The sequence below is a fragment of the Carcharodon carcharias genome, chromosome 3, assembly GCF_017639515.1.
Source record: "Carcharodon carcharias isolate sCarCar2 chromosome 3, sCarCar2.pri, whole genome shotgun sequence".
Taxonomy (NCBI): domain Eukaryota; kingdom Metazoa; phylum Chordata; class Chondrichthyes; order Lamniformes; family Lamnidae; genus Carcharodon; species Carcharodon carcharias.
The window spans coordinates 222726286-223014643 of record NC_054469.1 but is presented as its reverse complement, the minus strand read 5'-3'; the positions used below and the strand labels follow the sequence as shown (position 1 = coordinate 223014643).

Sequence of the window (288358 nt, the reverse complement as noted above, 5' to 3'; positions counted from 1 at the left end):
GTGTGTGCAGTTTGTGTGATGCTTTGCACTGCAGTCGGTGCAGTTTGTGTGACGCATTGCTCTGCAGTCGGTGCAGTTTGTGTGACACTTTGCTCTGTAGTCGGTGCAGTTTGTGTGACACTTTGCTCTGCAGTCGGTGCTGTTTGTGTGACACTTTGCCTAGCAGTCCATGCAGTTTGTGTGACACTTTTCTCTGCAGTTGGTGCAGTTTGTGTGACGCTTTGCTCAGCAGTCGGTGAAGTTTGTGTGACACTTTGCTCTGCAATCGGTGCTGTTTGTGTGACACTTTGCCCGGCAGTCCATGCAGTTTGTGTGACACTTTTCTCTGCAGTCGGTGCAGTTTGTGTGATACTTTGCTCTGCAGTCGGTGCAGTTTGTGTGACACTTTGCTCTGCAGTCGGTGCAGTTTGTGTGACACTTTGCCCTGCAGTCGGTGCAGTTTGTGTGATGATTTCGGCTGCAGTCGGTGCAGTTTGTCTGACACTTTGCTCTGAAGTCGGTGCAGTTTCTGTGACGCTATCCCCTGCTGTCAGTGCAGTTTGTGTGATGCTTTGAACTGCAGTCTGTGCAGTTTGTGTGATGCTTTACCCTGCAGTCGGTGCAGTTTGTGTGACACTTTGACCTGCAGTCGGTACACATTGTGTGACGCTTTGCAGTCGGTGCAGTTTGTGTGATGCTTTGCTCTGCAGTCGGTGCAGTTTGTGTGACGCTTTTCTCTGCAGTCGGTGGAGTTTGTGTGACACTTTTCTCTGCAGTCGGTGCAGTTTGTGTGACACTTTGCCCGGCAGTCCATGACGTTTGTGTGACACTTTTCTCTGCAGTCGGTGCAGTTTGTGTGACACTTTGCTCTGCAGACGGTGCAGTTTGTGTGACACTTTGCCCGGAAGTCCATGCAGTTTGTGTGACACTTTTCTCTGCAGTCGGTGCAGTTTGTGTGACACTTTGCCCTGCAGTCGGTGCAGTTTGTGTGACACTTTGCTCTGCAGACGGTGCAGTTTGTGTGACACTTTGCCCGGCAGTCCATGCAGTTTGTGTGACACTTTTCTCTGCAGTCGGTGCAGTTTGTGTGACACTTTGCCCTGCAGTCGGTGCAGTTTGTGTGACGCTTTGCCCTGCAAACGGTGCAGTTTGTGTGACGCTTTCCCCTGCAGTCGGTGCGGTTTGTGTGACACTTTACTCTGTAGTCGGTGCAGTTTGTTTGATGCATTGACCTGCAGTCTGTGCAGTTGGTGTGACACTTTCCCCTGCAGTCGGTGCATTTTGTGTGATACTTTGAGCTGCAGTCGGTGCAGTTTGTGTGATGCTTTACCCTGCTGTTGGTGCAGTTTGTGTGACACTTTGACCTGCAGCGTGTGCATTTTGTGTGACACTTTGCTCTGCAGTCGGTGCTGTTTGTGTGACACTTTGCCCGGCAGTCCATGCAGTTTGTGTGACACTTTTCTCTGCAGTCGGTGCAGTTTGTGTGACACTTTGCTCAGCAGTCGGTGAAGTTTGTGTGACACTTTGCTCTGCAATCGGTGCTGTTTGTGTGACACTTTGCCCGGCAGTCCATGCAGTTTGTGTGACACTTTTCTCTGCAGTCGGTGCAGTTTGTGTGACGCTTTGCTCAGCAGTCGGTGCAGTTTGTGTGACGCTTTGCCCTCCAGTCGGTTCAGTTTGTGTTACGCTTTCTCCTGCAGTCGGTGCAGTTTGCGTGACACTTTGCTCTGCAGTCAGTGCAGTTTGTGTGACGCTTTGCCCTGCAGTCGCTGCAGTTTGTGTGATACTTTGCTCTGCAGTCGGTGCAGTTTGTGTGACACTTTGCTCTGCAGTCGGTGCAGTTTGTGTGACACTTTCCCCTGCAGTCGGTGCAGTTTGTGTGATGCTTTGCCCTGCAGTCGGTGCAGTTTGTGTGATGATTTCGGTTGCAGTCGGTGCAGTTTGTCTGACACTTTGCTCTGAAGTCAGTGCAGTTTGTGTGACGCTATCCCCTGCAGTCAGTGCAGTTTGTGTGATGCTTTGAACTGCAGTCTGTGCAGTTTGTGTGATGCTTTGCTATGCAGTCGGTGCAGTTTGTGTCACACTTTGATCTGCAGTCAGCGCAGTTTGTGTGATGCTTTACCCTGCAGTCGGTGCAGTTTGTGTCACACTTTGACCTGCAGTCGGTACACATTGTGTGACGCTTTGCAGTCGGTGCAGTTTGTGTGACACTTTGCTCTGCAGTCGGTGCAGTTTGTGTGACGCTTTGCTCTGCAGTCGGAGCAGTTTGTGTGACGCTTTTCTCTGCAGTCGGTGGAGTTTGTGTGACACTTTGCTCTGCAGTCGGTGCAGTTTGTGTGACACTTTGCCCGGCAGTCCATGCAGTTTGGGTGACACTTTTCTCTGCAGTCGGTGCAGTTTGTGTGACACTTTGCCCTGCAGTCGGTGCAGTTTGTGTGACGCTTTGCCCTGCAGTCGGTGCAGTTTATGTGACGCTTTCCCCTGCAGTCGGTGCGGTTTGTGTGACACTTTACTCTGTAGTCGGTGCAGTTTGTGTGATGCTTTGAGCTGCAGTCGGTGCAGTTTGTGTGATGCTTTACCCTGCTGTTGGTGCAGTTTGTGTGACACTTTGACCTGCCGTGTGTGCATTTTGTGTGACGCTTTGCTCTGCAGTCTGTGCAGTTTGTGTGACGCTTTGCTCTGCAGTCGATGCATTTTGTTTGATACTTTCCCCTGCAGTCGGTGAAGTTTGAGTGACGCTTTGCCCTGCAGTCCATGCAGTTTGTGGGACACATTTCTCTGCAGTCGGTGCAGGTTGTGTGACACTTTGCTCTGCAGTCGGCGCAGTTTGTGTGACGCTTTGCTCTGCAGTCCATGCAGTTTGTGTGACACTTTTCTCTGCAGTCGGTGCAGTTTGTGTGACGCTTTGTTCTGCAGTTGGTGCAGTTTGTGTGACACTTTGCTCTGCAGTGGGTTCAGTTTGTGTGACGCTTTGCCCTGCAGTCGGTGCAGTTTGTGTAACCCTTTGCTCTGCAGTCGCTGCAGTTTGTGTGACCTTTTGCTCTGAAGTTGGTGCATTTTGTGTGGCGCTTTACCCTGCAGTCGGTGCAGTTTGTGTGATGCTTTGCTCTGCAGTCAGTGCATATTGTGTGATGCTTTGCCCTACAGTCGATGCCATTTGTGTGACACTTTGACCTGTAGTTGGTTTAGTTTGTGTGACACTTTGCTCTGCAGTCGGTGCAGTTTGTGTGACACTTTTCTCTGCAGTCGGTGCAGTTTGTGTGACACTTTGCTCTGCAGTCGGTGCAGTTTGTGTGACACTTTGCTCTGCAGTCGGTGCAGTTTTTGTGACACTTTGCTCTGCAGTCAGTGCAGTTTGTGTGACACTTTCCGCTGCAGTCGGTGCAGTTTGTGTGATGCTTTGCTCTGCAGTCGTTGCAGTTCGTGTGACGCTTTGCTCTGCAGTCTGTGCAGTTGGTGTGACACTTTCCCCTGCAGTCGGTGCAGTTTGTGTGATACTTTGAGCTGCAGTCGGTGCAGTTTGTGTGATGCTTTGACCTGCAGTGTGTGCAGTTTGTGTGATGCTTTGCACTGCAGTCGGTGCAGTTTGTGTGACGCTTTGCTCTGCAGTCGGTGCAGTTTGTGTGACACTTTGCTCTGCAGTCGGTGCAGTTTGTGTGACGCTTTGCTCTGCAGTCGGTGCAGTCTGTGTGACACTTGCTCTGCAGTCAGTGCAGTTTGTGTGACACTTAGCTCTGCAGTCGGTGTAGTTTGTGTGACACTTTGCTCTGCAGTCGGTGCTGTTTGTGTGACACTTTGCCTAGCAGTCCATGCAGTTTGTGTGACACTTTTCTCTGCAGTCGGTGCAGTTTGTGTGACGCTTTGCTCAGCAGTCGGTGAAGTTTGTGTGACACTTTGCTCTGCAATCGGTGCTGTTTGTGTGACACTTTGCCCGGCAGTCCATGCAGTTTGTGTGACACTTTTCTCTGCAGTCGGTGCAGTTTGTGTGACACTTTGCTCTGCAGACGGTGCAGTTTGTGTGACACTTTGCCCGGCCGTCCATGCAGTTTGTTTGACACTTTTCTCTGCAGTCGGTGCAGTTTGTGTGACACTTTCCGCTGCAGTCGGTGCAGTTTGTGTGATGCTTTGCTCTGCAGTCGTTGCAGTTCGTGTGACGCTTTGCTCTGCAGTCTGTGCAGTTGGTGTGACACTTTCCCCTGCAGTCGGTGCAGTTTGTGTGATACTTTGAGCTGCAGTCGGTGCAGTTTGTGTGATGCTTTGACCTGCAGTGTGTGCAGTTTGTGTGATGCTTTGCACTGCAGTCGGTGCAGTTTGTGTGACGCTTTGCTCTGCAGTCGGTGCAGTTTGTGTGACACTTTGCTCTGCAGTCGGTGCAGTTTGTGTGACGCTTTGCTCTGCAGTCGGTGCAGTCTGTGTGACACTTGCTCTGCAGTCAGTGCAGTTTGTGTGACACTTAGCTCTGCAGTCGGTGTAGTTTGTGTGACACTTTGCTCTGCAGTCGGTGCTGTTTGTGTGACACTTTGCCTAGCAGTCCATGCAGTTTGTGTGACACTTTTCTCTGCAGTCGGTGCAGTTTGTGTGACGCTTTGCTCAGCAGTCGGTGAAGTTTGTGTGACACTTTGCTCTGCAATCGGTGCTGTTTGTGTGACACTTTGCCCGGCAGTCCATGCAGTTTGTGTGACACTTTTCTCTGCAGTCGGTGCAGTTTGTGTGACACTTTGCTCTGCAGACGGTGCAGTTTGTGTGACACTTTGCCCGGCCGTCCATGCAGTTTGTTTGACACTTTTCTCTGCAGTCGGTGCAGTTTGTGTGACACTTTGCTCTGCAGTCGGTGCAGTTTGTGTGACACTTTGCCCGGCAGTCCATGCAGTTTGTGTGACACTTTTCTCTGCAGTCGGTGCAGTTTGTGTGACACTTTGCCCTGCAGTCGGTGCAGTTTGTGTGACGCTTTGCCCTGCAGTCGGTGCAGTTTATGTGACGCTTTCCCCTGCAGTTGGTTCGGTTTGTGTGACACATTACTCTTTAGTCGGTGCAGTTTGTGTGATGCTTTGACCTGCAGTCTGTGCAGTTGGTGTAACACTTTCCCCTGCAGTCGGTGCATTTTGTGTGATACTTTTAGCTGCAGTCGGTGCAGTTTGTGTGATGCTTTACCCTGCTGTTGGTGCAGTTTGTGTGACACTTTGACCTGCAGCGTGTGCATTTTGTGTGACACTTTGCTATGCAGTCGGTGCTGTTTGTGTGACACTTTGCCCGGCAGTCCATGCAGTTTGTGTGACACTTTTCTCTGCAGTCGGTGCAGTTTGTATGACGCTTTGCTCAGCAGTCGGTGAAGTTTGTGTGACACTTTGCTCTGCAATCGGTGCTGTTTGTGTGACACTTTGCCCGGCAGTCCATGCAGTTTGTGTGACACTTTTCTCTGCAGTCGGTGCAGTTTGTGTGACGCTTTGCTCAGCAGTCGGTGCAGTTTGTGTGACGCTTTGCCCTCCAGTCGGTTCAGTTTGTGTGATGCTTTGCCCTGCAGTCGGTGCAGTTTGTGTGATGATTTCGGTTGCAGTCGGTGCAGTTTGTCTGACACTTTGCTCTGAAGTCGGTGCAGTTTGTGTGACGCTATCCCCTGCAGTCAGTGCAGTTTGTGTGATGCTTTGAACTGCAGTCTGTGCAGTTTGTGTGATGCTTTGCTATGCAGTCGGTGCAGTTTGTGTCACACTTTGATCTGCAGTCAGCGCAGTTTGTGTGATGCTTTACACTGCAGTCGGTGCAGTTTGTGTGACACTTTGACCTGCAGTCGGTACACATTGTGTGACGCTTTGCAGTCGGTGCAGTTTGTGTGACACTTTGCTCTGCAGTCGGTGCAGTTTGTGTGACGCTTTGCTCTGCAGTCGGTGCAGTTTGTGTGACGCTTTTCTCTGCAGTCGGTGGAGTTTGTGTGACACTTTGCTCTGCAGTCGGTGCAGTTTGTGTGACACTTTGCCCGGCAGTCCATGCAGTTTGTGTGACACTTTTCTCTGCAGTCGGTGCAGTTTGTGTGACACTTTGCCCTGCAGTCGGTGCAGTTTGTGTGACGCTTTGCCCTGCAGTCGGAGCAGTTTATGTGACGCTTTCCCCTGCAGTCGGTGCGGTTTGTGAGACACTTTACTCTGTAGTCGGTGCAGTTTGTGTGATGCTTTCCCCTGCAGTCGGTGCATTTTGTGTGATACTTTGAGCTGCAGTCAGTGCAGTTTGTGTGACGCTTTGCTCTGCAGTCCATGCAGTTTGTGGGACACATTTCTCTGCAGTCGGTGCAGGTTGTGTGACACTTTGCTCTGCAGTCAGTGCAGTTTGTGTGACGCTTTGCTCTGCAGTCCATGCAGTTTGTGTGACACTTTTCTCTGCAGTCGGTGCAGTTTGTGTGACGCTTTGTTCTGCAGTTGGTGCAGTTTGTGTGACACTTTGCTCTGCAGTGGGTTCAGTTTGTGTGACGCTTTGCCCTGCAGTCGGTGCAGTTTGTGTAACCCTTTGCTCTGCAGTCGCTGCAGTTTGTGTGACTTTTTGCTCTGAAGTTGGTGCATTTTGTGTGGCGCTTTACCCTGCAGTCGGTGCAGTTTGTGTGATGCTTTGCTCTGCAGTCAGTGCATATTGTGTGATGCTTTGCCCTACAGTCGATGCCATTTGTGTGACACTTTGACCTGTAGTTGGTTTAGTTTGTGTGTCACTTTGCTCTGCAGTCTGTGCAGTTTGTGTGACACTTTTCTCTGCAGTCGGTGCAGTTTGTGTGACACTTTGCTCTGCAGTTGGTGCAGTTTGTGTGACACTTTGCTCTGCAGTCGGTGCAGTTTGTGTGACACTTTGCTCTGCAGTCAGTGCAGTTTGTGTGACACTTTCCGCTGCAGTCGGTGCAGTTTGTGTGATGCTTTGCTCTGCAGTCGTTGCAGTTCGTGTGACGCTTTGCTCTGCAGTCTGTGCAGTTGGTGTGACACTTTCCCCTGCAGTCGGTGCAGTTTGTGTGATACTTTGAGCTGCAGTCGGTGCAGTTTGTGTGATGCTTTGACCTGCAGTGTGTGCAGTTTGTGTGATGCTTTGCACTGCAGTCGGTGCAGTTTTTGTGACGCTTTGCTCTGCAGTCGGTGCAGTTTGTGTGACACTTTGCTCTGCAGTCGGTGCAGTTTGTGTGACGCTTTGCTCTGCAGTCGGTGCAGTCTGTGTGACACTTGCTCTGCAGTCAGTGCAGTTTGTGTGACACTTTGCTCTGCAGTCGGTGCAGTTTGTGTGACACTTTGCTCTGCAGTCGGTGCTGTTTGTGTGACACTTTGCCTAGCAGTCCATGCAGTTTGTGTGACACTTTTCTCTGCAGTCGGTGCAGTTTGTGTGACGCTTTGCTCAGCAGTCGGTGAAGTTTGTGTGACACCTTGCTCTGCAATCGGTGCTGTTTGTGTGACACTTTGCCCGGCAGTCCATGCAGTTTGTGTGACCCTTTTCTCTGCAGTCGGTGCAGTTTGTGTGACACTTTGCTCTGCAGACGGTGCAGTTTGTGTGACACTTTGCCCGGCCGTCCATGCAGTTTGTTTGACACTTTTCTCTGCAGTCGGTGCAGTTTGTGTGACACTTTGCTCTGCAGTCGGTGCAGTTTGTGTGACACTTTGCCCGGCAGTCCATGCAGTTTGTGTGACACTTTTCTCTGCAGTCGGTGCAGTTTGTGTGACACTTTGCTCTGCAGTCGGTGCATTTTGTTTAATACTTTCACGTGCATTCGGTGAAGTTTGTGTGACGCTTTGCCCTGCAGTCCATGCAGTTTGTGTGACACTTTTCTCTGCAGTCGGTGCAGGTTGTGTGACACTTTGCTCTGCAGTCGGTGCAGTTTGTGTGACGCTTTGCTCTGCAGTCCATGCAGTTTGTGTGACACTTTTCTCTGCAGTCGGTGCAGTTTGTGTGACGCTTTGTTCTGCAGTCGGTGCAGTTTGTGTGACACTTTGCTCTGCAGTGGGTTCAGTTTGTGTGACGCTTTGCCCTGCAGTCGGTGCAGTTTGTGTAACCCTTTGCTCTGCAGTCGGTGCAGTTTGTGTGACCCTTTGCTCTGAAGTTGGTGCATTTTGTGTGGCGCTTTACCCTGCAGTCGGTGCAGTTTGTGTGATGCTTTGCTCTGCAGTCAGTGCATATTGTGTGATGCTTTGCCCTACAGTCGGTACAGTTTGTGTGACACTTTGCTCTGCAGTCGATGCAGTTTGTGTGACGCTTTGCCCTGCAGTCAGTGCAGTTTGTGTGACGCTTTGCCCTGCAGTCGGTGCAGTTTATGTGACGCTTTCCCCTGCAGTCGGTGCGGTTTGTGTGACACTTTACTCTGTAGTCGGTGCACTTTGTGTGATGCTTTGACCTGCAGTCTGTGCAGTTGGTGTGACACTTTCCCCTGCAGTCGGTGCATTTTGTGTGATACTTTGAGCTGCAGTCGGTGCAGTTTGTGTGATGCTTTACCCTGCTGTTGGTGCAGTTTGTGTGACACTTTGACCTGCCGTGTGTGCATTTTGTGTGACGCTTTGCTCTGCAGTCTGTGCAGTTTGTGTGACGCTTTGCTCTGCAGTCGGTGCATTTTGTTTGATACTTTCCCCTGCAGTCGGTGAAGTTTGTGTGATGCTTTGCCCTGCAGTCCATGCAGTTTGTGGGACACATTTCTCTGCAGTCGGTGCAGGTTGTGTGACACTTTGCTCTGCAGTCGGTGCAGTTTGTGTGACGCTTTGCTCTGCAGTCCATGCAGTTTGTGTCACACTTTTCTCTGCAGTCGGTGCAGTTTGTGTGACGCTTTGTACTGCAGTTGGTGCAGTTTGTGTGACACTTTGCTCTGCAGTGGGTTCAGTTTGTGTGACGCTTTGCCCTGCAGTCGGTGCAGTTTGTGTAACCCTTTGCTCTGCAGTCGCTGCAGTTTGTGTGACCTTTTGCTCTGAAGTTGGTGCATTTTGTGTGGCGCTTTACCCTGCAGTCGGTGCAGTTTGTGTGATGCTTTGCTCTGCAGTCAGTGCATATTGTGTGATGCTTTGCCCTACAGTCGATGCCATTTGTGTGACACTTTGACCTGTAGTTGGTTTAGTTTGTGTGTCACTTTGCTCTGCAGTCTGTGCAGTTTGTGTGACACTTTTCTCTGCAGTCGGTGCAGTTTGTGTGACACTTTGCTCTGCAGTTGGTGCAGTTTGTGTGACACTTTGCTCTGCAGTCGGTGCAGTTTGTGTGACACTTTGCTCTGCAGTCAGTGCAGTTTGTGTGACACTTTCCGCTGCAGTCGGTGCAGTTTGTGTGATGCTTTGCTCCGCAGTCGTTGCAGTTCGTGTGACGCTTTGCTCTGCAGTCTGTGCAGTTGGTGTGACACTTTCCCCTGCAGTCGGTGCAGTTTGTGTGATACTTTGAGCTGCAGTCGGTGCAGTTTGTGTGATGCTTTGACCTGCAGTGTGTGCAGTTTGTGTGATGCTTTGCACTGCAGTCGGTGCAGTTTGTGTGACGCTTTGCTCTGCAGTCGGTGCAGTTTGTGTGACACTTTCCGCTGCAGTCGGTGCAGTTTGTGTGATGCTTTGCTCTGCAGTCGTTGCAGTTCGTGTGACGCTTTGCTCTGCAGTCTGTGCAGTTGGTGTGACACTTTCCCCTGCAGTCGGTGCAGTTTGTGTGATACTTTGAGCTGCAGTCGGTGCAGTTTGTGTGATGCTTTGACCTGCAGTGTGTGCAGTTTGTGTGATGCTTTGCACTGCAGTCGGTGCAGTTTGTGTGACGCTTTGCTCTGCAGTCGGTGCAGTTTGTGTGACACTTTGCTCTGCAGTCGGTGCAGTTTGTGTGACGCTTTGCTCTGCAGTCGGTGCAGTCTGTGTGACACTTGCTCTGCAGTCAGTGCAGTTTGTGTGACACTTTGCTCTGCAGTCGGTGCAGTTTGTGTGACACTTTGCTCTGCAGTCGGTGCTGTTTGTGTGACACTTTGCCTAGCAGTCCATGCAGTTTGTGTGACACTTTTCTCTGCAGTCGGTGCAGTTTGTGTGACGCTTTGCTCAGCAGTCGGTGAAGTTTGTGTGACACCTTGCTCTGCAATCGGTGCTGTTTGTGTGACACTTTGCCCGGCAGTCCATGCAGTTTGTGTGACCCTTTTCTCTGCAGTCGGTGCAGTTTGTGTGACACTTTGCTCTGCAGACGGTGCAGTTTGTGTGACACTTTGCCCGGCCGTCCATGCAGTTTGTTTGACACTTTTCTCTGCAGTCGGTTCAGTTTGTGTGACACTTTGCTCTGCAGTCGGTGCAGTTTGTGTGACACTTTGCCCGGCAGTCCATGCAGTTTGTGTGACACTTTTCTCTGCAGTCGGTGCAGTTTGTGTGACACTTTGCCCTGCAGTCGGTGCAGTTTGTGTGACGCTTTGCCCTGCAGTCGGTGCAGTTTATGTGACGCTTTCCCCTGCAGTTGGTTCGGTTTGTGTGACACTTTACTTTTTAGTCGGTGCAGTTTGTGTGATGCTTTGACCTGCAGTCTGTGCAGTTGGTGTGACACTTTCCCCTGCAGTCGGTGCATTTTGTGTGATACTTTTAGCTGCAGTCGGTGCAGTTTGTGTGATGCTTTACCCTGCTGTTGGTGCAGTTTGTGTGACACTTTGACCTGCCGTGTGTGGATTTTGTGTGACGCTTTGCTCTGCAGTCTGTGCAGTTTGTGTGACGCTTTGCTCTGCAGTCGTTGCATTTTGTTTAATACTTTCACGTGCATTCGGTGAAGTTTGTGTGACGCTTTGCCCTGCAGTCCATGCAGTTTGTGTGACACTTTTCTCTGCAGTCGGTGCAGGTTGTGTGACACTTTGCTCTGCAGTCGGTGCAGTTTGTGTGACGCTTTGCTCTGCAGTCCATGCAGTTTGTGTGACACTTTTCTCTGCAGTCGGTGCAGTTTGTGTGACGCTTTGTTCTGCAGTCGGTGCAGTTTGTGTGACACTTTGCTCTGCAGTGGGTTCAGTTTGTGTGACGCTTTGCCCTGCAGTCGGTGCAGTTTGTGTAACCCTTTGCTCTGCAGTCGGTGCAGTTTGTGTGACCCTTTGCTCTGAAGTTGGTGCATTTTGTGTGGCGCTTTACCCTGCAGTCGGTGCAGTTTGTGTGATGCTTTGCTCTGCAGTCAGTGCATATTGTGTGATGCTTTGCCCTACAGTCGGTACAGTTTGTGTGACACTTTGCTCTGCAGTCGATGCAGTTTGTGTGACGCTTTGCCCTGCAGTCAGTGCAGTTTGTGTGACGCTTTGCCCTGCAGTCGGTGCAGTTTATGTGACGCTTTCCCCTGCAGTCGGTGCGGTTTGTGTGACACTTTACTCTGTAGTCGGTGCAGTTTGTGTGATGCTTTGACCTGCAGTCTGTGCAGTTGGTGTGACACTTTCCCCTGCAGTCGGTGCATTTTGTGTGATACTTTGAGCTGCAGTCGGTGCAGTTTGTGTGATGCTTTACCCTGCTGTTGGTGCAGTTTGTGTGACACTTTGACCTGCCGTGTGTGCATTTTGTGTGACGCTTTGCTCTGCAGTCTGTGCAGTTTGTGTGACGCTTTGCTCTGCAGTCGGTGCATTTTGTTTGATACTTTCCCCTGCAGTCGGTGAAGTTTGTGTGATGCTTTGCCCTGCTGTCCATGCAGTTTGTGGGACACATTTCTCTGCAGTCGGTGCAGGTTGTGTGACACTTTGCTCTGCAGTCGGTGCAGTTTGTGTGACGCTTTGCTCTGCAGTCCATGCAGTTTGTGTCACACTTTTCTCTGCAGTCGGTGCAGTTTGTGTGACGCTTTGTACTGCAGTTGGTGCAGTTTGTGTGACACTTTGCTCTGCAGTGGGTTCAGTTTGTGTGACGCTTTGCCCTGCAGTCGGTGCAGTTTGTGTAACCCTTTGCTCTGCAGTCGCTGCAGTTTGTGTGACCTTTTGCTCTGAAGTTGGTGCATTTTGTGTGGCGCTTTACCCTGCAGTCGGTGCAGTTTGTGTGATGCTTTGCTCTGCAGTCAGTGCATATTGTGTGATGCTTTGCCCTACAGTCGATGCCATTTGTGTGACACTTTGACCTGTAGTTGGTTTAGTTTGTGTGTCACTTTGCTCTGCAGTCTGTGCAGTTTGTGTGACACTTTTCTCTGCAGTCGGTGCAGTTTGTGTGACACTTTGCTCTGCAGTTGGTGCAGTTTGTGTGACACTTTGCTCTGCAGTCGGTGCAGTTTGTGTGACACTTTGCTCTGCAGTCAGTGCAGTTTGTGTGACACTTTCCGCTGCAGTCGGTGCAGTTTGTGTGATGCTTTGCTCTGCAGTCGTTGCAGTTCGTGTGACGCTTTGCTCTGCAGTCTGTGCAGTTGGTGTGACACTTTCCCCTGCAGTCGGTGCAGTTTGTGTGATACTTTGAGCTGCAGTCGGTGCAGTTTGTGTGATGCTTTGACCTGCAGTGTGTGCAGTTTGTGTGATGCTTTGCACTGCAGTCGGTGCAGTTTGTGTGACGCTTTGCTCTGCAGTCGGTGCAGTTTGTGTGACACTTTGCTCTGCAGTCGGTGCAGTTTGTGTGACGCTTTGCTCTGCAGTCGGTGCAGTCTGTGTGACACTTGCTCTGCAGTCAGTGCAGTTTGTGTGACACTTTGCTCTGCAGTCGGTGCAGTTTGTGTGACACTTTGCTCTGCAGTCGGTGCTGTTTGTGTGACACTTTGCCTAGCAGTCCATGCAGTTTGTGTGACACTTTTCTCTGCAGTCGGTGCAGTTTGTGTGACGCTTTGCTCAGCAGTCGGTGAAGTTTGTGTGACACTTTGCTCTGCAATCGGTGCTGTTTGTGTGACACTTTGCCCGGCAGTCCATGCAGTTTGTGTGACCCTTTTCTCTGCAGTCGGTGCAGTTTGTGTGACGCTTTGTTCTGCAGTTGGTGCAGTTTGTGTGACACTTTGCTCTGCAGTGGGTTCAGTTTGTGTGACGCTTTGCCCTGCAGTCGGTGCAGTTTGTGTAACCCTTTGCTCTGCAGTCGCTGCAGTTTGTGTGACCTTTTGCTCTGAAGTTGGTGCATTTTGTGTGGCGCTTTACCCTGCAGTCGGTGCAGTTTGTGTGATGCTTTGCTCTGCAGTCAGTGCATATTGTGTGATGCTTTGCCCTACAGTCGATGCCATTTGTGTGACACTTTGACCTGTAGTTGGTTTAGTTTGTGTGACACTTTGCTCTGCAGTCGGTGCAGTTTGTGTGACACTTTTCTCTGCAGTCGGTGCAGTTTGTGTGACACTTTGCTCTGCAGTTGGTGCAGTTTGTGTGACACTTTGCTCTGCAGTCGGTGCAGTTTGTGTGACACTTTGCTCTCCAGTCAGTGCAGTTTGTGTGACACTTTCCGCTGCAGTCGGTGCAGTTTGTGTGATGCTTTGCTCTGCAATCGTTGCAGTTCGTGTGACGCTTTGCTCTGCAGTCTGTGCAGTTGGTGTGACACTTTCCCCTGCAGTCGGTGCAGTTTGTGTGATACTTTGAGCTGCAGTCGGTGCAGTTTGTGTGATGCTTTGACCTGCAGTGTGTGCAGTTTGTGTGATGCTTTGCACTGCAGTCGGTGCAGTTTGTGTGACGCTTTGCTCTGCAGTCGGTGCAGTTTGTGTGACACTTTGCTCTGCAGTCGGTGCAGTTTGTGTGACGCTTTGCTCTGCAGTCGGTGCAGTCTGTGTGACACTTGCTCTGCAGTCAGTGCAGTTTGTGTGACACTTAGCTCTGCAGTCGGTGCAGTTTGTGTGACACTTTGCTCTGCAGTCGGTGCTGTTTGTGTGACACTTTGCCTAGCAGTCCATGCAGTTTGTGTGACACTTTTCTCTGCAGTCGGTGCAGTTTTTGTGACGCTTTGCTCAGCAGTCGGTGAAGTTTGTGTGACACTTTGCTCTGCAATCGGTGCTGTTTGTGTGACATTTTGCCCGGCAGTCCATGCAGTTTGTGTGACCCTTTTCTCTGCAGTCGCTGCAGTTTGTGTGACACTTTGCTCTGCAGACGGTGCAGTTTGTGTGACACTTTGCCCGGCCGTCCATGCAGTTTGTTTGACACTTTTCTCTGCAGTCGGTGCAGTTTGTGTGACACTTTGCTCTGCAGTCGGTGCAGTTTGTGTGACACTTTGCCCGGCAGTCCATGCAGTTTGTGTGACACTTTTCTCTGCAGTCGGTGCAGTTTGTGTGACACTTTGCCCTGCAGTCGGTGCAGTTTGTGTGACGCTTTGCCCTGCAGTCGGTGCAGTTTATGTGACGCTTTCCCCTGCAGTTGGTTCGGTTTGTGTGACACATTACTCTTTAGTCGGTGCAGTTTGTGTGATGCTTTGACCTGCAGTCTGTGCAGTTGGTGTAACACTTTCCCCTGCAGTCGGTGCATTTTGTGTGATACTTTTAGCTGCAGTCGGTGCAGTTTGTGTGATGCTTTGCCCTGCTGTTGGTGCAGTTTGTGTGACACTTTGACCTGCAGCGTGTGCATTTTGTGTGACACTTTGCTATGCAGTCGGTGCTGTTTGTGTGACACTTTGCCCGGCAGTCCATGCAGTTTGTGTGACACTTTTCTCTGCAGTCGGTGCAGTTTGTATGACGCTTTGCTCAGCAGTCGGTGAAGTTTGTGTGACACTTTGCTCTGCAATCGGTGCTGTTTGTGTGACACTTTGCCCGGCAGTCCATGCAGTTTGTGTGACACTTTTCTCTGCAGTCGGTGCAGTTTGTGTGACGCTTTGCTCAGCAGTCGGTGCAGTTTGTGTGACGCTTTGCCCTCCAGTCGGTTCAGTTTGTGTGATGCTTTGCCCTGCAGTCGGTGCAGTTTGTGTGATGATTTCGGTTGCAGTCGGTGCAGTTTGTCTGACACTTTGCTCTGAAGTCGGTGCAGTTTGTGTGACGCTATCCCCTGCAGTCAGTGCAGTTTGTGTGATGCTTTGAACTGCAGTCTGTGCAGTTTGTGTGATGCTTTGCTATGCAGTCGGTGCAGTTTGTGTCACACTTTGATCTGCAGTCAGCGCAGTTTGTGTATGCTTTACACTGCAGTCGGTGCAGTTTGTGTGACACTTTGACCTGCAGTCGGTACACATTGTGTGACGCTTTGCAGTCGGTGCAGTTTGTGTGACACTTTGCTCTGCAGTCGGTGCAGTTTGTGTGACGCTTTGCTCTGCAGTCGGTGCAGTTTGTGTGACGCTTTTCTCTGCAGTCGGTGGAGTTTGTGTGACACTTTGCTCTGCAGTCGGTGCAGTTTGTGTGACACTTTGCCCGGCAGTCCATGCAGTTTGTGTGACACTTTTCTCTGCAGTCGGTGCAGTTTGTGTGACGCTTTGTTCTGCAGTTGGTGCAGTTTGTGTGACACTTTGCTCTGCAGTGGGTTCAGTTTGTGTGACGCTTTGCCCTGCAATCGGTGCAGTTTGTGTGATGCTTTGCTCTGCAGTCAGTGCATATTGTGTGATGCTTTGCCCTACAGTCGATGCCATTTGTGTGACACTTTGACCTGTAGTTGGTTTAGTTTGTGTGACACTTTGCTCTGCAGTCGGTGCAGTTTGTGTGACACTTTTCTCTGCAGTCGGTGCAGTTTGTGTGACACTTTGCTCTGCAGTTGGTGCAGTTTGTGTGACACTTTGCTCTGCAGTCGGTGCAGTTTGTGTGACACTTTGCTCTGCAGTCAGTGCAGTTTGTGTGACACTTTCCGCTGCAGTCGGTGCAGTTTGTGTGACACTTTGCTCTGCAGTCTGTGCAGTTGGTGTGACACTTTCCCCTGCAGTCGGTGCAGTTTGTGTGATACTTTGAGCTGCAGTCGGTGCAGTTTGTGTGATGCTTTGACCTGCAGTGTGTGCAGTTTGTGTGATGCTTTGCACTGCAGTCGGTGCAGTTTGTGTGACGCTTTGCTCTGCAGTCGGTGCAGTTTGTGTGACACTTTGCTCTGCAGTCGGTGCAGTTTGTGTGACGCTTTGCTCTGCAGTCGGTGCAGTCTGTGTGACACTTGCTCTGCAGTCAGTGCAGTTTGTGTGACACTTAGCTCTGCAGTCGGTGCAGTTTGTGTGACACTTTGCTCTGCAGTCGGTGCTGTTTGTGTGACACTTTGCCTAGCAGTCCATGCAGTTTGTGTGACACTTTTCTCTGCAGTCGGTGCAGTTTGTGTGACGCTTTGCTCAGCAGTCGGTGAAGTTTGTGTGACACTTTGCTCTGCAATCGGTGCTGTTTGTGTGACACTTTGCCCGGCAGTCCATGCAGTTTGTGTGACCCTTTTCTCTGCAGTCGGTGCAGTTTGTGTGACACTTTGCTCTGCAGACGGTGCAGTTTGTGTGACACTTTGCCCGGCCGTCCATGCAGTTTGTTTGACACTTTTCTCTGCAGTCGGTGCAGTTTGTGTGACACTTTGCTCTGCAGTCGGTGCAGTTTGTGTGACACTTTGCCCGGCAGTCCATGCAGTTTGTGTGACACTTTTCTCTGCAGTCGGTGCAGTTTGTGTGACACTTTGCCCTGCAGTCGGTGCAGTTTGTGTGACGCTTTGCCCTGCAGTCGGTGCAGTTTATGTGACGCTTTCCCCTGCAGTTGGTTTGGTTTGTGTGACACATTACTCTTTAGTCGGTGCAGTTTGTGTGATGCTTTGACCTGCAGTCTGTGCAGTTGGTGTAACACTTTCCCCTGCAGTCGGTGCATTTTGTGTGATGCTTTTAGCTGCAGTCGGTGCAGTTTGTGTGATGCTTTACCCTGCTGTTGGTGCAGTTTGTGTGACACTTTGACCTGCAGCGTGTGCATTTTGTGTGACACTTTGCTATGCAGTCGGTGCTGTTTGTGTGACACTTTGCCCGGCAGTCCATGCAGTTTGTGTGACACTTTTCTCTGCAGTCGGTGCAGTTTGTATGACGCTTTGCTCAGCAGTCGGTGAAGTTTGTGTGACACTTTGCTCTGCAATCGGTGCTGTTTGTGTGACACTTTGCCCGGCAGTCCATGCAGTTTGTGTGACACTTTTCTCTGCAGTCGGTGCAGTTTGTGTGACGCTTTGCTCAGCAGTCGGTGCAGTTTGTGTGACGCTTTGCCCTCCAGTCGGTTCAGTTTGTGTGATGCTTTGCCCTGCAGTCGGTGCAGTTTGTGTGATGATTTCGGTTGCAGTCGGTGCAGTTTGTCTGACACTTTGCTCTGAAGTCGGTGCAGTTTGTGTGACGCTATCCCCTGCAGTCAGTGCAGTTTGTGTGATGCTTTGAACTGCAGTCTGTGCAGTTTGTGTGACACTTTCCGCTGTAGTCGGTGCAGTTTGTGTGACACTTTGCTCTGCAGTCTGTGCAGTTGGTGTGACACTTTCCCCTGCAGTCGGTGCAGTTTGTGTGATACTTTGAGCTGCAGTCGGTGCAGTTTGTGTGATGCTTTGACCTGCAGTGTGTGCAGTTTGTGTGATGCTTTGCACTGCAGTCGGTGCAGTTTGTGTGACGCTTTGCTCTGCAGTCGGTGCAGTTTGTGTGACACTTTGCTCTGCAGTCGGTGCAGTTTGTGTGACGCTTTGCTCTGCAGTCGGTGCAGTCTGTGTGACACTTGCTCTGCAGTCAGTGCAGTTTGTGTGACACTTAGCTCTGCAGTCGGTGCAGTTTGTGTGACACTTTGCTCTGCAGTCGGTGCTGTTTGTGTGACACTTTGCCTAGCAGTCCATGCAGTTTGTGTGACACTTTTCTCTGCAGTCGGTGCAGTTTGTGTGACGCTTTGCTCAGCAGTCGGTGAAGTTTGTGTGACACTTTGCTCTGCAATCGGTGCTGTTTGTGTGACACTTTGCCCGGCAGTCCATGCAGTTTGTGTGACCCTTTTCTCTGCAGTCGGTGCAGTTTGTGTGACACTTTGCTCTGCAGACGGTGCAGTTTGTGTGACACTTTGCCCGGCCGTCCATGCAGTTTGTTTGACACTTTTCTCTGCAGTCGGTGCAGTTTGTGTGACACTTTGCTCTGCAGTCGGTGCAGTTTGTGTGACACTTTGCCCGGCAGTCCATGCAGTTTGTGTGACACTTTTCTCTGCAGTCGGTGCAGTTTGTGTGACACTTTGCCCTGCAGTCGGTGCAGTTTGTGTGACGCTTTGCCCTGCAGTCGGTGCAGTTTATGTGACGCTTTCCCCTGCAGTTGGTTCGGTTTGTGTGACACATTACTCTTTAGTCGGTGCAGTTTGTGTGATGCTTTGACCTGCAGTCTGTGCAGTTGGTGTAACACTTTCCCCTGCAGTCGGTGCATTTTGTGTGATACTTTTAGCTGCAGTCGGTGCAGTTTGTGTGATGCTTTACCCTGCTGTTGGTGCAGTTTGTGTGACACTTTGACCTGCAGCGTGTACATTTTGTGTGACACTTTGCTATGCAGTCGGTGCTGTTTGTGTGACACTTTGCCCGGCAGTCCATGCAGTTTGTGTGACACTTTTCTCTGCAGTCGGTGCAGTTTGTATGACGCTTTGCTCAGCAGTCGGTGAAGTTTGTGTGACACTTTGCTCTGCAATCGGTGCTGTTTGTGTGACACTTTGCCCGGCAGTCCATGCAGTTTGTGTGACACTTTTCTCTGCAGTCGGTGCAGTTTGTGTGACGCTTTGCTCAGCAGTCGGTGCAGTTTGTGTGACGCTTTGCCCTCCAGTCGGTTCAGTTTGTGTGATGCTTTGCCCTGCAGTCGGTGCAGTTTGTGTGATGATTTCGGTTGCAGTCGGTGCAGTTTGTCTGACACTTTGCTCTGAAGTCGGTGCAGTTTGTGTGACGCTATCCCCTGCAGTCAGTGCAGTTTGTGTGATGCTTTGAACTGCAGTCTGTGCAGTTTGTGTGATGCTTTGCTATGCAGTCGGTGCAGTTTGTGTCACACTTTGATCTGCAGTCAGCGCAGTTTGTGTGATGCTTTACACTGCAGTCGGTGCAGTTTGTGTGACACTTTGACCTGCAGTCGGTACACATTGTGTGACGCTTTGCAGTCGGTGCAGTTTGTGTGACACTTTGCTCTGCAGTCGGTGCAGTTTGTGTGACGCTTTGCTCTGCAGTCGGTGCAGTTTGTGTGACGCTTTTCTCTGCAGTCGGTGGAGTTTGTGTGACACTTTGCTCTGCAGTCGGTGCAGTTTGTGTGACACTTTGCCCGGCAGTCCATGCAGTTTGTGTGACACTTTTCTCTGCAGTCGGTGCAGTTTGTGTGACACTTTGCCCTGCAGTCGGTGCAGTTTGTGTGACGCTTTGCCCTGCAGTCGGAGCAGTTTATGTGACGCTTTCCCCTGCAGTCGGTGCGGTTTGTGTGACACTTTACTCTGTAGTCGGTGCAGTTTGTGATGCTTTCCCCTGCAGTCGGTGCATTTTGTGTGATACTTTGAGCTGCAGTCAGTGCAGTTTGTGTGATGCTTTACCCTGCTGTTGGTGCAGTTTGTGTGACACTTTGACCTGCCGTGTGTGCATTTTGTGTGACACTTTGCTCTGCAGTCTGTGCAGTTTGTGTGACGCTTTGCTCTGCAGTCGGTGCATTTTGTTTGATACTTTCCCCTGCAGTCGGTGAAGTTTGTGTGACGCTTTGCCCTGCAGTCCATGCAGTTTGTGGGACACATTTCTCTGCAGTCGGTGCAGGTTGTGTGACACTTTGCTCTGCAGTCAGTGCAGTTTGTGTGACGCTTTGCTCTGCAGTCCATGCAGTTTGTGTGACACTTTTCTCTGCAGTCGGTGCAGTTTGTGTGGCGCTTTGTTCTGCAGTCGGTGCAGTTTGTGTGATGCTTTGCTCTGCAGTCAGTGCATATTGTGTGATGCTTTGCCCTACAGTCGGTACAGTTTGTGTGACACTTTGCTCTGCAGTCGATGCAGTTTGTGTGACGCTTTGCCCTGCAGTCAGTGCAGTTTGTGTGACGCTTTGCCCTGCAGTCGGTGCAGTTTATGTGACGCTTTCCCCTGCAGTCGGTGCGGTTTGTGTGACACTTTACTCTGTAGTCGGTGCAGTTTGTGTGATGCTTTGACCTGCAGTCTGTGCAGTTGGTGTGACACTTTCCCCTGCAGTCGGTGCATTTTGTGTGATACTTTGAGCTGCAGTCGGTGCAGTTTGTGTGATGCTTTACCCTGCTGTTGGTGCAGTTTGTGTGACACTTTGACCTGCCGTGTGTGCATTTTGTGTGACGCTTTGCTCTGCAGTCTGTGCAGTTTGTGTGACGCTTTGCTCTGCAGTCGGTGCATTTTGTTTGATACTTTCCCCTGCAGTCGGTGAAGTTTGTGTGATGCTTTGCCCTGCAGTCCATGCAGTTTGTGGGACACATTTCTCTGCAGTCGGTGCAGGTTGTGTGACACTTTGCTCTGCAGTCGGTGCAGTTTGTGTGACGCTTTGCTCTGCAGTCCATGCAGTTTGTGTCACACTTTTCTCTGCAGTCGGTGCAGTTTGTGTGACGCTTTGTACTGCAGTTGGTGCAGTTTGTGTGACACTTTGCTCTGCAGTGGGTTCAGTTTGTGTGACGCTTTGCCCTGCAGTCGGTGCAGTTTGTGTAACCCTTTGCTCTGCAGTCGCTGCAGTTTGTGTGACCTTTTGCTCTGAAGTTGGTTCATTTTGTGTGGCGCTTTACCCTGCAGTCGGTGCAGTTTGTGTGATGCTTTGCTCTGCTGTCAGTGCATATTGTGTGATGCTTTGCCCTACAGTCGATGCCATTTGTGTGACACTTTGACCTGTAGTTGGTTTAGTTTGTGTGTCACTTTGCTCTGCAGTCTGTGCAGTTTGTGTGACACTTTTCTCTGCAGTCGGTGCAGTTTGTGTGACACTTTGCTCTGCAGTTGGTGCAGTTTGTGTGACACTTTGCTCTGCAGTCGGTGCAGTTTGTGTGACACTTTGCTCTGCAGTCAGTGCAGTTTGTGTGACACTTTCCGCTGCAGTCGGTGCAGTTTGTGTGATGCTTTGCTCTGCAGTCGTTGCAGTTCGTGTGACGCTTTGCTCTGCAGTCTGTGCAGTTGGTGTGACACTTTCCCCTGCAGTCGGTGCAGTTTGTGTGATACTTTGAGCTGCAGTCGGTGCAGTTTGTGTGATGCTTTGACCTGCAGTGTGTGCAGTTTGTGTGATGCTTTGCACTGCAGTCGGTGCAGTTTGTGTGACGCTTTGCTCTGCAGTCGGTGCAGTTTGTGTGACACTTTGCTCTGCAGTCGGTGCAGTTTGTGTGACGCTTTGCTCTGCAGTCGGTGCAGTCTGTGTGACACTTGCTCTGCAGTCAGTGCAGTTTGTGTGACACTTTGCTCTGCAGTCGGTGCAGTTTGTGTGACACTTTGCTCTGCAGTCGGTGCTGTTTGTGTGACACTTTGCCTAGCAGTCCATGCAGTTTGTGTGACACTTTTCTCTGCAGTCGGTGCAGTTTGTGTGACGCTTTGCTCAGCAGTCGGTGAAGTTTGTGTGACACTTTGCTCTGCAATCGGTGCTGTTTGTGTGACACTTTGCCCGGCAGTCCATGCAGTTTGTGTGACCCTTTTCTCTGCAGTCGGTGCAGTTTGTGTGACACTTTGCTCTGCAGACGGTGCAGTTTGTGTGACACTTTGCTCTGCAGTCGGTGCAGTTTGTGTGACACTTTGCCCGGCAGTCCATGCAGTTTGTGTGACACTTTTCTCTGCAGTCGGTGCAGTTTGTGTGACACTTTGCCCTGCAGTCGGTGCAGTTTGTGTGACGCTTTGCCCTGCAGTCGGTGCAGTTTATGTTACGCTTTCCCCTGCAGTTGGTTCGGTTTGTGTGACACTTTACTCTTTAGTCGGTGCAGTTTGTGTGATTCTTTGACCTGCAGTCTGTGCAGTTGGTGTGACACTTTCCCCTGCAGTCGGTGCATTTTGTGTGATACTTTTAGCTGCAGTCGGTGCAGTTTGTGTGATGCTTTACCCTGCTGTTGGTGCAGTTTGTGTGACACTTTGACCTGCCGTGTGTGGATTTTGTGTGACGCTTTGCTCTGCAGTCTGTGCAGTTTGTGTGACGCTTGGCTCTGCAGTCGGTGCATTTTGTTTGATACTTTCCCCTGCAGTCGGTGAAGTTTGTGTGACGCTTTGCCCTGCAGTCCATGCAGTTTGTGTGACACTTTTCTCTGCAGTCGGTGCAGGTTGTGTGACACTTTGCTCTGCAGTCGGTGCAGTTTGTGTGACGCTTTGCTCTGCAGTCCATGCAGTTTGTGTGACACTTTTCTCTGCAGTCGGTGCAGTTTGTGTGACGCTTTGTTCTGCAGTCGATGCAGTTTGTGTGACACTTTGCTCTGCAGTGGGTTCAGTTTGTGTGACGCTTTGCCCTGCAGTCGGTGCAGTTTGTGTAACCCTTTGCTCTGCAGTCGGTGCAGTTTGTGTGACCCTTTGCTCTGAAGTTGGTGCATTTTGTGTGGCGCTTTACCCTGCAGTCGGTGCAGTTTGTGTGATTCTTTGCTCTGCAGTCAGTGCATATTGTGTGATGCTTTGCCCTACAGTCGGTACAGTTTGTGTGACACTTTGTTCTGCAGTCGGTGCAGTTTGTGTGACACTTTGCCCGGCAGTCCATGCAGTTTGTGTGACACTTTTCTCTGCAGTCGGTGCAGTTTGTGTGATACTTTGCTCTGCAGTCGGTGCAGTCTGTGTGACACTTGCTCTGCAGTCTGTGCAGTTTGTGTGACGCTTTGTTCTGCAGTCGGTGCATTTTGTTTAATACTTTCACGTGCATTCGGTGAAGTTTGTGTGACGCTTTGCCCTGCAGTCCATGCAGTTTGTGTGACACTTTTCTCTGCAGTCGGTGCAGGTTGTGTGACACTTTGCTCTGCAGTCGGTGCAGTTTGTGTGACGCTTTGCTCTGCAGTCCATGCAGTTTGTGTGACACTTTTCTCTGCAGTCGGTGCAGTTTGTGTGACGCTTTGTTCTGCAGTCGGTGCAGTTTGTGTGACACTTTGCTCTGCAGTGGGTTCAGTTTGTGTGACGCTTTGCCCTGCAGTCGGTGCAGTTTGTGTAACCCTTTGCTCTGCAGTCGGTGCAGTTTGTGTGACCCTTTGCTCTGAAGTTGGTGCATTTTGTGTGGCGCTTTACCCTGCAGTCGGTGCAGTTTGTGTGATGCTTTGCTCTGCAGTCAGTGCATATTGTGTGATGCTTTGCCCTACAGTCGGTACAGTTTGTGTGACACTTTGCTCTGCAGTCGATGCAGTTTGTGTGACGCTTTGCCCTGCAGTCAGTGCAGTTTGTGTGACGCTTTGCCCTGCAGTCGGTGCAGTTTATGTGACGCTTTCCCCTGCAGTCGGTGCGGTTTGTGTGACACTTTACTCTGTAGTCGGTGCAGTTTGTGTGATGCTTTGACCTGCAGTCTGTGCAGTTGGTGTGACACTTTCCCCTGCAGTCGGTGCATTTTGTGTGATACTTTGAGCTGCAGTCGGTGCAGTTTGTGTGATGCTTTACCCTGCTGTTGGTGCAGTTTGTGTGACACTTTGACCTGCCGTGTGTGCATTTTGTGTGACGCTTTGCTCTGCAGTCTGTGCAGTTTGTGTGACGCTTTGCTCTGCAGTCGGTGCATTTTGTTTGATACTTTCCCCTGCAGTCGGTGAAGTTTGTGTGATGCTTTGCCCTGCAGTCCATGCAGTTTGTGGGACACATTTCTCTGCAGTCGGTGCAGGTTGTGTGACGCTTTGCTCTGCAATCCATGCAGTTTGTGTCACACTTTTCTCTGCAGTCGGTGCAGTTTGTGTGACGCTTTGCTCAGCAGTCGGTGAAGTTTGTGTGACACTTTGCTCTGCAATCGGTGCTGTTTGTGTGACACTTTGCCCGGCAGTCCATGCAGTTTGTGTGACCCTTTTCTCTGCAGTCGGTGCAGTTTGTGTGACACTTTGCTCTGCAGACGGTGCAGTTTGTGTGACACTTTGCCCGGCCGTCCATGCAGTTTGTTTGACACTTTTCTCTGCAGTCGGTGCAGTTTGTGTGACACTTTGCTCTGCAGTCGGTGCAGTTTGTGTGACACTTTGCCCGGCAGTCCATGCAGTTTGTGTGACACTTTTCTCTGCAGTCGGTGCAGTTTGTGTGACACTTTGCCCTGCAGTCGGTGCAGTTTGTGTGACGCTTTGCCCTGCAGTCGGTGCAGTTTATGTGACGCTTACCCCTGCAGTTGGTTCGGTTTGTGTGACACTTTACTCTTTAGTCGGTGCAGTTTGTGTGATGCTTTGACCTGCAGTCTGTGCAGTTGGTGTGACACTTTCCCCTGCAGTCGGTGCATTTTGTGTGATACTTTTAGCTGCAGTCGGTGCAGTTTGTGTGATGCTTTACCCTGCTGTTGGTGCAGTTTGTGTGACACTTTGACCTGCCGTGTGTGGATTTTGTGTGACGCTTTGCTCTGCAGTCTGTGCAGTTTGTGTGACGCTTGGCTCTGCAGTCGGTGCATTTTGTTTGATACTTTCCCCTGCAGTCGGTGAAGTTTGTGTGACGCTTTGCCCTGCAGTCCATGCAGTTTGTGTGACACTTTTCTCTGCAGTCGGTGCAGGTTGTGTGACACTTTGCTCTGCAGTCGGTGCAGTTTGTGTGACGCTTTGCTCTGCAGTCCATGCAGTTTGTGTGACACTTTTCTCTGCAGTCGGTGCAGTTTGTGTGACGCTTTGTTCTGCAGTCGGTGCAGTTTGTGTGACACTTTGCTCTGCAGTGGGTTCAGTTTGTGTGACGCTTTGCCCTGCAGTCGGTGCAGTTTGAGTAACCCTTTGCTCTGCAGTCGGTGCAGTTTGTGTGACCCTTTGCTCTGAAGTTGGTGCATTTTGTGTGGCGCTTTACCCTGCAGTCAGTGCAGTTTGTGTGATGCTTTGCTCTGCAGTCAGTGCATATTGTGTGATGCTTTGCCCTACAGTCGGTACAGTTTGTGTGACACTTTGCTATGCAGTCGATGCAGTTTGTGTGACGCTTTGCCCTGCAGTCAGTGCAGTTTGTGTGACGCTTTGCCCTGCAGTCGGTGCAGTTTATGTGACGCTTTCCCCTGCAGTCGGTGCGGTTTGTGTGACACTTTACTCTGTAGTCGGTGCAGTTTGTGTGATGCTTTGACCTGCAGTCTGTGCAGTTGGTGTGACACTTTCCCCTGCAGTCGGTGCATTTTGTGTGATACTTTGAGCTGCAGTCGGTGCAGTTTGTGTGATGCTTTACCCTGCTGTTGGTGCAGTTTGTGTGACACTTTGACCTGCCGTGTGTGCATTTTGTGTGACGCTTTGCTCTGCAGTCTGTGCAGTTTGTGTGACGCTTTGCTCTGCAGTCGGTGCATTTTGTTTGATACTTTCCCCTGCAGTCGGTGAAGTTTGTGTGATGCTTTGCCCTGCAGTCCATGCAGTTTGTGGGACACATTTCTCTGCAGTCGGTGCAGGTTGTGTGACACTTTGCTCTGCAGTCGGTGCAGTTTGTGTGACGCTTTGCTCTGCAGTCCATGCAGTTTGTGTGACACTTTTCTCTGCAGTCGGTGCAGTTTGTGTGACGCTTTGTTCTGCAGTTGGTGCAGTTTGTGTGACACTTTGCCCGGCCGTCCATGCAGTTTGTTTGACACTTTTCTCTGCAGTCGGTGCAGATTGTGTGACACTTTGCTCTCCAGTCGGTTCAGTTTGTGTTACGCTTTCTCCTGCAGTCGGTGCAGTTTGCGTGACACCTTGCTCTGCAGTCAGTGCAGTTTGTGTGACGCTTTGCCCTGCAGTCGCTGCAGTTTGTGTGATACTTTGCTTTGCAGTCGGTGCAGTTTGTGTGACACTTTGCTCTGCAGTCGGTGCAGTTTGTGTGACACTTTCCCCTGCAGTCGGTGCAGTTTGTGTGATGCTTTGCCCTGCAGTCGGTGCAGTTTGTGTGATGATTTCGGTTGCAGTCGGTGCAGTTTGTCTGACACTTTGCTCTGAAGTCAGTGCAGTTTGTGTGACGCTATCCCCTGCAGTTAGTGCAGTTGGTGTGATGCTTTGAACTGCAGTCTGTGCAGTTTGTGTGATGCTTTGCTATGCAGTCGGTGCAGTTTGTGTCACACTTTGATCTGCAGTCAGCGCAGTTTGTGTGATGCTTTACCCTGCAGTCGGTGCAGTTTGTGTGACACTTTGACCTGCAGTCGGTACACATTGTGTGACGCTTTGCAGTCGGTGCAGTTTGTGTGACACTTTGCTCTGCAGTCGGTGCAGTTTGTGTGACGCTTTGCTCTGCAGTCGGTGCAGTTTGTGTGACGCTTTTCTCTGCAGTCGGTGGAGTTTGTGTGACACTTTGCTCTGCAGTCGGTGCAGTTTGTGTGACACTTTGCCCGGCAGTCCATGCAGTTTGTGTGACACTTTTCTCTGCAGTCGGTGCAGTTTGTGTGACACTTTGCTCTGCAGTCGGTGCAGTTTGTGTGACACTTTGCCCGGCAGTCCATGCAGTTTGTGTGACACTTTTCTCTGCAGTCGGTGCAGTTTGTGTGACACTTTGCCCTGCAGTCGGTGCAGTTTGTGTGACGCTTTGCCCTGCAGTCGGTGCAGTTTATGTGACGCTTTCCCCTGCAGTCGGTGCGGTTTGTGTTACACTTTACTCTGTAGTCGGTGCAGTTTGTGTGATGCTTTGACCTGCAGTCTGTGCAGTTGGTGTGACACTTTCCCCTGCAGTCGGTGCATTTTGTGTGATACTTTGAGCTGCAGTCGGTGCAGTTTGTGTGATGCTTTACCCTGCTGTTGGTGCAGTTTGTGTGACACTTTGACCTGCAGCGTGTGCATTTTGTGTGACGCTTTGCTCTGCAGTCTGTGCAGTTTGTGTGACGCTTTACTCTGCAGTCGGTGCATTTTGTTTGATACTTTCCCCTGCAGTCGGTGCAGTTTGTGTGACGCTTTGCCCTGCAGTCCATGCAGTTTGTGTGACACTTTTCTCTGCAGTCGGTGCAGGTTGTGTGACACTTTGCTCTGCAGTCGGTGCAGTTTGTGTGACACTTTGTTCTGTAGTCGGTGCAGTTTGTGTGACGCTTTGCTCTGCAGTCGGTGCAGATTGTGTGACACTTTGCTCTCCAGTCGGTTCAGTTTGTGTTACGCTTTCTCCTGCAGTCGGTGCAGTTTGCGTGACACCTTGCTCTGCAGTCAGTGCAGTTTGTGTGACGCTTTGCCCTGCAGTCGCTGCAGTTTGTGTGATACTTTGGTCTGCAGTCGGTGCAGTTTGTGTGACACTTTGCTCTGCAGTCGGTGCAGTTTGTGTGACACTTTCCCCTGCAGTCGGTGCAGTTTGTGTGATGCTTTGCCCTGCAGTCGGTGCAGTTTGTGTGATGATTTCGGTTGCAGTCGGTGCAATTTGTCTGACACTTTGCTCTGAAGTCGGTGCAGTTTGTGTGACGCTATCCCCTGCAGTCAGTGCAGTTGGTGTGATGCTTTGAACTGCAGTCTGTGCAGTTTGTGTGATGCTTTGCTATGCAGTCGGTGCAGTTTGTGTCACACTTTGATCTGCAGTCAGCGCAGTTTGTGTGATGCTTTACCCTGCAGTCGGTGCAGTTTGTGTGACACTTTGACCTGCAGTCGGTACACATTGTGTGACGCTTTGCAGTCGGTGCAGTTTGTGTGACACTTTGCTCTGCAGTCGGTGCAGTTTGTGTGACGCTTTGCTCTGCAGTCGGTGCAGTTTGTGTGAGGCTTTTCTCTGCAGTCGGTGGAGTTTGTGTGACACTTTGCTCTGCAGTCGGTGCAGTTTGTGTGACACTTTGCCCGGAAGTCCATGCAGTTTGTGTGACACTTTTCTCTGCAGTCGGTGCAGTTTGTGTGACACTTTGCCCTGCAGTCGGTGCAGTTTGTGTGACGCTTTGCCCTGCAGTCGGTGCAGTTTATGTGACGCTTTCCCCTGCAGTCGGTGCGGTTTGTGTGACACTTTACTCTGTAGTCGGTGCAGTTTGTGTGATGCTTTCCCCTGCAGTTGGTGCATTTTGTGTGATACTTTGAGCTGCAGTCGGTGCAGTTTGTGTGATGCTTTACCCTGCTGTTGGTGCAGTTTGTGTGACACTTTGACCTGCCGTGTGTGCATTTTGTGTGACGCTTTGCTCTGCAGTCTGTGCAGTTTGTGTGACGCTTTGCTCTGCAGTCGGTGCATTTTGTTTGATACTTTCCCCTGCAGTCGGTGAAGTTTGTGTGACGCTTTGCCCTGCAGTCCATGCAGTTTGTGGGACACATTTCTCTGCAGTCGGTGCAGGTTGTGTGACACTTTGCTCTGCAGTCGGTGCAGTTTGTGTGACACTTTGCTCTGCAGTCCATGCAGTTTGTGTGACACTTTTCTCTGCAGTCGGTGCAGTTTGTGTGACACTTTGTTCTGCAGTTGGTGCAGTTTGTGTGACACTTTGCTCTGCAGTGGGTTCAGTTTGTGTGACGCTTTGCCCTGCAGTCGGTGCAGTTTGTGTAACCCTTTGCTCTGCAGTCGGTGCAGTTTGTGTGACCTTTTGCTCTGAAGTTGGTGCATTTTGTGTGGCGCTTTACCCTGCAGTCGGTGCAGTTTGTGTGATGCTTTGCTCTGCAGTCAGTGCATATTGTGTGATGCTTTGCCCTACAGTCGATGCCATTTGTGTGACACTTTGACCTGTAGTTGGTTTCGTTTGTGTGACACTTTGCTCTGCAGTCGGTGCAGTTTGTGTGACACTTTTCTCTGCAGTCGGTGCAGTTTGTGTGACACTTTGCTCTGCAGTTGGGGCAGTTTGTGTGACACTTTGCTCTGCAGTCGGTGCAGTTTGTGTGACACTTTGCTCTGCAGTCAGTGCAGTTTGTGTGACACTTTCCGCTGCAGTCGGTGCAGTTTGTGTGATGCTTTGCTCTGCAGTCGTTGCAGTTCGTGTGACGCTTTGCTCTGCAGTCTGTGCAGTTGGTGTGACACTTTCCCCTGCAGTCGGTGCAGTTTGTGTGATACTTTGAGCTGCAGTCGGTGCAGTTTGTGTGATGCTTTGACCTGCAGTGTGTGCAGTTTGTGTGATGCTTTGCACTGCAGTCGGTGCAGTTTGTGTGACGCTTTGCTCTGCAGTCGGTGCAGTTTGTGTGACACTTTGCTCTGCAGTCGGTGCAGTTTGTGTGACGCTTTGCTCTGCAGTCGGTGCAGTCTGTGTGACACTTGCTCTGCAGTCAGTGCAGTTTGTGTGACACTTTGCTCTGCAGTCGGTGCAGTTTGTGTGACACTTTGCTCTGCAGTCGGTGCTGTTTGTGTGACACTTTGCCTAGCAGTCCATGCAGTTTGTGTGACACTTTTCTCTGCAGTCGGTGCAGTTTGTGTGACGCTTTGCTCAGCAGTCGGTGAGGTTTGTGTGACACTTTGCTCTGCAATCGGTGCTGTTTGTGTGACACTTTGCCCGGCAGTCCATGCAGTTTGTGTGACCCTTTTCTCTGCAGTCGGTGCAGTTTGTGTGACACTTTGCTCTGCAGACGGTGCAGTTTGTGTGACACTTTGCCCGGCCGTCCATGCAGTTTGTTTGACACTTTTCTCTGCAGTCGGTGCAGTTTGTGTGACACTTTGCTCTGCAGTCGGTGCAGTTTGTGTGACACTTTGCCCGGCAGTCCATGCAGTTTGTGTGGCACTTTTCTCTGCAGTCGGTGCAGTTTGTGTGACACTTTGCCCTGCAGTCGGTGCAGTTTGTGTGACGCTTTGCCCTGCAGTTGGTGCAGTTTATGTGACGCTTTCCCCTGCAGTTGGTTCGGTTTGTGTGACACTTTACTCTTTAGTCGGTGCAGTTTGTGTGATGCTTTGACCTGCAGTCTGTGCAGTTGGTGTGACACTTTCCCCTGCAGTCGGTGCATTTTGTGTGATACTTTTAGCTGCAGTCGGTGCAGTTTGTGTGATGCTTTACCCTGCTGTTGGTGCAGTTTGTGTGACACTTTGACCTGCCGTGTGTGGATTTTGTGTGACGCTTTGCTCTGCAGTCTGTGCAGTTTGTGTGACGCTTTGCTCTGCAGTCGGTGCATTTTGTTTGATACTTTCCCCTGCATTCTGTGAAGTTTGTGTGACGCTTTGCCCTGCAGTCCATGCAGTTTGTGTGACACTTTTCTCTGCAGTCGGTGCAGGTTGTGTGACACTTTGCTCTGCAGTCGGTGCAGTTTATGTGACGCTTTGCTCTGCAGTCCATGCAGTTTGTGTGACACTTTTCTCTGCAGTCGGCGCAGTTTGTGTGACGCTTTGTTCTGCAGTTGGTGCAGTTTGTGTGACACTTTGCTCTGCAGTGGGTTCAGTTTGTGTGACGCTTTGCCCTGCAGTCGGTGCAGTTTGTGTAACCCTTTGCGCTGCAGTCGCTGCAGTTTGTGTGACCCTTTGCTCTGAAGTTGGTGCATTTTGTGTGGCGCTTTACCCTGCAGTCGGTGCAGTTTGTGTTATGCTTTGCTCTGCAGTCAGTGCATATTGTGTGATGCTTTGCCCTACAGTCGGTACAGTTTGTGTGACACTTTGCTCTGCAGTCGATGCAGTTTGTGTGACGCTTTGCCCTGCAGTCAGTGCAGTTTGTGTGACGCTTTGCCCTGCAGTCGGTGCAGTTTATGTGACGCTTTCCCCTGCAGTCGGTGCGGTTTGTGTGACACTTTACTCTGTAGTCGGTGCAGTTTGTGTGATGCTTTGACCTGCAGTCTGTGCAGTTGGTGTGACACTTTCCCCTGCAGTCGGTGCATTTTGTGTGATACTTTGAGCTGCAGTCGGTGCAGCTTGTGTGATGCTTTACCCTGCTGTTGGTGCAGTTTGTGTGACACTTTGACCTGCCGTGTTTGCATTTTGTGTGACGCTTTGCTCTGCAGTCTGTGAAGTTTGTGTGACGCTTTGCTCTGCAGTCGGTGCATTTTGTTTGATACTTTCCCCTGCAGTCGGTGAAGTTTGTGTGATGCTTTGCCCTGCAGTCCATGCAGTTTGTGGGACACATTTCTCTGCAGTCGGTGCAGGTTGTGTGACACTTTGCTCTGCAGTCGGTGCAGTTTGTGTGACGCTTTGCTCTGCAGTCCATGCAGTTTGTGTCACACTTTTCTCTGCAGTCGGTGCAGTTTGTGTGACGCTTTGTTCTGCAGTTGGTGCAGTTTGTGTGACACTTTGCTCTGCAGTGGGTTCAGTTTGTGTGACGCTTTGCCCTGCAGTCGGTGCAGTTTGTGTAACCCTTTGCTCTGCAGTCGCTGCAGTTTGTGTGACCTTTTGCTCTGAAGTTGGTGCATTTTGTGTGGCGCTTTACCCTGCAGTCGGTGCAGTTTGTGTGATGCTTTGCTCTGCAGTCAGTGCATATTGTGTGATGCTTTGCCCTACAGTCGATGCCATTTGTGTGACACTTTGACCTGTAGTTGGTTTAGTTTGTGTGACACTTTGCTCTGCAGTCGGTGCAGTTTGTGTGACACTTTTCTCTGCAGTCGGTGCAGTTTGTGTGACACTTTGTCTGCAGTTGGTGCAGTTTGTGTGACACTTTGCTCTGCAGTCGGTGCAGTTTGTGTGACACTTTGCTCTGCAGTCAGTGCAGTTTGTGTGACACTTTCCGCTGCAGTCGGTGCAGTTTGTGTGATGCTTTGCTCTGCAGTCGTTGCAGTTCGTGTGACGCTTTGCTCTGCAGTCTGTGCAGTTGGTGTGACACTTTCCCCTGCAGTCGGTGCAGTTTGTGTGATACTTTGAGCTGCAGTCGGTGCAGTTTGTGTGATGCTTTGACCTGCAGTGTGTGCAGTTTGTGTGATGCTTTGCACTGCCCTCGGTGCAGTTTGTGTGACGCTTTGCTCTGCAGTCGGTGCAGTTTGTGTGACACTTTGCTCTGCAGTCGGTGCAGTTTGTGTGACGCTTTGCTCTGCAGTCGGTGCAGTCTGTGTGACACTTGCTCTGCAGTCAGTGCAGTTTGTGTGACACTTAGCTCTGCAGTCGGTGCAGTTTGTGTGACACTTTGCTCTGCAGTCGGTGCTGTTTGTGTGACACTTTGCCTAGCAGTCCATGCAGTTTGTGTGACACTTTTCTCTGCAGTCGGTGCAGTTTGTGTGACGCTTTGCTCAGCAGTCGGTGAAGTTTGTGTGACACTTTGCTCTGCAATCGGTGCTGTTTGTGTGACACTTTGCCTGGCAGTCCATGCAGTTTGTGTGACCCTTTTCTCTGCAGTCGGTGCGGTTTGTGTGACACTTTGCTCTGCAGACGGTGCAGTTTGTGTGACACTTTGCCCGGCCGTCCATGCAGTTTGTTTGACACTTTTCTGTGCAGTCGGTGCAGTTTGTGTGACACTTTGCTCTGCAGTCGGTGCAGTTTGTGTGACACTTTGCCCGGCAGTCCATGCAGTTTGTGTGACACTTTTCTCTGCAGTCGGTGCAGTTTGTGTGACACTTTGCCCTGCAGTCGGTGCAGTTTGTGTGACGCTTTGCCCTGCAGTCGGTGCAGTTTATGTGACGCTTTCCCCTGCAGTTGCTTCGGTTTGTGTGACACTTTACTCTTTAGTCGGTGCAGTTTGTGTGATGCTTTGACCTGCAGTCTGTGCAGTTGGTGTGACACTTTCCCCTGCAGTCGGTGCATTTTGTGTGATACTTTTAGCTGCAGTCGGTGCAGTTTGTGTGATGCTTTACCCTGCTGTTGGTGCAGTTTGTGTGACACTTTGACCTGCCGCGTGTGGATTTTGTGTGACGCTTTGCTCTGCAGTCTGTGCAGTTTGTGTGACGCTTTGCTCTGCAGTCGGTGCATTTTGTTTGATACTTTCCCCTGCATTCGCTGAAGTTTGTGTGACGCTTTGCCCTGCAGTCCATGCAGTTTGTGTGACACTTTTCTCTGCAGTCGGTGCAGGTTGTGTGACACTTTGCTCTGCAGTCGGTGCAGTTTGTGTGACACTTTGCCCGGCAGTCCATGCAGTTTGTGTGACACTTTTCTCTGCAGTCGGTGCAGTTTGTGTGACACTTTGCCCTGCAGTCGGTGCAGTTTGTGTGACGCTTTGCCCTGCAGTCGGTGCAGTTTATGTGACGCTTTCCCCTGCAGTTGGTTCGGTTTGTGTGACACTTTACTCTTTAGTCGGTGCAGTTTGTGTGATGCTTTGACCTGCAGTCTGTGCAGTTGGTGTGACACTTTCCCCTGCAGTCGGTGCATTTTGTGTGATACTTTTAGCTGCAGTCGGTGCAGTTTGTGTGATGCTTTACCCTGCTGTTGGTGCAGTTTGTGTGACACTTTGACCTGCCGTGTGTGGATTTTGTGTGACGCTTTGCTCTGCAGTCTGTGCAGTTTGTGTGACGCTTTGCTCTGTAGTCGGTGCATTTTGTTTGATACTTTCCCCTGCATTCGGTGAAGTTTGTGTGACGCTTTGCCCTGCAGTCCATGCAGTTTGTGTGACACTTTTCTCTGCAGTCGGTGCAGGTTGTGTGACACTTTGCTCTGCAGTCGGTGCAGTTTGTGTGACGCTTTGCTCTGCAGTCCATGCAGTTTGTGTGACACTTTTCTCTGCAGTCGGTGCAGTTTGTGTGACGCTTTGTTCTGCAGTCGATGCAGTTTGTGTGACACTTTGCTCTGCAGTGGGTTCAGTTTGTGTGACGCTTTGCCCTGCAGTCGGTGCAGTTTGTGTAACCCTTTGCTCTGCAGTCGGTGCAGTTTGTGTGACCCTTTGCTCTGAAGTTGGTGCATTTTGTGTGGCGCTTTTCCCTGCAGTCGGTGCAGTTTGTGTGATGCTTTGCTCTGCAGTCAGTGCATATTGTGTGATGCTTTGCCCTACAGTCGGTACAGTTTGTGTGACACTTTGCTCTGCAGTTGGTGCAGTTTGTGTGACACTTTGCCCGGCAGTCCATGCAGTTTGTGTGACACTTTTCTCTGCAGTCGGTGCAGTTTGTGTGACACTTTGCTCTGCAGACGGTGCAGTTTGTGTGACACTTTGCCCGGCAGTCCATGCAGTTTGTGTGACACTTTTCTCTGCAGTCGGTGCAGTTTGTGTGACACTTTGCCCTGCAGTCGGTGCAGTTTGTGTGACGCTTTGCCCTGCAGTCGGTGCAGTTTATGTGACGCTTTCCCCTGCAGTCGGTGCGGTTTGTGTGACACTTTACTCTGTAGTCGGTGCAGTTTGTGTGATGCTTTGACCTGCAGTCTGTGCAGTTGGTGTGACACTTTCCCCTGCAGTCGGTGCATTTTGTGTGATACTTTGAGCTGCAGTCGGTGCAGTTTGTGTGATGCTTTACCCTGCTGTTGGTGCAGTTTGTGTGACACTTTGACCTGCAGCGTGTGCATTTTGTGTGACGCTTTGCTCTGCAGTCTGTGAAGTTTGTGTGATGCTTTACTCTGCAGTCGGTGCATTTTGTTTGATACTTTCCCCTGCAGTCGGTGCAGTTTGTGTGACGCTTTGCCCTGCAGTCCATGCAGTTTGTGTGACACTTTTCTCTGCAGTCGGTGCAGGTTGTGTGACACTTTGCTCTGCAGTCGGTGCAGTTTGTGTGACACTTTGTTCTGTAGTCGGTGCAGTTTGTGTGACGCTTTGCTCTGCAGTCGGTGCAGATTGTGTGACACTTTGCTCTGCAGTCGGTGCAGTTTGTGTGACGCTTTCCCCTGCAGTCGGTGCAGTTTGTGTGATGCTTTGCTCTGCAGTTGGTGCAGTTTGTGTGACACATTCCCCTGCAGTAGGTGAAGTTTGTGTGATGCTTTCTCCTGCAGTCGGTGCAGTTTGTGTGACACTTTGCTTTGAAGTCGGTGCAGTTTGTGTGACGCTTTCCCCTGCAGTCGGTGCAGTTTGTATGATGCTTTGCGCTGCAGTCGGTGTAGTTTGTGTGATGCTTTGCCCTGCAGTGGGTGCAGTTTGTGTGACACTTTGCTTTGAAGTCGGTGCAGTTTGTGTGACACTTTCCCCTGCAGTCGGTGCAGTTTGTGCGGTGCGTTGCTCTACAGTCGGTGCAGTTTGTATGATGCTTTGCCCTGCAGTCGGTGCAGTTTGTGTGACGCTTTGCCCTGCAGTCGGTGCAGTTTGTGTGACACTTTGCTCTGCAGTCCGTGCAGTTTGTGTAACTCTTTGCTCTGCAGTCGGTGCAGTTTGTGTGACGCTTTGCTCTGCAGTCAGTGCAGTTTGTGTGACACTTTGCTCTGCAGTCGGTGCAGTTTGTGTGACGCTTTCCCATGCAGTCGGTGCAGTTTGTGTGATGCTTTGCTCTGCAGTTGGTGCAGTTTCTGTGACACATTCCCCTGCAGTAGGTGCAGTTTGTGTGATGCTTTGCGCTGCAGTCGGTGCAGTTTGTGTGATGCTTTCCCCTGCAGTCGGTGCAGTTTGTGTGACACTTTGCTTTGAAGTCGGTGCAGTTTATATGACGCTTTCCCCTGCAGTCAGTGCAGTTGGTGTGACACTTTCCCCTGCAGTTGGTGCATTTTGTGTGATACTTTGAGCTGCAGTCGGTGCAGTTTGTGTGATGCTTTACCCTGCTGTTGGTGTAGTTTGTGTGACACTTTGCTCTGCAGTCGGTGCAGTTTGTGTGACGCTTTGCCCTGCAGTCCATGCAGTTTGTGTGACACTTTTCTCTGCAGTCGGTGCAGGTTGTGTGACACTTTGCTCTGCAGTCGTTGCAGTTTGTGTGACACTTTGTTCTGTAGTCGGTGCAGTTTGTGAGACGCTTTGCTCTGCAGTCGGTGCAGTTTGTGTGACACTATCCCCTGCAGTCGGTGCAGTTTGTGCGGTGCTTTGCTCTACAGTCGGTGCAGTTTGTGTGACACTTTGCTTTGAAGTCGGTGCAGTTTGTGTGATGCTTTCCCCTGCAGTCAGTGCATTTTGTGTGATGCTTTGACCTGCAGACTGTGGAGTTTGTGTGACACTTTCCCCTGCAGTCGGTGCAGTTTGTGTGACACTTTGACCTGCATTTGGTTCAGTTTGTGTGACACTTTGACCTGCAGTCAGTGCAGTTTGTGTGACGCTTTGCTCTGCAGTCGGTGCAGTTTGTGTGACGCTTTGCTCTGCAGTCTGTGAAGTTTGTGTGACGCTTTGCTCTGCAGTCGGTGCAGTTTGTGTGACACTTTGCTCTGAAGTCGGTGCAGTTTGTGTGACGCTTTGCTCTGCAGTCCATTAAGTTTGTGTGACACTTTTCTCTGAAGTCGGTGCAGTTTGTGTGATGCTTTGTTCTGCAGTCGGTGCAGTTTGTGTGACACTTCGCTCTGCAGTTGGTTCAGTTTGTGTGACGCTTTGCCCTGTAGTCGGTGCAGTTTGTTTGACACTTTGCTCTGCAGTCGGTGCAGTTTGTGTAACTCTTTGCTCTGCAGTCGGTGCAGTTTGTGTGACCCTTTGCTCTGAAGTCGGTGCATTTTGTGTGGCACTTTGCCCTACAGTCGGTACAGTTTGTGTGATGCTTTCCCCTGCAGTCGGTGCAGTTTGTGTGACACTTTGACCTGCAGTTGGTTCAGTTTGTGTGACACTTTGCTCTGCGGTCAGTGCAGTTTTTGTGACACTTTTCCCTGCAGTCGGTGCAGTTTGTGTGACACTTTGCTCTGCAGTTGGTGCAGTTTGTGTGACACTTTGCTCTGCAGTCGGTGCAGTTTGTGTGACACTTTCCTCTGCAGTCGGTGCAGTTTGTGTGACACTTTGCCCTGCAGTCCATGCAGTTTGTGTGACACTTTTCTCTGCAGTCGGTGCAGTTTGTGTGACGCTTTGCTCTGCAGTCGATGCAGTTTGTGTGACGCTTTCCCCTGCAGTCAGTGCAGTTTGTGTGATGCTTTGCCTTGCAGTCGGTGCAGTTTGTGTGATGCTTTCCCCTGCAGTCGGTGCAGTTTGTGTGACACTTTGCTTTTAAGTCGGTGCAGTTTGTGTGACGCTTTCCCCTGCAGTCAGTGCATTTTGTGTGATGCTTTGACCTGCAGTCTGTGCAGTTTGTGTGACACATTCCCCTGCAGTCGGTGCAGTTTGTGTGACACTTTGACCTGCAGTTGGTTCAGTTTGTGTGACACTTTGAACTGCAGTCAGTGCAGTTTGTGTGACGCTTTGCTCTGCAGTCGGTGCAGTTTGTGTGACACTTTGCTCTGCAGTCTGTGAAGTTTGTGTGACGCTTTGCTCTGCAGTCGGTGCAGTTTGTGTGACACTTTGCTCTGCAGTCGGCGCAGTTTGTGTGACGCTTTGCTCTGCAGTCCATGCAGTTTGTGTGACACTTTTCTCTGCAGTCGGTGCAGTTTGTGTGACGCTTTGTTCTGCAGTCGGTGCAGTTTGTGTGACACTTTGCTCTGCAGTCGGTTCAGTTTGTGTGACGCTTTGCCCTGCAGTCGGTGCAGTTTGTGTAACTCTTTGCTCTGCAGTCGGTGCAGTTTGTGTGACCCTTTGCTCTGAAGTTGGTGCATTTTGTGTGGCGCTTTACCCTGCAGTCGGTGCAGTTTGTGTGATGCTTTGCTCTGCAGTCAGTGCATATTGTGTGATGCTTTGCACTACAGTCGGTACAGTTTGTGTGATGCTTTCCCCTGCAGTCGATGCCATTTGTGTGACACTTTGCCCTGCAGTCGGTGCAGTTTGTGTGACGCTTTGCCCTGCAGTCGGTGCAGTTTATGTGACGCTTTCCCCTGCAGTTGGTTCGGTTTGTGTGACACTTTACTCTTTAGTCGGTGCAGTTTGTGTGATGCTTTGACCTGCAGTCTGTGCAGTTGGTGTGACACTTTCCCCTGCAGTCGGTGCATTTTGTGTGATACTTTTAGCTGCAGTCGGTGCAGTTTGTGTGATGCTTTACCCTGCTGTTGGTGCAGTTTGTGTGACACTTTGACCTGCCGTGTGTGGATTTTGTGTGACGCTTTGCTCTGCAGTCTGTGCAGTTTGTGTGACGCTTTGCTCTGTAGTCGGTGCATTTTGTTTGATACTTTCCCCTGCATTCGGTGAAGTTTGTGTGACGCTTTGCCCTGCAGTCCATGCAGTTTGTGTGACACTTTTCTCTGCAGTCGGTGCAGGTTGTGTGACACTTTGCTCTGCAGTCGGTGCAGTTTGTGTGACGCTTTGCTCTGCAGTCCATGCAGTTTTTGTGACACTTTTCTCTGCAGTCGGTGCAGTTTGTGTGACGCTTTGTTCTGCAGTCGATGCAGTTTGTGTGACACTTTGCTCTGCAGTGGGTTCAGTTTGTGTGACGCTTTGCCCTGCAGTCGGTGCAGTTTGTGTAACCCTTTGCTCTGCAGTCGGTGCAGTTTGTGTGACCCTTTGCTCTGAAGTTGGTGCATTTTGTGTGGCGCTTTTCCCTGCAGTCGGTGCAGTTTGTGTGATGCTTTGCTCTGCAGTCAGTGCATATTGTGTGATGCTTTGCCCTACAGTCGGTACAGTTTGTGTGACACTTTGCTCTGCAGTTGGTGCAGTTTGTGTGACACTTTGCCCGGCAGTCCATGCAGTTTGTGTGACACTTTTCTCTGCAGTCGGTGCAGTTTGTGTGACACTTTGCTCTGCAGACGGTGCAGTTTGTGTGACACTTTGCCCGGCAGTCCATGCAGTTTGTGTGACACTTTTCTCTGCAGTCGGTGCAGTTTGTGTGACACTTTGCCCTGCAGTCGGTGCAGTTTGTGTGACGCTTTGCCCTGCAGTCGGTGCAGTTTATGTGACGCTTTCCCCTGCAGTCGGTGCGGTTTGTGTGACACTTTACTCTGTAGTCGGTGCAGTTTGTGTGATGCTTTGACCTGCAGTCTGTGCAGTTGGTGTGACACTTTCCCCTGCAGTCGGTGCATTTTGTGTGATACTTTGAGCTGCAGTCGGTGCAGTTTGTGTGATGCTTTACCCTGCTGTTGGTGCAGTTTGTGTGACACTTTGACCTGCAGCGTGTGCATTTTGTGTGACGCTTTGCTCTGCAGTCTGTGAAGTTTGTGTGATGCTTTACTCTGCAGTCGGTGCATTTTGTTTGATACTTTCCCCTGCAGTCGGTGCAGTTTGTGTGACGCTTTGCCCTGCAGTCCATGCAGTTTGTGTGACACTTTTCTCTGCAGTCGGTGCAGGTTGTGTGACACTTTGCTCTGCAGTCGGTGCAGTTTGTGTGACACTTTGTTCTGTAGTCGGTGCAGTTTGTGTGACGCTTTGCTCTGCAGTCGGTGCAGATTGTGTGACACTTTGCTCTGCAGTCGGTGCAGTTTGTGTGACGCTTTCCCCTGCAGTCGGTGCAGTTTGTGTGATGCTTTGCTCTGCAGTTGGTGCAGTTTGTGTGACACATTCCCCTGCAGTAGGTGAAGTTTGTGTGATGCTTTCTCCTGCAGTCGGTGCAGTTTGTGTGACACTTTGCTTTGAAGTCGGTGCAGTTTGTGTGACGCTTTCCCCTGCAGTCGGTGCAGTTTGTATGATGCTTTGCGCTGCAGTCGGTGCAGTTTGTGTGATGCTTTGCCCTGCAGTGGGTGCAGTTTGTGTGACACTTTGCTTTGAAGTCGGTGCAGTTTGTGTGACACTTTCCCCTGCAGTCGGTGCAGTTTGTGCGGTGCGTTGCTCTACAGTCGGTGCAGTTTGTATGATGCTTTGCCCTGCAGTCGGTGCAGTTTGTGTGACGCTTTGCCCTGCAGTCGGTGCAGTTTGTGTGACACTTTGCTCTGCAGTCCGTGCAGTTTGTGTAACTCTTTGCTCTGCAGTCGGTGCAGTTTGTGTGACGCTTTGCTCTGCAGTCAGTGCAGTTTGTGTGACACTTTGCTCTGCAGTCGGTGCAGTTTGTGTGACGCTTTCCCATGCAGTCGGTGCAGTTTGTGTGATGCTTTGCTCTGCAGTTGGTGCAGTTTCTGTGACACATTCCCCTGCAGTAGGTGCAGTTTGTGTGATGCTTTGCGCTGCAGTCGGTGCAGTTTGTGTGATGCTTTCCCCTGCAGTCGGTGCAGTTTGTGTGACACTTTGCTTTGAAGTCGGTGCAGTTTATATGACGCTTTCCCCTGCAGTCAGTGCAGTTGGTGTGACACTTTCCCCTGCAGTTGGTGCATTTTGTGTGATACTTTGAGCTGCAGTCGGTGCAGTTTGTGTGATGCTTTACCCTGCTGTTGGTGTAGTTTGTGTGACACTTTGCTCTGCAGTCGGTGCAGTTTGTGTGACGCTTTGCCCTGCAGTCCATGCAGTTTGTGTGACACTTTTCTCTGCAGTCGGTGCAGGTTGTGTGACACTTTGCTCTGCAGTCGTTGCAGTTTGTGTGACACTTTGTTCTGTAGTCGGTGCAGTTTGTGAGACGCTTTGCTCTGCAGTCGGTGCAGTTTGTGTGACACTATCCCCTGCAGTCGGTGCAGTTTGTGCGGTGCTTTGCTCTACAGTCGGTGCAGTTTGTGTGACACTTTGCTTTGAAGTCGGTGCAGTTTGTGTGATGCTTTCCCCTGCAGTCAGTGCATTTTGTGTGATGCTTTGACCTGCAGACTGTGGAGTTTGTGTGACACTTTCCCCTGCAGTCGGTGCAGTTTGTGTGACACTTTGACCTGCATTTGGTTCAGTTTGTGTGACACTTTGACCTGCAGTCAGTGCAGTTTGTGTGACGCTTTGCTCTGCAGTCGGTGCAGTTTGTGTGACGCTTTGCTCTGCAGTCTGTGAAGTTTGTGTGACGCTTTGCTCTGCAGTCGGTGCAGTTTGTGTGACACTTTGCTCTGAAGTCGGTGCAGTTTGTGTGACGCTTTGCTCTGCAGTCCATTAAGTTTGTGTGACACTTTTCTCTGAAGTCGGTGCAGTTTGTGTGATGCTTTGTTCTGCAGTCGGTGCAGTTTGTGTGACACTTCGCTCTGCAGTTGGTTCAGTTTGTGTGACGCTTTGCCCTGTAGTCGGTGCAGTTTGTTTGACACTTTGCTCTGCAGTCGGTGCAGTTTGTGTAACTCTTTGCTCTGCAGTCGGTGCAGTTTGTGTGACCCTTTGCTCTGAAGTCGGTGCATTTTGTGTGGCACTTTGCCCTACAGTCGGTACAGTTTGTGTGATGCTTTCCCCTGCAGTCGGTGCAGTTTGTGTGACACTTTGACCTGCAGTTGGTTCAGTTTGTGTGACACTTTGCTCTGCGGTCAGTGCAGTTTTTGTGACACTTTTCCCTGCAGTCGGTGCAGTTTGTGTGACACTTTGCTCTGCAGTTGGTGCAGTTTGTGTGACACTTTGCTCTGCAGTCGGTGCAGTTTGTGTGACACTTTCCTCTGCAGTCGGTGCAGTTTGTGTGACACTTTGCCCTGCAGTCCATGCAGTTTGTGTGACACTTTTCTCTGCAGTCGGTGCAGTTTGTGTGACGCTTTGCTCTGCAGTCGATGCAGTTTGTGTGACGCTTTCCCCTGCAGTCAGTGCAGTTTGTGTGATGCTTTGCCTTGCAGTCGGTGCAGTTTGTGTGATGCTTTCCCCTGCAGTCGGTGCAGTTTGTGTGACACTTTGCTTTTAAGTCGGTGCAGTTTGTGTGACGCTTTCCCCTGCAGTCAGTGCATTTTGTGTGATGCTTTGACCTGCAGTCTGTGCAGTTTGTGTGACACATTCCCCTGCAGTCGGTGCAGTTTGTGTGACACTTTGACCTGCAGTTGGTTCAGTTTGTGTGACACTTTGAACTGCAGTCAGTGCAGTTTGTGTGACGCTTTGCTCTGCAGTCGGTGCAGTTTGTGTGACACTTTGCTCTGCAGTCTGTGAAGTTTGTGTGACGCTTTGCTCTGCAGTCGGTGCAGTTTGTGTGACACTTTGCTCTGCAGTCGGCGCAGTTTGTGTGACGCTTTGCTCTGCAGTCCATGCAGTTTGTGTGACACTTTTCTCTGCAGTCGGTGCAGTTTGTGTGACGCTTTGTTCTGCAGTCGGTGCAGTTTGTGTGACACTTTGCTCTGCAGTCGGTTCAGTTTGTGTGACGCTTTGCCCTGCAGTCGGTGCAGTTTGTGTAACTCTTTGCTCTGCAGTCGGTGCAGTTTGTGTGACCCTTTGCTCTGAAGTTGGTGCATTTTGTGTGGCGCTTTACCCTGCAGTCGGTGCAGTTTGTGTGATGCTTTGCTCTGCAGTCAGTGCATATTGTGTGATGCTTTGCACTACAGTCGGTACAGTTTGTGTGATGCTTTCCCCTGCAGTCGATGCCATTTGTGTGACACTTTGACCTGCAGTTGGTTCAGTTTCTGTGACACTTTGCTCTGCAGTCGGTGCAGTTTGTGTGACACTTTTCTCTGCAGATGGTGCAGTTTGTGTGACACTTTGCTCTGCAGTTGGCGCAGTTTGTGTGACACTTTGCTCTGCAGTCGGTGCAGTTTGTGTGACACTTTGCTCTGCAGTCAGTGCAGTTTGTGTGACACTTTCTGCTGCAGTCGGTGCAGTTTGTGTGACGCTTTGCTCTGCAGTCGTTGCAGTTCGTGTGACGCTTTGCTCTGCAGTCTGTGCAGTTGGTGTGACACTTTCCCCTGCAGTCGGTGCAGTTTGTGTGACACTTTGAGCTGCAGTCGGTGCAGTTTGTGTGATGCTTTGACCTGCAGTGTGTGCAGTTTGTATGATGCTTTGCTCTGCAGTCGGTGCATTTTGTGTGACGCTTTGCTCTGCAGTCGGTGCAGTTTGTGTGACACTTTGCTCTGCAGTCGGTGCCGTTTGTGTGATGCTTTGCTCTGCAGTCGGTGCAGTCTGTGTGACCCTTGCTCTGCAGTCGGTGCAGTTTGTGTGACGCTTTGCTCTGCCGTTGGTGCAGTTTGTGTGACACTTTTCTCTGCAGTCGGTGCAGTTTGTGTGACACTTTTCTCTGCAGTCGGTGCAGTTTGTGTGACACTTTGCTCTGCAGTCGGTGTTGTTTGTGTGACACTTTGACCTGCAGTTGGTTCAGTTTGTGTGACACTTTGCTCTGCGGTCAGTGCAGTTTTTGTGACACTTTTCCCTGCAGTCGGTGCAGTTTGTGCGACACTTTGCTCTGCAGTTGGTGCAGTTTGTGTGACACTTTGCTCTGCAGTCGGTGCAGTTTGTGTGACACTTTGCTCTGCAGTCGGTGCAGTTTGTGTGACACTTTGCCCTGCAGTCCATGCAGTTTGTGTGACACTTTTCTCTGCAGTCGGTGCAGTTTGTGTGACACTTTGCTCTGCAGTCGGTGCAGTTTGTGTGACACTTTGCTCTGCAGTCGGTGCAGTTTGTGTGACGCTTTGCTCTGCAGTCGATGCAGTTTGTGTGACGCTTTGCCCTGCAGTCAGTGCAGTTTGTGTGATGCTTTGCCTTGCAGTCGGTGCAGTTTGTGTGACACTTTGCTCTGCAGTCGGTGCAGTTTGTGTGACACTTTGCTCTGCAGTCGGTGCAGTTTGTGTGACGCTTTGTTCTGCAGTCGGTGCAGTTTGTGTGACACTTTGCTCTGCAGTTGGTGCAGTCTGTGTGACCCTTGCTCTGCAGTCAGTGCAGTTTGTGTGACACTTTGCTCTGCAGTCGGTGCTGTTTGTGTGACGCTTTGCTCTGCAGGCGGTGCAGTTTGTGTGACACTTTGCTCTGCAGTCAGTGCAGTTTGTGTGACACTTTGCCCTGCAGTCGGTGCAGCTTGTGTGACGCTTTGTTCTGCAGTCGGTGCAGTTTGTGTGACACTTTGCTCTGCAGTCGGTGCAGTCTGTGTGACCCTTGCTCTGCAGTCAGTGCAGTTTTTTTGACACTTTCCCCTGCAGTTGGTGCAGTTTGTGTGACACTTTTCTCTGCAGTCGGTGCAGTTTGTGTGACACTTTTCTCTGCAGTCAGTGCAGTTTGTGTGATGCTTTATCCTGCATTCGGTGCAGTTTGTGTGACACTTTGACCTGCAGTCGGTGCATATTGTGTGGCGCTTTGCAGTCGGTGCAGTTTGTGTGACACTTTGCCCTGCAGTCGGTGCAGTTTGTGTGACGCTTTGCTCTGCAGTCGGTGCAATTTGTGTGACTCTTTGCTCTGCAGTCGGTGCAATTTGTGTGATGCTTTTCTCTGCAGTTGGTGTAGTTTGTGTGACGCTTTGCTCTGCAGTCAGTGCAGCTTGTGTGACACTTTGCTCTACAGTCGGTGCAGTTTGTGTGACTCTTTGCTCTGCAGTTGGTGCAGTTTGTGTGACACTTTGCTCTGCAGTCGGTGCAGCTTGTGTTACGCTTTGCTGTGCAGTTGGTACAGTTTGTGATGCTTTGCCTGCATTGTGACTACATTTCCAAATAAATGCATAGAAATCACTTCCGGTTGAGGCAAGCAGAAAATGGGCCGCAGGAAGGCAGAAGACCCATGTTTGGGTTGTCTACCTCCACAGACTGTGTTTTCCTCGGGACTTGGCAGAGAAGAAACCTTGAAAACGTGAAAAGGCTCTGATTTGTGGTCACTTGCTTGCTGTTGTACAATGATAGGAAAGGAGCAGGTGCTGCACCTGAGGAGCTGGAAAGGGAAGTCTGTTTGTGTTGTAAGGGAGAATTACTCAGAGTGTCCCAGGCTTCACTTTTGAAAACCTAGTCACCCTACTTATACCGCGACTTCCATAGTTTGTGGACATCCCAAAGTATTCACAACCAATGAAGTACTTTCTGAAATGTTGTCATGAAGGAAACATAGCAGCTTAATTTGCACAAAGCAAGGTCCCACAAACAGCAAAGTAATAATGATTTGGTGTGGGTTTTTTTCATTGCTGTAAATTGAGGAATTGATCTGGGCCAATTTTCTTCAAATACTGCCATGGAATTTTTTACACCCAGCTGAGGGGCAGACAGGGGGTGGGGGCAGGATTTTGAGATTTGAGACACTGAAGACGGGGTCAAATGGGTGGTTGGGGGATTGGGGGATCATGACCCCGCACTGGGTGGGAAAGACACCAGGCTGTGATTGTCCAATCAATGATAATGGCCAGGGTCTTGAAGTGGACTAAGCCCCAATAAGAGGCCGTCCGGTTCTGAAGAAGCAGCAGCCTACATTTCAGATAATCATGGAATAGAGAAACAGAGGGCACCTCCATCTTGAGGCAACTTATAAAATTCTTAAATTTAAAAAATGGCCTCAGCAGCCAGGCCTCCATTGTGGAGGGAACCCCACCACCCGCTGTGGCTTCAACTGTGGCTAGGCAGGATATGAGGGTCTCAAATCCTCCCTGGAGTACTGACCACCCAGTATGCTGCTGGGAAACCACCTCCAGGCTGCTGGCCAAGTTCCTGAGGCCTTAATGTGCCATTAACTCACCTTAGTTGCTACCCTTTGCTTGTGGGCAGGTGGTCCTTCTAACCTCCTTTCTGCCTCTGGGAGAATGGCCTCGGAGTGGGAGAGTGCTGGCACACCAGCCGGCGTTGTTAATTTTTGTGCCTGCCCACTTCCGCATTCCCATATGAGGTGAAAATTCTGCCCAGGGTCTCCCTTCAACCTTTCATCTGAGAGACCACCTCCAACAGTGCAGCACTCTGTCAGTACTGCACTGTGACCCAACATTATTTAAACAGTTGATGACTAATGCAGTAGGCCCAGATTTTACACAGATAAGGATGGTGAGTCTATCAGCGCTATGCACCATCATGCCATAGATCTGACAGCAACTTCTTGCATCCACACATGTGCAGTTAAACATGGAAATCCAGAAGTTGCTGTTGGTGATTAGTTGATCTTCCACAAGTTGCACTGTAACAGTCCTTGACAATTGACTCAGCACTGAAATCAATGCGACGGCTTGAGCTGAAGGAGCTTACCCATGAGTTCCCCACTAAAGACACAAGAACATGTTAGTGGTGGTGCATTCAGGAGCAAGTAAATGTTTAATAGTGTGATACATGATAATTGCTGCCAAACAACCTCTCTGGCACTGTAATCATAATTTTACAAAGTCTGAAGTGCATTCTTTCACAACATAATTAGTGTTGGAGATTAAAAGAAAATTATATCTAATTTTCTTAATCCCATTTGTCTTTCACGCTCTTTATTTCACTTTCTCTACATGATTTGAATCTAATTTACACTTCCTGGTTTATACTTCCTGGTTTATACTTTGCATGGCTCAGTGAAGATTCTTCAATCTGATTATTTGAAGAACCCCACTGTATCTTGCCCTGCTCACACACACCACTGATCAACTATAGAGGGTGCCACCCTGGAGCAGACATTAGACTCGAGCAAGTTTGAGAAAACTTTGTGGGCAGCTGGTATCGAGGTCAATGGTGAGCTCAATTCCTTTCGTACAGGTGACAAAATTCAGGCCAACAATTGATTTTCATATTTTTTTGTTGAAACTAAGTTTAACCTAATACAGCACCCACCCACCCACCTAAAACACAGCTAAACCTTCTAAACTCCATGGCCTGGAATTGCTGCTTGTTTCCCCAATTGCTTCCTGAGCAGAAGCTCCATGCCCAGCGAGTTTAACCTGACTTCAGTATTGTGGAATCCATCAAATGTGTTGAACACAGGCTGCTGAGATGTACAGGCATGGAAAAAAAATTCAATAAAGTAAATAATATTGATAAACACAAGTAGTCAGCATCTGACATTTCATCTGGTTAATCTGTGGATAATCTTTGAGCATTTTCATATAATTGACTGTGCTGTTATAAACTGCCGGCAACTTTCATGGGATGCAGGTGAAGCAATGGGTTCAAATGGGAGAGGACAGCCTATTTCTAAATTACCTGTTATATCTCTTCTAATTCTATTAAAGTATCTATACTTATTTTCTGCCAGGAACATGATTATGTCAAATAAAATAATCTCTTTCAAAAGCCAGACAATGGAGCTAGTTCAGTTTATGTTTTATTTTACAGAACCACAGAACCTTAATGGCACAGAAGGAGGCCATTCAGCCCATCATGTCGGCACTGGCTCTCCAAATGAACATTATGACCTAGTGCCATTGCCCTGTCTTTTCACCGTATCCCTGCACATTGTTTTTATTCAAATAATCATCTAATGTCCTCTTGAATGCTTCGATTGAAACTGCCTCCACCACACTCCCAGGTCTTAAGCTCTCAGACATAGGTTTCATTCAATCGGTTTAATTTTAAGAATGTGCAGGTTAGATGTCACCTACCTCTGGGCACAACTGTGTGCTGGCCTCACTGTACAAGCTGCCTTTTCCTTGCAAGCAAGGTAGGGTGCATTGGCTCCCAGTCCAACATCATCTTAATTTTAAAATTCTCCTTTATTTTCAAGTCCCTCCATGTCCTTGCCCTATTCTATATCTTCAAAACAATATAAATGCTGCAGGGTTAATGTGGTACAAGCACTGGAAGTGAATCAGAAATTGTTCATAACAAAAACAAAAATAAAAATACCTGAAAAATCTCAGCAGGTCTGACAGCATCAGCGGAGAGGAACAAATCGTTCTAGTTCGATTATCTAGAAAGTTTTCAGAGTCCAGTGGTCATTTCCTTGAATTAATCAGGTCTGCCTGAATAGATATTTGGCTCCATTATCTTGAGCTCACAATGACCAATTTTCAAAAGAAGTTGCACTGTCATAAATCAAAGTTTCCATATCAGTCATTTCCATTTCATTTTGCAGCAACGGTGGCGGGGGTGGGGGGGTGGGGGGGGATCAGGGTTTGTGAATTTCATGTCAGTTTTGAGTTGGCCAAATGAGATAATGCAAGGCATTTCCAGCTGGGCCTAGAATCATTAAAACAAAAGTGAACTGATAACTCTAATAGCCATTAGTGGGTGTTTTTCAGCCTCAGAATTGGTGTTAAATGACATGCTACATGGATTGCAATTGCACAAATTCGATTTCAATGCTGGCTTGACAGTACTGAACTTGAGTATTGCAGAAAAAAGAGTCATGCTGTTGAAACTTTTCATCTTGGACTCATCAGGGCAGACACCAAATTTCAAAGGGGTCAGCAATTTATATTGCATGAGAAAAGGATGCTGATTGGTTGGCAAGTCGACTCTGATTGGTTGAGGTGCTGCGATGGAGGACGCACCAAGGACCTATTGTCCCTCATGCTTTTGTTTAGTTTAAAAAAGGTGCAATGCCTGAACACGTTCCTTTTGCTTGCAGGGGACTGATCCCTGCGTATTAATATATGTAGCTTCTCGCAAGCATAAGTGAGCCATATTACGAGCCCAAAAAGCTTCCACAGTGTGTCTCTTTTTCCAGCAACACTTAATTGCAACGCATACGATGAAACAGATAAAAAATTTCACATGACACATCCCCGTGCTACTAAATTGTGGTGCTACAAATTCTTACACATTCAGAATCTCTTTTCTCTTGCAATCAATCCTCTTTGAACAATCCAAGTGCCTAACACTTTTTGTTTCCTGATGCACATACCACTAAGCAAAATGACACAATACACCTTTCAGCTTGCCTCACCTCCACCATCCTCTCTCATTCCAGATACCATTATTATTAAAGGGAAGGTCTTGTAAAGCACCTTACCCTTCCTCTGGAATCAGAATCCTGCGACAGTGATGTGGCAACAGTAAGTCAGAGCTCAGTTTCAGAGGCTGGCAATTTGTAAGGGAAGGTACATCCCAATATAAGTGCCAGGAGGCAACCATCTTGGAACTCCACTGCTGATCTTGTCAAAGGTGGCAGCACCCATGACAATTGGGTTAATTTCAGAAATGCTCTGAGAGGCTGCGATTGCATTCTGCATCTGCCAGAACAATAACAACTTCCATCTATCCAGCACTTGTTACAAAGAAAAACTGCATCACAGACATAGCCAGACCAAAACGGGCACTGAGCCAAAGAAGCGTCAGGAAGACTGACCGAAAGATTGGTCAAAGAAGTGGGTTTCAAAGATAAACTTATAGGTGGAGAGGAGGTAGGGGGTTTAGAGAGGGGCTTCCAGATTAGCTGCCTCGGCACAGCTGCTAATGTTGGGGTGAGGGCAGGAAGAATGCAAAACTCAAAAGAATGAGTGGCTTAGAGTGGGTGGGGTTGTTAGGCTTGAGGAGGTTGAAGGGACAGGGTTTATAGCTAACCTGACTTGGTGTGGGATGGGATATGAGCAGCAGAGTTAGGAATGAGCTAAAGTTGACAAAGGTGGAGATCGAGGCACCAGTTGGGGAGAGCACTGGAGTTTTTAAGTCTGGATAAGGATTTCAGAGACAGGTAAGGTTGGGTGACATTGCAAAAGTAAAAGCAGGTGGATCTTGTGACGTAGTGGATATGTAAAAATAGCAGCCCCTGGCAATCTCAGATGGATATTTGTGTCTTTCAGACGTGTATCTCTCTGAAGGTAAACGTTAACATGCAATGTGGTCAAGCTTGGTTTTAACTGCCAGCTGCTTTATTCCACAGGAAAAGAAATGTAAAGAGAAATAAGGAAGATCAGATTCACTTGATTCAATCAATACAATTTAGCTTTGTCTAATGATGGGAAAAATAATGAAAAAGCAACATTATCCCACTTAGTTTGAACAGGATAACCTCCTCTAGATTCTGCCCTATAGCCCTGTAGCCAAACCCCTCCTCCTTGCACTATCCTGCCTTTTGCAGCTTTTAGCTGTCTCTCTGCCTGTGTCATCCGGTTTTCACAAACTCAATTCCCCTGTCAGAGTCCGGTCAAGACTGACTTCCCACCTTCAAGAGCGGTACCCACCAGCCAAACTTGTCAATGACCCCCCACTCTCTCTTGAGATGAAAGCAATGGAATTATTACAGTGACAATGAGCGTGAAAATGTGTGGGAAAGTCAGATCGTCTAATCATTCATTGTCTCTGTGGGCATGTCTTCAGACGTCCTGTTCTGAAACCTAATACACGCTGCTCTCCCGTTCATTAAAAACCTTGAGATATATATAGTTATGGGGAGCCTACTAGATCTGCTACTCAAGGGTTAATCACAGCCTATGATGCTAAAGCTGGTGTTCACCTCCACTCATATACCCATAAACCCAATGATAATGTCAGCACACTCCAACAATGTGTGCTTAAAGAAATATAAACTGGCGATCTGAACTCCTGAATACTGGATACACAAGATATGGATACACTGGATATGTGAGCCTGCACTTCCGTTGTGAAACCCACCCAGCTTTGCTAGGTTACATTTCTGAGTGTGTTTTGGAGTCGATTGGCTGATCTGTCCCCACCTTTACAACTTCAACAATCTATTAGAAGTAGGACCTTACTTACAGCAAGTCCAGTACACCTACTGCCTTTGTGCTGGCCGATCTACATCAGCCCCAGTCGAGCAACACCTCAACTTTGAAAGTCTAATCCATGTTTTCAAATTCCTCCATAGCTTCACCCTCGCCGTCTCTGTCACCAACTCCAGCCTCTATCTCTCCAAGATCTCTGCGTTCCTCTAATTCTGGCCTATTGAGTGTCCCGGATTTTAATTACTCCCTCATTGGTGGCCGTGTCTTCAGTTGCTTGAGCCCTAAGCTCTGAAATACCTTCGCTAAACCTCTCCACCTTTCTTTCATCCATTAAGATGTCCCTTAAAACCTACCTCTTTGATCAAGCTGTCAATCATCTCACTTAATAAATCCTCATGTGGCTTGGTGTCAAATTTTGTTCGATAACTCTCCTGTGAAATGCTTTGGAATGGTCTTCTATGTTAAAGGTGCTATATAAATGTAAGTTGTTATTGAATTGGAAGCTACTTATTGGACTGTAGATGTATTCATAAGATCGTGTGAAATAGGAACAGGAGTAGGCCATTCGGTTCATTGGGCCTGCACTGCCATTTAAAAAGATTAAGACTAATTTGATTGTGGCCTTATCTCTACTTTCCGCCTGGCCCTAAAGCCTTTGACTCCCTTGTTGATCAAAAACCTTGAACATATTTAATGACCCAGCCTCCACTGCTCACTGGGAGAGAGAATTCCAAAGACTAATGATTCTCTGAGAGAAGAAATTCCTCCTCATCTCAGTCTTAAATGGGAGATCCCTTATTTTTAAACTGTGCCCTCTACTTCAATGTCTTAAACTCAGAACGTAATAATCAGTAAAACAATTTGTTCCAGTTGAACAAATGCCAGCCGTTTTAAATCTGATAAATATGTAATCTAATATAGAAGCTAAGTTGTCAAATTCCACAGCTAGTCTTCAGTGCGTTTCATGAAGGTATGTGCTGTCAGTTCTGGTAAGTGTACCAGAATGAGTGTGTGCTGCAACCACAACAGACTCATGGAGATCAATCAAATATCCGACATTGTTTATAACAGGTACAATTGTAATCATACATGTTTTATTTAAAGCACAACTCAGTCAGCGTAAAGGAAGATAAAAACAAAAAACTGCGGATGCTGGAAATCCAAAACAAAAACAGAATTACCTGGAAAAACTCAGCAGGTCTGGCAGCATCGGTGGAGAAGAAAAGAGTTGACGTTTCGAGTCCTCATGACCCTTCAACAGTTCTGTGCTGAGTTTTTCCAGATAATTCTGTTTTTGTAAAGGAAGATGTGCCTTCTCCTCTGAAGACATGACAAGCGGAAATTTACGGTCCCGCCAAAGTCAATGGACTTTAGAACGGCTTGCCACATTTTATGCCCCCCCTCCCCACCATGATGGGTCTGTAAAATTCCACACAACATTAATTACTCCATGCATATTTCCCTTCTGCCATCCAGTGCAAGTGAACTGTCACATCAATAAACGAAAGGCACCAATGAAGGCGTCTTCCGTTTATTTTTTTGGTGAATATTGGCTCAGATCTGAAACACACAGCCTGAAAGGTCAATGGAAGCAGATTCAACAGGAGTTTTCGAAAGGGAATTGGGTAAATAATTGAAAAGGAAAAATGTGCAGGTCTACGGGGAGTGGGACCAATTGGATAGCTCCTTCAAAGAGTCAGCAGAGGCAAGATGGGCCGAATGGCCTCCTTCTGAGCTGTGTCTTTCTGTGATTCAGTGGGCTGGGATGCAGGGGCTGTAGGAAAATAGCGGGGATCCAGGTCGGGTCAGCTTCCTGATGCATTCCCACTGCTGGGTGTTTGCCGGTAGCAGGCAGGGGCTTGCATTGGCTGCCTGCTGATTGGAGGTGGTCAGACAATTACCATATTTAGGACTGGTTCAGGTGGCTTGTTAGCATTTTGTCAGTGGCAGAGTGCTCCTCCGTCCTATGGAGAGGCCTCCCTGTGGCAGCCTGAGCGGGACCATCAGAGCTGGGAGCTCCATCCTCCAAAGAGGGGGTTGTGGGCAGGGACTCTGCAGCCTCTGCAGCCCACCTCAGTGAACCATCCAGAGGGGGGAAGCTTCCTCTCCGACCTGACAGGCCAGCCTGCTCGGATCCCCCGAATCTTGATTTTCCGCTTTTGCCTTTGGGGGCACCTTGAGGATGTCCTACTTGCCTCACCAGCGCTCACCTCTCCCAGTGGGACTGACGAGGATGGTGACGGTGGAGGGGGTCGATTAGGAAGCCTGCTCCTGGAATAACACCGACCCCGTCTTGCTGCCGAAATTGCAGGCTCAGGGTCCCCATTTGGTCCCAACATCGGGGTCCTGAAACCTGTGGGAAAATTCAGTCCACTGATTCTATCGTGCTGGGGAGTGGGGCAGATGACAGCCTGCCCGTTAATGAGACACCTTCCTGCCCCTTTTCAGCTCAAAACATTTTTGCCTGTAACTTGCTGGGACTGCAAGCTGATAACGGTGCAGTGAGGACAATGGGGTGCCCGGGACTTTTCTCAACAGTGATGCCAATGGTCTATCTCTTTAACCGATGAGACTGAAGGAATGAGAAAGAAACAGAGGGAAGACGGAGAAGAAAATGGGGTGAATTAGAGTCAAATCAGGTCCAGAAAGTGAAAGTGAGATTAAAAAAAAGACTTGCTTAAGAGTGAGAGAGAAACAAGACAGAAAGGAAAGATAAGAAAACAAATAGAACGTTTAAAATGTAAAATCTTTAAAAATCTCCACAAAGAATTTTCTTAAAACGGGAGTGGGATTCAACAGTTTAGTTTCCTTTCTGGGTGGAAGAGGCTGCTCTTCATTGCACGTAGAATTGTTAAAAGTATGCCTACACTGTTAGGAACGTGTCCTAATTCATTTAACAGCCGCTGGGGAGGGCAGACCGAGTGAAGATTTCAGATCTTATCCAAAACGTGGCATCTCCAAGAATGCAGCACCCCCTCAGTGCCACACGGAAGCATTAGTCTGGATTACGTGTTGAGGCTACTTTAGAGGGACTAGAAAATGCAACCATCTGACTTCAAGGGCGGAACTTTACAGTTTCGTTGTGGTGGGATGGGACCGTAAAATGCTCCGCTCCGTTCAAATGTCCATTGATTTTGGCGAGACCCTGAAATCCTGCCGGTGTAAAATTCTGCCCCAAGTCTAGAGTGTCAGCCACTGAACCAACTTGGTCAAACACAAAAATTGGCATAAAAGCAAAATACTGCAGATGCCGGAAATCTGAAACACAAACAGAAAATGCTGGGGAAACTCAGCAGGTCCGGCAGCATCTGTGGAGCGAGAAACAGGAGTTAACGTTTCAAGTCTGAAGTAGAGTCATGCGGATTCGCAACGTTAACAAAAATTGGCATTTCACTTGCTTGGGATTCTGGCTGATCTTAAAGCAGTGCAAACCATAATAAAACTGCTCTCTACTGAGAAGCTGGAAACGTTCCATCTGGAGGAAGATTCAATCTCACCAGGGGCACAAAACAGCTGGTAACAGAGCGGCCATTGAAGGAAAGTTGGAGAGGTGTATAAAGAAGGTCGATCTGCCACTGCCCATTTTGTAGTCAGGCTGCAGTTACATCCTGTTCCCAAGGTGCTTGAGAACTTGGTTGGAATAACCCTGCCAGCACGAATGCTCCAATGTGGCAAGACCTCCATCCACTTCTCTTTCCCACTGAAACTCTAGTTTCCTGGGCTGGAGTTTGTCCGGTACATATTGATTTCTAATTGGAGCAGTGGAGGAAAGAAATCTAGAATCATTAAAGAAACAATTAGATTCTACAGTGGGGGCAACATTAGGATCTCTCTGGATCTGGATGCATTAAGGTGGGCCAAATGATTTTCCCTTTCTGTAATTACCTCACGGTCATGTGTCCTTCATCTGATTGTGCTGTGTGTAAAAGTTACCTTTGCCTGCATAATATTCATTGGTCTCAAACTTTGGCTCCATACTGCCTGTGGTTTTGGCACTCTTGGAGCTGTTTGGGGAAAATATTGGCAGCGCTGACCACCATGTTGCAAGGGACAATAGTGTGGGGCAGCCTGTACGTGCACAGAAATACGGAGGGTGGGCAGATCCTGATTCCTGTGTCCATTATCGGGGGCCTTATCGAGTTTTTAGTTCATTCTATGTGACACGCCATGAGACATTTCTGAAAGGTGGGATAAGATGGATCACAAATGAAAGTTTTCACTGCATTAGGCTGTTCTGTAAATGGTAACACTTTCATGAGTAGCAAGAGCAGCAGGATAGATTGGTTCCAATTTTTTTTTCACTGTGGGAAACTTCAACACTATTTCAAATCAGCTTTAATAGATGTCAGGACTCAGCATCTACCCTGTCAAGTCCCCTTGGAATAGTAAGTTGCCTTGCTCAAATTTGCAGATCTTTAATTTTGGTTTAATTGCTGAGCATTACGGTGAAAATATGTAATGCTTTTAATTAATTCATGTACTAAGTGCATATTAATTGTAAGAATTCCCAGATGTGATTTCAGCCAGAACACAAATTCGTAGCAAATATTAACAACAAAATAATACTTATACACATGAACAATCCCTCTGCAATATTTTATGGTGGTCAGATAATAGTAGTACACTTTGCGTCCAAGGGTAACATTTATTGCAGCCGCCTAGGTTTTGCATGTTAGGTCTTGCTGTATCTACAGGGAACAAGATGGGGGTGTACGATGGGCTGAATCAGACAGAACCAGCAAGTGGGCTGTGTGGGACCTGAGGCACATGCAGGGAGGGTTCAAAGACTAGGTTATTATGCTAGAGGTGTGCTCTGAATATAGCAGGCGCCCCATTTGGTTCTTTAGGCATCTACCATTCTATTTTCTGCTTTGAAATGTGAAGTTCCTGTGCCCATCAGCATAAACTGACCAGCACAATGATTTTTGAGATGGGCAATAAGCTTATTGCACAGCTTCCAGCTGAAACACGGAAATTTGGATTATTTGAAACTGGAGCTCTCTTTATATGTCACATTAGGCTTCACAAGGCAGTCTCGCCATTGCAGTCCCACTCTTCTGGTGAATTAAACATTACAGTAATTCGGTGTTTGTGCATTCATCGGACTGAGATAAATTTCAGCAATCTTTTATATTTGTTTAACCCTTAGATGCAATTCAGAATGCATGACGGTTTTTTGTGTTTTTTTTCAAAAGCCATCGCACAGGGTGCAATCCACAGAGTCAATATTCTGTCCTGTAACACACAGCAATCCACAGGGCTAAAGCTATACTCCAGTTATTCAAGTTTGTTTATCATACGTTCAACCAGTTCTACTCAACAGCTCCAAATGTAATATGTGCATGTGTCCTCTGTGATCAGAATGTGCCTTGAGTTTAATTTGCAGAATTCAGTTCTCTCTGGCTAATAATAAGGAGCACGTAAAGTATGTGGTTAGTGCTCAATTTTAGACATTAAATTCCCTTTGCACATTTTCAATAGAGTAAACACATAGCCAGTGATAAGCAATGACAGCACATGATATGTTTAGCTTTTTTAAAACCAGCATTTTCAATCAATCAAATCGTCCATGAACATTGACATTAAGGATGATCCCAGCTCCAGTACCAGAGGGTATCTATTGGCTGATGAATGTTTATATTGACATGAGCTTTCACGATTCTCCCAACAGGTAGATGCACAACCATATCTGGGGGTTCATCTTAAAAACAACCTTCAATGGGGATTCCACACTCAGTAGACAAGATCCAAAGCAAACAGAGCTTTGGATTTCTGAGGAGGAATCTTTTCCAACACAAATGCCACAGTCATAGCTTACCAAATATTTCATTCATCCAACCTTGGAGAATGCAAGTTGTGTGTGGAATTTTTATGGTGAGAGAGATAAGTAAGATCAAAGTGATCCAAAGACGTGCTGCACAATTCTGCACGAATCAGTATGGGAAATACACCAGAGCCACATCATTGGTCAAAGATTTGGAATAGGAATCGCTACAGCAAAGGAGGGAGAAGAATAACTGACTGTGTTCTATAAAATATGGAATGGACCGGTGGGAATTGACAGAAACAAATACCTGGCGCCCTCTGGAAATGACAAAACACGACGTAGCCGTTCACACAAACTACAAAGACCATGTGTTTCCAGGACAGTCTATCAACAATCTCCCTTCCCAAGGACAATTCCACGATGGAATAAGCTGCCTAAGGAAGCAGTCACATTCTCGTCACTGGGAATCTCCAAGGCCCATCTTTAGATTATTTCCATTTATATGTTTTTCATTATCATCACTACCATATCAGTGGGTTGTATCTAGTTCAGCTAGCGATTAACCACATTCATCAAAGTTGGCAGAATACGGATGTTAGTCTGTGATGCTGACACAAGCAGAGCAGATGCAAAACAGAGACCAATGTGGCAATTTATGGTCGCTAAGAACCATCGAATGTTACCAAGCAGAAGGAGTCCACTCAGGCCATCATGTCTCTACTGGTTTATCCTGATCCAAAAGAACATTGATGACATAAAATCTGTGGGCCTGAAAATCTGCAGGGATCCAGCATGAGTGCTAGGATTCCCTTGCTTTCTAGCAAGGTCCAGAGGAGATATGGGAGACAAAACCCGATTGTTACATTTTGCCTGGGCACTCCCACCACTTGTGAAGTTTATTGGGGAGCCTCCAGAGAGGGAATGCTCCAGAATGTGTGTGCTTCAGGGAGGTGGGTATGTTATCTTTATAAACGAACTGATAAAAAATTGTCCACATTTTTTCTACCTTTGATATTTCAGGCCATTGTCTGGTCCTGGGGCCCTAAGGGGGCACCAGCCAGATTGATGTAGGTTATGTTACTGGACTAATAATCCAGCAACCTGGATTAATGATCCACAGATGGGAGTTCAAATCCCACTGTGGCAAATTAACAGATAAATCTGGCATAAAATGCTAGTATCAGTAATGATGACAATGTAGGTACCAGACTGTCGTAGAAACCCACCTAGTTCACTAATGATCTTTCATGGAGGTACCGGTCTGGCCTATACGTGACTCAAGAACCACAGCAAATTTGTTGACAATTAACTGCCCTGTGAAATGGAGAGCAACATTGCTGTATCAAAACTGACAAAGACCTGCAGCAGTTCAAGAAGGTGGCTCACCACTGCCTTCTCAGTGGCATTTAGGGGTGGTCAATAAATGCTGGCCTTGCCAATGATGCCCACATCCCATGAATAAAAATAACAATGCTGCAACATTGGACAACCCAATCAGCCAGGATTCCTACTCCTAACTGCCAAATACAGTATTGGAAATGTTTCTAATAGACATTATCTTAGATCTCACAGATCCAAGCAAACTAGGCTAAAAAAATTACAAACGGAATGAATATATAAAACAACATCAGTGGCCTTTATTTATTTTGTAAGCACTATTTGCAAATTTAAAGTGACCCTAGGAGGATTTCAATAATTCTTCGCCATGATATTCCTCACACTAGAAAAAAAGCAGCCAACTGCTATGAGTATCTGGAAGCCATAGTGTATTTAAGAAAAAATAAACTTGTATTAATGTAGTGAGTTCCACTTCTTCTCTACATGCTGAAGCCCTTCACACCTAATAACGTGCTTTTGAAGTGTGGTTACTGCTGTAATGTAGGAAAACACAGCAGCCAATTTGATCCAATGAGACAACCTTTTTTTGTGTGTTTGTTGAGGGATAAGCGTTGATAGGGATGACTGGAGAACTTTTATCTTCAAAAAGTGTCACGAATGAGAGAACAATTAAAGTCGGAGATGTACAAGAAACCAAAACTGTGTTTTGAAGACCTAGTGGATGTCACAGAGATACAAAGACAGGGTGAAGCCATGGAGGGATTTGAAAACATAGGATGAGAATTCTAAAACAGAGGCATCGCTGTAACTGGAGCTAATGCAAGTAAGCGAACACAGACTGTGCTCAATGCCAATAGTGAGAACTTGTGTTTACATAATGTCTACAATATAGAAATTGTACCAGAGTATTTCACCGATTAGGCATGAGGTAAATAAATGCCAAAGTCAGAAAGGGAGAGATCGGAAGGGAGAGAACAGATAGATTGTTTGACGAGATGGGTTTTAAGGAGGCGGAGAGGTGTAAGCTACTAGAATGGAAATCCTCAGTAGAGGGGTGTATTCTAAAGAAGCGCCGCTTAAGAGAGGTATCTAGGGGCAGCTATATGCAAGTAGCATTAGAACAAGATACTAAAATATTGAAGAAACAAAACGTAAAATTATAATTTATATTTCTGGAAATTAAGCTGGACAATATGACCATATTAATATTTAATGGAAACATTAGATTAGCCTAATATTGTATTAACATTTAAAAAAGTACTGAGGCATTTGACAAATGTGCTGAAGAATATAAGGCACAGTTTAATATTCAGAATATAGGCATTGTAGTTGATGATCTCTGGAAACATTTCAGGGAAGAAAAAGGATTTTGTTCTTCATTGGCATAAAATATTTCATTCATGCATTTTCAAAACTTTGAAGTTTATGAGTAAACCTGTCAGAATTGAACACTGAGGCCGGAATCTTCCAGACCCCACATCCCTGCCTGATCCCCGCTCTGCTGCAGGTTCCCCCACAGTGGGGCCAGCAAGCCAGTGAAACCTCCGTTCACATCAGCCAGACCGGAAGATCCCAACAGCGTGAGGGGCTGGAAAATTCAGGCCTGAGAGTTTATTTTGACGTGCGGAGAAATATTTACACACTGTAAATTGTTTCCTGGGATCATTGACCTGCTGCCAGATTAAGAGAGAAAATAAATGTGGAGTGAATGCAAAGCTGAAACTATTTAAATGATTTTTCTCAGAGGAAGAGGTAGAGAAAGAATGCATTGTGGATCAAACCTGCAGGAAACACTGGAATAAGAAATCTATTCTTTGCTTGCATTTGCCATCATTTTCTCGTGCCAGTTTGGAAGATTTAGCATCTATTACTGTGATGACTCAAATATGGACCAATCATTTTGCAAATGTAACTGTGAGGAGTACAGCTTTTAGGTAAACGCCAGTGGGTGTGACTTGACATTTTATTTCTTTTTTAGTAATGTCAGTGGGAATGACAAAGGAAGAAAGATTTACATTTCCATAGAGCCTTTCATAACCTCAGGATGTCCCAAGACCCTTTACAGCCAATGATGTACTTTTGAAGTGTACTCGCTATCGCAATATAGGAAATATGGCAATAAATTTGTGTACGGCAAACTCCAACAGAAAAAAATGATCAGGTGATCTGCTTTGGAGCTGGTGATAGAGGGATAAATATTGGCCTGGTCACTGGGATAACCCACCTGTTCCTCTTTGCATAGTGCTGTGGAATCATTTACACCCACAAAAGAGCAGAGAGGGCCTCGGTTTAACGTGTCACCTGAGAAACGGCCCCCCTGATGTACAGCACTCCCTCGCCACTCAACTGATGACACAGAAATCTTAAGAGTCACAACAGGCTTGAGGCCTAGCCTGGTAGGTAATAAAAATGGAATAGGTAGAGGCAGAGTATGGCCAATGCATACAAAGCCCCGTGTATATCAAAATTCAGCGACGCCAGCTCAAGAATCATCTACAGGTCACTCTCTCAATGCTGCATTTCAATTTGTGCACTTAGGTCTCTGGGGTAAGGCTTGACCTTCAAACTCAGAAGCCAGTGAGATACCCACTGAGTGATGGCTGACACCGATTCTAAAGTTTAGTCAGAAGCTTGCATTGCTACATGGCAGCATGTGGCAATACTTTCACTGCCTTTACAGTCGGTTTGGAAAATGGATAATATGTACAACGTGAAGAATTGTATCCATTCAGTGCTTTATTTCAGCTGTATGTCAGAAGGCTGTAGTGCATGTCCCACCCCAGGACTTGAGCACAAAAATCCAGGCTGACGCTCCAGTGCAGTCGAGGGAATGCTGCACTGCTGGAGGTGCCATCTTTCGGTTGAGACATTAAACTGAAATAAAACAGAAAATGCTGGAAATAATCAGTAGGTCTATGGCAGCATCTGTGGAGAGAAAAACAGAGTTAACGTTTTGGGTCTGTGATCTCTCATCAGAACTGAAGCCAGCCTGCCCTGTCTGTTGGATCGCGCGGCACTATTCAAGGAAGAGCTAGGGAGTTCTCCCCACGTCCCTGGTCAATGTTTATCCCTCAATCGAAAGCATAATCTGATCTGTGTCACATTGCTGTTTGTGGAAACTAGAATTTCTTGAGAAGGAGAGAGCAGTGTCGCTATACTGGTCACTCTAATTACATAATCTAGCTTGATTTTAGATGGCTAATATTTGATCTTCACGTTCAAAACATTATGCCAAACAACTAATGATGGTTTAGCTTCAATCACACCAGGCAATAAGAATCCCAAAGTTCATGAATTCTAAATCAGTCAGTTTTCTGGTTAAAAATAAAAGCCCTAAAAATGTTTGGACTTGTGATCACATCAGTTACGCCAAGGTTGCACCTACCATGGACCTTGCTAAAGTTTACAGTGTTGGGTAGAGGGAAGGGCACCTTTGAGCAGGGATTCAAGGGACATACCTGCAGCACTCACTCTCCCACTGAGGACCTATAGGAAATTCTGCTGGCCCCCAGGAAGATGGACCTGTCCTCCTCACCCTCCCTTCCCCCCCCACTCTCCTCCCTCTTCACATTCCCCAACCCTCCTTTGCCCTCCCCCTCATTCTACCTTGCCTCCTTACTCTCCCCCTCCCCAGGGTTTCAATGGGTCTTTTGATGAAATCACAAGGTTGGATGGGTGGTGGTGGAGGAATCAGAGAATCCCCATGGAAATTGCATGAAAGAAAAGGCTTTTGGAGAGACTGAGTCCTTCAAGTAAAAATTTTAATGAAGCGATAGAAAACAGTACTTATAAATGGATGAATTTGACAATGCTTTTGTGAAGTATGATGTTTTTTTATTTTATTTACTTTGTATATTAAAAGTTTCAGTTACTGAAATCTCAGTTTTCTCAGCTATTGGGCATAAAAAGAATTTTCAGGTTTTGAGCAATTTTGGGAGGAATGTTGTCTAATGGCCAGATTGGGGAATTCAAAAAAACAGACAGCTTTAATAATGCACAACTTTCATTACTCATCATTAACTTAAAAAATATATAGTTGTGTCGAGCATTAAGTAGCATTGACTCTTGATTGTGCTCATCAAGTCAAAGAATACATGTTCTGAGTGCAGATTAGGATCTGGGGCAATGTTGAATCCAGAACACTGTGAAGTCCCCTGTTGAAGGATGAGGTACTCACCGGGATTTTCTGAACCGCGTCATGGTGCAACCCACCGCGGGAGGTTCGGTGGCCCAGCCAGAAGTCTATTGACTGGACGATTCCAGAGGCGGCCAGGGTTGGAAAGCCTCACCCACTGTTTCTCAGGCTTCAGGTGAGCTTCACTGGAGCATTACAAAAGGCCGAGGACAGAGAGGTTAATGTGGGAACGAAGTGGAGACTTACAATGACAGGAGAGAGGCTGCTCAGGATCGCACTTGTGATCTCAACGCAGGTGTTCGGCAAAGCAGCTATCCAGTCTCCACTTGGTCTCCCCGATGTAGTGGAGACTACATCGTGAGTAGTGAATATGCGATTGAAAGAATTCACAAGTGAGTCACTGTTTCACCTGGAAGGGTGTTTGGGGCTTTGGACGGTGGGAAGGGAGAAGGTAAAAGGGCAGATGTGTGCCCTAGTCCTGTGCCATCAGCTAACGTGAACAGTTTTTGTCTACCTTATCTAAACCTGTCATAATATTGCATACCTCTATCAGACCTCCCCCCAATCTCCATTGATCCAAGGAGAACAATCCCAGCTTCTCTGACCCAACTTTGTCACTGAAACCCCTCATCCCTGGAACCATTCTGGTAAATCTCCTCCGAACCCTCACATCCAGTGTGGTGACCAGAGTTGATCGCAATAGTCTAGTTGTGGCCTTCTTTGGCTCAACATACATTTTTTGATTATACTGTTCCGGGTGAGGCTTTTCCACATTTAATGGGCTATATGAATGTTACTTGTTGTTTTAAAAGTTATGAATGACAATAAAAGGTACTCAAAATGCAGAATGAATCCAACTTACAAGGACACATGTGTTAAACAAAGTCCATGTGTCACGAACAAGTGTCCAACATGCTTGAGGTTATACTGATAGCTTTATTAGAAAAAATGTTGACAATAGATATTATACACACAATGAAATGAAGGGTGCAGGAGACCTCGCGTTATCTCTCAAGTTCTGGTCTCCCAGATTGCGTGTTACAAAAGTGGGTTATTATACCCTCAGCCAAAGGCTTCTTCCATGAGATATCACAATATGTCTACCTTTGGAGGGGTTGGAGGGGCAGCACCATCTCCAACTTGCAGTAGAATAAACACTGACCATTATCATGAGGACATTGCCATAGAAATGATATTTAACAAATTGACCGAGCTGGACCATTCAGATATGGACCAAGGCTCCTTCAACAGCACCTTCCAAACCCATGGCCTTTACCACCTGGACAAGGGCAGAAGGTGCATGGGAACACCACCACCTGCGAGTTCCCCTCCAAGCCACTTATCATCTTGCCTTGGAAATATATCGCTGTTCCTTCACTGTCGCTGGGTCAAAATCCAGGAACTCCCTCCCTAACAGCGGGAGTGCACCCACACCTCATGGACTGCAGTGGTTCTAAAAGGAGAGAACTTTTTTAAGGGTTGTGAGTCTGTGGAACTCAGAGAGTGGTGGAAACACAGTCATCGAATTGTTTTAAGGCTAAATTAGATAGATTCATGATTGACAAGGGAGTCAAAGGGTATAGAGGGTAGGAAGGAAAGTGGAGTTGAGGTCACAATTAGATCATCCATGACCCTATTGAATGCAGGGCAGGCTCAAGGGGCTGAATAGCCCACTACAGCTCCTAATTCGTATGTTCATATCTTTGTAAGCGACTAACCATCTCAATTGCGAATTAAGGATAAATGCTGACCTTGCAATGATGTTTACATCCTGTGAATGCATTAATAAAAACCTGCCTGTATTTGCATATTGCAGTGGGCCAAAAGGCCAGCCCCAACATGAGTACTTCATGAACTAAACTGCTAAAGGAGGTGATATTTACAATGCCTGCTACTTTATTCAGCATCTGAAAAGGTTGAATGTCCTCAATAAAGAGGAAATAAGTGCCCTTTCAGAAAGTGGCATCATTAATATACCGTAAAAAAGAAACTTTAAAGGAAACTTAGTTAATCAGATTAGTGACATTACCAGGATTCTTGATGATGCACTCCAGTACACCCCAGCCCCCAACCCCATGCTCAACTGTCATGAAGACCTGAAGCAGACACTGCGTGCTCCGTTTCCAGGGACACCTGGGTGGGGACAGAGCTGTGGAAGAGAGACAGGCAGTCAGGCTGCAAGTGTCTCTTTCTATTCGTCAAGTAACAATATCCCAATTAATGCCCACCACTTGCATACAATTAACTACAATTAATATAGAATTAAAAAAATGAACTGAAATAATGATAAGCTTATAAAAACAAAAAAACTGCGGATGCTGGAAATCCAAAACAAAAACAGAATTACCTGGAAAAACTCAGCAGGTCTGGCAGCATCGGCGGAGAAGAAAAGAGTTGACGTTTCGAGTCCTCATGACCCTTCGACAGAACTTGAGTTCGAGTCCAGGAAAGAGCTGAAATATAAGCTGGTTTAAGGTGTGTGTGTGGGGGGCGGAGAGATAGAGAGACAGAGAGGTGGAGGGGGTTGGTGTGGTTGTAGGGACAAACAAGCAGTGATAGAAGCAGATCATCAAAAGATGTCAACGACAATAGTACAATAGAACACATAGGTGTTAAAGTTAAAGTTGGTGATATTATCTAAACGAATGTGCTAATTAAGAATGGATGGTAGGGCACTCAAGGTATAGCTCTAGTGGGTTTTTTTTAATAATGGAAATAGGTGGGAAAAGGAAAATCTTTATAATTTATTGGAAAAAAAAAGGGGGAAACAGAAAGGGGGTGGGGATGGGGGAGGGAGCTCACGACCTAAAGTTGTTGAATTCAATATTCAGTCCGGAAGGCTGTAAAGTCCCTAGTCGGAAGATGAGGTGTTGTTCCTCCAGTTTGCGTTGGGCTTCACTGGAACAATGCAGCAAGCCAAGGACAGACATGTGGGCAAGAGAGCAGGGTGGAGTGTTAAAATGGCAAGCGACAGGGAGGTTTGGGCCATTCTTGCGGACAGACCGCAGGTGTTCTGCAAAGCGGTCGCCCAGCTTACGTTTGGTCTCTCCAATGTAGAGGAGACCACATTGGGAATGATAAGCTTCCCTGTATGATTGTATGGAGGCAGTTAGTGAACTCTGCCATAGTCATTGTGACTTCTTTCAGGGTCCTTAAGAGAATTTCAACTGACCCCATCAAATGATGGTACTCGAGTAGTAACCTTCTTTGTGAAACAGAGCATCCTTCTTTTGACTGACTCCTTGAAGCTGCAGCTGTATTCCAGCTGCATCTGGAAACTTGGTAGCTGCCTTATCAGTCTGCAAACTTCAAACAAAGTTTCCTTACAAAGATTGGCCAAAAGAAATTCAGCTTACCCTTTAAACCGCTGCCACAACATTTTTAAAATAGAATGTGGGAAATACTTGCATCTACACAGTGTCTTTCATGAGCCAGAATGACCCAAAGGTCTTTACAGCCAGTGAGGTACTTTTGACATGGAGTCACTGCTGTAACGTAGGGAAATAAGTGCTGGGTATTCCACCCGAGACTCAGCAAGCTTGGCGTGAATCCACAACTACACATGGGCGCCTGCTTGAAATAGGGAATTAGGTTGCTTGACATGACCTGATGCAAAACTAAGATAGCAGAGCTCCTTATCACCTGTGACCACCTGGGAAACTCACCATTTGTGACATTTCATTGTGCTATATTCTAAAACAACCTGGACTGAATTACTAAAATAGCTATTTTCAAGGCCATAAACATGTCTGTTTTAACCTTGGCCAGAATTAGATGTGATGAACCCTAATTGATCACTGGAATGTTGAGAGTGAATGAGTTTAAGCCTGTGGGGTTCAACACAATGTGATTTTATCTCCCATAGAATTCATTTGTTTAATGCTTTTTGAAGAAAAGCATATATGTATATACTGTATAGCATTTGGTGTCCTTTTTATGATAATAATCTCCATGTAGTCGTGAATTAAATACAATCCAAGCAAAGGCATAAAGACCACTCCTGATTCACTGCTGACAGAAGCCCTCGTTTTAGAACTGCAAAGTCCTCATTACCTGCCCCAGTGATGATTCATAGATGACTAAAATATTTAATCAGTTGGATTTCAAAAGCTGTGGAGCAGTCCACAGGGTGTAAAAGCTGAAAGGTTATACTTACTTATGTTCTTTAGGGCTTGAAGCATTTCAAGTAATAAAGGGCAAACCGTGATGTGCATTACAGATACAATTGGAAGCAACCAATGACATGGAAACTTGTCTCCAAAAGCAGAATGCCTTGCGGAGCAGAAATGAAAGGTTGGGCTGAATTTTAAGCCCCGAGAGGGTTTCAGTCAGGCAGGGGAGGGCAAGTGCGAAAGACAGCTGTAAGAAATTTCAGGCTGGGGTATTTCAACTATAAACTAGGCCTCATTCCAGGCAGGAAGCCAGTAACAACTACGTCCACCTCAGATATAGTTCTTGCATTCTCTACCATTACAGGTGTAATGCCATCAGTTACTTGGAATGTATTTGGTTCAGTAATAGAAAGTGATGGGAAGGAGGAGTCTCCTGAGTTCATTTACATAAAGGTGGTAAAGGGGATGCAATGGAAGGAAAATGCAATGTTTTTTGAGATGTGTTCAAGATTTCACAGATTCTCAAAGTCTCAGAATTGTTACAGCACAGAATGGGGCCATTGTGTCTGCACTGGCTCTCCCCATAACCCTGCATTATCTTGCTTTTCAAATGCCGGCTTGGATGCCTCGATTGAACCTGCCTCCCCATACTGTGGGTATCTGGAATTCACTGCCTGAAAGGGTGGGAGAAGTGGGAACTCTTATGACATTTAAGAAATATTTAGATGGACACTTGAAATGCCATAACTTACAAGGCTACAGGCCAAGTGCTGGAAATGAGATTAGAGGAGACAGGGGCATGATGGCCAGTGTGGACACGATGGGCCGAAGGGCCTCTTTCCCGGCTGTAAAACTTTATGACTCTCAGCTAGCGCATTTCAGATCTTAACCACTCGCTGCGTGAAGGTTTCTCCTCATGTCTCCATTGCTTCTCGCCAATCACCTTAAATCTGTGCCCTCATGTTCTCGACCCTTCCACCAATGGGAACAGTTTCTCCCTATTCTCTCTGTCCAGACCTCTAATGATTTTGCATACCTCTATCAAATCTCCTCTCCGCTTTGTCTTCTCCAAGGAAAATAGTCCCAACTTCTCCAATCTATCTATGTAACTGAAGTTCCTCATCCTTGGAGCCATTCTAGTGAATCTTTTCTGTACACTGTCTAGTCCTTGCATCCTTTCTAAAGTGTGGCATCCAGAGTCAGACTCAATAATCCAGTTGTGGACGAACCAGTGTGTTACACAGGTTTAAAATAATCTCCTTGCTCTTGTACTCTATACCCCTATTAATAAAGCCAAAGATGGCGTATGCTGCTTGCCTTCTTTTCGGCTCACTGCCCCAAAATTGGTCCCAAACAGATGGTAAGTAATGCCTCAAATCCAAAGCAATGTGAGCTTGTCAAGGTTCACATCCACCAGTCCCTGAGTTTCATTGTTAATGTCCCAATATAGAGCCTCATCTGCCAGGAAACCCTATAAGAAATATCAAGTGTGTGCTGCACATGTGTTTCATTTATCAAATGAATGGATTTAACATGTTGAACGGCAAGGGAAAATGCTGAGTAGAGGCCAGGTGTGTACGTGTGTGCCTGCAATAGAGGTATGATGTAAGTACTGTCTTGTGTCTTATGCTGAAAAAAAGAGCCTGCACACTCTCCCAAATCTCCAGATAAGAGAAGACTGGAATGTGACTTGTTCGAGATCTTTAAATTTATGAAGGGATTCGATAGGCTAGATGTAGTGGTGTTTCTGTTTGTTTTGGAGTTCAAAACTATAGGGATCTTAAAAATAAGAAATGCATTGATAAATCCAATAGGGAATTCAGGCAAAGCTTCCTTAACCCAGAGGTGGTTAGAATGTGGATGTCACTACCACAGGGAGTGGTTGAAGGGAATAGTATGATGCATTTAAGGGGACATATGAACATATATATGAACAAAGAACAGGAGTAGGCCATTCAGCCCCTCGAGCCTGCTCCACCATTTAATAAGATCATGGCTGATCTGATAGTAACTTGAAATCTGCATCCCACCTACCGCTGATAACCTATCACCCCTTTGTTTACCAAGAATCTATCCACCTCTGCCTTCAAAATATTCAAAGACTTTGTTTCCACCCTTTCAGGAAGAGAGTCCCAAAAAGTGAAAAAATTTCACTTTATCTAAGTTTCAAATGGGTGACCCCTTATTTTTAAACAGTGACCCCTAGTTCTAGATTCTTCCACAAGAAGAAACATCCTCTCCACGCCCATCCTGTCAAATCCCTCAGGATCTTATATGTTTTAATCAAGTCGCCTCTTACTCTTCTAAAATCCAGCAGATACAAGCCTAGTCTGTCCAACCTTTCCTCATTAGACAACCCACCCATTCTAGGTATTAGTCTGGTAAACCTTCTCTGAACTGCTTCCAACACATTTACATCCTTCCTTAAATAAGGTGACCAATGCTGTACACAGTAAAGAAGAAATGTGGTCTCACTAGTTCCCTGCACAACTGAAGCATAACTTCCCTACTTATGCTGGGACCAGTGTCCTGGTGAATCGAATAACTAGAGCTGTAGAGAGGGCTTTAAATTTAATAGAAGCGGGGAGGGTTCTGGAGAGGGGATATGTAGGCTTACAAAGCAAAAGGATATGGCAGCCTTGCAGGACAGCTATTTAGGTAATGATATCCAGAGTGTGACAGGAAGGGACAGAGTGTACAAACATTTAAAAAAAGCAGCAAATAGGGTCAAAGGGGGAAAAATGGTAAAAAAGCAAAATTAATGGCTCTTTACTTAAATGCACATAGTATTTGGAATAAAATAAATGAATTAACGGCACAAGTAGATATTAATGGGTATGATCTTATAGCTGGAGACATGGTTAATAATATATATTATGGAGACATGGTTACAAGGAGATCAAAGCTGGGGACTAAATATTCAGGGGTATGTGATTTTTCGAAAGGACGGGCAGGAAGGAAAGGGTGGTGGGGTAGCTTTGTTAGTATGAGATGGAATAAGTACGATAGCAAGGAATGATCTTGGATTGGAAGATGTAAAATCCATATGGATAGAGGTAAGAAATAACAAGGGGAAGAAGACACTGGTGGGAGTAGTCTATAGCACCCCCCACCACCACCCCACGCCCTAACAGTGGCTGTACTGTAGGACAGAGAATAAATCAGAAGATAACAAGGGCATGTAAAAAGGTAGTACATTAATCATAGGTGACCTTAATCTTCATGTAGATTAGGAAAATCAAATTGGCAGAGCTAGCAAGAATTCATAAAGTGTATCTGGGACAGTTTGTTGTCGATCCGACCAAGGATCAGGTTATTTTGGATCTGGTAATGTGTCATGAGGCAGGTTTAATAAATGATCCCCAAGAGTAAAAGATCCCCTAGGAAACAGTGACCATGACATGGTAGAATTTAGCATTCAATTTGAGAGTGAGAAACTTGGGTCAGAAACAACTGTGCTAAACTTAAATAAGGGAAATTACAAAGGAATGAGGGCAAAGTGGGCTGGAGTGGACTGGGAAAGGAGTATAGTAGAAAAGATAGTTGATGAACAGTAGCAGACGTTTAAGAAAATAGTTCATGAGTCACATTAAAGATATACCCTAGTGAGGAAGAAGGATTTTAGGAAGGGGATAAACCATCCATGGTTAACCAAAGATGTTAAGGAGAGTATCAAATTGAAAGAAAAAGCATATGGGAACACCAGCCCCTCGATGTTCCCCTCCAAGTCACTCACCATCCTGACTTGGAAATATATGAGCATTCCTTCACTGTCGCTGAGTCAAAATCCTGGAACTCCATCCCTAACAGCACTGTGGGTGTACCTACACTACATGGACTGCACAGTTCAAGAAAGCAGCTTATCATCACCCACTCAAAGGACAATTAGAAATACAAAATAAACGCTGGCCTAGCCAGCAACACGCACATTCCATCAATGAATGAAAAAAAAAATTTCAAATTTGGAAATGATCCCAAAAGGCTTCAAAAGAGATGGAATTCAAAGACACTGCCAAAGAAGGAGGAGATTTTTAGGAGAGTTGACCAAAAGGTTGGTCAGAGATTAGAGTTAAAAACAAAACAGGAAGATGGAAGGGCTTAAGGATGAAATTCCAGGGGCAGAATCATCTCAGATTTAAACTGAGTGCATTAGCGGGCGGATAAAATGACATTTTAGCTGCCGGCCGCAATGGGGGGTTTACATGTCGTATCGCCCCAAACCCGCCACATTATTTATGCATTCCCATGGTGGGTGGGTCTCACTCTCTCACCACGCCATCACCTCACCGCTTCATCACGCCGGGCACCATATTTAAAGTCCAGCCGCGTGCACAGCTCTCAGTGCTTCCAGCCCACGACTGCTGCAGGGAAGATATTCACGAAAGGCAAAAAAGACTGCAGCCCCCAGGTCCAGCCATGCATCCCTTGAGCACCTTTTGGATGTCATGCAGGCCCCCCAGGATGTCCTCTATCTCCGCTCTGGCCCCAGGATGGGCAGCGGCATGGGCATGACCAATCAGGTGGTGGGCAGCGGTGATCAGTGCAATCGCCCTTCAGAAGCGGACGGACACGCAGTGCCGCAAGAGGATGAATGATCTCCTCCGTTCCACCAGGGTCTGTCAATCTTCTCATCACTCTCACCTCACTCACTCAGAAAACCCATCACACACCCACAGGGCCCTCACTCACTGCCAGTTAAAGGGACATCATCACTCACTCTCTCATACTCACCGTCATTGTCCTCATCCTGTCCATGGGACAACTCACCACCCACACATGCCACACATATTTATCATCTGGCCTGGCAGACATCCTGCTTACACTTTCTCCATCTCTATCCATACAGGACAAGCTGGCGCACAACAACAGGGAGAGGTTGCAGACCGGTGGAGGAATGCCTGAAATCAAGGTCCTCATGGACTTTGAAAACAGAGCCATCCAGCTGGCCGGCGATAACCAGGATCGGTCCTGTGCTGACGGTGAGGTCAGCGCTGCTCTACCAAGTGAGGGTCCAGCAGTAACATACATCAGTTAACCATGCTGTGAGTGATGTGTCCTGTTTCACAGGCCACTGCCGTGCACTAATTATCTCTCCTTGCTTTCACAGGCACAGCTGGGAAACAGCCGACAGTGTCGATGACACAGGGCCTCCAATCAAGCCCCGAAGGAACCTCTGAAGAGGAATCTGAAGTCACCCTCCATGAAGTCCCATCACAGCGCTCACTCACACCCTCCACCAGTGCAGAGGCACACACCTCAGCGGGACCTAGCTTTAGAGTAGTGCAGGATTAGAATCTGGTGAGCACATCGCACAGTCTGAGCCACAGCAGGTGGAGGCAGGGTCTTCCCAGGTGTCCGTCACTTGGAGGACTGCTGGAGGCCAGGAATTTGCTGAGTCCGAGTCAGATGAGGAGCCTCTGGACCCGGTCATGTCCCAGGTGCTGGAGCTGCAAAGGCAAGCTCGGGAACATCTGGAAGGGATGTCCAGCTGATCTACTCAAATTGTAAGGCACAATGGAGGAATCCATCCACCTTCACTCTGAGGTAATAGTGCTGGCATGCCAACGCACTGAGGTCAACACTTGTAGGATGGCAGCTGTCCTGGAGACCTTGGTCCAGGACATTAGTCCTGCACTGATGCGCGGGCTCAACTCCATCACTGATGCCATATTTGGCCTCCAACACTGTGTACGCGAGAGGTGCCGGGCAGCTTGATCTCACTCCAGCTACCCCTGCTCCTCAAGGAGTCAGCCAGGAGCCCTTGGGCACCCATAGGGAGGAGGATCAGCAGGTGCACACCCCTGGGCATTCTCACAGCGGGCATTCATGCTGCTATAAGCTAGACTGGAGTCAAACATTCACAGATACAATGTGAGGATCTACGGGGTCACCTTACTGAATGTCATCATCATCCTTCACAAATCTAGCAGCTATGAGGGCCTCCCAAACGTGCCTGCCTTGTCTAGCCAGTGCAAGGGCCTCATCCCTGTCATCGTCGCCTTCGAGGACCACCCCACCCTCATTCCCGTTGGTGTCCTCCTCAGCTCCTCTCCCTGTTGCAGCGCTGGGTTACAAAGGAAGCAACAGACAATGACGATGCGTGACACCCTCTGTGGACTGTATTGCAGGGCTCCACCAGACCGGCCCAGGTACCGGAAACTCATCTTCAGCGTTACGATGGTCTGCTCCACCAAGTTACGAGCTGCAGCATGAGCCTCGTTATAGCGTCGCTCTGCTGCAGTCTGAGGCTGCCACATGGGTGTCATCAGCCACAGCCTCTGCAGGTAGCCCTTATCCCCCAGGAGCCTTCCCTGCAGCCTCTGTGGATCCTGGAAGACCCCAGGGATCTGTGACCGACTGACTGAGGATGTAGGAGACGTGCACACTCCCTGGAAACTGTGCACAGACCTGCAGGATGTGTTTCTGGTGGTCGCACACCAGCTGCACACTCAGTGGAACCCCTTGCGGTTGATACAGTTCACCGAGTGTTGCGATGGAGATCTGAGCACCAGGTGAGTGCAGTCGATCGCACTCTGCACCTGTGGGAAACCCAAGGTCTGGGCGAATCCAATCGCTCTTGCATCCTGGATGTCCTGGTCCCGGGTGAAATGCACAAAGTTGTGTGCCCTCGCAAAGATGGCATCAGTGACTTCATGGATGCATTTGTGGTTGGAGGCTTGAGAGATGCCACAGAGGTAACCTGTGGAGCCCTGAAAGGAGCCACTGGTATAGAAATTGAGCACCACTGTCACTTTCACTCCCAATAACAGTGGATGCCCCCCATGTCCCTGTGGTGCCAAATCCTGCAGTAGCTGGCGGAGGTGACTGACCAGTTCCATAGTCATGTGCAGTCTTTGGTGACACTGGTTCTTGGTCAGGAAAGAAAGGCGGCGTCTATAGACCCTGGGCTTTGCTGGGCGCTGACCAGTGATGGCTCACCGTGGCTTTTCAGCAACTCAGGCGCAGGCATTCTCCTAACCCACCCTGCAAGGCTGTGCTGTCAGCTTGAACCATGGGGGGGTGCTGGTCCAAACTAGGATGGTGATGTTGCAAGGGGCTGTGAGCACCTCCAGCAGTGACTGCTCCATGGCCAGCTTTAGCGAGGAGATTGTACAACATGTGCAGTCAGCCAACTGTTCTGCCGTCCACTAAAACACTCATAACTTTGCGGTCTGTGCTGGAGGAGGGTGCGGTGGGGTGAAAAGTTTTGGAGCACTTGGTGGCACTTTGATGCCTCTGCGTTGCTTGAGTGGTTGGATAAGATAGAAGCCTGGCTCCAATCATATCAATGTGGCTGCATCTGAACTGTCTCAGTTGCAGAGGAACAGTCACTTTATATAAAATTTCCCTAATGCGTGGCCACTTCCCTCGCCCACCCTACCCCCCACCCTGGATGCTTATGCGCTATATTCACCTGCAGGACAACCCTTGACCACCTCCCCCCCCCCCCAAACACGTTGCCTCAATGGCAGGGCTACCCTTGACAACCCCCAACGCTCCTCAAGCTTGAAGTCCAACAGGCGACCCTGGGCAGTGCTGCACAACATTCCTGAGCACTCACCTCCAAGCTCCCCTCTAAGGGCAGCCCGCCAAGTACATGCCTTCTATGTGTTGCTGTGAAACACGTTGGCGTGCTATCACACTGACGCTTTCCCACCGACGTGGACAGACGATCCAGTGGTGACGGGGGGGACGATTCTGGTGGGCTGCCTTGATGTTGATATTACAATGAGGTTCCCAACGGCGGGCTGAGTGGACGATCGCCAACCGGTTTCACACCGTCGTGAAACTGATCACGCCATACTGTCCGCTCACGCCACTGAACACGACTGGCGCTGGCACGGAAAGTCCCGGCCCAGAACTTGGGGGTCTAAAGGTGGCTGAAAGGGCAGCTGCCGATAGCGTGGTGAAAACTCAGAGGGTGGTTGCAGAGGCCAGGGACAGAGGAGATTACAGTGAGGGGCGAGGACTGTGAAGGGATTTAAACATGAGTGCGAGAACTTTAAATCGGAGGTTTTGCAGATCGGGACCCAAACTTGTTCAATGAGGACAAGGGTAATGTTTGAGCAAAATACAATATGGACAGCAGAGTTTTGTGACTTGCATACGAAACCCACTTGCAATAAAATTGTAGCTGGAAATGTACTGGCTTTTTCTCTTAATCAACAACTCACAACCACCTCAATGCGGAATTGCCAGTCAATGGGGCCCGTTTGACAAATTCTATTCTAAAATTTCTATTGATTTTGCTCGTGGGATGAAAACCAATAACATAAGGAAACACAATCCCAGTCAGTATCTATAAATGACACCACATACCACCTGAAATTAAAAACTAGCCTTTGCTTTCAGACACTGACTGACTTCAAATTTTATTTCAGATATCCAGCATTCATGGCTTTCCCATATAAAATATTTTTTGGCCAAGTTTCCTCAAACCCTGTAGTATTCTGAAGATTTCTGTGGAACATTCATGGTATGAAACGAAGTATTTTAATACTGCTTTTTTTGAGAAAATGAAAATAACTTGCTCCCAAGTTCCACCTTGTGGTTATTGCAGAAATTACACCCAGAGCCACAACAGCTGCACAAAATACTCAGACCAAATAATGGTGTGTGTGAGCGATCCTCACTGTTACTCTTCTTCTTCTACTTAGACAGTCTGTTGGGAGCGAGGGTGACTTACTTCCGCTCTGGCGCGATGGGTTCTGAGATGGCTGATAAGTCCAATGTGCGATCTGCAGACTCTGTTACATGGGGTGGGGGGGGGGGGGGGGGGGGGGGGGGGTGGCGGGGCTGGTGGGCAAGTAGTGCTTGAAGGATCGGGTTTATTGAGTTGTTGGGAGGTTGGTGCACTCTATCCAATGCTTCAACGGTGGGGAGATGGTGGCATAGTGGTAATGTTACTGGACTGGTAATCCAGAGACCCAGGGTAATGCTCTTGGGGCATGGGTTCAAATCCAACCAACTGGTGGGTATTGAATTCAATGAATAAATGTGGAATATAAAAAGTCTCAGAAATGGTGACCATGAAATTATTATTGTCATAAAAACCCATCTGGTTCACTAATGCCCCCCGGGGAAGGAAATCTGCCATCCTCACCCAGTCTGGCCTACATGTGACTCCAGACCCACAGCAATGTGACTGACTCTTAACTGCCCTAGATAGCCATTCAGTTCAAGGGCAATTAGGAATGGGCAACAAATGTTGGCCTCGTCAGCGATGCCCACATCCCATGAAAGGATTTAAAAAAAAAACACTTCGACTCTGCATGTTCTAGACAAAGTCTCTCAAAGTGTTAACTTGGTGCCGTCCTGAATGAACCTTTCCAATTTGGTCAGTCATAGGCCAGGAACCCCCATGAGTCAACAGTTTGACATAATTAGGGATCTCTGGGGTCATTGCTAAAGCATTTTCACTGTCCCCCTGGGTGTCTCCTGCCATGACTGAGTTCCAAGTGGCGCAATTGCTTAGGGAGTCTGGTGTGAGGCAGAATGACATGTCCTGCCGCAGTGGAGCTGGTGTTGAGTGATAAACGCCTTGGTGCTGGACAAGTCAACTTGGGCGAGGACGCTGCTGTTGTACCACCTTTCTTGCCACCAGATTTGGAGGATCTTGTGAAGGCATCACAATTTTTAATGTGCAAATGGACCAGCAAATTTAGTGGTGAAGAGATTCCCCATGATTTGAAAAGTGCCATAAGCTGCTGGATGGTTTTCACTGGCTGCTTCACTGCTAGCTTCATGATAATGACATCTCACCCTCAACCTGAGTTTCATATCATTGGTACATTTACACATCTTTTGCCATTAAACCCTCCACAGAATGAGTCAATCCCCTATTGGTAAACGGCCATCAAGGTGATATGTAACCCTGGAGTCTCCACCATATTCCTATGCCATGGGATCCTTCTCCCCTTTCCCAGGTTTCCTATGCTTCCCTCCACCTTTGCTATTTTCCTGTTGCCATTCACACCTCATCTGGCCGCATCTTTTTGTTTCTTTACTTGTCCTGGCGCCATCTTCTTTTACCTTGCACTATCATCCCATTTGTCATTTAATCTCTCCTGCCTTCCATCCTATCACTGATTTTTGTCTTTCATCCTTTTCCTCTCTCCCTGCTGCACTCACTTAAAACTTGTCACATCTCCAACACCTTCCAGTTCCGATGAAAGGTGACGACCTGAAACACGAACTCTGGTGCTGCTTGACCTGCTGAGTACCGCCAGCACTTTCTGATTCACTTAAGAGTATATTGTACTCGTCTCTCAGTGGGACGTTGATAGGCTCTTTATTCCGGAAACACAGTAACATTCCTACATTCATGTCCTGTTGGGTAATAAATTATTGTTGCTTGAAGCTTTTGGTCTGTGGCCCACTTGGTGGCATCTTGTCGATGGTTTAGAAGGTTGTCAGTTCAAGACCAACTCCAGGGACTTGAGCACGATGATCAGTGCAGGACTGAGAGAGTGCTGCAGTGACAGAGGTGCTGGTTTTTGGATGAGACATTAATATAAGGCCCGGTCTGCTCTCTCAGCTGGGCATAAATGATCCCATGACTATATTTCAAAGGGCAGGAGAATTATCCCCGGTGTTCTGGCCAATATTGATCCCTCAAGTAACATCACTAAAAAACAGATTATATGGTCATTATCACATTGCTGTTTGTGGGAGCTTGCTGTGTGCAAATTGGCTGCCTTGCTTCTTATAACAGTAACTACACTTCACACTTCAAAAGTACTTCATTGGCTGCATAACACTCTGAGATGTACTGAGGTTGTAAAAGGTGCTATACAAATATAAGTGCTTTTTTCAAGTTGCATGTTGACTCATTTAGAACTTCACCTTGTTTAATTAAAGCACTAATGGCTTTTTTTAAAAAAGTTTCAGTCTATGTAGTTGAAATTTATTTGTATTTACGTCTGTTTGAAAAAAATACATAATTCCCCCAGTTGACATCCGGTGATGTTTCCAACAGAGAGAGAGTCAGGAAAAGGAGATCAGGATAAGGAGACTTTCCCTCAGGACGTTAGGGATTCTCTTAGTATAGGTGTTGGAGTGGAGTGGGGATCAACAACTTCTGGAGCTTAGATAGATGATTCAAGTGCACAGCTCCAGGGGTAAGAGCAGGTGGAAGGAACTATGAAACCAATCTCTGAAGAGAGGGGTAAAAAACCCATTAAAACTGAAACAACGGAAGAACAGAAGGACTAGCTGTTCCAAATTTACTGTTAGCCAGGTTAGGATTGCTGACGGGATTGTGGAACTGAGATTAATGAGTACCAGTGTGAGAATGGCTGTGAGAAATCTGCAGGTTCTGTGCTGATCAAGCTCCATCTAGAGGCAGTATACAGATCCAAAACTGACATTGGGAGAGCATGACACATAGCAACCTTAATATATTATAGATATATACCCAAAGATTGGTTTCTCCATTTTTCCGCCATATTAAGATACAACTGCTAATGTTTGTATGAAATTTGCTTCTGTGGAAAATGGCCTGAATGGATAAACAATTCTTTCTCTGGGGTGCATTTCAGGCTATAACAGGAGATTGGCCTGACTCCTGCAGAAATTTAGGCCTCTTAAGAATTTTCCACAAGTGTTTGATTGGCACACTATCCATCATCAAGATAATAATCTCGGGATTGCTACCTGAGCCATGGGCAAGCTGGCTTCGGGTAAATAAATTCAAGGAGTTAAATGCATGGCTCAGAGATTGGTGTGGGACGAATGGGTTTCAGTTCATGGGGCCCTGGCACCACTACTGGGGTAGAAGGGAGCTATTCTGGTGGGACGGGCTTCACTTGAACTGTGCTGGGTCTAGTGTTCTGGTGAACTGAATCACCAGAGCTGTAGAGAGGGCTTTAAACAAAATAGAGGGGCCAGGGGGAGGGGGGGTGGTTCTGGAAAGGGGATTCGTTGGGATACAAAGCAAAAGGATATGGCAGCATTGCAGGGCAGCTATTGAGGTAATGATATCCAGAGAGTGACAGGAAGGGACAGAGTGTACAAACATAAAAAAACTGCAGGAAATAGGGTCAAAGGGGGAAAAAAATGGTAAAAAGGCAAAATTAATGGCTCTTTACTTAAATGCACATAATATTCAGAACAAAATAAATGAATTAACAGCACAAATAGAAGTTAATGGGTATGATGTTATAGCCATTATGGAGACGTTGTTACAAGGAGATCTAGGCTGGGAACTAAATATTCAGTGGCATGTGACTTTTCAAATGAACAGGCAGGAAAGGGTGGTGGGGTAGCTTTGTTAGTGTGAGGTGGAATAAGTATGATAGCAAGAAATGATCTTGGATTGGATTGATAGAATCAATACAGTGGAGGTAAGAAATAACAAGGGGAAGAAGACACTGGTGGGAGTAGTCTATAGCCCCCCTAACAGTAGCTATACTGTAGGACAGAGAATAAATCAGGAGATAACGAGAGCATGCAAAAAAAGCAGTACATTAATCAAGGGTGACTTTAATCTAGATTGGTAAAATCAAATTGGCAGAGGTAGATGTGAGCAAGAATTCATAGAGTGTATTCGGGACAGTTTCTTAGAACAATATGTTGTGAATCCAACCAACGATCGGGCTACTTTGGACCTGGTAATGTGTAATGAGGCAAGTTTAATAAACGATCTTAGAGTAAAGGATCCGCTAGGAAAGTGACCATAACATGGTAGAATTTAGCATTCAGTTTGAGAGTGAGAAACTTGGGTCAGAAACAACTGTGCTAAACTTAAATAAGGTAATTACAATGGAACAAGGGCAGAGTTGGCTGGAGTGGACTGGGAAAGGAGTATAGCAGAAAAGACAGTTAATGAGCAATGGTAGACATTTAAGAAAATAGTTCATGGCTCTCAATAAAGATATATCCCAGTTAGGAAGAGGGATTTAAGGAAGGGGATAAATCAAAAAATAGTTAATCAAGGAAGTTAAGGATAGTATCACATTGAAAGAAAAAAAACATACAACGTGGCAAAGATTATTGGTAAGACAGAGGGTTGGGAAAGTTTTAAAAACCTAACAAAAGATGACCAAAAAAAAAAAGAGGGAGAAAATAAACTTTAAGGGTAAACTAGCAAGTAATATAAAAACGGACAGTAAGAGCTTTTTTAAATATATAAAAAGGAAGAGAGAGCCCAAAGTGAACATCAGTCCATTAGAGAATGAGACTGGAGAAATAACTTCCTGGAAACCAGGAAATCGCAGAGGAGTTGAATAAATACTTTGCATCAGTCTTCATGTAGAAGATACTAGTAGCATTCCAAAAATACTAAATAATCAAGGGGAAAAAGTGGGGGAGGAAATAAATGCATTAACTATCACTTGAGAAAAAGTACTAGAGAAACTAATGGGGTTAAAGATAAGTCCCCTGGACCTGATGGGTTGCGTCTTAGGATACTAAAGGAAGTAGCTACAGAGATAGTGAATGCACTGGTAGTAATCTTCCAAGAATCCTTAGATTTTGGAAAAGTCCCAGAGGATCGGATATGGCTAATGTAACATCCTTATTCAAAACGAGAGACAAAAAGCAGGTAACTTATAGGCCAGTTAGCTTAACATCTGTCATTGGGAAAATGTTGGAGTCTATTATAAAGGATGTAATAGCAGAGCATTTAGAAATATATAATCTAATCAAGCAGAGTCGGCATGGCTTCATGAAGGGGAAATCATGCCTAACCAATTTATTGGAATTCTTTGAGGAGGTAACAAGCAGGATAAAGGGGAACTAGTAGATGTAATATATTTGGCTATCCAAAAGTCGCTCAATAAGGTAACGCACATAAGGCTACTTAATAAGATAAAAGCCCATGGTGTTGGGGGTAGCATATGAGCATGGATAGAGAATTGGCTAACAGAAGACAGAGAGTTGGGGTAAGGGGGGCATTTTCGGGATGGCAGCCTGTAACTAGTGGAGTGCCACGGGGATCAGGGCCTCAATTATTTAGAATATGTATTAATGACTTAGATGAGGGAAGTGAATGTACTATCACAGTTTGTGGATGATACAAAAATAGGCTGGAAGGCAAGTGGTGAGGACGACACAAGGAGTCTACAGAAGGATATAGACAGGTTAAGTGAGTGGGCAAAAACTTGGCAGATGGAATATAATATGGGAAAATGTGAGGTTATGCACTTTGGCAGGAAGAATAGAAGAGATGAATATTATTTAAATGGAGAAATACGGCAGAAGGCTGCAGCACAGGGGGATTTGGGAGTCCTTGTGCATGAATCCCAAAAAGCTAACATACAAGTTCAATAAGTAACAAGGAAGGCAAATGGAATGTTGGCCTTTATTTCAAAGGGAATAGAGTATAAAAAGGGGAAGTCTTGCTCAAACTATACAAGGCACTAGATAGACCACACTTGGAATACTGTGAATAATTTTGTCCCCCTTATCTAAGGAAAGATAAACTGGTATTGGAGTCACTCCAGCGAAGGTTCACTAGCTTGATCACGGGTATGGAGGGATTTTCTTATGAGGAGAGGTTGAGTAGGTTGGGCCTGTACTCATTGGAGTTTAGAAGAATGAGAGGTGAACTTGTTGAAACACAAGGTTCTTAGGGGACTTGACAGGGTGGATGCTGAGAGATCGTTTCCCCTTATGGGAGGGTCTAGAATCAGAGGGCATAATCTCAGAGTAAGGGGTCACCCATTTAAAACAGAGATGAGGGGAAATTTCTCCTCTCAGACGGTCGTGAATCTGTGGAATTCTTTACCGCAGAGGACTGTAGAGGCTGGGTCATTAAGTATATTCAAGACTGAGATAGACAGATTTTTAATCAGTAAGGGAATCAAGGGTTATGGGGAAAAGGCAGGAAAGTGGAGCTGAGGGTTATAAGATCAGCCATCATCTTATTGAATGGCGGAACAGACTCAATGGGCCAAATGGCCTACTTCTGCTCCTATGTCTTATGGTTTTAACTTAAACATCCTCCCTCTCCACCAATGACACACAGTGGCAGCAGTGTGAACCATCTACAAGATGCACTGCAGCACCTTCCAAACCCACAACTCCTACCAACTTAGAAGGGCAAGGGCAGCAATTACATGGGAACACAATCACCTGCAAGTTGCCCTTGCACCATCTTGTCTTGGAAATATATTGCAGTTCCTCTGGGAGTACCTTCAGCACACGGACTTCAGAGATTCAAGAAGGCATCCCACCATCTCACGGGCAACTTGGATAGTCAAGAAGTATTCATTTAGCCAACACCTTGAGAGTCAGCATATAAAGAGACTTTCTCAGGTAGTGGGTCTGGAATACAGACTGGCCTATCATGTTAACAAGTCCCAAAGCAACACAATTAATTAGCAATAATGTACTTGCTAACAAGATATAGCTTAGTCAAACACTGGTGATGAACAATAAACAATTAGACAGGAGCTCGACACAGAAAGAGCTTTTATTTTTAAGTCTGTCATAAAACAAAGCATAGCTCCCTCTAGTGAAAAGTTAACCTTTACAGAAACATTCAGAAAATACGGTTCACTTGAAAAGTTTTCATTCGAGGAACATTTGCCTTCTCCCAAGATTAACTTGAAGGGAGATAGTTTGTGTATCTCTGCAAAGGTTTCCCTCAATTTTTGAATGCAGTTTAACCTCCATATATTTCAGGAAATGGAGAAACAATAAACCCCTGCAGAAACTTGAGGAATTTTATAAGAAATAGGAGTAGGTCATTTGACCTCTCTAGCCTGCTACACCATTCAATAAGATCATGGCTTATCTGATTGTGTTTTGAATTGCACATTCCCATCTACCCCCGATAACCTTTGGTTTCCTTGCCTAACAAGAATCTATCTTAAAAATATTCAACGACCCCACCCCTCCTTCTGAGGCAGACAGTTGCGAAGTCACACAACCTTCAGAGAAAAAAAAAACTCTCCTCATCTCAGTCCTAAAAGGGCGACCCCTAAATTTAAAAACAGTGCTCCTCCTAGTTCTGGGCTCATCCACAAGTGGAAACATCCTTTCCACGTATACTATACTCCTGTGAGATTCACATAATCATTCCTACTGCTTAAGCCCTGCCTGCAAAATAGGATATGATCATTCATTAAAAAGAAAGTGCTGCCCAAAGTAATAATCTTCAAAACAAGAGAAATCACAAAGGAGTTGAGAAAGGGCTAAGATTTATAAACTCTATGCTCCAAAAAAAAGACAATATTAGCAGCAAACTCTTTGTAGAAACACACTCTAGGTTTCTTAGTCAAACAAAACAAACCTTATTTACACAAGAGCTTCCCCCGCTGCTGGTATCAATCTAGCCCCTCATTCAGCCACTTTTTTCCTAATTACCCCCTCCCTACAATTTATTCCCCTGCACTGGTCATGCATTGGTTGAACAAATCACATGACCTCTACTCATTTGAACTGGTCTTAAAGTGACAGTCATCACATGCTCAATCCTTTTGCCCCCCCCCCCCCCCCACCTTCATTCCTCCATGTATCTCTGAGTTACAGTTCATCGCATGAATAACATAAGCTAGCTGGAAATTTCAAATAAGGTCAGATGCACCAAGAATCATAAGGCTCTACAGGAAAATTGTGAAAGCCGAGTGGCTAGTATCTCCATTCCCAACTTGACTGAATGTGTTGACCGGCACTGGGGTGTAGCAGAGATAACGAGGAGACCTCATTGAGAGTTAAAAGTCGTTTGGGAGTTTGTATATTGTTACAGGCATAAGTCGAAACTTGCCAGGACTGAAGGCATTTGCCCAGTAGGAACATCAGTCACTAGTTGGCAGGCAAACATGCTCAATGCATCTTTATATTAAAAGTATCACAGGAAAATACCTTCCTGAAGTGCTGATCCAACTAGTAAGAATAGGCCCTGTGCTCATCACAGATCAGATACAATTATATTGTTAACCAACTTCACTAAATGTAGATAGGGCGCAGAGGAGATTTGGCAGGATGTTAGCAGGGATGAGGGGCTTCAGTTATGAGGAGAGCTTGAAAAAGTTTGGACTGTTCTCATTGGAAGAGACAAGGTTAAGAGGGGTCCTTGGAGGTTTTCAAGATGATGGGAGGTCCTGATGGGAGAGAAATTTTTCCCTTGGGGGAGGAGGGGGGGTTTGGGAGGGAGGGGTGTGGGAAGGAGGGGTGGCTCAAAAACCAGACATCACGGGATTCAATATCACACGGAAACGATCAAAAGGGGGAGATGAGAAGATTTTTTTTTTCCCCGCACTCAAGAAAGTTGTCACGATCTGGAAAGCTCAACCTAAAAAGGTGGTGGGAGCTGATTCCATAATTTTAAATGGGGGTTGGATGGGGCTTTGGAGGATGAGGAACTGACAGGGTCACAGATACAAAGCAAGGGCTTGGGACTAAGCAGGAGTATTCTTTCAGGGGGCCGGCGTAGGCATGTCAGACTGAATGGCCTCTTCCCGTGCTATAAATTGCTATGCCAGTCAAAAAAAAAATCATTTACTGAACACACTTGTTATGAAAGCGTAATAATTTTCATAACATTTTTCTGGTTTGTTGTAAAATAGGTTTGTGGGTGAGTGTGGATGGCTCCGTCTGTGTGCTTCAATTATACCTGGGGTCAGGTAGACTGCAAGTTTAAAATTATCAAAAGAAGCTAGGTGTGGAAATGTGTTTGAAATGCTGAGTAAATGTGGATGCTGGCTTAGCATGTAAGGTGTGAAAGAAATCTGCATTTTTAGATAAGTGAAGGGATTGTTTGGATTTCAAAGGGATGTTAGCCTGTTTACAGCTAGCCAGAGAAGCAAGGCTGAGCAGTGTGTTTATTTTTCCCCAAAGGTTACTGACAATATTGGTAACATGAAAGTTTTTATATTATGGGAAAGGTACAGTTCCAAAGGCATATGGAACAATGGAATTTATATATTACTGAGAGAAACATATATAAAAGGAGAAGGGAAGGCTATGTTGGGGGCCATGTAAGATCTAACAGGAGTGTGCGAAACAGACTTGAAGAAGCCTCCAGCCATTTGTGCATAAATCTGTTGTGTCCAGTAACTAAAGCTGGAAAAGCCATTTGGAATTCCACTGTCAAGTGGGTAATGTGTTAACCAGCTGGTTTTGTTCTTAAAACTAAAATCTATTTTGAATTCTTGTCTTAAAGGGGCTCTGTAATAAGGAGTCAGGTTAATTAGGAATTTGAGTTGTTATAGTATTAAGTAATTGTAGTCTTATGTATGTGCTTGTTATGGCACAGCAGCTGATAAAGGGATTTGTTTAAACCCCAAAGGGAAACTTGAACAACTGTCATAGCCTATATTTTCAATTGGCATGCTTGAGATGCAGCTCTGAATTCAGGAATAAGACCACCGAGCCTCTAAAAGTTTTTTTTTTTATATATAAAACTAAATTAAACATTTATTAATTGAACAAATTAAACACATATACATGTCTGCAAATTACCACCATAACAACTTTTAAACAAATCCCCAAATTAATCACTTCCAGGTAGATCTTCACCAAGGCAAGAGTAACCCATAGACTTTAAACAGACACCAGACAAAGCACATTTAACCGTATGAATTCAAAATGAGGTTCCTTTGCAGACACAGTTGTAGGCTTACAGGCTGGTTAGATCTTAAATGCCTCTGACTTACACACACAATCCCCTTTCTGTTTATACCTAGCTTTTCCTTTGAATGTAAATTTTCCATGGTATCACTAGGCTTTTCTTTACATCTTCTACTAACATTTTCATCCTGCTAATTTTATTAGTAATATAAACACAATGCTTGGTGTCTCCCAGCTAGGTGCAAGATTTCACTCATTCTTTTATTTAAAAATGCAAATTTCCCCCTTGACACCCATGTTTCTAAACTTCTCTGTGCTTATCTAATTACCATTTCAAACCGACTTCTTTCTATACATCAAAGCCCGCAGGATTTAATCCAGTTAAGACACACACTTAGACACAGACCCTATTATAATTCCATTCTAAAAATCATTTCCAATAACATTATAGACATTAATATCTCTTCATTACAGTGCTTGAAATCTTTTATTTTGTTAATAAATATTTAAATTTTTAAAATCTCTATAGGTCTTAGTGGACTCACTACTTCTGAATTCGGTGCACACATCTTCTCACAATACAAATTGCAAAACCATTGTGATAGCACGACCTAGTTTCTCTTGTGGACTTGGTCTGCCTGACACACATCATCTGCCATGTCATAACAACACTTCTTTGCTAACTAAAACTGCTAACTTGAACAGCAAGACCGTTGAAATTAAAATTGAGAAAAATAACCTTGTTGTTAAAAGTATAATTTATTTATTAAATAAAATTCTCTTTAGAAAGTGGAGTTGAAGCCCAAGATCAGTCATGATCATACTGAATGGTGGAGAAGGCTCAACAGGCCGTGTGGTCTACTGCTGCTCCTATTTCTTGCGTTCTCTTCCAAAAATGAAACAATAATCTGTGCATACTTTCTGGCTCAAGTAAGGCGGCACGAGGTGAAGTTTGACACGTTCAGTATTCTAAGTGGACATCTAAAGAGCCATAGCAGGAACACAGCACTCTTAACATCCTCTCCTGAATAGAGTCCACCTGCTCCGAAGGACAGTAATCGTCCAAACTGGACCTGAAACATGACGCAGTCAGTGTTAGATACCCACTTAGCAAGCAATTCTGCACAGCATCTGTAAATAAATTGACAAAATTAAAACAAATTAAACAAGATCTGCTTCAAGTAAATTGTAATTTGCAGTCGAGCGGTCATAAAGAATTCGTGAAAACAACAATAATAGTAAAGTACTGGTTTACTGCTCATGTCAAATATAACAAAAGACATTAGAGTTCATGCAAGTTTGCACAACTAACGGACAACATGTTGAGGCTTTGATGCCTCCTGATTGAGGCATCACAGAGCAGTATTATGTTGCCTATTGGTGGACACTACGACTTGCTTCATACTATGTGTGTGGAGACCTAAACTAGCAGTCTACATAGAGGAAGGGAAGGGATAGAACTGATATTTTTATAGTATCCTTCAGCACCTCAGGAACCCCAAAGTCAGTTTGATATGTGTGCACTCTTTCAATGTAGGAAATATGGCAGTCAAATTGATCACAGCAAGCTCCCACAGACATCATTGCGTCAATAATCAGATAGTCTGTTTCAGTGACGCTATCTGAGGGATAAACACTGGCCGAGGACACATGGGATATCTCACCTGCTCTTCTTCGAATGTTGGCCCTGGGATCTTATTCTTCCATCTGAAGCAGCAAATGGAGTCTTGGTTTAATGTCTCATCCAAAAGACAGCTCCTCTGAACGTGCTGCACTCCCTCAGTACTACACTCAAATGTCTACCTGGATTATGTGCTCAAGGACTGGGGCTCGAACCCATGACATTCTGACTCAGAGGCGAGAGTGCTACCAGGAGAACAAACAAAACTTCAAGCGTTTCGGCTGTATGAGGGAATAAATCATGCTCTACCCACAAAAGCGATAACTTGGAGCCAGTCCTGATTATGTCGATGGCTCCCAGCAGGTGTGAGCAGATGAGCTAACAAAGTTCAAACACATTTCACGCAGAAACCTTAGTCAGAGCAATGTTTACTCTAATGCTCAAGGCTAGGTATCAATTCATCTCCCAGAGATGGAAAAAAACCGAGAATGTTAAACCCATGCCACCCCCACAGTTGACAGGAGGAAGAGAAAAGAACTGGTGAACATGTCTGGGTGAAAGGGACCTGTTTCGTGGTTTACCCAACAAAGTAAACACACTTGGAGTAATGCGGGCAGTTCTGGGCACCTCCGCTTAGGAACAATCGTCACCATATTTTTCATAGTATTATTGTGGGGTATTGTAAAGTAGACTCATGTTTGTATGTGAGGGGTTCTGTCTGTGCGGCTGATTTAATTGAATTAGAGTCAGATAGACTGCAAGGTTAAAATGATCAAGAGTCAGGTGTAAAAAGGGTATTTGAAATGCTGATGAGTGAACTGGGGCAAAAGCCTCAGCAGACAGGGTGTGAATGAAATTGGCATTTTAAGATAAATGGTGGGGTGTTTAGTTTTCAAAGAAACATGATAAACTTTTACAACTGACAGGATAAATAGGGCAAGGTTGTTATGTTTATTTTTTGCAAAAGGAAAAGGCCATATTGACAATATGGAAGATTTTTATATTATTTGAAAAGTAAATTCCAAAGACATATGGGAAAATTGGGATTTACAGATAAAAGAGAGAAGAGAAATATATTTAAAGAAGGATGGAAGGCTGTGAGGGTGTGACCATGTAATCAAAAAGATAACTGTGTTATGTTGAAAGCCTTTGGAATTCCACTAGGAATTGTTGAGTGAGTGCCTGTGGTAACCCTGCTGGATGCCTCTCTACATTTAAAATCTATTTTGGACTGTTGCCTTAAAGGGGTTGTGTAGTTGGAAGTCAGGTTAATTAGTACTTTTTGAATTGGTTATAATATTAAGTAACGGCATAATAGTAATCTTGTGTATGTGTTTTAATTCTTTTCTTCTGTTGATAAAGTGTTGAAATTAAATTTTTTAAATCCCTAACATCTAAAGATGCTAGTGGACTCTACTTCTGAATTCAGCACACAAACCTTCTAGTAATAAATACAAATTACAAAATCATTGTGATAGCGTGGCCGAGTTTCACTTGGATTTGGTCAGCCTGGCAAATACCACCTGTCATATCATAACAAGATATATCAACCTGGGAGGGAGTGCAGTGCAGATTTACCAGAGTGATACCTGGACTCCAAGGGTTAAAATATAAGAAGGGATTGCATAAAGTAGGGCTGTATTTGCTGGAATTTAGCAGGTTAAGGGAGTGATTCGGTCAAAATTTTCCAGATATTGAGGGGAACAGATAGTTCCTCTCTATCGACCCTATTTCCACTGGTTGGGGAGTCTAGGACTAGGGGATATGGTCAAAAAATTAGTGCCAGACCTTTCAGGAATGAAATGAGGAAGCATTTCACACAAAGGATGGTAAGAGTTTGGAACTCTTTTCCACAAATGGTAACTGATGCTACATCAATTGTTCTTTAAAACTGATATTGATAGACTTTTGTTATTCAATGGTATTAAGAGGTAAGGGGCAAGGTTTATGTGGTATCAGGTCACACATCTGCCATGATCTCATTGAGTAACAGAATGAGTTTGAAGGGCTGAATGGCACAGATAGGAGAATGGTCAAATTTGTAGCACAGAACACATTAACATCAAGGTAAGCACAGGATCACAAGCACTGTACCGACATAACCTATTTCAGAAATAGAAGCAGAAAATGCAGGTCTGGCAGCATCTGTGGAGGCAGAAACAGAGCTAACGTTTCAGGTCAGTGACCTTTTGTCAAAGTTCTGGTGAAAAAGGTCACTGATCTGAAACGTTAACTCTTGCTTCTCCCTCCACTGATGCTGCCAGACCTGCTGAGCATTGCCAGCATTTTCTGTCTTTATTGCAAGCATCCACAGTATTTTGCCTTTGCAACCTATTTCATACCTTGCTACCGTAACGAGAGTTGGCCTGGGCAAATTTTTAAGCAGCCGTTTTACAGATGACATGAGGTTGTCTATCTCTTCCTCAGTGCTAACGTGGTGTGGCAGTTCAGAATAATCACATGTTAATCCAGCCTGGTGAACCTGCAAGTGAAAACCCAGCCGGCAGGTTATTAACCCCAGATGCAGTGCTAATGACTCAGTTTCTCCTAATACATTTACAGGTATAAGATTTAGTTTAAAATTGAAACTCTTACAAACTGGCACCCTCAATTCTGCACCCCACCCACCGGCCAGATGGTTCAGTAAATTGCTGAATACAGACACAATCGACACTGCATGTAAGACATAGAGACAGTCACCTCACCTCGTTGGCGGAGGTGGGGTTAGTGTGTGAACACAGCTGTGAACAGGGTCAGGCTCGGCTGTGATGCTATCCATGGTCAACCAGCCCTCTGGCCTTCGCTGCTTAGCTTCACGCATGAAGAATTATCATTTGGGGAAGATATTAGAAGGGGCCACTTGAAATCACGATCCAGTCTGTTAATTCCAGTAGCCGTACGCTGAGGAAGAGAGAGTCTGAGCTAGCCCGTACCTTAAAACAGGTCCATTTCCAAGGCAGTAAAGTCACAGACTCTCTCCCAGTTCCTCACAGACACTCTGAGTGAACCAGTTTATTTACTCTTACAATGAGTCCCTAATCCATTCCCGACTGGGGACAGCTGTGCTAATTACGCAGAAACTAGCTGGAGGACAAAAAAGGCAGCCACGCAGGGCAGTAGGTTTGCTGCATCCCAGTCTACAATATTTATGGTTTTGATAGAGTGAATAGAAGAAACTTTCCACTGGCAGAAGGGTCGGTAACAAGGGGGGGGGGGGGGGGGGGCGCAGGTTTCAGTTAATTGACAGAAGAACTTGAGGAGACATGAGGAAACTCAGCAAGCTGGGATCAGGGACGCACTGCCTAAAAGCCGATTCAATCCTAACGTTCAAACGAGAATTGGATTAAATACTTGGGGAAGGGGAAGAAAAAAATAACAGGGCCATGGAGAATGAGGAGTGGGACTAACTGGGTAGCTTTACCATAAGCCAGCCCAGGCACAAAGGGCTGAATAGCCTCCTTCTGTTCTGCATCATTCTATGATTTAAAAATCTCCTGACTCTAGCACACTGAAGAATGATATGAAACAGTTCCTCGCATTTTGCAGCCTCAGAATGACTTCAGATTTACTGGCCTGTCTTGTCCCCTTTACCATCAAGAGTTCAGTTAATTTAAATTAATCAGGTTCTTTTTTCAATGGTTCATTGAACAAGGACGATCTTAATCTGCGTAGGAATCTTGCGAGTCTAATTCAGCAGCCTTGAGCATAATTTAGGGGCAAGAGAGTGGGGTAGTGGTAATGTCATTGGGCTAATCATCTAGAGTCATAGAGGTCTACAGCACAGAAAAAGACCCTTCGGCCCATCGAGTCTGCGCCGGTCAAACAAGCACCTAACTATTCTAATCCCATTTTCCAGCACTAGGCTCATAGCCTTGTATGACATGGCATCTACAGGCCCGGGTTAATGCTCTGGGGACAGGGGTTCAAATCCCACCACAGTAGCTGGTGGAAATTAAACTCAAATCAATTAAAAAGAAAAATGGAAGTGAAATCTAGTCTCAGTAATGGTGACCATCGATTGTTGTAACAACCCACCTGGTTCACTACTGCCCTTTAGGGTACGAAATCTGCCATCCTTACCCAGTCTGGCCTACATGTGACTCCAGACACACAGCCAAGTGGCTAACCCTTAACTGTTCTCAAGGGCAATTAGGGAAGGGCAACAAATTCCGGCCTTGCCAGCGACATCTACATCCTGTAAAAGAATAGGGAAAAAAAAACAAAACAGATAAATGCTGCTGTACCTACCATTTCATAGTCAGGTGTCCTCAATCTGTCCTTCAGGCTTCGCACAAGCTGAGCAAGACTTTCCAGGCTACAAATAAATGCAAAATTCCAAAGAGACGATGACCATAACAAAGAATGTTTTGGAATTCAATTAAAGTGTGAAGTCTTGAGGAGATCTGGCATAGGCTAGATGGGCTGAATGGCCTCCTGCTGTGTCATAATGATTCTAAATGACGATATGAGTTACGCATGGATATACAAAAGACACCAGCAAATGAAAAAGAAATTGCTGCCATAATATTTAGTTAGGTGGTGGAATCGGAACCGCTGACTGGATTCACTTCTTAAAAATTTTCACTGGTTAAAAGCAGGATTCCTCCATCAGCAAGCTTTTAAACTGAAATCTTAGTAAGATCCAACGTGTAATGTCACAATGTGTAATATATAGAAAAGCAAAACAAAAACAGAATTACCTGGAAAATCTCAGCAGGTCTGGCAGCATCGGCGGAGAAGAAAAGAGTTGACGTTTCAAGTCCTCATGACCCTTCAACAGAACTGAGTGAATATTAGGAGAGGGATGAAATATAAGCTGGTTTAAAGTGGGGGGTGGCGGTGGAGAGAAGTTGGGGGGGGGTGGTGTGTGGTTGTAGGGACAAGCAAGCAGTGATAGGAGCAGATAATCAAAAGATGTCACAGACAAAAGAACAAAGAGGTGTTGAAGGTGGTGATATTATCTAAACGAATGTGCTAATTAAGAATGGATGGCAGAACACTCAAGGTACAGCTCTAGTGGGGGTGGGGTGGAAAGGCTAACAGGGCATAAGAGATATAGATTTAAAAATAATAGGAATAGGTGGGAAAAGAAAAATCTATATAAATTATTGGAAAAAACAAAAGGAAGGGGGAAGAAATGGAAAGGGGGTGGGGATGGAGGAGGGAGTTCAAGACCTAAAGTTGTTGAATTCAATTTTCAGTGGGGAAGGCTGTTAAGTGCCTAGTCAGAAGATGAGGTGCTGTTCCTCCAGTTTGCGATGGGCTTCACCGGAACAATGCAGCAAGCCAAGGACAGACATGTGGGCAAGAGAGCAGGGTGGAGTGTTAAAATGGCAAGCGACAGGGAGGTTTGGGTCATTCTTGCGGACAGACCGCAGGTGTTCTGCAAAGCGGTCACCCAGTTTACGTTTGGTCTCTCCGATGTAGAGGAGACCGCATTGGGAGCAACGAATACAGTAGAATAAGTTAGGGGAAATGCAAGTGAAATCCTGCTTCACTTGAAAGGAGTGTTTGGGTCCTTGGACGGTGAGGAGAGAGGAAGTAGGGGCAGGTGTTGCATCTTTTGCATGGGCATGGGGAGGTGCCATGGGTGGGGGTTGAGGAGTGATGGAGGAGTGGACCAGGGTGTCCCGGAGATGGGCTGGACACAGCTGAGGGCCCTGTCAACGACTGTGGGTGGAAAACCTCGGTTAAGGAAGAAGGAAGACATGTCAGAGGAACTGTTTTTGAAGGTAGCATCATCAGAACAGATGCGATGGAGGCGAAGAAACTGAGAGAATGGGATGGAATCCTTACAGGAAGCGGGGTGTGAGGAGCTGTAGTCGAGGTAGCTGTGGGAGTCGGTAGGCTTGTAATGGATATTGGTGGACAGTCTATCACCAGAAATTGAGACAGAGAGGTCAAGGAAGAGAAGGGAAGTGTCAGAGATGGACAATGTGAAAATGACGGAGGGGTGGAGATTGGAAGCAAAATTAATAAATTTTTCCAGGTCCCAATGTGAGCATGAAGCAGCTTCGAAGTAATCATCAATGTACCGGAGAAAGAGTTGTGGAAGGGAGCCGGAGTAGGACTGGAACAAGGAATGTTCCACATTCCCCATAAAGAGACAGGCATAGCTGGGGCCCATGCCGGTACCCATAGCCACACCTTTTATTTGGAGGAAGTGAGAGGAATTAAAGGAGAAATCATTCAGTGTGAGAACAAGTTCAGCCAGACGGAGGAAAGTAGTGGTGGATGGGGATTGTTCGGGCCTCTGTTCAAGGAAGAAGCTAAGGGCCCTCAGACCATCCTGGTGGGGGATGGAGGTGTAGAGGGATTGGACGTCCATGGTGAAGAGGAAGCGGTTGGGGCCAGGGAACTGGAAATTGTTGATGTGACGTAAGGTGGCAGAGGAATCACGGATGTAGGTGGGAAGGGACTGGACAAGGGGAGAGAGAAGGGAGTCAAGATAACGAGAAATGAGTTCCGTGGGGCAGTAACAGGCTGACACGATCCGTCTACCGGGGCAGTTCTGTTCGTGGATTTTGGGTAGGAGGTAGAAGCAGGCCGTCCGAGGTTGGGCGACTATCAGGTTGGAAGCTGTGGGAGGAAGATCTCCAGAGGAGATGAGGTCAGTGACAGTCCTGGAAACAATGGCTTGATGTTCAGTGGTGGGGTCATGGTCCAGGGAGAGGTAGGAGGAAGTGTCTGCGAGTTGACGCTCAGCCTCTGCGAGGTAGAGGTCAGTGCAAAACACTGCCCATATTCAAAATAAAAACAGAAAATGCTGGAAATACTCAGCAGGTCTGGCATCATCTGTGGAGGGAGAAACAGAGTTAATGTTTCAGGTCAACGACCTTACATCAGAAGCTGATTAAATGCTACAGACCTGAAACGTTAACTCTGTTTCTACCCCCACAGATGCTGCGAGACCTGTTGAGTGTAATATATATCCTGCCACATTCCTGGTCGGCCTCCCATCTGCAAACTTCCATAAATTTGAGCTCATCCAAAACCTTGCGGCCCGTTATCCTAACTCGTACCAGCCCTGTTCACACATCAATTCCTATGTGGTGATGTTGCCACTTGTGGGGGAGCCCAAAGCTTGGGGCCATAAATCTAAAGTAGGTACTAATAAATCCAGTGGGAAATGTCTTTAATCAGAGTGTGGCTAGAAGGTGGAACTCACTGCCACAGGGAGTGATTAAGCCAAATAGCTTAGATGTTTTTGAATGGAAACTAGACGAGTAGATGAGAGAAAGGGGAATAGAAAGATCTGCTGAAAGGGCCAAGATGAGGTTGATGGAATGGGTGGAGACTATTGTGGAACGTATATACCTGCATGGACCAGTTGGACTGCAAGGCCTGTTTCAGTGCTGTATTTTGTCTGCAATTCTATGTAAAAACCTAACATTAACTCTTTACTTGGATGGGCTGCTGTCTTGCTCGGAACACCGTGGCTGAAGACCACTTGTGTCTGGGGGTGTCGATGGTTAGGGGGCAGCCAGACGGCGGGGACGAGTCCAAGCGGCTCAACGACAAGCCGCAGGGAGCTGGTCAGGGGGCAGTGAGCGAGAGAGACGGTGTGGGTGTGGGAAGAGGGATGTACAGAAGAGAATGAAGCAAGAAAAAAAAGCAATAGAATCAAATGCAACTGAACAATTTTCCTGTCAGAGAAACATTGCTGCTTTATGACACAGCTTGGCAGTTACATCATTTACCCAGGGATTGCCGCCCATTTCTGTACATTGTCTTCACTGTCATCTTCACACAAATCTGCAAATGCAGCTTCCATATCTTCTAGTTGTCTTGTACGAGCTTCCACACAATCAATCAAAGCCTCCTAAGAATAATAAATATGCAGATTAGTTTTTAAGGCTGTTAACCTTGATTTGTCCCTGTCCCCAGTCTTAAAAAAAAGTTACACCGATTCTTATTCAACAGCTAGTTAGTCCAGTTCTTTGCTCTACAAAGAAGCCCAGGTACATTGTTAAATCACATTTAAGATGGAGATGGGAAGAAATTTTCTCGCTGAGGGTCGTGAATCTTTGGAACTCTCTCTCTCTGAGAACAGTGGAAGGCGGGGGGGGGGTCAATGAATATTTTTAAGGCAGGGGTAGATAGGTTCTTGACTAACAAAGAGGTCAAAGGTTATTGGGGGCAGGCAAAATGTGAGGTTGAGGCCACAATCAGATCAGCCATGATTTTATTGAATGGTGGAGCAGGCTCACAGGGCCGAATGGCCTACTCCTGCTCCTAATCCATGTGCATCCATCAGGCTAGAGATGAAAAGTCAAGTATATTTTTCATGCTGAGAAGTTTCAAGAGGAACGATTAGAAATACTGTGAAGATTATAAGCATTATTCCTTCCTCACTGCAACTATTACTGACAAAGGGTCAACAGGTGAATAATTGGCCTCCTAGAGTGGAAATCAGGATACTTATGATAACATATGGCTTACATGCCACTGCTGATGTTGGAAATAAGTTGAATGTGAGGTCATGACAAATGAAGGTAAGATATGTCTGATTTATTAGGAAGTGTCCAATCTTGGAACATACCTTACTGAAACAGAAAAGATTCTTAGGGGGCTTGACGGGGTTGTTTTCCCCTTGTGGAAGGGTCTAGGATCAGGAAGGGGGAATTTCTTCTCTCAGAGGGTAGTCAGTCTGTGGGATTCTTTAGCACAGGGGGCTGTAGAGGCTGGGTTGCTAAGTATGTTCAAGGCTGAGATAGACAGATTTTTAATCAGTAAGGGAATCAAGGGTTATAGGGAAAAGGCAGGAAAGTGGAATTGAGGATTATCAGATCAGCCATGATCTCAGTGAATGGCGGAGCAGACTCGATGGGTCACTGCTCCTACGTCTTATGGTACACTGCGTGGGAAGCCAGGTGAATTAACTTACTTCCTGTGACACTGCTTACTATGTACAGCCCTAGAGTATCTGTTCAAATCTGATATGCGACCTGACAATTCACCATTTTTCACTTTCTTCTGGTTTTCTGACAAGTAAAATGAGCAAAGGCTCATTGCAGAATCCAGGCTTTTATTTAATCTAGTCAGTGGAGAAGTGACACTGCTGACCTTGAGAAAAGCTGCTGACAAAGATCCAGCAATACCCATAGTGCAAATTTTCCCTTTCTCAACACCAAGCCAAGGGGACATCAATGCATTCAACAACAGTGATGTCAGCAAGCAGGGTAATCAGCCAATCACATCGAAGTATTCTCACCGACAGAAAACCAGAAAGTAAAACGCACTGATTTCTTTCCACTTCTAACTAAAATTTTACAGAGTGAAATAGATGAATGGGGCATCAACATGGGGTTAAGATAGAAAAAGAAATATCACAAACTTAAAAAAAAAGTGAAATACATGAATCTTTTTATCAGAATGGATAAAACTCAGACTTTTCACAAATATAAAATTAGCTTTTCAGGACGAGTGTGGGGGTTTAGCAGTAACCATCAAGTTAGTGTGCTGTTTAAAAAATACGGTTACACCTCATTCAATAAGGTGTAATTTAAGGGCTTTTTCAGTGAGGCTAACAGTAAATAGGCCAAGTTTTTGTGAGATCAGTGATTTTTGATTGATTGCAGTCTGGGGGACCTCAACACTGCACCTCCAGGGGAAGTGTAGAATCACAGGCAGCAACTTCTGGATTTCCGTGGTGTGTGAACTCCAGAAGTTGCTGTGGTTTCAGGGGAGCAATGATGGTGAATGGTGATAGCTTTCACCACCACCACCGCCATCACAAAATCCAGGGCGTTAACACCCTCGTACAGCAGGGTTACACGCTGATGAGCTAGGAGTACAACAGACAACAAACCGTGCCTGATTTGTGTATCGCAAACGTGCTTTTCAACCTGCATTGACATGATGCCGTTCATAGGCACCACACTGACACACCCACCGCTGTCCTTCATTAACCTCACAACTATGGTTGACTTGCAAGTTAAAACGAAACACATTGATGAAGCAAATTTATTTAAAAGAAAGAACAACACAGGAACAAAAAGAAAGCTGACAGTTGTTGTACACATTCTCAACCCCAGGGGGGTCGTGTCATTGCTCAGTCATTGAGGAAAGTCAAGGCTGAGAACGATAGACTTTTGGGGATTGTCATAAAAGTATAATAATTCTCGTAATATCATTGTGAATTATTGTAAAAGTACATTAACAGTGGGGTTTGGATAGTTTCTCTGTGTGTGTGAGTGATTTAATTGAATTGGAGACAGCTGGTCTGGAGGCTTTGAGTTATCAAAAATATGCTACGTAAACATGGCTGAAGTTTGAGAAGGTGAAGGGGAATTTGCATTTTTAGATAAATCAAGGTAGTTTGAATTTCAAAGAGATGGTAGGATATTACACCTGGCCAGAGAAGCTAGGCCAAGCAGTGTGTTTTTCCCAAAGGTTACTGACAACATTAACCTCATGAAAAGATTTATATTATGAGAAAAATAAATTTCCAAAGGCATATGGGAACAGTGGAATTTGCATTATAGGGGAGAAACATGTATAAAGGAGAAGAGAGGAAGGCATTGCAAGATCTACCAAAAGTGTGAAAAACCTCCAGTAGTTGTGCATTAAGCTGCTTTCTACAGGAACCAAAGCTGGGAAAAGCCTCTTTGAATTCTACTGTCCAGGGTATTGTGGTGATTTGCCTGGATCTGCTTTTTTTACTGATGCCTTAACGAGGGTGTAAGTGGGAGCCAGATTAATTAGGGGTTTTAGGAGTTATTATGATAGTAATTTGTAGACCTATGAACGTGCTCAAAATCTTTTCTTTTGTTAATATGTGTTTAATTTAGTTTTGTAAAAAATCTCTGGAGTCTTGGTGGGCTGATTACTCATGAATTCAGGGTATGCACCTCGAAATAAAATACAAATTGCAAAATTGTTGTGACTGTGTGATCAAGTTTCCCTCGTGGATTTGATCCACCTGACACACATCATCTGCTGCATCCTAACAGGGATTAAGGGAACCGAGGGATAGATAGAGCAGGACAAAGGGGCTGATGATCTTCCTGAATGGCCACAGCTCAAGATCCTATTTTCTATGTAATTATGAATCTGCGGCAATGATACATATTAAAAGGGAACTGATGTGCAAGATTTTAAACTTAAATTTAGCCTATTCAAAAGAAAGTTATTTCTTTAATACATCCCAAGCTACAGGTAGTAACAAAACTCAATAAACAATCTATACAATAATAAAAAGATGGCCCTAAGGTCAAATGGCATGTCAGATTTAAATTCCATAGAATGTTTACAGTACAGAAGGAAGCCATTCAGCCCATCATGTCAGTGCTGGCTCTTTGCAAGAGCAGCAACTCACCTGGTCCCACTCTGCCCCTTTCCCGTAGAGTCCTGCAATTTCTTTCTCTTCAGATAATGAAAGACTCGGCTATATTGCTAAAAAAAATGCAAGCTTTTTGTCTTGCACTGATCAGGACAGATTCGCAAGAATACCAATAGTAAATGGAACAACAATCTTAACTGCATGAGAAGAGAGTGCTGATTGGCTGACAAGTGGACTCACAGACACGACTCTGTGCTTTGCAGGCAGAGGAGCACGTCTACGCATTGCGCCTTTTTAAACCAAACAACAGCTTGAGGGACAGCCACTCCCTGGTTCATTCCCCACTGCAACGCCTTAATGATCAGAGTCGACCTGCCTGGTTTGAATTTAAACAAAAACCTGGCAGTTAACTAGTCCCTGGTTCATTCTCTTTGGCAATGCCTTTACAAATCACAGACCACATGGCAACCAATCAGCACTCTCTTCTCATGCAGTATTAATAGTTGTTCCCCTTGCTTACCATTGGTATTCTTACAATCTGTCCTGATGACTGCAATACGAAAAGCTTCAACAGCATGTCTCTTTTTCCAGCAATACTTAAGTTCTGCACTACCAGATGACTAGGCTACAGCTGTACGTTTTCACACTCGATCACAAAATAACTACAGTTATAATCAATTAGTTTGGAATAAGGTACAGAAAGTGATTCAAGTGTAGATTCAAGCTCACTATCATTGTTTAGGAATACCAGTATACAGAATCAAAGTACGTGACTGTTAATGTGCTGGGGAGGAGTTTCAAAGTTCAAAGGTGATTTTCTACTAAACACCTAAATTTGGAGAAAGAGTAAGTCTCAAGCAACTGGTAACCAATAGCAATCTAAACAGTTTTAAGAACTTGCGTGACCCCTTTCCATCTCTTAAACATGAACATAAACTGCTATTGCGTTAGCAGCCTCCATGTTTGTTCTACGCATACCTCATCTTCCTCTTTCCAATTGGGTTTGGTAAAACTGTACAGCTGCTTGAGAATTTCATATTCCTCCTGTGGGACAAGACAAAAGTGATTATGGAAATATGCACCGGCAAGGGTTCTCAATCAACGTCTTTACTGAAGTATTCAGGGTGAAATACATCTTTCCATGCATTATGTTCATATCCATAAAGAAAGACTTTCTATAGCACCTTTCCCGACTGGACATCTCAAGGTGCTTTACAGCCAATGAAATACTTCTGAAGTGTGATCACTGTTGCAATGCAGGAAACACAGCAGCTGATTTGTGCATAGCAAGCTCCCACAAACAAGCAATGTGATAACAAGGAGATGCCCTGTTTTAGTGATGTTGGTCAAGGAATAAATACTGGCCAGAACACCGGGGAGAACTCCCCTGCTTTTTTTTTGAAAATAATGCCATGTGATCTCTCAAAGTGCAGATTGGGTTTCAGCTTAGACACTTCTCTGACCAGCTCCAGAATACAAAGACTATAAAGCTATAATAGGAGAAATCAGGAAGGCTAGAGCCCTGCTTCAGCAGAAAAATAAAATCCTCTCAGGCCAGGACATCTGCTTTTAATAAATACAGCAAGTGCTGGAGATACTCAGCAGGTCTGGCTGCATCTGCGGAAAGAGAAACTGAGTTAACGTTTCGAGTGGAGTTTCGAGCAGAGTGTTTCTTCAGAACATCTGCCAGGACATCAGCCTGTTTGTTTCCATTAGCGTTCAGGTCAATAATCTATTCTAATCATTTCTCTCCCCTCTCCCTCCATGGGACCCTGGCAGCACACTCAGCGCACATACACAAGATGTGAAAAGTGCATTTGAACAACAGACAAACTAACTCAACTCAATCAGCAAACGTACAGGTGGAAGTTTTGAAAACTTTTTCCTTAAAAGTCATAATTCAGAAAACGTACCTTGGTGTACATTTCTTTGAACGGGTTTTTAACTGAAAAGAAATCCAAGTCAATGTCCAGGACGTAGGCATCTCTTTTGTCAAAGACATGAAGGAGATCCTTAACAATTTCCTCCTGCTGTTGCTGTTCGTTTCCAGGGCTTGTTGCGGTGGGACTGGTTTTCTGCACATGTCTCTCTCTACTGGAGGATGTGTTGTCATCACTAGGTTTGCATTCGGACCCCTGATTGTTGGTTTTGGATGACGTGGTGCACGCAGCCTCAGACGAACCCTCTCCATTGGTGAAATGTTCCAATTTTGGTTTCTTGGTGGCCGATGCTCCGTCTTCCTTTTCACCGTCATCGAGGCTCCCCTCCCCTGGGTCTATTGTGATGACCTGTAATCCTAGCTCCTTCTTGTTCTCCAGCAGCTTCTCCGACACGTACAGGCCATCGCTCAGGAAGTAGCTCTCTGTACTCGTAACCCTGATGAGATAATTCAATAACCGTAAGAAACACCTCTTTAAAAAAAAACAATATTTGTGCATTGAAATAAAAATACAAGCTTCATTCTGACAGAAGTGTTCGTGTTTTGGAGATGACACCATACTAGGAACCAGCAGCTGAAAACTGATTTATTTTACCTCTTCCCCTGGGATTGCCTCCTTATACCTCTCCACCTCTCTTTCCTCCTTTAAGATGCTCCTTAAGACCTACCTCTTTGACCAAGCTTTTGGCTCCTTGTCTTATTACCTCATGTGGCTTGATGCCCAATTGTGTTGATGCCATTCCTTGCAAAGCCTTGGAGCATCTTACTGCATTCAAGGCACTATATAAATGCAAGTTATTGTTGCTGTTTCAGTCTACCACCTATAATCTCTGGCAAAAGCAGAAAGCTGAGTGGTGCAGAAGTTTCCTTTTGGGGTTGGGGTTGCTACCTGCCGCTACTCTGTGACTTGGCGCTAGCGCACTCCCAAAATTGGGAATTCACTAATGTGGGGAACTGAGGGTGCGAGTCCCTGAAATACTTCTCGTTTTGTGCTGTTGGCAACACTTAGTTATTGTGGAAAACACTGCGTACATCTGGGCCTGGGCAGCAGATCATTCAGGTAGACAATCTCACTGCAGCACAGCAGATATTTCTGGAGCTTTCTAATCCTAGGCTGAGATACATTTTTCTCCCAATCAGTTTGGAGTATAATGGGCCTATGTTCTCTGGAGTTTAGAAGAATGAAACATGAAGCATTGAGAATACTCATCAGGGTAGATGCTAGGAGGATGTTTCCACTGACTGGTGACTGTAGAAAGGGGTTGGCCATTTACGGCTAAGAAATCTCTTCACTCAGAAGGGTGGAAAACTTTGGCATTCTCTGCCCCAGACAGCTGTAGACACTCAGTCCTTGAGAATATTCAAGGCTGAAAAATCGGGTGGACTTTTGGACACGGGGAATCAAGAGATATGGGGGGAAAACCGGGTGAGAAAGTGCGGTTTCTGTAAAAGGTCAGGAATGGACTTATTGAATGGCGGAGCAGGCTCGAGGGGCTGAATGGCCTACTCCTGCTCATGTTCCCAAAGGAAAATGAAAAATCAATCTGAGAAATCAGTTTTAGTGGAGTCGTGCGCTAGCTCTTCTACCTGGACTAATAAAACAAAGGGGGTGGGGGGACTCAATTGAAGTAAACACAATAATGGTCTCATTGGTACAGTAAACTTGACAATTGAGGTCAACCTGCCAGCACAATGCACACAAGGTTCTGACTATTGTCAGGGGGCTAAGACCTTACACTCTATATTTTGATAAAATTATATATATATCCTCATGGCTAATTTCTAACCTTTTAAAAACTGGTCAAAGACCTTTTTAAAATGGCTGAAGAAATGTCTGTGATCCTCGAATAATAGGGGCTAATATGGCAGTTTCGCAGAAAGTGACACCTCGTTATCTCTGAAGAGACCCTAATAACCTCCTGAGGGCTGCAGAGACCAAACTCAAAGGGAACTATACAAAGGCAATTTACATTTCATAAGCCAGGCCTGGCCAACCAAAGCTATTCGTCCGCTAGGACAAAGGACCCCGCAACTTCCCTTTCAAGACTTAATGTTGGGACGTTAACAATCTCAGGGACCCAGGCAACCCTTTGTCAAAGCCACAGTGTAGAGGTGGGTGTCATTTGACATGACCCTCTATATATTGGAACCAGTTATATTGTCTTGTGGAACTGCAAAGCTCAGTCTGCCATTTTTACCATCTACAAACAGCAGCACAGAAAAGGGACTCTGTCCAGGTTTGAACACCTGGCCGCTTCTACACTGTTTCCACTGGAACTCCTGTACCATCACCTACAAGACTGATCCATCTCCCTGTGTCAACCTCATCATGGAAGTCAACTCTACTGGGAAAGCAAAGCATAAAGGTTTCCAGCTTGCTGACCACTGTGAAGGAATACGTCATTACTTTGACTCTAGACTCACATGAAACAATATTACTTTTCTCTGTGGTCTTTGTCCTGTAAACTTTTCCTTTCTCTATCCCTCTTTTATTGTATGAGTGCACAAGGGGCTACATGGAGACCCTGCCCGCATTTTGAGTGTGCGGAAATAAACTAACCCTCAGAGTACATCCTATCGCTAATTTGCTGTATTTTAATAGAAATTGGATCACACCAAAACCGAAGGGTTGGGAAATGCGCCACCGCTTATAAAGGGGGGAAGCAATCAAAACACCTTTTTGATTACAGATGGGTGGCAAGAGGAGAAATCAGGGTCGTTTACATTAAACCCTCCTCCCGTCCAAACCACTCTTCTCCGAGCTAACTGACATCAGTCACTCAACCCCTCGTTATTTTAGCAGTTTAGAACCCAAATGGCTGCAATACCTGATTGTTTTGGTTGAAGAATCTCTGCCAATAAAGAAGCGGTGTTTCCCCTCGGTGATCTGCTGGGCCCAGAACGGGTGAAGCCAAAAAACATGTGAAAAGTGGCCGGCATAAACGACAGGCATGATCCAGTTCTCAATACTCAGGTCTCTAGATGGAGGGAAAGATGGAGAGAAAGGAAAGGCCCATTAGTTTCCCAGATGATATGTTCACAAAATTGAAAAGAACCAGAAATACGAGCAGAGTTTGTGTTTAAATAGAATATGATCATGACCTCAGGATGTCCCAAAGTACTTTATTATCACTGATTTACAGTCCAATCCCACAAGCGACAAACCTCCTGGATTGTCCAGGAATTTCCTGGATTCGGGGATTAATATTCCCAAGCATGACTGTCAGCAGATCTGCATGCACTCCAGGAACTCGGCAAGCCTCCATCGACAGCACCTTCCAAACCCACGACCACTACCATCTAGAAGGACAAGGGCAGCAGAGAGATGGGAACACCACCACCTAGAAGTTCCCCTCCAAGTTACTCACCATCCTGACTTGGAAATATATCGGCCGTTCCTTCACTGTCACTGGGTCAAAATCCTGGAACTCCCACCCTAACAGCACTGTGGGTGTACCTACACCACATGGACTGCAGCGGCCCAAGAAGGCAGCTCACCACCACCTTCTCAAGGGCAATTAGGAATGGGTAATAAATGCTGGCCCAGCCAGTGACACCCACATCCCATGAATGAATAAATGAAGAACAAAGCTCACTTTGTGATCCCCCTTAACCACTGATGTTGTGGAGATGATACAGTTTGTTCTTTCTTGGCTCAGTGCTGCTGTCTGTAAAGCAGCTCCAATGCAGAGATGTGGTGCTCGTGTGACTATTCAGATCGCACAAGTGAGTGGTGTCAGTTGTGTGACACACTGTGCGTATCCAGCATCCCCATCATGGCCTTACTGCTGTCAGTTTTAGAAAGAGCTTCAGCGGCATGGACCTCCCTTTGACTGAAAACCAGGGAGTGACATTGCATCGTCCACCATGCTGGCCCAATCATGTCAACTCTGAATGGCCCAAAATTCCTAAACCAATCGCCTGGACACCGATCAAGTCACCTGCAATTGCTGAAGCTGACTCATTGAATTTGATAGCCTTTATCTCACTGAATTTAAAAGTGAGGAAGGGTGTTTCCACTACACAGAGCCTTGGTCAGACCTCATCTGCAGCACTGGGTGCAGTCCCGGACACCAAACCTCAGGAAAGAGATAATATTCTTATGGAGAAGAGTCATATCGGACTCGAAATGTTCTCTCTCCACAGGCTGGCTGTGTTTTTCCAGCACTTTCTGTTTTTACTTCTGATCTCCAGAATCCGCAACATTCCGCTTTTACTCAGGGAAGAGATACTAGCCTTGGAGGGGAAGCAGAGCACATTCAGCAGATATGACTTTTTCCTGTTCCAACATTCGCTTGCTACTCATTAGCTGCCTTCCTACCAAATCAATCTTTTCTCTTCCAACTCTGCAAAAGCCAACACCTCTGACACAGTGCCCCATGCTCGATCCAATGAAAAAGGTCTCTCTCGCTCTCTCCTGTTGTCTGACTGTATCAATTACCAACGCGGTCCTGTCAACTCACTCGCTTCCTCTGATTTCCTGGAGACATTTCAAGCTGTTCCTCACTCTCACAACCATCGCCCCCCCCTCCCTTCCTCCTCCTCCTCCCCCCCCCCCCCCACCCCCCCCCCCCCCCCCCCCCCCCCTTCAACACCTCCCCGCGATGAAAGCAAATTCTGGTCTCCAATCAAACTACTTCCCTCCCAGAACCCATCCGTTTCAAGCTTACAGCCTATGTTTTGTGGCTGGCCACAGCCTTAACCTGCTTGGAGAGGGGCCCTCTGCTACTCCAAGCTTCTCGTGTGACAATTCCAGCAATCAAAACCACAGCCAAAATTGCCCAGGTACAGGAAACCCCTTTACGAGACTCGGGCTGTGTGTCACTCAATTGGACTTTCTACTATGTGTAAAATGCGATCATTAATTTTTTTCCTCACTGATAATTAACTACATCTATCAAACACAAAGCAATTATTGAAAACAAGGTGATTTTATGTTATTTCACCAACGACAGAGACATAAATTATATAAACAGTTCAATGCAAAAATAGTCAATTTGCGTTACCCGAAAAGTAGCTCTTTATCAAACACACTGTCAGCCGACATGTCGATCGGGATTAAGAGGTCTGGATGCGAATCCAGGTGAACCAGGGCAATATTTTCCATTGGCAAATGCTTCGAGCCAATCGCTCGATAGATGTATGGCACCACCTACAAAACATTGACATAAAGAATGGCTTGAGGGAAACTTAAAGAGGGTAGAAGGTGGGGAGATGACATTTTAAAAATACTGCAGATACAATTAGATTCCAGCCAGAATAAGGGTCACATCCAAACAAGTCATTTGTTAGTGGGAGCAGTTTCGCCCCCAGACCCATGATTTTGAATACCTCTATCAAGTCTCTTCTCAACCTGCTCTTCTCCAATCTATCCACGTCACTGAAGTTCCTCCTTCCCGAAAACATTCTCCTGAATCTTTTTTGCACCCTCTCGAACATCTTCACTGCCTTCCTAAAGTGCGGTGCTGTCATGAAGCTATTAATGTAGATAATATCATTGGAAAATTATTTTCCTTTTAAAATAAATGTTTAGTCTGTGGATGTGTCTTAATTGGATTAAAACCAACTCATCTGGGTGCTTTGGTGTGTACTAATTTTGATATGCAAGAGAGATAGCGTGCATTTACGTTTTTTTGAATAGAGAAATCAAGAAGTGGGGTGAAAACTGACACCTTTCTCGCAGCTGTCAAGCAATATGTTTATATTACTAATAAAATTGTTACCATGAAAGGGGTTTTATTGCTAGAAAAGGTGGAGTTCAAAGGGCCTGGCGATACAATGAGAATTTACATTCAATCGGCGGTGGTAGGTATAACTTCAGTAGTTTTTGGGTGTGCAGGGTAGCAGCAACGTAAGTTCAAAAGCAGCTGCAAGCTGCCAACTGTCACCACAGGAGCCAAAGTGAAAATAATCTCATTTTGAATTTGTAAGGTGAAAATGCTTTGCCTGGTGTTTGGTTAAGTCTATGGGTTCCTGCTGCCTTAATGGAGATTAGTTTGGGAATTTGCTAAAAGTTATGATAGTAGTAATTTGAAGCTATGGGCATATATATTTTAAGCTGTGTAAATTAATAAAATGTTTAATTTAGTTTAATGTAAAAGCTCGAGAACTGGTGGTCTGATTCCTGAATTTAGAGTCACATCTCAAACATAACACTTGAAATGATAGGTTATGACAGTTGTTTAAAAATGTTTCCCTCTGGGATTTTTAAATAACTCCACTGTACTAACTGCATCGGTCATAACAGGTGCCCAGCACTGGACGCAATACTCCAGCTGAGGCAGAACTAGTGTTTAAGCAACTTCAACATAACCTCCTTGACCTTGTACTCTAAAGGGCATTGCCCAGGATGCTATAGGCTATAATTAACCGCTCTCTAACCTGCTCTGCCACCTGCAATGACTTATGCGCATATACAACCAGGTCCTTCTGCTCTTGCCAGGATGACCAATTCCCTGGGCGGGGGGGGGACATAAGGGACACCAGGGGTGGGGCTGAACCTGTAAGAGTGGGGGGAGGGGCGTTCCTCATACCATGCACAATACTATCACCACAAAGCCTGCACCAATAGTCTGATACAGCCACCTCAAAGCCCCCACCCCCACAGCACCCACAGGACAGCCCCGCTCACAGACAACCAATACATCTGCAGAATGAAAGATTTTAGCAAGTTAAAAAATGTGAGACCTATTAAGCCCCTGAAGGCGAGACAAAATATTGTATCCTGGACAGCTTGTCAGCTTGGCTCCCGCACCCCTCGAGAATCAAACCGTTTGTTTTATATTTGCCTTTCCTCTTTCTTCCTACCAACATCAATCACCTCACATGTTGCTGTATTAAATTCTTTCACAAAACCGCGCCCCCGGATAATGTGCGTCTTGTTAGTTACTGAGACAATTGCGCAGGGAAACGTAGGGAAAGAGCCAGGAGCAGAAAACTGCCCCAACATTGGATCAATGTGCAGCACATCAAAAAAAAAATCCAGGTGTTGCATTTCTGGAAGTCAGTGAACAGAATTTGGGTTGCCAACTGTGGTTAATGTCGTGGAGATTTCATCGCAAGACTTGCTCCCATGCTCCAGCCATTCCTTGGCTAACACATCCACTCTTGTGACGCACTGCCTTCCAAAAATAATCAGAAAGCAAAAATACTCAACCAATTGGACGAGGCTTGGTAGTCAGCCAAACAGCCTCTACCTCTAACAAAAATAAAAATACCTGGAAAAACTCAGCAGGTCTGCAGAGAGGAACACATTTGCGTTTCGAGTCTGCATGACTCTTCAACAGAACTAAGTAAAAATAGAAAAGAGGTGAAATATAAGCTGGTTTAAGGGGGGTTGGGGTTAGGACAAGTAGAGCTGGATAGAGGGCCAGTGATAGGTGGAGATAACCAAAAGATGCCACAGGCAAAAGGACAAAGAGGTGTTGAAGGTGGTGATATTATCTGAGGATCTCTCTCCCCCTCCACCCCCCACCCCTTCACCCCCGACCAATTTTTATATCCAGTGAAGAGAAACGTTCAAAGAAAATCAGAGAAAGAAAACCCCATCTTTTTTTCTCCAGGATTGCACAAAGCACTGTCCTAGGAGACTGATCTTCAATTCCTGGAGGATTGGCAACCCCAGGGTTCCCGGGCCAACGTTCCAATCCCCGGGTCAACATTCCAATCCCTGGGCCAGGAAAACGCTACAATTGCAATCCCCGGGCCAACGTTCCAATCCCTGGGCCAGGAAAACGCTACAATTGCAATCCCCGGGCCAACATTCCAATCCCCGGGCCAACGTTCCAATCCCCGGGTCAACATTCCAATCCCTGGGCCAGGAAAACGCTACAATTGCAATCCCCGGGCCAACGTTCCAATCCCCGGGCCAACGTTCCAATCCCCGGGCCAGGGAAAAACGCTACAATTGCAATCCCCGGGCCAACGTTCCAACCGGCGTTCCATCTGCAGGCCGCGCTTACATCGTGATGATCCTCCACTACCCAGACCGGGAGCTCCGTGTAACTGCGCAGGCTGGAGGCAGCCCCGCTCATCACTCCAGCCGCTTGCAATAAAGCTGCGTGTGAAACACCAGACCCACCCGCCTTACACAGGGGTACAGTGCGGAGAGGGGGAAGTAAATGCTGCGCCGGACCCTTTTTTTTTGTTTATATAAATAATTAAATAGTTTCCTTCGCATCTGATTGGACGGGAGCGAGTCCCGTCCCATCAATGTCCCGGGGTGGGCGATGCAGATGCAAAGCACGCCGACCGTTCCTAGATTGCGCTTAAATATCGCTTTCAGAAGTGAATTTCCTGCAGGACTTGCTCTTTAAGCAGCAATTGCTGTTGCCCTTTATATTTTTTCAGAGTTTGCACTGATCGGGGAACAGCAAATTTCTCAGTGCGAGACACGGATCAATATCAGCGGAGATCACCTTCAACTTCAGACTCCTGCTTGTGATGCAAATATGAAGAAATAATACAAAGTCCCCCCCCCCCTGTTGTTTGGCTGGGCATTTGGGTTTGCTTCCAAACCGAAATGATGCATTTCTTCCCCCCCTCCCCCCCCATATATTACATTTGCTGTTACTTTCTCCTCCATGCAAGCTCCGCCTTGCAGCTTTGGAAGACCAATAAGGACAGTCCGTGGGGCTGGGACATCCGAGAGCTTCAGCTATGCTGCTGCGTCTACTTCCTGTGACGGAAGCAAGTCGCTCCTAAATTGTAAGTACTTTGAGCAAATTGCTGAAATGCAACAAGTTATTTTGAATGAACAATGCACTTGCGGCGTTCGGCGTAGTTATTATTTGCTACTCCCCATTTCGGTAGTGCCATGCAGCCAAATACAATGGTGTGTGACGAATAAAGGGAGGGAATTGCTGCATTGGCGGCGGGGGGGGGGGGGGGGGGGGGGGGTAAGGACAGAGTGCTTCAATCACAGGTGGATAAAGGGGACAGTAAGATAATGGGAAAATATTAATAACTGGGCAATAAAATAATGAGAAGAAGGAATATGTTATCAATATTTATCCCTCAATCATCAGTAAAACAATATCTGGCAATTGTCTCATTGCTGTTTGTGGGAACTTGCTGTTTGCAAATTGGCTGCTGCATTTCCTGCTTTACAACAGTGACTGGATTTCAAAAAAAGCCTGTAGGCTTTAAAGTGCTTTGGTACGTCATATATGAGGTGCTATATGAATGCAATATTTTATCTTACTCTTTTGCACCCTCCCCAGCTCTTAAGCATTAATTGTTTATCCTCTGGCGTATTAATGTGCAACCAAATGCCTCAAGACGTTGAGTGGTGAACGCATTCAAATGTGTTGAACCTGGATTGGTGGCAATTGTTTATACTTGGGGACAGTTTTAAATGGGAAAATTGTATTTAATATTGAAAACCTAGTTTAGATTGCACATTCCAGGCTGAAATCGATTCTGATCACAGGAGTGCTGCATTCTAATTTAAAGCCGAGATTGCAAGAAATAACTTCTTTGCAACGTTGGTTGTATTTTGGTTATTTTGAGTAATCAAGGATGAATGGTTTTTTTTCCCCATGTGGTCTAGCAGTTAGGATGGTGCTCAGAAATACAATTTTTAAGTAAAGGATGATTCATGAGAAGACGTGAGATAAAGTACATGCTCTTCAACTCCTTCTAAGGTTTTTTTGTGTTGGTATTCCTCGGTCTGACAATTGCTGCACAAAAGGGCAAAGAACGAGGTTCGATCCCTGGCCTGTGCTGAGTCTGTTAGCCTCGGCCGGAGTAATGTGTGATTGTTGGCCTCAGTGCGCAGGCTAAACATGAGGGGGAAAAAAAACACTCACGATTCCCCCTCCCCCAACCAAAGGCCATTTGCCTAGTTGCGATCTTATTGAATGGAGGAGCAGGATCGAGGGGCTGAGTGGCCCTTACTCCTGCTCCTAATTCATACGATGGTGTGATCGGGCCTCGCTCTGTGGAGATCCAGCGGGCTATCACTATCTAGCCCCACACCTGTGTGCTGAGCAGCACAGAATACTTAACCAGAGGAAAGAGTTAAGAATATAAATTCTATTGACACTCCAAATTAGCTAGACAAAAAGAAAATCAAAATGACAGGTTGGATGTGAATTTGAATTCTTATCAGGAAGATTATTGACACACAGGCTGAGTAACCCTTCAGCGAGGAAATTTTTTTCCGCACAGTGTTCTCTCAGAGTTTCATGTATGACAACTTTGCCATGGGTCGATAATAGTTGCTTAGAAAAAAATAGCATCTGCCAAGCGGCACCTCTGACAGTGCAGCACTCCCTCAGTACTGCACTGGAGTGTCAGCTAAACCCAGGCTCCGTCGGCCCTCTCAGGTGGATGTGAAAATCCTATGGCAGCATTTCAAAGAAGGGCAGGTGACCTCTTTCTTTCCCCCCCACTCCCCAACTGTCTTGGCCAATACTTATACCTCAAACACACAAAAAAAATGACCACCTATTCGTTACCACATTGCTGTTTGTGGGAGCTTGCTGTGTGCAAATTGGGTTTCCTTCATTCAAGGTATATAAAGCACTTTGGGGCACCCACTGGTTGAGAAAGACGCTGTACAACTGCATGTCCTTTCGTTTCTCCATGGAAACCTTTGCAAGTTGCTCTCCTTTAGTCAGTCAGTGCTTTTTTTATTTTGTTTTTAGCCAACAATTCACGTGAAATGGTTTTGGAAATACCTGTACAGCAGGACTTAGTTGTGCTTGGATCTGATGTTTTTGCATCGCAGAACGTATTGAAATCATTCTAACCATCTTCTTTCTTAAAGGGCGCCATGTCATTTCACCTGGGGCGAGGGGGAGCCGCGCACGCCGGCCACAGCACTATCCCGAAGGTGGGGGGCACTCGGGGCAGGGGCGCCCCAGGGAACCGGATGCCTCCACAGAACTTTCAGGCCGCGGGTTTTCGACCGGTTCACCCCCAGCAGCCCCCGCCCTTATTCCCCCACGAGCAGCAGGTCGCTCCCCCCATGCTGCCCCCTCCCCGCTTCCCCGCCCCGCAGGGCACGGGCTATGTTCCTCCCAGCTTTATGCCCTACCAGCCTCACATCCCCCAGCCGGCGGAGATGGACATCACGCAGAGTGCCCCGCAGCAGTGCCCCGTCCACCCCCGGGCTCCGTTTCCCGCTCCTCCGGTGCGCCAGGGCTTTCCCGGTTTGCCTTGCTTTACACCGGCGCCCCCCCTGCCCAGCGCTGTGACCACCCTTCCGGGGACCCCCGACCGACCGGCTGGCTTCCACCACATGTTGGCGCCGGCCCCGCCCCCGCCCCAGCCCCCTCCCCCGCTGATGCCCCCCCAGACCGTCGGCTACCAGCCCCCGTACGCGATGGGTTACTCGCAGCCGTACCCGCTTCAGCACCTCAACAGCGGCTTCCAGCCCAGCTCCGGATCCGGCGGCTACCCACCGGATTCCGGCTCCCGCCGGCCCGAGCGCTTCGGGGACAAGCCGCCCTACCCGCCGGAGAAGCCCCCCGGCCGCCGGCGCTCGGCCGAGCGGGACCGCCGCCGCAGGGAGCGCAGCTGCCGGAGCCACGGCCAGCGCCGCCGGCCGGAGTCCCGGGGGGAGAGGGGGAGGAGTCCGGAGCGGAGGAGATCGGAGAGCAGCCGGCGCCGGGGGAGCAGCCGCGACCGGGGGAGGTCACCGGCTCGACACCGAAACCGCGACCACAGCAGGTGAGGACCTTCAAAAAGGTCGGCAGCAATATCGGAAACTCACGGCACCTCGGTCAGCTCCTGAGTCAGTGAGGTTAACGTTGCAGCCTTGATATTATAGCAGAGCCTTTTGAGTTTTGGTATTTTGTAGCAGCACCGCTATAAATCTGGGGAAATAGTTTAAGAAGGAGAAAATTGCTAAACAGAGAATCGTAGAATAGTACAGCAAAGAAGGAGGCCATTCAGCCCATCAAGTTGATACATATCTTTCAAAGAACAATCCTCACTCTTTTACCCCCCCCCCCCTGCATATCCCTGTAATATTTGATCCTCCAAGAAATTATCCAATTCCTTTTTGAAAGCAAGTATACCTGTATTCACCACACAACTTATTCCGAATCCTAGCCCTTTGTTGCATTAAGAAGAAGCTTTTCCTCATGTCTCCTCCTGCTTCTTTACCAGTCACTGGAATCTCTGCCTTCTGTCCACCGACCGAAAGCCGCTGGAAACCAGTTTCTCTTTGTTTTCTCGGTCTAAACGCTTAATGATGTTAAACAGCTTTATCAGATAATAAAAAACAAAAAAAACTGCGGATGCTGGAAATCCAAAACAAAAACAGAATTACCTGGAAAAACTCAGCAGGTCTGGCAGCATCGGCGGAGAAGAAAAGAGTTGACGTTTCGAGTCCTCATGACCCTTCAAAAAGCTTTATCAGATCTCCATTTAGTCTAGAGTGTTCTGGGAAGGACAACATCAATCTCTCCATGCAACTAATCCCTCATCCCCTGGAACCATTCTGGTAAACCTCTTCTTCAGAGCCTTCATATCCTTGCTAAAGTGTGGTGCTCAGATTTGAATAAACAATGTGACCAAACCAGTGTTTGAGAAAAGATTATTGAAGGCTGGTTTATTATTTAAAAAAAAAACACAGGCCCTTGCATTGTTTTTTGGTATCAAGGAAATGTACTTTGAGGAAGTGGGATAATTGACACCCTATGCGAGTTTTCAAAGTAATGAGAGGCTTAATAACCTTTTTCTGAGATGCATTATTGTTTTAAAATATTTTCAAAATCGATTCACCCTTTCAGGTAGTTTTTTTTTTGCTTAGGGATGTCCTGGCCTGTGGTGATGGACGGTGGTAGACGGTGATGGACGGTGGTGGACGGTGGTGGACGATGGTAGATGGTGACGGACAGTGGTAGATGGTGATGGACGGTGGTAGACAGTGATGGACGGTGGTAGACGGTGATAGATGGTGGTAGACAGTGATGGACGGTGCTAGACGGTGATGGACAGTGGTAGACGGTGATGGACGGTGATAGATGGTGGTAGACAGTGATAGACGGTGATGGACGGTGGTAGACGGTGACGCACGGTGACGCACGGTGACGCACGGTGACGGACGGTGGTAGACGGTGGTAGACGGTGACAGACGGTGACGGACGGCGGTAGACGGTGACGGACGGCGACAGAAGGCAGGGTTGCTAAAAGCCAGTTAGGTGGCTTGACAGCGGTAACTTCAAGTTACGTTTTGGTGAGTCACACAGTAGATGTTACGGCAATGTGAAGACTTTATTTACAGAGTTGCGCATTCTGTATAAGATGTTCCCTTTTCATGGTCATAGAGTTATACAGCACAGAAACAGGCCCTTTGGTCCATCGTGTCCGTGCTGGCCATCAAGCCCCTATCTATTGTAATCCCATTTTCCAGCACTTGGCCTGTAACCCTGTATGCTATGACGCTTCAAGTGCTCATCTAAATACTTCTTAAATGTTGTGAGGGTTCCTGCCTCTACCACCCCTCAGGCAGTGTGTTCCAGATTCCAACCACTTTTTGGGTGAAAAACCTTTTCCTCAAACCCCCTCCAAATCTGCTGCCCCTTACGTTAAATCTATGCCCCCTGGTTATTGACACGTCCGCTAAGGAGAAAAGTTTCTTCCTATCTACCCCATCTACGCCCCTCATAATTTTGTACACCTCTATCAGGTCCCCCCTCAGCCTTCTCTGCTCTAAGGAAAACAACCCTAGCCTATCCAGTCTCTCTTCATAGCTGAAACGTTCCAGCCCAGGCAACATCCTGGTGAATCTCCTCTGCGCCTTCTCCAGTGCAATCACATCCTTCCTATAGTGTGGTGACCAGAACTGCACACGGTACTCCAGCTGTGGCCTAACTAGCATTTTATAAAGCGTTTTATACACACTTTTCTTAAAGATGCTTTCTTGAAATGTATTACCTTGGTCTTTTAATGGGCTGTTGAAGGCTGTCGCATCAGGTTGTGACCAGCAGGCTTCAGTGTGTGTTGTTGCTTACTGCTGGGTCGTTGGCTTGTCCATGTGAAGGCGGAAACAGCCACAACCATGGAGCAGTTGGTATTGTAATCTGATTAGGATGTAAATTGTTCAGCAGGCGCTTTAAGCAAACACGTGGGCCCAGGTTTTCACCCCTGGGTCAGGGGCATGGAGATGGGAGGATTCTCAGCTCCGCAAAGCCGGCCTTTAAAAATAGCCACGCCCCAGGTCGGATTTTCATTCCGGGAGACGAGCTGGATTGGAAGTCGGGTTGCTCCCGGAACGAGTGCAGAAGCTGCTGGGTGGAAGACCCGCCTCTGTGCTCCGGCACTAGATTGAATTAAATCAAAAAGAAAGATTATAACAAAAACGGCCCTCAGGCCCTCACCCGCTTTAACCCCCTCCTCCACCTCCACCCCCCCCCCCCACACTCCTCATGCACTTCCATGCCATCTCATGCCCCTAACCCACATCCCCATGGCTCCTCAAATCCCCATGCCAACCAACACCCCTCTACCCACCCATCATAGCTGCTCATACCCTCTATGCCTCCCACATCCCCACGGCACCTTGTAGCACCAATGCAAACTTAGTACTAACTCATACCAACCTATGCCCCGCCCATCAACCACCCTTTGCACTTACTCCTTCCATGCCAACTCACCTAGTATCCTTGGACAGTTCCTTGACAGCTTGGCAGTTTCTTGACAGCTTAACAGTTCCAATGAGTTCATGCACTTTTTACGTTCAATCATGCTTACTTTTAACAATCTTAAAGGGTGCCTTACCTATCGCTAAGGTGTCCCAGGACCATGTCCAAAAGGATACCTTACCTCCCCAAAGGGAAACGTACCCTGGCTATCCAAATGAATCCACCAAGATCAGACCTTCTCTTACCTGGCCTAATCTGCACTCTCTGGGTTTCCCACTCCTGGCCTACCAAGATCCCACATCAGTGAAGGCGGCTGGTGATTTAAATGGCCAGCTGCCTCCACAAACCCCAGTCTGACTCCACTCCTGTTCCTGTGAAAATGGAACAGGCAGTGTTTAGGGGTGGGACTTAGGCTTTCAGGGATTTTGGCCATGATGGAGAGGTTCTCCGTCATGATGGAAGCCTGGGTCTTGGTTCCGGTGGAAGTTGTGTGACCGGTTTGAGATTCTGTACAAAGTGCTCAAATTGTAACGGTTCACAAACCCATCCAGTGCTGGACATGAACGGCAAAATGATCTATGACTGTGAGGACCTTGCAGCCGATAGCCACCCTTATTTCATCCGATAGTCCTTAAGTCCATACTTTCAGCAGATACGGGTCACTGGAGTAACCTCAGCCGCTGCAAATCAAAGTGTCGCTCGTGCTGTCTTAGTGGAGCTTGGATAACTCGGTACAGGTCTGTGAGTGAACTTGGGGCGTTTCTGCTTTGTGTGCTCCAGCTATATTCAGACTTTTAACTGCAAGACAGCCCGAGAATCTGCCGGCTGGGAAAAGCTGTCACTTTTAGGGAATTGAAAACAATTGATTCTGTGTTTCTTTCTCTGTACCATGCTGCGTTATGAAGGGGATAGACGCCTTCATGATGTTAACCCATTTTAACTCTGGAATGCACATAATCTTTTGTTCACTCCCCAGAGACAGACATAAGCATCGTGACAGCTACCGATCCCCGTCGTATGAAAGACAGCACAGACGTGAACGGAAAAGGACGCATAGGTGAGACTTACTGGGCCCTTTTCTTTTCCAATCCTTCACTCACTAAAGTCAGGAGTGCTTTTGGATTTTGTTTAGTCATTCCAAACACGCTTTGGGAAAGCTAGCATTGGTTACTTGCCTGTCGAGGCTGGTCATGTGCCTTGTGTGCAAAGGTTTGATGTCAGCAGTTGGGATCTACAGTTAGCAGCCTGTTACTGTATGAGAAGCTGAGAGATCTCAGGATGTAGACAGAGGTAATAACACTGGGATTGGCCTGAATCTCTCCAGTGAGGCTTGAATCATTACAGCACCTAAGGAGGCCATTCAACCTATCAAATCCCCCACTATCAATATCCTGGGAGACTAGAAACTGAACTGGACTCGCTATATAAATACTGTGGCTGCAAGAACAGGTCAGAGGCTAGGAATAATGTGAAGAGTAACTCACCTCCTGACTCCCCAAAGCCTGTCCACCATTTACAAGGCACAAGTCAGGAGTGTGATGGAATACTCCCCACTTGCCTGGATGAGTGCAGCTCCCACAACACTCGAGAAGCTTGACACCATCCAGGACAAAGCAGCCCCGCTTGATTGGCAACACATCCACAAACATTCACTCCCTCCATCACCAACGAACAGTAGCAGTGTGTGTACCATCTACAAGATGCACTGCAGAAACTCACCAAGGCTCCTTCAACAGCACTCTCCAAAACCACGACCACTACCATCTAGAGGGACGAGGGCAGCAGACACATGGGAACACCACCACCTGGAAGTTCCCCTCCGATCCACTCACCATCCTGACTTGGAAATATATCACTGTTCCTTCACTGTCACTGGGTCAAAGTCCTGGAACTCCCTCCCTACCTCCCTAACAGCACTGTGGGTGTACCTATACCACAGGGACTGCAGGGGTTCAAGAAGGCAGCTCACCATCACCTTCTCAAGGGCAATTAGGGATGGGCAATAAACACTGGCCTAGATAGCGACACCCACATCCCGGGAATGAATAAAATAAAAAATCCAATTTTCTTTTGAAATTGTTGATTGCTTCCAGCACCCTTGCAGGCAGCGAGTTCCAAGCTATTACCACTCTCTGTGTAAAAAAAAAAATTCTCCCTCACCTCTTGTCCAAAACCATAAATCTGTGTCCTTAGTCCTTGTATGATCGGCTAATGTGAACAGTTTTTTATTTTTAGTTTACCATATTTAAACCTGTACTCCTCCGTCAGATCTCCCTTTAATCTCCTTTGCTCTAAGGAAAACAACTCCAACTTCACCAGCCCTAACCTTGTAACTAAAATCCCTCACCCTGGAAGTATTTTGGCAAGTCTCCCCTGCATCCACCCAAGGCACTTCCAATGAGGGTTCAACTTGGATGCTTAATTTAATGTCCAAATAACTCGGGGCTGTGGTTGAGTTTTATGGGTGTTTGAATGCGCTGTAACCACGAAGGCAATTACTTTAGCGTAAGTTTCTCCTTGGAATATTTGGGCTTGTTAGCTTTGAATGAGGTATGGTAATTCAGCAGGGAGCTATGCACTTTCAGCCTGCCTGTGTTTCCCCTAAGTTTTATTCTTTAACTTTGTTTCGTGGTTGCTAAAGTATAGAGGACGCTGAGAACTGTGGTCGAGTGGTTGTGCTTCAAACTGATGTCCCTCGGCCAGCATCTTCCAGCCTGCACCAAATTCCAGCTAATTAGCGTGCCCGCCAAAAAAAAAACTTGGCGTTGAATTCAAAATAACGCCCGCAGATTAAAGGAGTTTAAAGAAATTGGTGGTGGAAAAGTAAGGCAAAATCCGCTTGTCTATTTCCATCGTTTAGAGCTTACCTCATAGTAAGTTTAAAATTTGAGCATGAACATTTTCCAATGTGTGTGGATATGGGAGCAGGAGGAGGCCATTCAGCCCCTCGAACCCTCTCTGCCAATCAGTTGATAATGGCTGATCTACTCCATTTACCCTGTGATTGCACCATATCCCTTCCTGCCCTGACCTCACAAATACCTGGCGATCTCAGTCTTGAAAGCTCCAGTGGATCCCCAGCATCGTCCGGAGCCTTTTGGGGAAGAGAGTTCCAGATTTCTACCACGCTGCGAGCAGCAAAAGTACTTCCTGATTTTGTTCCGTGAACGGCCCAGCTCTGATTTTAAGATCATGCCCCCTTGCTCTTGATTTTGCCCAGGGTAAAATCAGGGGTCGTTACGGCGAGGAGGAGGCGTCCATTCGGCCCATTGAATCCATGCCAGCTCTCTTCAGAGAAACCCAGTCAGTCTCGCTCCTCCCCAGCTCTATCCCCACAGCTCTGCAAGTGTATTTCCCACAAGTGCTCATCGAATTTCCTTCATCGTTCATCGTCTCCGCTTTCACCACCCGGTTCATAGGCAGCATCATTACCACTCACTGTGGGGAAAAATGTTCTTTCTCACGTTCCCCCCCAGTATATCTTGCCCAAAACCTTAAATCTGTGTCCCTCCCACCCCCAACCCTTGTACCATCTGCTAATGGAAACAGCCTATTTTTATCTACCCTATTAAAACCTGAGGGAAAAAGTGTCTCTATCCTGTCAAATTCTTTTAACGTTTTATACAGCTCAACTGGATCATCCCTCGAGCTCCTCTGCTTAATATAATACAACCCTTATTTATACAATGAAAACAGAAAATGCTGGAAAAGCTCAGCGGGTCTGGCAGCATCTGTGGAGAGAGAAACAGAGTTAACGTTTCGAGTCCGTATGACTCTTCTTCAGAGCTAAAGAGAAGAAGAAGTGACTTTACCACTACCATTAACACTCTCTTTGCTTGTGTCTATGGCATCTTTGTTGATCTCTAATTGGCTCCCACCTATTACCGACTTTATATCTTGTTCCACCTGCTCCACCTCTTAAACAGTATAAAATCCATCACATTTCTACTTCTCTTTAGCTCTAAAGAAGAGTCATATGGACTTGAAACGTTAACTCTGTTTCTCTCTCTCTCCACAGATGCTGCCAGACCTGCTGAGTTTTTCCAGCATTTTCTGTTTTTATTTCAGATTTCCAAAATCCGCAGTATTTTGCAGATTTACACAACCTGTCCTCAAAATTTAACTTTCATAGGACAGCGATGACTATAGCTGGCACAAATTCCTGGCGGTGTGCTGGAAAATCGCTTTTATTTCCCTTACCTCATTCGGCGTGCAACAAACATTTGATTGGAAAAAGGGCAGGTTTTTATTTCTTTACAAAGGCCTGAGGGTGTCTGGAATCTTTCTGTGCTTTTTCTTGAAGCCGGTCAAGCAGCAGAGAGAGGAAGCGCCCTCACTGGGAGGATGAGAGAGATCGAAGGTCAACGGGTCACAGTTCAAGTAAGGAGAAACTCCATTCGGCAACCCGAAGCAAGGAGGCTGAAGAGAGCTCCTTCACTGAAAAGATTGAGGAGGAGAAAGAGGAGGAAGAGCTGCTAAATACAAAGCCGGTGTGGATTCGCTGTACTCACTCTGAGAATTACTATTCCAGTGACCCCATGGATCAGGTGGTAAGTACAGCTTAGTCATATTTCATGGAATGTACAGCACAGAAGCAGGCCATTCAGCCCATCTGCTCTCTGCCAGTGTTTATGTTCCACATGAGCCTCCTTCCATCGCCCCCCCCCCCCACCACCACCCCCCTCTTCGTCTCACCCCATCGGCATATCCTTCTATTCCTTTCTCTCTCATGTGTCTATCCAGCTTCCCTTGATGAATGGCTTCACACTCCCTGTGGTTGTGAGTTCTACGTTCTCACTGCTCCCCGGGTAAAGGAGTTTCTCCTGAATTACCTATTGGATTTGTTAGTGACTCTCTCATATTAATGCCCCTGGTTCAGCTTCCCCTCTCAAATGGGAGTTGTCTGCCCTACATCTACTCTATCAAACCCTTTTATAATTTTAGACAAGGTTTATTACGTATGTATATCTTTGCACGGTTTGAATTAGGTGCAGATTGACCTGTCAAAGGGCTGTGGAAAATTAATGGAACATTGGACTTTACATAAAGACCTGCTTGGTGTGCTGCAAATTTAAATAGCCTTGATTTTCAGCTACTGGGTGCCATTTATGCTTCTTGGGGATATAGTACATCATGGTGCTGTAATTTATAATTAATGCAGAGAAAAATTCTGCCCATGCTTATAATTCCCAAAGATGTGCACAGTATTATGTAGAATGAATAGCATTGGAACAGGCCCATCCTGGTGGTTATGCTCCACATGGACCTCGTCCCACCTTATTTCATCTCACCCCATCATCATATCCATCTATTCCTTTTTCCCTCATGTGTTTACCCTGCTTCCCCTTAATGGAACATTGGACATCGATGTTGTTCACCTCAATCACTCCAAGGGGAGACAGTGGCGTAGTGGTATTGTCGCTGGACTAGTAATCCAGAGATTCAGGGTAATGCTCTGGGTTTGCATCTCGCCACAGCAGATGGTGGAATTTGAATTCAACAAAAATCTGGAATTAAAAGTCTAATGATGACCATGAAAGCATTGATGATTGTTGTAAAAACCCATTTGGTTCATGAATGCCCTTTAGGGAAGGAAATCTGTGTTGTCCTTACCTTGTCTGGCCTACATGTGACTCCAGACCTAAAGCAATGTGGTTGACTCTTAAATGCCCTCTGAACTAGGGCAACTAGGGATGGGTAATAAGTGCTGGCTTAGCCAGCGACACCCACATCCTACAAACGAGTAATTAAAAAAAAAATCTAGTAGTGAGTTCCACATTCTCATCACTGTCTGTAAAGAAGCTTCTTCCTGAATTCCCTATTGGATTAATTAGTGACTATTACATTCAAGGTCCTTAATTTGTGATTTCTCTGCAAATGGAAACAACATCTCCACGTCTACCCTTCCATAATCTTAAAGACCTCCACCGGGTCGAGAGAAAAGAGCCCCAGCCTGTTCGGTGTTTCCTGGTGGGTCAGGTAAAACTTTCCGGCATCTTCTGCAGTATTCTGTGTCTTTTTGACGATATGGAGACCGGGGCTGTGCTCAGTACTCCCAAGTACGGCCCAAGCAAATTTCTATGCAGATTTAATGTAACTTGTAATCGAAAAGCAGAACATAGCGGACGCTGGAAACCTGAAATAAGAAACGGAAAACGCCGGATAGAACTTCTGCAGCATCTGGCAGCATCTGCGTGGAGAGAGAAAAAGGTCATCGGCTTGAAACGTTAACTCTGGTTTTCACTCTCTGCACACATGCTGCCTAACCTGCTGAGTTTTTTCTTCCAGCGTTTTCTGTTTTAACACTACATCTCTGCTTTTCAATTCCATTCTGGAAACAAAGCCCCGTGCGTTATTTGCTTTGTTTTTTTTTTAGTTGTCTTATTATGTGGAATTCGAAACACGAACAGCTCAGCCATGATCTTATTGAATGGTGGAGCAGGCTCGAGGGGCTGAATGGCCTATTTCTTACGTTTGTATGATGTGTACCTACGATCTGTGTGTCTCTACCCCTCTGCCCTCAAATCCATTGTAACTCTTCTTTTCCGGAGGGTATGTGGGGCCCTTATTGCCCCTTCCCAAATGGACGTAACATAAAAAGGGCAATTTGTTTTTCTGGATTGCTTCTGTTGTGATGTACGCTTTTGTCTTATTTTGGACAATGTCTGGAGGTTTCTGAAGCTTTTTAATCTTCTTTCGAAGTTCTTAGTTGTCTAACCTATAGCCTCCATAAAGTTTCATTTCTTTCTCCGAGCAGCAAGTTAGAGGAGAAATGAGAATTTTTTTGTCACGTGGAAGGGGCTAGTGGAGATCTGGTGCGCACGACCCGAATTGGATTCTGCAGGAGATTTCAAAAGGCAATTGGGTTTGTACTTCAAGAGCATTAATTTCCAGGGTCATGGGGAGAAACGTAGGGTGTGGGACTAAATTTGGTAGCTCGTTCAAGAAGCCGGCACGGACACGATAGGCCGAATGGCCTCCTCCTGTGACGTAAGGTCCTCTGACAATTTCTCTGATCTTCTATTAATGGACTAATACAGAGATGCATTCCCTCAATGTTCCTGACATTAAAGATTAACCTAGAGTTAAAAGCTTTGCGAGCGGCCATCTTGTACCGCTGTTCTGAAACAAAAACGTTTGTAAACGCACGTCCAAACCTGACTTTGAAAATTTCAGGGTGATTCCACTGCTGTTGGCACAAGTAAACTGCGGCAGCTTTATGCCAAGTTTGATGAGGAGCTTGGGCAGAGACAATCAAAGGCAAAAGCTGCCAGACCGCCATGGGAGCCTCCGAAAACCAAACTGGATGAAGAACCAGGTATGAAAGATTGGGATTTAAAAAAAATAGTGTATTTGTGTATATATTATTTATATATATATATATAATGTGTATATAATACATATACATATATATCCTGCTGATTCATCAGGGAAGTGCTTAGCTAAGCACTCCCCTGATGAATCAGCAAGATTATTGGGTAAGTAGGTGAGCTATGGATGCCCATGTGGTTCCCGACATTCTTCATTACTTGAGTTTTCTTCACTTCTTGTCTGGGTCCATTGTAGACGAACTGATAGAGATCAGTCTCCGTGCCCGGTCTCTGTGGTTGATCACTGCCCCAGGTTGGTAGAAGCTGAACCAGCTGGACCACGGCCCTTTTCTGACTGGCAATATGCCGACCTCTTTCCATCGTTTCAGTTGACCTAGTCAAAGACAGTGGCAGCAAGCAACCCACAAGAACCAAGAGCAAAATACTGTAGATGCTGGAAATCTGAAATAAAAACAGAAAATGCTGGAAAAGCTTAGCAGATCGGGCAGCGTCTGTGGAGAGAGAGAAAAACAGAGAAAGCTATCAGGGGTTGACCTTGCATTAGATTGTCACTTTTTATTTGGATAATTATCTGAGGAGAAATAAAATGTGCAGGGCTATGGGGAGTGGGAAGGTAATTGGACTAGCTGAGTTGCTCTAGCAGGGAATCAGCACAGACACAATGGGCCGAATGGCCTTCTGTGCTGTAACCATTCTACGATACACCCAGACCTTCCTGAACGTGACCATCGTCTAAGAGTCAATTTTGAGCAGTCTGTAGTTTGGGATGTGTATCCTTCACAATCTGCCTGCAGAAACCATCGGTATTAATCAGTTTTAACCCTGTATGTGCTGGGAGCAGAAAAGAAGAATCCAGTAAATGAAATATCGTCAATAAAATATTCTTTGTTACCACCTGTATGTCACAATTAATATTCACAATATACCATTGTAAATTCAATCCTGGTTTAAACACAAAGCAAGATTGCTGATTAGTTCCCTGTTGCTTTCTTCATGGAACTGCCTGGGCCAATCAGGGTCGACTTGCCAACCAATCAGCACCCTTTCCCCCCTGTAGTGTAAATTGTTGTTGTGATTGTTTGAACTTTGGCATTCTTGCATTTGTCTTGATGAGTGTGAGATGAAAAGCTTGTACTCTATCTTCAGCAAGATTGCCAGTTAGTTACAGCAACTGGATTGCTTTTGTCCCAAGAGCTTTTGAAACATTTAATATTTCTTCATTGCCCTATTGATTGGTTGTTTAATTTTCATGAATATTTTAAGGCGATTTTTATTTTTTCTCTGCTCAGACGCCAGCTCCAGTGATTCAGGCTGTGACTCGGATGATAACAGCAGTGGGAGCAGTACCTGCAGCTCAGACTCTGAAATTATTGACGTAATTGAAGAAATCAAACGTAAAAAGGCACATCCCGATCGATTGCACGAGGAGTTGTGGTACAATGATCCAGGCCAGGTGTGTCAGCCCTTCTATTGCAATGATACAGGACAGCCTGGACAGTCAGTGACACTCTTAGAGTTTCTTTGTCCAATAGGAGCTTTTATTTTTTTTTCTGCTAAGTGTTTGCACTGTTGAAGGAAAAATTGAACAGTTCTGCCAAATTGTCATTGTGCTGCAATGACCTATTTTACCCTTTCGCTAACCTGGTTTGTTTCCTTCTCTGTAATTTCCCTATACAACGTGCAATAAGAGAATTATTCCAGGTAACCTCTATCTAACAAGGGAAGTTTTAATTTGTTTAGAGAGAAGATCGAACCCATGTTCCCCCTCCCACCCACTTCCCTCCCCCCTTGGAAAAGTTTTTTTAAGAAGATCGGTCTGCTCACTCCTGCCCGACTACCTATGCCAACTGTTGGCTTGGTGACCAGCCCACTTGACCCTTGATTATATATTTAAGTACAGAGGCCCAGGCTGCTGGTTTCGACGCCTGCCCACCCAACCCCCCCCCCCCAGTATTATCAGGGTGAGCTCAGGGTGGGCAGGAAGGTGGTGGGTGGGCACCTGCCCTATTTTATGTGCCCCCCCCCCCCCATCAAGAACACACCCGGCAAGGGGTATGTAAAACGCAGCCCCTAGCCTACATATAATCATCTATTTCTGTAAGTGTACCAGTGCCAATAGTTTCATAACAAGTGGAAAAGAGAAGAACCAAATACCGTGTTTTATAACTGAAGCTTTTGTATCTTGTAGTATTCATGCTGAAAGGTGCTATCCTTCAGGAACCTGCATGGATTTTAGATGCGGAATACATGGATTGTTAATGTGGTATACGTAGATCGTTGATGTGGTATATGTGGATTGTTGATGTGATATACATGGATTTTAGGTGTGGAAGACGTGGATTGTTGACGTGGAAGACGTGGATTGTTGACGTGGTATACGTGGATTGTTGACGTGGTATACGTGGATTGTTGACGTGGTATACGTGGATTGTTGACGTGGTATACGTGGATTGTTGACGTGGTATACGTAGATAATTGACGTGGTATACGTGGATAATTGACGTATACGTGGATAATTGATGTGGAAGACGTGGATAGTTGATGTGGAAGACGTGGATAGTTGATGTGGAAGACGTGGATTGTTGATGTGGTATACGTGGATAGTTGATGTGGAAGACGTGGATAGTTGATGTGGAAGACGTGGATAGTTGATGTGGAAGACGTGGATAGTTGATGTGGAAGACGTGGATAGTTGATGTGGAAGACGTGGCTAGTTGATGTGGAAGAAGTGGATAGTTGATGTGGAAGACGTGGATAATTGATGTGGTATGCGTGGATAATTGATGTGGTATATCTGGATTGTTGATGTGGAAAACGTGATTTTTGATGTGGTATCTTTGGATTGTTGATGTGGTATATGTGGATTGTTGATGTGGAAGACGTGATTTTTGATGTGGTATCTGTGGATAGTTGATGTGGTAAAAGTGGATAGTTGATGTGGTAAAAGTGGATAGTTGATGTGGTAAACGTGGATAATTGATGTGGTGTACGTGAATAATTGATGTGGTATACGTGGATAATTGAGGTGGTATACGTGGATTGTTGATGTGGAAGACGTGGATTGTTAATGTGGAAGACGTGGATTGTTGATGTGGAAGACGTGGATAATTGATGTGGTATACATGGATAATTGATGTGGTATACGTGGATTGTTGATGTGGTATACGTGGATTGTTGATGTGGTATACGTGGATTGTTGATGTGGTATACGTTGATAATTGATGTGGTATACGTTGATAATTGATGTGGTATACGTTGATAATTGATGTGGTATACGTGGATAATTGTTGTGGTATACGTGGATTGTTGATGTGGAAGACGTGGATTGTTGATGTGGAAGACGTGGATTGTTGATGTGGAAGACGTGGATAATTGATGTGGTATACGTGGATAATTGATGTGGTATACGTGGATAATTGATGTGGTATACGTGGATAATTGATGTGGTATACGTGGATAATTGATGTGGTATACGTGGATAATTGATGTGGTATACGTGGATAATCGAAGTGGTATACGTGGATTGTTGATGTGGATTGTTGATGTGGTATACGTGGATTGTTGATGTGGTATACGTGGATTGTCGATGTGGTATACGTGGATTGTCGATGTGGTATACGTGGATAGTGGATGTGGTATACGTGGATAGTTGATGTGGTATACGTGGATAGTTGATGTGGAAGACGTGGATGGTTGATGTGGAAGACGTGGATGGTTGATGTGGAAGACGTGGATGGTTGATGTGGAAGACGTGGATGGTTGATGTGGAAGACGTGGATGGTTGATGTGGAAGACGTGGATGGTTGATGTGGAAGACGTGGATGGTTGATGTGGAAGACGTGGATGGTTGATGTGGTGTACGTGGATGGTTGATGTGGAAGACGTGGATGGTTGATGTGGAAGACGTGGATGGTTGATGTGGAAGACGTGGATGGTTGATGTGGAAGACGTGGATGGTTGATGTGGAAGACGTGGATGGTTGATGTGGAAGACGTGGATGGTTGATGTGGAAGACGTGGATGGTTGATGTGGAAGACGTGGATGGTTGATGTGGAAGACGTGGATGGTTGATGTGGAAGACGAGGATGGTTGATGTGGAAGACGTGGATGGTTGATGTGGAAGACGTGGATGGTTGATGTGGAAGACGTGGATGGTTGATGTGGAAGACGTGGATGGTTGATGTGGAAGACGTGGATGGTTGATGTGGAAGACGTGGATGGTTGATGTGGAAGACGTGGATGGTTGATGTGGAAGACGTGGATGGTTGATGTGGAAGACGTGGATGGTTGATGTGGTGTACGTGGATGGTTGATGTGGTGTACGTGGATGGTTGATGTGGAAGACGTGGATGGTTGATGTGGAGTACGTGGATGGTTGATGTGGAAGACGTGGATGGTTGATGTGGAGTACGTGGATGGTTGATGTGGAGGACGTGGATGGTTGATGTGGAAGACGTGGATGGTTGATGTGGTGTACGTGGATGGTTGATGTGGTGTACGTGGATGGTTGATGTGGTGTACGTGGATGGTTGATGTGGTGTACGTGGATGGTTGATGTGGTGTACGTGGATGGTTGATGTGGTGTACGTGGATGGTTGATGTGGTGTACGTGGATGGTTGATGTGGTGTACGTGGATGGTTGATGTGGTGTACGTGGATGGTTGATGTGGTGTACGTGGATGGTTGATGTGGTGTACGTGGATGGTTGATGTGGTGTACGTGGATGGTTGATGTGGTGTACGTGGATGGTTGATGTGGTGTACGTGGATGGTTGATGTGGTGTACGTGGATGGTTGATGTGGAGTACGTGGATGGTTGATGTGGAAGACGTGGATGGTTGATGTGGAGTACGTGGATGGTTGATGTGGAGTACGTGGATGGTTGATGTGGAAGACGTGGATGGTTGATGTGGTGTACGTGGATGGTTGATGTGGTGTACGTGGATGGTTGATGTGGTGTACGTGGATGGTTGATGTGGTGTACGTGGATGGTTGATGTGGTGTACGTGGATGGTTGATGTGGTGTACGTGGATGGTTGATGTGGTGTACGTGGATGGTTGATGTGGTGTACGTGGATGGTTGATGTGGTGTACGTGGATGGTTGATGTGGTGTACGTGGATGGTTGATGTGGTGTACGTGGATGGTTGATGTGGAAGACGCGGATTGTTGATGTATATGTGGATTTTTACAAGTTTTTAACAAGTTCCCACATGGCAAACTGATCAGTAAATAATGGGGTCAAAGAGAAGGTGGCAAATTGGATCCAAAATTGGTTGGGTGGCAGGAAGCAAAGCGTTTTTATTTTGTGACCTGAAGGCTATTTCTGCAGGGCTCAGTGCTGAGCCCCTTTCTGTTTGGGGTATATGTCAATGATTTAAACTTAAATACAGGGGGCATGATTAAGAAGTTTGTAGATGGTAGAGAAGCTGGACATGAGGATAATAATGAGGAAGAAAGCTGTAGCCTGTAGCAATTTATCAATGGACTGGTCAGATGGACATAGAAGTGGCAAATGAAATTCAATCTGGAGAATTGTGAGAAAATGCATTTGGGGAAGAGAAGCAAGGCAAAGGAAAGACAGTAAATGATAGGATACTGAGAAGTGCAATGGGGCCTTTGAGCGCATGTCCCCAGATTCCTGAAAGCAGCAGGACTGAGATGAGATGGTTAACAAGGCAAACAAGATACAATAAAGCCCTGCTGGTCGTGGGGGCTCCCACAAATTCTCGCAAAGGATGAAATCGCGAATGGTGGATGTGCTTTATAATGGGACTGAATTAGATAGGTTCCAGCTATCCCAGAATTTGGATGTTAATCAGGCCTTTTCTCTCTCCCAGAGAGACCTTCTTGTACTGAAGGCACCAGCTGATCCTTTCACCGTTACACGTGGTTCTCTCTCCGATCCAGTTCTCCCTTCCCCTTCCTCCTCATTTATTTTCTTGTTTGATTTTTCATGGCAGAAAACTGAAAGCAGAAAGCAGTCACTCTCACACGCACGTGCACACACGCACGCACACACAAAAGCACGCACACACACACACAAAAGCACGCGCGCGCACACATAAAAACACGCACAAAAACACACATGCACGCACGCGCACACACACACGTGCACACACACACAAAAGCATGCGCACACACACAAAAGCACGTGCACACACACACACATAAAAACACGCACAAAAACACACGCACACATGCACGCACACACACACACGCGCACACACAAAAGCACGTGCACACACACATAAAAACACATGCACAAAAACACACACACACATAAAAACACACACACACACACATAAAAACACACACACACACACATAAAAACACACACACACATAAAAACACACGCACAAAAACACACCCACACCCTGGTTTGCTACAAGTTCTTTGTTTTTAATTTGCTTAAATTGCAGATAGGTGGAGATTTGGGGCCCCAATGGGTACAAGGACTTCCACACTGTTAAACAAAGCTGTGAAAGAAGTACTTTCCTTTATTAGCTGCAGCCTATAATATAAGAGCAGGAAGTTTATGCCAGAACTGTATAAAACACCAATAAGTCATAAACTAGAGTATTACATACAGTTCTGGTCACTGCCTTACAGGAGGGATATGAATTAGGCCTAATGAATTAGATAGCAAGCTCAAAACCTCATTGTGTCAGCTTCCTCAAACTGAGCAACCTGTTGTCATTATTTATTAATTCCATATTAATTAAATCAGTGCCGCTTATGAATGAGGTAAATAAGCACTCTGGATGTTATTGGTAATTGGGCGCTACATTCCTCAGTATTTAAGCTATTGCTTCCTCTTAACTTTCACCCCCTACTCCTAGATGAACGACGGCCCACTGTGTAAATGTAGCGCCAAGGCAAAACGAACTGGGATCAGACACAGCATTTACCCTGGTGAAGAGGTAGGAATGCACTTTGTTTTGTCCAGATGTTTTTGAATCTTGCATGATTTAAGAGAACTTTGCATATTTCTAAAGATTTGATCCATATCTGGAAGTAGTTCTAGAAAACTTGAGTGAAAATCGATTTTTCATCCCTCTCCCTGGCAACTCTCTGAAGCTGAGTCAGACGATTCACAATCTTGATGTTGTGTTTGACTTCCCATGGTGAGCTCCTGACTACATATCCGCTCCATCACCTAGACTGTCTACTTCAACCTCCGTAACATTGGCTGACTCCAACCCTGTCTCAGCTCATCTGAAGCTGAAACCCTTATCCTTGCCTTTGTTACCCTGAGACTTAGCTATCCCAAAAACATTCCTTGCTGGTCTCCCGCATTCTACCTTCCATAAAGTGGTCTTCCTTCAACGCTCTGTTGCCCATATCTTAACTCGCATCAAGTCCCGGTTAACCTGGTCACCCCTTGGCTCACTGACCTACACAGGCTCTTGGCCTGACAACACCTTAGTTTTAAAATTCCCACCCTTGTTTTCAAATCCCTCCATGGCCTCACCGCTCCCTATCTCTGTAACCTCTTCCAGCCCCACGACCCTCCGAGATGTCTGCACTCCTCTAATTCTGGCCTCTTGAGTAGTCCTGATTTTAATCATCCCACCATTGGTCAGCTGCCTGGGCCTAAGCTACGGAATTCCATCCCTAAACCTTTCCAACAATCTTGCCTCCTTTAGGATGCTCCTCAAAACCTGCCTCATTGACCGAGTTTTTGGTCATCTCTCCTCATGGTTCCTTCTGTGCCTCGGTGTCAAAATTCTTATTGATAACTCCCTTGTTATGCACTATATAAATGGAAGTTATTGTTGGTTTTATCGTTTATCAAGAGGAGCTTGCAACTGAAATATAAACTTCATGGGTGATTGACCTCCAACTCACTAATATTGAGATTCCTGAGGTATGCACCGCAATTTTCTGAGATCCTTCTACTGCATCGGAAAGTTAAGCCCACTGTATGTTACCCATCGTACTGTTCCTGTTTGATTAGAACTCTCACTGCAAAGCCACAGCAGAGTCTGAGTGCATTCTCTTTTTAAAAAAAGGGGTAAATCTTGTTTGTTTGGCTTGAAATAATTTACTCCCACCCCGCCCCCAATGCTATACAGCATTCCACACAAGGCAAATTGACGCTCATCCCACATTCAGTCACCATCACTAAAACTGATTATCAGCTCATCGTCAGTCAGATTTTGGGATCCGGAATGCTCGACCCGAGAGGTGGTGGAAGCTGATTCCAAAAATGATTTAAGAAGGAGTTGGACAGGGACTTTTAAAAAGGGTGTTGCAGACAGACAGACAACCGGGATGTGAGACTAATCACGACTGCTCCCCAAAGAGCTGGCACAGGCATGAAGGGCCACATGGACTCCTCCTTCTGTGCTGTAGTTTCCTAAGATTCCAAGATCATGTTTCTGTTAATGGGAGCTTTCTGTGCGCAAGTTGGCTGCCAAGTTTCCTGCAGCGTACAGCAGTGTCTACATTTTAAAAATACTTGGCTATCAAATGCTTTGGGATATCCTGAGCAAGTGAAAGGGCGCTATATGTAAATGCTAGATCTTGCTTGCTTTCCTTTATTCAAGCATCGCAAGTGTAGCCCAGCCACTATCCTCTGCAGATGGCCAAAACCACCTTTCAAGGAAGTCCACAGGCTCCCGACCGTCCCACTTCCACCGTGAGCCTGGCAGTATGAGGTTTCCACGTGTAACGCTGCTACGTTGCTTGGCAGTGCATTGCTGCTCGAACTCGCAGCACAACCTAGAAGGCAGGTCTTAAACTTCATATTCCTGCAGAATTTTGGAGTAACTTCTTTTGGTAATGCAAATGGGCGACTGGAGGGACCCCAAGCAAAGGAGCTGAATTGGCTCCTTGATGCCTTACATGGAGCCCTTTGAATCAAGAGAAGTTCAGTGCTGCTGTGTTCTTCACTTTTATGGATATATCCTCATTGTTAACCGTAACCATAAAACATTCCCACGAAGCTATTTGATGACAAGGCTGTGATTATGACCGTACTCCGTCAGTGGATACAAAATGGCTGATAGGTTTGTAGGTCCCTTGCTATTTTGACAATGTTGGGGAAGTTGCAAACTATAACACGCTTTGAAATGTTTTATTCTAGGCAAATGATGCTTGTCGTCCAATGACTAATAACGCAGGCAAATTATTCCACTATAGGATTACAGTTTCTCCGCCTACCAATTTTTTGGTAAGTGCTGTGTTATTAGCTCTCGAAGGGCAAAGTATGAATCTTTTAAGTTATGTCTTGTGATTTCCAAACTAAATGCTACATTTTGTTTTAGACTGATAGACCAACCGTGATCGAGTACGACGACCACGAATATATCTTTGAAGGGTTTTCCCTGTTTTCTCACACTCCGCTTAATAATGTGAGTACCGCAATTGTAAATTATCAGCCATATGTTTTATATTATATATTAGGTGCATTCGGCTCTTCTCATAAGAGCAATCTTACATCCTATCTGAAATGCTAACTTATGGACATGCTGTTATTGTGATACTTCGTCATTTTAAATAATATAGAAGCTGCTAATCCGAAGTAACTCTGGTGCAATTCCTCTCTTACACGGCAAGTTGTTGTGGTCTGGAATGCACTGGCTGAAAGGGTGGTGGAATCAGATTCAATAGAAGCTTTCAAAAGAGAATTACATAAACATTTAAAAGAGAAAAATAAATTGCAGAGTTGCGGGGTTAGAGCAGGGGGAGTAGGATTAATTGGATAGGCCGACTAAAGAGCTCTCAGGGACATGATCCCGCTGCCACTGATATTTACCCAGCGGCATGTGGTTTGGGGAAGAGGGGCTGGTCTTATGGGAAAAGTGATAGGTAAACCCTGGCGTGTGGGCTCTGGGGATGGGGAGGGCTGGGGGGAGCCAGCACGGGGAAGGTGGAGTGAGCACTGAGAGGCACCCCCTCTGCTCTTGCTACGACCTCCGACCCACGACCCCCTTCCCGCCATCACTCACCTGTGCTTGGGTTCCTCGTAGTTGGACATAAAAATCCCGTGGCACTGTTTCCAAAGAAGAGGGGGTATCCTTGATGTCCTTTGTCCCTCAATAAATATCCCGCAAGCAGATTATCTGGTCATTATCATGCTGCTGTTTGTGGGGGCTTGCTGTGCATAGATTGGCTACAGCAGTGACTAAACTTCAGAAGCACTACATTGACTGTAGAGTGTTCTAAGGCCATGAAAGGTGCTATAGAAATGCAAGTTCTTTTTTCGATTTATCGCTTTCGTGCTTTTAACATTAGCTTGCATTGTACTGCAATATATGCTTTCATTGGTGCACCCTGCTTAATTACCTTGAGGTCATGATGTATTTGAATGATGGAGCCTCTTATGATTAACTGGCGAAGCTTCAAAAAGCACAATAATTTCTTACTTTATATCCAAATACATCATTGTGTATCTTTAGACGATCACGTATTAATTCTATAGCGTTTACAAACTAAGAGTGACATTACCCAGCTAAATGTCTATTGCTATATAGAAATGGTCATACCCAATGTTTCTTGATTTTTGCAGATTCCTCTGTGTAGGGTCATACGTTTTAATATAGACTACACCATCCATTTCATCGAGGAAATGATGCCAGAGGCAAGTACTGATCATCATCCTTTTTTTTGAAAAAAAAAATTAGCAGTGAAGAATGGATCATCACATATTTTTAAAAGTCAGGAATTTGTGGTGATTTGAAATATCATGTTACTGTATGTAAAACAAAAAGAACAGGCCAGGCTGAAGGGAGATTTAATTGAGGCGTATAACTCTGTGAACTGTCTAGATAAAGTCAATAAGGAGGGCCTGTTTCCCTTAGCATGGAGGTCAAGAATCAATGGGCATAGATTTAAAGTAATTGGTGGAAGGATTAGAGGGGAGCTGAGAAGGTTTTATTTTACGTAGTGTGTGTAAGGGTCTGGAGCTCATTGGCCTAAAGGGGCAGAGGCAGAAACCTTTCTCACGTTCTGAAAATTACTCAGAGATACATGTTACCTACGGGGCTATGGACCATGAGTTGGAAAGTAGGATTAGTTTGGATAGCTCTGTTTCGGCCTGCTCAAGTATGAGGGACTGAATGGCCTGCTTCTGCTGTTATGTAAATCTGTAGGAGCAGCAGTGCCCTTGTCAGTGATCCCGTCCTCCTTCACATCTTATGATAAAATAATTCGGAACTGAGCTTATACATTGTACATTTTACAGAATCAATGTTTTTTTTTAGCCTTTTAATAGTTAGAGATTTATAGAGTTGGATTTAATTAAGGATCGGAATAGAGCAAAAACAAATTGCAAACCACTTGCTTTGCAATGTGTTTATTTGCTATTTGCCTTTCACAGACCTGAGATTTTGTGTTTATTTTGGTTTCAGAATTTCTGTGTGAAAGGATTAGAAATGTTTGCCTCGTTCTTATTCAAGGATATTTTGGAACTTTACGACTGGAATATTCACGGTAACATGAAACTCAAAATGTAAATTTTAAAGTAAAACTGATGGGACACTACCTTTTAATTAATCCGATTTATATTCGTTAGTAAGAAACCTATATGCTGCCTAATCAGAGTTTAGTGTTGGTCCATGTTCAAAGTCATTTTCATTCAATTAATTAAGACAAATTACAAAAATTGTCTTATGTCTGAGTGAGAGTCGATCTTTCCTATTTTCTTGGTGAACAAGTTGAACGAGATTGATGATGTTTTATATTGTAAGAAACTTGGTATTTTCAATGTATTTTACTGACATGAAACAAAAGACGACAAGGGTGATGTCAGAACTGAGCGGTTATACTTATCAGGAAAGACTGAACAGGCTGAGCTCTTTTTTTCTAGAAGAGAGATGGCTGAGGGATGACTTATTGGAACGCTTTAAGATTATGGAACAGCTCAACAGTTCGATTTTTGATCTACAAGGGAGACAAGGATTATGAGGGACAGGAAGGAAAGTGGAGTTGAGGCCACAGTCAGATCAGCAATTATCTTATCGAATGGCAGAGCAGGCTGGTGGGCAGAATGGCCTACTCCTGCTCCTTTTCCTTGTGTTCTTATTTTCTTGATAGGGTAGGCTTAGAGGAGATGTTTCCACTTGTGGACGAGACCAGAACTAGACCATAAATGTAACGTAGTCACTAATAAAATCCAATAGGGAATTCAGGAGAAACTACTTTTAACGAAGAGAGTGGTTAGAATGTGGAACTCACTGCCCCGGGGAATAGTTGAGGTGAGTAGTATAAATGCATTTTAGGGGAAATAAAACATGAGTGAGAAAGGAATATAGAAGGACCAAATTCACACACACCAGATATTTTGAGAAAATATCATAGATGCAGTTCCTAACATCCGTGTACAATATTCAAAAACAACTGAAAGCTTCCAGGGATTGATTGCAGCCAGGATTATCATTAACGACCTGTCTAAAAACTAGGCTGATTTGTTTTGCAAGGAGCATGACCCACTATTGCCATGGTTAATGGAATATTACCAAACTTCTCAGAAATATCAGATCAATAAATAAAACATCAGACCATGAGAAATTATTATTAAATATGATATAAAGCTGAGTTAAAACAGAAAATGCTCGAAAAACTCAGCAGGTCTGGCGGCATCTGTGGAGAGAGAAACAGAGATAAGCCTTTCGAGTCTGTATGACTCTTGGGAGCTCTGAAGAAGAGTCATACAGATTCGGAACGTTATCTCTGTTTCTCTCTCCACAGATGCTGCCAGACCTGCTGAGTTTTTCCAGCATTTTCTGTTTTTACTTCGGATCTCCAGCATCTGCAGCATTTTGCTTTTCCAACAAAGCTGAGTTACTTGTACTGGAGACACAACCCCATTGCGTGATTATAGTGATCAAATCTCTGTTAAAACATTCTGTGTTCTGTGAGGCTTATTAAGTCCTAAGCAGTAAATTGAAACAAATGTGGAATTTACTGTTTTTTTACATTCAGGATTTGAACTTTTCTGGGTTAGTGCCAGGTTTTAATGGCGGGAAGGTGTATTGACAAGTGTGACATGTTTACATGGGAAAATTCCATTATAATTGTGGTCTTCAGAATTTAGAATGGAAACAGAAAAATAAGGACAGAATGTAATTCCTTAAAAAGAAGTCTGAATAACATGTTGTGTTTGCTAATCCAATTATCCCCGGCTCTCTAACTCCACCTCACTTTAAAGCTATACTTCTTCTGGCTTCACTGTGTATAGTTCCACAGAAGATTGACATGCGCGCACATGTTCCTGCGTCTATATATGTATCTGAAAATATATTTCGCTCTATCCTAGGTCCAGTATTTGAAAGTGGTGCTCCATCCTGCCCAAGATTTCATTTTTTGCCCCGCTTTGTTAGATCGATACCTGGTGAGTAAGGGGTAATAGAACAGGACAGTACAAAGGAAGACCATTCGGCACACTGAGTCTCTTTCAAAAAGCAATCTAGTTATCAATGAATAAAAGATTGTGAAAAGCACATGCCCAGTTGCTCCCTTGCATTTAGGAGAAATATAGGGTGGAACTTAATTCAGGTGATGTGGGACCTGTTGGCCAGGAGCTTGGCGGGATTCCTGGATGGATCAAAAGGTGCTAGCTGACCACAATCACATGGCCTATTAGGGGAAGTGAGACGCAAGGCCCCAATTACTTGATAGCGGCCTCTTCTACTCCTGGCCCTCTGATAATGGTGCCTCTGGTACCTGCAAGCTGCCTCCCTTAGCACTGTTTCTCCAACCCTTGTATGCCCAACAATATTGGGTGTGTAATCACCATGGGTCTTATTTTAGTCCTCTCACTTCCTGCTACCTCTTCTGGATTTAAGGTGCCAATCTGTGCCCCTTAGTCTGCACCATCAGACCCCCCCTCCCCAATCTGGGCCCCTCAGTCTGCACCATCAGACCCCCCCTCCCCAATCTGGGCCCCTTAGTCTGCACCATCAGACCCTCCCTCCCCAATCTGTGCCCCTTAGTCTGCACCATCAGACCCCCCCTCCCCAATCTGGGCCCCTCAGTCTGCACCATCAGACCCCCCCTCCCCAATCTGGGCCCCTTAGTCTGCACCATCAGACCCTCCCTCCCCAATCTGTGCCCCTTAGTCTGCACCATCAGACCCCCCCTCCCCAATCTGGGCCCCTCAGTCTGTGCCATCAGACCCTCCCTCCCCAATCTGGGCCCCTCAGTCTGTGCCATCAGACCCTCCCCAATCTGGGCCCCTCAGTCTGCGCCATCAGACCCTCCCCAATCTGGGCCCCTCAGTCTGTGCCATCAGACCCTCCCCAATCTGGGCCCCTCAGTCTGCACCATCTGCCCCTCCCCCTCTAATCTGTGCCTCTCAGCCTGTAATTTTCCGAATTCCTTCTGTGGAAGGCAGTTATATAATGGCTGACCGTGCACCTTGGAGAGACAGCCGGCGCCAACTCCTCCAGCTTTCACTGGACGGGAATCTGATGGCCCCTAAAATCCCCCCTCGCCACTCACTTAATCCCAAGAGTGTGTTATCTAACTCTCAGCAGCGTGCAAGTACCTCTCAGCTGCCGCCTTAACAATCTTAATTGGCTGTTCCCACCGCATTCACACAGGTTTTGCCGCATCACTGCCTTCCCACTGATCGTTTAATTCAGCCCTCAGTTTTAGCCACTATAGAGCTCATGAGTTCGGTCCATAGTGAGTTCTGACTTGTGCGCTCCCAAGTGATTCCGAGGCCCCGCCCATCTGACGACTTGCATTAGATTCCACCCATAGTGTGAGCTAATTAATGTCTTAGAAAATGACAGTGTTGATATTCTGTCTCTTCAAAAAAAAAACCAGCCTAAACAATGGTGATATGCTACTTTTAAGAGAATATCCTGTACCTCACATTTACTCGATGATTATCGAAATACCTCAGTAAGATGTCACTCAAACTCTGGGGCAAACCGTCTTATTGTGCCTCTGGGCTGGACTTTGCCATCCCGATGAGGGGCAGACCCGGGTCGGGTGGGTGCAAAGGAGGCGAGGTGGACCAGATTTCAGGAAGCCTGGCCCCTGTTCCCGTCCTCTGCCATTTTCAAGTGTGCAGGATTAAGGGTACAGATCGTGGTTGTGCACTCAGCAATCCTGATGCCAGGGGTTAGTGGGGGTCAGTGATTTCAGAACCTCCCCCCCCTCTCCACCTCTCCCCGCAATTTTTTTTGGAGTCAGCCCAGCTTCTGAAGGTGATGTGGTTCACGCCAGGTCAGAGGGGTCGTGAACCATGGGGGAAAGCCTGTTCTGGAGTCGGGAACCTTTTGAAAAGTAAGTTTAAAAGATGTTGCCAACTTTACGTGTCATTCTTAAATGATCAGATAGCATCTAATCATGTTTTCAATGCAGTTATTGATGATAGGGCTTTGTTCTTGAAAGGTAAGTGACAATTAAATTGACCAGCATTGTGAAAGTGTTCAGATGCGTTTGAGTACCTTATCCAGTGGGTAAAGTGCTCTTCTCCATTAAATAGTATAGAGGTTCGTATCTTAATATGTCAATTGGACTCTGTGCTTTGTTCTTTGCATTGATTTGCAGACTGGTGATCTGTTTGCTGTAGAAGTCGTGCAACAGATGGCCATCTGTTCTGCTACTTCAAAGGCACAAGTATCCAGCTCTGGAGGTTTTATTGACACAATTGTGCATCTGAATCCCATTATGATTGCTTGATTGAACTTGTAAAGCCACAAAAGGATTCGGTTCAGCAGGGGTTGTTGATACTGCTGTCAAGGGGATCGTGAGCTTTGTTTATACCGATTTCTTTATCAGCTCTTAAGAGGTTATGTTTTATCGAAGTGGAGTTTGAAGGGCTGTTTGTTTATTTTGACAATTTCATGAGCATTTCAAAGACTTCCCAATGTTATTATAGAGCTCATGAGTTCAGTCCATAGTGGGTTCTGTATGAGTAGGGATGGGGGGGAATATGGAGGGGCAGGGAGGTTGGTGAGGGGGCAGGGAGGTTGGTGAGGGGTGAGGTCTAAGGTACCTAAAACTTATGTACAGCACTGTGCGATGTCTCAGTGAATAGAGATGGGTCTTCGAACCTGCTTGCCTTGGCATCTGCCAGCCTCCATTGCTACTTCAGGCCCCCTTCCAGAGGCAGTGGCCTAACACCAGTATCTCAAACTAACCTTGTAGCTGGAATCCCTTATCCCTGGAATCGTTCTGGTAACTCTCCTCTGCACTCTCTCAAGGACCCTCCCATCCTTCCTAAAGTGTGGTGATCAGAACTGGACACAATACTCTAGCTGTGACTTAACCAGAGCTTTATAAAGGTTCAGCATAACTTCCTTGCTTTGGCAACTCAGTAACTCTGTTTCTGAAGCTCAAGCTGCCTTACAGAATTGTTACATCGCAGAAGGAGGCCATTTGGCCCATCTTGTCTGCACCAGCTCTTCGAATGAGCAACTTACCTAGTGCCATTCCCCCACCTTCTCCCTGTAACCCTGCACATTCTTCCTTTTCAGATAACAATCTGATTCCCTTTTGAATACCTCAATTGAACCTGCCTTCGCCACACTCTTGGGCAGCGCATTCCAGACCTTAACCACGCGCTGCGTGAGAAAGTTTTTCCCCATGTCACTTTTGCTTCTTTTGCTAATTACTTTAAATCCGTGCCCTCTCGTTCTCGATCCTTTACGAGCGGGAACAGCTTGTCCCTATCCACGTTTTGCTAACCACTCTCTAAATATGCCCTGGCACCAAAACCAACAAAAGGCTGCTCCCTCTCAGTTGAGAAATACGATTTGGAAGGTGGTAACTGGAAGCAGGCGATCACTGACCATTGAAACGCCAAGTATCGTTTAGACGTAAGTGCCAACATGTGAACACACGTTCGCAGGGTTAATTATGGTTCCACTGGGACTCTGAACACTGTTCCTTTTCCTGCTCTCACATTTCTGTTTTATTTCCTTGCTGTCAGATAGTGGAAAAGAAGTCCTTTCAATGCATCAGGTGTTGCTTTACCTATTACGCAGCAGTAAACCTCTGGTTCCTGAGGAGGAGATTGCTAACATGCTGCAGTGGGAGGAGTTGGAATGGCAGAAATATGCTGAAGAATGTAAGGGCATGATTGTGACCCACCCTGGCATGGTATGTGTTCACACAGAAGTGGACCTTTATGTAGAATCTAATGTGTTCTCAGATAGGAAGCTGTAAAATTACAGTAAAGTGTTTGCTAATGAGTAGATCTATGACTTCAACAGTAATGGTGTTTACTCGTACTGGTAAGTGATTGATTTACAATGATTGCTTCTCCTGATATGGTAGCCTAATGGTAATCCAGAGGCCTGGACTAATGATCCAGCGACATGAATTCAAATCCCACTACAGCAGCTCAGGATATACATTAAATAAACTTGGGGGGAGGGGGAAAGAATCTCTAGTATCAGATGAAGACTGTGAGCTGGGATTGATGTTGGACATGGGGTCTCCTCCACCGGTTGGAGAATGGGTAGTAACTCCCGTGTCACATGCGTGGGGGAGGCACGACCACATTAAGTGTCTACCAGGCGCTTAACTGGTCAGCATCGGGCCTTGCCCCCAAGATTTAGGACCCCAGGGCGGACATCCTTCCCTCAGAGAGCTGCCAGCCTCTTCATTTCCGGTAGCGCCACCGGGAGTGGTGGCTGCTGCCAGTAATACTCCAAGAACTTCACCAGGGAACGTCGTTGGATCGCTGGACAAAAGTTAGTGGAGGAAAGGGTTAGTGGAGGAAGGGCATGCGGGAAAGGTAGGGGGTAGAGGCTGTCGGAGGCAAGGGCCTTCAGCGAATCCACCCTGCCTTCCTGATGCGGAACCCTTCAATTGGGCACAGAGTGCCTGGCAACAAGGGACACCCCTGGTAGGCCACTGGCAAACCCAACAGAGGTAGCTGGGTGGCCTTCCAGAAGCACTGCAAAGCTGTGCCACTCCCATTTAAATCCCTGAGCCACCAGTAAATTCTGATCTGCTCGGATAATTAATGTCAACTGGCTCATCAATGAGCCTAGTTGACAACCCGCCCCAACCAGGCAGGTTCCTCGCATTGGCCCCTTCCCACCTCTGATGTAATCGCGGGAGCCTTCCCACCGCCAGTAGACTGAAGCGCGGCCTCTCCTGCGATTTAGTCGGCTTGGCCCAGCATGTTTTCCACCACGACAGGCTGGGTTAAATTCCGCTCTACCTAACGATTGGCTTGTCGTTAAAAACCCATCTGGTGCTCTAACGTCCTTTAAGGAAGGAAATCTGCCATCCTCACTTGGTCTGACCTACGTGTGAGTCCAGCCCCACAGCAACGTGGTTGACCGTTAACTGCCCTCTGAAATGGCCTGGAACACCATTCGGTTGTTGAGAAGGGCAGCTGAGCACCACCTTCTCGCGGGCCACTAGCGATGGACGATAAATGGTGGTGTAGCCAGTGAAGCCCACCTCCCAAGAATGAATTTTTTTTAAAAAAAAAAGAAACTTGCGTTTATACAGCCAGTATAACACAGTAAAATGTCCCAAGGCGTTTCACGAGAGTGTTATAAAACAAAAAAAATGACACTGAGCCACATGAGATACGAGGCTAAACGTTTTGTCAAAGAGATAGGTTTTAAGGCGCCTTACAGGAGGAGAGAGAGGTAACGATCGGAGAGGTTTAGGGAGGGAATTCCGGGGTTTGGGGTCTCAGCCACTGAAAGCATAGCCGCCAATGGTTGTAGCCATTAAAATCAGGAAAGCACAAGAGGCTCAGAATTTGACTGAGGTCAAATTGTAGTTCCGTTGTCAGCTTTGTGCATTAACCTCTGATGTGTTTCCAACAAGTACAAGATAATGAAGTAGTGAATGTTTATGATCAGTCATCTGAAATGTTTTCTAATATTTGCTGCGATTTAGATATTCATGACTTCCTTCAAGTGTCAGCAAGGTATTCACGAAAGATATGCAAAGAGTGAACTGCTTCTCGGTGATTTATTAGGAAGGAATTTTTAAACTTCCTTTACCATCCTTCATCTTAGTTATTGGCAAGTTATCTGTAGCAATATAAATTCAACGTCCATTAACTGGTACATCTTTGTGTCGTCTGAATATAGAATGAAGACGTCCATGGAATAATAATACAACAAAAGATTTTTAAAAATGTAACTTGTAAAACTATATCTGAGTGCTCATATTAAGTTCCACTCAGTATCTACCAGGGGTTGCTTATTATGGTAATATCTGATGTTTCAGAATGTTTTATTCAAAGAAAAAATGCTCATGGCTTTGCCCTTCCCTTTCCCTTCCCATCTCCAGAGTTCTCAGTTTCTCTGACTCGGACCTCTTGTATGTCTCCACCCTCCCCCTTGCCACGCCAATGGTGGCTGTGCCTTCAACCATCCTATACTGTGGAAATCCCTCCCTACATCTGTCCCTCTTCTCCCTTGAAAACATTCCCTAAAACCCTCCTTGTTGAGTACGTTTTTGAGGTGTCTGCTCCTCATACCTCCTTCCGTGACTGGGCAGCCATTTCAGATTCTGCCTCTGGGAAGCATCTCCGTGTATTGCTTTACATTAGAGGCGGTATAAAAAGCCAAGTTGTTGTTGAATGCTGGGCCGAAAGTAAACCGCGAATTTAAGCTAGTGTGACTTTAAAAAGCTGATCAAAGTGTTAAAGAAAGATTCTAAGGGGAAGACCCACCATCCATGGCCAACTAAAGAAGTTAGGGAAAGCATTAAATGTAAGGAAAAAGCTCATAACTGTGCCAAGCTGAGTGGTAGGACAGATGATTGGTCAGAATATAAAGAATGGCAGAGGGTGACTAAAAGGTTAATCAGGAAAAAGAAATTAGAGTATGAGAGGAAGCTCGCTAGAAATGCAAAAACGGATAGCAAGAGCTTGAACAGGTATTTAAAAAGGAAAAGAGTAAGTAAAGTGAGTGTTGGTCCTCGAGAGAGAGTGACAGTGAGGAGTTAATAGTAGATAATAAGGAAATGGCAGATGAAATGAACAAATATTTTGCTTCTGTGTTCACTATGGAGGATACAACAATCATTCCAGTAATAGCTGTAAATCAGGAGGTGAAAGGGAGAGAGAAACTTAGTGAAATTACAATCACTAGGGAAGCGGTACTGAGCAAACTGATGGAGCTGCAGGCTGACAAGTCCCTGGACCCTGATGGACTTCACCTGAGGGTCTTAAACAAGATGGTTAATGGGGTAGTAAATGCATTGGTGTTAATTTTCCAAAATTCGTTAGATTCTGGAAAGGTTCCATCAGACTGGAAAGTAGCAAATATAACCCCTGTTTTCAAGAAGGAGGGAGGCAGAAAACAGGAAACTACAGGGTGGTTAGCTTGACATCTGTCATGGGCAAGCTGTTAGAATCGATCATTAAGGAGGTTATAGCTGGGCACTTAGAGAACCTCAGGGTAATTGGGAAGAGTCAGCATGGTTTTGTGAAAGGGAAATCATGTTTAGTCAATTTATTGGAGTTTTTTGAAGGAGTAACGTGTACTATGGATAAAGGGGAACCTGTAGATGTACTGCACTTGGATTTCCAGAAGGTATTTGACAAGGTGCCACATCAAAGGTTATTGCAGAAAATAAAAGTTCATGGTGTAGGGGGTAACATATTAGCATGGATAGAAGATTGGCTGGTTGGCAGAAAACAGAGAGTATGCATAAATGGGTCTTTTTTGGATTGGCAGCATGTGATGAGTGGAGCCCCATAGGGGTCTGTGCTGGGGCCCTAACTTTTTACAATTTATATCAATGACTTAGATGAGGGGAGTGAAGACATGGTAGCTAAATTTGCATATGACACAAAGATAGGAAAGTATAAAACAAAAACAGAATTACCTGGAAAAACTCAGCAGGTCTGGCAGCATCGACGGAGAAGAAAAGAGTTGACGTTTCGAGTCCTCATGACCTTTCGATTTAGGAAAGTATGTTGTGAAGAGGACATGAGGTTGCAGATGGATATAGATAGGTTGAGTGAGTGGGCAAAGATCTGGCAAATGGAGTATAATGTGGGAAAAGATGAAGTTGTTCACTTTGGCAAGAAGAATAAAAAAGCAGAGTGTTACTTAAACAGGGAACAGCTGCATAATTCTGAGGTGCAGAGGAATCTAGGTGTTCTAGTACATATGTTACAAAAAGTTAGTATGCAGGTACAGCAAATAATTAAGAAGGCTAATGGAATGATATCCTTTATTACCAGAGGAATTGAACATATAAGTAAGGATGTTATGCTTCATTTATATACTGCATTGGTGAGACCACATCTCAAATACTGTGTGCAGTTCTGGTCTCCATATTCTAGGAAGGATGTAATGCATTCCAGTTGATTCAAAGGAGGTTTATTAGAGTGATACTTGGAATGAGTGGGTTGTCTTATGAGGATAGGTTGTGCAGGCTTGTATCCACCGGAGTTTTAGAAGAGTGAGGGATGCCTTGATTGAAGTATATAAGATCCTGAACGGTCTTGACAAAATGGACGTGGAAAGGATGTTTTACTCTTGTGGGTGAGTCCAGAACTAGAGGGCACTGTTTTAAAATTAGGGGTCGCCCTTTTAGGACAGAGGTGAGGAGAACTTTAATCTCTCAGGATTGTGGGACTTTGGAACGCTCTGGACGCGGGGTCACAGTATATTTTTAAGACAGAGGCAGATGGATTCTTGTTAGGGAAGAGAATCCAAGGTTATCAGAAGTAGACGGGAATGTGGAATTCGAAACACCTTACTGAATGGTGGAGTGGGCTTGAGGGGCCGAATGGCCTCCTCCTGCTATTTCTTATATTCTTATGTTAAAGATTGACTCTCAGAACAATACAAAGCTGGAATTTAGGCAAAGTATTGAGGCTGGCCAACACATTGAGTATCAACATGCAAATCCTTCCAACCCTCACAAATGTCAGGCGGTAAGAGCCAGAGAGATTCTTGGTAAGCCATGTGATAGAAAGAAAACTTTGATCATCTTTGATCATCTTTATCCATAACTCCGTGTAAAATTGCATGTTATCACAGCAACCCAGACTCTGAGTGAACTGTAAGTTGCCACCATGCAGCCAGAATGTTTAGTGGAGTGAAGCTGGATATGTACATGAGAGCGAAATGAATCAAAGGGTTTATTTTTAGGGTGGGATGAAGGAGGCTCTTGTGGAACTTAAACACCAGCAGAGACCTGCTGGGCTGAATGGCTTGTTTCTATGCTGCAAAATTCTTACGTAATTTGACAAACTCAAAATAATTCGACAAGAAGCTAATTAAATTACAAGACAGGGAAGCAGGTTGGAGACCTAATTAAAGCAGCTATGAGGAACAGGGAGCTAATATAAGCGCACAGTTGCAACACTGAATGTCTGTGAACATTTTGATTTGAAAATATTCCAATGAAGTATCTAGATTTTATTGCTTAAAGGTGTCACAGTGCTGTATAATGTGGCCAGTTTAATTTTGCCTTTCATTATCGTATCTGATGGCAAGACCTAAATAACTAAGGTCTTGGAGCAGACGCCAGACTGGTGAGGTACATGCTGTAGCTTGTGGATGCTGTCGCATGATGTTGCAGCCAGGAGTTTTAACATAAGAATTCTTAGCGAGCTGTTGTTCTGCTCTTGACATGCATTCAGCCAACCCAAATCGGCATGCGAGCCACATGATGTCTCTTGCCTTACTCGTTTCGTTGTGTCTGCGCTTTTGATGTGACTAATCACATCAAATATTCCAGTTGTTGGAGAAAATCGGTACATGTACGCTGCTGCCAAAGTACACTGCCCCTTATTTCTGCTTTAATTACTATCTTCTTGGGCCAGTAAGAATACAAATGCATTAGAAGCAGCTCGGAGAAGGTTCAATCGACTGATTCCTGGAATAAGGGTCTTATCTTATGAAGAAAAGTTGAACAGGCTGGGCCTGTATCCAGTGGAGTTGAGAAGAATAAGAGGCGATCTTACTGAAACATATCAGATCCTGAGGTGACTTGACAGGGTGGATGCTGAAAGGATGTTTCCCCTTGTGGGAGAGACTAGAACTAGGGAACGCAGTTTAAAAATAAGGAGTCTCCCATTTAAAACGAAGATGAGGAGAATTTTCTTCTCTTAGAGGGTTGTGAGTCTGGAACTCTCTGCCCCAGAGAGTGGTAGAGGCAGGATCGATGAATATTTTTGGGATAGATTCATGACTAACATGGGAATCAAAGGGTATCGGGAATGGGCAGGATAGTGAAGCTGAAGCCACAATCAGATCTTATTGAATGGTGGAGCAGGCTTGAGGGGCCAAATGGCCTACTCCTGCTCCTAGTTCATATGTTTGTATGTAAGAAGTTTTGATAAATTTGTTCGTGGGACTTAACAAAGAAGCTTCTAAATTAAAAGAAAATCTAAAATCTCCTGGACAGAAAAGGTCCCATATCTTGCAAGATCTAAAGCTCATTAGAAGTACAATTTGTTGCACACATTTCTGACAGGGGAATTCAGGAGAAACTTCTTTAACCAGAGGGTGGTTAGAATGTGGAACCCGCTATCACAAGGAGTAGTTGAGGTGAATAGTGGCAGTGCATTTAAGGGGAAGCTAGATAATTGTTTGAGGAAAGGAATGGAAGGATGTATTGATAGGTTTAGGTAAAGATGGGTTGGAGGAGACTCATGTGGCGTGTAAGTGCTAGCATGGATTTGCTGGGCTGAAATGCCTGTTCCTGTGCTGTAGATGCATTGTAATTTTATTCGCAAATCAATTGGGTAACAATAGTTTATCTTAAAATAAATCTGTTTATTAATGAAAATCTATTTGCAAGGACTTGCCTTTGAAATGTTGACTGTGGGTTTCTTACTTCAAATCTGGAGAGGCAATATATATATTTTAAAAAAAAGGTACAATCCTAAAGCAGGTTAAGGAGTAGAGGGCCAGGGTAGGGGGCGTAGATGTACACAAATCATTGGAGGTGGCAGGACAGGTTGAGACCATGGGCTTTATAATTAGAGACACAGAGTGCAAAGCAATAAAACAATGGGTCAGCTTCAACTGGAGTGTTATCTCCACTTTAGGAAGAGCATTAGAGAGGGCGCAGAAAAGATTTACAAGAATAGTTCCAGGGATGAGGGAAACAGATACAGAAAATGGTGGAAAAACTCAGCAGGCCTGACAGCACCTGTGGAGAGAGAAACAGAGTTGACGTGCCGAGTCCAGATGACTCTTCTTCAGACATATGGACCCGAAATGTCAACTATGTTACTCTCTCCACAGAGGCTGTCAGACTTGCTGAGGTTTTCCAGCATTTCCTCTGCTTGTTGCAGATTTCCGGCATCTGCAGTATTTTGCTTTTATCAGGGAGGAGGGACTTCAGTTACCAGGATAGTTTCAAGAAGCTGGGGACTTTCCCCATGGAGAAGAGAATTATGGAGAGGAGATTTGATAGCAATGTTCAAGATCAAGAGGGATCAGGACAGAGAATATAGGGAGAAACTGTTCCCATTGGAACCGAAGAACAGCATGACACAGATGTTTTTATGGGAAGAACAAAGCTTTGAATCAGTGCTTTTAAAAACAGGTTTTCTATCTGGGTAGCTTTTCATCTTAATCAATTTTATGCTTCTTTTTTTGCTTTCAAAAGACTCATATGTATATTTTCATTGGAGAGATTTGTGGGTAAAGCAGATACATGATTATCAAATATTTAAGTCCATTTGTTCAATAATCGAAAAGGCTATTTGAATTTGCTCACTTAGAGTCTGACCCCTGTAAGATCACTTAACTTGAACAGTTCCGGATATTACATAAATGTGTTCTTGTTTACCTGATCATTGTATAATTTTGAAACTTTTGATTTGTTTCCAGAAGCCTAGTTCTGTTCGTATTGACCAGTTGGACCGGGAACAGTTTAACCCCGAGGTCATTACATTTCCAATTATCGTTCACTTTGGCATACGGCCTGCTCAGCTCAGTTACGCTGGGGACCCACAGTAAGTTGAACTCTTCGCACTACCTCAACACACAGATGCAAAGTATTGCACATGCTGGAAATGATACCATCTGCTCCTTCCTTATTACTAGTAAAACCTCGGAGTACAAAAGCCAGGAGGTGGTGCTAAACTCTGTATAAAACATTAGTTCTGCTCCAACTGGAGTACTGTGTCCAACTCTGGGCACTGTATTCAGGAAGGATGTGACGGCTTTGAAGAGAGTATGGAGGAGATTTACTAGAGTGGTTCCAGGGATGAGGGATTACAGTTACTCCGAGAAGCTGGGGTCGTTTACATCAGAGCAGAGAAGACTAAGAGGAGATTTGATAGACGTGTTTAAAATTATGAAGGGTTCTGATGGGGTAAATTCAAGGAAACTTTTTCGCAAAGCTGAAGGGTCCATAACAAGTGAACAAAGATTCAAAGCATAAAAGCAAAAAACTGCGGATGCTGGAAATCCAAAACAAAAACAAAAACACCTGGAAAAACTCAGCAGGTCTGGCAGCATCTGCGGAGAGGAACACAGTTAACGTTTTGAGTCCGTATGACTTTTCAACAAAACTAAGGAAAAATAGAAAAGAGGTGAAATATAAGCTGGTTTAAGGGGGGTTGGGGTTAGGACAAGTAGAGCTGGATAGAGGGCCAGTGATAGGTGGAGATAACCAAAAGATGTCACAGACAAAAGGACAAAGAGGTGTTGAAGATGGTGATATGTGGGCATGAGAGCATTTGCCATTTCAACACTCCACCCTGCTCTCTTGCCCACATGTCTGTCCTTGGCCTGCTGCAATGTTCCAGTGAAGCTCAACGCAAACTGGAGGAACAGCACCTCATCTTCCGACTAGGCACTTTACAGCCTTCTGGACTGAATATTGAGTTCAACAATTTTAGATCATGAACTCTCTCCTCCATTCCCACCCCCTTTCCGATTTTCCCCCTCCTTTTTGTTTGTTCCAATAATTTATATAGATTTTTCTTTTCCCACCTATTTCCATTACCTTTAAATGTATTTCCATCCATTGTTTTATCTCTAACTTTTAGCCTTTTTTTGATTCCTTCACCCCACCCCACCCCCACTAGGACTATCTGTACCTTGCTTGTCCTGCTTTCTACCCTTAATTAGCACATTCCTTAGATAATATCACAATCTTCAATACCTCTTTGTCCTTTTGTCTGTGACATCTTTTGGTTATCTCCACCTATCACTGGCCCTCTATCCAGCTCTACTTGTCCCACCCCCCCACTTAAACCAGCTTATATTTCACCCCTTTTCTATTTCTCCTTAGTTCTGTTGAAGGGTCATTCGGACTCAACGTTAACTGTGTTCCTCTCTGCAGATGCTGCCAGACCTGCTGAGTTTTTCCAGGTGTTTTTGTTTTTGTTAAAGATTCAAAGCAATTGGCAAAAGAAGCAGAGGTAACACGAAAAAATTTATTTTTTTAATGCAACGAGTGGTTAAGATTTGGAATTTACTGCCTGGATGGTGGATACAGATTCATTTGTAGTTGTCAAGAGAATTGGATAAGTACTTGACGAAGAAAAAGAATGCAGGGCGATGGGGAAAGAGGGAGTGGGACGAACTGGATTGCTCTTCAAGAGAGCTGTCACTGACTCGATGGGCAGAACAATATCCTCCTGTGTTGTGCTGTTCCATGATTTCAATTACTCCCCACATCATGGCCAGGATTTTCCCCTCGGCGATTTGGGGGCGGGGCCCGGTCGCCGAGGGGAAAATGACGCGGGATGATGTCGGGAGGAACCCCCTGACGCCCTCCCGGTCCCTTTAAATCTTTAGGAAGGCGGGTGGACAGCGAAGTCAGCTGTCCGCCCGCCGACCTGTCAACGGCCAGTCGTGGCCACCGACAGGCCCATTAAGAGAATTAAAGGCCCTGCCCGGCCAAGCTTAAGGCCAGAGGCCCCGGCGGGCTTCTGATAATACGTGAAACTTACATCCACCGGCGGGATGAGGTTTCATTACCGTTTTGTAAAAATTTAATAAATTTTACGAACTTGTTACCGACACGTCCCATCTCGTGTGACGTTGTCACATGAGGGGGACGTGTGAATAATTTTAAAATGTCTCTATTTTTTGACTTTACTTACCTTTCAGTAAACTCCCTGAGACAGGACCTTGTCTCAGGGAGCAGTGCGCTCTTAGATAGATGGGGAATCCACTTCCCCCGCGCCCCCACCCCAGAACAGGAAGTGCATAGCGCTTCCTGTCAGGCAGTCCGCTGGGCGGGCCCACTCAAAATGGCGGCGGGCCCCGTCTTGGCGGTGGGGGTAGGCTGCCTGCTCGCCGCCGAGCCGGTGGGTCCCGCTCGCCCACCCAGGGCTAAGTTCTGCCCCACGTATTCAAATGAATGCAGGGGAGGTGGTGGGAATGTCATTGGATTAGCGACCCGGAGCCCCAGGCTAACGCTCTCGGGACATTGGGTTCAAATCCCACCACGGCAGCTGGTGGAATTCAAATCAAGTTAGTAAATCTGGAATTGAAAGCTAGTCAGTAATGGTGACCGTGGTAACTACCGTCGATTGTTGTAAAAACACATCTGGTTCACTAACGTCCTTTAGGGAAGGGAACCTGCTGTCCGACCCGTGACTCCAGACCCCCAGCAATGTGGTCGACTCTTAACTGCCCTCTGAAATGGCCAAGCAAGCCACTCAGTCCGGGGGCAATTAGGGACGGGCAACAAGCGCTGGCCTTGTTGGCGATGCCCACGCCCCCTGAAAGAATAAGAAAATAAACTCAATTCTCCCCACTCTCAGATTGCTCCCCCGAATACCCACCCAGTAGCGCCATGCTCCACAGTGTACCCGCACGTTAGCTGGGATTTTCCACTCCAGGCCTGAGGCCCATGGCGCGGACGGGAAGCCGGAATGTCTGGGCTGGTCTCGTTAATCGTGCAGCCGGGGTTTTCCGGCGTTTTACACGGCGGGAAGGGCAGGATGACCTGCGCCTCCCTGTCACCTCCGGGCAAGTCCCAGCTGTCAGCTCTCGTGGGATGGTCCACACCCGCCCCCCACCTCCCACAATTCCTGCCAGTGGTGGTGAGGTTGGGGGGGGAGGGGGGAATGATTCTGCCTATGTTACTGCCATCTTAGTGCTGCCAAACCCCAAGTCCTTCATTCCACCACTACCATACCCAGACCACGTGCCTAGAGTACCCTTCCTAGCATTCTATTGCTCTCAGTCCACAACACTTACCCTAGTTATTCCAGAACCTTCATTTACTCTGTCCTACCATGACCACCACTTGCCTCTGCATACAAACCCCAAGATAACTTCTCCCAGCCAATATCCCAAACGCACATTGCTCTCCTCTGTCAACGCTCTGTCATCACTACCTCTGCTTCCCACAAACTATCTTCCATCTATCTGTAATAGGTTCGCTGCCATCTCCTTCTGTATCCTGTGCTTTAGAAAATGGTGAGAAATGAAATGAGCTGTTAATAGTCTTCAAGAAACTGGCTTAGAGTCTCTGTGCAAATATGGACAAAAGGGAAGGTCGTGTTGGGTGGAAGGCAAGAGAGGTGAACTGACAAAAGGGTTGGCGGCCCAGGCGGCAGAATGATGAACAGCTACCATCCAAAAGCAAAAACGAGAAAAAAAAACCATGCAAAGGAAAGCACAAAACAAAATGTGGGCGGGTGTCACAATCTAAAATTGTGGTGTGTTGAGGTAGCGAAAGCTGTAAAGTGCGTAATCGAAAGCTGAGGTGTTGTTCCTTGACCTTGCATTGAGCTTCACTGGAGCACAGCGGCCGACCGAGGACTGGAAGGTCGGTGTGGGAGCAAGGTGGAAAATTAAAGTAACAGGTGCCCAGAAGCCCAGAGTCCCGTTTGTGAACTGAGCAGAGGTGTGCCGCAAAGCGGCCACCCACTCTGCATTTCGTCTCCCCAGTGTAGAGCAGACTGCAGTTTGAGCAGCGAATACGGTATACTAAACAGAGCAAAGTACGTGTAAACTGCTGCTTCCTCTGGAAGGATGGTTTAGGGCTTTGCTGAGGAGAGACGAGGTAAAAAGGCAGGTGTTGCATCTCCTGCACTTACATGGGAAAGGTGCTATGGGAAGGGGACGGGGTATTGAGGGTGATCAAGGCGTCGTGGAAGGAATGGTCCCTTCAGAATGGGAGGGGAGGATGGTGGAATTTAATTTTAATTAATAAATCTGGAATTGAAAGCTAGTCAGTAACGGTGACCATGACAACTATCATCGATTATTGTAAAAACACATCTGGTTCACTAACGTCCTTTAGGGAAGGAAATCTGCTGTCCGACATGTGACTCCAAACCCACAGCAATGGGGTTGACTCTTAACAGCCCACTGAAATGGCCGAGCGAGCCACTCAGTCCAGGGGCAATTAGAGGAAGATGTGTTTGTTGGTGGCGTCACGTTGGAGGTGTTAGAAGTCTCCCGCTCAAGTCTTTCTGTTGTCCTGGCCTCTGACTAACCTGCGCCAAGGAAATCTGGTGTGCACAGGCCCTCGGCGCTGGCCTTTGAATCAGAATGTAATTCAGGAGGGCAACTTCATCGATCATTCAGGCCATTTTCAGAGTGTTTTTGTAGGGGTTTTTTTGTGTTGGTGCCTGTGCTTTCATGAGCTTTTGTTCCAATTGTCCTCACTTTTTTTTTACATTAATGCTTCTATCATAATGGAGATGTAACTATGGATGAGGTAATTCTAACATTTAGCTTTTTATCAGAAAAGACACATGTACAAATTGGTGAAAGGTAAATTTTCTGGCTCCAGAAAATGCTTCAAATAAAAAGAAGTCAACTCTTTGAAAAGTATAAAGGCCTCGGAAAGGGCACAGAGGAGGGTCACCAGGGATGGGGAAGAGTTGGAAAAGTTCAGGCTGTTCTCTTTGGGGCAGAGAAGGTTGAGACGTGACCTCATAGAAGTTTTCAAGATGGTGAAAGGTTTTGCTAGAGGAAAACTATTCTCTCCAGGGAGTGGGTCAGTAACCAGAGGTCATAAGTTTAAAGTTATAGGCCAGAAATCCTGAGGGGAGGTAAAGGGAAATGTTCTCACTCAGAGAGTCACCAGGATCTGGAACGCTCGACCTGAAAAGGTGGGGGACCTGATTCCTCTGACAATTTTCAAATGGAGCTAGATAAGAATTTGAGGATGAAGAACTTACAAAAAGCTGGAGTGTGGGACTAAGTATGACTGCTCTTTCAAAGAGCCAGTACAGGCAACGTGGACTGAATGGCCTCCTCTATGAATCTTTTAATGATTTTACGGAACAAGTCTCCAAGGAAGAGCAGTATAGGTGAAATGTCTGAAATGTGAGGGTGCTAGAATGTTTGAGGATGAAGCAATTAAGATGGGCTGAATGGCCACCTTCATTGTTGATTATCTTGAGTTGGGTTTCCAAATGAGAATCAAAGTGAACTACAGAATTTTGCAGTATAGGTGAAGGCCATTCAGCCTACAGCAAGCACCATTCTAACTTAATTGTACGGTAACACAGAACTCAAGTATTGCTGAAAAAAAAGTCGAAGTTTTTTGTCTTGCACTCATCAGGACACTTTGCAAGAATACCAAATAGAAGGGGTAAACAAAAATTTATACCTAATGTGAAGAGGTTGATTGGTTCGTACATGGACTCTGGCAGAGGCATTGCCATGGAGAATGCATCAGTGAGGATGACTCACAGTTAACTGCCAAGCGTTGTTTGAAATTTAAATCCGGCAGCTTGAACCTGATTGGTCAAGGCATTACCCTGAGGAATGAGTTAGCGAATGGCTGTGACTTATTTTGTTTAACTGAAACAGGTGTGTTCTTTCTGCCCGCAAAGATCAGGGCCCTGTGTATGAATATATACAGCTTCCACTACTCACAAATGCACCACACTGCAAGCCCAACTGACAATCTTAAGTTGGTTCTCAGCGTAATTTTTAGCACACTGAGGATTATTTAGCAAATATTGTCCAATCACTGAATCACATCTAATGTTGGACACCGTGTTTTGTGTTTTGCAAGCATGGGCTGGTTGTCTACAGTTTGTACCTTGCCCGTTGTGAACAGCGGCTGGACATGCAGTTTGATATGATCCGCCAGTCGTTGGCACATGCAGCCTACATACCCAGCATGACACTGGCACTGAAACTCATACACCACATTACTCCTTTGTATGATGGGCAGAATGTCTTTTTGGCTTGATGGCAGCATCCTGTTAGTGGTGAATACCACTTGTGTTGCTAATGCAAAGTAGCAGCGTGAAACAGCTAGCTTCACCTGTTACTCAAATTTTTGAGATACCTTGCCCTTCCAGGGTAATCTGAGGTAGATTGGGCACTTTTCATGGTTGAAATTGACGGCCTTAGGCCCATTCATAAGTTTGCGCAATATACAGTGTGACATGATCTGATCAGGGTAGCCATTATCCTGCAGGATGTCTTTGATGTTCCCTATTTCAGCTTTTCTGTAAGGTGAGAAAATGGCTTGGGCCCTACTTACGAGGTTACCAATCTTATAGCGTGTGGAACTGTAAGAATCCCACTGCATATATTGACCAGTGAAGGTAGGCTTGCAGTAGACTCTGGTAGAGAATCTTCTGGCAGATTTCCCAACTAGTATGTCAAGGAAGGGGAGTTAATTTGACTGCTCCATTTCATAGGTGAATTTGAGCACAGCATAGAGTCCGTTAAAACATGTAAGGAAATTATTACATTGAGCTGCAGATTTAAACAAAGTAAATGTATCACCAACATATCGGAAATATGCGAGGGATAGGAAGTTATGTGTCATTCCATCAAAGACATGTTTCTCATGGAACCCAACCCAAACTGTGGCTACAAGAGCAGGTCAGAGGCTAGGAATCCCTCGGCGAGTAACTCGCCTCCGGACTCCCCAAAGCCTGTCCACCATCTACAGGGCACAAGTCAGGAGTGTGATGGAATACTCCCCACTTGCCTGGATGAGTGCAGCTCCCACAACACTCAAGAAGCTTGACACCGTCCAGGACAAAGCAGCCCACTTGATTGGCACCCCATCCACAAACATTCACTCCCTCCACCACCGACACACAATAGCAGCAGTGTGTACCATCTACAAGATGCACTGCAGGAATTCACCAAGGCTCCTGAGACTGCACCTTCCAAACCCATGACCACTACCACCTAGAAGGACAAGGGCAGCAGATAAATGGGAACACCACCACCTGGAAGTTCCCCTCCAAGTCACTCACCATCCTGACTTGGAAATATATCGCCGTTCCTTCACTGTTGCTGGGTCAAAATCCTGGAACTCCCTTCCTAACAGCACTGTGGGTGTACCTACACTACTGGGACTGCAGCAGATCAAGAAGGTGGCTCACCACCACCTTCTCAAGGGCAATTAGGGATGGGCAATAAATGCTGGCCCAGCCAGCGAAGCCCACAACCCATGAATGAATAAAAGATGATGCCTACATGGCCCATGTGGACCATAGCTCATTATGGATGGATCCACTTAGTCCAATTCTTTCCCCACCTATCTATTATTATCTTTTAGTAAAAATGTCTGCCCCTACCTTCAAAATTCACTTCACACTGTCACAATTTTTGGTCACTCTTCTGATACCAACATTTTGAATCAAAAAAGGGATTGTGCACCTTAACCAACAAATTAGCAGAGGAGCAAGCTCTCTGCATGAAGTTCTGTGGGGGAGCTCCTGATTGTAGGCGATAACGTCTGTGGTTAATCCTCAGATATCAAGATTAAAACAACTGAAGACACCTTTATAACCTAGCTGCCCTGTCCTAATGTCTCCCCTACATAGTTCGGATTCCAATCTTGTCTGATAATGCCCCTGTGAAGCACCTTGGTATGTTTTATTACAATAAAGGTGCTATATAAATGCAAGTTGTTGTTGTCAGAAACTGGAAGAAACCCTGGGGAAATGCACCCTCTTCGTTTGGGTACGACATTCCTGTCCATTTGTAGTGATGCACCCTTTGTAGCCACATTTTGTAACATATTTGATGTATTTTGCATTCATATACCTTTGATTTGAGTTCCTTCATTCCAAATTTCTGCAATGATAAGAAAACCTACTAGAATCATGGAATCTAGAATGGCAGCAGCACAGAAGGAGGCTACTCGGCCCATTGTGTCTGTGCCGGCTGTCTGCAAGAGCCAGTCCCACTGCTCTGTGTAGCCCTGCAAATTTCTTTGCCTTCTGGTGTTTATCCACTAAATCTGCCTCCACCACACTCCCAGGCAGTGCATCCCAGATCCTAACCACTCGCTGGGTGACAAGTTTTTCCTCATAGGGTCTCTGGTTCCTCTGCCGACCGTCCCAAACCAGTGTCCTCTGGTCCCCGGCCCTTCCACCAGTGGGAACAGTCTCTCTCTATCTACTCTGCCTGGACCTCTCATGATTTTGAACAGCTCCACTAAATCTTGTCTCGACTGCCTCTCCTCCAAGGAAACAACCCCGGCTTCCCACCTATCCCTGTATCCCTGTAAGAGAAGCCCCTCAACCCTGGAATCACTCTCCGAGCTTTTTTTTTTGCATCCTCTCTAAAGCCTTCGTGTTCTCCTTAAAACGTAGCGTCCGGAAAGGAACAGAATGTGCTATTTTACCCCAATTTTCAATATTTTTCATTTTTGGGATTGTTGCTATGTGGCTGTGTCTTGCTGCTATTATTATCCAAAATGTTGTGTGTGACAACTAACAATGTGTACAAAAATAGCCAATTAACTTGCCCTCCTCTGCCTCACTACTTATTGCCCTCAACCGAGAAAGGTTCCCAAACTAATATTTTTTTTTGAGTCTTTAGATTCATCGGGCCTTTTTTTTTCCCCTATTTAGACTCTTCCCACATTCTCTGTACTGAATAGATGAACATCCCGTGCAGTAGAAACTCCTCTTGCAGATATAAAAACAAAAAACTGCGGATGCTGGAAATCCAAAACAAAAACAGGATTACCTGGAAAAACTCAGCAGGTCTGGCAGCATCGGCGGAGAAGAAAACAGTTGACGTTTCGAGTCCTCATGACCCTTCGACAGAACTCTGAAACGTCAACTCTTTTCTTCTCCGCCGATGCTGCCAGACCTGCTGAGTTTTTCCAGGTAATCCTGTTTTTGTTCTCCTCTTCCAGATGTTCACTCCGCAGTGCCACCTGCTCCCATGTGGTGACGCACCGGCTATTAGTCTCCTGGCTGTGAAAGATGGAACGGCAAAAGGCTTCTAATGTTAAATAAAAGCATCAAAATGAATTTAAACAAATCAAGCAGCTGCACGATTTGCTTTCGATTTTTAACTCCTCGTTGGATTTTGTCGGCGTTTCCGTCGCCCTTTTACTCACTCGTTTGTGGGAGGGGGAGCGCCCTTGGCAAGGTCAGCATTTGCTGCCCGTCTATAATTGCCCTTGAAGAGGCTGTGTTTAATTTATCCCTTGCTTTGTTAATTTGGTTTAATTGTTTGACTCCCAAAAGAGGTATAATTGCCCCTTGAGACGGTGGTGGGTGAGCTCCCTACTTGCACCGCTGCAGTCCACGTGGTGCAGGTACACCCACAGTGCTGTTGGGGAGGGAGTTCCCGGGTTTTGCTACGGGGATATGGTTCCAGGTCAGGGTGGTGTGTGGTTTGGAGGGAGTCTTGCAGCTGACGGAGTTTTTTATGCATCTGCCGCCCTCGTCCTTCCAGGTGGCAGAGCTCACGGTTGGGGAAGGTGCTGCTGGAGGAGCCACTGCATGCCGGTGACGGAGGGCGTGAGTAGAGTAGAGACAACGCGTATATCCTCTTAAACCCCCTTAACCATGCCAGCCAGCGGAACAAAATTGCAAATCTCTGAAGTAAATGATTCTTAATGGCTAAGATTCTGCTGTGGCCTAAGGAGCTGACAGAAAGTGAATCTATAGGCAGAGAAAAAGGGAAACAAATTTGAGGAAGTTAAAGGCTTGCAACAGACATTAACGTGCGGGAGGTGACGAGTCTCCACCGATGCTGCCAGACCTGCTGAGTTTTTCCAGGTAATTCTGTTTTTGTTTTTGTTTTGGATTTCCAGCATCCGCAGTTTTTTTGTTTTTAGCTTTCTTTGTAGTCCACTTTCAAAAGAACCTGTGTTCGAGGCAGCCTTTCAGTTCACAACTTCACCCCATGGTGGCAGTAGCGTCACAGGAAGCTCAAAGAAACATTTTTGTATTGGGGTGAACGGTGATGATTTCCAGGCAGCAACCCAGCATTAAAGGTGATTTGACAGAACACTGTATACACTTCATCAGGGGAACTTATGATACTTTATGAACTCCCACCCCACCCCCACCCCCTTCAAACTTCACCCCTCCACCACCAACCCCCCCCACCTTCTTGTATTATTTTCTTGAACCCTATTTCCCTCCATCAGCATCCACCATGAATAATGTTGTTCGCATAATTCCCATTACGAACAAGTAGTTTGTTCCAATCCAATTTTTTTTGCCCTGTTTAGAAGTTGGTGCTCTCTAATGAATCAAATCCGCTACCAACTGAATTTCAATAAAACTAGCTAAATGCTCCGACTGTGTGTAGTTTCTGCTGAGCTGCTTTATCATGTTTAATGAAAGTCACAGAGAGTCACACAGTTGCTATGGCAGGGGAGGAGGCTATTCGGCCCATCGTGTCTGCACTGGCTCTCCAAGTGAGCATCATGACTTAGTGCCATTCTCCTGCCTTTTCCCTGTATCCTCACACATTGTTTCTATTCAAATAATCATCTAGCGCCCTCTTTTTTTTTGGAAGCAGTAAGCTCTTGGTTTGAAACCTTTATTCCGTTTACCCTGAACGTTGCGTGACTAATGTTACAAACACCTGTGTATATATAAGTAGCAGCATGATCCTAGCAAAGTATCCCAGGCGTCCCTCAGGCACACTATACAGCAAAGTTAGGCACCGAGGTACAAGGCGTTATTTGGATATCTGACCAAAAGCAAGGTCAAAGAGGTAGGTTTAAGGAGCGTCTTAATGAAGCAGCGAGAGGTAGAGAGTCGGAGAGGTTTAGGAGTGGATTTCAGAGTTTAGTTGGGGCCCAAGCAGCTGAAGGCCTGATGGAGCAATTAAAATCGGGGATGCTCAAGAAGCCAGAATTGGAGAAGAGCTGATATCCCGGACCATTATGGGACTGCAGGAGGTGATATAGTTGGAGGGTGGGGGTGGGCGAGGCCATGGAGGGATTTGAAAAGAGGTGTGAGACTTTCAAAACCACGGCATTGCAGGACTTGAGGCATATTGCTTTACCTGTGAGGTTTCCGTTACAAATATCCTCATTACTCTGATGGACAACCACTGATTTTTATATGACTTTCTCCTCAAAGTGTTGGAGTTATCAGTAGTACCATATTCACATTTCTGAGTTTTTAGTCTAGTGGTTGAAAAGACCTGGAATTCCCATTGTGTGCAACCTACATAACCTAGCTCACACACACAAGAGGCAGCTTTTATCTGTTTTTGTTGCAACGGTGCTCATCTCACTGGCTCCCTCACAGTGCACAGATTGCAGCCAGATCTTGTTGGCTTCTCCCTGCTCCCTCTGCCCCACAACAAGCTGCCACTAATCATTCTAAACCCAGCTGCTTGTTCCCTGCTACCCTTCCCTCTGCTGTCGCTAATCAAAGGCTCAACTTGCTGCTCTACCCAGCTGTCCGACTACCCTGACCAACATTGCTAAGTTGTGCTATCGAGTTTTTTGCTTGCCAATGATGCATACCTGTTTCGACTGGGAGCCTTGCACGCTTTGATTTTGAGACCCCAGTGGTTCCATGTCTAGTTTCTCAGTGCATTCCTCAGTAATCTGGCACTCGAGCCAATTTATGCACAAGTTACCTCTGTCTGCTAGTTGATGAGTTCCTATCAGTGCTGTTGCTGCAGATATACTTTGTTCTTCTATTGGACTGCTATAAAAATGTGCGGTGTAAGTAAATAAACTCCCAAGATTAAACACAGTACCTGGTAAAGGAGTCAATGCCTTGTTAGCTGATGGTACACAGACTAGGGGGACACAGATTTAAAGTTTCGGGCGAGAGATGGCGGGGGGAGTGGGGAGGGAGTGAGGAAGAACTTTTTTTTCCCACAGCGAATGGTAATTTGGAACTCGCTGCCTGTGAAGGTGATGGAAGCGGAGCCAATGAATGGGTTCAAAAGGAAATTGGATGGGCATTTGAGGGAAATAAACTTGCAGGGCTATAGGGATAGAGCGGGGCAAATGAGACCGACTAGGTTGCTCTATAGAGAGTCAGCATGGACTCAATGGGCTGAATGGCCTCCCCCTGTGTTGGAATGACTGTAATAATATTGTAGAATATCACTTCTGAAAGTTGGGAAATAAAATTTGAGGATTTAAAGTGAGCAGCTTAGTTTTTGACAGAACACTGACCTACCATCAATGCTAGTTAAATGAATGAATTAGTTTTGCTCCCTTGCCAGTGGGCGTTCCACACAAAGTTCTCCCTGTAACCACCCTGCTGAATAATATTTTTTGCCAAACTTGTAAAGGTGGGACTTGAGGAGAGGGGCTGGATATTACTAATTGTACAACTCATCCATTTTATTCCTCTGTCCTATAGCCGATGTGTGCAGCTGCCCTTTAACTGTTTAACCGGCAATGGCCTGACTTGTTCAGATTATCACAGGACCACTTAAAATGTTAAATGTGCCTTTCTAACTCCCGGCACTGTCAGAAAACTGTAAATAAAGCAGTAGACCCCATGACCACGATCATCTTTCTGCAAAATGCTAGCAACTAAAGGGTACTTTTTTTTTCAGCCAAATTGATAGAGTGCTAGCCACAGATTCTGGAATATGGAAGCAGACTCAGTCCTTGGGACCATAAGGAGAAACATTATTCCTAGACACAGTGAGGCTGTAGTTAAATTTGCCCACGTCCCCTACAACAACTCTTAATTTAAGGAAGTGAGGTTCTGGACGATGCCAGTATCTCTGCGCACCCTAACTACCGCAATGCATTTTACATGTAATAGATTTAGCTGGAGAACACTGTTCGGTTTATTCAGTCATCTTGCAAAACCATAAGAGCACAAGAAATAGGAGCTGGAGTAGGCCATTCGGCCCCTCGAGCCTGCTCCCTCATTCAGTAAGATCATGGCTGATCCACCTCCATTCCACTTTCCTGCACTATCCCCCCATCACTTTATTCCCCCGGTGCTCGAAGATCTATTAATCTCAGGCTTGAATACGCTCAGTAACTGAGCGTCTGCAGCTCTCTGAGGTAGAGAATTCCAGACTCTCAACCCTCTGAGTGAAGAAATTTCTCTTCATCTCAGTCCTAAATGGTTGACCCCTTATCCTAAGACTATGACCCCCCTCGCTCTAGACTGGGTGAACAAGGTGAAACAGCTTCTCAGCATCAAGCTTGTCAAGCTTTGCTTAAGAATTTTAAACATTTTAATGGGATCTCCTCTGATTCTTCTAAACTCCAGAGAGAATAGGCCCTTTCTACTCGAACTTTCTTAATTGGATAGTCCTCTCATCCCAGGAATCAATCCAACGAACCTTCATTGCCCCTTCTCTAAGGCAGGTGTAACCTTCCCCAGTACGGAGATCAAAACTGTACACGGTACTCTGGATGTGGGGTGGAATTTAATGCCCTCCCCGTGGTGAATTTGGTGGGTGGGTGGGGGTCATTTAATCGGTTGGGAGGGCGGCAGGTAGGGACCCTGCCACCTTCATATCTCTGCCCCGATTAAGTCCCTGGCACTAAGGCCTGTGTATGGCCTTCCCATCCCACTGCCAACTGAGGCCCTTAAATAGGCAATTAATGCCCACTCAAGGCCCTCATCCTGTCGCCACTGACATTGACCCAGCAATAGGTAAGGGCCTTGCCGTGCAGGAAGCTGGAAAAGCAAACCAGTGTGGGCCTGCTGGCCAGCTCCCCGTGGAGACCCCTCAGTCCAAGGCAATCAGTGCCTGATTGAGGGATCCAGCTTTGGGAGGCGGGTTTGAGGGGTGCGCTGAGAGCTACTCCCCTGCCCGTGCTATCGATTCCTCCATCCCCCATGACCCTTATCCCATGACCCCTCGGTCCCCCCCCGCCCCCCCCCCGTCTGGTTCACCTGTGCCTGGGCCCTCCCTCGACTTGAGGTCTCAGGCAGGTGTAGTACCGGCCGCAGCCACCGCCTCCCTGATGGCACTGCGGAGTGCAGAAGCGCTGCCTGCCTCCGATCGGCTGGCAACTCTCGCAGACGGATATCCACCACCCCTCCCCCCCACTCCCAACCAGGTCCTTGACCCTTGGGGGTAGGCCTGCCGCTAACCTGTTAAGTGCCTGGGTGCTGCAAGGTGTAGCGGGCCTCCACAAAATAAAAGAAGCAATGCAGGGGCTCTTGCTGGCTCTCCAGCTGATGGCCAAGACCCCCATCACTTCCACAGGAGTCCACCCGTGGCCTCACCAAAACCCTATATAATTATAGCAAAACTTACTTATTCTTATATAGCAACACCACCCCCCCCTCCCCCCCACCCCTGCCAACCCACCATGCAATAAAGACTAACTTTGTGATGCATAAATGCCAGTATGGACTGGATGGGCAGAATAGTCTGCTTCTGTCGTATATCCTATGTGTTCACGCTTAAGTGCAGGGGTGTGCAATATATTTAAAAGTTGGGCCGATTCTTTAGGTTTCGATATGGAATTGTTTAGCACAGTGAAACACAAGTGGATTTAGGTGTTGACTTGTTTGCGTATTGTTACTTGCCTAATATATACACAGGCCTGAGCACTGAAATAAGATCAAATTCATGTATCCACAGAGTGCTCTCTAATTACTGCTGGATATGTCCTACAAAGTAAACTCATGTTAAATTCCCTGCAGGTTTTTTTTCTTCAGGGGTTGCCTTTAAAGACTGGCAAATTCTTTTCTCCTCCAGATCTGGTTCAATTCTAGTGGCGTAATATTACTGTGAATGCATCCCTGCTAGGTCCACTCTGCTATCAAGGAAGTGGCTACACGTGTCTCAGTGGTGCTCTGTGGAACTTGCGAGCAGGCTGACTAAGAACACTGTTGTATGTGAAAACGACAACTTGAAGTTGGAGGAGTTAAGTTAGAGCTTTAGAAATGACTTGAAACTTTGCTGTGAAAGACGTAACATGTAAGGTACAAACAAGGGAGGAAATTCCGAAAGGCTATTCCTTGTTGATAGAACAGCTACTGACAAATTTTAAATAAAATTACTCAGCCGGCAATTGAGGTCGATGCCTGCCTTTTAGTTTATAGTTGCTCATTTTTAACCTTGCTTGAAGCTGAGCGCTCTCATTGTTTTGCTGGAAGAAAAGTGTGCGTGTCCAAAGTGCGTAAGTGTGACTTTGTTTTTAAATGTGAGCTTCGGTGTTTTTATTAAAATTTCCCTGAACGTTTCTGAGACTTTATTTCGCTTTGTGAAGGTGAAGGATTTCATAGGTGGTGTCAAAGCAATTGTCCATATCGAGTACCCAGTGTTTCCATCAAGTAGTTTCTAGGTCAGAGAATCGTACGCAGAGAAATCTATTCTGTAGTTTCGCTTCATTAACACAGCAGCAGGAGATCTCCTATGGAGCCTTTGATTTATGTCAGTGGAGCTTTTCTGTTGAGTATTTTGTACAAGTCATTCTGTAAGTAATATTAAAAAGTGCGCTTCTGATATGTATCCATTTCCTCTGCCAAGTGCTTCCAATGAAATTATTGCTAGAATGTTGCAAATTGTTTTCTTCCCCCACCCCAACGGGTTTGGATATGCTTTAATTTGATGTCTTTACTAGTTTACAGCCATGCTATTGGCAAAGGGTGTAAGCAAATGGAGTTTCAACCCCCCTGATAGCAGTGCTTGCATTCTGTGTTATGCAATGAAATTTAAATTACTCATTTATAATAGTTCCATGTCTGCAAAATATTTAATAACTTACTGTATAAATATTGAAAATTAAATTCAGTAATATTAAAGGAACAGTCTTGATGTTTAAAAATTCAACTCCATAAGTGAAAATGGGCTGCGCAATTGTCGCAGGATAAGTATGTGTTATTCCTGTGTCAATCCTGTGATATTTCAGGATATGTTTCCATTACCCACAGGCTGTGATTATCCACAAGAATATCTTTATGGCCAATTTATAATACCGTAAATTTATGGAGAGTGGAAGATGGGAGGCTGTCGAGCAGTATATTGGAGTGGTCAGGTCTAGATGAAACAAAGGCAGGGCTGAGCGTTTCAGCAGTCAATGAGCTGAGGTAGAGGCAGAGCAGGCAAATGTTCCTTTTCCCTCGTGCTTAGCTTGCCCTTAGATCCTTCTGTTCTGTTTGCCTCAACTACTCTCTGTGGCAGTGAGTTCCACATCCCCAACATTCACCAGATAAGATAAAAGCAAAATACTGCGAATGCTGGAAATCTGAAACAAAAACAAAAATAGCTGGAAAAGCTCAGCAGGTCTGACAGCGTCTGCGGAGAGGAACACAGTTGACGTTTCGAGTCCGTATGACTCTTCATCAGAACTAAGGAAATAGTGAAATGTGGTGAAATATAAGCTGGTAGAGGGGGGTGGGACAGGTAGAGCTGGATAGAGGGCCAGTGATAGGTGGAGGCAAAGAAGAGATTGCCAAAGATGTCATAGACAAAAGGGCAAAGGGATGTTGACGGTGGTGATATTATCTAAGGAATGTGCTAATGGGGACATTAAGGGTAGAAAGCAGGATGAGCAAGGTACAGATAACCCTAGTGGGGGTGGGGTGGGGGGGAAGGGATCGAAATGGGCTAAAAGGTGGAGATAAAACAATGGATGGAAATAAATTTAAAAATAATGGAAATAGGTGGGAAAAGAAAAATATATTTAAAAAAATTATAAATTATTGGTAAAAGGGGGATCGGAAAGGGGGTGGGGATGGAGGAGAGAGTTCAAGATCTGAAATTGTTGAACTCGATGTTAAGTCCGGAAAGCTGTAAAGTGCCTAGTCGGAAGATGAGGTGCTGTTCCTCCAGTTTGCGTTGAGCTTCACTGGAACAATGCAGCAGGCCAAGGGCGGACATGTGGGCATGAGAGCAGGGTGGAGTGTTGAAATGGCCAGCGACAGGGAGGTTCTGTTGAAGAGTCATACGGACTCGAAACGTTAACTGTGTTCCTCTCCGCAGATGCTGTCAGACCTGCTGAGTTTTTCCAGCTATTTTTATTATTCTCCAGATAAGGATTTTTCTTCCGAATTCCACATTTGATTTGGCCCCTGGTTTTGTTTTTCCCCACAAGTGGAAACATTCCCTCTGCATCCGTTCAATCAAAGCCTTTCATTATTTTAAAGACCTCTATTAGGTCACCACTCAACTTCCTGCTTTCGCGAGAAAGGAGACCCCAACTGTTCACCCTCTCCTGATGGGTATAACCTTTATTTATCTTCTTGGTAGAAGTCCCTTTGTAGACCGTTGCTTGGGCCACGTGTAGACCACATTTTCCGGAATTTTGCTTGTCAGTTGCGGGCTGTGTTCAGGGCAGCTCCGTTTTGCAGAAGGACCTCAAACAGATGTGGAGGGTCCCCTCTTCGCAAAGGACCAAACGCCTGGTTCAAGCCTGGGCCCTAAACGCCGCTTTTTCTGACTTTACCAGACTGGCGTGCGACGCATGCCCTGCACATAGTCAGCGTGCGCTGAGTACTCGATATGGACAAGTGCTTTGACACCACCTATGAAATCCTTCACCTTCACAAGGAGAAATAAACTCAACAGAAACGTTCAGGGAAATTTTAATAAGAACACCGAAGCTCACATTTAAAAGCAAAGTCACACTTACGCACTTCGGACACGCACACTTTTCTTCCAGCAAAACAATGAGAGCACTCAGCTTCAAGCAAGTTTAAAAATGAGCAACTCTAAACTAAAAGGCAGGCATTGACCTCAGTTGCCGGCTGAGTCATTTTATTTAAAATTTGTCAGTAGCTGTTATATCAACAAGGAATAGCCTTTCGGAATTTCCTCCCTTGTTTGTACGTTACATGTTAATGCCATCTTGAATTTTCAGACGCCTGCTTTGTGCCTGTAAAAAGAAATGTGAGCAGCGTCAGCAGATTTCTAGGCTGGTGTGTCTGATGTGAACCAAATGCTAGCCGCAAGGCATTGTTTTATTGACTCAAATTGAAGTTGGTGGTGTTGTTGGAGGGAAGAAGATTTGTATGATTGATATTATGCTGATACTTCTCTTTCAAGGTATCAGAAACTGTGGAAGAGTTATGTCAAACTGCGTCATCTACTAGCAAACAGCCCAAAGGTCAAACAAGCGGACAAGCAGAAATTAGCTCAGCGCGAGGTAAGCTATCGTGTACTCCGATTCTTCTGACACTGGTTACGTTTTCATTTAACACTAGATTTCTTGAAAAGCCTTTGGAATTATGTAGAGGATAAACGGTGCGTGTTAGGAATGCAATTAGGAGAGGATACTTTCAAGAAGATTCCATCGTGTGATCAAAGGGCAGAGTTCAGGAAGGATGTGAAGGTGTTAGAGAGGGTACAGAAGAGATTCACAAGAATGGTCTCAGGGATGAGGATCAGTAAGGGGCACGTGAGGAGACAGGTGGCTATGCTGGAGTGAGATGGAGTCTGAGTGAGTAGCGGATTAGGTTCACCTGTTAAGTTCTGGTAAGCCCTTTTCAGGTTTTAGCTATAGATTCAGAATCAAGATCTGACATAGTACTAACCTTCAAGTAAGTTAGGCCAGCTTGTTAAACTGAGAACTGCCTGCAGTGGTTCAGTTGGTTCAGGTGGTATTAATGACTGTAGCAGGAAGCTAAACTAGCCAGTGACACATCAGAGGGTCTATAAAAGAGACAGGCGTAGAGTTACTCCTTTTCCCTCAGAGACCCTCCCCACACTCAAGTTCGTGACACCAGATTCACAAATGTATGGCTTGAACATAATGACCAGCACAACAAGTTTCCTCTTATAATTCACAATTGCTTTATTGAATCATTCACAATCCCGCAGTGCAAAACCCCAGAATTTAAAACAACCTGTTCCCAGTACCTGACACGTAGTCCCCACGACTCGGGCTTAAACTTACAACAGCACAGGCAAAACACCACGTCTTGTCCTGAAACCTTAAGAAAAAACCCTCAGGCCAGTATCACCCAAGAATGGCTGAAACAAGTTACAAGGTACTGGCAAAACACACCAAGTTTTCACCCCAAACCTTCACAAAACCCTCAGACCAATATCACCACGATTTGGCTGAAATGTACAATCTCCAACATGGCTGGTCTGTCCGTTTTAGAATGTAGGCCTGAGTCAAGGTGACCAGCCCTGACCCTCCTTCCAGCTGCAGCCCAGATACTCAGAACTGCTCTTTTTTTTTTAATAATTTAACTGAGACATGTCAAAACATATTTCCTGTAGTTCCAGTGTCCGTTTAGTTGATTCCACGCAAACTCCAGACAAATATCATCAGCTCCTGCTGGTTGAAACAATACAGGGTTTTCCATGGAAGATGTATCCAGGCAAATATTATCACTTCTCATTGTATGAACAATTCTCCTGCTGTTTGAGGTGACACTAACAGCACCTGGCTCCAAAGTTAATGAGAGTTTGAATGACCCTACTTCATTAGCTGATCGTACAAGGATGAGGGGACACATTTAAAACTTTGGGCAGGGAAATGTGAGGAGAATCTTTTTATACATAGTGAATGGTACTGGCCTGCAACTTTCCTATGAGGTTGGTAGAAACAGAGGATTTCGAAAAGACGTAAGATGGACACTTGAGGGAAATAAACTCCCACGGCTATAAGGTTAGAGTGGGGAAATGGGACTGACTGGATTGCTGTACAGAGAGCCAGCACAGACTTGATGGGTCGAATAGCTTCGTTCTGTGCTGTGATGACTCTAAGGAGGTACTGGGAAAAGTGATCAAAAATGTTACCAACAAGCGGTTTTAGGCTGAATCCGAAAGGAGGAGGAAGTGTTTCAATGAGGGATTCTCGACAGCTGAACACGGCCACTAGTGATGGGGCAGAAAGAGAGAGGTGTGTGTTATGGGCCAGAGCCTGACGAGAGGTGTCTGGGTTTGGGGTTGTTTACAAGGGGGGCGTGTTTTGGTGGGCAGGGGGTGAGTAGCGGTGGTGTGGTGTTTGTACAGCTGTTGGCATCTACAGAGATGGGGGCTGAGTCTACGGTGGGATTTGGTGCGTGTTAGAGTTTGAGCAACAGAGTTTGGATGAAGGTTGGAAGATCTACATTAACTCAGTGGGTGAATTTTAACCTCCCCCGCCCCACCCCAAAAATGGTTGGTTTGTGGTTGGTTGCAGTGCTAAAGCTTTAAAAATCTCGAACCCACCTCCACCCAACCCACTATCCGATTATAAATTCAAACATTGCAAAGCCAGAAGGTGGGACAAGAGGGAGGACAGCTAATCTCTTCCCTGTGGGAGGTTGGCTATTTAAATATTATAATGAGGCTGGTGACATCGCATTCAAGCCTGGCTGGACAGGATTCCCAGGAATTGGGAAAGCCGGCAGCTGAGGGGAGGTGAAGACAGCTTTGAGGAGATGGTGAGTGCCTTCTTAGCACTGCTTTTGGGCCAAGAGGAGCAGGACTGCTGCCCCCCACCCCCCCAACAACAACCTTATTCTCTTGCTTTAGATCAAACCCCTTCCACCTCTGGGGGGTAGGGTGAGGATCGCAGCCAACAAAAATACACTCGCTATGTTATTAAAACCTTGAAATATATGGTGAAACCTGGATATCTTGTCCAAAAATCCCTACACCCACGCAACTCACCCCTCTCTCAGGATCAGGACCATTGTCTTTGGATTATGTTGTCAAAGGTCAGCATGTAGGTGAAGAGAAAAGATGGGCCCAGGATAAATAATCATGGCATCGTGGGGTGGAAAGAGAAACCATTACTGGAGATATTCTGACTACAGTTGGATAGGTAAGAATGGAATCAGCCCTACTGATGAGACGGACAGCAGAGGAGAGGCATTGATGGTGCAATTGACCATGTCAAAGGCTATACTGAGGTTGAGGAAAGATATTGTGTCACATTCATAGAGGATGTAATTTATGAGGTTGGTTGGGGTCATTCCATTATTTTGGAGGGATGAAATCTGATTGCGCTTTGCAGGGAAGATGGGTAAAGATATGGGAGACAACAACCTGTTCACAGACATAGGAACCGAGTGTCTTTTTTTGAGGGGGTAAGAGTGATGGCAGTTTTGAAAGGGAGGGGAATGGCACCTACAATGCGGGAGCCATTACAATATCAGCTAGCATGGAGCTGAAAAATGGGGGGGTTGGGGGTGGGGGGGGGATGGGGGCAGGGAGTTGGATAATCAGCCACTTGGTGCAAGTAGTGTCAATGGATGGGGGAGAAACTAGAGAGTGATTCAGGGTCAGGCCAGAGGTTTGCCCTGATGGGCAGGTGGAGAAGCAACAAAGGCAGCTGAACAGATGGTCTCAATTCTAATGCCAAAGAAGCCCGTGAGTTCTACTGCTTGTTGCTTTGCTGTCATCTCCAACAAATGATATGAGAGCGGGAAGGGGTGGGCTGGTTTGGGGAGATGCTCGTGAACGATAAAAGATGGGGATATCTTGGTTCTGCAGTGATTTTGGCAGAGCTGAGTGAGCTTTTTCACACTATCGATTAAGTACTCCAAAGGGTATGATTACATGGAGTGTAGGGAATAAGGCATTACTTTAATGTGGTCTAGGCAGAGCTAGCGATGGATGGCGGAACTAACTGTGCAACGGATACATTCAGATTGTGCAGCCTGGGCTGGGGGGTGTTGGGGGTTGGGGGGGGCGGTGTTGGGGGTTGGGGGGGGGAAGGGGGTGGGGTATGAACAAAACAAAAACAGAATTACCTGGAAAAACCCAGCAGGTCTGGCAGCATCGGCGGACAAGAACAAAGTTGACGTTTCGAGTCCTCGTTTTTGTTTTGGATTTCCAGCATCCGCAGTTTTTTTGTTTTTGTCTCTGGTAGGGGGATGAAGATTGAGGTTAGATGTAGGGGAATAAAAAAGAGAAAAAACATTTTTTTTTTGCTGGGTAGCAGACAGTAAGGCAGACATGGCAGAGTAATTAAATAGAAGGAAAATTCTATATTTATGATGAAGGGAAGATGAATGGCTCGTCAGTTGGGAATTTGAAAGTTTGATTATAAATGGTGTTGGGGAGAATGCTTTTCACCAACAACGGACTCCGAATGAAATGGAGTTTGGAGGGAGGAGGTGGATCTAAGTGTTGAGGGATATGAGGTTTGGCCTTGTCAATGATTGAGACACGGTAATAGTTAATATATTAACCCTTTGTGCATTATGGAAATATGTCTGGTCCTAATCAATGACCCTGTGTTCATTTAATTCTACTTTGTCGCACTCGCCCTCAGAAAGCAATGGGAAATCTGTCATGAAAATGATAAACTTCATTAGAAAGGAAATGATAAGCAGGCTGTTAACAAGAGAATAAAAGGGATCCCTCTGCGTTTTTATGTTTGAACTTATAATTGCATTTGTTGGAGATGACAGCAAAGCAATTGCATCTAATTGCACGCGCAAAATAATGCTCACATCCCAAACACCAATGCTGGACACAGGGGAGTTCGGAAAGTATGAATCAAATGATTTTTCATACAGGTTTATTTCGGGAGCATGTCACTTTAGATCTGTTAGTCTTGTAATTCAACCATACTGAGAGAGCTTCAGCTACTGCTAGGATTATTTATAAAGTGAATCATTAACCTTACAAGGGGAAAAAAAGCTGGTTTAGGAGTCTATGCTTTATGATGCTGCTGAAATGCAATTTTGCTTTGTCTGGCATTTTCCATCCGTCATTAGTTTAGTGCTGTGGCTGCCTCAGCACTTGAGTGTATTTAACTAGCTGAACGAATTTCTGCTTAGGCCCTTTGAAGTCTCATACAGTTTATTGCCTCGGCTGTTTATGAGGACCAAGATTGGGTCATTTTGAGCTGAGGAGAATGGAGAGTGGTGCAGCCAGAGACTTCCTTCCACCTCTAACATCGAGCATTTTTTTGAAGATTCCCAGCTCTGCGTTCTTATTACAGCCTCAGCTGTACAGCACTGGCGGGGTGGGAGGGGGAGGGGGCAGAGGGCACTGTTTACAAAGTGTTCTGTGACCGGTAATTACCATCGACATGTGCAAAGTGTATCCTCCTTTTGCACCGAGCGTCCTCTTGCCATAACGACAACAGCTTGCATTTATGTAGCACCTTTAACATAGTGAAGTGTCCCAAGGCGCTTCACAGGAGTGTGTTTTATCAAACAAAATTTGCCAATGAACCACCTAAGGAGATAGGGCAGATGACCAAAAGCTTGGCCAAAGAGGCAGGTGTTAACCTGTGCCTAATAAGGAGGAGAGGAGGGATTGGAGGGTCAGTGAGGTTTAAGGGAGATCATTCTCAAGCTCAGGGTGTTGGCCGCTGAAGGCATGACTGCAAATGGTGGAGCGATTGAAGTTGGCAATGTGCAAGAGGCCTGAATGGGAGAAGCGCAGATATTTTGGACTGCTGGAGGGGATCACAGAGACGGGGAGGGGGGTGAGACCAAGGATTTGAGAACAAGGATGACCATTTTACAATCAATGAGCTCCTCAACCGTGACCCAATGTAGGTGAACCCAGGGTTAATGAGTGAACCACACGTGATACAAGTTAGTGTGAGTGCAGGTCCTAAAAATGTTCGAGGTATATTATTTTGAGGAGTGTTAGCATTGATACATCCCATTATGGCGTACCAAAGAATCCCATATTTGCATTAATTTCAGGAAGCTCTGCAGAAGATCCGGCAGAAGAATACAATGCGACGTGAGGTGACAGTGGAATTGAGCAGCCAAGGTTTCTGGAAGACTGGTGTGCGCTCAGATGTCTGTCAGGTAGGTGTTGACCCATTTGTATCAAATGGATTGGGCCACTTGGTAGCCTGAAGGGTAGTGTACTCCCTTCACACAGTTATCTGAAAATCCATCTCAATTTAAATAATGAAGAGCCCAATGAGAAAGCTTCAAAAATTTCAACAAATTATAGTAAGTGAATAGGCCATTCAGCCCCTCAAGCCTGTTCTGCTTTTCTTTTGGATCATGGGTGATTTAGCCTTCAGTTCCATTGACTCACCTTTGCTCCGTATCCCTTGACACCATTACTGAACAGAAATCTATTGATCTTAGTCTTAAAATTTTCCGTTGATTCTCAGCCTTTTGAGACGGTGGGCTCCAACTTCCCCCTACCTTTCATGTGTGAGACACGCTTCCTGATTTCACTTCCGGCTCTGACTTTAACATGGTGCGTTGATCTGGATTCCCCCACACCAGTTTCTCTGTATTGATCCAGTTGAATCCCTTTACTAGTTTATAGATCTTTATTAGATAAACCCTTTGTCTTCTAAATGTAAGAGACTATAAACCAGGTCTGTGCAGCCTCTCTTCACGGTGATGAAATTATTTAATCCCTTATATTTTGCTGTTGAAGCTACACCATATCCTCTCCAAGGTCATTGTGTTTTTCCTGAGGTTTTGGTGCTCCAGATGAGGTCTGATTGAGGTTCCGCACAGCTGCACCTCCTCACTCTTGTATTTAAATCCTTCTTAGATAAAGGCCAATATTCCATTCACCTTTTTTGACAATCTTTTGTGCCTGTGCACCAGCTTCTAGTGATCTGCGTACAAAAAAACCTAAATCCCTTTGTTCCTCTACAACAACTCTGTTTTGCCATTAACAAAATATTCCGGTTTGTCTTTCTGACTGCACCTCACACTTCTCTCCATCTGCCAGAATTTTGCATTAATCACTTTGTCCATCTATGTTGCTTTGTAACTTCCCTGTTCCCACCTACGCAACTCCTTAATTGGGTGTCATCTGTAAGTCTGTCAAGTGATTAAGCGTTAATCCTCAGGCACCCGGCTCAGACCCTGGACACTCTCTTGTGTATGATCCTTAAATTCGATGGGCTCTTGTGTACCCTCCTCAGAATCACAGAACTGTTACAGCATAGAAGGAGGCCATTTGGCCCTTCGTGCTCATGCTGGCTCTCCGAATGTCACCTAGTGGCCTTCCTCCACCTTCTCTCCATAACCCAGCACATTCTTCCTCGTCATACACGCTCAATAGAAGAATTGTCAATGCTTGCCGTACACAAAGAGGCCTTATACTTATCATTATAATGCTGGCGATCTTAATTTGACAGCTCTGCTCTCTCACCATGACCATGTATCCTTTCTCTGCTTCAAATACTTTTCCATTTTTCCCTTTAAAACACAAAATGGTTTATGCCTCAGCTACTCACTGTGGCGAAGCTGTTCTTGTACCACAAACTCTTTGCATAAAGAAATGTCTCCTAACCTCTTCCTCATATCCCTAGTGCCAATTTTCAATTGATTGCTGCTTGTCAATGACTCTTTAACTTGGGGAAATAGTCATTCCAATTCATCCAATCTTTTCACAAAACCTTCACTAAATATGCTCACTCTTCTCTGTTCTAGTACCTCAGCGTTCTGCTGAATTGGAAATCTTATTCTATCCATAGAACTGGGGGCATGAACAATGGAAGACCTTACTCTGGTACAGCGAAGAATGCTCAGAATTCAGGTGTTATTACAGCCCAACAGCATAGCAGTCGTGGTAATTGTTAACGTTATGTTAATTGTATTGTTAAGGTTAAAGATAAATGTGGAGGGTATTGATTGATTAAATATCTTGAGTATAAAGGGGGACTGCTGGGACACTGAATTGGTAGATAGGAAGCAGACATTCCTCTTGCTGCATTCTGTAAGTAAACAAACTATCAAGACAAGGAATTGCATCTTGTTTCATACTTCACCACCTGGCTTGGGACCCATTTATTAGCAATCTTCCTCAGGCCAGGTCCTCTGCTCATTTCTCCAAGCCTCATGATCATATGCTTTCCTCTTCAGTTGCTCACTGGAGTCTCCCATTTTCAATTGTGGACAAAGCAGCCCACTTGATTGGCACCTCATTCACAAACATTCATTCCCTCCATCACCGACTCACAATGGCAGCAGTGTCTGCCTTCTACAAGATGCACTGCAGGAATTCACCCCAAGGCTCCTTAGACAGCACCTTTCAAACCCACGACCACCTAGAAGGACAAGGGCAGCAACGACATAGGAACACCACCACCTGGAAGTTCCCATCCAAGCCACTCACCATCCTGACTTGCAAATATATCTCTGTTCCTTCACTGTCGCTGGGTCAAAATCCTGGAACTCCCTTCCTAACAGCACTGTGGGTGTACCTACACCACATGGACTGGAGCAGTTCAAGGAGGCAGCTCACCACCACCTCCTCAAGAACAATTGGGGATGGGCAATAAATGCTGGCCCAGCCAGCGACACCCACATCCCGTGATTGAATATAAAAAAAAAATTGCTGGTTGCCTTATATCATCATTCTTGTTCTCCCTCTTGATCTACATCCCTCTAACCTTCCTTCAATCATCTCCTTCAGCAACTTCTCATGCCTTGGAGCACGGCCAATCCAACCTTGCTGTCCTTTGTCTGTGATCTTCACTAACGATCTTTCCCCCTCCCAAGAACTTCTTCATTGCTCTCGTATTCTCTCCATCTGACCCGCTCCATCTTTCTCCAGGACAACATTTGAGTACTTTCTGGTCTTTGGATGTCTGCTTTTCTCAAGGTCCACATTTCAGCCCTATAATCAGAAACTCAAACAACATGAACATTTGTCAAAACTTTGTACTTAATGCTGGGTGTCTAATTGTAAAAGTGTTCCGTTCTTTTGCACTGATTTTAGTGAATACAAAGAAAACTCAGAAATAAGTCTTTGAAGATTGCTCGATGTTTTTTTCCCTCACCTGGGAATAGTGGTTTTGCAGAATAACCTTCCACTGTATCAATTTAAATCTCTCGATAATGAGCTGAATTAAGCCTGGTTAGGGAGGAGTTTGAAGGTTATAAGGATAAGTATGCACAGACGTTATTATATAAAGACTTAACGTTAATGAGGTATTGATAAAAACTACTTGGAACTGTCTAAATTACAATGTGAAGTTAAACATCTACTTTCGCTTCAGCAAAATTAGTCAGAAGTCAATCAATATAATTTTATTGAAGTAATGTTGCACAGGAAGGTGTGCATCTTTTAAATGGTTTGATCAAAGGTTTCCTATTATGACATCTACAAAAGCTGAGTGCTAGTAATTACTGTGCCAACACATGCAATTTGTGCTGGGTTTTCAGTTCATTATTGCTGATGGATTCCGGATTTGTGGGTGTAATGATTTTCAAGAGCCATAGCTAATTCTGTACTCCCTAGCCTGAGAGCTAATTATGGTTCTTGATCTATCAAGATCATCCTGGATGAAGTCAGCTAACAGCACACAGCATGAGCTGACTGCGGAACCTTCAATGACTTGTTTTCTCCATGTGGGGGTTTTCACCCACAGAGCTAATTGGAGGAAGCAATTTTTTTAATATATATTCATTCACAGGATGTGGGCTTCGCTGGCTGGGCCAGCATTTATTGCCCATCCCTAGTTGCCCTTGAGAAGGTGGTGTGGTGAACCGCCTTCTTGAATCTTTGCAGTCCATGTGCTGTAGGTACACCTTTATTCACCTTGTCCCATTCTCCTCCATATGTCCCCTCTTGCCTTTGACTCTTACTAGAGTACAGTAACAGCACATTGTCAGGAATTGAACCTGGGGCTTTTGCTCGTCTTCATTTTTTTTTGCTGGACAAGGGTATAAAATGATATGGAGCCAATGTGGGTTAGAATCAAATTAGCCATGATTATATCGAACCAAGCTTGAGGGGCTGAATGGCCTCCTTCTGTTCCTGTATTGCAGCCACACTACTTCCAGTTAATCCACTAAATAATCAAGGAGGCTTTCATAGAAATTATGTTTTATTTAAGGCTAAGAAAGTTCTTGAGTTGGGTGAAGCCTTGCATCTGTTAAGGGTTCTGCAATAACTCTGGAGCTAAGTCAACAGATATTTGACGTGGGTAAAGGCAAAATATTGCAGATGCTGGCAATCTGAAACAAAAACAAAAAATGTTGGGAAAACTCAGCAGGTCTGACAGCATCTGTGGAGAGAAAGACCGAGTCTAAGAGTACAGATGCTGTCAGACCTGCTGAGTTTTTCCAGCAATTTTTTGTTTTGGTTTTAGGTATTTGAGGTGGCCTGATGCTACCAATGGTTCAGAACTCCGGGCTCCAGTTTGGAGACTATTGCTTGGATTGGATTTCTGTCAGCCCCCAGTTATTGGAGCTGGAATGTGAGGGGAGGGCTAACCAGCAAAAATACGCCTGGCATTTAATTAATGGGGGCTACTTGGGTTTATAAGGGGAGGCATCAAGTATAAAAGCAGAGAGATCATTGTTGAATCACTGGTGAGACCTGAGCTGCAGAATTGTGGATAATCCTGGACTGCACACTTCAGCAAAGATGTAAAGGCCTTAGAAGGGACACAGAGGAGATCTACCAGGAACTTACCAGGGATGAGGCACTTCGGTTATGAGGAGAAGCTAGAAAAGTTCTCTTCAGAACAGAGATGGCTAAGAAGTGAGCTCTTGAGAGATTTTCAAGATGCTGAGAGTTTTTGATAAAAGTAGATCAAGGAAAATTATTCTCACTGGCAAGTCAATAATAATAGATTTAAAATCATTGTCAAAAGGTCTAGGATGGAGATGAGGAGAAATTTCTCTCACCTAAAGGAGAAATCAAATCTGAAATGTTAATGTGGTGGGAGCTGATTTCATGAATAATTTTAAAAGGAAGTTGCTCAGGTTCTTGAGGATGAAAAAAATGATAGGGTTGCAGACAAAAAGGGGTGTGTGGTACTCAGCACGGCTGCACTTTCTAAAGAGCCAGTATGGAACACAACGTGCCGAAAGGCTGCCTCCTGCGCTGGAAGTTTCTATGATTTCAAAAGCGGCATTGAGGGCTGTCAGGAAGCCTGTGGCTTGGTTTGTTAGACTGCTGGACAGTGGAAGCGTTGAGAAGCCGACTGAAAGAGTGTAATGGTAGATTTGAACAAATTTCTGCTCATAAAGCAAACAGAGGTGCTCTCACCAGGTACATGAGGTTATTCAAATTGATGAATCTGAGTTCTCGATATGGACCCCTGATGTGTGAGGCTCTGCTTGTGAACACAATTTAGTAAAAGCAACTCTCTAGTGTATATGGAGAGGTTCCAATAATTCTTTTAGCCTGTTTATGATGTGTTTTCCAGCATGCCATGATGTTGCCAGTTTTGACCCACCATATTCGATACCATCAGTGTCTTATGCACTTGGATAAGCTGCTCGGCTACACGTTTAAGGAGCGTTGTCTCCTCCAGGTAAATATTCCTTAACTTGTCTTTTTCAGTTGTAACAATGTAATAACCACCCTGTGTTCACATTGCTCAAGTCCATGATTCTCACCTTGTTCCTCGTTTTGGTTGGGAAATTACGGGGGGGGGGGGTGGGGGGTGGTGTGTGGGGGTGTACGTGATGGGACTGGAGGCTGGTTTCTTGTGGGACCCTGTTTTGTTTGGGAGGAGGAGTTGGGGTGGGTGGGCTATCTTTCGGCATCCAGTTCGAAATTCCTGCTTCAATCAACAACGCAAATTTTACTTCCTCCACACTGATGCACACCAGCTAGGCGCCAGCAACAATCGTGTGCACGCACCCGACCCACACTGTGGCTGCTGGCACACGCGCAGTTTCTCCCGCCAAGGCGGTGCATGTATGCCATTTTGGTTCTGGGCCAGTTTAATGCTGCAATTTTAACCCCGTTAAATGGAATGTCAACTGTCAGGTTTTAAACCATTTTTTTTTCTCTTTCTCCTGAGTTGTCCGGAATTCTGCTTGCAGAATGGTTCACCCCACTCTTAACAACATAGCTACATGACCACATTATCTCTGAAACTCTGAGTTCCGTATTTAATAATGAGAGGGACGGAATGACGATTGCTTTCACTGCTTTCCAGTCACCAACCTGGTACATAAAGAGTTCATTTGTCCAAGCATGGAGCGTGCGACACTTTATAAAGGCAGTGAAAATCAATGTGCAGGGAACTTCCACATAGCACAGCTAGCTCTGTTGGTAGATGGTGGGACTCTAGATCCCTGGGTGTGGTTTCAAGCCCCACATTTATCTCTTTAAAAATAAATATTCAAAATATATTTTTATTGATGTTTACCAACTCATTATAAGATTATGAAAAGGAATTCTGAAGTGGGGTTGGGATCCTCTTTGCCAGTACCAACTCCGAGATCGCTTTGGATTGGTTCCACAATTTGTACTGAGCTCCTACATCTTTATTAATTTTTAAGTGTAATCCCACTGCAATTTTTTCCTCCCAATTGTGCCACATACGTTTTTCATTTTCTCTGTAAAGGATTAGGGAACCAGTTCCTTAATCCAGCCAGGTAGGATGCTGCTGACTGTGGTGTCATTGACTGTGTCTACACTTGCTTTTCCTGATGTATATTAATGACTTAGACCTTGTACAGGACACAATTTCAAAGTTTGCAGATGATATGAAACTTGGAAGCATTGTGAACTGTGAGGAGGAGAGTGTAGAACTTCAAAAGGACAGAGACAAGCTGGTGGAGCGGATGGACAGGTCGCAGGTGAAGTGATTCATTTTGGTAGGAAGAACATGGAGAGAGAATGTAAAATAAAGGGTACAATTCTGAAGCGGGTGTAGAAGCAGAGGGACCTGGGTGTACATGTGCATAAATCATTGAAGGTGGCAGGACAGGCTGAGAGAGAAGTTAATAAGGCATACAGTGTCCTAGACTTTAAGGGCATAGAGTACAAGAGCAAGGAGGTTATGTTGAACTTGTACAAGACACTAGTCCAGCCTCAGCTCAAGTAATGCATCCAGTTCTGGGCACCACAATTTAGGAAAGATGTGATGGGTATTGGAGAAAGTGCAGCAATTGTTCATGAGAATGGTTTCAGGAATGGGAACTTCAGTTATGAAGATGGATTGGATAAGTTGGGACTATCTTCCTTTGGAGAAGAGACGGCTGAGTGGAGATTTGACAGAAGTATTCGAAATCATGAAGGGCCTGGGCACAATAGATGAGGAGAAACTGTTCCCACTTTCAGAAGGATCGAGAACAGGAGGGCACAGGTTTAAAGTAATTGATATAAGTAATTAATGAAAGAAGCAAAAGTGACATAAAGAAAAAATTTTCACGCAGCGAATGGTTAAGGTCTGGAATATGCTGCTTGTGAGTGAGGTGCAGGCAGGTTCAAATGAAGCATTCAAAAGGGAATTAGACTGTTATCTGAAAAGGAAGAATGTGCACATTATGGGAAGAAAGTGGGGGAGTGACAGGCGAATTGCTCATTTGGAGAGCCAGTGCAGACACGATGGGTTGAATGGCCCCCTGTGCTGTAACAATTCTCTGACTGTGTGCGGGAAATACTCCCCCCTAGTGTTGAGGCATCGTTAAATGCAGCCTTGTTTTAATTCCTATTGCTGATGGTGGGATCTTGCTGTGCAGAGAATGCTCTGATGTGCCTTTCACAGACATTTACCCTTCTTTGGAAAATCTGACAAGGAAATATTTGCAGAGCCACCAGGAAAAGACAGGGGAGTGGCACCAGAAGGTGAACTGCTCCTTCAGAGGGCCAGCACAGACCAGACCAGCCTAACTGCCTCCTCCTGTGCTGGAACCATTCTATGATGCTAATGCAGCAACCTTTGCCTCTTAAAAGTTCAGTTCAAACACAGCATAAGAAGCTTCACAGTTTATAACTATTTGAAAGTTTTCCAATTACTGGAAAAAGTAGGAGGTTGACCTTTTCTTTGTAACTCAATAGAGAATCAAAATGTCCATTGAAAAACTGCAAGGATTTTAGCTCGCTGCTTCTCTTTTATTCATCTGCTGACCCTTGTTTCCTCTGTGGCTAGACCGAAAACATTCAGAAGCTTTGTTTCAGTGTGACTATGAAGCTATGTGTTTTCTCACGCGCCAGTGTGGGTTGTTAATGTTTAAAAAATCTGGTGATATTGCATCCTTATCAATTACTCCAAAAGGTTTGACCTTTTAAGTCAGGAGCTGGCCTTCCGTGCATTGATGATTTGTATTCTGCACTGAAATTTGGTGGGACAGTTGAGATATCCCTTCAGGTGCCGGTGTCTTTACGTCACTCTTATTCCTGAGTATTTTTGTTTTAACGAGATCACTGAAAATGGAGATTACAAGTAAAAAGAAAACCTGTTCTCAGTTGTCCTTTCACTGAGTTTTAACTCTTGAGACCCATGAATGTGGAAAGGTTGAGATGCTCATTATCGTAAAGTTATCCTCCCTTTTATATGTTAGAGTCTTTGAGCAATTTAGATGAACTCAGTTGCTCTTTTCAAAGGGTCAGTTATCCATTTGGACACTTCCAGTTGCACAAATTGAGGAGTGTCATCTGTGGCACAGTTGGCAGTGCACTCATCCCTCAGCCAGAAGGTTGTAGGTTCAAGTCCCACTGCAGAGACAAACATCAAGGCTTGATGCTCCAGTACCGAGGGAGCGCTGTACCGTCGGAGCTGCTGCCTTTGGTGATGAGTCGTCAGACCAAGGTCCAAACTCTCAGCCGGGCATTAAGAATCCCAGGGCACTGTTCCAAAGCGGAGTTATCTCTGGTGTCCTCACAAGTCTGGGATCATAATTCAGCAAAAGTTGACACCTTTAAAAGGGGAAGGAAGTTGATGAAGAGAGCACATTGTTTTAATGAAATGAATAAAATTACTTCTTCCAGATCACTTCTCACCAACAAAATATGCAGCATATCTTTCTGGATGCACTGAACGCAATGTAAATTGACAGGGGTCAAGTTTCTGCTTCGGGTGCAAATTGTGCCCAGAGCTTTGCTTATTTTCAAAAGTCTCTCTCTCTCTCTCTCTCTCTCTCCAGTTCCTGTTCAAACTCATTTGCATATCGCCAAGTAAAATCTGCCTAGAACCAGTGCAACCAGCAGTGTTTTAGCTAGATTTTTTAAAAGTTTGTTTCAAAATAAAATGTCTTGTTGTATTTGCGAGTAGCAATTTGGTGCAGTTTGATTAAAAGGGTTGAAAAACATCACAATAAATGGATGTGTTTAATCAGATTGTCTCACCCACCAGCTGCCAGGGACCCAATTTTAAATAACTAGTAATGACTTTTCAAAACGACACACAGTTATTTCCTAGTTAGATGGGGATTAGATAGTTTATTTGTAAACTATAAACAAATTATGTTCAAAAGATTTTAAAACATACTTATTAATATTGTTATACCTTAAAAAAAATGCTTAATTTTTTTAATCCAGGTGATTGTTAGTGGCGACATGAGGATAAACATTTTACACAACGAGTGGTTAGGATTGGGAATGCACTGCTCAATAGGGTGGTGGATACAGATTCAATAATAGTTTTCAAAAGAGAATTAGGTAAATATTTGAGGAAGCAAAGTTTCAGCAGCATAGAGAAAGAGTCCGGGACTGGGGCTTTACTAGATTGCTCTTTGAAAGATGGGCTGAATGGACTCTCTCTCCTCCTCCCCCCCGCGGCACTAATGTGTGGCCTGAATTTCACACTTGGCCTGTGTGCCAGGTCGGCGGGGCCCAGAAACAGACAGGCAATGCGCTTCCGCCCGCGCTCGGACCCCTGCCCGCAATGGCCAATTAGCGGCCGGCCAAAGTGACAGGTGCGCTGAGAAAGCCTCAGCGCTGCCGAGGAGGGTGGGAAGAGGGCGGGCTCCGACAACAGTGAGGCTGCGAGCGGGCGCTTCTGGAGAGCTCCCTGAAGGCAGACAGCTGCTGCGGAGCTGCCTCTGGGAGCTGCGGACCTGGGCGGATTAAACGACTGGAAGAACATGCACCGCACTGTGTCCATGCAGCACATTCAAGCACCCGACAGCAGAACTCAACGTACATCAGTCCCCAGCTGGTATTTTTTTTTTACTACATTTCGCCCCAGACATTTCATCCCATCCTTGGATGAGCTTTTGTTAAAACCGCGCCGGTTTTGCCTGTGCGACGAGCGTGAAAACGCACGGGCAACGTAAAATCATGGACAGTAGGCTTTTTAATGGCCTTATTCGGCCCTTTAATTGTCGGCGGGTGCAATCTGACCCCCGCGCACACCCGCCGACCTCGATATTGCTCGCCTGCGCGATGACGTCCAGACACACGCCCCGACATTCATTTTGCGCAATTTTGTGTGGGTTCGGGTTGGCTAAGCGCCCGCCTGATCAACGTAAGATTCCGGCCTGTGATTCCAAACTCGCAGTCGTTGATCTGTTTGTTGGGGGGGGGGGGGCGGCGGCGGTTGGAGAGGGGGGGGGTGTGGCTAGTTTTGTGGGCGGGGCCTGCTTCTTGCACCATGTTTCCCAAACCAGTGCAGGAAAGGTGAGCGGCTCTGAACGTAAGCGGTGAAGTAATGAAAAGGTTATAATTTGTTTTTTTAAACGTTGCATGAATGCGATCTTGCATGACCCTGTGCGTTCTTGAAGCATGATTTCACTAATGGTATCGGCCGCAACGTTGCAATTAACTTTGCGTTGAGAGTGATTTTAAATTCATCCTTGGAACATAGGCAATCCGGTTGCTCATCCCTAGTTGCCCTGCCTTGAGGCAACTGAGTGGCTTGTGAGGCCGGGGCAGAGGTGACTTTAAGAGTCAGCCTCATTGGGTTGGGCCTGGAGTGGCTGAACAGATCCTGCGTGCAAGGATGGCAGGTTTCCTTTCTCAAAGGACATCAGTTGTGTCTTTTCGATGATCCGACAGATTCAGAGGGGGCTGAATTCTTCGCTGAGCCGGTGGGCGCGCGCCCTACCTGCTCGAGCGTGAAATGAGGCGCGAGGGTGTCGGGCCAGGGTCCCGACATCGTGGCGCACCCGCGCGATATTTCGGTCGGCAAAGCGCCCGCCGACCATTAACAGGCCGGCTAAGGCCGTTAAAGGATCAGTTGAGTTCACTCTTTCGCCGCCCGTCCAACCTCACGGTCGCCAAGCAGGTGAATCGGCCTTTGGAATCTTCTGTGAAACCTCACCGGCGGGCGGGATGAGGTTCTCAACGGGGAATGAAAGTAAAAATGCTAAAGGCTGGACTGTCATTTACAACATGTCCCTGCTCACGTTGTAAACGGTTGTAAGTTTTTTTTTTAAAAATCGCTGATTGGTTTTTGAAAAGATCTGCAACTCCCTGCAGCAGCCGTGTGCCCCAGGGAGCTTTCGTTGCGCGCAACTCGCGCAAAGCTCTGCGCTTGCCCTCCCTCCTGCCCCCCCCCCCGCCCCCGCGGCGCTCAGCGTTGTAGCGCACGTTTCACGCCGGCTGGCCGTTAATCGGCCGGCCGGCCGGCGCCAAATCGATGTCAGGGCCCCATCCCAGGCCTACCTCCTGCACCAGCCCGGCAAGGTAAAAATCCTGCCCACAGTGATTTTATTTTCCACTGATAGCTGCTTTTTAAATTCCAGACCGCTTTTTTTTTAAAAAAAAAAAGTACAAATTCTCTAAAATGCTATGGTGGGATTTGAACTCTCGTTCTCTGGATTATTAGCCCAGTCCTGGATTGCTTATCACAGCGATAATTGAAACAAGTCTTGTTCTATATAACTCAGGACATGCTAAACTTAGAAGCAAGTAGTAGTTCGCACAAGTAGTCTTGGGAAAATCAGTGGTGGAGTTATGAATTGCTGCTAAGAGATAGTATTTTATCCTGGACTTTCTGTTGAATCTTGTTTATGGATGGCTAATTCTGTCTGACCTTGCCTATCTCTGACTTGCCTTTAGCTTGCAATGACCCACCCAAGCCACCATCTAAATTTCGGAATGAACCCAGATCACGCAAGAAACTCTTTGTCAAACTGTGGCATCCGACAACCCAAGTATGGAGACAGGAAGGTTCACCACATGTACATGAGGAAGAAAGGTAAATGGGACTCTGGGCCGCAACAGCAGTTGGGTTTTATAATGTGTCGGAGAGGCTTACGAACCATCGTACAGTCTGGGTTTTCATCTCTCCCAGGAGACCATGTGGTTTCAGGTCGAGTGGCGGGTGTATGTTTTGCACGGGACAAGTTGGATGCTCCGAAGACCCTCTGGACCATCCAGTCAGTCCCACCCAAAATATACACTCTCCACTGCACCTGAAACCAAGTGATCTCCCAGGAGAGGTGACAAAACAGATAAAATCCTACCCCAATTTGGGGGATAAGTATTAGGGAAACTCCATCTCCAAGCCAGGCAGTGTGATTTTAAACTAGCCCAGGGGGTCATTATGCCCCTACGTTTTTGTAAGAGGCGATGTCTGCCTCACAGCCAGTAACAGGCCAATCTCTTGAAAGGACTCAGTGAGTCAGCATCCATCGTGTGAGATTTGGTGAGTCCTTTTTTTTTGTGCACTTGTCGACCTGATCTTTTAAGTAACGGTCAGGAAGAAAGGCGGTTCTCAACGTGTTGTACAGAAAATGTCGGTGCACTCCGGATCTTTCCCACTCTCCCCTTCCTACTGCACAAAACACTACTGGGTTACGAACTTGAGAAATCTACTGTAATAAAGTCACGCCTTTTCTGTTTCACGGACTGCAGCGATTAAGAAGGCAGCTCACCACCACTTTCTCAAGGACAATTAGGCATGGGCAATAAATGCTGGCCCAGCCAGCGAAGCCCACATCCTGTGAACAAATGAGAAAATAAACGGACAAAATCGAAATCACAGAATTAACAATGGAGTTGCCTGTTATTAAAATTGGATTTGACTTGCTAAGTTCCAGTGACCCATATGAACAGCAGAAATAGGAGAGTAGACGTGCAGCCCCTCGTGCCTGCTCCATCATTCAGAATCACCACGGCTGACCTTCTGTCTCAACCGGACTTTCCCACCAGCTCCCCATATCGCTGTTTCCCTGAGAGACCAAGAATCCCTCTGTCACAGCCTTCAATGAATTTATGACTGAACGTCCACAACCCTCTGGGGTAGAGAATTCCAAAGATTCACAACCCTTAGAGTGAAGTAATTTCTCCACATCTCAGTCCTAAATGATCGGCCCCTTACCCTGGCCCTGCTCGTTGTGGTGAAGCACACAATTCTGTGAAGTTAAGCTTTCAAAGTGGAAGCAAGCCAAAACATTAATGTTGTTTATGAATTTCGGATACAGGATCACACCTGTCAGACCACTGTGTGCTCCAGCATCTTAGCATTTATATATTGCAGGGAATCTGTAGGTATGGCCCACAATACTCAGTAGTGACTGCGTCTTCTGTCCAGTATTTCAGTAGCTTATCTTTGTCAGTGAATCACACTGTACATTTTCTGTTTCTGTGTTCCTCTTTAACAGGCATAAACACCTTAATAAACATTATGTCACGCCTTGGTCAAGACGACCCAGCTCCCTCAAGGTATGTGTTTGATTTCCTTTTTGGAGAAAGCATGGCTTACCTTTCCTTCAGCCCCTATTTAATTATTGGGGGAACCTTAATGTGCCACACATGGGCTCAGTGGGTGTCCCTCCCTACTCTGAGTCAGAAGGTTGTGGGTTCAAGTTACTCCCAGTGTAGTATTCTGCATTATGGGACGTGCCATCTTTTTGTATGTGTTAAACCGAGGTCTCTTGGGTGGATGTAAAAGATGTCATGGCACAATTTTGAAGAAAAGCCAGCGAGTCCTGGCCAATATTTAACCCTCAGCCAATGCCACGAAAAACAGATTGTCTGCTCATTATCTCATTGCTGTTGTGGAAGCTTGCTGTGCGCAAATTGGTTGCCCCGTTTCCTGCATTGCACCAGTGCCTATACTTGACAAGTATTTCATTGGCCATAAGGCACTTCGGGAATAGCCTGAGGTTGTGAAAGACATGATAAAAATGCATGTCTTTCTTTTAATAGTTTACTTCAGTTCTTGTGTGTAGGCATTTCCCAGTAACTGGAAAGCATTAAGTGTTTGTTTAAGCTGCTGCCTTTGTTGTGTAGGGTACTCTTGAACTTGTGCATAAGTGAGCAGGATTTTTGCAGTTGTCTGTAAGATAGTTTGCAGTCTGCTACTCGAGATTAAACCAGTTACTGATCAATTACTTAGCAATGCAAAACAATTAAATTTGCTATATTTCAAAAAATTTTCCAATTGCAAACCAATTTCAGCTCTTCTTAAATGTGCAGACTAGCACCTCTCTCGTCTGAACTGTTTTGTTCTTGCACCACATCTGTTCATAAGGGATAGCATTTACAAAAGCTTTCAGGCAGATGGGACTGATGCAGAACCGAACCCTTTAAATAAAGCACTGGCATTTCCGCACCATCTGCCTTTGTTCAAAAGTGGAGAGCTCTGCGTATTCTTAATAGACGTGTGATTTTCTGCCTATTGCTTTGCTGCTTAACGCATGGCTTTCTGCCCATTAAAAATGAACAGTGAAACTTGAGCTAGAGGAAGCACAGAAGCTGAAAATGGCATCCGCACTGTATAGTATTCCATGGGTTTTGTGATTGGTGGATATGGAGAACGCGTGGAATTGGCATCATGCTGGTCCTGAAAGCCAGATCTGTGCAAGGGGTTGAAGTTGTACACGTGGGAGTCCGGTCCACTGAGATGCTGTAATTAAAGCAACTTATGGATGTGTTTTAAATTGGGAATCTCCCATCCTAGACATGATCAATCACATTAACCCTTTCTAGAACGTAGAAGCCTTGATTCACGGATGCATTGAGTTTTCTCCGTTGCTGTGGACAGGACTTGGCGACACAGAACATGGGTCGTTTGGACATTGTCAGGTCCGTTTAGGCGTAGGATATCACGTTGCTCATTGCCACTTAAAATCTTTTATTTAAATAGCTGGGAAGGCAAACCTTCAATCAGAATGACGTTGCTTCCATCATTTTTAGATATGGCAGTCCCGGAGAAGTTGGAGCTGGTAATAAGTTTTGAGGTTTTGTCTAGTTTAGGAAAGACACCATTCTGAAAATAAGATATAGAACGAGTTGATGACGTGACAACACAGTCCCCTGCTTTATAAAACTCGTAAATAGTATGTAAATGATTGAGAATTTAATGAACTCAACCTGACAACATATGATTTATGAACTTTAATACAAAATGCATCGCGCAGTAGACCTTTCATTGTTATTCTGTAAATTAAGGAGACTTGCATCTTGCAACATATTGTATACTGTAATGTTCACGATTGTGCAATCCTTTTATTATTTTATACTTGTTTTTATTTTAATAATTATCTGTAATTATGTTCTGAATTATGATTGTTTGTTTTATTCATATCATCACAATTTAGCACGTGCCACCATGATAATTCTTTAACAAACCAATTATCCATCTATTCATATTTAATACTTAACAGATTGATGATCCAATTGACAAATCCAATCTTTCAACTTCTGCTATTTAGATGTTGTAATTTTTACATAAAGAATGTTAAAAAAAACCTGAAAATGGTAAAGGTGAGGCAGACTTGTGGGCCGTGGGAAGATTTGAAATAAAACCAGAAAATACACACATTGTTATGTCATCTGCGAGCAGGTGGTCTCTTCCCCTCTTGTCCTCATACAGATCATTGAGAAAACTGAAGAGGAACAATGAGTCTAACATTAACCTGTGCAGGACTTGGCTAGTGACTGGTACCCAGGCAACACCAGAAGCATTAATAACATGTTAAGTCCCTTCGCCAACCCATAACCTGCCTGCAAATCCCTCAGGGCTCAGCTTTACTCCAAATCCTCTTGTGTCGCACCGTCAGTACCATTTTGAAAACTGAGATACACGTTGTCAATCGGCAATCAACTTAGTAACTTCCTTTCTGCCAGGTTTAGCGTCTTTTCCATAAGCCATATGAAGTATCTCTAATCCCCTTTTCTCCCTGTTAATATGGTTGTAAAGTTTCTTTCTAATAATCCCTTCTAGCTACAGGTTTGCAACAGAAAGTCAAACTAATGGGTGTGCAAATCTCTGTTTCGGACTACTTTCCTTTTCACATATATAGGCCACAAGCCCACCTGCAGGGAGTGGGGGGAAAGCCTTCAGACACCGCACCCTACTATTCATTTTTTTTAATGATTGGTTCATGGGATGTGGGTGTCTCTGGCAAGACCAGCATTTGTTTCCTTTCCCTTGAGAACAGTTAAGAATCGACCACATTGCTGTGGGTCTGGAGTCACATGTAGGCCAGATTGGGTAAGGATTGGAGGTTTCCTTCCCTAAAGGGCATTAATGAACCAGATGGTTTTATAACAATCGGTGATAGTTTCATGGTCACCATTACTGAGCCTAGCTTTCAAATCCAGATTTTTAAAAATAAATTGAATTTAAATTCTACCAGAATATTCGCCTGGGCCTCTGGATTACTCACCCAGTGATATTACAATGATGCCATTGTCTCCCCAGAAAAAGGCACACATCATCTGCCACATCATAACACAAATGTGTTTGTTGCTAATTTTTTTAAAATCAAGTATTGGGCAATGGCCTAGCCTTCGCCTTGCTAATCCATCTCCACTTATTGGGAAAGGAGAATGGGCAATGGTGGATTGGCCGACTGCTAAATGCTCTGAGCGATCACCTTTCTGTTGATTTTGGTGGAATGGACAGGCTGCATAAGGGGGCCACTCGTTCCCTCAGCCTATCTGTAAAATGCAGTCGAGATCAGGATTGGTGTTTACTTCTTTTTAAAAAAAATAAATAACCTGCTACACATGTGAATCTCACTCGTTAATTGCGGATGATGTTAAGCTTTCAATTAATAGTTACACTGTTTTTTGTTTCTTTGTGAAGGATTAACCACAACGAACGACTGGAATTTTTGGGAGATGCAGTGGTTGAGTTTTTAACAAGGTAGGGATTTGATGTTCATCCATTCAGTTTTAATTTGTAGTGACGATTTTCATTACAGTGTGTATTCTTAATGTAAAACAAAAAACAAAATACTGGAAAAAAACTCAGCAGCTTCGGCAGCATTTCTGGAGAGAGAAACAGCATTAATGTTTCGAGTAGAATTTGACTCTTCTTCAGAACCAAAGCAAAGTGGCGACGGGATGGGTTTTACTATTGGCTATTGAAATGGGGGGAGGGGGAAGGAAGAACAAAAGGGGAGGTCTGGGATATGGTAGAGAGTGGGAGAGATTACAAAGATGTCATGGAGCAAAAGGCAAAGGGAATGGTAATGGTTGTAGTAAAGAAACAAGACATTTCTCTAGAGCGAGTGCTAATGGCAGAATAATAAAGAGCGGAAAGCAAAAACTAGAAAAACAAGATTCAGACCAGCACGTGGCAAAAAAAACAGAATCAGACCGAGCTCAATGCCTGAAATTGTTGAACTCAATGTTGAGTTCAGAAGTGCCTAATCGGAAGATGAGGTTCTGTTGCTCCAGCTTGCATTGAGCTTCACTGGAGCAGACCGATGACAGAAATGTGAGCCTTAGAGCAAGGTGGTGAATTAAAATGGCAAGCTCGGGTTCATAGGTGCGGACTGAGCAGAGGCGTTCTGTGAAGCCATCACCCGATCTGGCTTTGGTCTCCCCAATGTAGAGGAGACCACGTTGGGAGCAGCAAATACAGTATACTGAATTGAAAGAGGATTAAGTAAATCACTGCTTCAGCTGGAAGGTGTGTTTGGGTTTTGGGTAGTGAGTGGAGGTAAAAGGGCAGATATTACATGTCCTGCAACTGGAAGGGGAGATGCTGTGTGAAGTGCTAACGTGTTGGGGGTGATTGAGGACCAGGGTGTCACGGAGGGAATGGTCCCATCAGAATGCTGACAGGGGAGGGGAAGGGAAGGGAAGATGTGTTGGAGGTGATGGAAATGGCAGAAGATGATCCTTTGAATGTGGATGATGGTGGGGTAGTTTGTGAGTACAGCGGGAACCCTATTGCGGCTCCAGGAGGGAGGGGAAGAGGCGAGAGCATAAGTGCGGAAAGTGGGTGGGCACTGTCAGTCATAGTGGAGGGGTTGAGAAAAAAGGAAGACATGTCAGCAGCACTGTTGTGGTAGATTACGTCATCAGAACAGATGTGTTGGAGACAGAGAAACTGGGCGAATGGAATGGCGTCCTTACAGGAGGCAGTTTGTGAGGAAACATAGTCGAAGTAACTGTGGGAGTTGGTGCGCTTATAAAGAATACCAGTAGATGGCTTGCCTCCAGAAACGGAAGTACTGGAGATGGACCTTGTGAAGGTGAGAGAAGGATGTATATTGGAAGCAAAGTTGAAGAAGTTTCCAGTTCCGGATATGCGGGTTCCCATAGCAACACCTTTTATTTGAAGGAAGTGAGACAAGTTGAAGGAGAAACTGTTCAGTGAGAGACCAAGTTCAGCCAGGCAGAGGAGGGTGGTGATGGATGGGGATTGTTCAGGCCTCTGTTCAAGGAAGAAGCGGTGAGCCCTTCGACCATCCTGGTGTGGGATGAAGGTGTAGAGAGATTGGATGTCCAAAGTATTATGACACAGCTGACGGTAAAGGCTGAGTTGCTCAAAGCCCAGAGGGAAACTTGAAACAACTGTCATAACCCATTTTTGCAATTTGTATGTTTCAAGATGCAGGCTTTGAATTCAGCAGTAATAAGACCACCGAGTCTCAAGAGGTTTTTTATAAAACTAAATTAAACATTTATTACTACAAGAAAAATTGTAAACACACACATACGTCTACAAAATTACTACTTTAATATATACAAAAATCCCGTAATTAATCTGACTCTCAGTTACACCCCTGTTGAAGCAACAGTAAAACTCATAGATTTAAAAAGACCCCAGGCAAAGCACTTTTGACTTTACAAATTCAAAATGAGGTTCCTTGCAGACACAGTTACAGATGTACAGGCTGATTAGACCTTAAATGCCTCTGCTTTGCACACACAAACTTATTTCTGTTTATACCTGGCTTTTCCTTTCAATATAAATTTCACATTGTATTACTAGGTTTTTAAGCGTTACATCTTCTAACAATAATATCCTTTCGTTCCACCAATTTTATTAGTAAGCTGAAAAAGATAAACACATTGCTTGGCACCTTCTAGCTAGGTGCAAGACTTCATCCATCCTTTTGAATGGTTTATTCAACAAATGTAAATGTATGCTTTACCTTCTAATTTCCTTACTGTTTCCCCAATTAACATCTCAAAACTACTATACATCAAAGCACCCAGACTAGCTGGCTTTAATCCAATTAAACATACACACATGCACACACATAGACACAGACACCACTAAACTCTATTTAAAAAAATAATTTCCAATAACATTATTGACATTAATCTCTTCATGACAATAGTGAAGAGGAGGTGGTTAGGGCCAGGGAACTGGAAATTCTTGAAATGCCGTAGAGTGTCAGAAGAGTCATAGATGTAGGTGGAAAGAGACTGGGCAAAGGGAGAAAATACCGAGTCAAGATAGGAAGAAAACAAGTTCAGTGAGGTAGGAACAGGTATAAATGATGGGTCTGCCAAGAGAGTTCTGCTTGTTGATTTTTTGGGAAGGAGGTACAAGTCATCTGTTCGGAGTTGGGGGGACTATAAGCTGGTGGGAAGCTGTGGAGGGAAGATCTCCACAGCAGATGAGGTCAGTGTCAGTCCTGGAAGCAATGGCTTGATGCTTGGTTACTGGGGCCATGGTCCAGGGGAGGTGGGAAGAAGCATCTGAGAGTTGGCACTCAGCCTCTGCAAGGGAGAGGTCAGTACGCTAGAAAACAACAGCACCACTCTTGTCAGCAGGTTTGAGAACAGAGTACAGCAAGTTCAGAGGGAGACAGGTGTGCTTTAAGAATGTTTGAAGCACAGCGTGTCAGAAACTTGGCTGAAATGTTGTGGAATGAAAGACTAAAGGCTGCCATACCCATGATTCTGCCCTAAGCATAGCTGCTCTCAGTCACATTGTTAATGAGAGGTGTGAAGTGGAAAATAGACACCTTCAATGGAAGATGTTGTCAGTCCACAGACCTTCCTGTATGAGCAGGGAGTTCCAAAAGCACGTGTGACTCCTAAGCCAGGGTCAGTTTGGGATGTGGAGAAACGAGGGGAAGAAGGTGCAAAATTTTAACATTGTTCGCGTTTGAGCTTTTTAACATACATTTTCCATTTAACCTACACTGAGGTGTTGTCGGACCAGGAGCCAATTTCAAAATTCTCCTCTGTGTTTTCCAATCCCTCCATGGTCTCCCGACAACCCTCCAAAATATCTGCGCTCCTAATTCTGGATTCTGGCACATGCCTGATTTTAATCGCTCCACTAGTGGCAGCCAGGCCTTGAGCATCTTGGGCTGTAAGCATCGGAATTCCCGCTTTAAACCTCTCCGCCTCTCTCTCCTCCTTCCAGGCACTCTTTGAAACCTTGACTTTCAGACTTTGACCGAACTGTTGATCATCTAATCTAATATCTCCTTATGTGGCTCAGTGTCAAATTTCGCTGAATATCATACCTGTGAAGTGCTTTTGAGGTGCCTGACTGCCCGAAGGGTGCTATATCAATGCTAGTTGTACATTTTCTATTTTAATGAGAAATATTCAAAATGATGTGATCTAGTTATGTAAAGATGACGTCTTGTCCTATAAGAAATGCTTAAGCATGCGTAAAAAAAATTTCAGTTATCAGTGCAGTAATTTGGGAGAATGGTAACTTTGTCAAATTGTGTGCGATAGATTCGAAGCATAAATGGTAACATCGTCATCTGATGAAGGCAGCTTTACAAAGAATGATTGATGTGTTAAATGTCGTCTCAGTGTCACCCTGTTGAATTTGCTCCTTTCTGCTTCCAGCGTGCACTTGTACTTTCTGTTCCCAAATCTGGAGGAAGGTGGGCTAGCAACCTACCGCACAGCAATAGTGCAGAACCAGCACCTTGCTATGCTCGCCAAGGTCAGTATTTTGAGTTGCGCAAGGTCCATTGTATTGGTGCACAGTTCTCTCTCTCTCCCTGGGACTCTTGGGACTTGTTGGCTAGTGTTGTAATTCATAATACGAATGTCAAACCCCCAATTCCGTTAAAAAGCAGTTTTCCAAGCCAGATGTTCCATTTCAGTAATTCAAGAAGATCATAGCTGATCCTCCACCTCAACTCTACTTTCCCTCCCAATCTCCATAACCCTTGATTCCCTTCATGGCCGAAGTCTTTAACAATCTCAGTTTTGATTACACTCCGCGATTGAGCGTCCACAGTTCTCTAGGTTAGAGAATTCCAAAACATTCCCAACCCTTTGAATGAAGAAATTGCCCCTCATCTGGGTCCTACATGGCAAACCCCTTATTCTGAGGCTATGTCCCTGTGTTCTAGTCTCTCCAGCCAGGGGGAAATGTCCTCTCAACATCTGCTGTGTCAAACCCTCTAAGAATTTCTTTTATTTCAGTGAGAGCGCCTCTCATTCTTCTAAACTCTAAAAACTGTTGGTCCATTCTTCTCAATCACTCCTCATAGGGAGATCCTCTTATCCTAGGAATCAATCTAGTGAACCTCTGTCGAACCACCTCAAAAGCAAGTAGATCATCTCCTTCATTAAGGAGACCAGATCTGTTCACTGTACTCCAGTCAGTTGCTCTGTAAGGACATTTTTCCTTTTGCTAAAACCCATCGAGGCTCAGTGGGTAGCATCCTCACCTCCGACTTGTGGGTTCAAATCCCCCTGTAGAGATTTGAGCACAAAAATCTATGTTGATGTCCCAATGAATCACTGGAGGAGTGCTGCACTGTCCGAGGTGCGGCCTTTTGGATGAGAAGTTAAACTGAGGTCCCGCCTGCCCCCTCAGGCGGATGCAAAAGATCCAGTGGCACGATTTGGAAGAAGAGCAGGAGAGATCTTCCTGGTGTTTTGGCCAATATTTATCCTTCATTCAACGCTGGCGGAAAAATCTACTTATTAACTTATTGTTGTTTGTGGGAGCTTGCTGTGTGCAAATTGGTTGTGATGTTTCCTACATTACAGCAGTAACTGAACTTCAAAACTACTTAGTTGGCTGCAAAGCACTTTGGGATGTCCTGAGGTTGTGAAAGGCGCTATAGAAATGCAAGTTTTTTGCTTTCATGGGTTGGATTTGATCTCTCAAAGTCTTGGATTGGCCATGAACACTGTTCCACCCATTAATGGAGCTCTTTTCTGAGCAAATATGTATCAATTTTGATTTTTATTTCTTCCCACAGAAGTTGGAATTGGACCGTTTCATGCTGTACGCCCATGGACCTGACCTCTGTAGGGAATCTGACCTACGTCACGCTATGGCTAATTGCTTTGAAGCTCTGATAGGTAATTAAAAACGGGTTGTACCGGTGAAAGTTATGGCTTCGGAGGAGCGCTGTATAGAAATTCAGGTTAGAGTGGGCAGCGCGGTGGATGAGGAATCTACAGGCGTCGCTTCTAGGATTTCTGTGCCATTGGCATTTTTGTCAGAAACCAAAACTCGGCGATCTGCTGGCTTATTTATTTCAGCTGATCACTACAAGCCTTTACTTAGTTTTGTACGACTGTTTCAAATGCTGTAGAGGGCAAAACGGGCAAACGAGCGTGTGCTCAAGACAGCTGGTGTTAAGAGGAACTTGTTTGAGGCAGCGATGTCGAGCTCGTGTGTTCTGGGCACGGGAGGGGGAATGTTTGGAAAAAGAGGTAATGCGAGGCCGAACACCTGGAAAACGTGCGCAGGGAAGATCCAAGATGGCAGGGATGGATAATATCAGAATGTGGACTGGCCTCTTAATGGGACCAGCAGTGGGTGCAGTTGAGAATAGAAATCACTGGAGAAAGATTGTTCATAGTGCGGCTAACCCTCGGAATGAGGACGGATGGAAGACAGACAGAGGTGAAGTTTACCAGATTTGCACTCCCACTAATGAGCCATGCACCAACCAAGAACTAGTCAGGAAATATTATATTTTGGCTATGTGGAAAATTGTTCAGGTATGTCCTGTACACAAAAAGCAATTCAAATCCAACCCAGCCAATTACCACCCCATTAGTCGACTCTTGATCATCAGCAAAGCGATGGAAAGTGTCATCAACAGTGCTTTCAAGCGGCACTTACACAGCAATAACCTGCTCACTGATGCTCACTTTGGCTCCCACCAGGGCCACTCAGCTCCTGACCTCATTATAGCCTTGATTCAAACATGGACAAAAGAGCTGAACTCCCGAGGTGAGGTGAGAGTGACTGCCCTTGAAATCCAGGCAGCATTTGACCAAGTGTGGCATTAAGGAGCCCTAGCAAAACTGAAGCCAATGGGAATCGAGAGAAAAACTCTCCACTGGTTGGAGTCTTACCTAGCATAGTCCTCTCATCTCTGTCCTGGGACATTACTGCAGGAGTTCGTCAGGTTAGTGTCTTAGGCCCAACCATCTTCAGCTCCTTCATCAATGACCTTCCCTCCATCATAAGGTCAGAAGTGGGGATTTACACTGATGATTGCACAATGTTCAGCACAATTCGTGTCTCCTCAGATACTGAAGCAGTCCATGTTCATATTCAGCAAGACCTGGACAGCATTCAGGCTTGGGCTGACAAGTGACAAGTAACATTCACCCACACAAGTGCCAGGCAATTACCATCTCCAACAAGAGAAAATCTAAACATCTCCTGCTTGACATTCAATTGCATCACCATTGCTGAATACCCACTATCAACATCCTGGTGGTTACCATTGATCAGAAACTGAGCTGGACCAGCCATATAAATACAGTGGCTACAAGAGCAGGTCAGAGGCTAGGAATCCTGCGACGAGTAACCCATGGCCTGACTCCCCAAAGCCTATCCACCATCTACAAGGCACAAGTCAGCAGAATGATGGAATACCCTCCACTTGCCTGGATGAGTGCAGCTCCAACAGCACTCAAGAAGCTCAACACCATCCAGAACAAAGCAGCCCACTTGATTGGCACCCCATCCACAACGTTCACTCCTTCCATCACTGACTCACAGTGGTAGCATTGTGTACCATCTACGAGATGCATTGCAGCAGCTTACCAAGGCACCTTCAACTGCACCCTTCAAATCTGTGACCTCTGCCACCTAGAAGGACAAAGCCAGCTGACACATGGGAACACCACCACCTGGAAGTTCCCCACCAAGCTACACACCATCCTGATTTGGAACTGTATTGCCATTCCTTCACTGTCACCAGGTCAAAATCCTGGAATTCCCTTCCTAACAGCACTGTAGTTGTCCCTACACCACATGGACTGCAGCAGTTCAAGAAGGCAGCTCACCATCACCTCCTTGAGGGTAATTAGGGTGGGCAATAAAATACTGGCCTATCAAGAATCACACAGTGCAGGAGAGGCCCTTTGGCCCATCAAGTGTGCACCAACACATGAGAAACACCTGACCTACCTACTTAACCCCATTTACCAGCACTTGGCCCATAGCCTTGAATGTTATGACGTGCCAAGTAGTCATCCAGGTACTTTTTAAAGGATGTGAGGCAACCCGCCTCCACCACCCTCCCAGGCAGCGCATTCCAGACAATCACCACCCTCTGGGTAAAAAAGTTTTTCCTCACATCCCCCCTAAACCTCCTGCCCCTCACCTTGAACTTATGTCCCCTTGTGACTGACCCTTCAACTAAGGGGAACAGCTGCTCCCTATCCACCCTGTCCATGACCCTCATAATCTTGTACACCTCGATCAGGTCACCCCTCAGCCTTCTCTGCTCCAACGAAAACAACCCAAGTCTATCCAACCTCTCTTCATAACTTAAACGTTTCATCCCAGGCAACATCCTGGTGAATCTCCTCTGCGCCCCCTCCAGTGCAATCACATCCTTCCTACAATGTGGCGACCAGAACTGCACACAGTACTCCAGCCGTGGCCTCACCAAGGTTCTATACAACTCCAACATGACCTCCCTACTTTTGTAATCTCTGCCTCGATTGATAAAGGCAAGTGTCCCCTGTGCCTTTTTCACCAGCCCACTAACATGCCCCTCCGCCTTCAGAGATCCACCTATCAGCAGACCATGAACAAAATAGCCCTACCTCTGACCAATATTGCTTTCAAGTGTGACTCCCCACTAGGGGCTGTGTATCGAAGAATTTAATTTTGAATGTGTGCAAGAAACAAATTTTCGTCCATGTGGCTGTACCCAGTAAGTCTGAAATTATCCAGGCATGGTGGACCATGGGCAAGGACTTTTGGTAGGGGGGTGGTGGAGGGAATAAAACTAACCTTAAAAGTCTATGATAATGTTATGCACCCAGAAAAATAGATAGTCAGCTGTGAAAGCATATTATTTAGCACCTTCACGATTTTAGTATTATGAGTCATTTTCCAGTTAAAAACATTTGGTGGAATTATTCTGCATAGCTAACACTTAAAGCAGAATGATTCTTTTGAAGTTAAACTAAATTTTGGCATTTGTCAGGATGGGTTTTTAACTGTTAAGTTATCATAGCTATGATATATTTGCACACAAGATAAATCATCTCTAATCATCTTGACCGAAATGAATTAAATGATGCGTGTTGCACATGTTGCTTGTTAAATGCGTTCGCATCTTTTAACTGGCGAAATACCCAAGAATTAATAAAGTGCTGTGGTTTGCAGTCCGTGGTAAGTCATTATCATTGACGGTGATACAATAACTGTTTTGGGTTTGGGAGCAACATTGGATTTTTACAAACTTGCTTCAATGATTAATGTTTACTAATTGATCTCCAGTAGTGCTGTACACAGGGAACACAACAGTGTGTAGCTGTGAAGCAAGCTAAATCACTGGGCCAGTTTGTTCGGAGATAACTCAATTCCCATTTTAAACTCGTGCATTCTGTCCTCGTTGTTACACGACAACTGTTTGATTTTTAAGTTTAAACTTCAGAAAATTTGAGGAGCGGGAACATGAGGTTGTTCGGAGGAGAGGCACTAGAAGGTGGGGAAGCAAGTTTGGGAAATCTTTCGGAGCCTCTTTCGGAGCCACTTCCAGGCCTGCAGGCTGGAAACACATAGAAATGAGGTTTCCTCAACGCTTCTGCCAGTCCTATGAAAAGGAGCTTGTTTGGAATTTTCCAGCCTAGTAGAGAGAAAGTTGAGGCAGTATTGTGTCAACATTAGTGAGGAGGATTTAATCGCACTGTGTCCGGTCTGTGTCTTTTGAGTATTGCTGAAAAGAGACATGCTGTCAAAGCTTTTCACCCTGTACTCATCAGGGCAGAATCGCATAAATACCGACTCTCAAAGGGGACAACAATTTGTACTGCATGAGAAGAGGGTGCAGATTGGGTGGCAAGCGTCCCAACAACTTGTGGGTCGTATTAAACAGCACATCCCTTTGGCTGTTCACAATAGGCAAAGTATTAGCCGTACTCAACTAGCCCGTGCTTGCACAACTCAGGACAGAGTGTCCAACACTAATGTGATTCCACAATTGCGCAACACCTACTAAACAGCCCTGATTGTGCTACGAATTACACTTGCAACCAATTTAAAATTACCGGTTGTGCCCGCAGTGTGGCTCACTTACATGTGCTGGAAGCTCCACATATTCACACACAGGGCCCTGCCCTTTGAAAATGGGAAGAACATGTCCACACATTGTGCCTTTTCCAACAAAACAAAAGCTTGGGGGAACAGCCATTCCCAGGTTCATTCCCCATGGCAATGCCTTGACCAACCAGAGTCAACTTGCCTGGTTTGAATTTAAACAAAAGCTTGGAGTTAACTGTTCCCTGGTGCGTTCTCCATGGCAATAACTCTACTAATCGGAGTACACTTTCCAATCAATCAGCGTCCTCCTTCTCATGCAGTATAAATTGTTGTTCCCTTCGAGATTTGATATTCTTGCAATTCTGTCCTGATGAGCGCAAGACAAAAAGCTTCAACAGTATGTCTTTTTTTCCAGCAATACCAAATGACTATAAGAGGAATTGGAATTTAGAATGGAAAGTGTTGTCACAAAACTATGACAAGATGATTGCTATCTCGTATATAGTAGTAGTAGGGATGAGGAAACTGGGATAGAACTGGAAACCAATCTTTACACAGTTATAAGCTTTTATTTACAGAGACACACATTACAGATCCAAAAGCCACAGTTTCCACCTGCTCCCCTATATATAGGAGCGCAAGTCAACCCCCAGTTATTGTTCAACACCTGAATACAACAGAACAGTCAATTAATATACAACAAGAAATGCACTCTTGACGTGAAATAGCAACTGCTGTGTGTCAGTGTGACATCTTTACTATTGTTACAATGTGAGGTTGTTACAGACCGGATGAGAGACAACTGCTGAAATCCCTGTCCATTCCTAACTGTATGTAATCAGTAAGCTTTTGAGAGGGAGAAATGTGAAATGTAAGAATAAATAAGTATAATCGGATAGACATTACAGAGATATGGCTGTAGGATGACATAGATTGGAACCTGAAGATTGAAGGGTACGTGACATTTAGGAAGGACAGGAAGCTAGGGAAAAGTGAAGGGGTAGCTCTGTTAATTCGCAGAATAGAGAAGGATGAGAAATTATAAAGGCAAGAAGCCATTTATGGGAGTGGTGCACAGGCCCCCTAACAGTACCCACCTGGTAGGATGGAGTACAAAGGGAGAGATAATGGGAGCTTGTCAGAAAAATATGATGATAATCATGGGGGATTTTAATCTATATATACACTGGAGAAATCAGATGGGCAAAAGTAGCTACATGAGGAGCTCATGGAGGTTTTCAGGATTGTTTCTTAGAGCAGCACATTCTGGAGCCAACCAGAGAGCAGGCTATAGTAGACCTGGTATTGTGCAACGAGACAGGATTAATTAATGACCTCATAGTGAAGGTGCTCCTAGGTAGCGGTGATCATCAGTTGATTGAATTTTACATTCCATTTGAGGGAGAGAAAAGTGGACCCAAGACTAGTATTTCAAACTTAAATAAGGGAAAGTATGAGGGCACGAAAGCAGAGCTAGTTAAAGTGAACTGGTAAATTAGGTTGAAGGATAGGTGGATAGAGATGCAGTAGATGGCATCTGAAGCAGTCCATGTGCAAATGCAGCAAGACCTGGACAATATCCAGGCTTGGGCTGACAAGTGGCAAGTAACGTGTGCCGGGCAATGACCATTTCCAACAAGAATGAATTTAACCATTACCTCTTGACATTCAATGGCATTACCATCGCTGAATCCCTAACTATCAACATCCTGGGGTTACCATTGACCAGAAACTGAACTGAACTAGCCATATAAATACTGTGGCTACATGAGCAGGTCAGGGGCTAGGAATCAAGCGGTGACTAACTTACCTCCTGACTCCCCAAAGCCTGTTCACCATCTAGAAGGCACAAATCAGGAGTGTGATGGAATACTGTTCATTTGCCTGGATGAGTACAGATCCAACAACACTCAAGAAGCTCAATGCCATCCAGGACAAAGCACCCCATTTGATTGTCACCCCATCCACAATCACTCCCAGCATCATCAACACACAGTAGCAGCAGTGTGTATTATCTACAAGATGCACCACAGGAACTTGCAAAGGCTCCTCAGGCAGCACCTTCCAAACCCACAACTGCTGCCACCTAGAGGTACAAGGCCAGCAAATGCATGGGAACGCCATCACCTGGAAGTTCCCCTCCAAACCACTCACTATCCTGACTTGGAAATGTATCGCCTTCCTTCACTGTTGCCGGGTCAAAAATCCTGGAATTCCCTTCCTAACAGCGCTGTGGGTGCACCCACACTGCATGGACCGCAGCGGTTCAAGAAGGCAGCTCACCACCACCTTCTCAGGGGCAACTAGGGATGGGTAATAAATGCTGACCTCGACAGTGATGCCCACATCCCATGAGCGTGGCAAACATATAAAGGGATATTTCAGAATACGCAGAGTAGATGGATTCCAGTGAGAAAGAAAAATCCAAAAATAAAAATAGCTGGAAAAACTCAGCAGGTCTGACAGCATCTGCGGAGAGGAACACAGTTAACGTTTCGAGTCCAATGACTCTTCAACAGAACTAAGTAAAAATAGAAAAGAGGTGAAATATAAGATGGTTTAAGTGGGGGGGGGAGGGGAGGGGGGTGGGGTGGTGTGTGTGTGTGTGGGGGTGGGACAGGTAGCTGGATAGAGGGCCAGTGATAGGTGGAGATAACCAAAAGGTGTCATAGACAAAAGGACAAAGAGGTGTTGAAGTTGGTGATATTATCTAAAGGAATGTGCGCATTAAGGGTAGAAAGCAGGACGAGCAAGGTACAGATAGCCCTAGTGGGGGTGGGGTGGGTGAAGGAATTGAAAAAGGCTAAAAGGTAGAGATAAAACAATGGGTGGAAATACATTTAAAAACAATGGAAATAGGTGGAAAAAGAAAAATCTAGATAAATTATTGGGGAAAAAAAAAGAGGGATCGGAAAGGGGGTGGGGATGGAGGAGAGAGTTCATGATCTAAAATTGTTGAACTCAATATTCAGTCCGGAAGGCTGTAAAGTGCCTAGTTGGAAGATGAGGTGCTGCTCCTCCAGTTTGCGTTGAGCTTCACTGGAACAATGCAGCAAGCCAAGGACGGACATATGGGCATGAGAGCAGGGTGGAGTGGTGAAATGGCAAGCGACAGGGAGGTCTGGGTCATGCTTGCAGACAGACCGAAGATGTTCCGCAAAGCGGTCACCCAGTCTGTGTTTGGTCTCTTCAATGTAGAGGAAACCGCATTGGGAGCAACAAATTCAGTAGACTAAATTGAGGGAAGTGCAAGTGAAATGCTGCTTCACTTGAAAGGAGTGTTTGGGCCCTTGGACGGTGAGGAAAGGGGAAGTAAAGGGGCAGCTGTTGCACCTTCTGCGGTTGCATGGGAAGGTGCCATAGGAGGGGGTTGAGGTGTAAGGGGTGATGGAGGAGTGGACCAGGGTGTCCCGGAGGGAACGATCCCTGCGGAATGCCGACAGGGGGTATGAAGGGAAGATGTGTTTGGTGGTGGCATCGTGCTGGAGTTGGCAGAAATTGCGGAGGATGGTCCTTTGAATGTGGAGGCTGGTGGGGTGATAAGTGAGGACAAGGGGGGACCCTATCATGGTTCTGGGAGGTAGAGGAAAGTGTGAGGGCGGAGGCATGGGAGATGGGCCGGACACGATTGAGGGCCCTGTCAACCACCGTGGGCGGAAAACCTCGGTTAAGGAAGAAGGAAGAGGATGATCCTTTGAATGCGGAGGCTGGTGGGGTGATAAGTCAATCCATGATTAACTAAAAAAAGTTAAATATAAGAAAAAGCAATTGCGCAACGATGTGTGACAGGTCAGAAGATTGGACAGAATATAAAATACAGCAAAGAATGACAAAAAGATTAATAAGGAGGGAAAAATTACATTCTGAGAGAAAGCTTGCTAGAAATATAAAAACAGAGAGTAAGAGTTTATATCGATGTTTTAAAAAAAGGAGTTAACAAAGTGAGTGTTGGGCCTATAGAAAGTGAGTCTGGGGAATTAGTAATGGAGAATAAGGAGGAGGTGGATAAACTGATCAGGAATTTGTCATTGGTCTTCACTCTAGAGGATACAAGTAACTTCCCAGAAATATCTGTAAACCAGGAAATATTTTTAAGGCAGAGCCACATAGATTCTTGATAAGCAAAGTGGTGAAAGGCTATTGGGGGTAGGTGGGAATGTGGGGTTAAGGTTACAGTCAGATCAGCCATGATCTTATTGAATGGTAGAGCATCCTCGAAAGGCCAAGTGGCCTACTCTTCCGAATTTGTATGTTTGTATGCTTTTTATCGCCTGATCGTGAAGACAATTTGAATAACCAGCAGCAAATATTTACGTGGGTTTAAATAGAGAGGATTGTTTATTTACATACTCACCCCAAAATCTAACACTGCGGCACTCGCTCTCACAGTCTCAGACACACAGAAAAACTTGAAGAAAGTACAGTTCAAGAGAATAGCGCACTTTTGCAGCAAGAAGAATAGTTCATAATTCACGTGATTGTCTTGTTCTGAAATACAAGTGTTGCAGGCCTGACTTAAGAAGACGCCTTCACTCCGGATAGGTAGTTTCGGTGGATTCAAAAGCCAAAGTGGTCTGAGGATTCCCCTGAAGGGATGGACTTTCTGCAGGTCACAAAGTTAGTTTCTTGTAGTCACGTTACCAGGAGGTCAGTTTTCTGTGTTGGTGGGACCCGGAAAGGAATTTAAAGCCAGCATTTAAAGACTACAAAGGGACAAACATGGCTGCCTTACCATGTGACTCCTCAAAATTGCAATTCATTTTCCAAATGTGGTGTCTTGGGTTGGTTAGCCACATCGTGGTTTATTGTTTGAAGACATTCATCCTGAGTGGGGGTTATGACAATCATCATTTTTGTTTCAAAAAGACCCGTTCAGTTCAGGGATGTCTCCTGAGGGGCTCAGCATGGGTGTAATTGACGCCTGTTGGTCTGGGTGTATCATTTTGTTTCAGTTAGACATTGAGGCAGTTTTTGAATACACAGGCCAGGTCATCTGACTTTCGGTGGCCATCTTTGTGTCACATTGGCTGTTTTTATGAAAAGTAAATTTCAAAGAGTGCACATTGAATAAAGTTCGTATCTTGAATGTTAGAAATAGTGTGCTATGGTTCATATGGTAACATAACATGATTTACTGGGGCTAAAAGTGGTTTATAAAGAATATTATGGTTTAGGGCTGTATCTTTAGGTTTTGAAGATTACTATATTTTGGGTCTGTAGTTTTAAATGTAGGGTGGATGAAAGGTGTCATGTGACCTGAACTAGCATCTACCGGCAGTTAGTCTGGGTGATTTAATCGTTAGAGATCACAAGAGATTCAGATTGTTTTATTGAGAGGGAGGTGCAAGATATTTACATTTGTAGTCAGTGACAGCAGTTTCTAAGTCTACAATGGGAAGACTCCGAGTCTCCCAAAGTTCCAGAAAAGTGATCTTGATATTAAGTTGTAAACAGTTGTGCTAAAATTATCCCTTTGTTTCTAAGATGAAAGAAACTTGGGATATGGGGCACTTAATTAACATTTTTACTTCAATACAAAGCTAATTTGTTTCCCATTGCCATGATGGAAGAGGGTAGAGGAAGCTATTTTGAGACCAGGTTACAGGCTTCCCCATAAACCCAGGCGTGTCACACAGACAGTTGTTTCAGTTGAGCCTTATGTGGTCTTCAGCCATCTGAGAGGAGAGAGAGAGAGCAAAAGATAGAAGCAGCCAGGCCTGCACCTTAAGCAGAAAAAATGCTGATTCTATTGTTCACCATGTAGAATGCAGGTGGGAGCTCATGCTCAGCTTGAAGACTGAGTTTATGAGAAGTTAAAGAAGGCTGAAAGATTTGTCTAGCTTGAAGCTAGAGGAAGAAGTCTACAGTGAGAGACAGTCCTGGGATGAGAAGCTACCTAGCTGTGAAAGGGAAAAGGAGGCAATCCATTGGAAGCTGGAGTAACTGTGAACTGTTTGCAATAAGATCTTTAACTCCATGGAGAGTGCGATGTGTGATAAGTAAAAATGAACCGCTAATTTTTATGGTTTATAAGTTTCCTACAAAAGAAAATAGCGTTTAATCAATTGTGTTTTCAGTCACGTGTTACAGTAAAAGTTTTAAAATGTGAACCCTTGACATGTTATTCTTTCAACTGTTAACTGGAAGTTCAGATTTTTCTTTAAAAATGATTGGTCTCCACGGAGATTGTAACAACGTTGAAATACCTATCGCAGCACCAATTACTGGAGTGATCTGTGCTGCAGGTACATGGAGTGAGTTTGCATGGAAAATGTGCCTCAAGTAACAAATTAGTTAGATAGATCATGTGGTATAATTAAAGATTCAAGCAAGATGCAATCAATGAAAATGATCAATCTAATGACATACTTGCCATAAATTAAGCCCTTTTCTCTGGATATTTATAGGAAAGATTTGAACACCCCAAGAGCAGTGACTCATAAAATGAAGTGAAATAGAGGTACACCAGTAGTTTTCGCAGTACCATGAGAAATTGGCTACAATCCTTGTTCCGGATCATTATCTAATGTGAACTGAAATCTCAGACTTGCCTCGACAAAGGAATAGATTGAACTTGGCTGTCATGGACCCCATGGCCACATAGCTTGCTAATATTCATTTCTGTGCTCATACATTATAACGGCCACTTGGAGAGGTGGACAGGGATTGTCAGAAGGAAACTCTATGGGGAGCTCTACACTGATATAATGCCTTCAGGGCAGAAGTTGGAGAGGCCAGAATTAGTTTTCAACTTTTTTTTTTAAGTGATCAAGAACAATATTTGTATTTGTAGCTAGTGATTGTCTTTACTGTGAAGACTCTTTGCATAATACGGTTTGAAATTCACAGCCTGTATGAACGTGCATAGAGACAGACTTTGGGATTAAAAACTGATCAGCTAAAGTAGCCCAGGAGGCTGCTCCCAACAATATTGTTCTCCTGAGTGTCAGAACACTTAAGGGAGATTTGATTACTGACATCCTTTGGTGGGCTGGCGAAATCATCAGATTAAAGAGAGTGCTGTTCTGTTTGGTGAACTGTGCTAACCTTCATGGTGCAATGCAAGACTGTAATGACTGTGCAGTTGATTGGAGCCATTCTGCGCCGACATCAGAACTTGGGACCTCCCTGTCTCCTGCTGTCTCGAGATGAGGAGGTCAGGGGGTCAGCCTCTGACCCATTTGCATGATGTGTCCTTTTATCCTTTGTAAATGCAAGCAAAAAGATTGCCTTCATTTGCAAGCATTATAATCTTTGCAGGAACCTGGAAGTGAAATGTCATTCTCTTAATCTCTCTCACATGTTGGGTTTCATTTTGATGTAACCTTAATGAAGGGAGCTTCTCAAAGATATATGTAGCAGTAAACACTGTAGAAAAGGTGAATCTCGAACACTGCTTCAGAGTAAACCTTCACAGCAGGTTTAGAGCAACTTTAGGACCGCTGTTAGGAATTTTTGAACACGTCCCATGTGTTCCAGTTGCACTTTTTGCTCATCGTCTTAAAATGGAGTAACAGAGGTAGAAACCTTGGAATCATTCGCCAGAGTTGGATGTTGTACAGCTGTACCGCAGCAGAAAGACAGTGGGCTGGATTTTATGTGCTCCCACCGGGCATGTTTTCAGTGGGTGGGGGGAGGGGGTGGGCACATTAAATGGGTCGGGTGGGTAGCCCACCGTCTTCCCACCCACACCCAAGCCCAAGCTCATCCCCACAATATGCTAGGTGAGAGGACACCGACCACATGTAAATAAACAGCTGTAGGTCTTATTAGGCTTTTTAGCAAGCCTGTTGACCTGCATAACACGGCCATAATACTGGAGTGGGCAGGCGGGCGAGAATGGGCAGGCTGTTTTTATGGCCTACCTGAAAAAAGGCAAGTAAAGAAGGGGGCACCTATTTTGGAGGATGCCCCCTGTGCATTGGGGGTAACCCCCCCAACCCCCTCCCCTCCAACCCCAAGATATCACACCCCCACCCTCACCCTCTCTGGGCTCTAGGACCCCTCCCTGTCCTAAAACCCCAGGACTCCCCTTTCTGGGGCAGCCACGATCATCTTCATCCTCCTTGCAGTCCCATCTGCGCCCGCCACTGAGCTCTGGCGCTACTGAGACTGCAAGGCAGCTCCTGAAGGTGGGGCTTCCTCCCGCTGAGGGGCAGGAGTCCCACTCACAACTACATCAGCCCTGCTGCAGCATGTTATGACCACGGAGTGGGCTTCTTCCTCTGGGCCTGTCGACTTCTGGCCGACTTTCCTACCGGGAGGGTGGCGGGGGGGGGGGGGGGGGGGGGGGGCGGTGAATGTGCAAGCTATCCATCACTAACCCCCTCCCCTGCCACCCACTGCCCTGTAAAATACAGCCCAGTGCCTTCAGGGGAGAAAGGGAGTTCCTCCCTTGCAGGGAGTAAATTGTTCTTAAGAAAGTAAGAACAACACTGTTATTTTAGTTACAAAAATTATAGCATCAGTCGTTGTGGGGATGGAAACACTGGTTTGAAAGTCACCGCCTGAGAAACTCACGTGACAGGCTTCGGAATAAAATAAATGGTTTATTAGTCAAAAATATCCCTGGAGTTTTTTTTCCTGTCAATTTTTCCGTCTTGACTATCCAAAGACTTAAGGGAGTTTTGTTTCATGACATCCCTTGGTGAGCTGGTATAATCATCACATTAAAGAGTGTGTGAGGAATTATGAATTAAGTTGCCTTCCACGTCTGTAGTTATCTTGTCATCCTCCCCGGTGCCCACTTAGTGTGACCTCGTCCCTTTTTTATTAACCACTTCTTCATCACTGGATCCCTTTTCAGTTGCAACCAAGAATGGCATCTCCTGAGTGTAAAGTTGTTTATTTAGGACTGTTTTTGGCCTGGATGTTTTCTTTTAAAAGGTAAGCGTGAACAAAACTGCTCACAATTAAAGCATCCGATAAATATCATTCACACGTTCTAGTTTTCTGTGAAATCTGGTATTTATTTTCATTGCAGCAGATATTATTGTAGTCATAATATGTTATACATTGAATATTTGATGTATTGCTGAAAAAAGAGACACTTCGAAGCTTTTTGTCTTGCACTCATCAGGACACTTCGAAGGAATACCAATATAAGGAGAAAACAACAATTTATACTGTATATGAAGAGAGTGCTGACCGGTTGGCAAGTGGACTCTGATTGGTAGAGGTGTTGCCATGGCGAATGCACCAGTGATGGTGACTGACATTTCACTGCCAAGCATTGTTTGAAATTTAAACCAGGCAGCCTGACCCTGATTGGTCAACACATTGCCCTGAGGAATGAGTCAGCAAATGGCTGTCATTTATTTAGTTTAAATGAAACTGGCGCATTGTATTTACATGTTCTTTCTGTCTGCAAGGAACCAGGCCTTGTGTATTAATATGTGTAGCTTCCAGTGCACACAAAGGCACCACACTGCCAGCCCGAATGACAATCTTAAATTGGCTGTCGGTGTAATTTTTAGCAGACTGACGATTATTTAGCAAATGTCGTCCAATCACAGAATCACGTCTAATGTTAGACACGGCTTTGAGTTTTGCAAATACAGGCCGGCTGGGTACGGTCTGTTCCTTACCCATTCCGAACAGCGGCTGGGACATGCTGTTTGATATCTGTGCTTACCCAGCATGACACTGGCACTGAAACTCATACACCACATTGCACATTTGTGTGATAGGCAGAATGTCTTTTTGGCTTGATGGCAGCATCCTGTTAGTGGTGAATACCACTCCCGTTGATACTGCATAGTAGCAGCTTGAAACAGCCAGCTTCACCTGTTGCTCAAATTTTTGAGGTGCCTTGCCCCTCCAGGGTAATCTGAAGTAGACTGGGTATTTATCATGGCTGAAGGTGATGGCCTTAGTCCCCTTCATGAGTTTGCCTGCTATACAGAAATGATCTGGCCAGCGTAACCATTATACCACAGGATGCCTTTGATGTGTCCAATTTCAGCATCAAGCTTGCCTGGTGAGCAAATGGCTCGGGCTCTATTTACAAGGTTGCTCGAGCTATTTTCTTACCGTGCAAGCTTGATGCTGGACAACATTTGCTAAATAATCCTCAGTGTGCTAATAATTATGCTGACAACTAATTTAAGATTGTCAGTCAGCCTTGCAGTGTGGCACATTTGCATGTACTGGGAGCGACATATATTAATACACAGGGTCCTGTTCTTTGCAGACAGAAAGAACTTGCACACATTGCGCCTGTTTCAGTTAAACTAAATATGTGACAGCCATTCGCTGACTCATTCCTCAGGGCAATGTGTCGACCAATCAGGGTCGAGCTGCCTGGTTTAAATTTCAAACAATGCTTGGCAGTTAACTGACAGTTAAACCATCACTGATGCATTCTCCATGGCAACGCCTCTACCAATCATAGTCCACTTGCCAACCAATCAGCATTCGCTCTTCTCGTACAGTATAAATTCTTGTTTTCCCCTTATATTGGTATTCTTGCGATTGTCCTGATGAGTGCAAGAGGAAAAGCTTTGACACGTCTCTTTTTTTTTTCAACAATGCACAAGTTTTGTACTACCAAACGACAGTTTGACGTTAAGACCTGCCAAAATCAGAAGGTTGGCTGGATAAATATGTCATGAGTTGGGAAACTGAAATTGTATTTCTTCTTCAACCCCTTGCTTTTTAGCACCAGCTCACTGACCATAAGTTGATGACTTTTGCAGGAGATGGTTTCTGACACCACTCCTCAGTTTTCCCTCCACCACTTTGAGTTAAAAATAACTTAATTAACTACGTAGTTACCAGACAGTGCGGACTGTCAGCTTAGCTGGCAAATGCAGACTGAACTAAATATCAGGAAACCGTTTTTGGCAAGCGAATAAACAGCATGGGATACTTACACCCTTGGGCAGACCCCTTGTGCAGCAGAATGCAGCTTATGCTGCCTGTACTTTCAAAATGTAAATAAATTAAATGATGAATTTCTCAAAGCAAAAGATTGATTTGTGTTACTGTACCTCTTGCCCTTTTAAGCACATTAATTATTTACAGCCTTATAGCAATTTGGTCGTATTTAATCAGTTTGTAAGCAGTGTGATTGTCTGCCCTTTGGGATTGGCAGCTTTTGGGCGCTCTTTTTAATCTTTTGAAATGTGTATTTGCTTTGCAGGTGCAGTCTACCTGGAGGGGGGCCTTGAAGAAGGCAAGCACTTGTTTGGTCGACTCCTGTTCAATGGCTCGGTAACATACACAATGTCCTTATCCACACAATGCTCACTTATCTTTTGTTATCTAATTTCCTGGAATTAAGTTGTTTTTTTTTTTTTGCATACAATTTAATTGGTATAGTTTCCCCCCCCCCCCCCCCTTTTCCTTTGGGCTTTTTCTTTTCTAAGAGAGAATTAATGATTATTTCCTGGAGAGGTCATTCCTGTCCATGGTGAAGTTTCTCTTCCAATTACCTTCTCTTATAGTTTGGCATTTAACAGCTGTCTGAACTAACAAGTGCATTTAAGTTGTAAAAATATAAAACAAAAACAGAATTACCTGGAAAAACTCAGCAGGTCTGGCAGTATCGGCGGAGAAGAAAAGAGTTGACGTTTCGAGTCCTCATGACCCTTCAACAGAACTGAGTGAATATTAGGAGAGGGGTGAAATATAAGCTGGTTTAAGGTGGGGGGAGAGAAGTGAGGGGTGGTGTGGTTGTAGGGACAAGCAAGCAGTGATAGGAGCAGATAATCAAAAGATGTCACAGACAAAAGAACAAAGAGGTGTTGAAGGTGGTGATATTATCTAAACGAATGTGCTAATTAAGAATGGATGGCAGGGCACTCAATGTACAGCTCTAGTGGGGGTGCAGTGAAAAGACTAGCAGGGCATAAAGGATTTAAAAATAATGGAAATAGGTGGGAAAAGAAAAATCTATATAAATTATTGGAAAAAACAAAAGGAAGGGGGAAGAAACGGAAAGGGGGTTGGGATGGAGGAGGGAGTTCAAGGTCTAAAGTTGCTGAATTTAATATTCAGTCCAGAAGGCTGTAAAGTGCCTAGTCGGAAGATGAGGTGCTGTTCCTCCAGTTTGCGTTGGGCTTCACCGGAACAATGCAGCAAGCCAAGGACAGACATGTGGGCAAGAGAGCATGGTGGAGTGTTAAAATGGCAAGCGACAGGGAGGTTTAGGTCTTTCTTGCGGACAGACCGCAGGTGTTCTGCAAAGCGGTTTAGTTGTGTTTTAAAGCAGTAAAGTCTTTTTAGTTAATGATTACTTCCCTGACTGGGATGCTGCAGTGGGTCTCCTCTTTTAGACCCCTACATGAGCATGAGGTTAAAGAGCGATCCAGTGTTTGAATTGGTGGAGGATTACACTGATTGTGGAAAAGGCTAAGGCAGAAGTTAGCTGAAATCTGCGGACTGTTCCCTCTGTTTAACTCTCTCCTTTTCTTTATTCATTCGCTCATGTGATGCAGGGGTCAGTGGCTAGGCCAGCATTTTTACCCATCCCTAATTGCCCTTGAGAAGGTAGTGGTGAGCCACCGCCTTAAAGCGCTGCTGAGCATGCGGTGTAGGTACCCCCACTGTGCTGTTAGGGCGGAAGTTCTAGGATTGCGATCCAGCGACAGTGAAAGAATGGTGATATCGTTCTGAGTCAGGATGGCGTTTGGCTTGGAGGGGAATTTTGCAGGTGGCGGTGTTCCCATGTGCTTGCTCCCCTGGCCCTTCTAGGTGGTAGAGGCCATGGATTTAGAAGGTGCTGTCAAAGGAGCCTTGGTGAGTTGCCATGACCCTGTTCAGTTGACTGAGCTTATCATCTTCAATTCTGTTCATTAATCAAGAGTTTTTACTGTGTAATTTTACATTTAATCAACACACTTTTTGTAATGGATGGAAAGATGTTAGAGCAACCGAATGAGACATTGCAAGAGTAGATGTTAGACGTCTTTGTTCATTGTTTATCATTAGTGATAAAGTATTTTGGAACTTTTCTGAAGAATGCAATAATACATCATGTTTATTGGAGATATAAAAAAATTGGCAAGTCAGTTAGTTTGCTTTGTTCATGCAATGTTTCCCATATACCTTGGTTTTTCAAAATTTGTCCAATGTATGGCTGTTTTAAGAGGTTGTGCTGCAACTCTGTACTTTCCTTAATCTTTGCATCTTTCTTTCTATTTATTTCTCCTACTATGGTGCCAATTCATGGAATGATGCAGCACAGGAGGCCATTCGGTTTAAGGCGGTGGCTCCTACGCAGGCTCTTTGAAAGAGCTATCCAAATAGTCCCAACGCCCCCTGTTTTCCTCCATAAGCCCTGCAAAATCTTCCCCTCCAATTCTCTTTCGGAAGTTGTTCTTGCTTCCACCGATCTTTCAGACAGTGCGTTCCAGGTCACAACAACTCACTTCGTCAATTTCTTCATGTCAATTACCGTAAATCCGACTCCTCTGTTACCAAGGTTTCTGTCACTCAAAACAGTTTCTCCACATTAACTCCATCAAAACCCTTCAAGATCTGTTAATTGTGTTGGAACCTATTGTTCAAGCGTTTTACTTCACGGTTTTCTTGCCCAACAGAGAGTCAAATTTACATTGTGGTCCCTCCGTGATGCAGAATATTCACTTGCTGAGCTCCCCAGTAAAGTTAGGTTTCAGATGAGGCAAAACAATCTCCCTTTTTATTTATCATCCGGACAGATGAAAATGACTGGCAGGGGAAGAACCTAGTGTATTAGGAGTAGAAAAGGCCATTTGGCCCTTTAAGCCAGCTCTGCCATTCAGTAAGATCATGACTGATCTGTTTCTGGCCTTAACTCTTTCTTTTAATTCATTCATGGGACGTGGGCGTCGCTGGCTAGGCCAGCATTTATTACCCATCCCTAATTGCCCTTGTTCAGAGGGCATTTAGAAGTCAACCACATTCCTGTGGGCCTGGAGTCACTTGTAGGCCAGACCAGGTAAGGACAGCAAATTTCCTTCCCTAAAGGACATTAGTGAACCAGATGGGTTTTTACAGCAATCGGCAATGGTTTTGTGGACAACATCAGACTTTTTAATTCCAGATTTTCTTTCATTTAATTCAAATTCCACCATTGGGATTCAAATGTGGGTCCCCAGAACATTACTGTGGGTCTCCGGATGACTAGTCCAGCGACAATACCACTACACCATTATCTCCCCTCAAAAGCTTTTTCTTTTTTTCCTATCCCATGCCTCCCCCCCCCCCTCCCTCCCTCCCTATAAGTCTTGACTCTCCTTGTCAATCAAGAATATGTCAAGCTTAGCATAAAATATATTCAATGACCAAACCTCCACTGCTCTCCGGAGAAAGAGATTTCCAAAGACCAACAACCCTCTGAGAGAAGAAATTCCTCCTCATCTCGGTCTTAAATGGGAGACCCCTTATTCTGAAATGTGCCCCCGATTCAGGAGGAATTTCTTTACACAAAGAATGTGGAACTTGCTACCACGGAGAGTAGTTGAGGCTTAGATACGTTTCAGAGGAAGCTGGATAAATACATGAGGGAGAAAGGAATTGAAGGATATGTTGACAAGTTGGAGTTAAGTTGAGTGAAAGGATGCTTGTGTGGAGCATAAACACCAGTGGATACCAATTGGACTGAACGACCCATTTCTGTGCTACAAATTGCTTTGGAGTGGGCACAAGAGAGATTTACCAGGTTTGTTCCAGGGATGAGGGATTAGAGTTCCGCTGAGGGACTAGAGAAGCTGGGACTGATCTTAAAGCAGAGAAGACTACCAGGAGATTTGAGAGATCTGTTTAAAGACATGAAGGACTTAGATGGAGTCAGTAAAGGCAAACATTTCCTAGCGGCTGAAGGTTTGTTAACCAGAGGGCACTGATTTAAGGTGATTGACAAAAGAACCAGGGACGAGATGGGGACAAACTATTCTATGCGACAAGTGGTTAGGATTTGGAATACACCTACCTGATCGGGTGGCGGATTAAGATTGAATTGCAGCCTTCAACAGGGAATTGGGAAAATGCTTGAAGGAGAGAACATGGCAGGGATGTGTGGAAAGAACAGGGATGAAGCGTGACTTACTGGGTTGCTCTTCGAAGGGGCAGGCACGGACTCAATGGGCCAAATGGCTGCCTCCTGTGCTGTACTATTAAATGATTCTGCGAAATTCGACGGAATCTCTCAACTTTGTTGAGCAAGTTGCAAGCGTTTCTCCTGGAGCCACAGTTGGGTTGCTTTCTCCATTACATTAATTTTTAAACCGGCATATTGAATTCTCTAGTAATAAATGTCCTGTAGGTTAATTGGTGCAGGTTCCATTTCCCATTCCGTGTCGCTTTTTATTCTAGCACTATTGAATTTTCAATGGAGTGTCGACGTTAAAAATGATGGTGTAACTCCCTGCATGGTGATGTTTTAATTTAGTAATGTAACCTTTTTGTATCACATCTCCAGAATACTAAACAAACCTCATGTGCCTCTCTCCCCCAGGATCTTCGGGACGTGTGGCTTAATTATCCACTTCATCCTTTGCAAGTAAGAGCCAGTTCCGATCGTTCTTTAATCTCAACAATAGTAATAGGAGCAGGAGTGGGCAACATGGCCACTCGAGCCTACTCTGCCATCCAATACGATCATGGCTGATCTACTTCAGGCTGCTTATTAGGCTGAATGTTTGACTTTATCCTTTGAGACTCGTTGATGTTTGCTGTAAGTTCTGCTGCAAAGTGTGTGTACCTGACTTGTAGTTGGCTTGCTACTCTGTAAATTAGAGTGAATTTCCCTAAAACCAACAACTGGTTGAACCCTGAATAAGAGCTGGCAGAGGGTCAGTGTGCAGGAGAGGGGGGTTTACGGCATGGGGGAGGGGTTTACGGCATGGGGGAGGGGTTTATGGCATGGGGGAGGGGGGTTTATGGCATGGGGGAGGGGGTTTATGGTGTCATTGTCGAGTGAAGATTTGCAGTGTCCACACTGGGATCAACGTACGGTGATTGTGTCCCATACATTTTAGTTCACAGTTTTAGAAGACCAGTCCTGACATATTTTGTGAAATTTGTTTTATTTCCTGCTATTTTGTATTCAATTTTCCATTAAATTTGTTTTGGTTTTATCCCCTGTCCCTTTTTCAACACTGTTATGTGTTCCATTTCCTCTCTTGCTTCTTAAATCTCTCGTTCTTTTGTGCTCTGGTTTTGACCGATGCAGAATCTACCTTTCTTGAGGCTTTTTTCACTTCTGGATGACTCTGATTGTGGCCAGTCGCTGATCACAAACAGAAGGACCTCCTTGACAGTACCGCTCCAGATTGGAACAGTGACCGCCGGTCATTAAAGTGTGGCCTTGCCACAGCAAAAATCGGCAAAATGCTGCAGATGCTGGAAATCTGAAATAAAAATGGAAAATAGTGGAAAGACTCAGCAGCTTGGGTAGCCTCTGTTCTCTGTGAGGGAAGGTCATCTAGCCAAAGTGGTAACTCTCTCTGCCCCTCTCACTCACCCTCTCTCTCTCTCTCTCTATTCAGATGCTGCCTCACCTGCTGAATATTTCCTGTTCTTATTGAAGAAAATGCATTGTCAATCAATTCTTTTCACGCACTGCTAGTCACTGCTGGATAATCCACTGATATAATGGAAGGTAGCATCCTCTTGAACTTCAAAGGAGGGCTTCCTGCAGGTGACAGCGAAAAGGGGGGCTCTCGAACTAATGGGATTTCTTTTGATTCTTGGCAACAAAGGACTCCTGACACTACTCAATCTAGGTTTAGGGAAAATGGTCCCTATTTTAAGTGTACCCTGTTGTCACTATTTTTGCGAGCAGGATTAAGAGTGGAATCTATAATTCTGTCGCGCAGGTGGGGAGACTGAGAAAGAAAAGGGCTTTTGAATATATTTTCTGTTTCTTACGAGCCTGTAAGGATTATTTTTTTCTTTAATTTGCATCTGTTCTGCTTTTGGAGACCGCTGTGAATTCTCAACGGACCGATCATGATATGCTGTTGCTCCAGAATTTTAAAAAAAGCTCTCGTTTCTAGATGTTACTCCTGACAGTGCCGCACGGCTTCCAAGGAAATAGTGGCCCCCAAAAGATCCGCGGGGGTCTCACCTAATGCCTGCTTTAAATCCAGCAGGTGTCCTATGGCGAGAGTGCATCGGAGAGAGTGTGCAGAAGAGGTTTACAAGAATGGCTGCAGGGAGAAGAAACTTGAGTTATGAGGATAAATTGAAGAGGTTGGGACTCTTCGGTGTTCAAAATCATGAGGGGGCTGGACAGAGTAGATAGGGAGAAATTGTTCCCGCTCATCAAGGGATCGACAATGAGAGGGCACAGGTTTAAAATGATTTGCGAAGGAAGCAAATGTGTCGTGAGAAGAAATGTTTTTCACACAATGAGTGGTTAGGGTCTGGAACGCACTGCCTGGAAGTGTGGTGGAGGCAGGTTCAATCGAGGCATTCAAGAGGGCATTAGGTGATTATTTGAATAGAAACAATGCGAAAGGGTGAAGCAAAAGCAGGAGAATGGCACTAAGTCGTGAAGCTCATTTGGAGAGCCAGTGCAGAGAAAATGGTCTGAATGGCCTCCTTCTGCACTGTAACAATTCTGTAAATTCAGTGGGGCCCTGACCGCACTGTGTAGCTGCCTCTTCCGAGGTTTTCTGAGCACGTCGGAAGGGGTTGAATCTGCCTGGCCTGTCCTCGCGGCTCTGCCGACAGGTGACCATGAGGGAGAGGGAACTTGTAGCACCAAGAGCTGCTGCTTTTCTGGCTTAGTCAAGGTCCTGTGTTGGCCTGGAGGCCAGAATGTCAAGTGAGATGAGATATATTGGCCTCTAGATGTGTGTAGGTGGACCTAATTGGGGTGGGAGGAGGGGGGGTTGCTGATAAATCTAAGCTGTTCCCCCTCTCTCCCCACCCCCTTTAAAAGCTAGCCAGATTTTCTAGACATATCAACAGGGTTCCCCACCAGCTTCCTGTAAGTTGGGGCCCTCATTGTTTCCTCATAAACTCCAGCAGGATCAGCCTAACCTAGTAGATGGTATGGGATGATTTGATTGAAGCTTTTAGGATTTTGCCAGGAATTGATAGGATAGATAGAGAGAAACATTTTACACGTGAGGAATCCAGGAAAAAGGCACATAGCCTTAAAGTCAGAGCTGGGCCATTCAGGAGAGAAGTCGGGGACTAATTCCTTACACAAAAGGGTCTGGATGTGTTGGAACTCTCTCCCACAGAAAGAAACAGTGCATGCTAACTCAATAATGCCAAATCTGAAATGATAGGCTTTTGCCAGGCAAGGGTATAAAGGAGTATGGAGCCAAGATGTGTGGACGGAGTTAGGATGCAGATCAACCAGCGCCACCCATCACTGAATGGCACAGCAGGCTCGAGGGGCTGAATGGCTTCCTCCTGTTCCACTGCACCCTTTGGGTGACAGGGTCCCTTTCCTGCACTCAGTTTGCACAGGCAGCCCCGAGCTGGTGAACTGCAGCAAGATGTCGATTAAAGAAACAGGAGCACAGGGTGAGTCATTTGGCTCCTCGAGCCTGCTCTGCCATTCGATAAGGTCGTGGCTGATCTATTTTAGCTCCACCTTCCAGCCACATCACTATATCCCTTGATTCTCTTAGCGTCAAAAAATCTATCCACCTCTTGTCTCCCTTAAAATTCAACAACTAAGCATCCACGCTTCTCTGCAGGAGAGAATTCCAGGCATTCCCAGCCCTCTGAGTGAAGAAGGTTCTCCCCATCTTGGTCTGAAATGGCCAATCCCTTATCCTGAGGCAATGTGCCCATGTTCCAGGCTCTCCAGTCAAAGGGGAACAACTTCTGAGCATCTACCCTGTCAAGCCCTTTAAGAATTTTGTATATTTCGATGAGATCACCTCAAGGTGTTGAGGTTGATATATTAGCCTGGACAGAGGATTGGTCAGCTAACGGGAAATGGGGAGTCGGGATAAATGAATGGGTCATTTTCAGGTTGGCAAACTGTAACTAGTGGATTGTCACAGGAATCAGTGCTGGGGACTCAGTTATTTACAATCTATACTAATGACTTGGCTGAAGGGACAGACTGTATTGCAGCCAAGTTTACTGATGACGCAAAGATAAGGTAGGGAACCAGGAGGACACAAAGGAATATAGATAGGTTAAGTGGGTGACCTAAAATTTGGCAGTTGGAGTATAGTGTGGGAAAATGTGAGGTTGTCCAGTTTGCCAGGAAGAATGGAAAAGCAGAATATTATTTAGACGGAGAGAGACAGCAGAATGCTGCAGTACAGAGGGATCTGGGTGACCTTGTGTATGAATCAGGAAAGGTCCGCATGCAGGTACAGCAAGTGATCAGGAAGGCAAATGGAATGTTGGCCTTTGTTGCAAGGGGGATGAAGTATAAAAGTAAGGAAGCCTTGCTACAATTTGTACAGGACATTGGTGAGACCGTACCTAAAGTATTGTGTACAGTTCTGGTCTCCTAACTGAATGAGGGAAACGTTTGCATTGGAGGCAGTTCAGATAAGGTTCGCTAGACTGATTTCTGGGCTGAAGGGGTTACATTAGGAGGAAAGGTTGAGCAGGCTGTGCCAGTACTCATTGGAGTTTAGAATAATGAGAGGCCATCTTATTGAAACGTATACGATTTTGAGGGGCTTGACAGGATGGATGCTAATGCTAAGTGGATCCAAGCCAATTGGTGAAGCAGAAACCAAGACACAGAGATTTCCTTTGTCCAGAGAGCTTAATGCCTTTGTTCAGTCTTACACTTCCCCCACATACCCAGTGTCCTAGCTGTGCCCTCTTTATATGCTCCTTTAATTACCAATAAAATAAACAAATTAACGAAACAACTAATGAGCAAATTAACAGCCCCTTAAAGGGGCATGTCCCCTATTTATATGTGCTCAAGGTACCTAATTAAACCATTGCTCCTCACCTGTGTTTCTTAACAATATCACAATACGATTAACAGCTGTGTGAGAGTTTCCCCTTTTGGAACAATCTAGAATTAGGAGGCACATTTCAGAACAAGGTGTATTGCATTTCAGATGGCGATGAGGAGAAATTTCTTCTCTGAGGGTCATTAGTCAGTGGAATTCTCTTCCCCAGAGAGCAGTGGAGGCAGGGTCATTGAATATATTCAAGGCTGAGTTCGACAGATTTTTGACCTACAAATGAGTCGAAGGTTATGGAGCACAGGTAGGAAAGTGGAGTTGAGGCCACAGTCAGATCAGCCACGATCTTCTTGAATGGTGGAGCAGGATCGATGGGCTGAATGGTCTACTCCTGCCTCTATTTCTCATGGTCTTATTATGTTCGTGTCTCATTCTTCTGAACTCCAGGGACTATAGGCCCATTCTACTCAGCTGAGACCACTAAAGGATGTAATAGCTCATCAGCTTCATGGCAGTGTGGCCTGGTCTTCAGGATAATCCATGTCTGTTCCCAGCAGGAATGTGTAGATGTTCTGCCCTGGGCTTAAAACCTGTGGCCAGGCCACGACAGATTAAATGGTATTAGTACCAGATCCAATTCTGTTTTTTTTTAAAAAGTCAAATATCCAAATGAGCTATACTTTTACTATTTTATATTTTAGTCCCATCACATCACTTGACCCTCTGGAATCTCTTGTTTAGCGCATGAATTTTCATTACAGTATCTGGGAGAAGTTTCTGAGCTGAGGAGTGTGGCCTGAGCAATATTAACAATGCAGAATCAGAAAGACAAGATCAGCGAAACATCTCGGGTTAATGACCACCCTCACAGATGTTAATTCAGCTCCCAGACACACACACACTCTTCTGCACAGTAACCCTTCAAGTGACTTATCCAGCCTTATCGACAAAACAGCAAAGAAAAAAAATCGATTCTAATTAGACTGAAAATGTAATAAAAGGTTTCAGCGTTAATTGGAATTTTTTTTTTAACCGTTTAATTTTTGAAAGAGACCATAATGACACAACAAATTTTACTGTACTCTTGTGCAGAGATTCTTGACTCAAATCCTGCTTCAAAAGTAGCAACCTATATTTTCATGGCCTTGTATTCTATTGTTTGTCATGTTGATGAGAATCATTGCCTGAACAGTGGCTCTATCTCCCCATGTTCTGGAGATGATAAATAATTTGCAAAGATACTAATGCTGATTTTTATTACTGAATAAGCTTTGCATATATATTGCATTTTGAATTTCTATTTCAAGTACCTTTGCACCTCATTCCAAACTCAGAACATAATCATACAGTTCTGAATGATTACTGAGACACGTTGTAGCTGTCCGATTAAATTCTACCATTTGGGAAAATGTTTATAGCTTGCTGATGTGCTGTTCATTTCTCTCTTCAGCTTACGAAAAGCTCTCGCCAGTCGCTATGTTTTCCCCAAGGCAAGGAGCAATTGGAAATTCAGTTTCCTTTCACAGTGCTGTCCCTTTCATGTCCCCATCAGAAAGACACTGTAATGAACTTCACCCTAACGTGCTGCAGTGATCTTCAGAGCAGTGTTTAAGACTCATTACTTTGTAAATAGCCAAATTAACATGCCGCTCTCAGTGGGGACAGCGACCACAGTTCCGTGGAGTGATTGATTTATGTTGTCCATTTAGAGAGGGTTGAGGCTTCAGTCAAACAGATAGAAGTTCCTGAACAGTAATGAACATGCAAAGCACAGCCTCAATTCATTGTCTTGTTTTAATTGTGTGTGTGTGGACTGCTGCTGCTTTTCCTCGAAGACTATTTTGAACAACCAAGACTTTGAAGATTTGGAAAAATAGCTAGTCTGTGGATAATAACCAACTCATTTTTGGCGTGTCACGGGGTGATTGATGAAAGTTGATGCTGGTCCAGAAAATGCATCTGTTGCTTCCCTGGAATGTAAATAACTTTCCAGTGTATCAACAGCTGTGAATGAAACAGCATGCATGTTGTCTTACGTACATCTTTTATTCATTCCTGGGATGTGGGCGTCGCTGGCTGGGTTAGCATTTATTGCCCTTCCCTAATTGCCTTTGAGAAGGTGGTGGTGAGCTGCCTTCTTGAACCTCTGCAGTGCATGTGGTGCAGGTACACCCGCAGCGCTGTTAGGGAGGGGGCTGCATGATTTTGACCCTGCAACAGTGAAGCAATATATTTCCAAGTCAGGATGATGAGTGGCTTGGAGGGGAAGTTCCAGGTGGTGGTGCTCCCATATACCTGCTGCCCTTATCCTTCTAGGTAGTAATGATCGTGGGTTTGGAAGGTGCTCTCAAAGGAGCCTTGGTGAGTTCCTGCAGTGCATCTTGTAGATGGTACACACTGCTGCCACTGTGCGTTGGTGGTGGAGCGAGTGGATGTTGAAGATGGTGGATGGGGCGCCAATCAAGCGGGCTGCTTTGTCCTGGATGTTGTTGAGTTTCTTGTGTGTTGTGGGAGCTGCACTCATCCAGGCAAGTGAAGAGTATTCCATCATACTCTTGACTTGTGCCTTGTAGATGGTGGACAGGCTTTGGGGACTCAGGAGGTGAAGTTACTCTCCGCAGAATTCCCAGCCTCTGACCTGCTCTTGTGGCCACAGTATTTATATGGCTAAACCAGTTTACTTCAATTTCCAGTCAATGACAACCCCCAGGATGTTGATAGTGGGGGATTCACTGATGCTAATGCTACTGAATGTCAAGGGGAGATGGTCAGATTCTCTCTTTTTGGAGATTGTCATTGCCTTGTGCTTGTGCAGCCCGAATGTTACTTGCAACTTATCAGCCCTGGCCTGAATATTGTCCAGGTCTCACTGCATAAAAACAAAGATTGCTCCAGTATGGGTGGTTGTGAATGGTGCTGGACATTGTGCAACATCAGGAATGTTGTATCACTTATAGCCAGTTGGTGAAGAATGAAACTGGAGCCAATCTTCACTCGTCTAATTTTATTCAGAGTGAAGTGTTATAAGTGCATACCTCCTAACTCAACCACCCCACAGTATCAATAATTTCCCTTTATATGTGTTCAAGTAACAACCCAGTCCATGCCCTCTACCTGCATATGGTTAACCACAATTGATATATAATTTACGATGAAGTCGTGTCCACATTCTGGGTCTTCTGGTGAAATTAACCTGAGGAAATATTAAAGTGTGTGGAGATTTTGGAGCCTATTTTAACTATCCCTGTCTGTTTTAAATGGACCATTTTGTGCCCTGAGAGAGCCTAGTGGGTAGGGTCCTCCGATAGGTGGGGGATGCTGGAGCACCCCACTTTTTCCGGTAGGAGGCCGTGTTCAATATGCAACAATGGGGGTTGAAATAAGTGAAGCATGTAGTGCAGTAAGGTCTGGCTGTTCATGTCAGCCATCACTCAGTTTGTAGCACTCTTGCCTCTGAATCACAGAATTCCAGTTTCGAGTCCCACTCCAGGGCTTGAGCACAAAAGTCAAGACTGATACTCGGGGCAGCACTGAGGGAGTGCTGCACTGTCAGAGGTGCTGCCTTTCAGGTGGGATGTTAACCTGTTATAAATATTTGGCGAATCAAATCTGTTCTGTGTGATGATGAGACAAATAAAAAGTTGAAACAGCTAAAGTTTTGCCTTTTGTATCAGCTACAGGAATCGAATACAGACAGGCCTCTCATAGCCACCTCTCCTGTTCTAAAAAAACTGACTGATTTTGAAGAAACAATTGGAGTGAATTTTATTCACATACGCCTCCTAGCTCGAGCCTTCACTTTGCGAACTGTTGGATTTAATCATCTAACTCTGTGAGTTGAGTGGATTCTATTCAATCTCCACATTAGCTATGCGTATTTTTAGTAATGTCCCTTAGTTCAGTTTATGCTCCTTTATTTTAATCATGTGTTTTTGTTTTGAGTGTAAACAAAGTACTTGCCAGTGAGATTGCTCTATACTCAGCTTACTGCCAAAAATTGAAACCCAGCACTCCTGTTCTTCATTTAAGCACCCTTCATACACTTGCCTGGTTCTGGAAACTTACACACACACACGCACCCACACACCCACATATCCACTCACGCACGAATGCACAGACATATGCATAGACAGGCATTGTTGCACACACAGACGCAGATGCGCATACACACAGGCACGCAGTTCTGATGCTATTAAAGAAGCAATGACTTGTTTGGTCCCTGACTCCTCATTCAGAAAAAGAAATTTGCCCTAATCCTAAATAGATTGCATCTTATTTTCCATCTCTCACTGTCTATTCACAGGTCTCTCTGCAAGAGCAGGAAGAATAGGTTAAAATTACAACCCACTATCCTGGGTTAACTAAAAAAGTTAAAGACAGTATCAAACTTAAAGAAAAAGCGTATAATTGTGCAAAGGTGGGTGACAGGCCAGAAGATTAGTCAGAATATAAAGAACAGTAAAGAATGACAAAAAGATTACTAAGGAGAGAAACATTAGAGGACCAGAGAAAGCGAGCTAGAAATATAAAGGCGGATAATAAGAGTTTCTCTAGGTACTTAAATAAGAAAAGAGTTAACAAAGTGAGCGTTGGTCCTATGGAAAGTGAGTCTGGAGAATTAATAATGGAAAATAAAGAGATGGCAGCTGATCTGAGCAGGTATTTTGCATTGGTCCTCACTATAGAGGATACAAGTAACTTCCCAGAAATAGCTGTAAGTCAGGAAATGAAAGGGAGGGAGAAATTCAGAAAAATTACAATCCCCAAGGAAGTGGAACTTAGCAAATTGTTGGAGCTGAGAACTGACAAGTCCCCAGGTCCTAACGGACTTCATCCTAGGGCCTTGAAAGAAGTGGTTAGTGAAATAGTTGGTAGGTCAGTTTTAGTTTTCCAAAATTCCCTGGGTTTGGGAAAGGTGCCATTAGATTGGAAAGTACCAAATGTAACTCCTTCATTCAAAAATGGAGGGAGACAGAAAGCAGGAAACTACAGGCCAGTTAGCTTAACACCTGTCATAGGGAAAATGTTGGAAGCTATTATTAAAGACTTTATAGCAGAGTACTTGGAAAGATTCAAAGTAATCAGGCAGAGCCAGCATGGTTTTCTGAAAGGGAAATCAAGTTTAACCAGTTTATTGGAGATCTTTGATGTAGTAACATGTGCTGTGGATAAAGAGGAACCAATGGATGTACTGCAATTAAATTTCCAGAAGGTATTTGATAAGGTGCCACATCAAAGATTATTATGGAAAATAAAAGTTCATGGTATAGGGGGGTAACATACTGGCATGGCTAGAAGATTGGCTAGATAATAGGAAACAGAGGGTAGCCATAAATGGGTCTTTTTCTGGTTGGCAGGATGTAACGAGTGGTGTGCCACAGGGATCAGTGCTGGGCCCTCAACTCTTTACATTTTATATAAATGACTTGGATGAAGGGACAGAAGGTTTGCTTGCTAAATTTGCTGATGATACAGAGATAGACAGGGAAGTAAGTTGTGAAGAGGATGTAAGGAGACTATAAGGGGACATAGATAGGTTAAGCGAGTGGGCAAAGATCTGCCAAATGGAATATAATTTGGGAAAATGTGAAATTGTCCATTTTGGTTGGAAGAATGTAAAAAAATAAACATATTATCTGAATGATGAGAGATTGCAGAGCTCTGAGATGCAGAGGGACCTGGGCATCCTAGTGCATGAATCACAACAAGCTAGATTGCAGGCACAGTAACTAATTAGGAAAGGTAATAGAATGTTACCATTTATTGTGAGAGGAATTGAATATAAAAGTAGAGAGGTTATGTTTCAGTTGTACAAGACAGTGGTGAGACCACATCTGGAGTACTGTGTACAGTATTGGTCGTCTTATTTAAGGAAGGACGTAAATGCACAAGAAGCAGTTCAGAGAAGGTTTACTAAAGTAATACCAGGAATGGGTGTGTTGTCTTATGAGGAAAGGTTGGACAGGTTAGGCTGGAGTTTAGAAGAGTAGGAGGTGACTTGATTGAAACTTATAAGATCCTGAGGGGTCTTGACAGGGTGAATGTGGAGGGCATGTTTCCCATTGTGGGACAATCTGGTGGGGGTCACTGTTGAAAAATAAAGGGTCACCCATTTAAGACAAAGATGAGAAGAAACTTTTTCTGTCAGAGTGTCATGAATCTTGGGAACTCTCTTCTTCAAAAGGCAGTGGAAGCCAAGTCTTTGAATATTTTCAAGGCAGAGGTGGATAGATTCTTGATAAACAAGGGGATGAAGGGTTATTGGGGGTAGGTGGGAGGTTACAGTCAGATCAGCCATGATCTTATTGAATGGTGGAGCAGGCTCGAAGGGGTGAGTGGCCTACTCCTGCTCCTATCCCGTATGTTAAACTAGAATGGCCTGATTGATTTCACAATGCATTCAATTTCCGAACAAATTCCTTTTACATCTTCATACTCCGCCTGAGAAACCTGGATGTCTGCAACAAACAGTATCGCTTGATGTGACAGCAACTGAACCGATGTTGCTCTTTTCAGAAATCACCGATTTTAAAAAGAAAAACAAAGTTTTGCAGAGCTGGGGAAGGAACAGTGGAGTGGGACTAATTGGATAGCCCGACCACAGGCCAGCATGGGCATGATGGACCGAATGGCCTCCTCTGCTGTGACATTCCATGACATCGACTCAAATTAACTCAGTCATTCTTTCCGTAGATGTTCTCAATTGCCTCATTATTCACCTGGATGAGAGCATGATCAGTCTAGAGGTGGATTGGGAAATATTCAGCATTTAGAGTTTTAGTCAGCAGACCCTGTTCACTTCCTGGAATAGTCCGGTTCCTGTAGACAGAGGCCACTCCAGATATTGGATGGACACTCCTCCTTGTGCATGAAGGAGCGGGTGTGTGTGTGAGGTTACAAGCCCTAGGCCTGTAGAGAGATCCCATGTTTAACATAAAGGTTACAAGCCCTAGGTCTGTTCTCTCTGATCCCATGTAGGTGTAAGAAAAGACAGGAAATTGCTGGAAATACTCAATAGGTATCAGAAGCATCCACGGAGAGAGAAGCAGAGTTAATGTTTTATTCAGGTCAATAATCATCCATCAGCACTGGAAAAGGTTTGAAATGTGACAGGTTTTAAGCAAATGCAGAGACCGGGAAAGGGGGAGGTGGGAGAAAACAAAAGCAAAAGTCTTTGACAGGGTGGAGGGCAGGATAGATTAAATTAAAAGGGATGATGGTGCAAGTCAAAAGGAGACGGTATGGGACTAGTGAAGAACCTAAAGATTGGTCTCAAGGGTTTGAAAATGTCAAAATCAACACCATTACCAATTGTTGCTGCTCCCAAAAAATGCAAGCAGTGGATATGATCTGAAATTGTTGAGCTCAATGTTGAGTCTAGAAGGCTGTATAAGTGCCAATTCAAAAAATTGGGTGCTGTTCCTCGAACTCCGATTGAGCTTCATCAGAACAATGTAGGACTGAGGACCCTGAGGTCACAGTGGAAGTGAGGTGGAGGATTTAAATGCTAGGCTCCTGGAAGCTCGGGGTTGTGCTTGTGGACTGAATGGAGGTGTTCCACGAAATGGTCTTCCAACCTAGGTTCGAGTTTCCCAATCAGGAGCAGGCGGCATTGTGAGCAGTGAATACCTTGTGCAAAACTGAGAGAAGTGCGCGTGAATCACTGATCCACCCACAAGGAGTGTTTACAGCCCCGGGGTTGCTGTCATAGGAAACAGCTTTGAAAATCTTAATCGCTATTTGTTTCCCTTGTTTTAAAAAAAAAACCCACAGAAAACAGATATATGGATGGTTGAATGAGTGCATTCTGTACTGTTATCATCAAATGAGGAAAAAGAAACAAGGGGACTGTTTAAATGTCATTCTCCTGTTCAGCAACTTTATTCTTTGCACATGCCCAACCCTTCATGAAACACTGGTTAGGCTTCAGCTGGAGTATTGCATCAAGTTCTGGACTCCGCACTTTAGAAAGGACATGAAGGCCTCGGTGTTAATCATGGTGCAGTGGAGCGCATGCTGCAGTGGAGTGCAAGGCCTTGGTGTTAGTCATGCTGCAGTGGAGCACATGGTGCAGTGGAGCGCATGGTGCAGTGGAGCGCAAGGCCTCGGTGTTAGTCATGCTGCAGTGGAGCACATGGTGCAGTGGAGCGCATGGTGCAGTGGAGCGCAAGGCCTCGGTGTTAGTCATGCTGCAGTGGAGCGCACGCTTTAAGTTTGTAATTGAGAGCGGCTGACACCAATTGGGTAAAGATTAGGGAATTTTGGCAAGTGTGTAAAAACGAGTTCACAGGGGGCAGAATGTTGAGGTCAGCGGGCGCAGGGGGAGGGCCTGGGAGCGGTCAGGAAACGGCCCACCACCCATGATCGCCCCCGACCACGATTTCACGCTGGCTGGCTGGTTAACAGTGAAAGGCGCGCTGAAAGGCTGAGTGCTGCTGGGGTGGGGGCAGGAGAAGGGCGAGCGCTGATGTCAGTGTGGGCGCGGGGGGAGCGATGAGAGCTCCCTGAAGACGGAGAGCTGCCTCAGGGGGCTGAAGATCTTAAAACGTGGAGAAACATGTCCACACATTGGACTCACTCACCTAAGCATATAGATTATAAAATTCTGCCCGCACATTTTTATTAATTTTTTAAAAAATTAATATTGGAAACCTCACCCAAGGGCGGGATGAGATTTCCTCAAAAAAACCCAAGGGCCGATTCACCCGCCCGCCAAATCGTACCGTTGGACGGACAGCAAAAAAATCCAGGCTAATTAACACATTAATGAACTTAATAGGCTTCATAATTGTCAGCGGGTGCGCTGCCAACTCTCGCGTGTGCAACCTGCCGACCGAAATATCACACGAGTGCGTGATGACGTGGGGACACTCGCCAAGGTCAACGCACACTGCTTGACGCTCACTGAGCAAAAAATACTGCCCACTGGGCGTAAGGGAGGAACAAGTGAGCCTGTGCCTTTACTTTGTCATCTTGTGAATAAACCTGGATTAAGGAGAAGACTGCCCTTCAGATTCATCCTTCCCTCAATGTGTGAGCAGTGATTTAAACGTTGCAGAGAACGTGCAGAGGAGGTTTACCAGAAAGGTGCCAGCGTTAAGGGACTTCAGTTAACATAGAGAGATTGGGGAAGCTGGGATGGTTCACCTTCGAGCAGAGCAGATTAAAATGAGATTTGATGGAAGGGTTCAAAATCTTGAATGGTTTGGACAGAATAAATAAGGAGAAGCTGTCTGGCTTGGCAGAAGGGTCGGTAACCAGAGGAGACAGGTTTCGATGATTGGTGTAAGAACTAGAGGTGAGTGAGCAAATCCTTCTGTTTTACACCTGCCATTGAGTTTCTGGGCCAGAGTATTGCATTTGCCGATCCTGACCCAGACACAGCCATGTTTCAGTTGTCCAAAACAAAAACAGAATTACCTGGAAAAACTCAGCAGGTCTGGCAACATCGGCGGAGAAGAAAAGAGTTGACGTTCCGAGTCCTCATGACCCTTCGACAGAACTAAGTAGAAATAGGAAAGGGGTGAAATATAATATTTCACAACATTGGGGAAGCCATCACCTTTGGCCAACTCTTGCACCATTCATGGAGAAACATGAAACTGACTCATTGGATCACGACGCTGGTTAATGAGGCCTATGTCCTCCATGCTTTTTGGTACGGCTGTGAAACATGGACAACTTAAAGCTATCAAGAAAGGAAGCTTAGCAATTTTCATCATAGGGGAAGGAGTGGCTGAATGAAGATCCAGCCTTGGAAAGCTGGGATGCATTTATTGTTTAAAGAAAAAAACCCCAAAAATTCAAGCTTTGCGAGCAGATTTCAGTCTGCTACCTCCATGGTAATTGTACATTTTGTGACCATTTACTTAGCAGATGCAGAAAAAAATTCTTTCCCTTCGTTGACCCTCCCATCCCTCAGCTATGATTTGAACTGTGTATTTAGACCTTGGCCACTGCAGCCTTGTCAGTAACCCTCAGTCCAGAAGCATTAAGCAGTAACTAAATGCAAGAGCTGCTGTGTGCATATTTATTTGGAAAAAAAAATCGATTTAGTTTGTGGTTTGGATCCATCAGAAAGTATATTTTCCATATCTTAGTAATTCTATTGAAAAAGGAATAAAACATTCTTAGCTCCTGCATATAACACAGATGTTTGTTTATTCTGCTGTCAACGAGCCTTAATAGTATCAAAATGAATTCCGAAAGTGGCTGATTTCTGTACGTGGCAAAGGTTAGGTATTGTACTGAGCACATTGCTGGAAGTTTCTGTGGGAATTACGATTTGATGGATTGAAAATGCTGAATTGAAAAAAAAAAAGCCCATCTACTTGTTTGAAGAGCTTGAGTTAGGTTGCTAGCTTTGGCTCACATCCAACGTCAGTAACTTTCTCAAGGTCTCAACCAAGGTGACAGGTTGCATCTGCCTCTTTAGAGAAAGGTGACCGGTTTTCCCGAAAAGCATACCTCACACCAGACAATGCAAACTGGTTTTTGTCCAACGTGTGCGTAGTGAAATGGTCCACCATCCCACTCGATGGTGGGTAGATTGGGGGCGATTGGGGTAAGTCTGAAAGTTGCTTTTGAAAGAAGAGGGCGAGTGGTGGGGGTGGGGGGGGGGAGGTGAGACTTTTGGGGTGGAAAAGCAGGTTCATGGTGACCAAGGGAATGAGGTAGATCTCCAATTAAAAACTGGCAGTGTCTTTACCTTTCAAAACCCAAAAGTAGCTTGTAGTGTGGGATGTGAAACACTGGCAACATCTATTCTGGCCCCGAACAATGACCCTATTATAGTCTTACATAGCCTTACCCGCCGTGTACAAGTTGTGTTGAAAGGTTCTGCACTGGAATTTGTGCGTTCAGTTTCTTTTGTTTGTGGCCTGTGTTTTGTATTACTGAATTGATGCTCTTGGGCCTATGTCTTATGTGACAGAAGAACCAATATTGAGCCATACCTTAGATCAAATTGCTGAAAAAGAGACATGTCGAAGGTTTGTGTCCTGCACTGATCAGGACACTTTGTAAGAATACCAATATAAGGGGCAAACAACAATTTATACTGTATGAGAAGATAGTGCTGATTGGCTGGCAAGTGAACTCTGATTGATAGAGGCATTGCCATGGAGAATGCACCAGTGATGGTGACAGACAGTTAACTGCCAAGCATTGTTTGAAATTTAAACCAGGCAGCTTAACCCTGATTGGCCAAGGCATTGCCTGAAGAATGAGTCAGCAAATGGTGGTCACTTGTTTAGCTGAATCAGGCGCAATGTGTGTATATGTTCTTTCTGTCTGCAAAGAACAGGGTCCTGTGTATTAATATATGTAGTTCTTTGCGGAATCTGATGGGTGTATAAGGAAAGTAGAGATAATACATTTGATTTAAGGTATAAGGAATTGTGTTTCTTTTATTTCTATCATCTTTAAAGTAACTGACTAATTATATTTGTGTAGTAAAGTTCTTTTGTTTAAACCATGAACCTTGCGGCTCTGGGTTTTCGGACTCTGGAAAAAGAAAAATGTTCCTGGTCTCTACTGAGGTCATAACATTAATCTCTGCACTTGCATGTTCTCTCCACTTGCGAGGAGTGTTAGGTTAAATTGGTTCTTTACAGAACAGGGCTGTACAGTACAAAGCTGTGCTTCATGTACTGGTATAATCAAGGATGTAGAGAACAGCCTTCCAATAGTTGTGAAGGTTTTGCCCAACAAGCAGTTTTGATCTTGGTTGTGAAGAGCTTGGCTCTCTTGCAATTACACGGACCCAACATAATGTGAGTGCTTTTCAATTTAATTTGTTGTTTGCTTGGCACACATTGATTTTTAACAACATTGATCTCTTTTGCAGGGGTCACAATCAAAGGATGGAATTTCTTGGTGATTCTATAATGCAGCTGGTAGCCACTGAGTATTTATTCATACACTTCCCTGACCATCACGAAGGCCATTTAACGGTGAGACACGCACAGCTCGTTGCCCGTTAAATAAATATTTAAGAGCTGAGCAAGGACATTTTTTAATATGCTCACAAAAATAGACTTAATTTTTATTAATTAGAGATGATATCGCATTGAAATAATTTGTAAGCATTCTTCAGTAACGTTTTTTTCTGTATTTCATGGGGTGTTGGCATTGCCGGCAAAGCCAGCAAACATTGCCCACCCGCTAATTGCCCTTAATAGAGCGGTAAGCTGCCTTTTTGAACTGCTGTAGTCCATCGACTTTTCTCTAACGGTTTGGGACAACTGAGTGGCTTGCTAGGCCATTTGCAAGGGCAGTTAAGAATCAACCACATTGCTGAGGGTCTGGAGTCACATGTAGGCCAGACCAGGGTAAGGATGGCAAATTTCCTTCCCTCAAGGACATTAGTGAACCAGATGGGTTTTTATGACCATCAATGTTAGTTTCATGATCAACGTTACTGAGACTAACTTTCAATTTCAGATGTATTAATTAATTGCTGTTGGGGGATTTGAACCCATGTCCCCCGGGCATTAGCCTTGGCCTCTGAATCACTAATCCAGTAATCACTGTGCCACCGAGTCCCTAATAAGAGCCCTATTTTACAAATTTTACAAGAACAAAGTACTGCTGGTGCTGGAAATCTGAAATAAGAATAGAGACTCCTGGAGATACTCCAAGACCCCAGACCCTTCTGCCTGGCTGAACTTGTTCTCACGTTGAACAACAGCTCCTTTAGCTCCATTCATTTTCTCTAAATAAAAGGTGCTGCTGTGAGAACTTACGCTGTGCCTGCCCTTTCACGGGGTGAGTGGAACTGTGTCTCACCCTCTCCACAGATGCTGCCTGTCCTGCTGAGTATTTCCAGAATTTTCTGTTTATTTCATTTTTAAGAAAGTCTTACATAGAGTCATTACGGCGCCGAAGGAGCCCATTCAGCCCACTGGGCTTATGCCAGCTCCCTGTAGAGCAATCCGGTCAGTCCCATTTCCCTACAGAGCCCTGCAAGTTTGTTCCCCTCCTCAAGTACCCAGAATGATGTATTGTGCTTAAAAAGTTATCATTTACACCACATGGGACTGCAGCGGTTCAAGAAGGCGGCTCACTACCACCACCTCAAGGGAAAGTAGGGGTGGGCAATAAACGCTGCCCTAGCCAGTGGCATTCACACCCTGTGGGCAAATAAAGGAGAACAATTGCACAGAATAGAAGTAACGGTGGGAAGGAAGGACTGATAACCATGTTCTGCTGTGATTTGTTTTCTTTGTAGCTGTTACGAAGTTCCCTGGTCAATAACCGGACTCAAGCCAAAGTGGCAGAAGAACTGGGCATGCAGGACTTTGCGATCACAAATGACAAAACCAAAAGACCTGTTACACTGCGCACTAAGACACTCGCTGACCTTTTGGAATGTGAGTGCATGCTCCCTTTGGCGTAAAATGTGACAAATAATGTGAACATCGCATTCTGACGCTGCAAAACCATTTTCTTAATTAATCTATTCCGCGGCAAAGTTTCATTCTCATTTATTTCACACACCTTTTAACTAATAAACCCATTGGCTCCGTTCACAAGCCGTGTCCCAGCTTTGTGAAATCACAAGTACAGCGGTTGGGTTGAATTTTGCAGAAGACGGGGCTGGCTCTTCCCAGGATGACACATGTGATATAGCAACAACCATCTGTGCACGATAACTCCAGAAAACAATCTACCCTTTTTCACCTCTTCAGTGCGTTTAGGTATAGTCCCACATTCCTTGCCGGATGACTTGACGCCTTGATAGAGGGGAATGCCAGTGATGGGGGATTGGGTGGGGGTTGCGTGAGGTTGGGGGGGGTGGGGGGCGGGGGGGGGAGCGGTTGCTGAATGTTATACACCCCAGCTGCAATCTTCCCCCAGGACTCTGTAAGGAAGTGAACGGGCAGTTCCCAGAACAATCGGCTAACAAAAATACATATTTGACAACTAAAGAGCCTCTCCAAGCAACTGAAGACACGGGGCAGAATTTAGAGATGGTCGGGTGGGCACGGTGGGTGGTGGGGGTGTGGTGGGGGGGGGGGGGGGGGGGGGGTGGGTGGGGTCCCAGGAGCAACCGGGAAACGACCCATCGCCCGTGATCGGCCCCTGACTGCAATTTCACGCTGGAATGTTCAGCGCTGCTGGGGTGGGTGGGTGGGCGGTGGTTGGGGGAGAGGGCGCGCGCTGGAAGTCGGCGCGGGTAGAGCGCGGAATGAAAGCTTCCTGAAGCTTCGTCAGGGAGCTGGAGAATTTAAAACCATCGAATAAAGATTTTTAAAATGCAGAAAAAAATGTCCACACACGGGGGACTCACTCACCTAAACATATAGATTATAAAAGTCCTGCCCAAACATTTTTGTGTTTTTTTTTAAAAAAATAATTCCTCAAAAATCCAAAGGCCGCCTGGCTGGTTTGCCCAGCCGTCAACTGCAAGGTTGGACGGGCGGCTAAAAGTCCAGGTTCATCAATACATGAATGGCCTTAATAGGCCCCTTCGTTGTCGGTGGGCCCGCTGCCAACTCTCACCCACGCCTGCCGACCGAAATATCACGCAATGACATCGGGGACGCTCGCCCAACCTCATCGCGCGCTATTTTATGCTTGGGCATGTCATGCAGTCACCCGCACGCCGAGGGGAAAATCCTGCCCGTGGAGATACAGGCACAGTGAAAAGTTACTTAACTGTCGCACCCCTGTCAGCGTGAGATGTGCCATTGCTGTTGTCAGTGAGGCGTTGTTCAGTAGGGCCATCCAAATGGCAGACTGCACTTGAGCAGTGACGTTATCCCAAGGACACGGTATCCTCAAACTCACCTGCTTCGGCCAAACTTCCTTTGAACAGATCTGTGCGATTTTTTTTTTAATTAAATGCCATGCACCCAACAGCTAAGATCAAATTTAATATGTGCTCCAGAGAATAAATGTTAAAAGTGCATCAGTGTTGAAGTACATGTTTTTATTTTATTTAGCATTCATAGCTGCACTTTATATCGACCAGGATTTGGACTATGTCCGCACCTTCATGAATGTATGCTTCTTCCCACGATTAAAGGTCAGTACGTGCAACCTCACTTTAGTATAAAATTCTTAGCAAATTGCCTCCCCTTTGGTTACCATCAACGATCCGGGTGCAAGTTTCACTCAGTATTGCACTAGAAGTGTTTTTTTTTAACTCAAATTTCTGCAAAACTTAATTGCATATCGCCAAATATAAAATCTTCCATGAAGCAGTGCAGTGGAGCAACATATTTGAATGCAACTTTTATTTCCACATAGTTATATTATTACTTCTTGATGTGGTACTTAAGGGTGGTAACTTGGTGCAGTTTGATTAATACAACTGAAAGTGGTTGCATCACCAAAAAATAACATGGTTAATCACAGCGTCGAGTCCACCTCTCGTAGGTAACCTGGTTTTGCATAACTGAAATAAAAACAGAAAATGCTGGAAAAACTCAGCAGCTCTGACAGCATCTGTGGAGAGAGAGACAGAGTTAACATTTCGAGCCCGTATGACAATTAACTCTGTTTCTCTCCCCACAGACCTGCTAGACCGGCTGAGATTTTCCAGCATTTTCTGTTTTTATTTCCGATTTCCAGCATCCGCAGTATTTTACCTTTGCATAACTGAAAATGAGTTTCAAAATACAGAACCCTTTACCAGTTACACTGGTGTGATCAATTTCTGAGTGAATTATGCATTTAAAATCTTTGAACAGGTGCCCATAAATATTGTAGCACCTAAAAAAAAAATAGTTTAATTCCAAGAGCCTCCTTGAAGACCCACAAACTGATGCAATTAACAGACACTCGCAGTGGTGATTAAGTTGACCTGAGGGTGTGGCCAGTTTTGCGGGAGGAAGTCCCAGCTTCTTGCACAATCTTTTTAAACTAGCACAAAAGTTCACGGAGGCGAGATAATTTACAATTCAAATTCCTTGACCTTTTCCGCTGGTTTGGCAGATTTCCGGCTAATTCCACTGAAAAACCCAATGCAGCAAGCAGGAATTCCTACCCTTAAGCTCCGTGCGTCGTGGCCCCTTTTCCAGTTGTAGGGATGTTTGTTTCTCGGATAATACCACGGAGCATTTCCAGACCCATGCATCCTTGAGCAAAGCTATTATTAAATTAAATAAACTCATGCTTCTCTTGCCATTTGTAAACATAGGGATTTTGCTTTATTGAGTCTTTTAGTATTAACCGCTGATGCCTTCTGTCTGATATACATCAGTGGACACTATTTTAAACAAAGAGAATACGGCCACAGACTTAAATGTCAGCCGTGGCTCAGTGAGTCACACTCCTCTGTCTCTGAGTCAGAAGGTTGTGGGTTCAAGTCCCACTCCAGGACTTGAGTAAAATCTGGGTTGACACTGCAGTGCATTACTGGAGAGAACTGTGCTGTTAGGGGTGCTGTCTTTCAGATGAGGTGTCACACTAAGGTCTCAGGTGGGTGTAAAAGACACTATTTTGAAGAGGAGCAGGAGAGTTCTCCCCGGTGTCCTGGCCAATGTTGTTCCCTCAACCAATATCACAAAAGAACAGGATATCTGCTTCTTATTGTGTGCAAATTGCTTGCTGCATTTCTTACATTACAACAATGACTATACTTTAAAAGCACTTCGTTGGCTGTCAAACAATTTAGGATGCCTTGAGATTGTTAAAGGTGCTATATAAGTGCAAGTTTCTTTTTTTCTTTAATTTTTTTCTAAATATAGCCGTACTTTATATTTTCCTGTAGTGTGCTTTGTGCCTACATCCCCAGACAGCAGTATGTGACATTGTAAAAAGTCAGTGGTAAACTGATTTGTAAGTACTACACTGCCTGTGTCTTCAGCAACTCAGTTGGAATACAAAAGCCGAAATGTTCAGTGCACAAAGGTTACGATAGACTGAAGTAATTAAATGTACCAAGTCCATAGTTAACTCAAATAACATGCACAGGCTTTAATTTTTAATGACCTCTCTTTTATGTTGGTGCAGGAGTTTATCCTGAACCAGGATTGGAATGACCCCAAATCTCAGCTGCAGCAGTGTTGCCTGACCCTTAGAACAGAGGGGAAAGAGCCAGACATCCCTTTGTACAAGTGAGTTTTATATGTGGTGTGAATGGAATTTTTTTTTGTTGCAGGGTACTCGTGGTATATTTTCTGTGCACCAACTGTAGAACTTTGAAAATGTTACGTTCCTGTCCGGTCTAATATACTTCAATGGGTTCAAAAGGATTGTGTACCTGTATTTATATTCCGTTATTTGTAACTGGAGCTCTTTGTGCAGTCATTTAACTTTTGACATTTTGGTATGTAATATTAGGATAAGGAGCTGGGAAAAAAGATGCAAGTGGAAAGTATTGTGGTCACAGAATGGTTACAGCACAGAATGAGGCCATTCAGCCCATTGTGTTGCACCAGTTCTCCGAGTGAGCAATTTGCCTAGTGCCATTCCTCCTCCCCCGCACCCCTCCTTCCCCTCACCCCCCCCACCCCCCAACCCAACCCACAACCTTCTCCCCGTCACCCTGCGCATTCTTCCTTTTCAGGCAGCTATCTGATTCCCTCTTGAATGCCTTGATTGAATCTGCCTCCAGCTCACTCTCTCAGGCAGCGCTGTCCAGATCCCAACCGCTCGCTGCATACAGAAGTTTCTCCTCGTAATGTCAGTGGAAGGCGCTCGTACACTACTGACCTGTATTTAATTCAGTTTTTGGGATCCCAGTCCTCTAAAGATGAATTAATAGTGAGAAATGAGGAAATGGGCTGGATTGTTTTTCCCATGCTGATGCCGCTCTGGGGTCATTCATGGGAAATCGATACTGTGTCAGCACAGCTGTAAAGCCTGACCAAAAGTGAACGTTTTTACTCAGAGCTAAATTTGACATTGTACAGGTTAACAAAATAAAAGATTTTTACAGTACGTGACTAGAGAACTCACCCTGTCACAGGTTTTGAGTTTGACAGATGAACGGTTGTTTGATGTGAATCCTGAAGTGTCTATTCCAGTGTCCCCTCCTATATTCCACCCTCCACAGTCATCCAAAACTCTGCTGCCCTTGTCCTGACACACATCAAGCCCTGCTCGACCATTAGTCCGTGTTCATTGACCTGTATCGGCTTCTGGTCCGGCCAACGCATTGATTTTAAAAACTCACCCGCGGCCTCGTTGCTACCTTACCCCGGTAACCTCCAGCGCCGCAACCTTCTCAGGTTTGCACCTCCTCACACTTGGCTTCTTGTGCGTCCCTGTTTTTTTTTGTTAATTTAATCCCTCCGCCCACGGCAGCTGTGTCTTCAGCTGCAAAGTCCGTAAACTCTGGAATTACCTCACTGACCCCCACCGCCTCTCTATAACCCCCGCCTCAAAACTCACCTCTGATAAAGGTTTATGGTCATCTGCCAAACCTCTCCTGATGTGGCTTTGTGTCACATTTTGTGTAGTAACGCTCGTGTGAAGAGACTTTCACGATATCAAAGGCGCCATGTGAATGCAAGTTGGTGTTGGTCCACTGATTGTTATTTTTTATTCTTCAATGGGATGTGAATGTCACTGGCCAGGTGAACACTTATTACCCAGGCCTAATTGCCCTTGATATGACAATCTGGTAGATTCACGGTTGCCATTATTGCAGCTACCCTTTTTATTCCAGACTTATTTAATTAATTGAACTTAAATTTCCCCCAGCTGTCATCGTGAGATTTGAACTCGTGATCTGGATCATTATTAGTCCAAGTCTCTGGATTACTAACCCAATTATGTAAGCACTGTATTACCACCCCCTTTAACATTCGTTGAGGTTACCTTTGTGTGCAACAGGACTTAATTACACGAGAAGTCGTACTCCCTTCTGCTTGTAGTGAATGGAAAACCCGGGTTTGCCCATGTTGTAGAAGTTGAAGACATCAGTTATTTTACCAGTTAGGCAGAAGCGAAGATTTTACGTGAATGCAATTTGTTGACCGTGTTTCAGACTGGAACTATTGAGATTGTGCCTTCTTTCCTATCAGGATCCTTCAGACAGTGGGACCATCCCATGCCAGGACATACACAGTGGCCGTGTATTTCAAAGGAGAAAGGATTGGCTGTGGTACAGGTCCAAGGTAGGATTGTATTTCTGAACACTGCAGCATTACCTTGAGAGCCATTTGTGCGATTGTTCCCGGCGAGCTGTGTGGCCTGGCAAACCAAAAAGGGAGTACCACCTGTTATATTCAAGAAGCCAAAACCACGGTGATTGTTGTAGATTTACCTAAGGTGGAGAAAAGCACAGTTGCAGTACATACATATGAGTATATACATACAGACGCATTAGGAGCAGGGGTAGACCTCTTGACCCCTTGAGCCTGCTCCGCCATTCAATAAGATCATGGCTGATTGGATTGTAACCTCAACCCTGCGTTCCTGCCTACCCCCGATAACCTTTCATCCCCCTTGCTTATCAAGAATCTACCTACCTCTGCCTTAAAGATATTCAAAGACTCTGCTTCCACAACCTTTTGAGGAAGAGAGTTCCAAAGACTCACAACCCTCTGAGGAAAAAAAAATTCTCATCTCTGTCTTAAATGAGCGACCCCTTATTTTTAAACAGTGAGCCCTAGTTCTAGATTCTCTCAGTAAAAGATTTGGCATTGAACCTGCGTTAAAATCTTCAAAGAGCGTTTCACACGTATGAGCTGGTTTTTGTGCATGTGTCGCATTGATGTAGACTGGTTTTGTGAATTGTGTGTTGCAATTATTTCGGAATTATTTCTGCCAAATGAAATTTAGCCAGGAATTAGCAGACCCCCTCCCTCAAGGAAGTTGTCTGGCAGAGACGCAACTTTATACAGGTGATTGGGTTTAACAAGCTTAGCTGTCAAATTTCAAAGTTCCCAAGTGGGTTGCTGGATTTGATGGGAATGTTGTAAACTTCATTTTCACCTTCTCTACTGTGGTGGCATTGATTCTCCTCCCTGTTCCTTGTAAACATTAACTTTCCTGACAGGAATCAACTGTAACTCTACTCTACTGGCCCCACTTTGCCCTGTGCAGGTAGTCATAATAAAACAGCATCCATAAAAATTAGTCTGACGTTAAGAGTATTAAACCGAGCCTCACTGCAAAAAAGAGATGCGCTACTGAAGCTTTTTGCCTTGCACTCATCGGGACAAATGAAAAAATGCCAAATTTCAAAGGGGCATTAGAAAACTTGGGCCAGGACTTTCCAGTTGTTGGGCGGGCTCGGCGGGAGTGGGCGGCGGCAATCGCACAGCTGACCTCCGCCCGGGCTCCGCACCGTGACAAATTAGGGCCCGCCCTGCGTGGATCGCGAGCGGCAGCGCTGAGCGCCACTTGTGCGGGCGAGGGGAGGAGGGAGAGCTGGCCTGGCATGTGCTTCCTCAGGGAGATCTAATCGCTTTTTGAAAAAATGATGAAGTACAATAACAATTCAGTGAAACGTGTCTCCTCATGTGATTGTGTCACATCACATGAGATGGGGCATGTTTTTCTTTTCAAAATAGAGTTTTTATTTCATCAGTGTTAGCTTTAGGGAATCTCATCCCGCTCCTGGATGAGGTTTCCTAAAAAATGTAAAGGCCGCTTGGCCTTTTTGCCTGCCCGCCGACCGTAAGCTTGGACAGGCAGGGTAAAATTCAGGTTGATTACCTAGTTAATGTCCTTAATAGGCCTTTCAACTATCAGCGGGTGCGCAGCCAACACTGGCGCATGCCCGCCGAACGAAATATCGCGGCCGTTCGCGAAGACACGGGCCGCACACCCGACATCATTGCGTGTCACTTTACCCTCTGGCGTGTCGAGTGCGTGGCCAGACGCCGAATGTAACAATCTGCCCTTGCTGAACAATCCCAAGTATGCTAAGAATTGCCCTAACAACCAATTCAAGATCATCAGTTGGGCTCACAATGTAACTCACTCTGTGCTTTCTAGAAGCTACGTGTATTCACATGCGGGGACCTGTCCTTTGCAGGCAAAAAGGAGTATGTCCAGGTATTGCGCCGTTTTTGGAAATAAACAAAAGCATGGTGGACTGTAGTTCCCTGGTGCATTTGCCATGGCAACGCCTCAACCAATCAGAGCCACATTGCCAACCAATCAGCACCCCTTTCCTCATGTAGTATAAATTGGTGCTTCCTTTGAAATTTGCCATTTTTGTATGTCCTGATCGAGTGCAAGCTGAAAATCTTTGACAGTATGTCTCTTTTTTTCAGCAATACTCAGGTTCTGTACTACTAAGCGACTATTAATATTAAACTGCCCAAACAGCCTGACAAATATCCAATTTGTTTTATACTGATTTGAACAGTGCGAAAAGTGCATAAGCTACATTGAACATCTTAAATGGAAACATTTGAATGTTTAATTACCCTTTATCATAACCCATTTGAAAGATAATGACTGTAATCACCACTGTGGCAGGAATCATGCAGAGGTATTGTGCAGCAATAGCATAAAATAATTAACTATTGTGGGTGTATGCAATTTCTTGTCTGATTTAACCTTTTCTTTGACACAAATTATTGATTCTTGGAGCACTGCTATGTTAAACAGCAGGATATTATCTTTCTTTATTTGTGGAACCCGGAGACGAGATTTCTCTCCTAAATTCACTGTCACAAATATGGTCAGACGTTGAATGTACTCTGGCAGGACACATTGATTCTGACAGCACAGGGCCGGGAGAAGGCTTGTTATTTAACCCGAGAATGCCAGACACACTCAGCAGATCAAGTGGCATCGGTGGAGAGAGGAACCGAGTTAACAGTTCAGGTTAATGACCTTTCCTCATTAACTGGAACAAGTGAGAGAAATCTCAGATTTTAAGCATGTAGGAAGAGAAGGAGGAAAAGGGGGGAGGGGAGGAAAGAACAACAGGGAAGGTTTGTGATAGGGTAGAAGGCAGGAGAGATTAAATAGCAAAGGACATGATGGTGCAAGGCAGAAGGAGATGGCAATGAGACAAGTAAAGGATGGGTCCAGGGAAGGTGTAAATGGAAAAGACAGAGGCATCACCAAAAGCCGCCATCTGAAAAAAATAAATGGTGGCAGAGGTTATGATATGAAATTGTTGAACTGAAGGCTGTAAAATACCCTATCAGAAGATCAGGCTTACGTGTGGGCTTCACTGCAGGAAGCCGAGGACAGAGTGGGAGTACTGTGAAGAATTAAAACCACAGGCAACTGGAAGCTCGTGGTCAATGCTTGCGGACAGAGTGGAGGTGGTCAGCAAAAGCGGTCACTCAATCCGTGCTTGGCCTCCCCAGTGAGCAGTGAATACTGTATGCTAAATTGAGAAAAGTACAAGTGAAGCGTAAATTCTCCTGGAAGGAGTGTTTGGGGGCCTTGAGCTGTGAGAAGGGAGCAGGTATTTCAGGTTTCAAGCCTCCGCAGTAATTTGATTTTGTATCATAAATTTAAGTTTGCCATAGCTCCTCACACAGGGTGCCTCTTTCTTTTAAATAAAAAAGCCAGAATTTATTTTGGTAGTTTGTGCAACCTTCCCATAATTTCTATGACATTTTATTCAATATAAGGAAATTGATGAAGTATTATTGCAGATACCTCTTCCTGCAGAACCATTGCTAGAAAATGTTAATAACAGAATTTGAATTATAGTAATAATTCATTTTGCTAATACTCCCAGCCACAGAGGTTCAGCAGCCCACAGTAAAATTAGCTACAATACTGTAAGATTTCGCTCAAAGGACAAATTAATGGCGAGGGGAATTGTAGGAGGTAGAGCTAACTGAGAGATTAGTTTGTGGTCTCCGCTCCTTACCTGTGGGAGCTGTGATTGAAATGTAGTACAAGGAAAAGCAATAAAGGTTGTCTCTTAATGGTAGGTGCACATTTTCATAGGTGAATTAAGATCTGGTAGTTTAGCTTATTCTGTGAAGAACATAATTAAAGAGCTTAAAATCTTTTGAGTTTGCTGCCATGCCATTTCCTGATTATAATCACTGTCTGCCTCAGGGAAGGGAAAATGCAGTCTGCATTATTTTTTTGGTTTAATAGGCTACGTACTAACATTGTAAGAGCGGGAGAATGAGTGGATCACAGAACCCCCACAAATTCTTCTTAATACTACCGTTTATATTTCCACCTACAAGGGGCAGCATTTCAAGTGGTAGTTTTCGGCTGATGGAGGTGGGGTGTGTGATTAAAGTTTGTTGCTGATATAGTATACAGACGGCACTGAATGGAGCAGAAATTGAGGTCCGCCCACACTCGGGGTTCCTGGCGCAGTATTGACTGTCCATTCTCTGCACTGTACTGTAACTCTGCTTCAGTCATAATCCCACTGAAACAGCCCACCTGCATCTCACCAGAGTGTTGTACAGCATGCAATGAAAAGGGAAAATGTTGGAAATACTCCGCAGGCCATGCAGCATCTGTGGAGAGACAAACAGAGTTGACGTCAGGTCTGTGACCTTCTGTGAAGGCCCGGATGAACGATCACAGACCCGAAGCGTTCATCCTGTTTCTGTCTCCACAGATGCTACCTGACCTGGTGGGTATTTCCAGCATTTTCTGTATTTATTTCAGATTTCCAGCATCTGCCGAATTTTGCTTTATTACAGAATCTTGGTGTTGAATTAAACTTTCTTACCTTTTGAAAGAATTAGTGTCTGCTGTTACGATCCTGTTAGGGACTGTGAACATACAAAGAGAAATCTGAACACCTTGTTTTAACCAATAGAACTGTACCACAAGATTTCACGTTTTTAAACAAGAACAAACTTTACTGAATATAAAAACACTTAAACAAAACAAGCAATATTAACTTAACAATATGGTTTATAACTCTGTATGCCACGCAGTCAGTTTTTTTCCTTACTTCCCCCAAGAATTCTCTCATACTCCCTGATAGCTTAGATTTATTTGGTTCTGTTGGGACCACCAACATGTATGCCACAGTCCTCTGGAAACTACTTTACTTCTCCTGAATTCCAGCTATTCTCAGAGGTAAAGCTTTCATTTAATACCTCTTGACCGTCCCTTGTCAAGTTTGCCTTCCCAATACTTCCAAGCTAACCTGTTGGTTGCTTTACTTTGCCACAAGACTCCATGAGGATCACTGTAGATTTTTCCACATAGCTTCAAACAGGACAATCTTCCAGCTTCTTTTCCCTCATGAAATTCAAACTGAGATTAAGCCTCACCCGCATTCCATGCAGTGATTGATGAAGTTAGCTTTTTCTCTGCTTGCAGTGCCGGCCTAACTGTCATTTGCTTTTGGCTATCTTCTCTCAGTGAGCTGCAAATTGCACACATCAGATCCAGGCTGCAACTAAACCCGCTCAGTAAACGCCCAGGTAAATTGAAAACAGAGACTTCCCCTAAGAGCCAACCATCTCCATGACAATATGGCATTCTCTGGGACGTCCTCACGTTCAGATTCATTATCCCTTACATACAATTTACTTTTTGATCTGATGAATTAAATGTGTTTTGCCACCCTGAATGCTTTTAAACTAATTTAGCCCTCACTCCCAAAACAAAAGCACCTCTCCAGCCTGCCCTTACTGCAAAAATTGCAGGCGCCATGTCTCCACCAAAAGGCCCAAAGATTGGTCATCCATTGTCTACATTTCTGTTTATGATCTTACCTTTCTAACTGTTAACCTCTGAAGTCAACATGACCCCAACATCTTAAATGTAATAGACTCCAAGCTTGTTTGAATCGCATTCACCCCGGGGTGGCTGATCAGCCTGTCAGGCAATACCTCATCTTCTACGGTTAAAATTTTAACTCCTTAAACGAAAAGTTACATCCGAAAATACACGGGGGCCGAGTCTTACCTATGTCAGGCGAGCTGGGCGGGAGCAGGCGGGCGCGGAGCCGATCGCCGCTCACGATTGGCTGCGTGCCGCCATCTTAAGCAGGCAGGCCAGCTAAGGCCAGTCCAGCCTGATACACGTTCTGTAGTGCTCAGCTCTACCAACGTGGGAGGGGCGAGGAGGAAGAGTTGGCGCTTTTATGTGCACGCGCACGAAGGAGTGCAGAAACCTCCCCGAGGCACAAAGCTGCCCCCTCATGTGACAGCATCACATAAGCTGGGATATGTTTGCGAAGTTACGGAAATTTATTTATTTATTTTGTTTTATACAAGCTTCAGGCAACCTCATCCCGCCTGTGGATGAGGCTTCCTGAAAAATGCGAAGGCCGCTTGGGCTCTTCCCCTGCCCACTGACCTTAAGGCTGGATGGGCAGCGTTGCAAACAACTTAAATTGCTTTTTTAATGGCTTTAATAAGCCGTTGAGAGTTCGGTGGGCACGCAGCCGCCTCCAGCATGCGCCCACTGAATGAAATATCGAAATGAGGCGCGATGACATCTGGATGCATGCCCGGCCTCAATTTACCCGTCAGTGTGTCAGGCCCGTCCCCGCAAGCCGACTACAATATTCTGCCCATGAACCACAAACGAGATGTTCTCAGCACTGTCATCTCCATAGCTCCAGTCTTCCACGACTGATGGGGTACAAGCTTTGTAGAACTCCATAAACTTTTCTACTTCCATCCCCCTGACAGTATTCCCAGGCACGCTCAGCATCAACTTGCATTTACATAGCACCATTAACATAGTGAAAAGCCCTAAGAGCACCTTCAAACAAATGAGCTCCTCACTGTTCGTTTTGGTGCCAAATATCAGTTCTAATTCTGCAACTAAAAAGCTGTTCCTTTGTATTGTAAGTAGGAAACATTTACAATCGATATTGATCAGGGGTCTGGGATTAGTTTTTCTTAAGAGTTGCTGATTTAATCTGCATAGTGGTGGGGAAAAGCTGCAGCTCAGCACTCACTCTGATTATTGTACATGGGCACTGGCTGGTGCAGTCAACTATAACATTGTCTTTTCATCTCTATGATCAAGGTTTGACTCATAAGAGCATAAGAAATAGGAGCAGGCGTAGACCACTTGGCCATTCAATACGACCATGATAGATCTTCTACCTCAACTCCACTTTCCTGCCCACTCCCCATAACCCTTGATTCCCTGAGAGATCAGAAACCTATCAATCCCACTCAACAGTGGAGCGTCCACAGCCCTTTGGGGTAAGGAAGATTCAAAACCCTCCGATGGAAGGAATTTCTTCTCACCTCGATCTTAAATGATCAACCCCTTATTCTGAGACTGTACCCATGTTCTGGATTTCCCCAGCCAGGGGAAATGACTCCCCAGGTGTCTACCCTGTCAAGCCCCGTTAGAGTCTGGCATGTTTCATTGAGATCCCCTCTCATTCTTCTAAACTCCAGAGAGCATAGAACCAGTTTACTCAGCCTCTCATCCTAGGGCAACACCCCTCATCCCTGGATCGAGTCTGTGAACCTTTGCTGTACCACTTCCAATGCAAGTATATCCTTTAGGTACGGAGACCCAACTGCGCACAGTATTCCAGGTGTGGTCTCATCAAAGCTCTGTCCAATCCAGTCTTGGAATGAAAGTATTCTCTTTCTGTCAGGTGCACTCTTTCTACGTGGAGTTCAAGAGGGCAATCAATCAAAAATGAAATCCTACTAGATTTATGTTCACAACACAACGTCCACCATAATTTAACACTCGGACAAAGTAGGAAGATTTGCAATTGTGCATCGGGTACTGATTTTCTGAGATTGGGGTTAAGTGCCCCTCTTGGGTGATGTAAGGGGATCTTGAATCTTGAAAAGAGAGACATGTTGCTGAAGCTTCTTCTCTTGCACTCATCCGGACAAACACAAGAATGCCAAATTTCAAACGCTGACAACAATTTATACTACAGGAGGAAAGAGTTGGCAAGTCGACTATGATTGGCCAAAGTGTTGCTATGGAGAAAGCACCTTTTGCGCAAAGGTGTCTTGAATTGTGAAGACCGGTGTTAGATACCAAACTAAAAAGTTAAGCGAGTTGAGATACCTCAAGTTAAAGGTTATGCCTGAAAGCTTGACGAAGTTAAAGTAATTGTTCAAACTGAAATTTGAATTAATGTTAAGTGCTTGGAGAATCTGTAGGGGATTCCATTGGGCAGCATAGCAGCAGAAATCATGGCGAAATTAGATAAAATGCTTAAAAATTGGACGTGTTCTGATGGTATTTTGGGCTGATGTCCTGCAGCAGCAGGAAACGGAAGAGGACCCTGTGAGATTTCAGGGCCTAGCAATTGAGTTTGGTCAAGCACTGGGACCTCCGGACAACCCTGGGAATCAAAATTCTGAGGAGGCTGAATCAGAGAGATATCAGCCACTGAGACTGGCTGAACACCATTTGTTTTCTGTGCTTCAGTCACCCTGGCCCTAAACTCTGGAACTCCCTTCCTTAACCTCTCCATCCCCCCCACCTGTCCGTCCGGTAAGAAGCTCCTTAAAGCCTCTTTCGCCAAGCGTTTGGTCACATGTCCCAATACCTCCTATAGCGGGCTCAGTGACGAATCCTGTTTTATAACACTCCTGTGCGGCACCTTGGGAAGTTTCACAACGTTAAAGGCACAATACAAATGCAGGATGGTGGTGTTGTTGTTGTTACTCAAAAGGGCTTTTTAATTTTGTAGTTGAGATCCAGTAGCATTTTGCTTAAAAAAAAAATGCTGAAATGAAGCTGATGTTTCTTGTACCATCTTTAAAGATTAATATTAGCGGCTGGAAGTGATGCAGCGTCCGAACTTTATAATTCGTCACCCATTTTGTATTATTGCACTTTGTACAGTCAGATCAAGATGATTAAATCGGCAGCAGCAGTTGCATTCCACTGGCAGCTTGATTGAAGTCCTTGCAGGTTATTTCATTTGGCGCTGCTTGAGAAAAGATACATTTCAGCCGTTTTTATTATTGGCTCCGAGTGGTAGCCGCACACAAATAAAAACATCAGGTTTATTGGCTGCCCCCACAGCCAGACAGTGATGAAATCTCAACCACCATTCACCCACTCCCCAGACTACACTTACTTATGAGAAAGGCAAAGAAGACCCTGCTCTGTTAGTGAAACTGTTTCGTAAAAACTGCACAATCTGGCTCCTGCTCAGCGCTTCGGTTTGCCATCCTAATTATTATTTTCTCTCTCAAACAGCATTCAGCAAGCAGAAATGGGAGCTGCCATGGATGCGTTGGAAAAATGTAAGAGAATTTTTTTTTCAATGTCTACTATCTCTGTCCCTTTTTAATCCTTAGAAGATTCAGCAGAGTAACTAAGCTGTACATTTGGATGAACTGGATTAGAACTGATGAATAAGAAAATGACCCTAGGTATTTCAGAAGATATGCGACCCAAAAGTCCAAACCAGAAAGCTGTCAAATCAAAGGTGCTTTAGACAGATCACGTCAGAATCATCATTCTGATCCTTGAAAGCAAGGTCGCCCCATTTATTAATGCAACTAGGAACCTTTACCCAATCGGTAGCATTCACAACTCTGAGTCAGAAAGTGCACAGAGTTTAAAGCCCATTCCCAGCAGTCCCTGTGGATTTGAAGTTGGGTTGACGTTCACCCCGGATACTTGATCAGGTGGATTATGTATGAATTGCGTCCTCTTTGTGCCCCATCTCCTCTTCCCCTGCTATATAGAACTAATCGCCTTTATTGGCTGCTATAGAGGTGGCTATGACCATGAGCGCAACATTCCTTTGCAGCCTGTCAGCTCGTTTAATCAGCCTGTGAATCCTCCTGCCACTTCTGCCAGGACAGATACAATAATTGAAAACCAGGAAGTTTTGTACCATTTAAGGCAACTCATATGAATGACTGTTGCAGGGAAAGCTCATGCTGGAGGAGCAGTTCAACATTGCTCGAGGTTAACTGAACTTCCGCGTTCATCCAGCGTGGAGTTTTCATTGAGAGGAATGGCCACTGTGATTAATCAGTCCTTGGATTCTTGTGAGAAAGACCCATTAGTTACATCCAATCTACAGCACAGAAGCAAGCTGGCTGGACCAGGCCAGTGTTCTTGCTCCACATGAACCTCCTTCTCCTCTTCATCTCACCCCATCAACATATCCTTCTATTGCTTTCTCCCCCATAAGCAGGATCTTCTGGTTGGCGAGCGGGGGCAGGGCCTGCTCACTGATGTGTAAAATGATGCAGGATGAAATCGGTTGGAACTCCCGACGTCACTTCCATTTTCAGGTCAGTGAGGGTGGAGCCAAGTCAGCTGCGCAGCCGCTGACCTGTCAATGGCCAATTGAGGCCGTTGAAAAACCAATTAAAGTCATTAATGGACCTGCCCGACCAACCTTAAGGTTGTGGGGCAGGCCGGGAGCCCTGGCGGGCTTCTGAAAAAGCATGAAAACCTCATCCAAGGGCAGGATGAGGTTTCGTGAGGATATTTAAATTTTTATCAAATCTTTCACCAAAAGTTATGGACACGTCCCAACTCGTGGCCGTGTCACATGAGGGGACATGTCAGGTAAATTTTTTTTATTATTTCTATTAAAAATTTTAATTCTGAGCCGATCTCCCTGAGGCAGCACTTAGCCTCAGGGAGGTCAGTGCACGGAAGAGCGCATTCCCGGCTGAGGGAATCCCCCCGCCCCCCCCCCCACCCCTGCCTGCACAGGGGTGGGCTAGCTCTTCCGGGCAGATGTCACGCTGGATGGACCTTAATTGGCCCGCCAACATAAAATGGTGGTGCGCCCGCCTGGGCCCATTCCTGCACTCTTCTCTCTACCCCCTCCCCCCCACCCCTCACCAAATGGGGTGAAAATTTTTCCCCATGTGTTTATCCAGCTTTTCCTTAAATGCATCTAGACTATTCGCCTGTGGCAGTGAATTCCACAATCTCACCACCCTCTGGGTAAAGAAGTTTCTCCTGAATTCCCTATTGGATTTATCAGTGACTATCCTATAGTTCATGACTTCTAGTTCTCCCATAAGTGGAAACATTTTGTCTATACTACTGAACCCTTTCATTGTCTTAAAGACCTCTATCAGGTCATGTCTCATTTTGTACAGTAAGAAGCCCCTGGCTGTTCGATATTTCCTCTCAGTTCTGGTGCCATTCTTTGCAAATCTTTTCTTGCATCATCTCTGGTGCCTCCTTATCCTTGCTATAACCTGGAGCCCAGAACTGTTCGTATTACCCCAGTTTGGTCTAACCAAGGTTCGATAAAAATTTAACATAACACCTCCGCTTCTCAGTTCTATCCCCGAGAAATTAATCCCATTTAGGTTTTTATTTTCCAAGGTGTACGCAGGCTCCTTATTCCTTTAATTTAAACTAAGATCTCCAGAAATAAAATGAGTTCTCTTGTTGCTACTACATCATTTCAAATGAAGCAGAACGACCTCTGGAGCTTTTGAGCATTAGGGGAAGCAGCATCCTTCAACAATAACATTCTTCTGTAGAAACATTCTGGCCAGGATTTACCCTCAGCCGGGGGGTGGGGCCCACTCGCTACTCGCTGACACGTAAAGTGACGCCGGATGGCGTCGGTCGGAACTCTCTCCGTCACCGCGCCCCATTTAAATTTTCAGGAAGGCGGGGGCGCAGCGAAATCAGCTGCGGTCCCGCCGACCTGTCAATGGCCAATTGAGGCCACCGACAGAGTCTTTTAAGTACTTAATGGACGTGCCCGTCCAACCTTAAGGTTGTGGGGCAGGCCGGGAACCCCAGCGGGCTTCAGAGAGAGCATGAAAACTTCATCCACGGGCGGGACGAGGTTTCATGCAGATTTTTAAAAATTCAATTAAAGTGTTTTTAAAAAGTGATGGACATGTCCCAACCCACGTGACAGTGTCGCGTGAGGGGACATGTCAGGGAATTTTCTTTCTCTCTTTTTAATATTTTTTAACATGGAGCCGATCTCCCTGAGACAGCACTTAGTCTCAGGGAGATGAGTGCATGCGCGAAAGAGCGCACCCCCGGCTGAGGGAATCCCCTCCCACCGCCCACTCGGGGAGCGCATAGCGCTTCCTGGCGGACGTCGCACTGGGTGGGCCTTAATTGGCCCGTCCATGTAAAATGGTGGCGCACCCCCAATCGGGGGCGCCAATCGGAGGTGCGACTTTGCGCACTTGCTCTTCAACTCCCCACCCCCCCCCTACCCCCATAATAGGGGAAATATTCTGCCCTCTGTCTATCGTGGTTGAGATATCTGTGCATGAAGAGTACAGTTGAGTCAGGCTATGGCCATTGACCGTCAAGTGACCACCTTTGGCTGAAGTGTGTAGGCCTGATGATAGGAGGAGATCGGAAACACTGTCACCTGGAACATGCTTTAGAAGAAGATAACCAGGTTAAAGACTATTAACCATCACATCCTGGGGTTAGCAAATGATGTCTTGAAAGGAACAAACCTGTTGGAGATTAGTGCCTGAAGCTTGACGATGAAAGACCTGATGCAACGCATCAAGTACCAAAGTAGAACATGTAATTATAGGGCTGCCTAAGGAATGTCAATGTTAAATTGAGGTGGGAGGTAGGATCAGGGGAGATAATTGTCCTGTTCATGGCCACATATCAGATGAATTTTGGGTAGATGGAATTCAATCAAAATAATGATCATGCTTGCTCATCATTATTAGTGGATAGATTTGCTAGCTAGTCGATAATCAGGGAGGAATCTTGTCAGGTTGTTTATTGAAGTCTTGTGTTACCTCAGAGTGAGACCGATTGGTTCTATTATTCTATTCCATCGAAGTGAAGAATTTGTGTTCTGATTCTGCCTGTTTTCCGCAAAGGTCATTCAAGTATTGCCATTGTCCCTACCCTGTGTACTAGTCCTGACTAGTGCCTGCCAAAGCAGAGGCAAAATTCCACGCCTGCTGGAAGCCTGAAATAATAAAAAGAGCAAATGTTGGAAAGAGCAGGCACGTGGAGCGAGAAACGGAGCGGAGCATTCCTCACGTTTTCCATTCTTATTTCAGACTCTCTGCATCCGTAATGTTTTATCGTAGGAATAAATTGAGAGCAAATCAGATTTAAGCCAGTTCAGTCAGGAACCTTCTCCCAGACAGTGAGATTGTCCTGAAAATGGGTGTGTGGAACGCTATGTAATATAAATGCAGTACCTGCTAGGAAATGCTAGGGCAGTATACCTGAGATTTTCCACTTGGGGCTTTGCATGAAGCTGGTTCAGTCAGCAGTGTCGGGTGTCAATCTTACAAAAGTGTCCATATATTCTTGTGTGTGAGCCATGGCTCAGTGGGCAGCACTGTCATCTCTCAGTCAAAAGGTTGTGGGTTCAAGTCCCACTCCAGGACTCGTGCACAAAAGTCTGTGTTGACATTTGGGAGTGCTGCAGTGTTGGAGGTGTCATCTTTTGGACTAGTCATTAAACCGAGGTCCTGACTGCCCTCTAGGGGACTGTAAAAGATCATACATGAACCTTATCCCTGGTAACCTGATCAACAGTTCTGCCTCAGTAAACATCGATGAGCCAAATGGCCGCTTTCTGTGCTGTAAATAACTTTATGACAAAAACAGACTCTCTGATCATTATCACATTGCTATTGGGAGCTTGCTGTGTGCAAATAGGCTGCCATGTTTCCTATATTACAACAGTAACCGCCCTTTAAAAATACTTCATAAACTGTAAAGCACTTTGGGACACCTGAAAGGTGCTATATAGAGGCAAGTCTTTCTTTTCTTTTATGCTATATGTTTATCCCATATGATATTACCTGACCTACCATCTTATTCTTAGGAAAAAAAAATGCTTTCATTTCGTTGAGAGGTCACAAGTGAATTCTCTGAAATACCAAAACTGAGGACTATACCCGTGTACCCAGAAATGTGGTCCTTTTTAAAAATTCTGCCAAGGGATGTGGGTGTCACTGGCGAGCTTAGTATTTTGCCCATTCCTAATTCCCCTTCAACTGAGTGGCTTGCTCAGCCGTTCCAGAGCGCAGTTAACATTCAACCACATCACTATGGGTCTAGAGTCACATGTAGGCCAGTCTAGGTAAGGACATCAGTGAACCAAATGGGGTTTTACAACAATCAGTGATAGTTGGCATAGTCACCGTTACTGATACTAGCTTTATATCCCAGACTTATTAATTGAATTCAAATTCCACCAGCTGCCGTGGTGAAATTTGAATCCATGTCCCCAGAGCATTTGCCTGAGTTTCTGGATTACTAGTCTAGTGGCATTACTGCTAAACCATTGTCTCCCTGCACCCCCCCCAGCCACCATCATGGTGCTGTCAATAAATGTAGATTTAAGCTATTCTGGTTTTTCTTTGTTCTGCGAAACTACAAAGTAAGAGCTTTGGTATTGGTTGCATCCTGTGTTTTTTTGGTAAAATCTAATGCTTCTTTCTGTTTCAGGTATTCTGCACAATTCAGTGAGAGGAAATCACAATGTGACTGTACCTTTTAAGAGCTTTGCATGCTGATGCTTAATCAGCTTGCTACAGTCACATGATCTCCCTCCTCCTCATGCTCGCAATGCAAACCTGACTCCAGACTAGACACTTGTGTCTTTTTCGACAGTGTCTTGCTGTTACTTCTCTTGTAGGAAAGGCTCTCTTAGCTTAGAATCTGTCAACAAATTTTAACGCTTGCTTTGCTGTCCCTTCTATAAAACTCATTCATGGGAGCTCCGCTGCTCACACTGAATCTCACCACCATGGAGAACTTTGTGCTTTTGTTTACAAAAAGGTACCTGGGTGTTATAAATTCAAAGACATAGGTATGGCAGGCTTCAGGTTGTGTGCGCTCGATTGTTGCCTGTATATCAAAGATGTGTTTATTACCTTCTATCGATACTTAGTTTTGAGAAGTGTGAAAACCTCCTCTGTCTGCCCTATTGGATGGGAAGAAACTTCCTCCAACTAAATATTGGGAAGGTCAAAGCCATTGCCTTCGACCTCTGCCACTGTTCCCGAGCCATCGACTCTATCCTGTTTCCAGGCAACAGTCTGAGGCTGAACCAGTCTGTTCACAAGTTTGGTGTTGTATTTGACCTCGAAGTGAACTTCTAACCGCACATCCGCACCATCATTAAGACCAAAGCTAAATACTGGAGGTGCTGGAAATCTGAAATAAAAACAGATGGTGCTAGAAAAACTCAGCAGGTCTGGCAGCATCTGTGGAGACAGAAACAGAGCTAACGTTTCAAGTCCATATTACTCTTCTTCAGAGCTAAAGAGAAGTAGAAATGTGATGCACTCAAAGGCAAATGGCATTTACATTGCAATCTATTCAAGAAAAAATATTGTGTACGTGTGATAAAGGGACAGCAATAATCATGGGTGATTTTAATCTGCACACAAACTGGAAAAATCAGATTGGCAGTAGTAGCCTGAATGAGGAGTTCTTAGAATGCTTTCGAGATAGTTTCTTAGAGCAGCACGTTCTGAACCAACCAGAGAGCAGGTTATATTAGGCTTGGTATTGTGTAATATGACAGGATTCATTAGTGACCACAGAGTAAACGCACCCCTAGGTAGCAGCATCCATAATATGATTGAATTTTACATCCAGTTTGAAAGGGAGAAGAGCGGGTGTAAGACTAGTATCTTAAACTTAAATAAGGGCAACAATGTGGGGATGAAAGCTGAGCTAGCAGAAGTGAACTGGGAAACTAGTCCAGAGGACAGATCAATAGAAAAGCAGTGGTAGCCATTTAAGGGGATATTTCAGAGTATTCAGGATAAGTACGTTCCGACTATAAAGAAAAATTCTAAGGGGGGTCCCACCATCTGTGGTTAACTAAAGAGGTTAAGGAAAGCATCAAACTTAAGGAAAAAGCATACAACTCCACAAAGATGAGTGGCAGGACAGATGATTGGACAGAATACAAAGAACGGCAGAGAATGGCTAAAAGGTTAATCAGAAGAAAGAAGTTAGAGTACGAGAGGAAGCTAGCTGGAAATGCAAAACTGGACAGCAAGAGTTTGAACAGGTATTTAAAAAGGAAAAGAGTAAGTACTGTGAGTGTTGGTCCTCTAGAGAGTGACAATGGGGAGTTAGTAGTAGGTAATAAGGAAATGGTGCAAGAAATGAACAAATATTTTGCTTCTGTGTTCACTATAGAGGATACAAAAAAATTCCAGTAATAGCTGCAAATCAGGAGATAAACAGGAGAAAGGAACTTGGTGAAATTGAAATCACTAGAGAAATAGTACTGAGTAAATTGATGGAGCTGCGGCTTGCAAGCCTCCGGATCCCAATAGACTATATCCTAGAGTCTTAAAAGAGGTGGCTAATGAGGTAGTCAGTGCACTGGTGTTAATTTTCCAAAATTCGCTAGCTTCTGGAAAGGTTCCATCAGATTGGAAAGTAGCAAATGTAACCCCTCTATTCAAGAAAGGTGGGAGGCAGAAAACAGGAAACTATAGGCCAATTAGCTTGACAGCTGTCATGGGGAAGATTTTAGAACCGATTAGGAGGTTATAGCTGGGCACTTAGAAGAGCTCAAGACAATCGGGAAGAGTCAGCATGGTTTTGTGAAAGGAAAGTCATGTTTAACCAATTTTTTGGAGTTTTTTAAAGGAGTAACATGCACAGTGGATAAAGGGGAACCTGTAGATGTGCTGTACTTGGATTTCCAGAAGGCATTTGATAAGATGCCACATCAAAGATTAGTACGGAAAATAAAAGCGCTTGGTGTAGTGGGTAACATATTAGCATGGATAGAAGATTGGCTGGCTGACAGAAAGCAGAGAGCATGCATAAATGGGTCTTTTTCTGATTGGAAGGATGTGACGAGTTGAGTCCCACTAGGGTCTGTACTGGGGCCTCAACTTTTTATGATTTACATCAATGACTTAGGTGAGGGGAGTGAAGACATGGTAGCTAAATTTGCAGATGACACAAAGATAGGTAGGAAAGTATGTTGTGAAAAGGAGATGAGGAGGTTGCAGATGGATATAGATAGGTTGAGTGAGTGCACAAAGATCTGGCAAATGTAGTTTAATTTGGGAAAGGGTGAAGTTGTTCACTTTAGCAGGAAGAACAAAAAAGCAGAGTATTACTTAAATGGAGATTGGCTGCACAATTCAGAGGTGCAGAGGGATCCAGGTGTTCTAGTATGTGAGTCACAGAAAGTTAGTATGCAGGTACAGCGAGTAATTAAGAAGGCTAATGGAATGCTATCCTTTATTATGAGAGGGATTGAACATAAAAGTAAGGATGTTATGCTTCAGTTATACAGGGCATTGGTGAGACCCCACCTCGAATACTGTGTACGGTTTTGGTCTCCTTACTTAAGGAAGGATGTAAATGCATTGGAGGCGGTTCAAAGGAGGTTTACTAGATTGATACCTGGAATAAGTGGGTTGTCTTATGAGGAAAGGTTGGACAGACTGGGCTTGTTTCCATGGAGTATAGAAGAGTGAGGGGTGATTTGATTGAAGTGTACAAGGTCCTGAATGGCCTTGACAAGGTGGACATGGAAAGGATGTTCCCTCTTGTGGGTAAGTCCAGAACTAGAGGGCACTGTTTTAAAATTAGGGGTCGCCCTTTTAGGACAGAGATGAGGAGAAATGGTTTCTCTGAGTGTTGTGTGACTTTGGAACACTGCCTCAGAAGGTGGTGGGGACGGGGTCATTGAATATTTTTAAGTCAGAGGTAGATAAATTCTTGTTAGGTGAGAGAACAAAGGTTATCAGGGTTAGACGGGAATGTGGAAATCGAAACACAAGAAGATCAGCCATGATCTTATTGAATGGAGGAGCAGTCTCGAGGGGCTGAATGGCCTACTCCTGTTCCTTTTCCTTATATTCTTATGTTCTATGACTCGTAAACCAACCCTCTTGACTTTTCTACCCATGGGTTCTGTTACTTGCTAAATATTGTTGTCTTCAGAGCCTTTAGATATTTGTGTGTGTGTGTGTGTGTGTGTGTGTGTGTGTGTGTGTGTGTGTATCTGACAAACTGAAATAAACAATATGCTTCACTCCCACATAGTATCCGGCATTCCCATCTCCCCATTTCCTATCTCTACGGCATCTGCACCATTTTGCAATAAAATCACTTGGGTAAATTAGTTGCTCATTGTTCAGTGATTGCTGCAGTGATTTTGTGAAGGTTTTAATTGTGTGGCCCATTGAGTGTGGGACTGAATACGGTGATCTGACTGTCACTATAAGAAGATGGTACATGTGCAAACATATTCTGGAGTTTAGAAAAGTTGAATGACAATAGGTGGAAAATGAGCACATAGATAATCAAACCTCAATCGTTAAATATTAATGAGGATCTGATGCCAACGATTGGGAGTTTTAAACAAAAGGGAAATAAATGGAAGAAAAACACAGTCCTTCAGTCAAATCAACTATTATATTAGAAAAATTAGATTCAAATGAATACAATTTTCTAATTGTGGGGTATTGTGAATACTGTATACATGAGTGGATTCAGTTCAGTGATGACTTTTATCAAAGCTTTTTTGCAATACAAAAAACAAATTAAGACAGATAATTAAATCAAAATAAATGTTGAGTAAATCCCTTTGCACCTAAAGTGTGTTGCTATCGAAAGTGTTTTTCAGCGAATATAAAGAGGCATAAATTTGAGATAAAGGATGTCTTCATCTCCAATAACAAACCACATTTGTAAACTAGCTTTTCTCATAGACAGTGTTCACCTCACTCAGATTCTGAAGAAGTGTCTATGCACTTTATTTATGGTTTACTTACACACACACACACACACACAGACACACACACACACACACATACACAGACAGACACATACACACACACACACACAGACAGACACAGACACACACACACACAGACACACACACACACACACACACACACCCTTGAATACAAGACCAAACTAATTGTCAGAATTTGAATCTACATTATGCATCTGTGAACAGTTGCCTTGCTCAGAATGGCACTTCAGAAGATTCGAGCAGTTCAGGGCTTATTGGATTCTTTCTGTTTATCTTCATAACCTGCAGTCATGTTCCCAATAAATTTACCTTTCTTAAATATGTTAAGTAATGTTAACTCTATTTACTAGAAGTCCAACACCTATCCAAAGCCAAATGTGAGGTTAAAAATTCTTCAGTTTTGGTCCTCGATTGGGACTTTGTTAGTTGTTTTTTTTTTTACATGGTCTTTAATGTTAAATGTATCAGCATCTGTATTAAAGGAGCAGAAGGAGACCATTCAGCCCCTCTAGCCTGTCCTGTTGCCCTTCAATGAGGCCATTGTTGATCTGAATCTGAACTCCAGCCACCTTGGCTTCAAATTATCCATTTTTTTTTTCAGAATATTAAAGAAACTGGACTAATCTTTCTCATTAAAATCCTTTAGGAGAATAAACGTGCTGGAAAGTGTCCATGCTTTTGTTTCGATGAGTGCTGTTTGAGCTAAATTTAAAAACATTTTGGGAAGGGGCAATTGCACTAAACTGGATCTCATTCGGTAAGAACAGGTGGGCCACGCGCTCCTTGGAAAATAAGTTTCCAAAAGGGTTGTTGGGACAAAGGGATCTTGGAGTATAGATACATGGATTACAAAGTAGTTTTGCTGCTTGATTAAGCAATTATTTTGAAAAAGCAAACCAAGTACTGAGGTTTGTTTCCATAGAAATGGAATTTCCCTGCATTTAAATTCTATTAATAGCAGTTCCCTGGGTCATTCCCCATGGCAAAGCTTTGACCAATGAGAGGCGACTTGCCTAGTTTGAATTCAAACAATTGGTTACTGTTCTCTGGTGCATTCTGCATGGCAACGCCTCTACCAATCAGAGTCCACTTGCCAACCAATCTGTACCCTTTTCTCATGCAGCATAAATTATTACTGGAATTTAAATTCAATAAAAAAAATCTGGAACTAAAACTCTAATGGTGACCATGAAACCATTGTCGATTGTTATAAAAACCTATCTGATTTGCTAATGTCCTTTAGGGAAGGAAACCTGCCATCCTTACCCAGTCTGGCCTACTTGTGACTCCAGACCCAAAGCGATGTGGTTGACTCTTAAATGCCCTCTGAACAAGGGCAATTATGGATGGGCAATAAATGCTGGCCTAGCCAGCAATGCCCACATCCCATGAATGAATTAAAAAAAAATTCCTTTTGAAATTTGGTATTCTTGCATCTGTCCTGATGAGTGCAAGACAAAAAGTTTCAACAGCATGTCTTTTTTTCAACAATATTCAAGTTCTGTACCACCAAACAACTATTTGTATGCTGGAGATAGAGATAAAACAAAGGCCAAATTTGGAATAGTAACAACATAGTATACTAGAATTATACCAGAACTCAGAGGTTCTACCTATCAGGAGAGACTGAACAGGCTGGTGTTCTTTTCTCTTGAGCAGAGAAGTTTGAGGGGTGACTTGATAGAACAGTTCAGGGTTATGAAAGAATTTGATAGGATAGATGTAAAGCTAATGTTTCCACTTGTGGCCGAGACCAGTATGAGGGCCAAAAATATAACGTAGATCAGAATTGTCCGGCCCTGTTGGCGTCAGGTGTCGTTGGGGGGTGGGGTCAATATGGCGAGAAAATCAAAAATTGGCTTCACGTTGTCGTGGAACCAGTTTGCGATTGTCCACTTGGCCCATCAGTGGCAGGGCCGGGTTTCCCACTGCCACGCGTCGGGAACCTAATTGCAATAATCCAGCAATCTCTCTATAAGCCCTGCTCACCGGAATCATACCCCTCCCTACACTGGATCATCCTAGCACATCGGGAAACAGGTGTTTCACAACAGCACAGGTTCCTTCGAGGTTGGTTTGCCTACCTTGCTTCGGTCAGCACTCAGGGTCATCAGCGCCAGGTTTCACAGGCAGCACCATATCACTTTTAGGCAGGATCACGGGCAGGTCTCTACCCACCAGGCCAGACGTAAGGTACGGAGTGGCTTTTCAATGGCTGCAGGTCGAGGGATGTACTGAGGAAGGGGGGGGAGGGAGGTGGTTGGTGGTTTCCGGTGGGGTGGGGGGGGGGTGTCTGTGTGTGTGTCAGTCACATGTTGATCTGTGCAAGTGGCCTTAAGAGGGTGAGGACTGAGGAGGCAGTCTCCAGAGGAGATGAGGCCAGATGGAGATGTGAGGGTGTGTGTGAGAGAGAGTGAGTGGTGATGCTCCTTGAGCTGGCAGAGAGTGGTGATGCCAGTGAATGTGTTTGTGAGTGTGTGAGTTTAGAGTAATGAGATGGTGCAGGCAGCATTAGCTCTGACCACCTCTACCGTCACCTCCCATGCCGGAGTGGTGAGACTGATGGGCCTCCTGCGGCCAGAGCAGGGGTAGAGGACGTTGCGGCAGCCCGCACGGTGTCCAGAAGGCGTCCCAAGGGCGCGCCACTAAATCGGAGGATCGCACTCGCCTTGGGCTTTCAGGACCGTGTATTCACCGGTGGTCCTCCTGGGCTACAGGCGTTGAGAAGTGTGCGCGCGGCTGCAGTTTAAATATGGCGCCCTGCGGGAGGAAGCGGCGAGGTAGCAACGAGCGGGCAAATCGGAGGCCGCCCGCCAAGTGAGACAGCGTGTTTCCTGCCCCTGCATAATTAATGTGGCGGGAATGGGGCGATTATGGTGCAAAAACCCACCATTGCGGCCAGCGGGTAAAATCTTTTCCGCCCACTATCGCTCTTTTTGCAAATCTGGGACGATTCCGCTCATCGTCACCAACCAATCCAGTAGGGAATTCAGGAGAAGCTATAGCCCCTCTGACACCATCCTTGCCCAAGCCCTTATTCTTCATGTGTGAGCCACTGAATGTTATTTGGCTCTCCGGCAGTGCGGGACTCAATTTGACCCTAGTTCTGTCCTCAGCAGATGGTTTTGAATTCCCTGTAACTCACTGCGAATTTAAAAAGGCTTAAAAATTGTTTAAGCAGATATCAAGAAAACTGTAATGCAACGCTCGCTATATATTGCAAATATTACCTTTAGATAATATGGTTTTATATTTTTAGCAAAACAATTTCAGTTTTTTTTTTAAAGAAAGGATCCTTGTTTGAAGTTTCTCAGCTTGTGAATTTATCTGCTGTTCCTGCAAGCTTGTGCCTGTGCGCAGGAGAGTGCGCCTGCCTGTGCGCAGGAGAGTGCACCTGCCTGTGCGCAGGAGAGTGCACGTGCCTGTGCGCAGGAGAGTGCGCCTGCCTGTGCGCAGGAGAGTGCGCGTGCCTGTGCGCAGGAGAGTGCGCGTGCCTGTGCGCAAGAGAGTGCGCGTGCCTGTGCGCGAGAGAGTGCGCGTGCCTGTGCGCAGGAGAGTGCGCCTGCCTGTGCGCAGGAGAGTGCACGTGCCTGTGCGCGAGAGAGTGCGCGTGCCTGTGCGCGAGAGAGTGCGCGTGCCTGTGCGCGAGAGAGTGCGCGTGCCGGTGCGCGGGAGAGTGCGCGTGCCTGTGCGCGAGAGAGTGCGCGTTCCTGTGCGCGAGAGAGTGCGCGTGCCTGTGCACGGGAGATTGCGCGAGAGAGAATGCACATGTCTGTGTGTGAGCGCGCGTGTATGTGTGTGTGTGAATGAGGATGGGTGCATGTGTGAGAGCACGAGTGTGTGGTTGAAAAAAGCATTTGAAGTTATTTGCGAAAACTGGCAGCAGTGGGAAGTTAACTATCGTGAAAGTTTAAGCACTTGTGCTTTAGTTTGAACAACCTCTCCTGCTGGCCCCTTTTGAAATCCTGGCACAGCTTTGTTCAACAGATTTAAGGAAACCAAGTGTGTTATCGCCCAACCAAATATAACTTTCAATTCTCACTTCTTCGTCACTTATGCAGCAAGATTTTAAAAAACGACCAGTTGTATCTCCACCCCATGCTGGAGTCTGCAACTTCACCTAAAACACCTAAAATTCTGCAGAGGCTGGGAGCTCGGAAATTAAACCAGGGACTGTCAGCAACACCCAGCACATCGGGCAGCAGCAGTGGACGGGTGGGAAGATCGGGTTAACATGTCAGGCTGGGGAACTTTGAACACAGGTATACAGAGTGAGAGGGACAAACAAACTTTGGAGAGAAGAGTAGAACTTCTTCCAGTTGGCCAACCTTGGAAAAAGGTGGCAGTGAATCAAGCAGAAAGCAAAAATACTACAGGTGCTGGAAACTCTTTAGCGACCTCCCAATTCTCCTGGTTAAATTCTCCCCCGACCTCACTTATGCAGCTTGATAGGCAAAAAAACAATCAGTCTTCCCACGCATCCAGACTGTGCGTGTTGCCCTTTCTGTCTCCTGAACACTAGTGTCTATATGAGGCTTATTTTGTAATGTATGTGGAACTGAATAACGTTTCTACCGCCTTGACAAATGTTAATTTATTTAGGAGAAAACTAATAGCAGAGAACCCCCACCGAGCTAAACTTTACCGTTTGTCTTGTGTGAATTTGAATTAGAGTCAGAGCTGCAAATTTCCAAAGAAAAGCTTCTCCATATTTAGCAGGTTTTGGTAATTTCTCCGATACGATCTCTGTTGTCACTTGTAAGCACTCGTGACCCTGCCTGGATTTTGTCCTTTATAAGATGTTTTAACATTTGATGTTTCATACTTTGGGATGCTGTCTTTCCAAGCAGTTTCCATACTGTCAGTCTAATCTATTTGCCTTTAGCTTTCACCCGACATTAGAACTTGTGAAAATAGTCGGGTTCTCTAGCCCTCACCCCTCACACTCCCACACACTTCCCATGCCCCATCCATGCCACCTCCTGCCCTCCTACTCACCTTCTATGGCCACCTGTACCCTCATGCCACGATATGTCCTCCACTCACCCCCTGTGGCCCCACATGACCTCCATGCAAACCTATGGCGCTTCCATATGCTTTCACCCACTGTACACAGTATAGAACCAACAAACTGTAGTAACCAAAGGATTTGTAAAAAAAAGGCTTTTTTAAAAAAAGTCATTCATTCATTCGTAACTTTCCACTTTCTTTTTTAAAAAAAAAACTCCTTTTTACTACAGGCCAATAAGAGTGTTAATCATTCAGACCCTTTAAAGTGTCAATACCAGAACCTGTAAGCACTTGAAACCTCTTTATCTTGTGTAAATAACCATTGTGCTATTAACAGCAATTGACCTGGAGCTGTCAATCAAACAATGTTTCCCCTGAGACTCAGATGTTTCAATAATCTAATGGATATCTGGCCGCTAAATCAAGCCTCTTATGCAACCTTGACTGAGAGCCCAGAAACCCATTAGAGTTTTATTTAGACTTTTATTGGCCTGTATTTAAAAAGGAGTTTTTCTTTAAAGAAAGTGGAAAGTTATCAATGAATGACTTTTTAAAGCCTTTTTTTTGCACATGCTATTGTCACTATCAGATTCATTGGTTCTAAACAATGTATAATGTATGAACGGGCATGGAAATGCCATTGCTTGGCATGAGGGGCCATAAGAGGTGGGTAGGGGACATACCTTGACATGGGGGGAATGAGGGGCTATTGTGGGTGAGTGGGGGACATAGCTTGGCATGGGGCTTGAGTGGCCATAGGAGATGGGTGGGAGATATAATTTGGCATGTGGGCCATGAGGAGGATTGTTTGACTATACCTTTTAAAAGGTCCCCTCATACAGACTATGGCTCACACCATCTCTGAGGTGTCCTGAACAATGGCTCAGTGAAAATGCAGCCTGACTCCATGGAAATTGCAAAGGAACAAGGACATGCCTATCCCTGCAATGGAGCTGGCCAGGCCGGGGGTGCAGGGTGCGGGCATGTAACTAATACTAAAGCCAGGGAGGATGCAATATCAGGAACTCTATCTATGTTAACACTGACTCAGCTGGCAGTACCCTCCAAGTCAGAAGATTGTAGGTTGAAATCCAAATCCAGAGAGCATAAATCTAGGCTGACACTCCAGTGTGGTACTGAGGGCATGCTGCACTACCAGAGGTGCCATCTTTCAGATAGGACATTACACTGAGGCCCTGGCTGCTCTCTCTGGTTCAATAAAAGATCCCATTGCCTTATTTCGAAGAAGAACAGGGGAGTTATCCCCTGTGTCCTGGCCAGTTTCCATCCCTCAATCAACGTCAATGAAACAGGTTGTCTGGCCGTTATCATGTTGCTGTTTGTGGGAGCTTGCTTTGTGCCAATTGGCCCCTGTGTTTCCTAGGACAGTGACTGGACATCAGAAACACTGTTAACTACGAAATGCTTTGCAAAGTCTTCAGATTGTGAAAGGTGCAGGACAAATGAAAGTCTTACTTCAAAGTCTTTTAGAAGAAAGAAAATGTGTCGACAATTGGATTGGGTTAAATTGGGGGTTGGACATGACCTCGGCAAATTCATTCACGACAACAATAAAAACAACAACTTGCATTTATAAGGTGCCTTTTAAAGCATAAGACACCCCAAGGTGCTTACAGAGATCAGACAAAAATTGACTCCTAAGGTATTGAAATGGACGGCTGCAAGTCAGAAAGCGAAACCATGACTAGAAATGTTTTAGCTCCAATAGGTTATGCAAAAATGGAACCAAACGAAGGGAATCCCACTGAACTGGACGACAGAAGATGCACGTTAGGGAAAGATGGTGCTGTTGATCATATCAAAGACTGCATTTCAAAATCAGCCAGGATAAGAGCCCATGGTGTTAGAGGCAAGGTACTAGCATGGATAGAAGATTGGCTGTCTGGCAGGAGGCAGAGAATGGGGATAAGGGGGCCTTCTCAGGATGGCGGCCAGTGACTAGTGGAGTTCTGCAGGGGTCAGTGTTGGGACCACAACTTTTCACTTTATACATTAATGATCTAGATGAAGGAACTGAGGGCATCCTGGCTAAGTTTGTAGATGATACAAAGATAGGTGGAGGGACAGGTAGTATTGCGGAGGCAGCAAGGCTGCAGAAGGATTTGGACAGGTTAGGAGAATGGGCAAAGAAGCGGCAGATGGAATACAACGTGGGGAAATGTGAGGTCATGCACTTTGGTAGGAAGAATAGAGACATAGACTATTTTCTAAATGGGGAGAGAGTCCAGAAATCTGGAGCGCAAAGGGACTTGGGAGTCCTAGTCCAGGATTCTCTTAAGGTTAACTTGCAGGTTGAGTCGGTAGTTAGGAAGGCAAATGCAATGTTGGCATTTACTTTGAGAGGACTAGAATATTAAAGCAGGGATGTGCTGCTGAGACTTTATAAGTCTCTGATCAGACCACATTTAGAATATTGTGAGCAATTTTGGGTCCCGTATCTCAGGAAGGATATGCTGGCCCTGGAGAGGGTCCAGAGGAGTTTCACGAGAACGATCCCAGGAATGAAAGGCTTAACATATGCGGAACGTTTGAGGACTCTGGGTCTATACTCGATGGAGTTTAGAAGGATGAGGGGGGATCTGATTGAAACTTACAGAATACTGAAAGGCCTGGATAGAGTGGACATGGGGAAGATGTTTCCATTAGTAGGAGAGACTAGGACCCGAGGGCACAGCCTCAGTGTAAAGGGAAGACCTTTTAGAACAGAGATGAGGAGAAACTTCTTTAGCCAGAGAGTGGTGAATCTATGGAATTCATTGCCATAGAAGGCTATGGAGGCCAGGTCATTGAGTGTATTTAAGACCGAGATAGATAGGTTCTTGATTGGTAAGGAGATCAAAGGTTACGGGGAGAAGGCGGGAGAATGGGGTTGAGAAACTTATCAGCCATGATTGAATGGCGGAGCAGACTTGATGGGCCAAATGTCCTAATTTCTGCTCCTATGTCTTATGGTCTTATACAGGGGATAACTTCCCTTCTCTTTTTCAAAATACTGTAATAGGATCTTTTATTCCACAGAGAGTGCAGACACGACCTTGGTTTAATGTCTCATCTGAAGCGGTCCCTCAGTACAGCACTCGAGTGTCAGCCTAGATTTTTAGGCTCAAGTCTCTGGAGTGGGACTTAAACCTTCTAGCCAGGGAGCAGAATTTGTCGTGGGGACGGTGACATGTAGACAAAGACAATGGTTTTGGTGTTCAGTATTTAGTTGAAAGAAAGTTCTGCTCATCCAAGGTACAAGATAGTGAACGAGTATGGAGAAACTTCAAACAGTGCCATCTGGTGGGAAGAGTCAATTACACCATGACTGTTGACATGGCAAAATTCAATTGAAAATGTTGCTGGAGACAATTACAATGTCACAAATGCATGACAACAGAAAGTAAGGGTTTTGGGCAGAAATTGCATGTCATATGCCAGATGGATATACTTACATATGTTTAGAGAGAGAGAAAGAAATTTGGTTTATAGAATCAGATTGGTAAGCCAGTAACATGGATACGAACGTACGTATTAGAAGCAGTACTAGGCCATTCGGCCCCAACTCCGTCATTCAGTAAGATCATAGCTGATCTGATTGTGGCCTCAGCACCACTATCCTGCCCACCCCTGATACTGTTTGACTCCCTTTTTAGTCAAGGATCGATCCCCCTTAAAAATATTCAATGACCCTGCGTTTACTGCCCTCTGGGGAAAAGAGTTCCAGAGACTCAAACCCCCTGAGAGAAGGAAAAAACTCATCTCCGTCTTAAATGGGAGACCCCCTATTCTTAAACTGTGCTAGTCTCTCTCACAAGGGGAAATATCCTTTCAGCATCCACCCTGCCAAGCTCCCTTACTTCACACACACACAGACACACACACACACACACACACACATCTACCACTGTAGCTCTGCAACCACCAGATATGAATAAGAGTGTTTAACCTTAAACCTGTAGATCTTTTCAGATCCTTGAGAACATTCGAAGGTCATTTGCGTCTGCCTTATTATAAAAATTATTCCACAATTGTGTTTCTTAACTACTGTTGCTGGTGGTGTAACAGTTTGCTGCAGCAAATATATGAGGCAGAGTATCAAGTAATGCATTCAGCGAAGAGGCAGTCTTCCTCATCTGTTAACAGCCTGCCCAATAAAAGTTGTAGGAATGTCATTGGGTCACTTGATGAAGCTCCTGTTTTTATGCCTTTGTGTGGATTGCTGAGAGTTAGGTTTCTGCTCAGCTGCACGGCCACAAAGCATCCTGTGCACACAAGTTGCCCCTTTAAATAAATCTCCTGCACACTCCAAAAAATTAATAAGTTGGAGGGAAGGTTTTATTTCATGGGATATGAGCGTCACAGGCAAGGTCATCTTTTTTGCTGATTCCTAACTGGCCTAGAATTGATGGACTTGCCAGGCCATTTCAGAGGGCAATCCGGGGTCAGCCACATGGCTGTGGGTCTGGAGCCACTGTGGGCCAGACCAGGTAAAGATGGCAGATTTCCTTCCCTAAAGGGCATTAGTGAAGCAGATGGGTTTTGTGACAATCAATACGAGTTTCATGGTCACCACGACTGCTTTATTACTTGAGTTTAAGTTCCACCAGCTGCCTTGGTGGGATTTAAATCCGTGTTCCCATAACAATAGCCTGGGCCTCTGGATTACTAGTCCAGTGGCATTTCTGCTATGCCAATGCCTTCCTCGGTATTTTTTATTCATCACGGGATGTGGGCTTCACCGGTAAGGCCAGCATTTATTGCTAATCTCCCATTGCCCTTGAGAAGGTGGTGGTGAGGTGCCTCGAACCACTGCACTCCATGTGGTGTAGGTACACCCACAGTGCTGTTAGGGAGGGAGTTCCAGGATTTTGACCCAGGGACAGTGAAGGAACAGCGATATATTTCCAAGTCAGGATGGTGAGTGGCTTAGAGGGGAACTTCCAGGTGGTGGTATTCCCAAGTGTCTGTTACCCTTGTCCTTCTAGGTGGTAGCAGTCATGGGTTTGGAGGGTAGTGTTTAAGGGGGCTTGGTGAATTCCTGCAGTGCATCTTGTAGGTGGTACACGTTGCTGCCAGTGTGTATCAGTGGTGGAGGGAGTGAATGTTTGTGGATGGGGTGCCACTCAAGTGTGCTGCTTTGTCTTGGATGGTGTCAAGCTTCTTGAGTGTTGTGGGAGCTGCACTCGTCCAAGCAAGTGGAGAGTATTCAAACACTCCTGACTTGTGCCTTGTAGATGGTACACAGATTTTGGGGAGTCTGGAGGTGAGTTACTCACAGCAGAGTTCCTAGCCTCTGACCTGCTCTTGTAGTGACTATGTTTATATGGCTAGTCCAGTTCAGTTTCTGGTCAATGTTAACACGCCACCCCCCGGCAGGTTGTTGATAGTGGAAGATTCAGTGATGCTAATGCCATTGAATGTCAAGGGACGATGGTTAGATTCTCTCTTGTTAGAGATTGTTATTGCCCAGCCTTGTGTGGTGTGAATGTTACTTGCCACTTGTCAGCCCAAGCCTGGATATTGTCCAGGTCTTGCTGCATTCGGATAAGGACTGCTTCGGTATCTGAAGAGTCACAAATGGTGCTGAACATTGCGCAATAATCTGCAAACATCCCCACTTCTGACCTTAAGATGTAAGGAAAGTCACTGATGAAGCAACTGAAGATGGTTGGGCCTAGGACACTACCCTGAGGAACTCCTGCAGTGATGTCCTGGAGCTGAAATGATCTCCAACAACTGCAACCATCTTCCTTTGTGCTAGGTATGACTCCAACCAGCGGAGAGTTTTCCCCCTGATTCCCATTGACTTCAGTTTTGCTGGGTCTCCTTGTTGCCACACCCTCAATCAAATGCTCCTCTGATGTCAAGCACAGTCACTTCACCTCACCTTGGGAGTTCAGCTGTTTTGTCCATGTTTGAACCAATGATGAGGTCAGGAGCTGAGTGGCACTGGCGGAACCCAAACTGGGCATCAGTGAGCAGATTATTGTTAACCAAGTGCTGCTTAATAGCACAGTTGATGACTCCTTCTATCATTTTACTGATAATGGAGAATAGACTGATGGGGTGGTAATTGACTGGGTTGGATTTGTCCTGTTTTCTATGCATAGGACATACCTGGGTAATTTTCCACATTGCCGGGTAGATGCCAGTGTTGTAGCTGTACTGAACAGCTTGGCTAGGGGTGCGGCAAGTTCTGGAACACAAGTCTTCAGTACTATTGCCAGAATATTGTCAGGGCCCACAGCCTTTGTAGTATCCAGTGCCTTCAGCTATTTCTTGATATCACGTGGAGTGAATTGAATTGGCTGAAGACTGGCATCTGTGATGCTGGAGACCTCTGAAAGAGGACAAGATGGATCATCCATTTTACGCTTCTGGCAGAAGATTGTTGCAAATGCTTCTGCCTTATCTTTTGCTGGGTTCCCCATCATTGAGGATGGGGATATTTGTGGAGCTGCCTCCTCCAGTGAGTTGTTTAATTGTCCACCACCATTGACAACTGGATGTAGCAGGACTGCAGAGCTTAGATCTAGATCCGTTGGTTGCAGATTTGCTTAGCCCTGTCTATCGCTTGCTGCTTATGCTGGTTGGCATGCAAATAGTCCTGTGTTATAGCTTCACACCTCATTTTTAGGTGTGCCGGGTGCTGCTCCTGGCATGCCACCACTCCCCCCCACCTGCATTCATTGAGCCAGGGTTGATCCCCTAGCTTGATGGTAATGGTAGAGTGGGAGATACGCTAGACCATGAGGTTACAGATTGTGTTCAAGTACAACTCTGCTGTTGGTCCAGGATGGCAGATTTCCTTCCTTAAAGCAGATGGGTTTCACAACAATCAACGATAGTTTTGTCATTTAGACTTTAGTGAATTCAAATTTCACCATCTGTGGTGGTGGGATTCGAACCCTGGTCCGCAGAGCATTACCCTGGGTCAAAAAACAAAAGCAGAATTACCTGGAAAAACTCAGCAGGTCTGGCAGCATCGGCGGAGAAGAAAAGAATTGACGTTTCGAGTCCTCATGACCCTTCAACAAAATTGGAACAGAATTACCCTGGGTCCCTGTATTACTAGTGCAGGAGCAATACCACTACTCCGTTGTCTCCCCCTCTTTGTGACCAAGGGTGGTGGGGGCTTATTCCAGAAGTAGTTTTTCCTTGTCATTGCATGCCCTCCCCCACCTGCTTGCTGACCCAGCCTTTTCTCAATGACCTGTGGCCTCGACATTTAACCAGTTTTGACCTGTTTCACAAATGCCTTCAGCTGCAAACAAATTGCCCTAGATTTATTTTCAGTGCTCCTTTTTATATATTTTTGAGTGGATTCTTTCTTGTTGCAATCTCAGTGTAACATTCTTGAAGCACTACAGGGTATAGTTCATTAATAAAATATTTCCTCCTTGCACCAGATAACTTCCCCCAGATGGCCCATCAGAAGCGCTTCATTGAGCGGAAATACAGACAGGAGTTGAGAGAAATGAGGCGGGAAAGAGAGCGACAGGAGAAGGATCCCAGTGAGACCGAGGAGAGCAGAAAATAAACGAGTACATGAAAACCGTGGCATATTTACCTTCTTAAACAACTGCAATTCCAGCCACGTCTGCCTTTGGGGACATAACCTATTTCTAATGTGAAAGTGAATGAAGAGCCATGAAATGTGTGCAGCAAGATCAAGAGATGATGTTCCATTCCTAGTAATGAGGTATGAAGCTCATAGCCCTGCAGAGAAAGCATTGCAATGGTGGGGCGATTTGTCTCAAACTATTTAAATGTATATTTAAATGCATTTTATTTTAGTTTTAATTATTTGGTTCCGCTCTTGTACATTTGTAGCTTTGATTTTCAAAGCAGCCGAATTTCTTTTCAAGCCTGTTGTTTTTATTTTATGCAAGAAGGTTTTTGAAGTATCACTTGTGCGATTTGAACTTTGTAACACCTTACTTATGATAGATCAATAAAATACCTCCTTTTCACTAACCAGAAAAACAACTCTTTATGGGACCACCACTGAGCTTAGATGGAATGCAAGCAGCTTGCAAAGAAAAACTGTGCTTTTGATCAGGTTTCCTCTAGTTGGTACAATGAGTGGAAGTCTTTGTACCATGCCCTATTGAGTCATTCGATTGCATCACTTGGTATAAATACATACAGCAGAGAATGTTTGGCATAGGTAATAATTTTAAGATGTGCTGCTACCTGTAATTGGAATCTAACTGTGGAGTTGAACTTATTAAATGAACAGAGAACATTCTATGCTTAAATCAGGATTTAGTATTGTTTACTTTTTACACATTTACCCTGAAGTTAAATGTATCCTAACTAAGAAGTGGTTCGTTACACTGATGTGTTCATCAATATGATTAAATCAATGCTTGTAAGATCAACTGGAACACCTAGAGTTACTATGTCTTCGCAAAATTTGAGTTTGCTTCAGCTAGTCAATGTCTTTCTACTTAATATGTTCAAATTCTGTTGTAACAAGTCTGCAAGACAAACCTGCAAGTTTGTTTAGGACTCTGCACTGACTTTATTCTCAAAGGATTTCACACAAAGCAATGATCCTGCCTCCAAACACAATTATTTTCACACAAGCTGTTTTTTAAATAAGGTTTCCTGTGAGAAGTCTACTACTCACTCAGTCAGATTATGTATTTTTACAAATAACTTGTCAAAATGTTAACACCTTAATAGCGTTTGTTGAGTTTCCTGAATTTTTGTCAAATGTCCTTGGAGGGGGCGGGGGGGTGAGGGTAATTCACTCTGCTAAAGAGCTGAGCCTTAAAGAAGATGGAAGTTGGAACTTAAAAAGAAAATAAGCTTATTTGCAGTTTTATGATTCAGAGAATTTTTTTCACATATCTTTTTTTCGATGTAGAAAGGTTTGATCTTTTTGATTCAGAGCAGCGAGTGGAGGAGGAGAAGGAGAAATTTCAAATCAGAATTCTGATAAGTGCTCCCGGTGACCCTTTGTGACCTCCTGGTGGCCCGCGTATGGTAATTTGACAATTAGCTGTGCATATTAACAGGCATCTGGCACGATTTTTACTTCAGTGTAAAACTGCGAGGCGAGTTTCAGGACGCATATTAAACATTTTGACATATCTGACATTTTCAAGCAAACAAGATTTGCACATTAACCAGCCCAATCTAGATGAAACCAGCTTCCTTTGAAAGTCATTGTTGCCTGTGTTTTCGCAACAATTTTGTTGCATGTTATTGCTGTATGTTAATCAATTTGTCAGATGTACATGGAGCTGTATATTCCCCACTGTGCATGATGCCATTAAGCTGCTGCAATACTCTTAAGATTACTATGTTCTGTGCCACCAGGCTTATGCAGTGATTTAGTTGGGACTAATGATTTGAAATGGAAGGTAAGGCTGAACAAAAGGGGGCCTTTTTGTCTTGAAGGTGAAGAAGCTATTCCCCTTCAAAATTTGTTTCACTTAAACACATCTTTTGTTTCTTTACTTGTCCCACTGCCACTCCCCTTTGTCCTTGCGCACCAACTCTTGTCATTCAATCTCTCCTGTCTTCCACCCTATCACCAACCTCTCTTTGTTTTTTTTTTCTCTTTTTTTCTCACTCTTCCCTCTTTCCCTTGCCCGAAACTTATTACATCTCAAACTTTTCCCAGTCCTGATGAAAGGCCATCGGCCTGAAACTCTGTTCCTCTCACCCCCTGACCTGCTGAGCATTTCCAGCATCTGCAATATTTTGCTTCCTTCCCCTGAATAAGCCGTCATTTTCCTAAAGCTATTCGCCTGATAAGCAACTTCCCCCACCCCCCCCTGCTTTAGCTTCACCTCGGCACCCATGATGGTGAGAAACCCAATATCACCCAAGCGAGGAGACGGACTGCTAATTGAGAAAGTATGCCGTTCCCTTCAGAAACTGACTGTGTTGGCACACTGATGGCCCTGCCAGTTAACAATCTGACTTGGAACCAGTGGGGCAGATTTGCATCTTTATCATCTGGGCAGTCATCTGATGGAGTGGATCACAGGCCTTTATGGAACCTGCTCAGTTTTTATCGCCACAAATCAGTGTTTCTACAGCAGACTGTACGCTGTCCAGGTGGAGATTCAAACATCTACCTCTGTGTATTCCTAAATAGCTATTGTGGAATCAATGAGTACAATAGATTAATCTTAACATTGAGTCTAATTTCCCAAGAAATTGTGCAGCGCTTTTTGCTTTTGCAGGTCCCACTCCTATCCCCTGCTTTGCTTTGGAGAATTTGGAATCTCTCTGGAAGGTGGTTAATTTTCCCTCTGTGAAGTAATGCAATGCTGTCGAACTGGGAGCTCACTTTACCTCTCTCCCCTATGTTGTTTCTATTGATTGCAACAATGCAACTGAAAATGGGAGAGATGTGGGATGGGAAAGCCCATTCGACACCCGGTGTACACTATTGCAGAAGATGTACCACAGTCCTCAACCCCATCGCTCCCTCCCCCCAGCTCCTTCTGTCTCTGTGAAGTGAACCTTGAACATGACTAAGTTAATTTCCTAATTGTAGGGTGACTTGGCGTATCACATACCTCCCAGTTCTTGTAAGATTAAAATGTAGGCTGTATGTGCTTTTCTGAAATGTTAATGACCAGCGGGTACACCCAGTCCATCTGTTACATTCAGAACAACACAACCTTTCCAATGCTGCTTATAGAAGCAGATTAAAGAAGTACTCTTAAAAGAAGGATAGATCATAAATCTAATATGCACAGGAGACTCACACGATCTAACAGCAGTTTAATATCAAGGTGCTGGAAAATCTGCCTGACTTGTCACTATACCATCTGTACAGTTTTTTACTGCCACACATTAGCTTGGAATATCTGATATGAAGAGTTAAGAGGTGTTCAGTCACTTATAGTTTTAACCATGTGGCTGGATGCACAGAATCTTTTTTTCTGTCTGCCTGAGTGATCTAGGATTAAGGGGATTGTCTCCCAGTGTTGAGAAATTACTGTTGTGCCTGGTGAAAACACGACTGTGGAAAGACGTTTAGCTCTCCACTACAGAGCCTGCATTCTTACCTCACTGAAGAGATTGCCTGTCACACATGGAATGCCAAGCAAGATCTACAGTGCCAGATAGGCTCTGCTCAACATTGTGTTAACCTAAATGCAAGAAAAATTCAAGGATCTTCCATTATTTTTGAAAAAAAGTGATGGCCGTGATAATTGTTTACAAGTCGAACTTGGTGTGAAAGAAATTAATTCTTCTGCAAGGTTATCCAATCCTTCAGGTTTCCAAGAATCTTTTTGTTTTGGATTTAGACTAAATTCTTCAAGTGGTTTGTGGCAGCAATTATGATTTTTCCACCTCACTTTGACAGAATGATTCCATATAAATACTGCGGCTACAAGAGCAGGCCAGAGGCTGAAAATTCTGCAGTGAGTAACTCAGCCCCTGGCTCTCCAAAGCCTGTCCACCATCTGCAAGGCACAAGCCAGGAGTATTATTGAATACTGTCCACCTGCCTGGATGAGTGCATCTCCAACAACACTCAAAAAGCTTGACACCATCCAGGACAAAGCAGCCCACTTGATTGACACCACATCCACAAACATTCACTTCCTCCACCAACGACTCAGTAGCAGCAGTGTGTACCATCTACAAGATACACTGCAGCAAACCTTCTTTGACAGCACCATTCACACCCATGATCTCTACCACCTAGAAGGTCTAGGGCAGCAGGTGCTTGGGAACACCACCAGCTGGAAGTTCCCCTCCAAGCCACTCACCATCCCGACTTGGAAACGTATCACTGTTCCTTCACTGTTGCTGGGTGAAAATCCTGGAACTCTCTCATTACCAGCACTGTGGGTGTACCTACACCACATGGACTGCAGCGATTCAAGAAGGCAGCTCATCACCACCTTTGCGAGGGCAATTAGTGATGGGCAATAAATTCTGGCCCAGCCAGCGACGCCCACATCCCTAGAAAAACTAAAAATATAGTAGACTGTCAGCTGGTTCATGAAAACCACAATGGAAAATGCACTGCCAATGTTTGCCTTGCGTACATAAAATCAACATGCCCATTAATTGAATTGTTACAAATATGTAACTTAAGCATATTTACAGATGAGTAGCTCCATCGTAGTCTGCTAGCAGATTCAATGGATTCTGGGCTTCAATAGTGAATCAGCCTCAACATGAGGATGAGAATGCTCCAGGGTCAGACTCCTCCACAAAGCCATGAACTTTCACCTGTCTTGGGAAATGTTGACATTTGCTCGAATGCTCGAGCATTTCTTACAACCATCTTCCTGCAAACCTTTTCCCCTAAAATGCTGTGGCTGAAGATTGTAATCCCAACAGGTTGAATCTGGAAAGAAAGAATTTGTATTTAGAAAGCACCCTTTCACAATCTCAGCATTTCTCTAAGCTCCCTTACCCAATGGAGTCATGTAGGGATGATCATGAATAAGGTGTTGTTCTAAGATGTTCATTTGCACAGGAGACTCACAAGATGTAACAATTGGTTTAATATTTAACTCGGCTAACTTCGAATTTGGCAGGTTGTCCTCTCACTAGAGGAACTTGCCAGAAAACCTTTGAAATAGAGGAACCAATGTTAAATGGCAAAGTTGCCTAGGGTCCTGCCCATGGGCTCGGTGTTCAGACAGCCTGTGCCCAACAGAGGCCCCCCACCCCCACCTCCATGGTGCTGCCTGATCCTGTGGGTTCACCCCCATACCCTCCCCGTGCCAGCATTGACTCCGCTCGCTGGGGTCTGCCAGCCTGGTCCCAGCAAACCCCACTTAACGTGGTGTCCGCCCTCCAGCGACGACCCTGCTCGGGAACTGCCTGAAGTCCCAGCAGTGGCCACTGTTTCCGGTGGCGCTGCTGGGATTAGGGCTCTACCTGCAATTGGATTGGCGGGCAGCTCTAGGAAGGGGGCCCTCCCTCCAGAAGGGAGTGGAAATTTTATCCTGGCCGTAAAATTGGTGTGAGGTGACCTAGCCAGGCACGGGCTGGATCATCCCCAACTTTTAGGTTGGGGGCAGGGACACCACCTTTATATTAAATTCCAGCCCTTATGGTTATTGCACACAAGACCCAACCTCTTTCTTTGGTCTGGTAATAGACAGAACTATAGTTGGAGAAAATGATGAAAGAAGAACAATCTAAGGCAACCACCAGGAAACAGTGGTGGGCTTTGAGGAAAGAGCAGGGACATGGGACTACAGTAATTGGATAGCTCTTTCAAAGAGCCAGCACAGGCATGATGGGCCAAATGGCCCTCTTCTGTCTTGTCAGATTCTATAAAGAAAGGAAGGCCTGCATTTCATTAAATCGGGATGCCCAAAGTTACTGCCAATGAAGAGCTTTTGCAATGTAGCGACTGTTACAGGAAAAGCGGCAGCCAATTTTTGCACAGCAAGCTCCCACAAACAGCAAGGTGATAATACTGCCTTTGTAATGTAGGTTTAGGTATAAATATTGTGCAGGGCAGTGAGGACACCTTCCCTGCTCTTTTTTAAAATAGTGCCATGGGATCTTGAAGATCCACTTGAGAAGGCAAAGGGAGCTTCAGTTTAATATCGAATCCAAAAAACCTCTGACACTTTGGGGAGGTGATGGCATAGTGGTATTGTCACTGTTCTACTAATCCAGAAACCCCAGGTAAGGCTCTGGGGACCCGGGTTTGAATTCTGCCACGGTAGATGGTGGATTTGAATTTTAAAGTATCTGGAATTAAGAGTCAAATGATGACCATGAAACGATAAAACCCACCTGGTTCACTAATGCCCTTTAAGGAAGGAAATCTGCCTGGTCTGGCCTACGTGTGACTCCAGACCCAAAGTAATGACTCTTATAATTTCCACTCAATTGTATCAAGCCGCTAAACGTCAATAAGGAATGAAACTGGACGGACCACCTGGTGTTGACCTAGGCACCAGAAATGACAATGGCAAACTCAGCCCTATCAACCCTGCAAGATCTTCCTCAGTAACATCTGGCGGCTTGTGCCAAAATTGGGAGAGCTGTCTCACAAACTAGTCAAGCAATAGCCTGACATAGTCATACTCACGGAATCACATCCTACAGATAGTGTCCCAGACGCTATCACCATCGCCCTGGAGTATGTCCTGTCCCACTAGCAGACAGACCCAGCAGAGGTGGTGACACAGTGGTATACAGATGGGATAAAGTTGCACTGGGAGTCCTCAACACCAACTCCGGACCCCATGAAGTCTCATGGCATCAGGACAAACATGGGCAAGGAAACCTCCTGCTGATTGCCACATACCACCCTCCCTCAGCTGATGAATCAGTATTCCCTCATGTTGAACACCACTTGGAGGAAGCACTGAGCGTGGCAAGGGTGCAGAATGTACATTGGGTGGGGGGATCACCAAGAGAGGCTCGGTGGCACCACCGACTGAGCTAGCCAAGTCCTAAAGGACATAGCTGCTAGACTGGGTCTGTGACAGGTGGTATGGGAACCAACGAGAAGGACAAACATAACTTTATCCTCACCAGCCTGCCTGCCACAGATGCATCTGCCCATGACAGTATTGGTAGCAGTGACCATCGCACAGCCCTTGTGGAGACAATGTCCTGTCTTCACATTGAAGGGACCATCCATAGGATGTTGTGATACTACCAACGCGCTAAATGGGATATATTTTGCACAGATCTAGCAACTCAAGACTGGGCAGCCATGAGGTGCTGTGGGCCATCAATAACAGCAGAATTATACTCAAACACAATCTGTAACCTCATAACCTGGCATATCCCTCATTCTGCCATTCCTACCAAGCCAGGGATCAGCCCTGGTTCAATGAAGAGTGCAGGAGCAGCATCAGGCATACCTAAAAATGAGGTGTCAACCTGGTGAAGCCACAACACAGGACTACTTGCGTGCCAAACAGTGAAAGCAGCAAACGATAGCCAGAGCTAACGATCCCACAACCAACGGATCAGATCTAAGCTCTGCAGTCCTGCTACATCCAGCCGTGAATGGTGGTGGACAATTAAGCAACTCGCTGGAGGAGGCGCCATAAATATCCCCATCCTCAATGATTGGGGAGGCCAGCACTTCAGTGCAAAAGAAAAGGCTGAATAATTTGCTACAGTCTTCAGTCAGAAGTGCCGAGTGGTTGATCCATCTCGGTCTCCTCCAGAGGTCCCCAGCATCACAGATGCCAGTTGTCGGCCAATTCGATTTACTCCACGTGATATTAAGAAATGGCTGAAGGCACTGGATACAAAGGCAGTGGGACCTGATAATATTCCAGTAATAGTATTGAAGACTTGTCCTCCAGAACTTGCCGCACCCCTGGCCAAGCTGTTCCAGCACAGCAACAACACTGGCATCTACCCGGCAATATGGAAAATCATCCAGCTTTGTCTTGTATACAAAAAGCAGGAGAAATCCAAGCTGTCCAATTACCGCCCCATCAATCTACTCTTGATTATCAGTAAAGTAATGGAAGGGATCATCAACAGTGCTATCAAGCAGCAATTGCTTAGCAATAACCTGCTCATTGACACCCAGTTTGTGTTCCGCCAGGGCCACTCGGCTCATGACCTCATTACAGCCTTGGTTCAAACATGGACAAAAGAGCTGAACTCCAGAGATGAGGTGAGAGTGACTGCCCTTGACATCAAGGCAGCATTTGACTGGGTATGCCATCAAGGAGCCCTAGCAAAACTGGAGTCAATAGGAATCAAGGAGAAAACTCTTTGCTGGTTGGAGTCATACCCAACACAAAGGAGGATGGTTGTGGTTGTTGGAAGTCAATCTTCTCAGCTCCAGGACATCACTGCAGGAGTTCCTTAGGGTAGTGTCCTAGGCCCAACCATCTTCAGCTGCTCCATCAATGACCTTCCTTCCATCCTAAGGTCAGAAGCGCAGATGATTGCAAAATGCTCAGCACCACTTGTGACTCCTCAGATACTGAAGCAACTCATGTCCAAATGCAGCAAGACCTGGACAAAATCCAGGCTTGAGCTGACAAATGGCAAATAACATTTGTGCCACACAAGTGCCAGGCAAAGACCATCTCCAACAAGAGAGAACCTAACCATCACCCCTTGATATTAATGGCATTACCGTCACTGAATTCCCCACTATCAACTTCTTGGTGGTTACCATTGACCAGGTACTGAACTGGACTAGCCATATAAATGCTGTGGCCACAAGAGCAGACCATAGGCTAGGAACCTGCAGCAAGTAATTCACCTCCTGACCCCACAAAGCCTGTTTACCATCTACAAGGCACAAGTCAGGGGCGTGAAGGAATACTTTCCACTTGCCTGGATGGGTGCAGCTCCTGCAACATTCAAGAAGCTTGACACCACCCAGGACCAAACTGCACACTTGATTGTCACCCTGCTGACAAACATTCACTCCCTTCATCACCAATGCACAGTAGCAGTAGTGTGTACCATCTACAAGGTGCACTGCAAAAACTCACCAAGGCTCCTTAGGCAGCACCTCCCAAACCCATGGCCGCTACCATCTAGAAGGACAAGGGCAGCAGACACAAGGGAACACCGCCGCCTGGAAGTTCCCCTCCAAGCCACTCACCATCCTGACTTGGAAATATATCACGGTTCCTTCACAGTCGCTGGGTCAAAATCCTGGAACTGCCTACCTTACAGCACTGTGGGTGTACCTACACCACATGGCCTGCAGCGGTTCAAGAAGGCATCTCACCACCACATTCTCAAAAGCAATTAGAGATAGGCAACAAATGCTGGCCTAGCCAGGGTGCCCACATCTCATGAATGAATTAAAAAAAAACATAGCAGCACTCCTTCTGTATGCACTGGAGCGTCAAACCAAATTTTGTGCTCCGGTCTCTGATGTGGGACACAGACTTAAAAATGCAGAAGGTGGGAGCAAGCAGGGAATTCTAAGAAAGTAATAAGCTATCAGGGGACTATTGAAGCAGACAGTGTAAATGAACAAGTCTAATCATTACCAGAGAGAGATGGGATGAAGTTCGATTTTATATTCACGGTAGGGAACCATCGATGACAGAGGATATGAGTTGCAGCATTGGGTCTACGATGTTGTGCTATCTAAAGCACGCTGTTTGCAAGCATGTTTTCTCCATCGGCATTGCTGAATTTAATTTGTTGTTGGAAGTGAAGTCACTGGGGGTTGATTCTTGAAATGGGGAAACGAGCAGAGTAAACCAATGATGTTTTCTTGCTCCTGAAAATTCTTAACATTACATAGCTAGCAGGGTCTTCATTCTAAAGACTTAACTCCATAATCAGCTCCGTCATGTTCCTTCAAGTATGAAAGGATATCTATGTATTCCTGCGTTCCTGTGTTTTTTTTTTAAATGCTGTGCCCTGTTTTACTATTATGTCATGTATTTCCATGTTCAGAAGATAATGGAGAATCTTTCAAATAGCAAGGCAGAATCGTGAGCAGCCTTATCCAGACGTTTTTTTCCCAGTGCCCACTAGATTTTTTTTTTCCTGTGTACAGGCTCATGAAGAGAATAATGCCAGGTATGTAATCTATATTTTCCTTTTTTTTTTAAATATTCCATTATCTTTAAGGTAAAGTGTAGCTTAAAGATATTGATCCAATCAGCGTTAAGTTTTATGAGACCTCTGCTCCAACACCCAGGATGATTGAAACAAAAAAACTGCGGATGCTGGAAATCCAAAACAAAAACAGAATTACCTGGAAAAACTCAGCAGGTCTGGCAGCATCGGCGGAGAAGAAAAGAGTTGACGTTTCGAGTCCTCATGACCCTTCTGTCGAAGGGTTGTTGTTTTTGTTTTTACCCAGGATGATTGGTTTGCTAAGTGGAAAAGAAAATATTGAGCAATTTTATCGCTGCTGCAGTTAAATCGTTTCCTTCATGGACTTTGCAAAACAAAAAATATACACAGAAATGTTGTTTAGTTCTTAATATTTAATTTTCCTCCCATTTTTTTGGTGATTTGAAAAATCTAATTGTTCCTGGTATGCTTTTGATGAATGACCTTTCTTTGCTGTGACTGTGTTGCTAGTAACAGCCATCAAAGCGCACACAATTATCACATAAGTATAAATATACATTTATAGTATTGGTATGCAATGTGATACTGCGTGCTGCCAAAAATCAACCTAACTGTGATACCATATTGTGGTCTTGTAATGGCTGCACTACCTTTAAAGGTTTGTTGAAATGAATTCTGCATTCTTGCTCTACAAGTCACTTAATTAAACCTTATCTAAGTGTTTACTGACTCCTTTATCTGTTGAGTGTTATTTCTCAGATAAAGCAGAAGATATTCGGTACGATGCTGATCTTTGCTGGTCCTGATTTGTCACAGCAAATTTGTACGAGTGCGTCTTCCTTGTCAAGTGTTTCGTTGTGAAATAACGGTATCTTCTGGTTAAGAGCGAAAAGTGACAAAAATATATGACACTTATTTTCGAGGACACTCGGGTTTCCAGCACACTGCCTCCTCGAATGCTGCAGTTCGCTGATTCCCACTACATGGCTGTTACTTTGAGTGTATCCTTGACCTCTGCGGAGGGAATGGAGTGAAAGAGAATGTTCTCACTTTATGCATGGCAATGTTCACTGTTGTTCTAAGGTGTCTGTAAAAACTCATGGATTGTCTTATTACTGCTGTTAAGTTTCTTTTGTTGGAAATTGTCATTGTAGTAATAACTTGTTTTGTCAACATTTTATTTAATACACAAGCACTGTGATCTGATGGTCTAACTTTCTAAAATATTGTTTCTAAACCATTGAGATGGTGGTATAATGTTGACACCGCTGAACTCGTAATCCAGAACTCCAGGCCAATGCTCTGAGGATACGGATTCAAATCCCACCAGGGCGGACAGTGGAATTTAAATTCAATTAATTAATAAATCTGAAATTGAAACCTGATCGGTAATGGTGACCATGAAACTATCATCGATTGCTGTCAAAACCCACCTGGCTCACTAATGTCCTTCAGGCAAGGAAATCTGTCACCCTCACCTGGTCAGGCCTATGTATGACAGCCAACCCACAGCAACTTCTTAACTTCCCTGTGAAATGGCCTAGCAAGCCACTCAATTCAAGGGCAGTTAGGGATGGGCAACAAATGCTGGTCTTGCCAGCGATGCCCACATCCCTTGAAAGAATGAAGAAAACAAGGGGCAGAATTTTGGAACCCCACTGGAGTGAACAGGCCAGAGTTTCCCACTACTGGCCAGTATGGCTGGTTGTTGGCACAGTCCTGACTCTGGATTATTTTCTTGGAGACCAGTTCGGTAGTGAGACACCAACTTGCCCAAGGTGGCAGGGAGCCAACTGAAGCCATTGAAGGGCCTGTTAAGGGGCCTCTCCACCAGCTGCAAGTCTCCGGTCAGCAGGCCGGCCCCTGCAGTAGCTGAAATACGGCTAGCAGAAGGAGTTGCCCTCCTTACAGCAGATCCTGGGGCCAACACTCATGAGTAACGTTGACATCCTCCCTGCCCTGCTGAGGCCCATTGCTGCAGTGGCAGGCGTCTCTGTGGAGACCGTTGCCCTAACGATGGCAGCTCCGGCCCTTTTTCATTTTCAAAGATTTTATAGAAGCTGGGTGGGCTCCCTCTTCCCCCTTACCTGCATTGGCCTCCCATTGGCTCTCTGGTGTCGGTAGCCCTCCCACTGTCCTTAATACCACATTGAGGGGGGCCTCTAGCCATTAATTGGCCAATCCAACAAAAACCCCGTGCGGGGCCGGGACCTGGAAATGATCCTGATGTCGGGGTCCCAACCCCAGAACAAAATTCCTGCCATAGGACTCAAGTCCACACTTCCAACAAGACACTTCATAACCCTTTTTAAGGTATGCTCAGTTATATCAAATGATTCCATGAAGCCACTATCTAATGCCCTTTAGCTTGGCCCGTGCCCTTGAAGACTTCATTCGTGGCTTTTGTGTGCCATATTTCCTGGTAGTTGTTGCCACTTCCAACATTTTAACGAAATAATTACTTAGAAGTAGTTTCCTTGTGATCAGTACAGCTCTTGCATCTGTTTATGCCTTTTTGCTTGTTTTGAGACACTGGGGAAAGTAGAGGCGACAATCAGATCAGCTGTGGTCTTATCAAATGGTGGGGCAGGCTCGAGGGGCTGAATGGCCTGCTCCTGCTCCGAATTCTTATATTCTTATGTTCTTAAGTCAGTGGAAAATGAATTTGGGTGGGCTGCAATAAGGCCTGTGATTTTCTATTGCCTACTTCGTACAGTCACTCAAGGCCAACCTCACTCCTTTATATTGTTTAAAAAGATTGTTCACAAACCAGGGTCAAGTGATTAAGATAAGCTTTTGGTTAAGCTGTTTTTAATACTATGTATACATTCTCATTATTTGTCAAAAATAGCCATGTTCAGTCTGTTTTGTCACATCTCCCTAATTAAATAATCAGGCCACACTGCAGCCAAGAAATAACTCGAAGGAAACCAGTGACTAGAGGACCAGCTTGTTATGTCGAAGCCTGTTTCTAAAAATCCAATTGTGAAACCTCCATTTTCTATCCCCAAAGGATAAGGCTGGTGCCTTCCAGTATTTCATGCAACTGATTCCTGTCAGCATATTCCAAGGTGATGTTGAAAATGCTTGGGGAAAATTGTAGTAGAGGAAGTGACTCATTTGAACGCACAAAAAGTCACAAAACAAAATGAATTAAACATACCTGCAGAGAAAAGGCAATTATATATCCAGTAAGCAAGTGTGGAATTTATGTACTGCATTATTCTGTCAGTGCACGCGCACCGGATGCCAGCGCAGAAATTATCTAAATCCAGGCAGCAACATTAGGGTCTCCAAATATGGGTCATGGGTTAATCAATGGTCCAGATTTTTAACACTTCAGTAATATGCATCTGTATTTGCTGACTCCCTGACAAACTCATCTTCCTCACAGCAATCAAAGGATATAATGGCATCCTTCAAAGAAATCTGATCCTTAGCACTTTGTTTCTTTTATCAATTCCTTGGTGACCAAATTTTCAACTGTGCAGCACACAAACATCCCATTCAGCTGAGCTGGTCCACGCTGGTGTTTATGCTTCGCATAAGTCTACTACCACCCTACTTCACTTCATCCTGTCGGCATAGATTTTTATTCCTCCCTTGTGTTTATCTAGCTTTCTTCTAAATGCATCTATGTTAAACACCTCAATCGCTCCATGCGGTGGCAAGGTCAACATTCTCAGCACTCTCTGGGTAAAGTAGCTTTTTTGGAATTAACTATTGGCTTTATTAGTGACTATAATATGTTTGTGATCTTGAGTTTCCCATCTGAGTGGAAACATCTCTTTGTCTACCCTATCAAATGCTTTACTTATCCTAAAGACCTTTACCTGCTCACCCTGCAGCCTTCTCTTTTCTTTAGAGCACAGCCCCAGCCTGTTCACTCTTTCTTGATAGTTATAACCTCTCAAATTCTGGCATCACCCTTGTGATTTTTTCTGTTTCTTCCCCGGTGTCTCTATATCCTTTTCATCTGTGCACAGTTCTCAACTGTTGCAAATTGTAGCACCTTGGACAGGTCCTTGTGAGGCTTCATATCACAACAGATTTCTGTGATTTTAGGGTTTTTAAAAATTGCTTTGTGGGATGTGTGTATCACTGTCAAGACCAGCATTTATTGTCCATCCCTAATTGTCCTTGCCAAGTTCGTGGTGAGCTGCCCTCTTAAACCGCTGCAGTCCATGTGGTGTAGGTACACTCACAGTGCTGCTAGGGAGGGAGTTCCAGGGTCTTGACCCATTGACAGTGAAGGAACATGATATATATCCAAGTCAGGATGGTAAGTGGCTTGGAGAGAGATTTGCATGTGGTGGTGTTCCTATGCACCTGCTGCCCTTGTCCTTCTAGGTGGTAGAGGTCACGGGTTTGGAAGGTGCTGTTGAAGAAGCCTTGGCGAGTTGCTGAAATGCATCTCCTGATGGTATACACTGTTACCACTGTGGAGGGAGTGACTATTTATGGTGGTGGAGGGGGTGCCAATCAAGCGGGCTGCTTTGTCCTTATATCGTTCAATTAAATCGCCTCCCATGACTTGTACAGTAAGTATATTCTTGAAATGTTTCATGGATTGCTAATTTAAGATGGAAATGTGGTTGCTCTAAGAGCCGGAAAGCTTGTGTTTAAGAAATTCTGTAAAGAAACATTCCTTTATCTGTGAAGTGCTTTTTCTGTGAAGTGATTTTTCTGAAATACTGGTTTGAAAAAGAAAACATAGTTTTTTTTTCTCATTGTATCTATCACTGAAGTAGCAAAGCAATGTTTATTGGCTGTGGCAGGAATTAAACATTGATCAAAGGTAATCTGATGTTCATCACTGTTTGCGGTCACCGCATCTGTCTCCAGTGCCTTTTTTCAGGATGTACTGCAGATTGCTCACCTGCAGTCTATTCCCATGGCGTTCTCCTTGTCAGTGCTGCTTTTCTTCTATAACATGGTCTGGGTTGTTCATAATTTTTTTTTTTGTACCGGTGCTGTTTCTCCTGACAGTGTGGCCTTGCTAATCTCTTTTATTCCTGTTTCAGGCAAGTACAATGGACTGCATAATGATTCGATTCTTCTGCTTGTGTTCCACATTTGGGATTAAAACTCCTTGCGTTTTGTCGTGATGCTGCTCCATGTTTTGTCAGGTAAAAGCTGAGTAAACTTCAACCTCGGGGGTGTAAGACAAGGGGTACACTGCCCATTACGCGGTACTAAATAGGACAGAAAATTGGGCAGGATGTATAATGGGTGGCTGATCTAGTACCTTGACCCCATTTGGAATCCTCAATTAACTTGAATTTTACCCCCAAAGGGTCAACCATTAGAAATTATGCTAGAGAGTTTGCCAGTGGAATTGTCCTGTTCAAAAATAGTGAACCAGATAATTTGAGCAGATTTAGATCGCTCAGCCTATGAATAAGTTTCTAGTTCATAATACAGGATAAAATTAATACTCCCCAAGATGTGGGCTACTAATGTGTTTCAAGGTTCAACTTTGTGTCACCAACAGAATTTGTGTTTTCTTTCACTGCCCGTGATCTGAATCTTTGTGTAAGAGGGGTGTATTTTCTTACTCTCAGGGTGAGAATCCCAATTAAATAAATTCCAGCAGCAATCTTTTGTGAATTCAAAATAGATGAGGTTATTTATTATCACATAATTGCCCCGGAATTTAAAACGCAATGTCCCACTCGTTCGCCACACACACACACACGCTCACATTCACAAAGATTAGATAGAGATAAAGGGAAAAACTTATAATTATCTCAGTCTGTTCTGTGGCAGGCCTGTAGTTTCTTACATAGAGGTCATGCTTTAAAGTTCAAGTGAAAGTCTGGTAAAACAAAGGATGCTCAGTAAGCTGTGAGGTTTCTTGTACTCAGATTTCCAGGCGATTTGTGGACTGGAAGTTGGATTTGGTTGGGAGTTCTTCTCCCACTTTCCAGGGTTTAGAAGATGCTGCCAAAGGAGAATTGGTGAATTGCTGCAGTGCATCTTGTAGATGGTATATAAATGCAAGTCTTTCTTTCTGGAAGAAACAACTTCAATTGTCCTTAAACGGTATTTACATACGTTATTTAATCAGTAGATTAATTTCTTTTTACGCGTGTTCTTTGAACGAATTCTTTAGATTTATCTGAAATGGAATGGTTCAGTTGGTGTCTCACCTTTGAGTCAGATGGTTGTGGTTTCAAGTCCCACTTAAGGACTGGAAGGCAACAGTATATGGCTGCCAACTTCCAGTGCAGTAATGAGGGGGTGCGTTATTAGCTTTCAGATGAGACATTAAACTGAGGCCCTGTCTGCCCTCTCAGGCAGACACAGAAGATTCAATGGCATAATTTCATAGGGAGCAGGGGAATTACCCCTGGTGTCCTGGCCAATATTTATCCCTCAATCAACATCACTAAGTACAGTTTTATCTGGTTATTTTCACATTGCTCTTTGTGGGAGCTTGCTGAGTGCAAATTGGCCACCGCTTTTCCTACATTGCATTCAGAATAAATACTTCATTGGCTGTAAAGCACTTTGAGACAGCCAGCAGTCATGCAACGCATTACAGAAATGCAGATCTTCCTTTTTCTTCTTTATATTGTAACTTATTCTGCTCTTGTACATGAGACTTAAAAAAAATGGAGAGGCAGTACTTTATCTTCATTCGCCTTTGAACATTGAAGGGGATAAAGCTCTAGCTGCTAAACTGATCAGTTGAATACAGCTGGCTTTTGCCTTACTTCACAAGTGGCTCAAACTTTGCACCCCAAAGCTATTCTACATTCCATGGTTAGCTCAGGTACTCAGCACTGAACTCCCACATGTCACTGCTTTTAGCCTCAAAAGCAGCCAGAAATCAATGCCTTTATTGTTGGCTTGCTCGCATATCTGAAAAAGCACCATTTGCCACGTCACGATATTATTCTGTTTGAATCACACATTTAAAGTACACAAGTCAGCTGCCAACAATTTGTGATTTAGTTGAACTAGAAATATTGATGTTGTTTTGTGCTTTTAGAATGTTGAAATGTAAAAGCTGTCACTAAATAGTTTAATGATTTAAGTTTTAATAATCCAGGTAAAATTAGGGAGCGAGTATAATACACTATCTCTGACATACGCATTTGTACACAGACTGAGTGCTGGAACGTACATACTTCGAAAAGCAATATAGTTGGATTAAGGTTTAGCGTGTCAAATTTGCTAAACCAGTGGTTTGAGAAACCCTACAGGAAAGAGCTGGTAGTTCTTCCCTGAACCTCCCCCTGAGCTGAACCTGTTCTAGTTACAGCACTTTCCTGAAATAGACCCTGTATTATAGATCTGATTACAAAAAATTGAGCATTTAAATTGTTCCACAGCTCTGAATAATTCACCACTTGCAAAATAAAAGCCATTCGTATGGCTGGTATATTTTTTTTCACCCAATGTACAGGTCATCAGATTATTTTGTTTTTATGAAGGGGATTGTCATCCTAGAAAAAGAGGGGATATAATTTTGCCAGTCCTTAAAACAACATTATAAACGGGCCCTTGACACAATTTATGAATGTACATTGACAAAATGTCAAGTGTGTTTTGAAGGGAAAATATTCACCATTTTCTTTTATATATTATGAAGTGGGACAAGTTGATAAGGTGGTTAAGAAGGCAGATGGAATCCTTTCATTTATTAGCTGAGGCATAGAATATAAGAGCAGGGAGGTTATGCTGGAACTATATAAAATATTAGTTAGGTCACAACTTGAGTACCGTGTGCAGTCCTGGTCACCTCATTACAGAAAGGATGTAAATGCATTAGAGAGGGTAACAGAGGAGATTTATGAAGATGTTGCCAGGACTGGAAAATTGCAGCTATGAGGAAAGATTGGGTAGACTGGGGTTGTTCTCCTTGGAACAGAGGAAGCTAAGTGAGATTTGATGGAGATGTACAAAATTGTGAGGCACCTCAGTGGATGGGAAGGGCCTATTTACATTAGCAGAGTGGTCAGCAACTAGGGAGCATAGATTCAAAGTGATTGATAGAGGGATTAGAGGGGAGATGAGGATTTTTTTTCACTCAAGACAGTTGTGGGAGTCTGGAACTCACTGCCGGAAAAGGTAGTAGAGGCAGAAACCCTCAACTCATTTTAAAAGGTGTCTGGATATGCACCTCAAATGCTGTAACCTGCCGGGCTACAGATCAAATGCTGGAAAGTGGCTCATTTTTCAGATGGCATAGAGACAATCAGCCAAGTGGCCTCTTTCTGTGCCATAAACTTTCAATGATTCTGTGAATTTTCTGCTTATCAAAATGATGTTAGTGTGGAGAAATGGAATGTTCTATATATTTTGGAGCCATTACCAATACTTAATCGCTTCCTGGACAAGTATAGTGTAGAGTTTAGACATTCTAGCCTGACATTGGGAGATTTCCCCTGTGTGTTGCAGCGCAGCAAAATTATAATGCATTTGTACAAAATGCATTCTCATTTCCATTGTGCATAGCACTTGGATGCAGTCTTAACAACAACAACTGGCATTTAATTGGCACCTTTAAAAGTGATAAAGCACCCCAAGGCACTTCACAGGAGTGTTATCAGTCAAAATCTGACACCAAACCACACAAGGAGACATCAGGACCGGCGGGGTTGTTTCTGAGGAGCATCTAAAAGGCAGAGAGGTGGACATGTTTAGAGAAGGAATTTCCACCGTTTAGGGTTTTAGGAGCTGAGGACGATGGTGTCTAATGGTGGAGTGATTAATGTATTTTCACTACAACTGCAGAATCAGTGTGCTGCTTAACGTGTCTGTATATAATTCCGTGTCTGCAGTATGTTAGTGAAGTTGAAAATCTGTTTATTCGAATGACTCTGAATAATTGGTTAAAATAACGCAGAGAGAAAATTTTAGTAGAGCTGCCAGTCCCTCACTGTTTAACTGTTCCACTTTATCACTATTAATGAAAGAATGTTATATGGTGTACTTCACATTTCAAATATGTTTATAAAATCTGTCACACTTTTCTAACCTGCTTAAATTTCTTGGCAACCAACAATAATTTCAAGTAGCGCATGACTTCATCTGTTATTAAGGGCTGAATTGTACGCCTGTCCCCCCACCCCCCACCACCCCCCCCCCCCCCCCCCCCCCCCCCCCCCCCGTGTAAAGGTTGGGGGGGTGGGTGAGCCAGCCCCCGCTGACCGGCTTGTCCCACAACACGTCGGGGAGGAAGTCCTTCCTCTGTGAGCTGCCCGCCAATCAAACGGCCACAGCTCTCTTGCCCAGCAGTGCAACCGTCACTGGTGGCCCCTGCTGCGACTACAACAGGCTCTGGAGCCCAGGTTGTGAGGGAAGCCTGGGGTCTTGCCAAGGCCAAGTTGGCAGGCCTTGGTGAGGTGAATGGGGAGGCTGGGTTGAACAAAACTATGGAGGAGGGGAAATGCCAGGGGCGGTGGGGTGGGAAATACCTTGTTGTTGGGGGTGGGGGTTGTAGCCGGGGGGGTGGGGGTTGTAGCCTCTTGTGGGTGAAGGGTGCCCGAAGAGGTGCCCACCCTCAGCCTCTTGCTCGACCACCAGTTTTGCCAGGTTTCATTGCAGCCTCCCTCTCTCCAGGGCTAAAATCCTAGCGGCAATGGGAGGAGACCCTTAAGTGACCATTCATTGGCCACTTAAGGGCCTCAATTGGCCCACAGTTGAGCACACCACCCAACGTCTCGCCTAGGACAGGTAAAATCGCACATGGGGAGGTGGGAGTAGGTAGGTGCCGGTAACTGCGGCATACCCAATTTTACCAGCCCCTCCACCTGCCATCCATTCCCAAGAAGCTGCAAAATTCCAGTCTAGTTGTCTCCTAAACTTCTACCACGGACAGCGCGACAGGAGACTTGCTAGTTTATATTTTGGAAAAAGAGAGAACGGATTTAAAAATAACTCACAAAAATGCTAAAAAGAACTGAAACTGAATCCATACATAAAAACATTTTATTGAATAGTATCATATAAATAATTTTGGTACAAAATGTTACTTAGCAAAAAAAAGACTCAGATTTCTTTCCAGTTGCTGGACATACGGATGCTGCTAACAGTGACTATTCTTTGCAAATCTTGAAATGATGAAAAGCAAGTATCGATCAGAAATGTAAGCAAAGATCCTTCATTGGCATTAGCTATTTTCAGTTTTACAAATTGGCCCAGCCACATTAAAATATTTCACATAAACATAAATGTTAATAGCCACAAATTGTAGGTCATATTATCAAAGACATCTGACTGGGTTAATGATAAAAATTGGGAACTTTTGGCCTAAATTTTTAACATGATTCAGGAGTTTTGTACAAAATAACCATACAGGAGATGTAGGTGTCCCATGTAAAAAGTCCATATGATTTGATTCCCCTGTGTGTCTTCCCTCCTCTCTTGATTCCTCTCATCTAGGTTACATACTTGCCAGTAGTCCATGTCACCTAAATGGTCCTTTATTGTCTTATCTTCCTATCAAGCTGCTGAAGTACAGGGGGTATCTCAGCTCAATCCATTCCCGCCTTCACTGCTTATCCACACAGATGTAACGTCAGGGAAATGCAGTCATGATAGATTTCTCCCTCCAGCCCTAACTAATCGTGGGCAATTGTATTATTCACATTACTGCCTTAGCTCAGAGCAGCTAACTTAGCAGAGGCCACAGATTGAACTTGGATCTTCTAAGTCTATATGGAGCTCTTATAAGTTTCTGATATGTTTTCTCTCTAGGTCACCAAGCAAGATGGATTACTGGCAAACCTAAGTGAAAGCAATTAATGTAAGAACCTAGATGCAGCCCCATAAGAATGACACCATTTCACCCGCATTCATCTGTCACATAGACTTTTATATCAGTTCTATAAGTGCAATCCTTCCATGAACCAGCCATCCAAAAAGATACAACATTCTGCTAAGTGACAAGTAAAGAAATTGATTATTTGTTTCTGTGCGAGAAAAGGATTTAAATTACTGCTTTATAGTGTTTACTCTTTTTACTGGATTAGACTGTGATTTCAATTGAACAAATTTCAAACATTCAGTGCCCAAATAACTCAAGCAACTCGCTCCTAATTTCACTACACAAAACGTTAATTAGTGTTAAGATTGTCTAGGCTAACCTGAACTGGACAATGAGTACAGTTATGGATTTTAAAGTAACACAAACCTTACAGAAGTGTTATTCTATACATGATTGAAGAGCCAAAGGATACACAATACATTTTTCAACGAGTTCAGTTGGTTTTTCCAATGTGTGCAAGAAGAGTAATCAAATTCAAATATTAATGGAATAATTTGGCAAGAAAAATATATAAATAGTGCTTGTCCTGGAATGTTGGTGAGGTTTTGTTACTGTCTCTTATTTTATTAAGTTTCTCATGTAAACGTGGGATATTTACAAAGCTTTAGCTTTACTCTAAGCTCTGGACCTCCTGGTAGCTTCATAATTTTTTGTACTGTTCACAGGAGAGCCTCAGATGAGAAAGAGTGCCATGTGTGATCTTTGTACTGTTACCAAGAGGTGCCGTAAGCGAGTCATTTCATCAAAGCCAATATTCTACTCAAGGAAATCATGGGTGTGCTGTGGCAGGACATGGAATATAAAAACTTCTATTGTTCAGTAGCACATTCTACCATTGCTAACCCTTGTCATGTTGAATTAACAATAATGCTCTTGATGAGCACTAGGCTTAGTACTCCAATTATTATTTACTAACCAGGACCCCTGCCCATGGTGACTGAATAAGTCATCGTCTGTTTTAATTACATGAGATTCCAGGTGATGGGAATTATTTCCACAATTACATTCATTTTTCCATTGGCCGTGGTACTGGATCTTCTAAGAACTGTTTGTTGCCTATTGACACTGGTTAACGCCTCCAAGACTCACACCCTTGCTTCTGAACATTACCTGGCTTCCAGGAGCCTCCATTGCCTCAGTGTTTAGCAGATTCCCTTTAAATGCCCCAGGACCCAATCTAAAGAAACCCAAAAACATTCACTCAGTATAGTGGTCCACTGGCAGAGTTGTTCAGCTGTTTGTTTAACTGCTGCAATTAAAAATTTAAGTCAATCAACTTTTTTTAATAAACTTCCAACTTGCTAGGCCGAGGTTTTTTTTTGGTTTTTACTTAATTTTTCTCTTGCCACAAATGATTTGTTAAAATTTAAACCAAATATATTAATCCTAAGGATAAAAAAATGCACCTTTGGAGTAGCGAACAGCTGTTTGAGTCACAAGTATGAAATACAATGAAAAGGCCAAGGGAAATGTAATGAATATTTACTTTTCCGATTGTATTCATTCTGACACTACTTGGAAAAGTGCTGAGGGGCTTTGTCTCCTCAACTCAAAGAGATGGGAAGGAACTCTGCTCTCCCAACTCAAGTTTTGTGCATTTTTAGCCCAGACATTGTGAAGAGGAGAGGAGAGGATCTTCCTCAACTAGGCTGAGTCCATGTCCTGTTAGGGACGTGCAAGGTAAATAGAGATTTCATAAAAATTCTTTGCCCAAGGGAGGAGCTGGAGCTATGAATGCAGAATAAAGGAGTGAGAAATATCAAGGTAATGGATGTATTTTTAAAAAAATTATTTTTAATTATCAGTTTGAGCATCTCTCCTCAGGCAGAAGTTGAGCGAGTACTCTTGAGTAGGGGTTTAGTATCTCTGCTCATGTATACATCGCAAACTACCTCACAGCAGTGTAGACACCAGAAACTGCAGAAATCTCCATGATCCAATTCCCTGCTTGTCCCTAAATGAGGATTTTTTTTTTAATTCATTCATGTCATGTGGGCATCGCTGGCTAGGCCAGCATTCATTGCCCATCCCTAATTGCCCTTGAGAAGGTGGTGATGAGCTACCCGATGCTGAACATCTTTGAAGAGGACAGGAAACTATAGAAAACTCCAAAGTAAAAAAATTAAGTTCTGGATTTTTTTTTGCATTTACCTTTCATTCTACCAAGTCCTCAATACTTCACATAAGATTGAGTCAAAGAAGCTGGCAGTGATATTACAGAAGAGAAGTCCTATCTTACAAGTTTATAAGATTAATGTAGGCAGTTAATGCCAAACTATTGGAATCTTTTCACAGAAGTGCAGTACATTAAGGACAATTGTATGTTTAAATTTTAGTTGCTGCAAAAATCATCAAATGGTGACAATAAGGAACAGTTGGTCGACACTAAGATGG

General features: G+C 45.2%; 2 protein-coding genes across 6 annotated transcripts; one reads left to right on the top strand and one right to left on the bottom strand.

Moving 5' to 3' along the window:
• Positions 1 to 84147: 84147 nt before the first annotated feature.
• c3h5orf22 (chromosome 3 C5orf22 homolog) lies at positions 84148 to 106398 on the bottom strand. 4 transcript variants are annotated; one of them, XM_041184607.1, is made up of 9 exons: positions 106213 to 106398; positions 103258 to 103403; positions 101080 to 101229; positions 98226 to 98688; positions 97291 to 97356; positions 92729 to 92850; positions 89277 to 89343; positions 87371 to 87510; positions 84148 to 84538 (listed from the first exon to the last, which is right to left on the bottom strand). In XM_041184607.1, exons 1-9 carry the CDS (start codon positions 106282 to 106284, stop codon positions 84334 to 84336), a joined length of 1431 nt encoding a protein of 476 aa, XP_041040541.1. In that variant the 5' UTR covers positions 106285 to 106398; the 3' UTR covers positions 84148 to 84333. The 4 variants fall into 4 exon arrangements, with proteins under 4 accessions (XP_041040541.1, XP_041040544.1, XP_041040540.1 ...); XM_041184610.1 differs by having other exon boundaries at positions 84148 to 84480; positions 106213 to 106397; XM_041184606.1 differs by lacking the exon at positions 106213 to 106398 and adding an exon at positions 103583 to 103703.
• A 463-nt stretch (positions 106399 to 106861) lies between these two features.
• drosha (drosha ribonuclease III) lies at positions 106862 to 266078 on the top strand. 2 transcript variants are annotated; one of them, XM_041184701.1, is made up of 32 exons: positions 106862 to 106957; positions 109023 to 109927; positions 113825 to 113905; positions 117152 to 117398; positions 120025 to 120166; positions 121469 to 121632; positions 127020 to 127100; positions 129269 to 129355; positions 129450 to 129536; positions 130694 to 130765; positions 131535 to 131616; positions 133442 to 133516; positions 137072 to 137241; positions 144927 to 145051; positions 163200 to 163299; positions 168764 to 168871; positions 174205 to 174312; positions 180738 to 180876; positions 182285 to 182345; positions 185719 to 185778; positions 189693 to 189792; positions 191069 to 191171; positions 206477 to 206547; positions 210776 to 210820; positions 218846 to 219003; positions 227020 to 227125; positions 228403 to 228544; positions 230120 to 230202; positions 232134 to 232237; positions 234152 to 234244; positions 243186 to 243232; positions 265104 to 266078. In XM_041184701.1, the coding sequence occupies exons 2-32, from the start codon at positions 109029 to 109031 to the stop codon at positions 265232 to 265234; spliced, it is 4071 nt and encodes a 1356-aa protein (XP_041040635.1). In that variant the 5' UTR covers positions 106862 to 106957; positions 109023 to 109028; the 3' UTR covers positions 265235 to 266078. The 2 variants fall into 2 exon arrangements, with proteins under 2 accessions (XP_041040635.1, XP_041040636.1); XM_041184702.1 differs by lacking the exon at positions 191069 to 191171 and having other exon boundaries at positions 206477 to 206509.
• The last annotated feature ends 22280 nt before the right edge of the window (positions 266079 to 288358 follow it).

What these genes read in the sequence shown, in the direction of transcription:
- c3h5orf22 (XM_041184606.1), bottom strand. Translation starts at nt 103,690, where the DNA reads ATGTTCGAGAGGGTGCAAAAAAGATTCAGGAGAATGTTTTCGGGAAGG. An exon ending in GATAAAGAGCTACTTTTCGG is followed by an intron (nt 101,230 to 103,257) that starts GTAACGCAAATT and finishes CCCTCCATCTAG; the next exon opens with AGACCTGAGTATTGAGAACT. An exon ending in AAATGGGCGGCAATCCCTGG is followed by an intron (nt 89,344 to 92,728) that starts GTAAATGATGTA and finishes ATTTATTTGTAG; the next exon opens with CCTGGAAAGTCTTGCTCAGC.
- drosha (XM_041184701.1), top strand. Translation starts at nt 109,029, where the DNA reads ATGTCATTTCACCTGGGGCGAGGGGGAGCCGCGCACGCCGGCCACAGC. An exon ending in GTGACCCCATGGATCAGGTG is followed by an intron (nt 117,399 to 120,024) that starts GTAAGTACAGCT and finishes TGAAAATTTCAG; the next exon opens with GGTGATTCCACTGCTGTTGG. An exon ending in GGCTGTGGTACAGGTCCAAG is followed by an intron (nt 234,245 to 243,185) that starts GTAGGATTGTAT and finishes TCTCTCAAACAG; the next exon opens with CATTCAGCAAGCAGAAATGG.